Here is a 215,137-nt window from a genome sequence, read left to right as displayed (position 1 = left end):
GGGCTACACAGCAGCAGCTCCCAGTTGCTAAGCAGCTGCAGAGCCGTCCTTGCCTTCGCTACCAGTCAGCTGTGCAAGGGGAGCAGCACGGGTTCCCCTTGATCGGCAGAGAGGAGCTGGCAGCGTGAAAGCACCAGCAGTGGCCATTGCGGAATTGTTTCTTTGCTGGCTGGCTGCTGACCCCCTGGCAAAGACATTGGTGTGAAGCGAAGGGACACTCGACAGACCAGGAGCCAAGGGAAGGAGGGAGGGCCAGCATATGTGCACAGCAGAGGTTACAAAGGCAGCAGATCATAGCAGAGCAGGGGGCGCATGCTGAGGAGAAAGAAATGGGAGAGAGGCCAAAAGCACAGCTCAGAATAAAAAACCCCAGGAGGAGAGTGCAGCATATGGAGGGGAGAAATAAAGCAGAACTGGCACAGCCTGTGAATAATTGAATAGAAAACACAGGAGGAGAGGAAAGGAGCTTGATTCATTACTGCCCTTCACTGTGTGGAGATGGCTACACCCGGGAAAAGGAGGTGTGGAACACAACGGCATCTTTCATGTTCCTCAGTGGACTGTAGGTTTTACATTTCGACCCCTGCCATTTGTGGCTTTCTCACTGGATGGCCCAGCCCCTGCCTTTTGTTTAGAACCGATTCCTGCAGGCTCTGCTCTTATCTGCCCCTTGTTTCTAATTTATTTTCATACTTGCTTCAGCTTTTCTGTTTGTTTTTTCGAGGCAAGCCTTAACTCCAAATACCTTTTCCGTACATTTGTTCTAACCTTCAGGAAAGCAGGCCATTGCAAATCCTGAGCTGAAGCTGGTTTCCACACCATCCACAACACCACTGCTGCCATTTTCCCCCTCCAGGAGCAGCCGATGCAGAGCAGTGCTCGCTCCATCCCTGGCACTCTGGTTTGCCTTTTCCCTGCAGACCAGCCAGCTGCTTGGGAAGATGCTGCTCTCAGCATCTAGTGAGTGGTTCCTGTGGCATGAAATTATCACAAACTCCTTCTGTATTGCGTAAGAGGTGTAAAAAAACTGTCACAAACATCTTCAGGTTTATTGTGACCAAAAGACATTGCAGTCCCACCACTGTTCAGCTGCCCACATGAAAAAATACTTGATGGTTCAGCACCTAATGTGCAATTGGCTGCCGGGTGCCAGCAGAGTTGGGAGGGTGGAAAGGTCTTCGGCATTTCTGTCTTTGGATCCTCCAGGCAGGCTCAAGGGGCACATTTCTATGGGAATGTGGGGGAGAGGAACCAAAGCCCGTACAGTTGTTGCCTTACCTGTCCAGGCCTGGCATGCCTGGAGGCCGAGGGCTGAGCATGCTTTTCCCCATGTCCAAAATCGAGTCCTAAAGGGAAACCGAGGTCCCCACACAATCCTACAGTGGGAAGGGTTTGCTATTTGTGTGCATGTCTATAACAAGCCAATAGAAAACTTGACAGACACACCTCTGGATATGTTTCATACTTGGAAGATTTCAACTTAGATCTCTGACTTGTAGTGATGCTGGTTTTGCATCCATTTGTCTGGAGTCTTTGATCAGGCACAGCCTACACTATTGTGATACTGAAGATCATTAAAGGTCTGGGTGCTCCGACACTTTCCAAGTAGTGTCACAAAGGGGCATTTTGAGCATGATGAGAGCCCTAAATTTAATTAGAATCTGCCTGCCTTAAGAAACCAGAGCTGCTATGTTAATCCCAGTAAGGAACTGGGAGCTTCACAGTGTGCCTGCTGTGACAAGACAAGACAGGAAGGACGAAGCATGTGTAGGAAGAGAGAAATGCACAGGAAATGCTATCAGGGGCAGCAGGATGACATAATTAGAACTGAGTTCATTTCTCAGCCCCCTGAGTTACTCACTGGCCTGTTCTGAGCCTTGCTGGTTCTTTGTGAGGTCTGCTTTCAGCTCGGCTCAGGCTGCTCTGTACCTTTGCCCAGGGATGCTCACACGTGCCACAGACCTCTCTGGTTCTCCATACATGAGCTTCCATCCAGATACCAGCAAAGCTGCTCAGCTCTCCTTGTGTATGTAGCACTCAGCAAAAAGGGGCAGACGTTATGGTGTGTCCTATTGGAAGATGAGCAGAGGATTCCATCTTCTCTTCAGTCAATGGTTGCTGTCCTCCCTAGGAAGTTTGTACCAGCCACATCTGAGAATACACACTGGGTACATGGATGTTGGTGCCATACACTACTCAGCAAACACCTGCCTTTATTTCATACACATTCCCTCCTGACAGACCATTCTTTGCTGCAGATTTCAACACAGAAAAGCATCTGAAGCAGATGAAGTTCATGCAGTTCTGTAGCAGAGTTCTCAGCACTCACATGGCCACCAACAAGCCTGCGCATCACTCCTGAACCCACTTCTTCTGACAGTTCCCGTGCTGAAACCAACCACACACAACCACAGATCTTGCCTAAGACAAAGCATGTTGGATCCTTCCAGATTTGCTTTCCAGCACAGAGGTAGAGGATGAGATCCAGCATCACCTCGCTCTGCCAGCAAGAGTTGATGAATTCCTCACCGTCCCTCCAGGAAGCCATGCAGCACATCTAGGAGACACAGATCTGCAGGGCCAGAGGCAGGGAGGTGTTGGCAGACACTTGCTCATTTCATGCTTTTCAGAAATTAGTCATTGTGCTTGATGTTCCAGAAGCACACAGGATGATCTTAACTGTGCTTTACCTGTTTCTGTTTTCAACTGAATTTGGCTTGAGAATTCATGCTTCAGCGAAGTCCAGAAGACTTAAGCCGACTTCTAAGCACCTCCTGTGTCAGGCTGAGACATTGCTATGTTGATTTATATACTTTTCAGATTCTTAGGTTATTTTTCCACTGCTGCAAAGCCAAGAGCTCAAGTTTTAATGAAAGGTAAGATTCAAAATACAGCACACTGGCCATGCATGTATCAGGTAAGCCAAATCTGGCCTGCATGGTTGGCATCCCTGATTTAAAGCATACCAGAGAAATACCCATGAAACAGTATGCACTCCCTATAAATAGCTGCTCTCTAGGTAGCAGTCAAGCATGCGGTTTATGGACAAAAAACAGTCCAAACCGTATCACAGTACCTGAATATTCTCTGCCTGCTTCTGCTGAGTTGTGTGTGTAACTTGGCCAACACCTCCCATTGCAGAGAGTTGCTCTGTTTTCTTTCACAGCCCTCTGAACTCTCTGGTAGCATTTGGACAGGTTTTATGTGGAGTTTATTGAAAGATTTTTGCAGTGATTTACTGCATGCTACTTGAGCCAAGTGAAACAGGAATTCTAGTCCTCAGGCATGAAAAGGCAGAAAGGAAATTTTCTTATAGAAATATAATTTTTCCACATTACTTAATAGTCTAGAAAGTTAATACGATTTTACTGGAAGAAAAATATACAGTTCCCACTGAGCCAAACAAGAATATAATAATGTTTTAGGTTGGGTTAAACCCCTTAGAAATTGGCAGGTGTCACAGCCACCTTGCCTTCAGTGAAAAAGGCAATTGAAATCCCTCCTGAAACAAGGGATTTGCATCAGTAGTGGCTACTACACAAAAACCAGGCACATGGCAAGGTCTGAATAGACAGTGAATCATGTGGCCCAGGGGATTTTTCTGGATTTTGGGGGCGGGAGTGTGTGTGTGTAAAATATCAGGCCACAAGGACCAGATGGTAGAGCTCTGCATGTGCACAAGGAACAGCAAGTAGCACTAAGAAATGGCTACTGAGAAGCAGCTGGAAGTCCAGGAGGGTGGGAGCTTTGATTTGGAGGTTTCCTGTGTTGAGTGAGGGCTGAAAGAAGCTCAGGACTGTGAGCAAAAACACAACTGAATAAGCAATTTCATACTGCTTTTCTGTAAAGAAATGGATTTGCCTTGAGTATGTACTTTGCTTTGCCATAGCATTTTCCTCTTACACTGACAGTCACCAATAACTTCTTTGTGTGGGCAGGGCACACAGTTCACCTCTCCTACATTATAGTTCACCATTCTCCATCTGCCCTGTCAGCTCACACTGTAAATTCTTTGGGACTGAGATTCTTCTTTACATTTGGTGCATTACAAATAACTGTGGCACTCATATAACATTGGAAGTTTACTGGAAATTCGCTCTACTTGCATGTTAAGTCCCATTCTTTAGGGCCTGTCTTTCCTTCTCTCCTTCCTATTATTTTTCTCAGCAACTGTGAAGCACCAAACACATAGCAGTAATGGAACACAGATATCTGCCATACACCATTACGTCTCTGATTTTGGTGCACTCACTGTACACAAACTCTTAGGACTGCAGATGTGTAAGCTTTAGATGACATAGAACTTGTGCCAAAATTGATGTATAGGCCAAAACCGGAGACGTACACTTGCAATTAATAGTAATTAGATTGGAATTTCACTAATAGAGGGTTGAATTTTTGTCCATTTAAATCAGTGGCAGAATTCCATATTAGATTTTACTTTTCAGTCAGCAAAATAAGCCGCTTCTGCGTGGTACTTTTCATGTCTGAAGAACTGCAAACCCATTAATTAAAAAATAAGCAGCAGAGACACTGAAATGCTGTGTAATGACAGGAAGACTAGCAAGTCTATTTGGTGATCATACCACAGTACACTATTCGTTTTGAGCCAAGTTCAGAAGAATTGCTTCAGTGTAAAACAAATTGCTTTTGGACCATTGATTGCTATGCAATACCAGAATACCCTCAGCCCCTGCATCCTTGTGGAGCTGACAGCTTTTGCTACCTTGCAGATCAGATATTAAAGATGGTTCATACAGGATCTTTTTGTGTATCTTGCATACTCATGTCAAGTATTTCCTCAGTAAAATGGTTAGCTTTAAACAGATGTGAGATTGGCTACCTTTTTCTTTCCTTCTGAATTTGAATTATATGACACTTTGTAGGGCATTTGCATGCCAGTCCTCCCTCTATCGCTGAAATACTTTTTTCTTTCTGTTTGTCCTGTACAAAAGGCAGGGCCTTCCTTCAAGGAAGTGATTCCCAGACACAAGGAGCGCAGTTGCACTGTATTCAGTCTGGAAGGCCATCTAGTGACACAACTGTGCAGAACCGCAGAATGGCTGGGGTAGGAAGGGACCTCAGAGATCACCTAGTTCCAACTCTGACTGACAAGGGGAAGAGAATGGGCCTGAAGAGGGACAGAGCAGACCTGAGCTGCCCATGGCTGTGTGAACTCTTTGCAGGGTGTAATGTTCTGAACGGAAGCACTCAGGGTGAGAGTTAATGGCCTTAAGCTGTGCCAGGGGAGGTTCAGGTTCAGTATTAGGAAATATTTCTTCTCAGAAAGAGCACTGGAATGGGCTGCTTAGGGAGGTGATGGAGTCACTGTCCCTGGAGGTGTTCAAGAACCATGAAGATGTGGCAGTGGGCACAGGGTGATGGATTGAGGTTGGACTGGATGACCTCAGAGTTCTTTTCCAGTATGAAAAGAGAGTATGAAGTTGATCCTAATATTCAACCTGAACCTCTGCTGGCACAACTAAAGGCCATTACCTTATGTCTTGTCAAGGTGTTTGCAGGCTTTGACATCTCTGTAACTAAAACGTATCATTCTGTTTGACTTTTACGACAGCTCACCCTGAACACAAGGCACCGGGTACAACAGAAGACACACAGTTTGCCCACCGCCCCTTGCTGTGCCCCATGCAGACGTGTTGTGGAGGTACCTCAGGGCTCTGCTGTCCTTCAGCATCACGCTTCCCTCATCCGTCAGCGCTTGGATCCCCTCAGCGCAAAGTAACGGGGCACGGCGTGAGATCCCTGAGGAAATACAGGAGGTCTGAGGGGAGGCGGCCACCACAGGTGGGAGAGGGGCACAAAGACCCGAACGCGGGTTCGACGGAGTCTCCAAGGGACGTCTTACAGCGGAGGCCACACGGCGGCCTCAGCGCCTCACCTGCAGGCCGGCCGTGTGGAGGCTTCGTGTCCCGCGTTCATCTCCTCACACACAGCCCTGTGCCGCCTCGGAGCGCCTTCCCCGGGGCGCGGCGGTGTCAGCGCGGCCCCAAGCGGCGCCCGGAGCCACCTGAGGCGCCCCGGGGCGCGGCCAATCCGTGTCGGAGCGCGGGCGGTGCCGGCCCGCCCCGGGGCTCCGCTGTGGAGCGCTGTCCCGGCGGCGCTGAGCCGCGCTCGGCTCCATGGAGGCGGCCAACGGGGCTGTGCCCGACGGCACGGCGGGGGGAAAGGGCGGCAGCGGGACCGCGCCGTCGGGGAAGAAGGAGGTGAAGATGGTGATCGTGGGGGACGGCGGCTGTGGGAAGACGTCGCTGCTGATGGTGTACGCCAAGGGAGCCTTCCCTGAGGTGAGCCGGGATCCTCCTGAGGGACCCCAGGGGTCCTCAGCGCTGAGGGGATTCAGTCAGAGCAGGGCGGCCATGAAAACCCGCGGGTCGGGGTGAGGGGAAGCACCTGTGGGGCACCAGGGCTGTGAAATGCGGCTCTCACGGCCGCTCTGGGCTGTTCCCCAACACCACAACACAACCATGGCCTTACACAAGTGTTCCTTGCCCGTAACTTGAATTCTTTTCCCTGATTTCAGCAATATGCGCCGTCTGTGTTTGAGAAATACGCCACCAGTATCACCATTGGCAAAAAGGAGGTCATCCTGAACTTGTACGACACTGCAGGTAGGGCCTTTCCCCCTGTTCTGACAGGTTGAGCTGTGAGAGGTGTTTCTTTGGGCACTTCTGTCATGGCGGTTCCAGCCTGGGTTTGTTTAGTGCCGCAATGACCCCGTTTGTTAGGACATTGCATCACATTGCAAACATATCTGAAGGTATTAAACCCAGCTCCCACAGTCAACCAAGAAAATATTTTAATCTCCTGCCACGTGTAAGCCAATAGTAAGGGAGAAAAGAGCTTCAAAAGGGAGAGAAAAAGGTTCAAAATGAAAAGAGCCTTTGCGTTAAAGGTTACTGGGGAAAGCTGATAGTTTGTTTGGGTTGATAACAGGACCTTGGGACTTAATTTGTGTTCATCTTCACACAGTCCAATATGGGGGTGGAGCCACGAGCTGGATTCAATGATCCTTATGTGGGTTCCTTCCAACTGGGGATGTTCTGTGATTCATTCAGACTTCCCAGGCTCTGCTGTCCGGCTGCATTCCAAATAGACCCTAAAGTTGGCATGCACTGTGTTTCAGCTCCATGTAAATAAATCGTGCTGTATTGTGCAGAGTTGTTCCAAATTAACGCCATCACAGATAAGAATAGAGTGCAGTCTCATGAGGCATCAGGAGGTGCAGATGGCACTGCTGGCCAGTTGGCAGGGCCCTTTACCATGAATGAGCAATCACTTTCTATCCCCTTGTCTGGAGACCTTGAAACCCAACATACTTCACCTCAAAGGAAAGTGTGATGGCTGCCAGGCCCCTGGCATAGCTGTAGTTTACAGATGTGTCATGCTCTGTGATTCAAATAGCTTCTCATCCTCTTTCTGAAGGTGGAAGTGGTGCTGTAGGAAGAACTCTCTTGAGCCCCTATTTAAATTTCATCCTATTTTTAATGAAACAAAACTGATGTCAAGTTCCTGGGGTTGGAATACAATGAAGAGCTGCGTCTTTCCCAGAGTTCAAGGGGAAGCCCAGGTCAGCAGATGGGGGAGCTCCTGCATTTTGCTCTTAGTCTGAAAGATCCCCAAATCATTCGTATTATTGTAGGATCATTTAAACAGGATTGGAAGAATATGAAACTATTCTGGAAGCAAAGGGTTTCAGCTTAGTGTCATGTGGAAGTGGATGGAGGGAGAAAGCAAATCTGTTCTGAAAAGTGTCACTGGATCTTAGTCATACACCTACTGCAGAAAGGACTTTGGTATTTTTAGGATCCAGCTAACAGCAGCACTAAATAGAGCCGCATGCACTTAGCAGCATGGGAAGGTGAAGGACAGGTTCAGCCCTATGAGCTGTGTAAAGTGAGAAGGACTCTTTGTATTGTTCAGCCCTGCTCAGTTGGAGGTTTTGAGCTTGCCCTACTTTCCAGAGGAGGAGGACATGCACAGACTGCCTGAGAATCAAACATTCTAAGGTACAGAAGGTATTTTTTTCTTGGCAAGAATTTTGGTAGCAAGCCAACATTAATGAGTTAGTTCTACATCTACAATATGCTTGAATAGTAATTTTTTTAAAGACTCTCCTGTTCTGCTGCTCTGCCTTCCTCATCAGAGACACCTCTTGCTGTTGCAGGAAGTTGGTGGTATATATATGCAATACATAAAAGCTTTGTAATACCACTTGTCTGCAAACACGCTTTGCTGCTGCATATTTAATTAAAAATTGCCATTGCTGGCCATGTTTGAAAAAAAAAAAAAAGGAAGAAAATTTATTTGGAATTGTTTATATTCTAAGGGAAAAGCATAACCGATGCCTTAGCTGCAATTTAGATGCAGGTTTCCATTTCTGATGCTGTTCAGTGCAGGACTTCTCAGAACAAAGCCGTAAGCTGTGCTAACTGAGGAGGAAGCAGTGCCTCCTGTGAGCCGGGGGAGCTCGCTCTGAGTTGCAGGAAACATGCTTGAAGCTTCCAGCAGGTTTTTTCAGGTCTCTAATGATAGATGCTCTACAGCATCAGGCCTTCAGGAGCTGGTACATGCAAAAGTAATTTTGCATAACTTTGAAAGGGAGGGAGTGCCTGAAATCGAAACGTTTTCCCCCATCCCAACTTCAATCCTATTCTGCTGCTTTTATTCCTGCCAAGAAAAAATTCAATTTCCCCAATTTTTCAGAACTTCAAAGTGAAGTAACACAGCTGCAATCTGATAACTGTGTTCTTGTGGAGCCTGAAAAAGGACACAGAGAATTTGGTGTGTATCTGTGAGGGCTCCCCTCCCTGGGGTTACATGTTGAATTGAAATAATAAGCATAAAGTGTTGCACTGACATGTATAGGAAGTGGTTGGCTGGTCTGGGTGACAGGATGTGATGCTCTTCCTTACATACCGGCTGTTGGTGGCAGTGGATTGTGCTGCTGTAACTCGAGCAGCACTTATTGTGTCATCTCTGGCAAAGCCCTATTCTGTACTTTATTTTTGTGGACTCATTTTCTCAGCTCATAAAGGCCTTTGGGTTGTTGTCTCTGGCTTTCCACAGCCCTGAGAGGATGGCAGGCCTGGGGCATTTTTTCATTACTACATCACGATACAGTATTTTGTGTGTTACAAAACACATCTGCTCAATGCCAGTCAGTCCTGCTGAGTCTGTTGCCACAAGCCTTGTGCAGAGCACTGCAGGACAGGACCTTCAGCATCCATTGTTTAAGTGTGCCCTCATGTCCACCTCATCCATCCTCATGCTGCCATCAGGAGTGCTGACAGAAAAACCATTTATGCTGAGTGTGCGTGAGAGAGAAAATGCCACTATTTGGGCCTAAAAAGAAGGCATTCTCCATTGTTAATTTCTCTTGCTGGAGAAGAAAGTGGATCAAAACAGGCACACTGGGCTGAGGATTTCCAACGTGAGTTATCTCTGAGATAGAACAGTTCATCTCTGCCAGTGGTGCGTGTGGCTGCTGAGCTCCTGTGCAGGCTGAGCAGTGAGCAGGCTGTCTGGGCTCTTCTTTGGTGTTACTTAGTGAAGGAGGAGGAGGAGTAGGCAGACATGAACATACATAGGAGACCAAGACCTGCGGTTTCATCATTTCCCCTTCTCTCTCTCCGGTGACGCTTGAGGTTCCACTTGCCATGTAGGGCCTGACAGCAGTATGCCAGAATGTGATCATAAAGAAGTAGCAAATTTCAGGTGAATTCAGCTGCTCGGGCTTTAATGGTTGCTTCTTCTGTTTTTGAAAGCTGTCTCTTATGCTACAATGAATTGAGGAAGGCAGTGAAGTCACAGATGTGCTCAGACATAGGCATCTATTCGGTACATTCAGTAAGTACTTAGGTTCAGCCTTCTATTTCTACTAGAAAACCTAAATCTGTGCCAAAAGCTCTGACCACAAACTGAGCAACTTTATGGAGAAGAAGTCTCACAGGCCCTTTCTGCATTTCATCAGCAGCACTTAAGGACAGGCTATGAAAGGAAATGTTCTCAATGAGGTTTTGGTGAGAGAGATGTCAGTGCTCAGCCACAGCTTGAGCTGAGTTCTGCTACATCCACAGCACCTGAAGAATTGTACTTGAGCTCTGAAAGAATAACTTTCCTCCTTCCAAGGGAGAGCTGCAATTATCAGACCATAATACATATCTAACAAAGCCAATTTTGGGGGCACATTTTACCTCATTCTGTGCTCTGTGTTTGAAATTCCAAATATGTATAGAACTGCATTTTACAAAGCAATATTTTCTGAGACATTTAATTTCTGTGTTTGCTTACAGAACAGCAGTACATGCTGACTCCAAACAGGCCAGCATGGTTTGTTCCAAGGGGCCTGTCCTGTCTGTCTCACACGCTGCCAGCACTAACTTGAAGGGCCTCTGGATTTTTCAAGATACCCTTGTAGAGGGCTGAGAGGCGTGAAAGTGAACAGGGAAGATCATACACAGCACATAACACTGGAGGAAGTTAGGAGAAAAAAGTGTTTGGCGCCTGATATGTTTAATGCATTTAGAGGATTAGCTCAACAACAGAACAGTAAATCGCTTGCAAACAAGAGAGTGGATTTGGGAGAATAAGAAGGGCTAAGCAGTAAAGTCTTTGTTCTGCATGTTTACACAACGTGCATAATTTTGTCATTGTCTATTATTTTTGTATTAAACCATGAGGGATCAATCCTACTTTGCTTAGCACCTCACCCATGGAGCTTGCTGCTCAAATGCAGAGAACAGTCCAAAGCTAAGGTTTACACACGTCTCAGGCAAACTGAGCCATGGTTTATCTGGTGAGATAACTGCAAGCAGAGGGGAAGACTACGGGTCTGAAGCAAGTTAACTACCTCTAATCAGACCCCATGCTATAATAGCACTAATTAAAAGCATGAAAAAATTTCTAGAGTTAAGCAGCATCCCAAAGATTGGTGGTAAAGTCCTGCTTCAAAGAGTTGAGCCTGTTCTGTGTTCCTGCATGTCTTGTAAAATCAGCAGTAGGACAAAGCAACCTTTTTATCATGTTTTATATTCTAAAGGATCTGTTTTGTCAGCGAAGAAGGATAGTCTGCATTTAAGGGAAGGAATTTTACAAGCATGGACATTTTTTTTGGTCTATGCCACTGTAGTACACTTGAACTCAAGTATTTACCTTTACACATTCCCATCATACTGCTTGTTAAGGATAGAAATTTATTGTATTCTAAAACATTCTCTGTGTTCCAGGGCAGGAGGACTATGATCGGCTGCGACCACTCTCTTACCAGAACACAAACGTAGTGTTGATTTGTTACGATGTCATGAACCCCACCAGTTATGATAATGTAGCAGATAAGGTAAGAGCCTTTCATGATTACTTCAGCCTTTTAAATGAATTGCATACAGTTGATGCAGGACAAGATGTCAGATTAAAAAAGCTGATGCTTTTAGTAATCCTGTACCCAGAGCGTACAGATGGGCAGATCGTTCATCATGCACTGAATTGCAGGTCACAGACCTGAGACCTAGAACTCACCTCTCTGTGGCTCTTAAGTGATCAGAATTGGGCTTGAGGATTCAGTGCACTAAAAAGAACACAGGTCAACTGCAAATCTGTGGTGATCTTTATCTGTAGTGATGTCACACAGCCATTTCAGATTGAAGTCTACTTCCAGCACATACACATTTAACTAGGGGAGAATTGATATAAGCAACCACTTGTCTGTGGTAGGATTTTGTAGTGTTCCAAAGCAGAAGTTAGCATTCCTGTACATAGAATCAGCAAAACAATGCAGGTTTTGTTTTTCTACCATCAGTGGTATCCTGAAGTGAATCACTTCTGCCAGGGCGTCCCACTGGTACTGATCGGCTGCAAAACAGACCTTCGGAAAGACAAAGAGCAGTTGCGAAAGCTCAGGGCTTCGAAGCAGGAACCCATTACTTACAACCAGGTGAGCAGAAGTGCTTTTACAGCATGGTTCTCTTTGCCAAAGTAGAGACATTTTAAGTGTTTTGCATATCTCAGGATCCTAGAGTGTCTGAAAGGACACCATTTGCTATGCTGTCTAGGCTTACTATACATCTCCCCTTGATTTCCCTTCACTGCATTATTACTGTTATAAATTCGTAGGCCTCAACAGGTTTCTTGGACTTCCTTTCTGATTTTTATCCTAATACATTGCTCCCATCACTTGTACTTTGTCTGGGGTTGTGAGAAAGAATAAATGCTAGGATACACAATAAAGGATTAAAAATACTGATTATTCTGGAATAAAAGCATTTTGCAGACTCTATAGAGAAAGAAGCCCTTCCAAGGACAGTAGCCAAAACATCTGTGAGAGTTCTCAACCAGACTTTTCTTGGAAGTATCTAATCTAAGAAAAAAGTCTACACACTATCAAGTATTTCCAGCTTAAGTATTATGAAGTATTGAGAAATACAGCTGGTGTTAGGAGATGGCATTGCTGTTCCAGGTACAGGGGAAACAGGCAGTGGTTGAACTGCTTGTACCAGGTCACTTGAGATCTTTCTGCTCCAGCCTTCTCGTTTTTCATTATCAAATACAAAGCCATCTTCCTCCTCTCATCTCAGAATATGAACAGCAGCTGTCTAACCAAGACGCAAGTCCAGGAAACAAGGTAAAGTTCACTATGACCTCGAATGAATCACTTGTTTCTCTAAAGAACATGAAAAGAGCCTGCCACAGCATCACCATTAAATCACACTAGGACGCAGTTTGTCCTCCTTGCTCACAGGATTAGATGCCTGTCCTCTCTGTTTGTGAACAGCCGCAGATTGTCCCTCACTGGCATTAATAATTCCCTTTATCACCCTCTCATGAGGTTCATGACAAACAGCAACCTTCTCTGTGGAGTCAGCTGAGGCATCACATCTGGCACTGTTACTGCCACAGAACAATATGCAAAGGACAGATTCTCCTTCCAGCAGCTCATCACATGAATGCTCACAGAAGAGGCGAAGCTCACCAGCCCAGACCTCCCTGTCACCTAGTAGAGCCCTCCTATTTCCTTTTTCTCCCTTTAAGCATACACAACCTCAGTCTTTTACAGCTGAGAGCATCTTGAGTCATGCAATGTTATACTTCTGATGCCAGGCACAGAGGAGCTGAACAGTATCTGTCAGCACTGCAGCCTGCAAATAACTGCAAAGAGACAAACTTCACTCAAATATGCTGAAGGAAAACCCCCATGTATGGAAGTCTGAGTGCTCAAGTGACCCCACTCCCAGCTCATAATGACTAAATGCAGAGTTTGTGAGTTGTGGATTGCAGATCTGAAATTGGCACTTGAAGGCTCCCAAGCACGCAAAACTGGGGCTGACTGCAATGAAAGGATCGCAAGCAAAGTAAGAAGTAGCTGTGTTTTGTCTGTAGTGACTTCACACAATCGTGATTGCATGCAAATGTTTTAGATTCTACTGTTTCCACTGCATGCATTTGGGTGATGTCTGTAGGCACTCATCTGCATGTACCATCATTTCTGCTGAGCCTTTGTGATGCTTTGAACTGGCAGTCAGGATTCCTGCATGTGCACCAACAAAACAAAGCAAGACTTTAGTCCAGACCGTACTGTTACACGCGGCATGCAGTGCTGAGGCTTGCAAACTAAACATGACATTGCATGTCCTACCTGAAAAAAGATCCTTCTTGTAGATATTTTCACTTGAGATTCTATTAAAGAAATACTATTTCTACAATATTAGATCAACTTAGGAAATAAACCCAAAACCAGCAGCGATACTTCAGCTTATAACCAACGCACTTATGCTAGCAGTGTGCTCACAGGAGGCAGTTTATTGTGGAAGATGACCTCATGTTATGAAGATGTGCAAAGTAATTCCTTTCTGCTTCCATCTCACCTTCCATTTCTCCCCACACATCAGGTTCATGTCTTTTCTTACCTGTTCTTTCCAGGGTGAAGCAGCCTGCCAGCAGATAAATGCAGAAATTTATCTGGAGTGCTCAGCAAAATGCCGTGAAAACATAGAAAACGTTTTTAAAGAAGCAACAACTATTGCACTGAGTGCCATGAAAAAAGCCAAGCGCCAAAAGAAACAGAGAGTGTGCTCAGTGTTATGATCTGGACTGCAAGAGCGCATTGACAGCTATGAACCAAGTTACTCTGATTTTAGCAAGTGTGAAAACACTTTTTTTTTCCCCCTCAAGACACATTTTGTATTCCTGCAATGATTTCTATTTTAAAATTTTAATACTTCTCAGGTGTTCGGGTTTTTATAACTTCTTATTTTTCTTTAGATTTAAAACCTTTTGCCACATTGCTCTCACAGAGTTCTCAAGTCTCTTTATCAAGGCTGCCTGATGCTACACGTTCACCTGGCTTTTGTTCCTACCAGCAAGATACCAACAGTCTGGTCTTGGATTGACTATTGAATCTGAAGTGAACAGTGACTGCTACTGCATGACTTCGTTTTGTTTGTTGGTTCTGTTTTCTTCCTTTGCAAAATTGTAGCTTATTGTAGCTACAGTTCAGTCTCTTCCAGGCAAAAAAACTCACATCTTTCAGAAGTTTTGGTGGAACAGCCTACCTGCCAGGCACCTTAGAATAGGCCGGAATTAAGTTCTTTATTGACATTCCCCAGTTCATTTACTTGGTGGCAGTAGTGTGAGTTAGCATCAAGCTGCTGCCATAGAGTACAGCCAAAGCATCTGCTCACTCCCTCTTGACTCCTGGGCCAACTTTGCAGAGCTGACCCCTTTAGAGGTCTCCTTGCAAAGCCCAATACTGTAGCATTGGTATTCATCACTGAGATATGTGCATCGGTTGCTCCGATATTTAATATTTAATGTACAGCATGGAAAATTACAAGTACTCCAGTCAGCTACTCTGTGCAATGTGAAGTCCATTTTGCAATAAACACACACACATATATATATGTAGCTTATTTAATATATGACATGCAAATGTTTGTGTGTGCTAGGGGGGAGGCAAAATACTTTGCTTGGTAACTCATGTTCATCAACTGGTGAAATCATCTCTGCTGCTCTAAATTAAATTTCCCCTTTTGTGCTGAAAGTAACAGCTGAGCGTTTAAGGACGGTGGATGCTCCTGCTGAGCAATCTAATGCGCGTGCCTTGAACCTCCCAGTTCTTCTGCGCATTCTCTTGCGGTGAAATCTCAGGTTCCAGGAGCAATCATTAGTCTGCAGTCATTGTGAGCCAGCCCTTGAGGGTGAAGGTTTCTGCGGTACAGCCATGACGAGCTTTCTTTCTGAGGCAAACTAAGGGAGAATACACAGGACTGCTGTGGTTTTCTATGTTTTGCATGATATAAACAAGATGATATTCTGCCAGGAATCTTGGGCAGTGCACACCAAGAGCATGTTACTAGAAAACACTTCCATGTAGAGCCTGATAACTACACATCATTCAGGTTTCACACAATTTTAACCTCTGCTGGTGAAAAACTGTTTTGGAATGAGCCATCGTTATTATCTTACATGCAGGATAAAACCCTGATCCTTGAAATCTAAACTCTTATTTCCCCCTAACTTGTTCTTTATCAAGAAAGGTGATCCAAGTTTAAAATTACAAGCTTAGAGATTAAGGAACAGTAAAACAAAAAACATCACCACACTGAAAGTTACCACATTTACCCTCAGCACCATGGCCGGAATCTTTCCTTGCTTTTATAATCCCAGTTTCTCACGCTGCAAAATTCAAGTTACTTGCTATACACAGGGCTCCCTCACCTCCTGAGTGCCAGGTTACTGCTCAGATCTGCCAGGTTCTAGCATTGCTCTTGAAATAATTCACATTTCATAAATGGATTTCAAAGGACAAAAACCAACCTCACGCAGCATGCAAGATACAGCCCAGCTAGTGAAAGTTGCTCAAAATCTGCAAACTGAAACTCATTGCTTGTGCCCACATGATGGTGACACTGTAAGGATAAATCTAGTCTTGCAGCAACAAAATAACTGGCCGGAAGGTTTTAAGTCTACAGTGCATACATAGTTCTTCATGAGCATCCTTACTGGAAGATGGACATAATTCTCACATCACTCTGCCAAAGCCAGTTCTCCAGTTGGGCCTTGTGTAAGCTCAAAGGGAGCTGGCACAGCTGAGCAGCACACTGCATACAGCAGCTCACAAGGCACAGATGTTAAAGCACTCAAACAAGCTTATTCAGCTGAGTAAGTTTAAGAAGCACAAGGAGTTAAGCAAGATGGGAGCCATTTTGTTCTCAGCCATCCCTTCTGAACAAGTGTTTACATTCTCTTAACAACTAGTATCTAACAAAAATATTAAATGCTTCTGCTTAGGCCTGTCATCACATCTCAGAACAGCACTGGAGCAAAAAAGAAAACAAAACTGAAAATAGGATCTAAAGTGCAACTGCACTCACAGCCACTGATAAAGAGCATTTGCAGGAAAAACTGTGTCTCAAAAGACAACCCAAAGAGGAGCATGTTTGTTACTAAAAAGGGGCTGAATCAGCTGCATATTGAATGGTTTATTTGAAGTTTTTTCCAGGCTTGGACAGATTACCTGATCCCTCTGAAGAGGGCAAGCAGAAATCCCTGCCATTTAACAACTGGTTTCACTTGCTTGTTTTGAAGGTTTCTTTAAATAGCTTCTTAGAAGTGTACATAGCAGCAGTATGGTACAAAGATGGGCGTTTTTTCACAGTACACACAGGTTAGTATTGCCACTGAAAATGCCTGAAACAAATGCTTTTTAAAAACAGCATTCAGTCTGTATTCCTGATCAACCTGGAGTGTTCATAAAGCTTTGCAAAATTCCATACTAGAGTTTAAATAATAAAACTGGAAAGTGTTAAATATCATTCCAGGACCGGAATTACAGTAGATCCCACATTCTCTCAATGCTGGCTTCTTGCCGAGCAGGTGCATGCTGCTATATATACAGAAAAACCCAAAAGCAAACACGTTTGGTATTAAATATACATAAATAGGACTGCAAACTGGAGAGCCATGCTTGCATAATATGCTGAGTCTGTGCTGGAAGAGACCACATCCTTCACCAAACACGGCACAGATGAGTTCTTCAAAGTCTGTTCACAATGCAGCAGCAGTTCAGGAGGCTCCGTCCAACACCAAGCGCCTGCTGTGCGCACAGGGACAGCGAGCTCCAGAGTTGGCACCCAGCACCCCCTGCAGGGTTCACAGTTTCTTCATTTTGTCTTTGTTCTTCTGCAGCTTCGTGTGCACCACTTTGAGAGTAGTGAGGAAGTTCCCAAGGAAGAGCAGCAGAAATGTGAAAGCCAGCACACAAACCTGAGGAGGAAAGGGGAGGGGGGGAAAGTTGAGTGTTAAGTAAGGGTCAGATGAATTGGGGCAGGAATAGTATTTTTGCCAACCTTAAATCAGCTGCAGTGGGGTCTGACTGACAAGTTCAGAGATCTGTTAGCACATCAGGACAGAAGAGAGGAGACAAATACGCACCCACACGTCTAGTTCTGTGAGTTAACTGGGAAGCCCATTAGGATCATGATTATCTTGGCAGCAATATTACAGCATAGTTTGTTTTTGAATTTACTGCCATTCAACATCAGTGGACTCTCACAGACAGTAAAATCAAATCACTAAATCCAGGTAGCCAAACACCTTTAAGGATGTGGTCACAACATCCCTTCCCCCAAACCACGTGTTTTTTTCTGAGCAGAACCAACACTCACCTGCCATTCTTTGCACTCCTTATGCCTGGACAACCCAAAAAGCGTGATTGCATTATATAGCTGCCAGAACTAAGAAGAAAAAAGAATCATTACTACCACAGATTTAGAAATGTTTGCCAGACAGATGTGATCCAAAGCACCACGCGACTGCAAGAAGCACAGCACCACCAGCACACCCTCCCCAGACCCCCCATGGCAGAGGAGGAAATGGAACAGCCCAACTTACATGTCCACAGAACAAGAAGGGAAGGAGAAATGTCAGCCCCCGCCACATCCAGGACTGAAATCCTTCTGGAAAAGGTTAACAGGGAAGAGAAAGTTAGCATAGATGCTCTCAAGAGCTGACGGAGATCAGAGCTCTCTGTTTCCAACCCAAAGGACTCAAGGAAAAAGCCTGACTCCCATTCCTGTCTTTATCCTAGAGGCAACAGGACAGGGGATAACAGCTGTGCAGAGCTCGCTTTCTGAAGGCCACAAAGCCACTCCTATACCATTGCCTTTAAAAACCTACCACATCTGTATGGCAGTATTGCAGGCAAACTCACCTACTGTAAGGTCCAGGTGGTTTCTCTCCCCCAAAGCACGGAGCCTATAAAGGCAGCCCCTTTGATAATAATATTGTAGGAACTGAACACAACCTGGAGAAAGAAAGAAAGAATTATTGATATGTTTATAATGCTTCTGAATAGCTCACAAAAACAATTTTAATAATATTTATTCAATAGCATTGTTGTTTAGACTTGTACATTGAACATTTATAGTTGTATGACACTGTTTATATAGGCACAATTTAAGACTCTGGTCTTTAACAAGTGGAAGTTGTTTTTTTCTAAGCAAATGATGTAGAAAACTACTTTATCTCATGAAACACCCAGGTCAAATGTACTCACTCTGAAATATTGAAAATGCTAAAAATTGGCTGCGAAACATTTGATACATGAGTCCATCTGGCCTGAAAGCAGAATACAAAAGAAGTATTTATTTGATTAAGAAGAATACAATACAGTGCCCTTCCCCTCGTCAGCCAAGGAGCCCATTAGTAAATGAAAGAAGCAGCTGATAGGCAGCCCACTGCACCCCATCTGGGAACCCAGAAAGTGAGCAACAGGCTCACGGTGCCACCTGTCACATCCTGCCCAGCCTTTACACCACTGTGGGTGGCAGGAGATGATGGTCTGATTGCTTGGGCTGCCCCCTCTTACTGATTTGCTTATTGCTGTTTCCTGCTTTAATCAGATACTGAGTCTGCACCACAAATCTAAGCCATAGAGCAGCACTGCTTCCTTCATCTTAACTGTAGTTCAGGATGCATGAGCTTTCACTGCAGCCCCTGTATAATGTCCTCAAGAGATTCAGCAACAAAAACTGTTGTTTTAAAAGAAATTATTGACTGGTCAGTTCATGGCAAAGCTGAAGTGGGTCATATTGACACCACTGCTGTTGTTTGACCAACATCATCATCTGCTGGAATGCATCTTGCATTTTTTGCTTCACACTGGTTTAGGTACCGGGTTATAAGCAGAATCCATTCTAAAAGCAAAACGCTGCTTGTTGGCTCAGTTTGATCAGACGAGTTTGATTCTTTGCTGTGTGTCTGTGCAGACACAGCTACGTGGTCACAGTGGATTACTGTGCTCAATGACACACTTGGAAGCACCTCGAGCAGAGCAAACTCACCATGTTAACATCACCCCAGACAGGAACGTGGAGACATAGTGGTGTGACACCCACCAGCCTTTGATCCTGAACAGAAAAAAATAAGACAAGTTAGATGAGAAATATAAATATTAACAACTTAAGTCTGGCTTGAAAGACAAGAATTAATCCTGACTGAATCATGGATAAAGAGATGGCAAAGCTCAAACAGAAAATACAGCTGGTGGCAGCAGAAGAGTTTGTGGGAAATCACCAAGGGGCAGCCAAGGCAGCTCACAGTGCCCATGTGCTCCCTGCAGGGAGGACCCTGGAAAGCCCAACTCCTGGTACTCCCCTTTTTTTGTTTTGTTGTTATTTCTTCCCAGCACACAGACAAGTGCTGGGCAGGACACTGGGAGCAGCGGGGCAGGAGCTGGACAACACCATCCCAGCTCCTCGACTGGGTTATGAATCTGGGATGGCTGGAGTGAGGCACACGACTGAGGCTCATCCTGAGCAGGTGCCAGAGCACAAGGTATTGAAGTGACTGACACTCACACAAGGGTTTCTTTGGCCCACATCCCCTTTTTTTTTCCTGTTCCATGCAAATTAGTGAAGTTTCCAAGGCCTCTGTTAAGTTGTTGTTTCTTTTCAGACATGAACACTACAGAAAACTCAGAAAATTATAGTAAAGCAGGAAAGGGCTGCAGTGAGGCAGGATCAAGAAGACAAAAAAATGCCCCAGAGATGGCACTGTTTGGAAAGTAAGCCAACACAGTGGGTTCATTTTGGGTGCCTCCAACCAAAGCTCTGAAACGTTAAGCACCCAGTTAGCACTAAGTAGCTGTGAGCCAATTCTGTGGCTGCAACAAGCCTGGGCTCAGAGGTTTCTCTGCTGGCAGTGGGCAAGCCACTTTCTATCCTCTGTTTGCCACGTTCAGCTCTCACATGCCTGCACAGCCTCAAGTGTCACAGCCAGTGGCAAGATGCCTCCTTTGTTTTCAGTGGGCAGGGAGCTGTAACAACAGAGAAGTGGTCAGAAATCATTTTCATTCACAAATGCCACAGGATGGAACACACTGACTGTTGGCCATCATCTCTGTTCTGGCTGCTCCCTGGGATTGATACCAGACATGTGCTGCGCCAAGAAAAGACACCCAGAAATGCTCCCTCCAACCTGTGCTTAGAGGAGATTAAGGAAAAAATTGGCTCCACACACTGATTTTGGAAAGGAAACTGACTGGCTGGAATAAGGAGCCCTGAGCTGCTATGTTACTAAAGGAGCATACAAGGTACCTATGCAGCGTTCAGAGCAGGAACGCATGCAGAAAGCTGGACTAACAATGCTGATTGCTTGAAAGGCAGAAAACGAGATATTAGAAGCCTAATTAATTAATGCAACAGGGAGCTGCAAACGTTGCAGCAGCAGCCACTCACCCAGCAGCAAACCCGCATGCAGACTCATCACGCCTGGGAAGAGATGAGGCGATTGCTGCGGTTTCCCCATGCCCTGTGCCAGCCTATCTGGATGATGAAACTGGGGACATGCAACCATCAGGTTATTGCTAAAATCTACCACCAGATTCCAGGTTAAGCTACATAAGTGCAAATAAACTTCAGTGAGCTCTCCTGAGTAAAGGCAAGAGGCAGAGAAGATGGTTTATCACTCTCCGCAGCCAGGACCAGGACTCTGGATTCACCTGCACCCCAAGGTCCTCATACCATCACCAGCCCAAACCTCCCCAGGCAGGCAGCCAGGTAGAGGAGTGCCCGAGCCCCTCAACAGCTGTAAATGAGGCTGTGCAACTAAACCACGTAGAAGTCTTGGGGGTGGAGAAAATCTCCTTCCAACATTCTACTTATCTAATAATCTCTAATAATGCTCAGAGTGCACTTGATAACCCCATACACTGCATGAGCAGCAAAGCTGAGTGCCAAAATCCAACAAGAATAGGACTGACCAGATAAAAGAGTAATTTAGGATGCTCGTACTTGAGGTATCATAAAGAAATGAGGGCTCAGACAGAGGATCATCTTTCAGTTCACTTTTCCCAGCGCTCAGCTTGCATTGCCAGCTGTTTACACAATGATCTGCTCTTAACCACCAATTTAACACAGCTGTAATTAGTCAAATGCTTCAGGACACGGCACAGTGACCTGCAGGGCAGTCCCAATGACCACACAGTGTAAATCAGTGATTTTGGCTCTCATCAGAGGTGAGTGTATGCCAGCATACCTACAGGCAATGCTATAGATAAGGAAGGGCACAAAATCAGTATCCGGGTTGGTCATTTCACTGGAAACACATGGAAAACCCGGATCACACCTACAGGTAACACACAGCTCTCAAAGCCATCCAATACTATGAGCAAAGAAATTATGGACTTCTAGAAACTGCATCTTCTCCTCCCTGCACTAACCTCAGATGGCCACAGTGGGGGAAAGAAACTGGGAAAGGGACGGGGACAACACACCCTGCACAGAGGAATCAGCATCTTGGATACGCTGGGATTCAATGTCAAACTGAATGTGCTTTTCCTGCTTGTTTTTCTTTTAAGGACATTTCATGCCATAAGCGGGTTCTGCAGGTGGCACAGTACCTTGATCCATTGCTAATGAGAATGCTTTCCCGTATCGTCAGCGTGCAGTAATACCACACCAAGAGAAAATTGAACACTTCATCTGTCACCCTGTTGAAAGAAAAAAACACAGAAATCAGAAAATCTATTATAAAAACACACTTCAAAATTCCCTATTTTTCCTCTGTTCCCTTCTCTGAATGGAAACATGCCCAAGGACACAAAGCCCCACCCTGGGTATCTCTAATCCACATCACTTCCCCATTCAGTCCTTTACTCTGGAAGTGCCCTGTGATGTAACACTGCAGATCTTGAGCCGATAAGCAGGTACACAGAGATGACATTAATTCCATCTGAAGGAGGAGAAAGCACCGTGGAAGCACCAGCTGATCCAATTTAGACAGGCATTTCCAGACTAATTCAATGAGGAGATTCGATGAGATCTATATAAATCCAATCAACTCAGAGAACAGAAGAGCATTACGCTCTCAGAGTAAAAGAGTTTTTATTTTGCCACTTGCAGCCCCCCAAAGCCATGGGGATCTGGAGCAGCCTCTGTACATGACAGCCTCGATCCTCCCTGCCATCCACAGAGACTGACTGGTGCTCAGATTCAGTCTTACCTGTAGTGAAGAATAAATCTGCAGGTCACGGCCCCAAGTAACAGGATAATGGTGAGATAAAGTTTGAACTTCTCATACTCGTCTTTGTAGGCAAACCTGGAATGTAAAAAGCACAGAGCACGAAGCGTCACGTGTCAGTGGGCTCACACACATGTTCTGCTGGAATGTGGCTTCGCTTTTTCAAACCAGATACAACCCACAAACCAAAAGGCAAGAGGTCAGATGGAAAAGAAAAACATTCCTGTCTCAGGACTTCAGCACATCCCCACTGCCAGCCCCAAACAGACGCGTGGAAGCACTCACTCACTTTGCTTGGTTACTCAGGAGTGTTACATTCACGTTTCCCAACACCAGATTCAAGTACAAACTGGAAGACAAAAGGAAAGAGACCCACATAAGTCCATTTACTATAAGTACCACAGCTTAACACGCATCAGAGCTTACACTTTGCTGTAGGTTTTTAGTTAAAGCAAACTGGAGATGCAGGCTGCAGAAGGGGAATTAAATGCAGACTTCAGTCAGCATCTCCAGGAAGGAAGGGAAGAATTCATTATCTGGTCTCTTTTCTGTGCTGTTCCAAAGGGTAAAATGTCAGTAACCGAAAATAAATTATATGAGAAATTAGAAGAAAAGTTTCCAATGGATCCTTCCACCCGCAGTGCTGCAGCCATTTTACCCGCTCCTCGATTCCACATCACTTCCCCAGTCCAGACCATTTCCAGCCCAAAGCTCAGCTCACTGCACAGACACAGCAAATACAGACTTGGGAAGGGGAAAGGAAACAAGTGAAGGGTAGAAATCAAGTCACTTGGCTCAGTTTACTCAGCATCAGCACCTCCTGACCTCCAGAGCTGCACAGCCCTTGAGGACTGAACCAAATCCATCCTAGCAACCCCACCTGAAGCAATGTACAGGACATAAGTCAGTTGAAAGCACTATTGGGGAGGAAGAAAGCTACACAGGAAGGGAGAAAATTCCCATTGTGATTGAGTCTCTAAAACCAATGATCACAGAGTGCTGTTAACTGTTACACAGTGAAATCTTCATCTCTTGACAGTGAAGTTTTACTTTTATTTTATCAAAAAGACCTGTCTGTGCCTACACAGAACATTCACATACACCTCCAGCTAATGAATTCTGCACACAACTGACACAGCAGCTCAGCAAGAGACCTATGACTAATCCAGTTTTACATGTATTTCTTCAGTACACACATTATCCTTTGGGAGGAACAGCACTCAGCAATCAGCCTTCCTAGAGCGTGAGCCTCTGCTGACAAAGCACGTACCCGTTTTTCTTTGGCAAGTAGGCCTCCATGTCAAAGAAGGCATTTTGCCTCTCTTTGATCTGGGCGCTGATCTGCTCTATGAGAGCAAATTCTTCAGGAGTAGCTCTGGGCCTGCACCTGTGGAAACACAAACAAAACCTTCCTTTATGGCTTTGCCTCTTATTTAAAGGACAACAACCGTGTCATAAAACATGTGCTGTTAGAAAGGTGATGTCTGCCTCGCTGCTGTCCTCTCTTGGCTTTTTGCTTTTGTATTGCATTGCCTGGTGTCTGTCACTGTAGGTTATTATAACTGGCTGGTTTACAAACCAGCTTCTTTCACCCCAGCTCAGTGATGGGACTCCAGACCTCTTCCAAAGCAAAGCACTGCAATCACACTGTGCAGTTTCATAGGAACTCCTTCCACTTTGAGAAGCCTGCATATGTACTGTGCATTAAACTGATAATCCAAACACTTTGGGAAGCAGAAACGTCCCATCCCTGCATCCACCACCCTTCAGCCCTCCTGTTACCGTTGCAGGCAGTGCTTCAGGTCCCTTAACGTCTTCTTCTGCCGCTGTATGGAGCTGCTGCAGGCTGTCTGCAAGCTGGTCACTTCCTCCAGTTTCTGCCTGTAAACTTTGTGCGTTTCCTACAGGAGAAGGAGAGAGGGTCGGTAGGAAGAGCCCTGCTGGGTTATGGGCTGTGTTTGGTCCTTGCATCCGAGGAAAGCAAGCCTGGAGTTTGGGAGGGCACTTGAGGAAGGAGAAGATGGAAGAGCATCTTCTCTGCTTGTTTCATTTCCTAACAAGCCTTCACCACTGGGGAGCTCCTGGTTCCCAGCACATCCCTATTCTCTGGTTTAATCCCAAATCATCCCCACCCAACGTGGGGAACCTGCAGAGCTCTGATCTCCAGCCATTCCAGCTGGGAAAGAAAGAGGAAGAGTTTGAGGCCTCAGGTGGGAACCACAGGGATCAGCACAACCCAGACCCGGCGTTCACACACCGCGGCCACCCCAGGCCCCACTCGTGCTCCAGCGCAGCCGGTACCTCCAGCAACGGGACCTCAGCGCCCAGCACCGGGTCGGTCTGGCTGAGAACTGGCAGCACTTTGTGGCTCTGTGTGACATTGCTATCTATTATCTACCAACGCCGCCGCTCCCGCATCACATCACATCGCATCACATTGTATCACATCGTATCGTATCTCACCGCCCCGCCCCCTCCTCACCTGCAGTTCCCTGAACTCCCGCTCCAGTTCCCGCCATTCCCCACGTTCCCGCTCCAGCTGCGCCCTCATGGCGCGAACCGCGGCGCGCGGCGGGGCGGGAACGGCGCGAACCGGCGGCACGGCGACCACGTGCAACGTGACGTCATCGCGCGGGGCTGGGGCGGCGCCACGCGACACCACGTGACACCACGAGACACCGCGCGCCGCCCAGCGGAGCAGAGCGGAGCACAGCGCCCCCTAGCGGGAACGGCGGGACGGGCAGAGAGCAGCGAGTTGATTAACACAAGGTAATTAACGCCTGGCCAGCGGGTCTGTGTGTGTAACGTGTGTGTAACGGGAGGCCGCAATAACAACCCCGGGCCTGCAATAACACACGTATTGCCCGTACAACCGTTTCCCATCCGTCCCGTTCCACGCGCTGAACGCCCCGCCCCGCGTTGCCGGGTATCAGACCCAAAACTCCCCAGCAGCCGGTTGCTGCTCACAACAGATTAATTCTATTTGTTCTCCAGCCCAACGCTCGATGCCCGTCGTAAAACAGCCCAGGGCCGCAGAGCCGCTGTGGATTGAATGGGACAGGAGAGCACAGAAGTGTGGATTGAGACACACGGTCTATGCCGTCAATGGGGACCAGTACACGGGAGAGTGGCTGGACAACCTGAAACACGGTAAGAGCCAATATTGGGACAAACAGCAGCAATGGGGGAGCTCAGCATCACCGAGCTGCCAGGCGCTGTGTGTTCATCCACCTACAGCAGCACGTGGGCTGTATACGGCCATGCACAATGTGCTCGGACAATGAGCTGCAGGGCTGTTAGTGAGACATGTGGGCTGCAGGTGTTACAAACACCATAACCCAGCACAATGCAGCTCCACACACACACCCTGCACTGACAGTCACTCCTACACAGACACTGACCCTCAGCTCCCACCATCCAGGTTGCTGGAAAGGCACAACCCAATGCACTGACAGCCCCCAAAGCTGGGGATGCTGCCGCAATGACACGCTGCCCTCTGGGATTCTCATTGAGCATCTCACATCCTCCTACCTGCAGTGATCACCTCCCTGCAATCTGTTTATTGATGCAGGTAAAGGCACCCAGGTCTGGAAGCACAGCGGTGCAATTTACAGCGGTGACTGGAAGTTTGGGAAGCGGGATGGGTACGGCTCATACAGCATCCCTGACCCCGAGACCAAGGAGTACCTGAAGGTGTACACAGGATGGTGGAGCAACGACCAACAGTGTGTAAGTGACATTTCCTGCCTCTGCCTTTAACATGCAAAACCATCCTTTAAAATAGGGATGTTTTTCCAAGCAGCACCAGTCCCACACACTGAAGGTCCAGAAGGGTTTGGGGATTTGCTTCCAGCACGTTTGTGGTGCAGGAGGAACTTGCCCACAGAGCAGTACTGCAGGCGCTGTGAGAGAAACCAGCTCAAGCTGTACAGCACAGAAAGCAAAAAAAGACACGTTATTTGGGGAATTAAGGCCGTCACATCAATCACCAGCTTCTCTACAGGAAGCAGTGAGGAAATCATCTGGTAAAAACAACTGCAACCCTATGAGCAAAATCCTTTTAGGATCTTCTGATCTGCCAATGGAGCCCTGTGTTTGCCTTCCTGTCTGCTCCCACGTTACATTAACAACCTTCTCATTGCTGTGCAGCTCCACGGCCGGAGCCTCTTAGTGGAGCTTCTGCCCTCATTCCCTGGGAATGTGCTTTGGATGATTCAGTTTTGGCACAACATTTACAACAACATCCAAACAACACTATTGTTATTTTTCCTCTGCAAAAATCTTCCCCTTTGCATTGGAGCTACGTGGAATTTACTGCTCTGAAGCAGCAGCTACAGACAGACTTACTTTTTTCCTCTTTCCCCAAAGGTAAATTACTGCTTTGTTCCTATGGGAAAACTCCTTAATACCATGTAAATAGTTCTCAGGGGTATTATGCCCCACTATGGGGAAGTCTGTAACCTGGCCAGCACAGACACAGGATAAACACCTCCCTGAGGTTCCCAGCTCACACACACTTAATAGGCTTAATTCCGAAGCTCACTGATCAAATGCACCACCAGCAACGAGCTGAGATGGCCCGAGGAGCAAGAGCTGCTTGTGCTTATGGATGGAGCAGGGGCAGAATCATTGTTAGCGGCTCTGGAGATTGTTACCCTGCTCAGGGCTGGGAAGGGGCTGCCAGCCTGGGATGCTGCAGACTGGAGACATCAGCTGTGCCATGGGGCATCACATCCCACTGGGGTCACTTCAGTCACGCGTCCCCAAGTTTGTACATCAATCAAACCTACTTTTAGCTAAATATCAGCAGCAGTCATACAAAAAACAATACCCTGAGATACAGGCCTGAGATTTAATGGGAATATGATAATTGGTCAATAAAACCCCACAGCATCACCTCTCATTTCCTGCAACACCTCAACAGAGGTGGAGCTTGGCTGCCATCAGCTGTGTCTGTTTTGATAGTCCCCTAAGTGAGACTAACACCTCATTCCAACCCCTCTGCTGCTGCACAGGGCAATGGGACGATGTTCTACCCCAGCGGGGAGCACTACGAGGGCGAGTGGAGCAACGGGCAGAGAAGTGGCTGGGGCCGGATGTGCTACAGAGACGGCTCCATCTACGAGGGGCAGTGGCTGGATGACCAGCCGGGCGGGCAGGGGATGCTGTGCCTGCGTAAGTATCAGCACCTGCCTGTCCCATATAGAACCCACAGTGTGCAGTAACGGCCCTTCCCTGGAACTCCAGCTCAGCCTTGTGGGGCAGAGGCTGCTGCCCCGTCTGGTGCCTCTCAGTGTTCTGGTCTGGAGGCAGCAGCTTGGGCAAGGGTGGGCCCATCATGCTTAAGGCCACACACATGGAAGCTTGCTTTAGCTGTGATTTACATTTAAATGATGGAGATGGTTAGGGTTAGAGACAGCACAGTTGGGTCCCACAAGAACAGATCTCTATTTTTAAGGCAGGCACACTGCCAGGCAGGCTTTCTAGCTACTGCATACCAGAGTCCATGTTCCAGTACAGTACAAACAACAGGTTTTCTGGGCTCCTTCTATCCCCTCTTGTACTTCCAACAGCAACTCACAGTGAGAGAACACAGGGGGTTCATTAGGACACAGTCCCTTCCCAGCAGTGACACTCGAGTGCATCACAGATTGGAGCTGCTGGGGGCAATCCCACCATAAAATAGAAATCTGGATCTTTTTCCCTGTTATTTTGCTAGCAGCTCAGTGTTTTTTTCCCCAAAGCCAAGAATCCCAGCCCTCTGCAGTATGGAACAGCACATTCCAGAACACTGGAAGAAACGCCATCACTGCAGGTCATCATCATTCCCATTATTAATCTCTTTATTTTCTGGGGGGCAATCTCCAGGCAAATCACTTGCTAAGCAAAGCAGCCAGGAGGAACGAGCGTGACCCCCCTGCACATTGCGTACACATCTACGCTTTCTCTGCTGGCTGTAAACCCATTTTGGATCAATGGCTCATAGCAATGACACCAACGCATGCGTTCAGGGTCGGCTCATTCAGCTGCCCCATTCTGTTCCCATCCAAGCCACTCTCCCTGTTACAAATCAGACACTCTCTGGGTTTAGCAACTGCTGTTGTACTGCCCAAGAGCCCGCCTGCCCCAGGCAGAGCCCGGGACCCCACCGAGCTGGATTCCTTCTGGTTAAAATTAGCCAGAGCGATTATTTCATACCCATAAGCCGAACACATTCAGCTCGGCCGCTGGAAGCGTGCCCTGTGCTGGCAGCATTGCAATGGTAAAAGAAAAAGGAGCTCTCCAGAGGAGGTCACAACGAGCCACAGCTCAGATTAAATCGCTCACCCTGGCCACGTGCCTGGCAGGGGGAGCAGTCAGGAGCAAGGTGCTGCTTCACCAGCACAGCTCAGAGCAGCGATAAGCAATGCAGCCATAAGCAATGCAGCCATAAGCAATGCAGCCATAAGCAATGCAGCCATAAGCAATGCAGCCATAAGCAATGCAGCCCTGGGGTCCTCTGCTGGGGCAGCAGATGTGAGCAATGCATGGGAACACCAGAGTGTTCCTTCCTGTGCAGGCTACAGCCCCAGCTTTGTGTCCAACCTCTTGATGAACACATGCACATTTCACAGCCTGTTCATGTATTTGATTGCAGCAAGTAACAATAGGTACGAAGGAGGTTGGAAGGATGGAAAGAAACACGGCCCAGGCAAATTCTACTACTTGGATAAGGGGCAACTGTTTGAAGGCATCTGGGTGACAGATGTACCGAAGTGCGGGACTATGATTGACTTCAGCAGAGATGCAGCTCCTGCCCCTACTCGGTATCCAATCCCAAAGGTAACTGCTTGGAAATGCTGCTTTTGCTAACCATGTTTACACCAATAGTGCTTATAAGAGCTCACAGTACCTCTCTGGACCATGCTTTCTCTTCAGGTAGTCACTCAGGGTCTGTGCTCGAGCTCTTTTGGTCAGCAGCATCCCATTCCATAGAGAGCAGCCAAACAATGCAGAGCTTTGCATTGTAAGGTTCTCCAACAAATATCACAGCAGCACAGAATAATAAAAACCAAACACTCACCAGAGAAAAACAGCCCTAATGTTGCAAAAAGAGCAGCTTCTGTAACTAAAAATCTTTACCTCACATGGTTTGTTAGAGGTCACCCAACAGAGCTGCCTCTTTGGCAGCTCAGCCCAGGGCACAGGATGAGTTTTGTAGCTGCTAAAGCAGGATGTTCGAGCCCAGCAGCTCAATTAACTCCCTTGGAGACCAAATTATGACCTAATTTTCCTTGTTTTATGAACCAAAAGAAAGCATCAGCTCTCACTGCCGTTATTGTGCTTTCAGCTGGGAGAGATTTATTGATCTCAGAATAGGAATGAAGAAACATAAAAGGAGAAAAATTGACTGCAGGTTTTCATGAACCGTTTGTCAAATTACCGTCAGTAGCAGCTGTGAGGGAAAACTCAGCATCTTCCCTTTCAGGGCGTGCAAGGATAATGAGCAACAGGAGGATGTGTTTGAGAGGGCCCTAACTGTAGTGAGGGGAAGGACAACTGAGTGGCCTCGGAGCAGCTGCTGTTGTGCTTCCCTGTGCATTACCTGCACCCACCCCATTTGACAGCAAGGACTCCTGCTGTCACATAACTTACTGATGCTGAGTGTAATGGCTGCTTATTACTCACTGTCTGAAACCACAGGTGAGATCCAACAGGCTGCAGACCAAAGCCAGTTTTGCTCAGGAACGTGCTTTTGTTAAAGAAGAATCACTGCGGTGCTCCACTTTCAGCTGCTGCAAGGAGACAAATGGATGTTCAACCCTGTAATGAAATTTGGGAAGTGCAGTGATGTTTCTGAATTAGTAACTGAAAGGCTGTGGGATAAACTACAGTCTTGCTGCGTGGGAGATGCTCTGTTAACGTTAATCAATATCTATAAACTTTAAGCCTCTTTAATTACATTGCATAATTGATTTCTGTTCTTTTTATTTAGATTGAACTGGCTGATCCTGATGGTGTTTTAGCAGAGGCCCAAAAGATGTTTGCTGACAGCCAAAACGAATAACTGGATGCTAAAGGACAAAAGATGCAAGATAAGAACATGATCTGGGATACTTGCCTATTTGAGTCCCATGTCTGTGCTGCTGTACATCGTCTTGTGGTCAGCCTCACTTGTCCCCCAGAACTGCCCCTGTTTGCTTCACTGTGCAGGCAGGCTTTGCTTCAGGCCTCCTCCCACCCACTGTTACTTAAAACACAACAAGCAGCAGCAAATAAAAACCATCCACACCACCAAAATACGCTGGTGGATGCAGTGACTCTTTGCCCAGATCCTGGCCTATTCCTCCTGCTGGTCACAAGGTCTGTGGCCGACTGCTGAGAAACAACACGCTGCAGGATGCTGCGTCATCAGTTCTGATTTAAGCTACACTTCAGAGCACCATGTCTCGTTTACAGCTGTAAAGCTGGTCCCTTTTCACATTTTCTCAGTTGGAAGATAACCTACTTTTCTATTTAAACACTTGGAAAAGAACAACAGAGCACTTAGTGTCAAGATTTAAACAGTGCTGATGGGAGGAAAAGCATTCCGCCAACATTGTGCTCTTTATACCTGTGTGAACGGGAAACGTCATCCTTGTACGACTGCAACGAGTACCTGCACACATTTCAGAGACCCTCAGAAACACGGCGAGGGGCAGCACAACACAGGCAAATAGAGGCGGGGGATGTAGAGAAAATGAGCATTTTCAGGCATCTGGGTAACAATCAGCAATAGTTGAGTATGTTTTATTTCATTATCTGAAGTTGTTTTATATCTAAATAATTGACAAACAATAACTGACATTTAAAATGCTTGAGGTAAACGTGAAATACCATTAGTATAAATAAAGAATAAAAAACAAACGTTAAGTGCACTCGTAACATCTGGAGCCATACGCTCAGGCCTGGTTACTGCCTCTGGCACACAGCTATGAGACGTGTCCAAGGCACAACTTTCATGACCATTCCCACAGCTGGAAAAGGAGAGAAACACACTTGATACCAGAGATTAAAGTGCAGGAAATAGTCAGTCAAATGGCTGTAGCTCACAGCTCCCACAGGTTAGGACCCACTGGCTTAAGAAAGTTAAAAAATAAGCTCGTAGCTTTATATTTCCTAAACAAAACACTTTCATTTTGTAAAAGATCCACAAGATAAAAAGAAATCCAGAAACTTACCAAGAACAGCAAATAACTTTACAAAATAAGCTTTGTAAATTAAGCTTTGATAATATATTTTCTGGACTTACATTCAAAATAACGTTAGGAGTTTTAAATACATCATTTACAGACAGACACACAATTCTTCAGCCCTACAGCACCACTTGTTCCAGGACACACATCAAGTCCAACCTGCTTCCTTTCCCTGCTGCTTTTAAGAATCCCCCCTCCCAGGGTGGCACTGAAAGATGGGAAAACAAACTGTGTCTGCCTCAAAGTTACCGTGGTTTGGAATGCTGTTTTCCCTACTGCCTTCACTATCGGAATCTTTACAGTGCTCCAGGAACAAATGCGTGAGGAATCGCAGTCACAGTTCTCACCATGGATACATTCACACCAGTACGAGATCTATCCCTGAAACACAATGGAATGGCAGAGCTGGAGAAAATCCTGCCAAACCTCCATATGCCAGGAGGCCCTGGGAAACCAGCATGTGGGAAACTGTCTTCTGCCAGTGGACAGAGGATACCCCAAGAAACCTGCTGAAAAAAACACCAAGTCCTTTTCTAATGGCTGTTTTTTAGAACACAGATGCACTGCTGGTAGCACTGTCAACAGCTTCCACATCCCACAGAGTGAAAATACATCGGGATAACCTGAGATAGAGGCTGCGTGTAAGAGACCACACTGAGCCCAAGCTCGCTTAGGTACAGCTCACAAACAACACAACCTCCACAGTTTAGATTCCACAGTGTTCACTACAGTAGGAGGTGAAGGTATGATCCATTAGATCTGCAACCCGGCTCACTTTGTGTTCAAAAATGGCTTTTACCCATTACAAACCAAAGCTTTTCTGCACAAGAACTGCGTTCCAAAGAAAATCCACTTACAGACACAGCTGGAGTTAGTGCAGCAGCCCAGGACTATCGCTGCCTCCTTCTTGGCCAAACCTCTCAAATGAGAGGCCCAAGGAAAGTTTCGTTTAAAGAAATAATAAAAAAATAGACACCACAGCCTCACTAGCATAGATTCATGTCTGAAAGTAAGCAGCAATATTAGTTACAAATCATCTATTTTCATAAATAAATCTACAGAGATAAAAGTAGCCTTCCAGATCCTCTGGAAGTAAAAGATGTCTTAAGAAGTTATTATGGACAGCACTTCAGCAAGCAGAAGACAACTTCTAAACAAGGAAGACCAAGGCATAGCTAATTACTTGGGAATCCAATGCAGAGAAAGCACCTTTTGCTGCTTGTATCTGAGGATTTATTAAAAATATATTTTTAATATAAAAGTATAAAATAATTGCTTCTTTGACTTGGAAAAACCAGCAACGGTTCTGATCTTCAAGCAAAAAAAAAAAATCCAGTGATAACTTCCATTTAGTTCCTTCTTTTTAAAAAAAGATTCCTAAATGGAAAACAGGCAGTTCTATCTCTGCAGATAATACATGCCAGCTTCTGAGAACTTCAGAACGGCTATTGCTTTTATTTTCTTCCAAAGAAGAGCATAGTAGTCTCATTCCTTCTCCTGTGGCCACACCACATGGCAGCAGAACGAGTCATGGGTGTTCAGTGAGTTATACAGCGTGTAACTGCCATGGAAAGGGTGCTGGAGGAGTCACTGATGTAAGAATTACTTGGCAGCAAAACACACTGGGAAAGCGGTGGGAGAGCTTTCCCTTCTACCATCTGTCAGACTGAGAGAACAGTGCGAGCACCGGAACCAAGAGCTAATTGCTGCATATCCCAAGTAATTTGTATGATGCCATGCAACATCTACTGGACAAGCGACATCTTCTAGTAAATGCCAACATTATAAAAAGAGGAAAAAGCTTCTCTGTCCATTCCTAACACCCAAATGTACAGCATTACTCTCCTTGCATTTGTGTAGCCACCATTCAGTGGTAAGAAGCAGCAAATGAGAGTGCTCACAAAAGGGAAAGGTGTGTGGTACACACAAACCCAGCCATTAATTCCTTCTGGTCTCAGCTAGCCATGTTATGGTGAGAACTGCTTGGTTTCTTTTTCCCAAACATTTATAAACTTCTACTGAAAAGAAAATCAACAGTTTGAACATTCATGCACGGGGGAGTCAACATAAGGCAGGAGCAGAACGGTGGGTTTATTTTCTTTAAGTACAGGTTTATGCAAAATGGGTAACAGCTGGGGAGATGGCATCACCTCTGTGATCCAGCTGATCCTGGAGCCGTGCAAATTCAGCAAGTTCATTCAGTTCCTGAAACTGCCTGTCTGTTTTATGGCTCACCAGAGACCTGTAGAAGTGGACTGCAAAGACAATGAAAATCAGTCCAAAGGGAACCATGATAGACGTCGATGCAATGGCTGCCGCCTGTCCTGAAGTGATGCTAGAATTGCTGTTCTGAGCTGGGTCAAGGGGGTTCTTCTTCAGGGGAAGAAACTTCACCCAACACAGCAACACCACCTCTGCAAGAAAGAGCAAAGTCCCAATGACAGTAGAAAATGCCCAGGCAAGCTCAATGTGCCGATGCATACGCTCATGAGGAGATTCCTTTACAGAGTTGAGATTATGCACGTTGCTAACGGCCTCTATGTTTGGAAGAATGCAGGTACTTATCATGAGTGCAAAAAGGTGAACTGCAACAAGGACTGTAGTACAGGCACTGAAGGCTATCAAGAGACCTCGTGGGTAGTCGTGTTCTGCATCGAGCTGAACTTCTACCATGGCCACCTGAAAGGGGAAAAAAGGAGATATAATTAGCTCTGCTACATACTGCTCAACTACCAATTCTGATTTTAAATGATTTTAATTGCAGGATAATTAAGCAGGACATTCTAATTCTGTCTATGCTGAGACAATACAAATACTTATTTGATTCCTGATCCAAACAAAATAATAGGCTGCACCGCACTTCAGTCTTAGGCGGCAGCTATCACACAAGGCCACCCCTTCACATTTACTGCTCAGCTTAAAGCCAACCATCAGCACGCACAAACGCTACAAACAGCGCAGCCACTGAGCTACCCCCAGTCATCCCATGGAACAGCTGGATTTTAAGAGTCCGAGTGTGCTGATCACAAGGTGAAAGAGTTCTTCTTTCCCTACTACTCAAGTGGCAGCTTTTGATCTCTTACCATAGATTACAGGTATTGCTGAGTGTTAAGAAATGTTTTGTGTCTCATACATATGTAGAATGAATGCCGTACGAAGTCATTTGAAGTACGTATCAGTAACATGACTGCCTGTGAAGGCTGCAGGCTGCCTTCAAACCCTGCTACTGCTTTCATCTCCTGTGCGTGTGTTCTGAAGAGCAGGAGCCCTTCATTAGGATGATCACCTTTCCACCAAACCAATCAACCAGGGGAAGATTCAAGAAGGAATTATTCAATTCAGCATGCTAAGATCTCAGATCCAGAAAGCACAGTAGTTACACCTGTTTGAAAGTATAATAACGTGGTATTTACAGCAGAAATCCTCCTGTTTGAGGGATGAAGCAGCATGAGAAACCCCAGCCAGCACCAGCCTCTGGAAGCTGCACCTATAGCCACATCACTGGGAGAGCATCTCTCCTGTGTCTCATCAGCACAGGTTAAGCCCATTGCTGCACCACACAGATGGCCTCACTGGCACTCGGACCACAGCACACATCTCAGATACCTTAATTTCCATCAAAAACTCTCATGGACAAATGTTCATAGACAGATGCACAAACAGTGAGTATTCACATCTCACTACTTTGCCGGAGCGAGCAAAACTGCACCAAGCCTGGGATCCCACCTCCACACACACAGAGCCAGCACGTCCTGGGCACCCCAACTCTTAACTGCCTGCACCAAACTTTAAGCCAACCAAAGGCTCTTACACACGTTTCAACAGGCACTCGAGGCCATTTGCCAATATTTTAATTCCTTTATTGAAACCTCTTATCATCATAAGCCCAACCAACCAGCCAAGCTAGTGAGCAGCACCCAAGTGCTAAAGAAACTCCACCAGAAGTGACAGTAATATACACACAATTCCTGCGTGAAGGTTTGAAAATAACCACTTCTCAGCTGGGAAAACTTCACAGTTGAGAGGATAAACATATGGCCGCCAGGTCTCTCTGCAGCAGGGATTGCTCTGTGAGCCCTCATGCACCCGTGGGATGCTGGGCTTCCTGTGCTGTGTTTGTCACAGAACAACTAGGCTGAGCTAAAGGAAATCTCAAGTAATTACACGTAATCTATAAGCACCCAGTAATGATTTGGCTTTACTTAAATGCAACCAAAAGAGCCTTACACAAAAACAGCGTAACTCAAGCAGCATTCACACATTCAGATAGCTGTGTGCAGAGCATCATAGGGACATCTGATCTCCACAAAGCAGAGGCCCAGACCAGGCATCTCCTAAGGAAAAGGGCAGCATTTTATCACTGCTGGACACCTCCGTGTGAGTCCCTACAACCACGACACCATGACAGAACAGGTGAAAGCTGAGCTTGAGGGACGCAAGCAAGGCTTTGGTGTCTGTGGCTGACAGATGCATTAAGGCACAGTGGCTTTGCACAGGACGCCTGCTGCACTGGCAGGCCCCACATCGCTTCTCATAGTGCTTTCTGAAACACTCAGATTTGCTTATAAGCAGGAAGGGCGTAACTTCCTTCAGCTCAAACCATACTGTGCAACTAGCAACTGTGATTGCAAGCATCTCATCTCTGTTAGAATAATCACAGGCGGCAACAACTCCAGCTGAAAGGCAGCACAATAAGCTGGCTGCCAGGCAGGCACCACCACACACTGCCCAGTATTCCCAGTTTGAGAACAGGCAAACAAAGCAGAAGCCATGTGCCATCTTGAGAAACTACAGCAGCTGGAAAAATATTTCTCCTGACAGTGAAGAGATCACAGCGTCATAGATTCAGCCCTCCGAGGGAACAGTGTAAAAGCTCCACGCTTTGAACATTCAGGGTATATTGAGACACACGCTCAGCGCTGCTCACCAACACTGACAGCTCTTTGCATTCTACAGGCTCTCCAGGAAGGGGGGTGGATGTTTTTCTTAAACTTTCCTTGTTGAGAAAATGCAACGTGCCTAAGAAACAAAGACATCAGAGTTTTTCATGTGTTCACAGACCGGAAAGGAAAAAAACAATGCTGAAGCAATTAGTTGGACAGAGACACCCTGAAGCAAAAGGGAAACACACTCCATTGCAGTTGTGACACCCTGAAAGGAGAAGGGAAGGCAAGAAAGCACTGCTGCTTTGCATTCATTCAGCATCAATGGGTACTTCAGAAATCCCTTCAAATGGAGGCTGCAGGATGCAGAATGCCCCAAGGATTTCAAAGCCTACTGAAATTGATAGAAAGCCTCCACAGGGGGCACAGCAAAGCTGCCTTGTGCTTGTGCCTGGCAGAGTAACTCCTGCTTGACCTGTAAGTGAGAAATCAGTTCATGTTTTCTGTCTCCTCAGACAACGAGGGAAGTTGCTTTGGGAACCTTTCTCTGGAAACTAGCAGAAAAACTGCCAACACTTCTCAGTTGCAAGCTTCCATTCTAAAGAAAGTAAACAGCACAGGCCAGGCACCTAAAACAAAAAGCTCCATTTTTCATTATGAGATCCTGCATCTGCTGTCAAACAGTGATGCAAAGCACGAGAAGTTCCTGCCTCCTCTGCTCCTGCTGCAACTTCAAAATAAGCAGATGAGGACTGCTCTTGTAAGGCCATGCTTGCAATTCCAGCGCCCTGGTGAGCATGTTTTGTAGGATCCAATCCCACACAGCACGGTCTGAAATGTAGATGCTGATGTTCCACACAGCACTTTTTCCTCTGTGACCTCTACTAGTTTTCTATGCTGACACAAAACACGCAACCCTCAGGGCACCGATATCTCCATGGTATCCAACACAACCTGCTTTAGCATCTTTGCCTTCCCCACTGTTCAGGTTTCTTTGAACACTTGCCACCTGACTTGTACTGCACAGCTGGCAGGGCCGCTGCCAGCACCTTGCCTTGCCGCACAACCATGGTGTAACGTGGGTTAGGAGACACCTCAGAGGTCATCTGCTCTAATCCCCAGCTCAGAGACGAGCTAACTTTAACTTCAGGTCATCCTACAGATATGATGGACAGATTTACTGCAGCCCTTCACAAAGCTGTAAGTCTGAAACAGAGCTTCCTAACAGAACTAAAGGACACTCGTGATTTCAGCATGCAAGACTGGAGCTTGCATAAAACTACAGAAGGGCAGCACTCAGGCTTTCAAGAGATGACGGAGTTTGGGCACGTCATGTTAAAGCTTTCGACAGTCCTGGATTTCAGTTATGGGAGCCTGAATAATACCATACTGCAAGAAACCAAACAGCTTTCATCAGCAACAACACTGCTTTCTATAGAGAACTGGTCGCTGCAAATGAAACTCACATGGCTTCACAAACACAGGATAAGTTCCTGCCCTGGCTTGTCAGTTGCTCATTTTATCACGGGGGGGGACATAAATTAAAGACTTGCTTCAAATTTCAGCACTAATTCTCAGTTTTATAAGCTACGAGACAAGTTTTGGTTCCTGTTTAACAATCAGATTCCCTCAAATTAGAAGTATTCTAGGAAAATAAGACACGAGAAGCAACGATTAGAAGGAAAACAAAAGGGAGAAGTGAACTGAGAGCCACCCGTGCAGCGGGTCACACTGACACTTGAGACTCTACAGTGGAAAGAAGATAACCACTTTGTTGTTATGGGCAATAGCAACAGCAGCAAACAGCTTCTGAGAGCTCTCCCACTTAATCATAGGCTTAATCACAGGCTACATCCTCGCAAGGCCGCCCTCACCTCCTGTCCTTGGCTGCCAGCCCTAGGTAAGAACCTGATGAAGAGAAAAAGGCAATTTTTATACAGAGCAGTACGTGAAGAATGCTTTCTAAGAAAGCTTTGTGGTTGAATATTGTCTGGGGCCATCCACAACGGAGGCAAATCTGACCTGGAGAAATGTAACAGAACTACAGCAGTTTCACCTTGCCAAAGCAGAGGCTGTGAGCACAAAGTTATTGCAGTAACAGATCACAGTTTATCTACCTGTGGGGCCACAGGGGAAGCTGGGAATGAGGCCATAGGTGGGATGGCAGACTGTTGTGCTGCTGCAGCTGCCCTCAGCTCCTGAGCTGCCTCCGTTTGCCTGACAGCGCTGCTCACTCCCAGAGGCACAAAGGCTCTGCAGCTCACACACCATTCATTACAAGTTATAAACAACTCATATGAAGACACTGTATGAGCCAGAAATAGCCACAGGAAATTTAAAAAGACAAGCAAATGATACTACTGCTTTTTCTTTTTTAAGCACAAAAGGTAAGCATCACTTACGTACTAGACTAGAACTGCGACTCTGGGGCTTGTTATGTGTTTAGAATGGAGAATGTTAATATTTGCTGAAGTCACCACTGGAACAGGAATGCATGATTTAGCTTGTTAATAAACATGAAAATCCAATACCCACATAATCAGAGTAAATGCTCCTTGAGAAGGCAGTGATTCGACATGGCACTACTTACAATAAATCGTGTTTTTAAGTACAGGGTCACATTAGAATGCACAGCAGGAAGAAACAACAGCTTCATATCGCCTTGACACTCTCCAAATGACAGCAGCCATAGGCAGCTGCTGTTAGAGAGCAGGGAGAGCCCTCAGTGCTCCTTGCTCCTGCCTCACTCATCTGTAACCTCCAGACAGGGATGCTCCAAGGAGCAACACAACAAAGCTGGATCCTACTTCTCAACACTTCCATAGTAAGAGCTGATATTGAAGCGACGTGTCAGTGCAGCACAACTCCTAGGAAAGATGACAGAAGCTGCCTTCTGTGTCAGCTCTTTCAAAGGCAACAGCAGGCAGTTCTGTGACAATATCCAGAATTTCAAGCGTGTTTGTCACTATTGGCCAGTCTGCCCAGTTTGAATCATTAGAGGCATTTACAAGTGCACTCTCTGCTAAGTAACATCCCCAAATCTAAGTCAACCACCAAGGCTGCGTAATTTAGATCTCTAATTTAGGCTTGGGTTTTTTCATAGAGCTGTTAATTGGGGGCGGGGGAACACTGTGACTTCTCCACTTTGATAGTTGTTGGGATTTAACAGCTTCCCCGTGATTTTTGGATCCCCCTGCAAAGTCCTTCCAGCAGAGATGCTCAGCATCGAGGCACCACGTGGGACTGGACAACAGCACCCATGGAAACCTGCACAGAGCAAACACTGAGGAGCATCACTAACATCACCCTCCAGCCACCAAAGCCTGCATTACTTCCTCAAAGCGAACACCAAGCGTAACATCCTGGTGTGCAGGCTCAGAACCAGCACTAATTGTAAAGCAGGCTTTTATTAAGCAGTCCTCTGTGGAAACATAACGTTTGTGAGCTTGAAACCTGGCTGAGCATTTCATGCTGTGCACGTTGTTGCTCTCTGCAATTGAGACTTTAGCATGGATCATTTAACTGGGGCATGCTTCGCTAATCTGGAGGGAAAAACCTCTGCAAAATGGCTGCAGTTAGATGCAAGATTAGTTCAACAATGAAGAACCAGTTTAGTGGGAATACACGTAGCTGGTACTAAAGGATACAAACACTGTTTAATAAAAGATCAAGGATCAATGGAGCGGGCAGGAACAAAGCACACTGCACTGCTGGCAATTCCCAGCAATGAGCTGGGAAGTCCTGGATGTGTCTTTCAGTCTCTTTCTTCCTTGTGTTGATAAGGAAAAGGGAGGAACAATGACTCTTAATTGCTGCAATAAGTTTTAGATCCAGGACCAGATTGTACCTCAGCAGCCCATTGTTCAGACTCCAGGTGCTGGGGAATCCACCGAACTCTGGGAACAAGTGGAATGTCACACGCAAGGGGCTCTGCTAAGCTTGAAGCTTGTGCTTCCCTGTGAGCACAGGATGAGAGCTGGGGCTGTGCGGCCTTGGGAAGCTGAGAGCAGCCTGTCAGTGTCTAACGGGGCTGTAAGAAAGAAGGGATGGACTCCTTAGTGGCATTTGTTGTGAAAGAACAAGTGGAAATGGTTTCAAACTAAAAGAGGGGAGATTTAGATTGGATAATGAAGAAGTTGTTCACACTGAGGGCAGTGAGGCACAGGGTGCACGGAGACGTGGAGGTGCCCCATCCCTGCAGACACCCACAGTCAGGGGACGGGGCTGTGAGCACTGATGGAGCTGTGGGTGTCCCTGAGCACTGCAGGCAGTGGGAACAGCTTTGGGGTCTCGCAACTAAAACGATTGTACGGAGTCCTGCAAACCACGTGCAGCAGCCCCCGCTCGGCCCGGCCGACACAGCGCCCTGTCACTCAGTCCCCGCGGGCTGTTTTTAGCCGCCAGAGGAGGGCACTGACATTTATTTGACCGACAGAGCTTCGCTCTGAAACAGCATCATCTGCACCAACAGCGGCACGGAGCGGATCCCGCTGCAAACGGCGCCCGAGATGGGAGCGGGCCGGGTCTGACAGAGCAGAGCTTCCACCTCAAGTAACCAGGAGCGACAGACGGAGTGTGGAACAAAGCGAGCAACAAAAAGGGAGAAAGAAAAAAAAAAAAAAAAAAAAAAAGGAAAAATAAAAGCAGGACGAAGCGCACACAACTCCCTCAGAACGATACAGCCCCAAGAGTTTCTCAATATCTCAGTTCACACTGATCTCCAAACGCCCCCAATGAAACCCGGTGGGATTTTTCTCCTTTCTTTACCTTCAAATAAATAAACCATCGTAACCCGCAGCCTCAGCCCTCTCCCCCCGTGCCGTGAGGACTAAACCCGTGTGTGGGGCTAAATCCCCACAGCCCCGGCCCCGTCACACATCGCTCCGTCACACAGCACGGCGGCAAAGGCTGCCCCGCCGAAAAGGGAAGCTCCGCTCCGCCCGCCCGCCCTCACCCGCCGGGCGCTCACCATGGCGAAGCCGGAGAGCAGCGCGGAGGTTCGGCTGGAAGCCTTCAGCTTGGCGCGGCTCAGGTAGAGCTTCCGCCAGGACAGCGCCTGCATCGAGTGCTCGTTCAGGCTCATGAGCTCCGGGCGGCGGAGAAGCGGAGCTGGCGGCGGAGGCAGCGGCTCCTTCCGGCGGCAGAGCGAGGGCACGAGCTGCGCTAACACCCCATGGCGCCCGGCGCTGCTGCCGGGGCTGGGGCCGCACCCGCCGCCCGCCGCAACGAGTCTGCGCCGCCGCCCGCCCCGCCCCGCCCCGCTCTGCCCTGAGGCGGAGCCGCCGCTTCCCGCCTCCCGCACTGAGGTGAAGCGCGGTGCGGTTCTGAGTCCGTCACCCCCGTTTTGCTGACAGGGATCTGTGTTTTCTGAGGTAACTTTTCGCACATTTGTGGTGATCTGCCCCCGCAGGACAGAGACAAGGGACGGGGCAGCCACCCTTCCCTCAGAGCCCCCCCCCCCAACCCGGCTCCTCCGGCGCTTCACTTCACAGCTTACCCCCCCCCAGCCCTCACAACAGCGTTACATCAGCGTTAATGCAAACTTTATCAGGGAGCGGCTGATAACAGCCGGCCGTTAGCAGAACATCACCACAGAGCCGCGACAGCGCTCGTAAACTTTGCAATATCCAATGCCGTGCAGTGCTATTTATTTCCATGTGTTTTACAGAGGGAACAGCAGGCACACAGCAGGCAGTAAGAGGTGACACAGCCCCAAGGGCCACTGTTGGAAAGGTGAGGCTTAAATCCACTGCTAAAGAGTTCCAGTAAGGAGATGGATGATTCTCACCATAGAAAGACCGAGCAAGGACCCTGCCTACAGGTATGCACGAGCTGAATTCCTACAACAGCAGTGCTGTTAGGAATTAAAAGTGGGGGTGATTTTCTGTGGCACTCAAATGTTCCACCTCAAAGTAATAATTGCAACGCACCTACAGGATGTTTGCTTCGGTCCTCTTAACACCTTTCACCTATTTGCAAGATTATTCTTTATATATATGTGTATATATATATATATATAGGTGATGACAGAATGTGCACACAGATCACAGTGCTTTTCTCTCCATTTACACCACCAAACAGCAGCTGACACAGAAACAGGGAAAAATCCGGACAATTTGAAGCCTGTGAAAGTCCGCATACAACAATGTTATAAAGTATTACTCTGTTTTATGTGTTTTCAGTCTTAAAATGAACTACAACAACAAAAATCAACACACATCTTCCATTTACAACTGAAACAGCGTATCCATTTTCTTCCTTTATGTCCCATTTTACGCCTCCATTCTGAGATATAAACTACACGGGATGATTCTTTTCTTTCCAACCCTAATTACTCACCACTACACACACCTCTGTCCTCTATAGAGTTGGCTGAAACGATGAGTCACTCGGGTTTAATTAACTTCGAAATGCTTCAGGGAGCTCTGAAATCCTGCGGGAGTTCAAAGCCGGGGTTTGTTGGTGCCTCAATGAGTGCAATAGCAGCAGGCCGCCAACAGGGTGTAGTCCTGCACTCTGCCTTCAGCTCAACACATTGACCCGTCCATCCTGTACTAAACCACGGTCTCTACAGAGCAACAGAACAGACATATCAAAAATATAGAGGGTTTTCTCGTTTTGTGTTGCTGAAGCGAGCAAGGTTTCCTGTGGGTACACAAACATTAGCCTTAACGTGGGATATATAAGCATGAGAAAAAGGAATTGGCTCCTTCAGCAGCAGGCTGCTATTGCCTCGAATTACAGGTAACCTTTGCCCATTCTCTGCATCATTTTTGCATGAAAACAATCAGAGGGAGCAGCAGAAATCCCCAGTTTCTTCTCATAGAGCCCTCAGAAATCCATCTGCTGTCATACAGGTACTCGTATTTTTCTGCTAAAATTGTATTTGGATATATTTTCTGTAGGAGAACTGGTAAGAATAGGTGCTCACAGCACCATATGACACTATTTGTATGATATGGAACCCCTGGTAAGAAACCACAACGTGACCCTGGGGGGAACTGAGCCCTCAGCCCAGCTGCCAGCAGTTAACATTCATCCTGCAGCACATGATGCTGCTCTAAATGGCTTCATCCCATCCATTGCAGCTGTGGATGTCATCCTATACACCCTCTTTTTTTCCTTGGTTCTTTTAAGTTTGTATCTTTGTGTTTTGGTATTAATACACACAATTATTGCAGGAGTATTTCAAAGGGAAAATGAATCGTAGCTTCACTGGGATCGCGTCTGTCTTAAAACAAGGTTACGAACATGTTTTCTACGTTAGGAGGTTTCTAGATGAATACTGATATTTCTGAAGCATGCTTCCATATTTCAGTCATGTGCTCGAGTGTTTCCAGGTGTGTGTGATTAGCTCAGCCCTCGCTGGGTTTGCTTGGTGCACTGAGAGGCTCAGATAGTCCATGTCCCCCAAAAAAAGACTGAGAAAAATGGCTTGATTTCCTTTTATGTCCATGTTCTGCTTTTGCTGGTGGACTTCTGTACACTGGATGGATGATGTGTTTTGTTTGTCTGATGAGTCTCCAGTAACGTCCATTTATCTCAGACAAGTCCTCTGCCCTCAATCCTACAGATGTACACGTGCATTTAATTTGAAGATTGAGTAATCTTGGCTGAAAGGTCAGCGTGTCCATACATCTTTTCAGGATTATGGATTAATAACGCACTCCTTATAGCGGACATCTGCAACCCACACTTCAATATATAACCCATACAACCCTTCTTTATGATAATAAAGTTCAATCATCTGCAAGCAGGGCCATGTTAGAGAAAGATTACACGATTTCTCAAGGTTCTGCAAACAGTTGTTGGCAGATGCAGAAAGAGGAGTTTGCTGCCTTCAATCCACCATCAGAACCCTTTGAGTCCTGCCTTTATCCGTGTTATGCGGGTTGTTACAATGTGGGCCTTTCCAAAGAGATGAGCGACAAGGCCTGCAACGTTGAACTTATGTGTCTTTTGTTATAATATTGACTACATTGATACAGTGCTTAGAATGCAATCGATGAGTCAACCTGGATGCTGTGTGTAACGTTGCAGGACTTCACCCCCCAGCCCATTAACTCCTTTCCCCAGTACCAGGTTTCCAGCCCCACTCTCTGCCCCCCTCATGTCTGTGCTCTGCCCGCTGCCACCCGGCTGCGGTTCCGAGACCTGGCACAGCACATCGCCGCCCCTCCCCTCCCTTTCCCTCCCCCCCCCCAAAAAAAAGTGCCGGTGCAAACTTGCCCAACTCTAGCGAGACTTTTAGCAGCTGCCTTTTGTGTTCCCTCCTCCCTGTTTGGGTCGAACATGCGGGACAGGAACCACTGATAATTAAGTGATGAAACTCTCCGAAAAAATGAAGGTGGAGAAGGACTCTGGAAGAAGATTGGTGTGTAGCTGCCTTCGGTCTCTTTCCTATTTGTGCCTTTTAATTGATTTTGCCTAATTGTTCTCCCAGGGAGCGGCACCGGCTGCAGAGTGCCGTAGTTCGCCACAGAGCAGCGCAGACACCGCGGGGGGGAAATTAACCGAGGGGAACAGGAGAGGGGACACAATTATTTCTCCCCGTGGCAGCGGTTCGGGCCGGTGCGTGTTGCACCCCCTGCCACCTCCAGGCGTTGCTGCGGGGCGGGGGCAGCCGCCCCGACCCCCCGTTAACCCTTTCCTCCCCCGACTTCGGGCTCCGGTAGAAGCGCGCAGACTCCGGCCGCGATAAGGGGTTGGGGGGGGGGGGAAATTCATCGCGGCGTTACATAATGCGCCCAGCTTTTAAATTGCGGCTTCCGGCGTGGCTATGGAAACCCCGGGATTATGTAAATACCGAAACCTTAACACTGTGCTCGAGGGTAAACGATACCCTCTACGCCCACCTCCCCCTTCCCTCGGAGTGGTCCCGTGTTCACGTGCAGCAAAATAACAACAACCGGCGGTTGGGGCTGCGCTTGTTCTCGCCCCTGTTTGGCTTTTCTCGCGTCTCAGCACCTGTTAGCGCTGTCAGGAGATGGAGAAGGTGCGGTACGCGGCTGGGGTTCGCACTGGGGGAGACTTGGTGAATTTCGTGCCCTTACTGCTGATCGCATCACCCTCCCTGCCGACCCCACTTTTCCGCCCCGTGTGCTTTGTGTTTTGCAGCGCCCCATTGGCAGGAGGAGGTACGATGAGCACGAGGACCTCTCGGACGTGGAGGAAATCGTCAGCATCAGGAGTTTCAATCTGGAGGAGAAATTAAAGAGCAAAACGTACCGCGGGGATTTCGTGCACTCTATGGATGGGAAAGGTACGGCCGCGGCCGCCTCCACGTGTCGGGCATCGGGGAGCCGCCCCCTGGGCCGGGTGCTTTGGCTGCGGGTGCACCCACGAGCCGCTCGCAGGGCCGGGCTTCCCCACTCGCTAAGTTCTTTGTGTTCCCGGCTCTTGTTGAGTTACTAGAACAGCTCGGTGTGCCCGGTGTCGGAGACCCGTGTGGGCAGAACCGCAACCCTGAGGCTGGGGCTGTCACCGAGTTGCTCCCCTGAGGACTGTGAACATCCTTGCCCAGGGAAGGGTTTTGCTGCAGTCCTTCCGAAATGGCTGTAACTGTGGGGCTGCTAACTTAGTTAAGAAACTTCCTTTTTCTCATGCAGGCTTCGTTTTGCACGAGCATTTAAGCACCTTTTAGAAAAGTTAATGTGGTGGAGAAATTAAATACCTATTTTATTTAGGAATGTGTTTGTTTAGGAGATAAGCTTCGCCCTGACCCCTTCTTCCTCTGAAATAAATGTGAGCACCTACTCTTTTTTAGCTCAAAAATGTTAATGAATTTTCCAGGTGTTTGCCGTTGCCCTGCACTGACCTTCACCTGGCTGAGCAGCCCTAACATCTCTGGGTAGCATTCCCCTATCTGAGGAACCTGAAAATAAATGGGAGTCTTTTGTTAGTTTGTTGTGGTCTGTGTCCACTTTGTTCAGTCCCACAAGGGATTTAAAAGCTCGTGGGGGCATTCTGAAGAATGGCTCTGCCTTTCTGTTTGTTGTTTTTATTTCTTTACTGTTGGTTTATTTTTTCCTGTAAATCCAGGTGCTGAATTGATTTGAGGCAGAGCAATGAAAGTGTTTAGTTACAATAAAAAAGTCAGGTTTTATGAACACGTGGGGTTGGTTGAGTGATACTTACTTCTATTCCCCACATCTTTGTCTTTATTTTTGATGATAACTCTCCTTTGACTTTTCTTTCCTGCCAGTACTGGGGGTTGGAAGTTTTCTTCACAAGCATCATAGCTGCTCGTTTGCTCAGCTGTAAATCTGTCTCTGCTTCTTCAACTGTTGTTATTCTTGATATTTGTGTGCTGTGCCTTGGATGAAAGTTTTCTTCAAAATATATCTGTGGCTTATTGAACTAAGGCCAGATCTGTTAGAAGGTGAATGCATATTAGAAATGAGGGTTTGCCTAATATAGGAATATTTAATTAGAGTATTAATTATCCTTATCCACAGACTAGTGGAAGTAATGTGTCTGTAATTGTAATGTTTTTGTAAATAACTATAATTAGACTGCTCTGATGTGACAACTCGAGGTAGGAATATCACATCAATTCCTGTCATAATTAGAAACTGCATGTGGCAAGGAAAAGTTTGTTAAAGGAGAGGGAAATAGATAATGCATTAAATGATTTGTGTCTTTGGCAGCGTCATGCTTAACTGCTAAAGATTCAAACACTACTTTCCAGTTTAAAGCAGTGCATGAATGCTAGTTCCAAGAGAACTGTGGGGTTCTGCAGGCACTGCTCGCACAAATTGCTGCCTTGTAACTTTCTAATCCCTGAATCACTGCTATTGTATCAGACCACCGCATAAAGAAATCCACAGGAAAGCCTAAATCCGTATAATCCTCAGGGTGAAGCAACAAGGTGATGCTGGTCAGTGTTAACAAACTTGCATTTAATTTTGTTTGTTGGTGTGCCATTCTGTGACCTCCACACAAAAACTATTCATTTTCACCACCTTCTTAAGTGCCAACAGCTGTACGCAGTTTCTGCATATTAGTTCCTGCAGTTAGATTTCTAGTTAATTAGGGGAATGTCATCAGCTGAAAGTAATAATCCTCATGGAAACAAAACATGTTCACAGCATCAGGGCTTTGTGCTGTACTCAAATGATGCTCAGAGGAAAACTTTCCTCTAGTTGAAAAAAAAACAAACAAAACTATAGCTTGAAATGTACAATGTAAGAACTTTAGTTTGGATTACTCATTTGCCCCAAAAGTACTCTGCTGATTTGCAGTAATTTGGTTAAGATTCTCTTTTAACTGTTAATTTGCTATTTTGTTACAACCTGAATGTTTCAGCCCAGATCTTAACTGACCAGGTGACTGGATTCTATTCTACATGCAACAACGAACAGGAAAAATAGAGAGCAGCTGGGAGAGTGTTGTCTTCCATTTGGTTTCTGGTTTGGACTTAAAAATGTGTTTTGTTTATATTTTTCTCTGAGTAATAGCAGAGTTCATCGATGAGATGAGGAGAACAGGTTGCATTTTGAGAGAACACAATGTGAGGAGCTAATGCCATTGTAATTGATTTTGGATTTTAATTCCTTGTTCAAACAGATTTTACTTTTGAGTACGTGCAAAGAGAAGCTCTCAGAGTTCCACTTATCTTCAGAAATAAGGATGGACTGGGAATTAAGTAAGTTACCACCAAATCTTGATTAAGAAACTCTTCTATAAAACCACCGTTACGCTTTGCTTTTATTTATGATGGTTATTCTAATGATTTTAAAAGGTATCATCGTTAGTTGGACTGTCAGCACCCTTGAGAAAGAGTGATTTTTTTTTCTCCTTAAAAACAGGATACAGAGTTCTATAAAACTTAAATGCATCTAGTGTAGTCAAAAATTAACTGGTGATAAATGTAGAAATAAAATTCAAACGTTCTTACTTTCAATCAGTGCTGCAAAGACAGAACAACCGCCCTTCAGTTTTTGACTTCTCAATCATTTTCTGCATTACAGGTGGAAAGTCTAATGTTGCTTGTCTTTCTCCTTGATAATTTTATCTTCTCAGAGTGCTACTACTTTGTAAATATTTAAAATGTGGTGTTACTAGAGCCTTTCTGAGTTTACATTTTCTTAATATCCAGTCATAAAGGATCTGGTATTTTAATAAGCAAATTTTACAAGTCCTTTTTAATAAATGTGGCAGTGTCAAAGAGAGAAATGCTAAGTCACGGCTTGAAGCAGTGACGGAGCACTTGGTTGGAAGGCAGGGCTAACCCAGGGGAGCTCAGGTGCATGCAGTGTACCTGAGTGATTGGAAGGGGTGGAGCCAGGAAGAACTATTACTTCACTCAACTTCAGCTGCACATCGCACAGTTTAATGCTATGAGCTATTAAAAAAATTGGGTATTAACAAAGCTAAGCTACCTCAGTATAATCTAAGGAGAGGTGAGATTACAGGTCTATTTTGCTGTGGTCCAAAAATAGCCTTGCTCAAATGCTTATTTGTGTGTATATACACAGCATGTATCAGTCATCAGTGAAGACCACTGAAAGTAAGCTACCTTTTTGAGGTAATTATTATCAGGGTAGTTCAATAAATAGCACTTCTGATACATGGGTTGGATGTGAAGGACTAACAAGACCAAGCATGGCATCACTCTTCATTTTCAATTGGCTTTTTGGAGTTCTGGCAGTTAAAATAATGAGTCTTTTGACTTCAGAACTGGATTGTAAGTAGGTAGAAGTGGAATAAATACTAATCCACAGTAAGAGTTTTGGAGTTGAATTCCTGATTCTTTTGGATTCTTTTTCTTAGAGTACTAATGCATTGAGTGGTGAAGAAGAATGAGTGATGAAGGAGAATAAGTGCTTTATTTTGCCATGATGAGCTTAAAGTATTCTCAGCAGCCAGGCTTGTCTAACCTGCGTTTCTGTTTCCTACCAACTACTGGTATCATTGTAATACTGGAGATGGAATTCACCACCAAAGAGGAAAGAGGAGTGAAAAACACTGAAGCTTCCTTTAAGAATGCTTTTGAGCATAAAATCCGTATCACCAACTTCCATATCTCAATCAGTTAGTATGCTGATAAAAGTAAGAGTGACTTTACCTGATACATGAGCTTTGAATGGATCCTGCATAGAACCAGTGGGATTGTCTGTTTCACCATAATGGAAATATAAACCCATTTCATGGCAATACTGTCTCCTGTCTACAGCAGGCTATATTTATCATTTATGGATCACCTAATCTACCATATACGTGTAAGGTGACTTTTGAGATGCAGTGGTGTATAAAATACATGATATGAGAATTTCCACACTTCTGTTTGATGTTCAGCAGTCAGCTTGCAAGTCTGTGGCTGGCAGATGTACAAAGCGCAGCTGAACAGCCTGGTCACTGACTGGGGATACTCCAAAATGTTGAAAAATAAGATGAATGAGGAAAAATTGTTATAACTGAACTTTGGAAATTGATTTCACGTGAGTTTCTGATCATTATGAGCTGTTACTTCTGTAGCTAGAAGCAGAAAGATCCACCTGTGATCCATTAGTAGAAGGTAATCTTGTTTTCGTAGAGCTGTTTGATCATTCTTATTACTGTACCTTGGAGAGAGAGTGCTGCTTGGAAATACATTGTCTCTCATCTGAACATGGAGCAGTAGTAAAACAGCCCTAATTGTATAGGGCTGTCTGTGTCAGTTGTGCAAGTGAGGCTGAGGATGGAGTACAGCAATTTACAGTCTCAGCAGCAAGCAGAACAGACTTGATTTAAAACTGGGCCTCCCAAGGTGTAACTCAGCTACAGTATGGCTTCTTGTAGTTGAAACCTGCTGCGTTCAAGCCTGAAATTCTTTTCTTGGTGTACTTTTTGTACAACACATCCTGAGGATGCAGAGGAAAAAACAAGAATATGCCAGGTGTGCTTTCCAAACAGCTATTAATTTTATTTTTCCAGTTTGAGTAAAGTTGATTTTCAGCTGCTGCTGGAGCTCTCAGAAATAATGGGTTTGTTTGTATGCATCTGCATTAGGGCTGTTCCCTGATTTGGCTGTCAAATTTATTTTGATTTCTGCAGATCAGCTCTGCACCTGACATAAAGCAATGGCAAACTCTGGCACCTGGATGTAAGCCTTGTTATTCTTATTGCCCCCAAATAGTTCCTCCTTCCCTGCTTCTGACTTATTAGAGCTTGGATATTAAGATGGGCTTTGATTCAGGCTGCTTCGTTCTTGCAAGGGAGCAAATTCCAAAGCTGTGGGGCCCTCATCAGTAAATGCAAAGATGTGAGGGTTGGCAGCAACCTAACAAAAGATGTTGTACAGCCTCCTCATTCCACAGGAGAAAGGTGATAAGGGCGAAGCGAGTGAACAAACAAGCTTTGGCAAATAGTTCTGAAGATGCACGTGTGACACTAAGTTCATTTTTCTAACTGTGCCTTTTGGTGTTTTCTTGGTATAAGAACTCTGAAAGTTTGCATGTAGGCTGTATGCTTGTGATTTCTAACTGGATTGTGTCAAAAGCACCATACCAGAAGCAAGTTGTTGGTTTTCCACCCATGGCAGAGGGACAGAGCTCCTAACTGGCAGTTCCTACAGGGCTGGTTTTCCTCACAATTCCTTCCTCAGTCTTGTGCTAAATGAAGATGTGAAATAATCTCATTAATTTGAAGTCAATCACCTTAAAAACCCCACTACTGTTTTTTGTTTTTTTTTTCCCATCCAGTCAATGAATTGCAGACTTTTACTCTCTCCCAACACTTAAAATTCACTCACTGTATGTATATTAAACACTTAAGATGTAAGTGATCTTATAAATGTGTCAACATCAGTGAACCAATTATGAAATAATTTATCTCAGTTAGCTTGAATTGAATCTAACAGCTACTTCTGTACCCATCAAATAACGGCTGGGTTGTCTTCTATCAGGCAAGGAGGTCTGGAATAGCCTTCAAAACAAAGATGGTTATATTTGTTAATTTTGGTTCTTTATTTCTAAACTGTGTCCACTGGAAAAATTGGAGAATATGCATGGAGCACAGTGAGCTGCCTAGCAGAAAGGAGCTGTGAAGGTCTGGGATTTCACTGAAATCACTTCCAACCCTTTTCTGTTTCTCCCACCGCAGTGTTGCTAGAGAGTGCTCGGAAAGATGCCTCTTCTAGTTTGTTATGAGCAGAGGAACTTTTGTATGCTGGCCAATGTGAGGGCACCGTGTGCCATTAGCACTTGCACTGTCCATGCCTCAGTGAGGCCTTGATTCTACCTACTGTATTATGGACAAAGGCCACTATATAGTCTCTTTTATTATAATAACAAAAGTGTACATATTCTTACCCTGATGGTATTTAACATTGCTTTCTTTGCTAATTATAGGATGCCTGACCCGGATTTCACCGTCAGAGATGTGAAGCTATTAGTGGGTAAGTTATTTTGAATGCACTGGACTAACTCTACACAAAGCAGAATTGCTCTGAAATACTTGTCTGGTTGTGTTTGCAGACATTTGTGATAACAGAATCTGGGAAAAAGAATAAAGAAGTAATTTGTAAATTAAAAAGGCTGGGGGAAACCCTAATTGGTAGTTGGGCTGACGAGGCTCTGATCTCATGCCGGATAATTGGCTGTTTAAAGGAAATTGAATGCTTTTGCTCTTAACAGGTGTTCTATGTACACTTTTGTGATCTTGGAAAGCAGCAGTTCCATCAATTGAGTTCCTCTTCTTTTATCTGTTGTAGAGCATCTGTTGGTAAAAGGTGTGATCAGAGCCCTATCACCTTTTGCCTGTGCTCTTCTCACAGACTTTATCAGTGTCAGGCCAGGTCAGTGCTTGGAGGAAAGGCCGCTAAAGGGACTGAGCACAAAGCTCTGCAAACTGCCTGTCTTCGATAAGACATAAAGCAGAAGTGGTGACTGCGGTCATCAAATGTTTCCTAGCAATTTTGGCAGAAGAAAAAAACTTAAGCTACTTTCCGAGTAGGAGATTACACAGTATGTTTCTTTGAACTCTTCTTTTACTTAAGATGGATGTGTTTATACTGTCTCTGAAATAGTTACTGAAAAGTGATACTGCACTCTGCTGAGGCATGTCTGTGGAGCCAGTGGAGCTCCGGGTTGTGTAGCTGCTGTCCTTCAGAGACCTTTAGCTGCATTCTTGTTAGCCGGAGTTGATTGTTGTTATTCACCTGTGTTGTGGCAGGAGTTAATCTTTTAGAGTAGTCTGTTCTGAAAGAATTTCTGAGAATTGGTTGTTTGATAATCAATAGGGATATCAAACCTGAAGGCTGCTGTTAAGAAAAACAAAGGAGAGAAACTTGGGCTACATTTCTCTTAGCTGGGGTTATCAGTGAAAGAGAGGTTATCTCTGCTAACCTTCCTTCACAAACAAAACTTGGCAATGTTACTTAATTTATAATCGTTTATAAGCTCTGGAAAGAACCTCTTTGGGTTAAAATGTTGAAGTGCTGTGGGAATTGCTATTTAGTAGCATTGCTCTTGGTTGGTTTGCAGTTAAGTCAGGACAGTGTGAGTGTATTTGTAATTCCAAACTTACAGATTTCCTAATAAATGGCTATGTGTAGATACTTGATCACCTCTTTTTGTTGTGGAGATGCCAAGTGCTGGGCCCTGTTTGCAGTGTTCTGTGAGTTTGTTCCATTGCTGAGAAGTTGACATTTTTGCTTCTGGAAGTGTTGGAGTTGAGGCTCAGATGCTGAGATGTTTTGGAGCAGCATAGCATTGTATAGCAGCACTGTTTTTCCTGTCCAAAAGTCAAAGTGTGGGAGTTGCACTTCCTCAAGATTGATGTCTCCTGAAATATTGGGGGTGGAGATTCCTGTGTACATGGCCAGCAAAGCAGGAGGATGTTTATAAAACAATGGAGCACAATTAACAATTGTAATTAACATTTAGATTAACCTTTACATTAAGGTGTGCCCTTGCTCCCAGCTGGTTCAGCAATCCACTGTGTGCTCCAGGCCATGTACTGCATGTCACATCTTTTTTTCACTGGGTTTGGACAAACTCCCTCGAAGCCATTGTGTTGAACCTGTAATTTGGCACAGGACACTGTCACCTGTTGCCTTTTATTCCGTAATACGATCATGACTTCTGGCATCACAGATGGAAGCTTTGATCTTTCAAAAATCTAAAATATTTAGGGAGTTGATGATAAGTTAAATCTAAAGGGTAGATGGTAAGTTAAAGCTAAAGGGTAAATAATGAAACTCACATGAGGTTCTTATGTGGCATCGTCTGTCGCTGCAATTTGTGCTGTAACAGTTTCATTGAGACTAAGAGCAAATCTCAGCTTTGTTCTTTACTTTGGAATTATGTACTTTGTTGCATCCTCTTTAAAGTTTTTAAGAGCTCATAGTTTTTAATAGCACCAGTATATTATACCTATCGTTCTCTTAGAGTCAGGGAAGTATACTTGTTATGGAAAGCTTTAAAGAGTAGGTGTTGGATATTGTGAAAGCACTTAAATTCTGCACAAAGCTATTGACCTCAAATTATTCTGTAAATAATTTGCATTTACAGTGTGATTGTAGTATCACTTCGTATTTGGGCATCTGTACATAACAAGGAAATAATAATACTTGGTAGCTTAGCTTTTTAAATTTCACCTTAAGAACTGTAGCCTGTGGCAATAATGAGGAGAAAAAAAGTGATTTTCTTGATTTCTGGTTGACCTTATTTGTGCTTCTGTGTCCATTTGTTAACATTTCAGCAAACTTCCAAAGAAATGTTGCCATTGCTTTTTGGAATTTGCTTTGTTTTCATTGTTTAAAACAATGCCTGTAGCAGCTGATATTTACTTTGGGAATGTTTGTGACCTGCATGCTGCTTTGTATGAATGTGCACCCATGTGTAACGTGTACAAAATGCCTTTTCATACAAAAGGCTTTTAAGGACAAACACTTGAAACTGCACAGCTGGGATAATGGTTGTAAGTAGACTCCTGCCTTGTAGGGAAGATATCCTGCATATTCTCTAAGGCTGAAACAATGGATTAATTTCAGCAGTTGGAATTTGTCTGGTTGGTGAAATGGCTTTGAGCCAAGGATACAAAGGGAGAAGAGGAAAGGAATTCCTGAGCTGCCTCGGAACTTGAGATAACTCTTGAAAGAAGACAAAGTCTGTTGTAATTTAATAACAACTGGGCTTTGATTTCATTGCCTAAGGTGGTTTTGATTGCTACTTCTGAAGGACGGGATGTCATTGTCATCTCTTCATCAGCTGGCTGACTTAAAATTTTGCAAAGAGTGTCACTGGCCCTCTTAGCAACTCCATAAACATCTACACTAGTAGCTGCAGTGTTAGTGCTGCAAGCTTCTTATTTTTGCTTTTCGCATGTAGTGCTGGTATACTGATATTTTCCAGGGCCCTGTTGTGACAGTTTCTTCCACCAGTGATACTGTTGAGTTGCAGCTGAAGTGTTTGTCACAGATGGGCAGGAAGGTGTTATCTCCAACCAGACCTGTGTGAATGTTTTATGTGAATTTCACTAAAGAATAAGGGAAATACACTTACCAGTGTTAACCTAAGAATGAAGCAGGAGAAAGGTGATCACCTTGTTAAAAGCCAAGCAGCAGCTGACCATCTTCTAGCCTTTGCTGTCTCCGGATTCAGGAACCACATGCAATCATTTGCTTTAGTCTTTGATGTCCAGAAGCCAAAGTGTTTCATGTGCCACTGGGCTCTGTAACATGCATCACTTCATCTTATTGCAGGCTGGGGCAATCTCCACCTGGATGTAGCTTTGTGGGCCATGTTTGTACATCTGCAAAGCCTTAGATTAACTCTTTCTGAGCAACTGCTTCCTAGTGATTTTATCATTATTCGTCCCTCCTACATATTTGTTCCACCTCCGAAACTGATCTGCTCTGAAAATTGTATCATGGCTGAGTTCACATCAAACTACAAAGCAAGTTAGAGGCTCATAGTGTGGTCTGCAGGCAAGTAGGGGAAATTTTGTCTTCATCTATGTAAGGTTCTCCATCCTGTGAAAGGAAATTAGTTGTGCAGAGACAAAAGAACAACAAAGCAGCCACGCACTGCAGTTCAGAGAACTTTCCATCATTCTTCTGAATGCCTTTTCTATAGAGCAACGCTTCATTTGTTTCAAGGCAGTTGTGAAATTGGAGACTGAGAGGAGTAAAGAAGGAGGCTCATTAGAAAAGCTTGTTTATAAGGCGTAATTTCCAAAATTAACCTGCCTGTCCAAAGGAAGTGCAGAAGTCTGCCCTCAGACTTGTACAGAGGGCTTGATGAGGATGGTTCTCTGTCAGCAGGGATTTATCCTGTGAATTGGAGCACAGTTTTTAGAGACAAAGGGCTGAGCCAGGAGCCTGGCTCAGGAGCCATGAGGTGCTGCACCTCCAGGAGGCATTGGTCTCTTCCTCCTGTTCAAGTAGTGTGGGTTTTTTCAAAACACAATGGATGAGACTTTTGTATAAGATGATCTTACATTGTACCTCCCCTCCCATATTTGGCATCTTTATCGTTTCATTAATAAAACAACCTGTGGGCTTGTTCTTCACTTTCTGTGAGAACTGACACAGAGGATACTTAGGCTCAGGGTCCTGCACAATGCACTCTGTGTTCATTAGGTGGCTGGGAGCCATGGGTGGCAGCTCTGGCAGCTGAGGTGCAGGGGATCCAGCAACATTTTGAGGACAGGAGATAAGGGTGAGTTGTTGCAGGATGGAGCTGGGATGTTCTCCATAAGTGTCTGTGAAATAATTGCGTGTAGGTGCTGTTTCCTTTGCAAAACTAAAGCCTGTGATTTAAGGGTACTGAGCTATAGACTTGACTATCACTTTTTTCAAAGGGAAAATGGAAAATCAGTAAGCAGTGTAGATCAATGCCAGTGATTTGCCACAGGTGTTTTAAAGCTATTCTTGCACTATTATAAAAAAAATTTCATTGAGATTTTATGAAAACGATCAGTTCTTCCAATATACTGTTCCATGGCCAAAATATGTTTTAAAATCTCCAGTATTTATTTCAGACTTTTTTTTCTTTAATAAATCAGGCTCCAGTTGTCCTCACAGTGATGCTGCTGGGATTGCCAAAGTGCTTCATGCTGAGGCTTTTCTGTAATAAGGATTTCTGCCAAGTTGAATCTCAATGAGATCAGCAAATAAATGTTACTACTGAAACAGGAACTTTCAGGTACCCCAAAGGTAGGATGGACTCAAACCAACAGTCTGTCACCGAAGTGGTTTGTATCGTGCTGGTGGTGTGAGCTGCCTAAACTTCCAGCTGTTGCATTTCTTTTTCTATGTGAGAACTACGTAGTGGAAACATAAGGACCACTCAAAAAAAAGTGCTGTTCTGTTGGAGCAATTAATTCCAGTTCTTATCTGGCAGATGTCCCCTTTCCAAGTGCTACATTGAAGAAACACTGGCACATCCCTTTTGTCTCTTCTTTCTTTTCCCTTGAGCGACCTCTCCTGTTTCCTTTGCATCTGTCCTGTGTTGGTGAGGCTGCTCTACTGAACATAACTCATTTCACCCCCTGATCCCATCATAGTTTGTGAAAAAGTGGAGAGAAATCCTTTCAGCCTGGAGCAGGTGCTGCCATGATCAGCAGCTGTGGACCACTAACAATGGAGGGATCAATGTACCTGGCTGCCAGCAGCAGCAGCTTGATTTAGTGATTGGTTTTTGTTTGTTCATCGTGGCATCTGTGGGACATGTAGGCATATGTGTGCGGAGACACAGTCATGTCACTTCTGATCTGCTTTTTGCTTGCTCAGATCAAGGGGGAGTCAAGCGAGCTGGGTACAGTGGGCATGTTGTGGAGCTGTGCTGGACCTCCTCTTGGGCAGAATTAACATTAGAAACTACTTAGAACCCCCTTGAGTTCTTTTACCATGCTCTGGTGCCAGACAATCATTTTTGTCATACAAGTTATAACATTTCTATTCTTAGTGCTACTCATTGGCACTGCATCTAACAGCACATTTTCTTGCCCTGCCAACTAATCAAATCTAAACTGGTGTCCTGCTCTTCTTTCTTCTCTTCCTGCTCTCCCCGTTTCTAGTAGTGCTCTCTTGTCTCCTTCCTGCTTACTGGATTGGGTTCCGTGAGGTGCCTCAGAAGGCTTTACAAGTAGAAACCTAACCCAGCCTTCTTCCTCCCTCACACAGAGCAGGCGGACTTTCTATTTCTGTTTTGTCCCAGTTTAGCTCTCAGCACTGATGCTGGGCTAAGACATGATAGATGTGGTCTTCTGCCTTGGTGTTGAGTGAGCCTTGATTCACAATCAGGGCTTCTGTGCAATAAAATAAAAATGTTTTCTTTGATGCTCCCTCCTTATGCTTAATAAAAAAGAAATAATGATGTTTGCCCATGTTTAGCACGTCTGCTGCCTTGCCATTTTGGAAGTAGAACCATCCCTATTTTTAGAGCTGAGCTTCCTGTTTGATCACTCTTTAAGTTTGTCCTTTGATTAACACAGTAAAACTCTTCCAAAAATAATAAAAATCTTAGTTGAACTGAGACAGTTCTGCTAAAGAAGTCATGTTCCTGTCCAGATATAAACAGCTGCAAATCCTCTTTGAATGAATGCTGTAATGAAAATTAAACTTCTCTAAAAGATATATACCCACAGTGTCAAAACATGAAAAAGGAAATTAACTGATACATCTTGCAAAGTCTTAAATATTTCTTGGTTGGTGGTGTGTTCTAGTGTCATAAGTTACCTTAGTCCAAAATTACCTTCAGCTGTAGGTGTACCCTTAATATACCCTTAGCTAAGTATTAATCAGCATGTTTTAGAAGTTTGCTGTCACCACAGCTATGTACGTCTCAAGCTGCTCCTGCTGAAGTGTGGAAACCTTTTTCTTTTTTGTATGGCTTTCTATGGCTGAGGTTTAGCTCCAAGAACTGCTGGAAATCACAGAGGTTTTTTTAGGGGTAGATGTAAAGATATTAATGGCTTCTTCATAATACCACTAAAACACGTTATTTACCTCTTTTAGTCTCATAATGTTAAGGTTTAAGACTTTTTGCTTGCTTAAGCTCTTCCTGTGGACATGCTTTAAATAAACCTTTTGTTGCATGAAGAAATCTAACCTCATGGTTTATTGCAAGTTGGCACTTCTATAACAAATGGCAGAGTTCCTGATGCTGCGGATGGAAGGTGCTTGTTGGGTATGGGCACCCTTGCATCTCTGTAAGAAGGAAATAATCTGACCTCACTGAAGGTCTCCAGTCTGGGACTGCTTCTGGCCCTGGTGCTGCAGGGCAGTGGCTGGGGTCTGCCCTGTGGAAGGGGAACAGCATGTGGCAGAACCACCATGGGCACATGGAAGTGTGTGGAAGTGCCCAGCTGGACTCTTGCTGCTGGTTCTGAAGCATGGGGCATCTTATCCATTTCAGCAAGGATGTTCTGCTCTGATTCTTGTCTGTCTAGTCAGTACAGGCTATCATGTATCTGTGCTCTCTAGATCAGAAGCTGTAGAGGGGTTGACTGGGATTCAGGTCAAAGCTGCAACTCTAGGTACAGTTAAACCATTGGTGAAGCCAGCAGGCTTCCTAGGGCTCTGCTGAAAGCCTGCTTTGCAGCCCAGGGATGTTTTTCCCTGAGGAAGAATAAAGATCAAGAGGGAGCAGCAAACCTGACTTTCAGCATTCAATGTTGGTTTCTGACTGCAGGCATCAAGCTATTTGTCACGCACATCTTAATTCTGTCACAAATAGTTAAAATAGTTCCTCAAGACAGCTTTATCCTCTCAATGTGGGAAGGCTTAATAATGTCTGGGAAATGGTTAAAAGAAGTGCACACACATCCTCAGAAATCCTGCCTTAAATCACATCTCTCAGCCTCTGTGCCTTCCTTTCTCTTGTTCTTTGCCGGTCTCCCCTTCTGGATAATATTTAACCTTCTCCTAGAGGCAGGAAATAGATGGAACAGCTGAATCTTTTCAGGAGAGAAGAGACAAATGCTGGCAGTGAGCCCGAACCGCTGGGAAGTGGGCAGTGAGCTGAGGCTGTGAACCTGTAATTATATGTCTCAAATTTTGCAGGCGGTACTCCAGGAATCATTATGTACAGGCTGTTTGATAGTGCTGTGGTTTAAAGGAGAAACAGCTCCTCTAATTACTCTTTAATTTGGAAGTCAAGAGACTGTCAATTCACATCTTAGCTCTTCTGCTTGTAATTGATAATCAGGTACATCTAACAACCCTGTTATTGAACCGGGCCTCATATTTTTAATTCATCAGGTAACTGCTACTTTTCCTTTCAGAAAGGGTAATTGAGAGGCTGTATGAGGTCGCTTCCAGTGCAGCTGAGATCAAACCGAGATTGTACTATGGCACATCTCAGACTGCCACAAAGCCCTTCAGATTCAATTTTTCAGTATCAAAGTGCTTAACCCCTCTGGGCTGTGGTCTCTGCTTTAATCCTCAGGCTGTGGAAGCCAGCAACCAGGCTGGAACTAATTCCGGGGCTGTTTAGTAGGACTTTGCCCCAGTTGATAACCTAACAAGTGGAAAACAGACTTTCCCCCTAAATGATAAAGTTAGCAGTTAAAAAACAACAACAAAAAGAAAATTTAAAAAAAAAAAAAAAAAAGCAAAAAGAGAACTAGATTTTGTGTATTGTTTCAAATGTACAAATACCAGATTTAAGGGTGTTTGTGCTTTCTCACACATAACTGAGCTTTCTCCCCATCCTGCCTCAAGGTGGCAACACTTCGTGCAGTGCTGAGTTCTGACCGTGGAATCAAATCCCATCTTGGTGGTGCTGCGGTGGAGTTTGACTGACGAGCCAGTGGGGCCACTCCAGACTCACACTGTATAAGTTTTTCTTTTTGATTACAAAGCTTTATGGCCTGGAGTTCCTTTCTAGAATCATTATCACATCTGTCACTGTCACTGCTATCAGTGGCTAAGGATGTTTTTAATGGAGCAATGAAATCCAAGCTATCGTTCCTGCTGAAATACTGCTCCCAAGCACACAATAGGCCAGGTGCTGCAATTATTAATAATTCCCTCTGATGGCATAATATAGGCTCTCTGTTTTGCTTTAACACAATTTACTAGAGTTATTTCTTCAGCGATGGAAATTGTTTTGAAGTGATTTTTTGGAAGTGTTGCAAGTTTGTTTGCTGGAATCCTTCTCTCCTGGCAATGAGGCATGACTCTTGTGGGCTCCCTTTTGCTCACGAACAAGTGAACTGCTAATTAGGATGATGAAATTGCTGAGAAGGGTGAAACCTTCCAGTTGGCCGAAGAGGAGATTGTGGATTAATCTGTATAAAGCTGAAGGCTCGACAGAAGCTGCTGTTCAACATTCTGGTGCTACTGAGACTTGTATGTCTGCCACTCAAGAAGCTGCAAGTGTGTCCTGTGGTTTTTGTGTGGAGATCTAAAGTGAGCGTTTCTGCTGCTTTCATCTCCACTAGCAATGACTGGAATTGAGAATACACAGCAATCAGTATCAGGTGTTCAGCAGTTCATATTATCTGCTTATGCAGCCTGCTTTTTATGGGTAACTTTTGTATGTGACCAAAAGCATCTTGAGAGGCACATGCCTGTTTAGAAAATTGCACAGGATGATTTGGAGAGCTGGTTGCCTTGTGTGCCCCCTGCTACCATATTAAATCAGTTCTTCACAGATTTTAATGCACTCCTGCTCATGTCATCTGTGTAGAGGAGGGAAGTACTCTCCATCTCTCTGAAGCAAAGGCAACAGATGACTGGCTCAGTGTCATACTGGGCAAACGGTCTTGTTCCAGGTTAGTTCCCTGCTGACTGTTTGAGCTGCTTAGGACCTGGGGAGGTACTGACTCTGTTCTGTTGTCCTCTAACAGCAGCACCCCTGCAGTTGTTGAGAATTTGCACATTTAAAATAAATCAAAAGTTTCTGTGCATTTGCAGGAAGCCGTCGAATAGTGGACGTGATGGATGTGAACACTCAAAAAGGTGTTGAAATGAGCATGTCCCAGTTTGTGAGATACTATGAAACACCAGAGGCCCAGCGTGAGAAACTCTACAACGTCATCAGCTTGGAGTTCAGTCACACAAAGCTGGAGAACATTGTCAAGCGCCCCAATGTGGTAAGGGATTCTGTTTATTTTCAGTTCCTTTCCAATAATCAGATGCTTTGTAATAAATAATGGAGCTGTAGGATGCATGCTATAAAGATAGTCATGTGAAGCACCTGTAGCCCTTCTCTGTGTAGGATCTCATTCTCCACTGTCGGCTTGACAGTGGAACTTAATTTACAGGAATTAGGTGCCTGATGAGCTCTTAATCATGTGATTTGTACTGATATCCAGTTCCCTTGAATGTATTTAGAGGAAACTGCATTTAAAATTACATACCTGTCTGTTGTCTTTTGGTATTGTGTAAGTGCTAATGTGCGAATACAACCTAATCCAAAATAATAATAGAGCTATTTTGTAATGTAAAATATAAAGCTATTAATGCCCTTAAAAAAAAAAAAAAAAAAAAAAAAAAAAGAAAAAAAAAAGCAGTCTTAGTCTGTGGCTTGGTGAAGAAGGAAATTGTGGATTATCTCTAAGGAGGAGGAGGAAATATAAAGCTATAACCTGGGAGCTTAAATTCCTTCTACAGACCCTGTTGTTCACTGCAAAAATGTTCAAGGGGAGCCAAAGCAAAAAAGTTGAAAACACACGTATTAAATATAGAAGTTTACATGTAATTAAATCATCATAATTACTGTTAGGTCAGAATTGGCAGAGTCAGAGGAAGAAGGTAGATTTGTATGCATTTTTAAAAAGCTGGTGACTATTGTAACCTCATGGAGTTACTAGCAGTGAAACTGTGACCTTGTTAATAAAGATAATTTCATTCATTGCTAAAAAAGTAGCCATATGTGAGTGAGGATTACAGCATCAGCTCATAGTGCGCAGTGATACAGTGGAGAACTGGCACTGGAGGTTTCACAGTGTCTCCTCCAGACACTCACCAAAGAATTTGGGCATCAGCCCTGGTTGATCAGAGAATAAAGGGACTTCTCAGAGCAGAATGAGCACCTACTTGTTCCCACTGAGCCTGTTTCTGGCACTGGATGTTCACGGTGCTGCAGAGTGTAAAACTATAGTCCTCTGGTGCTTTGCTGTCAGCCACTTTTCTTGCAATTTCTAAGTGCTATTCCAGCTATACTAGCAGGTTGGTTTTTTGTTTTTTTATTTTTTTTTTTCCACTGGGGACATTTCTTGTATTTGCAGGCAATATAAACCCCATACTTATGCCCAGACTTATGCCCAGGGGAAAAAAAAGTAGATGGCTGATTTTATAGCTGATTTATGGAAGTAATTCTTAAGTAGGGTTTGTGTTCTGTTATGCATGTATCACAAATTGAATATTAAGCACTTATTCAGAAGTTTATACAGGTTTTTGCTGTCATTCAGAGACTAGCCAGGCAGTTTTAGAAGTGCTCTGGGGAGTTTCCGTGTTCAGCTGATCCTGGTTTTCCCCAGCACATCATTCTGAGTGAGCTTTTAAAACATCTGTGTTAATTTCCTGGGTGCTCAGGACCGAAAAATGCAATTAGGTCCCTATTACCTTATGTAAATTAATTTTTCATGTTTGTTTAATGCAGCCTGTGAGTGCAAAGTGGTTTGTAAAATCAACGATATTTAGATCTCACTGGAAGAGAGAGGGTTCTCTTTCAGCACCTTTTAGGGAGATACAAGAAGAGGGTGTCAGGGACTGTGGGTCCAGTCAGTACATGAAGTCAGATATTAACCGAATACTGTATTTGTAGGAGTGGATCATTTGAAAGCTTCAGGGCTATTTCAGCCCACATGAGGCAGAAATGCTTGACTTGTGTCTATTGTGTAAAGACTCTGGGTTGCAATATCAGGACGTGGGGATTAATTCAGAATTGGGGCAGTAATCATCGGTTTTGTTTTCACATATAACTGTGATAGTCACGTAACTGGTACTACTTCTACTGGCTGCATCATCTCCCTTTGACTCTTCTCAAAGTACTGCTTGTTATCAACAGTACCTGGTGCAGATGGAGAAACAGAAAAGTGACAGCCCTAACCTGCAAGAATGTCACATGCTAAGTGCAGCATTATGAAAATGCTCTGGGGATGCAAGCCTTTGGGTCAGCTCATACAAATAACTACTCTTGTATGGGTCTTTTGAATGATGTAGCAGTCAGGATGCTATGTTGAGTGCTGCCCAAGGTGACTAGCAAACACCTTTGATAGGCCTTGCAGCCCTTGTTGACCCACAGATAGCACGGCAGGTTTTGAGCTGTCTCGGGATGTACAGCCACACTGTGGCCAAATACCGCACTACAGCCTGCCTAGTCACACTTCCCTCTGTCACTGGAGTTTGCTGTTTTGAAACCTGGTGTGTGTGATCCACTTGTGTAACCAGAAGGGAGTATTATTGGTACCGAGGACATCACATAAAATGACCAACGAATGAGACACAGGCTTGACCTTACTGTGGCTGATGGACACCTAGTGCTCTGGCACCCAGAACAGTTGTGTTAAAATGTCCCTCAACAGGCACCAGTTTCCATCTCCTCTCCATCTTGCTGGCAATGTCTTTCTCACTGTTTTCTTCTACCATGTTTCCTAAAAGTTTGGCATTTGAACAAGAACTTTGGTGAATTTTAAGCTGAAGGAGATGATGTAATTACACAAATCAGAATGTGGCCAGAAGAATGGGTTTAATGTTCCTTGAAATGTAACATATTGGGAAAATGTAATCTCTTTTGTGCTTGTATTTTAATGTTCATAAATGCGGTTTCTGGGATACTGGCTACAATAAAGTATGCCTGCTGCTCATCTGCTGCTGTCACTGTTAGAGTTCCAGCCAGCAGGGGTACATCCTACCATGTGTTCAGTGACTAACAGTTGATTTTTGGGGCTTCTAGGTGGACTTAGTCGACTGGGTGGATAATATGTGGCCACAGCATTTGAAGGAGAGACAGACAGATGCTACCAATGCTCTTTCAGAGATGAAATACCCCAAAGTGAAAAAGTAAGTTTCTTTAAATGCTTTCCTCTTGACCTCCTGGTTTAATTCCTTTTGAACTCAAAAGCTGGAAGGAAAGGAAATCTTTATTTATTTATTTCCAGTGAGTAGGAAGAGAGATTGATGTGACTGATCTGTTAAAGCAGTCCAATACTGACAGGCTGTTCCAGCTTTGAAAGAGAACAGTTTTGTATTTGAGAATTTTACAATGGACGGTTCATGATCTTAAAGCTTAAGTTTGGGATCTTCAGGAAAGGAATACTATGTATATGTGTGCCTTTAAAATTTCTCAGTGCAATTTTCCAAATACTTTAAACTGAGAAATAATCTACGATTTGAGTACGTTTTCAATCAAATCCCTTTAAGGAGAGCTTTTTATTTCTCAGTTTTCAGCAACTGTTTTGAAAATGGCAGACTGCCTCTGATCTTAAATAAGGATGTGAGAGTGGTCTAATGCTGTAACAGGCTTCCTAGTGAGGAGGCTGATGTGCCATGCCTATTGGTGTTCAAGAGGCACTTGGATAGTGCCCTTAACAGTATGCTTGAACAGTATGCTTGAACTTCTGGTTAGCCCTGAAGTGGGGGGAGGTTGGACTTAGTGAACTGTTTAGGTCCCTTCCACCTGAACTATTCCATTCTTCAAAAGCACTGCCCCCAAAAGCCCCTTCACAGGATGCAGATGTCGTATAATTCATACAGTATAATTAAAGTCCTTCTGTAGGCTGGGTTCAGATCCTTCTCAGGTTCTAAACTGCTAATGGCTGAAAAGTTGTTAGTCAGCGCTTCATGAAATGAGCTTGCAGTCCATTTTTAATGGGTGTGGGTCTCCCTCAAAAATATGTTTCTGCCATTTGTGGCTGTTTACCAACCTGCTGGAGTTTTCAAGTATTGGACTTGCTGCATACGTTGTGTCTGGTGGCAGAGGACCCTCAGAACATGTTTGTGGATCACAGGTAGTTTGTTCTGCTCCTGCCAATCCCACTGTAGTCTTTGGATGAGTTTGATAGTATAAACTCACCTCACCACTCCTTCTGTTCTGAAATTGTAGTGGCTTCTTTGTAGTTGTTTTTTAGATATTTGGAGTAAAGATTAGAGGAAACATACCACTTTTGGAGGCCTGAAAATATGCATTGTAAGAAGTTCCATAGGAATGAGCAGTGGAAATTGGGGTTACTGTTAATAATGTAACAGCTGTTGACTTGTATGGCCAGTGAACAGCAGATGATCCTGGAAGCGCTGAATTGACTTCACTGTTGTTTCTGTTTTAGAGGCATTTTCTATTGGCCAGACCTAATGCTGGCAGCATCTCACACTCTGTTGTTGAACCAACTTCTATCGTTCTGCAAATTGCTTAGAACTGTTTCCAAACTGTAATGTCTAAAATAGATCGATACTAACATATACAAAGAAGCGTGCAGTCACAAAGTGATACACACCACTTCGTCTCTTATTCCATAACAGTAAATGTTCCAGAAGGTGTAGGTCTCCATAATAGGAGGGGCTTTGTAGCAAACATTGTGAGGAAGCCCTGTCCTGTGATGTGCTGAGCACACTGATTTCAGTACAAGTTAAAGGTACTGTATCCTGAACAAATAAACTGCTTGTTAGGGTCGTCAGATATGGATAAGAGTGCCAAGTTCACACGTGTGTCTGGAAATGTCCTATATGACTTGTCTAAGGTTGTACATTCTGAGCGGAAAATAGAACTCAGGCAAATTGTTCCCCTTTCCCAAGGGGGTTAGTCCACTAAATAACATGCTTTATTTATAATGAGCTAAAGCTAAGGAGCAGAATCAGGATTCAAATCTTCAGGATTCCCAGACTGTACAAAGTTAGGAAGTAAGGAAAACTGTCCCTTACCTGGAGCAGATGCTCCAGATACTGAGAAAAAATGCAGTAAGTAAAGAAAACAAGGCAGAGCTGGTTTAAAGGACAGAGTAACAACATGACTAACAGAATTCAGCAGAAAAAGCAGAGTGTATTCTTGCAGTTCACTACTTGCATCATGAACTGCCAGATGGTAGGTTTCAAGGAGGGATTTTAGAGAAGTAGCAATACAACAGATTTTGACATGGAGCTTTTCCCATGTGTGGGGGGTGACCTTGTAGAAAGGAAGAAATGCCTGTTCAAGAAGCAGGCACATAACCACAGAGGTTGCTGTCACTAGCAAAGGGAAGTTGGAGGCTGGCAGCTTGATAAACTACTAGATATGATAGGTAAAAGGAAGCTAAACAGTGACAGATTAGGTGCTTGAAATGTGAAAATGGAGTTTGCTGTGGGGAAAGAGAGTTGCTGTGTATAAGGGTTAAAGGCAGCTGGAGTGCAAGAGGATGAGCTAGTGAGCATCATCTAGCAGAAGGGTGATTTCTAGGAGAAAAGTGATTTACAGCAGTGGGAGCACAAAATTCTTGCTGATCTGTAGAAGCAGCAAAGATAAATTTAAAAGCAAATACTGATAATCTAGGAGCACCAGGGAAGTTGTCTTGGATCAGGACAAAGCTCCATGGAGCTCATGGTGCTCATGGTACTCTGCTGTTCCCTGCTGTCATGGCTACTCTGGGAGGACTAGGAAAACAGCATGAGTATATAATGACGCAGTCCCTTAATAGACTTCTGAACTTACACTGTAAGCAGTTCATGCAGGGACTTCCTGAACTGGAAGTGGTTTCTGTGTGCTTAGTGACTCTCAGGAGATTTTTGTTCCATAGACTTGTCCAGTTTAAATATGAAATCCTCAGGAGATCAGCTTTCTCCATCTCTGGGAATTCAGATTGCCCCTTTCCTGTATAGATACCAGTCCCAGCTATCGCTGTGAGCGCCCTGAGGGCATGAGCCCTTATTAAAGAGATTGTGTTGATCATGGAGCTAAATGTCAGTGCTGTCACTTGTTTCACGTGTCCCGTTTGTTTCTGCAAATCGCCAGCATTCATATTCTTTAACTCTGACTGTTGTTGCTTAGGAATTGGATGGTTTCATTTCATTTTGCTTTTTAGCGTTCTCATAATACTGACTTTGCAGTATGCAATACCCACCATTAACGTGTTCCCTACAAACAAAAAGCACTCCAGCGAGCGCGTTGCAGTTTTGCAGACACAGATGGCATTACCAGACACAAATGTCTGTCTTGGCTCCTGCACATCGAGTTCCGTGCTGGGAGTGAAGTTAGAGAACGCTCCATCTGCTGCGCTGCTTCGGTTACTAGGAGTGCTACACGTGCTGGGGGCTGCTGTGCCTTTCGCTTGGATTTGCACCATTAACTTTAAAAAAAAAACAACACAACAAAAACAGGGTAATGAGGTTATTCATCTGTCTGTAAGTGAATGACTACTTTCCTACTAAGAGCCTTAGAGGGCTGAATTAAGCGAGGAACAGTTTATATCAAAAATAAGTACAACTTTCCAAGCGGTGCGTCTTAAGCAGCAAGAAAACATGAGAGGTTGGGGGCTGAGCTGCTGTGATGGTGCTGAGACAAAATACAAACTGATGGAAGTTGGCATTGCCCCTGAAAAAGCTGTCCCATGCCCACACTGTCCCATCGTTACTGCCAGAACATGCTGCTATGCAGCTGCAAACTAAACTGGACTAGAAATTGGTCTGGTTGAAAACAGACTCAAAGATAAATTGGACACTTTTCAGGCCATTCCAGCCACCACGTGGTTGCACGGATGTTTGTGCCAACCAACAAGCAGTGCAAGAGCGTGACAAGATCATGGCAGGGGGATTGCAGGCAAAGCCCTTCTGCAGCTCGTGTGAGGTGCAGGTCTATGTTGTGTTGGGAGCAAACAGCAGCTCACTGCTGCTGAGATCACAGGGCATGTTCACAAAGCAGCAGCAGCAAAATAGCAACTGTGCCAAGCCTCCATCACTGCAGCAGCCTTTTGGCCTTCAGAATTCTTCTTACTTAGAATACCTATACACTACTATAATCTCTAATATCACTGCTGTCCTTCAATAAGGGATGATATAGGGGGACTGGACTTGATCAAGCCCCGTGATTGTGTGATTTTACACAAGACATTGACTTGTTCACAAAAGGGCGCTGCTCTGTTAATACACTGTTAGCCCTGTTTTTCCCTCTGCCAGGCGGTTACTCAGCCGTCCATTCCTTTCTCTTCATTCATTCCTTTGCTAAGCAGAGATGGATTTAAGCAGATGCTAAAATGTTCTGTGGAGCTGTGGTCTAATTAGAAGCTGAGGATGTGCCTCTGGGGACTGAAATTGCCCTTTGAATTGAGGGAGCTCGCGGGTCCCGCAAAGCAACCTGGTGCTTTTTAATGCATGTGTGATACTTCTGTGCGTGCTGTGTGTCATCTGTGAATTGTTTTGGATACAAAACTGCCCCACAGATTTAATTAAGTACCAGAAAATGAGACCAGTAAGCACAAGTTCTCAAACTTTTTAACCTAGTCAGGTAAATAAAACTTCACGTCTTCAACTTGATGCATTACCCTCAAATCCTCCCTTGCGTACAGCTTGGAGGACTTGCACAGTCACACGTACAGCTGAAATAAATGCTGGTCTTTGAAGCTCCTTGTGCTGTAGCTGAGCAGCCATGTCACAAAGATGGAGAGACGAGCTGCATCTGCAGATGCCACAACAGTGTTCCAGCTTCATGCGCCCAAAGGGAGACAGGCCAGGTTTGTGTAAATGGGCAGGTTGCTTCATTTCTCCGTGGCCATCGCTGCCTTCTCAGAAATTTAAGCTTCCAATTAATGGCTTCCAATGGCTGGGATGTAAATAACTCCTTCCTTGTGAGGTCCCTGCATGCAGTGGGTGGCAGGCCAGGATCAGGAGCACCCCGGGGCCTTGGTGCTTCACTGGCACCTTGGATGGGAGCGGGGTGAGGTGGGATGAGGTCGGCATCAGCTGTTCTCTTTGCTACCGGTGTGATGTGAATTTCTGGTTGCTTTGCAAAATCTCTAGTGCAAACTCAACCTGTCCCTTATCTGGTGTGTTGTTTTTGTCTGCCTGACTCAGCTTGTAACCCCCTCAGGGCAGGCACCAGGTCCTTTATGTGCTTTTGAAGTGCCTGCTGCACGCTCCACCTTTAATGATTAGTTCCTCCGTGGTGTGGAGAGGCGATGCTCTGCCTGAAGAGCTGCTCACCTCAGGCCCTGCTCCTGGCGAGGGATCCGGGGCTGTGGGCTTCGCTGTGCCCCTGGAAGGCGGATCTGGCCCCGAGGCTGCAGGTGGGTGCTCATGCCCTGCTTGTAGGCTGGGGGACCCCACTCCACGAGGGGAAGCAAGGGGGAAGCCGGGAACCCCCTTCGGTGAGGGTCCCAATCTGTGTAGGAAGGCCAGGGTCCTTCCAGGAGGGGGAGACGGGTCCACCCCTCCTCCGTCGGGGACCCGGGGCCCTCGGGCCTCCCGCAAGGGCTGCGGGCGGCGTCGGGGCTATGGGGGCCGGTGGGGCTGGGGCGGGGGTGGGGCGGCAGAAGGGGCCGCGAGCGCTGCCCCGTGTCTCCCGGGTGACAATGGCTCCTTTTGTCTCACGGCGTAATTTGTGCCTTTCCATTACGGGGCCCCTGTGCTGGAGCGTGGATCGGGCCGTTCCCGTTGTGCGGGGCCTGCTCCTTCTGCCCTGCTCCTTCAGCCCTGCTCCTTCAGCCCGCTCCGGCACTCGCTGTCGGTTCATGGGTTTGTGGTATTCGGTTTCAGGCTCAGGGATTTCAAGCAGCCGGCGCTGCTCCTGGGAGGAAGGAAGAGCGAGCTTTACTTTTCTCATTGGCCCGAACAAAAAACAGAAGCCTCTGCTGGGGTTTGGGAGTGGTTTATGGGCTGAGCTCAGTGGCAGGGGAGCCCTCGCAATGCCAGAGGGAATAGAGGCGTATGGTGCGCGATACCTAATGCGAGAGAAAGGAGCTGAGCTCAGGGTAATGCCGCCTGCGTGTGCTCACGCGTCTCCCCCGAGTCCGTGTGCATTTCCGTGCATGTGCATTTCCCTGCCTGTGCCGTGCGCGTCTGCATCGTGCCGTGTCCGCTGCTGTCTTTGTTTCGCTGTTTGCTGCTGGGTTCGGAGCGATGCGCGGCGAGTGCATTGTGGGTTTGTGTGTGAGCTCCGCGTTGTTTCGTCTGCTCGGTGCTCGCCTTCCTTTGCATCATCCCCCTGCTCTTTTTGGGGATGATCTCCCCCGGGAGTTCGCAGCTTACTCCATGTTTCTCCGCATCCTTTCACTAACGGATTTCCCCAGGTTTTTTGAGGGGGGAAAGTTCCTATTTCCCCTGTACCTCATATCCTTCAATCCAAAATAACACTGCGTTAACCTGAACAATTCCCGGCTGTTGGAGCATGAAACAAACTCCGGTGTGGAAGGGCAGCTCTCTAATGGGAGATTACGAGCAGCTGCCTGGTGTGAAGCCCATTCTGGTGCTGTGCAGGGGTTGGATGTGGTGGAGAACAGCTGGGATGGGGCATCCTTTGCATCCATCACCTGTGCTCTCAGTGCGTGCCCCCAGCATCATGTCCCTACACACTGCTTGGGGTTGTGCACCCATAACCCCGTTACCTGCCGCGGCCCTGCATCCCTATCAGCACACACACCGTGCAGCAGCTCTATTTGAGTGCTGATGGTGATTATTGCGTGTGTGCGTGGTACAAAAAGCCTGGAAAGTTGCTGGTTCCCCACAGCAGCAGCTGCAGGAGCAGCGTGTGTGGGGCTGCGCGGGGCCATGTGACTGCGGCGCCTTGGGAAGGAAGCGCAGAGGTCAATGCAAAGGCATCGCATTGTGCCTGTAGGGCCGGACAAAAGCAGCCCGGTGGGGTGGGTGAGCAGCAGGAACCAAAGGGGAACTACATTGCACAGTGGCTGCTTTGTGGATGGGAAGGAAGGAAGGTGTGTGTGTAGTTCAGGATGCGGGGTGGGGTTTGGTTAAGCACCATTTGCGTGGTAGCACACACCTGGGGTGGAATGGAGGCTGTGTGTAGGGAGATGCATGAAATCAGAGGGGAGTGGGCAGAAATGTGTGTTGGCACCACTCTACTGCTTGTATTGCTGTATTGCTGTACTGCTGTATTGCTGTACTGCTGTACTGTCTGCCTGGGTGTTCTCTCAGCGCCGGGGTTTGACAGGGCACAAATGCTGTTGTTTTCTATCCCAGTGCAGACAGATGAGCAGTTCAGCTGCGTGCAGATGTGCACAGCCATACAATGACCTGCCATACAATGAGTTCACCCTCACCCCATGGCACCCTGAGCAGGCTGTGCACAGGTAGCCCTACAGAGCTGCTCATGGTGTATTTCTATGGCCTTCCACAGACAAAAGGAATTGATTCCTAAGGGTTTGGGTGTCCCCTGGAGCACAGTGCAGACCCTGCTCCTTGTGCTGCCCACAGACACAGTGTTTGTATCATTAGCCATGATTCAACCGGGGACTTTGTGCAGTTTGGCTCAAAGAAAGGTGACTTCCTTCCTGGGCTGTTATTGCTTTTAATTTCAGTCTGACTTGTAGTAATCAACAACATCTCGGTGGGGCTGCGACGTGAAAGGAGAAATTTATGGGGGAAAAATAAAAACAAAAAAGAGCATTGTGAGGGAAGGACTCGTATTTTGAACGTATTGAGCACACTGAGCTCGGACAGCCCAGTGCTGGCTGTGGTCCCTGCCCCGGGTATCGCTGCTGTGGGCGCTGTGAGGGGATCGCGGTGCCGAGCCGTCATGGCGGGCGGCGGGACCCTCGGCCCGGCCCTCCCTGCTCACTGCCAGCCCGGGCTCGCGGCGGTTGCTAGGCAGCGGCTCCTGGGGCCGAGCGCGGCGCTGATTGGTCGCGCGGCCGCAGCCTATGGGCGCGCGGGACGTTGCACGCCGCCTGCATAGTGCTGAGCCTCCGGCACCTGGATGTGCCGAGAGAAAGGCACGGGGTGGGAGACCTGATTTGTTATTATTATTATTGCCTTCTTTAAAAATAATTCTTATTTCCCCTCCTCGTACTGTCCCGTAACCAAAAAAAAAAAAAAAAAAGCCAAAACAAAACAACAGCATAATAATAATAATAATAATCCCCCCAACCTTAAAAAATTCCCCCCAAATCAAAACCAAAATAAACCCAAATCAGGCCATGAAACGGAGACCGGCACAAGGACGAGAGGTTAGTGCTGATGGTGCGTTCCCTGCACACCGGGACGGGGCTGCGGGCGGGGGGCACCGACACGGGGTGAGCTAACGGGGGGCCGGGCTGAGCTGCGGCCTGACCGCCTGCACTGCTGGGATGTACAGCCTGCACTGCTGGGATATACAGCCTGCACTGCTGGGATGTACAGCCTGCACTGCTGGGATATACAGCCTGCACTGCTGGGATGTACAGCCTGCACTGCTGGGATGGATATACAGCCACTGGGACTAAAAGGAGCCGGCCCACCAGGCCAAGGCTCTGCCCCCCGCTCCTCACTGCGGTGACACGCAGGTGATGGCAGCTCTTATGGGCAGATGTTTTGCAAAACTTGGAGGCTATTTGCGTCCAACTCCTGGTGAAGGTTATGGCCGAGAGATGAAGGAGAGCGTGGAGCGGAGCAGCCAATGCCGGGTGGTGCAGTGCTGCTGCTGACACGAGGATGACTCCCAGCCTTCCTCCATTCCCAACCCTGGGATCCTGGTTGTCCACACAGCAAACTCGAACTCAGAGATGCACGTTTTTCAGTTACAGTCTAATTATCGTTGCTTCACGACACAAAAAGCCCTGTGCTGTAAATGCAAAAATACGATTGGATGGAAATGATATTGCACATGCAATGCTCTGTAAATTAAGACATGGAAAATACTGTCTCACACTGATTCTGTTTTATCCTGCGCTCTGTTTTCAGGTACTGTTTGATGAGTGTGAAAGGATGCTTCACTGATTTCCATATTGATTTTGGAGGCACTTCAGTGTGGTATCACGTTTTCCGTGGGGGGAAGGTAAGTGAACCTTGCTTGATGTTTGTTTTTATTCCTCTTATGGCAGGAAGAGGTTGCTTGCTTTTGTTTTTCTTTCACTTTTTTTTTTCTCTTTTTGGTCTTCCTTGCTAGTTGGTTGTCAGTCTGTTTCAGTTACCTTTGAAGCAGATGCAGTTTGCAGAACTGGAAGGACACTGTTTACCTTTATGAAACAAGCAAGTGATTTGTTTGCAATGTGTAATGTGTGTGGTGGTGGTGGTGGCTTTGTGTGTGTTATTGCTGCGTGGTTAGAAGTGTCACGCAGTGTACGTGGCTCTGTGTACCCTTGTTGGGTCACAGTGCCCTCGTAAGTCACCTTCTGTCTCTGGAGCTTCATTGTAGAGATTCCGTGTTCCTTCTGTGTGCGCATTATAGCTGAGCTGAAACATTGCAGAATAGAGACATGTTAAAATGTGAACACAGCCATACATGCTGTATATCTTCACTGGTTGAGGTTGCTTTTCCTAATTGTAGTGTAGGCAGCGTAAGGTCTGCATACATACATAGGATATAAATGGAGCAGATTGATCGTGTCTGTTGTGCAGATACTGTTTAACTCAGTGCACAGTGAAGTTGTACTATACCAGCACACTGCTTTGAACTGCAAGTGAGTTGTGCAGGCATCTTCTGAATGAGATCTTTCATGGAAGAGAGGTGTATGGGAAATTGATAATCACAGCCTGAACCTCTGATCAATCAGCTGAGGCGAGTGTTGGGTCAGCTGTGGGAGCACAGGTGAGAGTCATTTAGCTGTGCTCCTGGAAGGGCTGGAGCTTGACTCCATCTCCTCTAGACTTCATTTAATGGCTGACCACCACTAAGGCAGCATCTCTTCGAGATTGCTCCTTGGTAGGCATTGCCTCAGTAGTTCCCAGCAGACCGAAGGCTTCCATTTGGGTGAGTTTTTCCTCTAAATAACCTTTTGGATATTTATTACCATCTTTTCATTATTGTCACCGTACAAGAGGTGACAACTGACAGTTATCATGCCACTTCCAGCACGTAATTGCTGCTGCTGTCTGCTCTGGACCTCAACGTACAGTACCTGGAAGCTGTGTTCTATGCAGACAGCAGGCTTGGTGCTCTGCGTTCATTTCTCTAACGCACAATAAACTTCTCGGAATTTCTCAGCTGTGTATTTTTGTTGACTGTGGGTAATAGTTACATCTGTGCTTTATTTTTAGATCTTCTGGCTGATTCCACCTACTCTGCAGAATCTAGAACTTTATGAAGAATGGGTTCTCTCAGGAAAGCAAAGTGATATCTTTCTGGGAGACAGGGTGGAGCGATGCCAAAGAATTGAACTGAAACAAGGCTATACGTTCTTCATTCCTTCAGGTATCACTTGCTGGCTATTCTGGAATCACTGGAATTGTTGAGCTTGGCTCACAGCTCTCTGTAAAGCAGTTCTTCACATCTAAGGCCTGTGCTGAGCTCTTTATTTGCTGTGGCAAGACGGGGGGCTGAATGCGTTTGATTTCCCAGGGATTGTCTCATTCAAACTGAAGATGTATGTACAGTGATCACTTGAGAGAGGCCCTGGGTCTTTGGGGCTGTCAGTCCACCACTTCTCAGAGGCACCGTTGACTTTTGTTACTGCTGTTGGTTTCCTTGGAAAAGCACTTTTCTGTTGTTCTTATTCTGAGGTAAAACTGCTGGTAAATATATCCAGTGACCTGTGATCTCCTCTGGCAAGTTTACCTACGTTTCAGTTACCCACGACTTTGCTGCTGTCTGTGGTCAGAGGTGGATGGATTCCTGATAGAGCCCAGTGGAGATTTTGCTATATGGAAGAGCAGGTGTTACACTCCAGCAAAGTTGCTTTGCAGGGAAACAATGTTATTTTACGATTATAATTGTTCAGGACTTGTGCTGACGTGGGTTGTGCAGGGTGGGGATGTCAGCCAGTAGCCCAGGTGTGCCATGATTTCACACTGCTGCTGCCTCAGTGGCTAAATTGCACGACTCAGGCTCTTCCTACAAAGCAACCAAACAGTTGCTGTTTGAAGGTGGGTGTCTTCAGGCCTTTATTCTGCTGCCTAAAATGGATTAAGGATGGTGCAATCTATAACGCTCTTCATTTCAAATGATATCAAGCTTTGCTCTCTTTGACTATTATGGGTCTACAAGCTTCTTTATAATGATATAATACATTGCCTCTGTCTAGTAGAGCTTACCAGGGAAATAAATATTGATAGCCTTTTTACATGACAGAAGGACTGCTTGGTAGTTCTTCAGCTTCTAGAATTACTCTGTAGAGATAAGATTGTTACAGTGTTTTTTGTTTAATCTTGGAGATGGATAGAATAGTCATGCAAAGACATGGGTAATGTTCTTGCTAACTAGGGAGCGCTATTAGTATCAAGTGAAGCCTCCAAATTTGGGCACGTTTGGTAAGTATTTGGTCAGAATCAGCTTGGAGGTGACAGGTAAAAGGACCTGGAGGGTGGAGGAGTTAATCCATTAAAGGAATTAGGTCTTCCCTTGAAACAGGTCAGAATGTGCTGTTACTGTTTAAACTGGGTGTTTGAGTGTGCCTGTGCTGTTTGCTAAGATCTGTTACTGCATCTTCATATTTATCTTTGTTCCCTTGTGAGCAGCCTCCTACGAATAAGACTTTCTGTGTGTTAGTTTAGTCACAGCAGCTGGAATACAACACATTGTGGGAGATTATACAGGGCACAACTGTAGCGTGGTGGCTGAAGTGTTCCCACACGTGTTTTTTGACTGTAGTTTTCTTAGGAACACCCCTAGTACAGAAATGCCCATATCTCAGCTGTTATAGACCCCATGGCATGTTTGAAAGACATAGCCTTGTCAGAGAGGTCAGTTCTTGTGACCCCTTCGCTCTGGTTTGTGGGGGTATCACACTGGTTTATGTTAGAATGTGTTAGTATGTGCTTTGTAGCTCTTAGTGCTTGGGCTCTGGTAATGGGTGCCTGTAAAACCAGTCTGTTCCACGCTTTCAGTTGAGCCTGACAGACTCTTAGCCAGCCTCAACTCGGATGCAATGACATGCTCAAAGTGTGGAATGATAAAGTTAGTGCTCAGCTGGACTGTGAATGAAGAGCATCACAGCAAAGGGCCTTTTGCATAAAGTATCCTGCTGTGCTCTCATTTTCAAGTCATTTTTGGGGGTGGTCCTAGCAGTGATGTTATATCATCACAGTGTAAAGGATGAAGTAGGTAGAGAAGACTGTAACAAGACACATGGGGGAGTAAGATCATAGGCTTGTGGGAGATGGAAGATTTCTTTGAGAATCTAGGATCAGCAGTAGATCCAGTAAATCCTTGAAACTACAAAGCAGTTGCACAAGAATGGGAGTTATTCTTTCAGGAGGCATAATTATAGTGCTCACCAGGGCCTCAGGGTATTTCCCTCTGCATCACTGCCTTCGTCTTTTCAGGATTAGGCTTAAACCAGTTAATTTCTACCTATGCTTCTAACCCTGGAAAGCACTGAGGGGCATGATCACAGCTGTGGGATCAAGGAGAAAATTGTCCAAGAATTATCAGCATAGTGAGTCACTGTGGGTCAAAGTGCACCTTGCAGTATTTTAGCAGGCCCTCCCAGCTGTGGGTTGGGGGAAGTTAAGCTGGGGTTCTGAGGGATGCTGAGTCTGTTGCCATGTGTAGAACCCAAGCTGCACACTTTGGGACCCCGCAGGACTTTGCCAAACAAGTGATGCACTGTTACAAGCTCTCACCTCCTACTTTACCAGTTCCCACTGATGAGTCAAGGACGATCAACTCTGGTAAAGTCTGCAGTAAAGTGGTAATTTATCTAAGAACCTGGCCTTTCCTGTTAGTATAATCTAAACTGATGTCTGCATTTAATTGTCAGTTGACAAACATACATATTTCTGACGTGTTGAGGATTATAGCCAGTAATGTTCAAGATGTGAGAGCAGCTGAGACATCAAGAGGAGAAGGAAGCAAGAGTTACTATCCGTGTTAGCACTTTTTGTTTTTTTTTTCCTGTAGAAATCTGGTTTGTTTTCCTAGGATGGGACATAACATTTCCTTGTTCATAAAGACATTAGTAAAGAATGCTGTGGCTCTAGGCTGTTAGCACTGTGTATGTTATCACAAGAAATATTTAGTCTTTCAAATGGCTCAGTGTTCAACATGGGTGAAATTTAGAGAAGGTAACGCATCTTGCTGTGATGTAGTGTACGGTGGGTGCTGCACCTGATCCACCTGCCAACCAGAAGGGACATTTATAGAGTGCTTCTCTTTTCAGGTATAAACTGTGATGGTCTCAATAAGGAAGAGCATAATGTCAGTGTGCAGCTGTTGTCTCAGCAGGGACACGCTACAGTGTCATCAGTCACAAGTGGAGAGCTTGTCCAGTATTGTTTGTGCTGTTAGGTATGCAGGGAGTGTGTTCAGTGATGGTTTACACTGGGGATATGCAGAGTACTTGGGGTACATGAGGTGTAAACTATGGACACAGTATTCAGGTGTCTCTGATGACTGTGAGGGGCAGACTGAGCTTTGTGCAGCATCCTCCTGATTTCTGCCACTCAGGATTACTGTAGGCACTCATCTCTGGCTTGTGTGCAGCCTCTTGTTCACTTAGGTACTGACCGCTGCTTCTCTGCAGCCTGCTAGAAATGCACTGCTCTCTAAGTCAGGGCAGGTGTGTGAGCCCTTTCTTGAATGCTTTTAGTGCTCATCCTTTTGCTTTGAATGTAGGTAGGTTTCCTCTTTTACGTCACCAAGTGACTTCAGTGGAACTTGTTTCTCTCCCCACTTCCTACCCGTTACCTTCTCTGGTCTTCATGCCCTGTAAATCACTTTTGCTTCTGTCCTTGTACTTTTTCTTTTTTTTCCTGAATTGTTTGTTTTTAAAGTGATACTTTATGTGTGGAATTGTCTCCTCACTTTGATTCTCAGTATGCCACATTCATTCCTCTTATATACTTTTAAACTTGGCTCCCAAGCTCAAAATTAAGCATAACCAAGTTCAAAAAATTCATTCCTTTTCAATCCAGGTGCTCTTTTGAGTTTTTATCTGTCACCTTGATGGTATGTGTTCAGGGCTGTGTTGGGGATATTGGCTGTGTTGTCCTCTATTAGCAAGATATCACAGTGGCACCAGATATGCGAAGATCATTTGTTTCTTTCTAAGAAAGAAATGGTGTAAATGTTCCGAAACGCTCCAGTATCTGTGCCATTGTGAGCAGATTGGCTCATCTTTACATCTGTCGGTAGCAATCCAAGTGAGATGCCAGTCCATGGTCCAGGAATTCACCGTACATTTCCAAGAACTGAATGATGTGCTGCCATTAGATGTTGTGGAAGACTTCAGTGGTACTGATTTATTAGCCTTTCCCATTCAAAATCTGGAGCAGGTAACCTGCTGGCAGCTGGTGTGATGTGCCTTCCTGCCTCCTCTTAAACTTCACACTGCTGTGGCTGCACGCTTCTCTTACAAAAGCTGTGCTTCACCTTGGAGTTTGGCAGTCCTCCACGGAGGAGAAAAGCTGTTTGTTTTGCTTTACTTTTAATGTTCTTTACAACGCCGTGGGGCCTTGAGCATGGAAATATGCTATTAAAATCTCTTAATTTCTTGAGAGATGAAAAATGAGCCACAGTCGAGCAAAATATTCTCATTGTTCTGTGATGATTGTTATGGTAACTTGAGAGTGCTCCAAACTTCTGGTTTTCAGTCAAATGCAGAAATAATGGCTTTTCTTGGAAGAATGCTTTTTTGGGAAGGAAAGTGAATAGAAAGGGATGTTCTGTGCTGGACTGCAGGCAGAGATCAGCAAGGATGTGAGTGCTGCAGATACGGGATCAGTGGTTATCAGCACAGTTCTGCCTGTTAGAAGTGTGTGGTCCAAGGTGACCCCTGATATTCCAGCCAGTATTTGTTGAGTTACTGTGTAATGGGGCCAGGAGGTAGCACGCAGTCTTTCTATCCAGGAGGATGACGAGCTATTAAAATCTGACTGGTAAATTTTCTTTCTCAGGGAGTTGTGCTGGGGCTGTGTAACTGCCTGGCTGTTTTCAGATGTTGTTTGCTTTTTCCATTTCAGGAGCTTCCACTGACATTAATGGAAGCTCCATGCCTGGAACCTGTAGGGACTGAGCGATGGGGATCAGTGGAGAGCATCAGAGAGGAGAGCTTTTGCCTCGAGTGTCTACTTTCAGATAGAAGGTGACAGCATAACATTGAATTTTAGTCCTGTTCCTCTGCAGTGCTCTGCCTGCTTCTTGTCGAATTACGTAAGATTGAGAATTGCTGAGTTACCTACATTGCTGGGGACAAATTAAGCTCTTACTCTTAGAATGTAAACATGGCATTTCCTAGATGGACTTGGTTGAGGATGCCATTATGACACAATTGTTCTTCTTTTGAACTGAGAGGAACTATGTCTCTCTTGCTGGCAGTGTCCACTGGCAGGTCATCTCTTGTCACTTTGATGTGTATCTTTGAGACATGGCTGCTTCTGCTTTTCCAGACCAAGCTGCTGTGGAATTGCAGGAACATGTGTATGTGTTCTATGTTACAAAGCAAAGTACCTGTTCAGTTACTGCTGGAAGCAGATGTACCATAGGTTGGAGCTGGCAGTCAATTTGCCCCATAGCTTTACTTGCTAATAATCTTTTTTTATTATTCTCAGCTGGATAATTGCATTCTTGAAGATGCAGTAGGAATTTGAAGTCCTCTGAAATCTTCTAACAAGTTTGCAATATTTAATGATACTTGTTTTATAAAATTCATAAGATAATGAGATTGTATCTTTCTTTCAGCTGTTCAGAAAAGGTTGTTGGTTTTGTTTTGTTTTTTTTTTTTACTGTTAATTTTACCTTCTTGATTTACTGGAGATGATAACATCTAAATATTTAAGCCTTTCATAGGAGCAGTGGAGTAATTTGTAACTGTAAATCAGCTGAGGGTATTTCAGAGTCTCACAAATAAAATTCCTGCTCAGTGCCGGTTTTGCTTCATAATCCAGGATTATTTTGAGAAAGGAGAAATGCTCATTAATCACCAAGAGCTGAAATAAAAGAGAGAACTTCAGAAACAAACCAAAATGGGCAGAGCCCATAAGTGGCACAGAGCTGCACCAGCATCACCAACATGTGGGAGCTGTGCTGCCTCTGCGGCTCCTCAGCCCCTGGCAGGGGGTGGTGGCCTTGCCAAGCACTGATGGAGCAGCGTTGCTATTGAGGCAGGCTGACTGAAACCGATCACCTCTGAGGAAGTTCTCTATTTATTGACTGATCCCTGAGGCCACTCAGCCTCTGTACGTCTCTCTCATCTGTATGATTTAGTAGTAGCTTTAGATAATGTTCAGCAGGTGCTTTTGTCTTTCAACCAGAAAGGAATGACATTTTCTTCCCTTGACTTCTGGATTTTTTTTTCTATCCTTAATCCTTCTGATGCTATTCCAGTGTTTTTGTTGTTTATTTGTTTGTTTTTTCAGCATTAAGAATAAAATACCACAAAATTAATTCTATAGCATTGCAGCCCTCCCCCCCCCCCCCCCTTTTTTTTTTTTAATTTTTGAGAATATTGCTGTCTTTCAGAACGTTACCAAGGTGTGACAAGTGTTATTCATCTCCTGCCACACACCAACCCATGGAACACCCAATGCTGTCCAGCAGTACCGAAGTTTATGTAAACAGCAGAAAGCAATGGCTGAGGGAGAGTTGGTGCCTCTGTTCATTGACAGCCAGGGTGCATGGATGTGGATGATGGTAAAGCAATCCTGGTGCCCTTCATTTTTGCCTCATGGATATGTGCACCTTTTCTGGATGTCTCCCTCTTTACAAACCCTTACAGCTGGGAAGCTTCCAACATGGGTGTTTTTGTTTTCCGTGGTCACAACAAACATTCACCCTCCTCCCAATGTGAGCTCTTCTTGCATCTAATCTGTAGGAATTCAGAGCGTGCCATCCAAGTTTATCTGTTCCCTGAGCTCATTTCCACAAAATACGATGCCTGTGGAAAGTGTTTCCTGCTTTCTGCTTGTCTCTTTCCTCCTACTTCTGTTTTTCAGATATCGGTGTCCTCAGTTTTTCTCTACACGTTCTTGTTAATATTAGAACAGGTTTTATTTTTCCCCCTTGCAGATTCTGTGCCAGTCTTCCTGTGTTTTTCTGCATTGTCTGTTCCCCATCTTTTTTAGTCTAATCTTGCACACAGTGTCCTGCATCCCTGGAACACACCTCTCCATGTTTGTGTCTCTGCAGTTTTTAATATTCTGTGTTCCTCAGGCAAGCTGTAACTATTTTGGGATGCAGTGTGACTGCAGAACGCTCTGCAGATGAGTGGCCAAGATCCTCCCAGCAGGTGACAGCTCTGCCAGGGCCGTGCCCTGCCTGTGGCAGCGAGTGAGCTGCTGGGGAGCTGGGATGTCCCTGGGACCCATGTAGAATGGGGGGCACCCACACATTGTCCTTGCTCATCTCTGAGCCACGTGGGAGTTACTTGCTCTGCTTTGGATAGAGGTGGGGAACTTGACTTCCAAGGCTGCTCGATCTCTGGTTTATTCTTAATCTATTTCCTAACCCTGGTGGATTTCAGTGCTTTGTTGTTGAGAAGGATGTCATTAAAGAACAGTTTTTTTCTGTCTTATTATTGGAAATATGTGCATCTTGAAGGGTCTTAGTTCTGAAGGTAGGCATTTACATCTGTCGATTGAAGTGCTCATTGTTTGTTAATGAGTAGCTGTCTAGTTTATAAACATAAATAGGGAATTAATTATTATCTGCAGAACCAGCTGTTGTCTCAGATATTTTAGGGAAGCCCTTTAGTTTGCATCTCTTCTAACTTTCCAGTAACAACACTGAATCTCCATTTATGTTAGTTAATCATTCTGTTGAGGGATTGCTGTGTTTGGAGCACCATTTTTTGGAGCACAACATTGATTTCATGTTTCTCTTGGATGATGTTGAGGCTGCTACCAGGGAAGCCCAGAGGCCATTAGTACAAAGACCCTTGACATTTGATGGGGCAGAGTTGAGATGTTGGGGAGCTTGTGTTGAGACTGAAACCCAAAAAGCAAAGAAAAAATGAAATCAATTGTGCTCAATTATGGAAGTATAATTTGTAGGCAGAGGCTACTGTGTGGGCTGTATTGGAAAGAGGCACTTGAAAAACAGAAGCATGTTTTGATGGTGTTTTGTTTGTTTTAAAATGAAGAGAATCTTACCTTTCACAGATGTCTGGAAAGCCAGGTTTCAGCTCAGTTACTCTTAATTGAGTTGTAGATCTTTGGTAACAGGCTGAATTTAGAATGATGATGATGATTCCATGGGAAATAACTTGTTGCATCTCAGTCTGTTCATATGTGGATTGATCTGTGCTGGAGGAGCTGCTGTGTAAGCCCATGGTGAGGGCTGCTCAGTGTTGTGCTGGTAACTGGCTGCTTCTGACTTGTCCTCTGCCACCACTCAGCTGTGTCGCCATGTACGAGGTGTTCCACTTGTTGGAGCTTCAGTTTGTTCATCTCTGGAACTGACAAACTGAATTACTGCACCAGTGGAGTTTTGCCAGCTATCCAGTAAGTTACTTTGGGGACTCAGCAGCAGATTTGCTTCAGTGCAGGGTTTCCATTCTTTCCCTTAAGCCCTAGAGATCTTTGATTATGTGGTGGAAGTGCTCAATGACTGTCCATCTTCTTTTTTCCTTCCCAAAGACTAGGATCAGGAATGCCATTTATCTTGCCAGTAGTTTGCTTTTAGTACAGGCTGATGTATTTCATATGAGGTGATGAACTGCTTTAGCTGATATTTTTTTTCCTATGGTTGCTGCACTACCCTTAAAGGAAGGGGAAACAAATAAATCCTCTCTAGTTGATTATTCTTGATTTTCAAGTAATAAACATGCTGAATGGTAGCAAGGGACTTCATAATTAAGCTAACTGGAGCAGGATAGATGTGGTAATACCTGAGGTGCCACAGCTACAAGCCACCTGTGTTTTTCTGTGCATCACATTTATCATGTGGATCAGACTTGTAAATTGACTGAGCACTGGCACAGCTGCCCAAGAGGGGCTGTGGTATCTGTGTCCCTTGAGATGTCCAAAAGCTGCCTGGATGTGGTCCCATGCAGCTGCAGGTGGCCTGGCTCAGGCAGGGGGTGGAGCAGTCCTGGCCAGCCTCAGCCTCTCTGTGGTTTTGAAATTCAGAGAAATGCATGCAAAGCCATGTTTCCAGGGAGAAAATTCCTACGTTCATTTCTTTTCCTTCCTGACTCCTACTGCTATACCCTTAAATGAAAGCCCCGCTTCTGCCATCTACTGTAGCTCAAGGACTTCTGGGGTGTAGCTCTGCCGGCCCTTACGCCTAAGGATTGTTGCAGTGGATGGCTTTTGTGGCTGCTGGCTGGAGAACCCTGTAGGCTGAATGGCATTTTCCTGTTCCCTCACTGGTCTTGAAGTGGAGGGAAGCTGCTGTGGCTTTAATAGAAAGTACTGCACAGTTAGAAGAAAATTGACTGCCCTCTGTGTTGCTTTGCTGTCTGCTGGTTTATAAATTGTAATGCTTTTCATTAAAAAGGGGGGAAAAATGTAAGTATCTGTCTCTGTGTTCCCAAATTAGCAGGATCAATTCTTTTTTCACTGCGGAGATCAGAGGCTACAGTCTTGCATAGCCAGACCCTCAGCTCCTGACATCCCAAGCAAACAATGCAGAAGCAGAAGAGCTTGTGTATGGCTGCCTGAATTGCTGTGCCTGGATTTTTGTCCTAGTAGAAAATTCTTCCCTTGCTTTGGAGCCTATGAAAAGTGAATTTGGTCCCTTCCAGGATCGGACCAGGGCAATTTCATCAGATTGAGTACTAGAAATGTTAAGTCTCTTGAGACTGACAGTGAGAAAGATTTTCAGTTGCTTCAAGAAGTTGATAATAGGATATGAAACTTTCACCTCTGAAGGAGGACTGGTAATAGCTTGAAATTGTTGGTATCTGAGGATGTATGCTCTGCTGCTGGAGTGAAATAAGTGGAATGTGACTCAGTCCAGTTCTACCCATAGCCCACCACCACTAACATGATTTGCAACCCTTCTGGAGGTGCCAGAAGATTGTCTAAGAGCCAAGTGTGTGGAGCAGACTGAATTGACTTCTTAGTCATGGATGTGGTTGAGTCACAAGCTTGCGTGTTCTCAGTAAACACTGTAACTGTTCTGTGGATTAATAGCACTCAATATACAGAGAGTTGTGAGACTGTATGTGCATCATAAGATGCTGCCTTCTTCTATTATTAGTCTTAGTGTGGCTACAAGCATGGCATTTAATGTATCACAGCTTTAACCTCTCATCCCCCACAGAATGGGGTTTATGGGGTTGTTACAATGTGATTATAAATTGCTCTGTAATACTACATAGCACGAGGCATTCTCAGTTCTTTGCTTTCCCTCTCTAGGGTGGATACATGCGGTTTATACTCCAGTAGATTCTCTGGTGTTTGGTGGAAATATCCTGCATAGCTTTAATGTTCCCATGCAGCTTCGCATCTATGAAATTGAGGACAGAACAAGGGTAAGGACGCTCGATTCTCTTTTTAACTGAACAGTTCTTTGTCGCTGTGATCTGTCTCGTATTCCTTTCTGAGAAACTAGAGCTGGTGGGATCTCCGTGTCAGATTGATTGAGAGGTAAACATGAAATAATGAGGCTTTCAGATGCTGGCTATTTTTAGTGGCATTTACTCATCTGTTTTTCCCCTGCTTCCTACAGACACGTCCGTTCTGTATCGTCTGTTTGCCCGCTGAACTTTTTAAACACATCCCCTTTTGCACAGAAGCCTATTGCTCCCACAGAACTTTGTGCCAGTACTTCTGGTAACCCCCTGCTGATTGTTTCTCTTTGCTCACTGGCAATAGACATCTAAGAATGGAGAGCTAATGGGACTGAGATGGTTCTGCTGTCCGCAGCTGAACTGGGAACGCTGCAGAGGCTGCTTATGAAACAGCATCTTCTGTGCTTAGCAAGATTTTGTTCTACAGTGACTCAGTATAGTGCAAAATGTCACGGGACAGAGTCTGGGTTGGGACATTAGACTTGAAGGTTGTGATGTTCATATGGGTGTAGCATCCACCTCCTAGAAAGGGTATGGCATCCTGCAGGAGGTGACCATGCAGCCTCTGCGCTGGGAGTGAGAGTGATGCTGTTCTCTGATAAACTTCAACATCTGGCTGGATTTCACAAAGTATCAGAATCTGAAGGAAGTTCCATTACTTTATTAGGCTGTGCAAGGCAATCACAGTGTTGTGATGCAAATTTAGATAGGGGTTTTCTGTAGGTGGCTGTTTTGGAGGCATTGCATTGCCACAGTGCTGATGAACCACATGTGCTGGGTGAATGGAAAACAATAGGAAGCTGCAATGCTTCTTCACCAAAAAGTCTTAAGATGGTACATCAGAAGTGTCCAGTGTTGTTCACCTCTACAAGAAGGCACAGTTCTGGCTCTAAGTGTGCTTTTTGCTCCAAATGACCTTCCCTGGTGTGAGAGTGCATTCATCTGAAACAAAAACATGTTCAGAAGTGCATCTCTAGCTCAGTGCATGGAAGGGTTTCCTGTTGTCAGACTCTATGCCAGTGTTGTGTTGGGAAGGGGCTGCTCCCTGATTTCTCCGGCAGTGGCAAGGCCTGGTAATCTTCATAAAGCGGTGGTGGAAACATTTGGTTTCCTGTAGTGATTTTAACGAAAAGAAAGAATCTTAAGTAGAAAAATGAATTCCTAGTGGAAGACAGGTAAAGGTAATGCTGAAATTCAGAGCAGTTAGAACAGAAGGAATGTAGTGGAAAACAGGAGTGGAGATAAAGGCTGGAGTGTAGAGTTCAGCCTGGCTTTGAATAGGTGTTCTCAGGGCAGGAATGTGAAGTATCTGAGAGTAAAGGGACTTGAACAAGGAAATGTTCTGATGGCAGAAGCTGGAAAGGACTCAGAGTCTTTTGCAGAGTGAAGGGCGCTGAGCTGTAGGAACCCTTCAGGAAAAGAGCAGGAGGCCAGAGACAGACTGGGGCTGCACAAAGGTGCCAGGCACAGGAAGGTTCTTAGTGACTGTAAACAAGAACCAACAGGGCTGGGTACTTGTACTGCAGCTGCTCAAAGGGAAGCTGTGTTGTTGTCATGAAGGATGCTGGCACTGGCAACTCAAAGGGAGAAGAAACTATTTCCATTCATGTCTGTGGGGAAGATGGCAAGCAAATGCTCTTTTTCCTGATGTAGTAGAAGAGCTGATGTTTTGTTCCCATTGGACTTAGCAACTCAAAGCCACACGTTTTACTGGAGTTGGAGCTGGTTAGTAGTGCTTTGTGTCAGGCCTTTCTGTGGAAGCTGGATGCAGCTTTGATCTCCAAAGCTTTTATAGCAGGAGGCAGATTGCTCCATTATGGTTAAGTATTTTTGTAACCTTTAAGAACCTGCCAGATAGTGGCTGAAATGCCTTTGAAAAGTCACTGGTACCTTGATCCTGAGGGAAGGTTCTCAGTGTGATATTTGTCTCTTTAAAAATGTCCTATCGCTGTTTTTTGCGAAGGGATGCTGCAACATTTGGAGATCCCAAATCAGACCTTGACTAGTTTGATGTAAAATCCTTTAAAATCCAATGTAGTTCTTTATCAAGGAATACTTCAGGGTATCAAAAAAGGCCAAGGAAAACAGACAGCCCAGAACTTCCCCAACTTCACAGTAACTATTTCAGGTCTTGTACTGTATTGTGCTAGCAGTGCGAGTTGGGCAGCCTGTACCTGTGTTTGCAGACTTGTGCTTTTAGGCCTTACTGTAACAAAGCTGTGTGCAAAGTTGAAGAATTATACCAAGAGTTCAAGACTGTAACAAAATATAAACCTTGCAATAAAGTTTGGTAAGAGATGTGAATGTCAGTACTGCTGCTTGGAAATAACCCCCTCCCCCCTTCCAAAATAACAAGAAAAGCCATGCAGGAATCTTAGAGAATAAGTGTTTTCAAAATAGAATTCCAGTGTGTTCTGCTTTATTTGCTTTGCCAATCAAATGTTGTCATTTCTTTGTGCAAATAATTTGATTTGTCCAAATAATTTCATTCCTGCCCAGGCTGGGATAGCAGGCTCCGTACAGTAAGGAGTTCACACAGCTTTGGCAGTGTGAACGTACTGCAAATGACTTTCTCATCAGTATTGATCTTTCCATTGTGTGCCGCACAGAAGTAAATTACATGATGTGGTTGACGAAGTAATTCGCCACACTCAAATCAAAGTGTAATACAGGTGTGTTTCCCCTCTTCATTTGGCACTGAGCAATTTTATGGAGGTTTCACTGTGTTTAAACTTGCTATATAAAATGCTTAATCATCTTTGCTGATATTCAGAGTCATTTTTATGCTAGGTGTAGTTGTTATTGTCTTAGCAGCTAAGACAAGAATAAATACATGGTTGAGATGGTAATGCTGATTTACAGCCTGATAAAATTGCCTGGTTTATATACTTGTCATGCTTATTCTAGCTTAATTTCTCATATCCCTGGGAGACTTCTTAAGAGGGTTATAGGCATTTTAAAATAGTTTTAAGGAGTAATAAAAAACATGTCTATTGTTGGAAACAGCTCCTAATGTGCAGTTGAGGTAAACAAATCTTCTCCAGCCTTACAGCTTGTAGAGACTCTCATTTTGCAGTCTGGCTTTCCTAGAGGCCAATTAACAGCTAGTCAAATAGGCCAAGCTGTTTAGCTCTCTGCTAGACCAGCTTGTGTACTGCAGAGCAGGCTGCCATGCTGAGATGCATCAGCTCGGCGTAGGGGTGTTACAGCTCTGTGCTGCTGAAGAGGGAGAATAAACACCTATAAAAGACTTGAACGTGGAGGGGTCAGATACACGTAAGGTGGTCACTCACAGATGATGGTGTTTGCTACTGGTCTGGTTTTCTGGAACTTCATTAATCTGCTAATTTTAAATATTACCTTTAGTTTATAAATAATCATATGTTGGTTTTCAAGATTCTGATGAAATACAAATAGAGTTTGTAATGATCCTTATGGATATTGTTGCAGGGAAGTGATTTCTTAAGGAAAATCTATGCCAATCTTTGCTTGGAGTGTTTTGTTTTGGAAGGCAATACAAGTCTCTACAATTATTTCACTTTGAACTGAAGAAATGGATCAGACTCCAGAGATTATTTTTCTCACTGTAGAGGAATAATTAGAGAAAATATTCAGTGGATTGTAAATTATTAATCATAGAAGTTAGAGCTGGAAATGCCCGTTGGATGATGGAGTCGGTCTCCATGCTGGTTGGGGACCTGATCCTCAGGCAGTGGCCGCATCAGATGCTACACTTTAAACTTAGCACAGAACTTCTTTTCTTTTTTCCTCCGAAACAAGGGTTCATTTGATAACTGTAGTTTAACATGTGGAAGTGTGGACATGTATGCATTTCAGTTCATATCCATGATAATAAACACAAAGATGTCATAAATAATGTACTCCTCCTTCTCCACTAGGCGCGTTTTAAAAGATTTCTGACACAGAGTTAGGCTTGCTGTAATGGCAAAAACCACTGTAGGTCTTTATATCACATCTCTCGTTTTATCTGGCAGCTCTTCTGAAAGTTTGAGAAAGCAGAGCCTTGTTGGGCAAATAGTGAATTACAGAGGCATGGAGGGATTTGCTGTGGGTTGGAACATTGATAGCGAAGCAATTAGGAACTCAAATTGAATATTAAAGATTGATATACATAATGGGAGCACTGCATGCATTACTGCCTTGTCTTTCACATTGAATTAACATTGGTAACAACTAAATTTGGTGAAGCTCAGAATCTGTCAACAAATGTTGAGCAATGATGTCTTTAATATTCCCAGGCATGTGGCTGAAAACCTTTTGAAGGCTGAGGGGTGGAAGGCGGCTTCCTGGTTTTTGTAAGTCAATTCTTTGCAAATTTCGTTTCCTGCAGTGCTCTCTTGGAAAAATTTGAGTTCCTTTATTAGCGTATATTTTAGCATGGCTAATTTCCCCTGTGTTCTGTAATAGTGATAAGTGGCTGGGTCTCTTCTTTGTGACAAATAACTAAACTGAAGGAAAGAAATATTCTATTTCCAGAAGGCCCTGGGGTTAAATGTTCTCACATTTCAGGGGGTGCTTATTGGTTTCTCCTTTTCTTTCTTTTTTTTTCTTTTATTTTTCCCCCCCTTTTTTTCCCAGTAGGTGTTTTGTAACAAAACAGTACAGGGAAACACAGGAAAAGTTGCCTTGTTGTTGGGTGCACGACCTGTAGCAACACACGGTTCAGATTTGTCAGCTGCGTTTGTGTCAGATTAAAGAAATCCTAACTGCTGGGAATTGCCCCGTTGTGCTTAAATCTGACGTTGTGTTACCTTCAGTGGGACAATACGGTGCGTTTTCCCCTAAATTACATTTTGTTTCGCTGCTAAAAGTGTTCGTGTTGCCTCTGGGAGCAGCAGAAAGTTCCTTGCTCACCTTGGGAGTGGTTCTCAAGCACGATGGGCATTCTTGTGAGTCTTTGGCATGCTCAGGTGGGTGCTCCTGTCACCAGGTGGATGCTCTGGCTGTGCCGAGCCAAGCCTGAGCTGCCGGGTGCTGCTGATAGTGGGTCTGTTCTGACTTTGCAGGTTTTGGGGCAGTGTAGGGTGGTGTTCTGTATTGTATGCTATGGTTCTTTAAATGGACTCTCCAAGGTAACGGTATTTCTAGTACAGTCCTGCGGTTTTATGAAAGGTGGGCAGATGCCTCTTGGTGAGGTGAGCAGCTAAAACGCTTAACATGTCTTAAAGCAGTTCCTATAATCCAGTTCAATGTATGCATGCAGGCCTGCAAAATGCAGGTTTCTGTGTCACCAGGATAAAGACGTGTGCAGTGTTAGGTACAAGTGCATGCGAGATGCATGGCATCCATTTTTAACAAATCACAAGCAATCTCTGTGTTGTTGTATCCTAAGAGCTTCCTGGGTTCTTCCTTGGTGCAGTGACTCCCACAGACAGCAAACTATCGTGGAAGGCTGTGAAACCCACTTAATCTTCTTCCTAATCTGAAATAATCTCCCAAATACACAGGGTTGGAGAACAAGCTTTTTATGTGAGAACAACAGGTCTAAGATGGAAGAAAAAGTGCAGATCTTGGCAGGCTTTTGTTGCAGTCCTGCTTTCTGTTTTGTTTGTGGTAAAAGTTAACTTGGTACCAAAATATTAAGCGTAAACCACAAGACAGATTTTTTGCTTTTAATGTGTATTTACCAGTAATTAAGAATTTGTTCATTTGTTTAATCAAACTGTTGGGAAGATGATAATTAAAAGAAGATGCATTTCCTGCTTGAGTCATTTTAGGTAATGCTGCCATTTTGATAAAAAATCATGTGATAGTGTTTGGGAAAAGAAAAAAACTGCTTCTATTTTAACTTGAATTCTGGTGACGAACATCTGTATGTGACCACCCTATGTTTATACTGTAGGTAGATAATGCTGTGGGGGCTGCCCATCACTTCCACGATTTCACAAGAACACAAACCCTTTCCTCTCCCGCCACCCCAGGAGGATACAAATTACTGAACCAAGAAATGATGCTATCATGGCAGGCAGGCTCTCATTTTGTATGCTGAAGGCGTACGGCTCACGCGGCTCCCACTCTCCCTCCCCTCCCCCTGCACACTGTTTGTGCTCTTGATAACATGAGGAGAATGATGACTGGCCCTTATGCTGCAAACTTCCCTTCCCCGTGGACTGACAGTCTCGCTCTTGCTTTCAGGTGCACGCCAAATTCCGTTATCCTTTCTACTATGAAATGTGCTGGTATGTTCTGGAGAGATACGTGTCCTGTGTGACCCAGCGCTGCCACCTCAGCAAAGAGTACCAGAAAGAATCAATGTTAATTGGTGAGTGAATCCTTTGACTGTGTTCAAACTGATGCTAGCACCCTAGGCTAGTTCCTGCTTTGTTTTCTGCAGAGAAGATAATAAGTTAAATTGAAGAATTGTAGAAATTCTAACAAACTGTTTGTTTTGAGGTGGGGAGGTTTTGACTCTTAAGCATTTTAGTGAAGCACCAACTTACTCTGGTATTTATTGAGCATTCCTAAGCAAGTGGATCCCAGGGAAATAATTTTTGGATGCATTTATTTCTTGGTTTCAGTACTGTTTGTGTTGAGATGATCTGCCAAACGGCTGAGGATTTACTGCTGTGTTTGGCACAGTACCTTAGTAGCCAGAAATGCATGCATTGTAAATATGCTCTGGTAGGATGGATATTTAGTCCTTTTATAGCGTGTCTCCTCTACAGAGTGCAGTTTGGTCACTAAACCTGGCTTCTTTCTCTTCTTTTACTGGAATAAGCCTGTGGACCTTGTTACCTCCCTGCTTTTAAGCAAAGAATTGCTGAAAGTAGTGCAGACACCAGCTAAATCTCAACCAATACATACCAAGTGTGGGAGAGGACTAAAGTATTTCTGTGTTTCCCACTTTGCGATGCAAATTGGAGTGAACCTGGACTGCGTGGAAGTGTAAGAGGGGAAATGACCACTTAGCAGCATAATTCTAAGAAGAAGTAGTTGGCGAAGGTATGAGCAGAAGGACCTGAAGGTCTGTGTGAGAGAAATTTCTTGGGGTCCCTTAGAATTTCAGTACTGCACATTTTGCATCTTTGCTTTTGGAGACTGATCAGAAGGGACAGTAAAGCAGGAACTCCACGTGGAAGAATTTTCACGTAAGATCATCTGAGAACAAAGGGTAAATTAGCCTCTTGGATTAGCAATGTTAAAAAAAAGGCAACGATTAAACTCTGGTAACTGCATTCCTTAGGAAATAAAGAACCAACCTCCTGTTGTCAAAACCATTGGCACAGAAAGAGGCTCTTCCTGTTGGCAAGGTGGGGGTGCCAGATCACTGAGGTGTGATTTCAGAACAAATTAGATACGGAGAGTGGATAGTTCAGGATATTGAGATGGGACCTTTTCCAGCTAAATCACCAGTGTGAATTCAAGCCCAGCTCAGTAATTACTGATAATGATTTGGTGATCCCCATGAAATGTGTCTCCATCCAGTTACTGGCTGGGACATATTCCAATCATATAAAAGCTCACTGGGAGCCATAGATGTCCAGTGTCTGGATGGAAAAGGATTATTTTGCAAGACCAAAGTGTCAACTGCACGGGCATTGAGTCAGCCCCAGCTATCTGGGAAATGGTTTGGTGGCAGTGATGTTTGGGTCTTCTTGTCTGTGTCCCTTCAGCTGTGGGCCTGCTGGAAAGTGACACTGTTCTCAGCTGTTTCACTGTTAATTCAGCATGGCCGTTTCAAGGTAACAAAAGAAATATACTTCTCTTGTGACATGAGAATCTGGTTTGTGAACTCTTGTCCTGTGAGCTGAATCAGTTCAGTGACCTGACAGAAAATGAACCCTCCTAAAAACACAACATGTTTGTTATCAGTAAGGCTGCTGGGCTGATCTGATGTGTGGCCCTGCTGCAGGGATGCTGGTTACAGGCCCTGGGCTGTTGTTGCTGTCTTGAACAGATCACCTCTTCCAGTTTAGTGAAGTGCTGTCTGCTGACAGCATGTGGTTCACCTACCTGCCTGCTATCTCTTGACTTCAGGTATTAGCATGCTGATAAAAATCTCTGACATTGACATTCAGGGCTTTTCTCTCCAGGAGTGACAGATTTATACTTTGTCAGACACTTGCTTTTTATTTCTTGGCAGAGTCTTAACCTTAAAATAATTATTTAGCTGAGAACTGCAGTTCAAAAGCCCAGATCTACTATATCTACTGGATCTTTCGCTTTGGCATTTATCAAATTCTCTGCAGGAGTAAAAGTACATTATTTACCTTTACAAAGCTATGTTGTTTTGTTCTGCTTGAGTAATACTGTTCCAGATACTTGCTTGTCTTTCTTTTAACTGATCTCAGCATCCAGCCTGTTGACTCGAGTAAATCTCCATGAATTTTAATCCTTGAATTAAGTTGTTTGTTCTGTGATGTCTCTATCTTACTGACGTGCATCGGCAGTGGGACGGAAGATCTAAATGAAGTCGATGCTCCAGAAATGACTGCTTTGATTTTGAAACTTTTCTTCAGAACTGGTCCTTAAATTGTTAAATGCTCATCTCTTCCTTAGAGATTTCTCTATCTTCAAGCAGTGCCTTGATTTCCCATGAGAGAGTATCCCTTGATGAAGAATTTCCCGTCATTCTCCTGAAAGAGAAATGAAGCAAAGTACTTAACTTCCCTGCAGGCCCCTCGATAGATTTAATTGTCTTCTGTCCTCCTTGGTCTCAGAACAAAACCTCCACATCCTTGCATTCTTTTTCAGAAGACTCTCTTGAAGAATCATAGTGTTACTAATGCTTCTTATTTTTCACCCATTAGTTTTTTCTTTGTTGACGTACTTTATTCTAAATGTCTACTTACTTTTCTTTTGGGTTCCAGAAGTATTTCTTTTTTTATTCCACCCTTGAGCTGTTCTGCTTTCTCTCCTTATGTACCTTCTGATAGAGCTGTCCTACTGGATCTCAGAGTAACAGGGATGACTTCTAATTGATGAGATCCTCCAGAGAGCATGCAAGATGCTGCCCATGGTCTCTGGGGTTCACAAGGTGCTGATTTTTCATGGGATCAGTAGAGTTTCAGTTCTACTGTTTGACAGAAGCAGAGTTTACTGCAGCGATGGGGAACGTCTTTGGAGAACACAGAAAACTGAGTTCACGATCACTTGTTTTAAGGATATCTTTAGACTCTTCACATTCCATTTTCATTGCACAGTATTTATGTACTTGACCACGAATGACTCTTTCAAGACACTGCCTACTCAAGAAAATTTATTGCTGTGGTTGTGTTGTGGTACCCTGTTAATGCAGTTGTAAGCTACTCTGGCAGTTTTTATTGTTCTTTGTATTTCTGTTTTCGAAATGTCTGGACTCCCAATACTTCAGAAAACAAGCAAACAAGATGTGCTTGTAGGTGAGGCAGAAACCCTGAGTGTTCCCACTCCCTAAATGAAAACACCTGCCATTCTAAGTGAGGTGGAGAAGCCTACAGAGGATTCCCTTCCTGTTCTTCAGGCCCAGAATGAGATTTCAGGCAGTTGCCTCCTAGGTAGGGAGAGTTGTTTGTCTGATCTATTCCACGGTAGGGCAGACGCTCAGGGGAATGATGACGTGACAGAAATCACAGGCTGCTGTAAAAGCACACCATCTCTTTCCCTCCCCTTTATCTTTCCCTTGCCCCTCTCAGCTGTAACGTTTATCCTGCCAGCTGAAGTCAGAAAGGGATTCTATTTGGGTTTCAATCTGGATTTGACCGCACAGTGTTTCAGGAGGGATATGTCTTCATTATTTTTACTCTTATCATGAATGAGTCTGTACTGGATGTTTTCAAGCACAATTGACCTTCAGTGAGATATGGATCTTGAGAGTAAGCTGACAAAGAGTAATTGGGAGAAGATACTGTGCTATCGGAAATACGCTTTCTCTGTAGCCTGCAGCTTTTAAGATCCCTATTGCTAAAATTTTAACAGGATGGCTGTAGCTGAGTATTAGACCTGATGGATGAAGAAAATCTGCCCTCTAGCACGGTAAAGGAGCCATGTCTTTACTTTCTCTTTCTCAGGGGACAGAATGGATTTACCTATTGATGGACAGGTACTGGGCTATGTTAAGTGATTTCTGTGCAGGGTGTTCCATGCAGTACATTTCTGGTATGCTCAGGTTGTTTAGTTTTCCTGCTAATGAGTATGTTATCGCTGCCTTTAGCAAACCAGTAGGAGCTGCTGCTCCCAAGACACACTGTGCCAGGGTTTGAAAATGGAAATAGCAAGGTGGATGTTAGACATTGGTCTGCTGTAAAGAGTTCAAAAGATACTGTAATTGCACCTCACCCTCCTCTGTATCTTCTAAGTCCTGTAATAGAACGAGTCACTTTTCAGCAAGGAAAGGATCTGTATAATCATCCTTCTTGTGCAAGTGGTTGACTGTGGGGAAAGTTAAGTGATTTGCCCAGGATCACAGGAAACTGAGTTGCAGGGGGGTGGGTGGGAAGAAGGCTTTGCCCTATGATCAAGCCTGGGCAGCTGCTTCTCTTCAGAGTTAAACCACAGGCTGGTTGTATCACCTGGGTTTATTTCCTTAGTGTTGTGGAATGATGAAGGCCTATTAGGGCTCTCAGTGGGATGGGAATCTGAACTGGTCAACCACTGAGAAACTGGAGTCCTGACCAGGTGTTGGCTGGGGCATTGGCTTGGAAAACAAACCACAGTTGCTCTTGGGAGGAGCTCTTTGCTATGGAGAGACTTGATAAAGCAAAAACCTTCAAACCAGTGGAGCTGTGGTAGCATAGTGCTTAAAATGCACTTCTTGACAAAGTAAGTACAGATTACATTTATGTAGGGCATAATTGTACAGCGTAGTAACTCTGAGTCAGAGACTGTTTTCATTAAAATGAATAAATAAAAATCATGGCATGTTGCATTATAACAGAACACTTGAAAACACAAAATTGAACCTTCCTCATTGTGAAGATATCCATCCATTATTGATTCCCTTGGTTTTTTTTGTTTTGTTTTTGTTTTTTAAATTAGTAACAGCAGCAGACAGTTGAAGTCTCTTGAAAGCAGTCCACTGTTAATCTGATGGTGTAACAGGACTGTAATCCTCTAGTGCTGTAGAACATGCTGATGCACTTCAGGTTATTAGCAAACCCTGTCCCCATGGGTAAAGTTAGGCCAGTCATCACGTAACTGTCAGGCATGCAAACGGGCACTTGTCTTATATTGGTTCATCTTGAGGTTAGATTTAGGTTAATTTTTGTGTGTGTGTGTTCGTACTTGGTGACTATCAGATGACTAGACAGATGTAGCTGGTGCAGCAGTGCCTGGTTTGTGAGGAGCAGTGGCAGCTGGCAGAGCTGAGCTGCTGGGCCCTGGCTGTGCTTGTTTCTGATGGGAACGTGCCCTCCTACGCTGTGAAGCTCCGCTCTTCTCTTGCCTTTTGTTTCAGTAGATTAGAGCAAGAGACAATAAGTGGAGCTCTCTGGAAGGCTGTTTTCTCTTAGCACCAGAGCATTACTTGCAGTAAATTATTCACACATCCATAACGTGATCTCCCTCTTTCCTCATGCCTTATCTTTGCTCCTGATTTGCCCCAGTTACAGCCGTCAGTTCCTGTTCAGCAGAGGCACAGCACAGAAGGACAGAAACATAATTTTCTTTGTACAGAATTACACCAATTTCATTTGATAGCACTGTATTAGTACTACCAGCACAGGGAGGTGCATCTGCTCTCTCCTACTTCTGTTTTATTGCTGGTGTCTTCTCCCACCTAAATAGGGTTCTGTGCATCAGTCAATTGCTAAATAGTTCACCAGGGCAGCGTGGCCTTGAGAACAGGCTCCAGTGCTGCACCCAAGGGACTGGATTCTGATTCCTGATTTTGCCCTAGATTTCATGTGTGACAATGAGCAAATCGTTCCTTCTCCCAAGCATCTGTTTCCTCAACTGTAAAATGGGAAAATGACATAAGCTGATTATATAGCCCTTCGAGGTGGATAAGTGTGCTAGCTACTGTGGACAAAGGAAAAAGCAGTATTAAATAGAAGTTGGATAATGTAGTGTTTCTGAAGTGTTCTGGTTAAGCTATTTTCTAATCCATTTTATTTTTCTAAGAGAAGCGTGGAGGTATATAAGGATGGACCAGAGATGAGGAGCTGCCCTGGAGTTTTGCATGCTACCACCTCAATGCACCAAGTGTGCTCTTGCTGCTTCATGGTGAAGCTTTAGTGGAGGGATGCAGGGAGGAAGTTTACCTGTACTGTGCATGAAGCTGCATTTGGCTGTGACCAGCCATGCTGGTAGCTGGTGGTTTTTGTGACTTCTGTCTTTTCACAAGATTTCAGCTTAAATTTGCTTTTCAGGAGTAATTTTATGGCAGTTGGAGTTCTGAAGAAAAAACTCCTCACATGCTACTGAAGGAGCAATCTGGATGGAAATCCCTGGTTTTTGCAGACACTCTGCACACTTGCCCTGAAGTGGCCAGTTCATTTTCCAGGCTTTAATGCACAGGAGGTACAGCTGCCTTTAGGGAGCTTTTATTTTAAATTGCAAAGCTAAGCAGGTAGGGTAGCAGCCCTCGGGCAGATATTCCATCACTACCTGCTACATCTTTGCTGCCTAGCTGACAAGTAACACCTATATTGCAGGATGATGCAAGAAATGAGGTTTCTGTGATAAGGATGGATGTGCCAGCTTGGAACTGGGCTTCAGCGTTTGTTTTGAGTCTTGCTGTTAAACAACCAGCCGCTGAGCTTTTTCTTTAGTTCTCGTGTAATCGTTCCTTAAGCATGATTCACGTACTCCTGATCCAGAATTACTGCAATGCAAAACATGGAGGTACTCAGGGTTTTGACTTGCTGAAAACGTGTAAGCAAAGCTGTGAAAGAAACTTTTCGGTAGTTGTTCACTCGTTTTTCTGTATGACATCCACTTCCTTTGCACTGTTCTTGTCTATGTCTTGATCTCCAACCTGTTGCAGTCGGTATTAAAATCTGCACTGACCTAACTGGGTGTTGCCATTGTTAACTGTATCTTCCACAGAAATTCAAACTGTTGCTAGCCTGCATTCAGTGCTGTTCACTTAGCAAAGGCAGTTGTGTCTAACAAACTAGGAAAGAGCAGTGCATTGGAGAATCTTGGTCACTAGTTTCCTGCTTGGGTTTCATGGCTCAATTGCATGCAGTTGGGTAACGGGATTTTTAGGGGAAACATGGTATGAAACTAGGATTAATAGTTCTTTAGACTCAGAAACTCGGATTTAAGTTTTCCCAAAAAGTACCTAGAATGTGCAGTGAGAAAAGCAATATCATATCATTCTCTGTCCTTGCATTTCTCAGTGTGTTTAGGCTACTTGTCTCTGAAATAAGCCCAACTGTAATCTTTTTCCTCTGAAGAGCAGTGTGTATTTGCGCAGTAGCAAGTTGTAGTTCTTGTTTTACCAATGGTTGCTTGCAGAGAGTACTGAGAAGCTGGTTTTGTGCTGCGCAGAGTTGCTTTAAAAGAGACATCGCAGTGCATTTTGACATGCTTTTTCCCATCGTTTTTCCTTTCCTCTTTATTTGCTAACTTCCATTTTAAAGCTGTAAGCTTGCCGAATCTGATATCTTTTGGATTGCCAGAAAAATTAATTGTATGTGAACTCTGTGTCTTCTTAATTGAAGTCACTGAAGACTGAAGTGCTAAAGAAAGCATATTTTTTCCCCAAATGTTTCCCAGTCATTTAAATTGAGCAGATGTTAACCAGAAAGGCCAGCATTAAAAAAAAAATGAAACAAATGAAAAAACAACCCACAAAAATAGGCTGAATAAAGCTCATTCCTGTCACATACTGACTAGGCATTATCCAGTGTCCTTTTAAATAGGCAGCTCCTAGTCCCAGTCATAGAAGTGTTAAACTATAAATTATATTGGGTAAAGATTCCACATTCCTTTTCTAACTTTCAGATGCAAAGAGAAAACGCAGCATAGACAGCTATTCATCGGATTCGTGGTTAGACATGGATGAAGAATCTTGTGATGCTCATATCCGGGAGGAAAAGGATGACAGCTTGGATAAGAACTCCAAATCCCTGGTGGATGGCTCCTCCTCACCCAACAGCACACATTCAGAAGGAAAGGAGGGTGCGGGGAGAAAACAAAAAGCCACGGTAATGAGGTACCTAAAAAGAACTTTGTCTAATGAGTCAGATGACAGTGTAAAATCAACGACCCCCACGGATTATCCCAAAACACCAACGGGGTCTCCAGCTACAGAAGTTTCAACCAAATGGACTCACCTCACAGAATTTGAACTGAAGGGTTTGAAAGCCCTGGTGGAAAAGCTTGAATCTCTCCCAGAGAACAAGAAGTGTGTTCCAGAAGGCATTGAAGATCCGCAGGCTCTCCTGGAGGACATGAAGGTGAGTGTGACAGCTTTCCAGTCTGTACAAACTGTGTTCTGTGGGCACAGGAGACAGGAGGAGTTCAGGAGGCAAAGTTCTGCAGTAGAGAGGTAGAAGCTTATGTGTAGTGATCTCCTCCTATCAGCCTGCTGTGCTGTGGAGAGGGAAGTTACGCCTCTGACACAAACGATCTTTGCACTGGGGAGGCAGCTGGTTGCAGCCTGATTTGATTGATGCAGTGCAGCCATTTCTGACTGTTGCAGCTGTGCTCAGGGACCAAAAGTTTACATCCTTTTGCAGTTCAGCACTTATGTCCCATGTGTAAATATTATACCTCAAGTGGTCTGTTTATAGTCTTTATCTTCCCTTTTGGGTCTCTTTCCTGGAGCGTACATAACTGTCACATACAAAACATACCTGTGTGATTTTAATGTAGAAGATTGTCTAATGTTTCCTCTTGCATTTTTTATTCCTTTTTCTTTTTCTTACCTATTTCATTTTCTTTTCCTCCATTGCCCTCTATAGGTTGATAATTATTCTCCACTGGTACAATGTACTGGTGCAGTGTGGAGAAGGTATGAGGAGTGAATTCCCACTAGTGACAGATCTGCTTGTCAGGTTTGTAGTGTACAGGAAGTGGTAGGTTTGTTGTTGGACACAGGGATAGGTTTCACCTGAAGGCCTGCATAGCTTTGCTGCTTCTGTGTCTGATCTGCAGCATTCCTTTGAATCAACTGGTTAGCTTTTCTGTACCTTGTTCTCGCATCATGTAAAATAAGTATATTAATGCATTTTGAAAGTTGAGACCAACATAGTCTTTTTGTTTTGCTTGGATTTCGTTAAATAAGACTAAAATCTTTCTCTAATACAGATGGGTTCAGTAACACGGAAATTGGGCCTGATTTGAAACTATTAGTATTAATTTGTAGTTACTGGTCTGGGGGTGCTTCTATGTACCATATAACTCTTCAGCTACATTTTCTGTACATCAGAGCTGTGTAAGCTGTTGTCTGAGGGGGAGAGAGGCGTTTGTATTGTAGAAGGGGAGCCTGTACTTTTTTAATGCAAGTAGTGTAACAGCTGCTTAGGAGAGGCTTCACAGCCAGGCAGAGATGGCTGTGCAGCAGAACTGTATCCCACAATCTTGGAGCCTGGAAGTGAGATACAGGGCTCTTACCTGAGTAACAAGAGCTCAGAGAGCCCCTTCTTGCAACATCAGCCACGTTGTGTATGTATGTAGATGCCGTGCCCAGTGCCGTGGCAGTGGATTCACAGGCTTACTTTGGAGAAGGAATGGTAGCGTCTTTAGTTTTGGTTTTTCGAAGTTTTAAGTATGGAGCAAGTTTCACTTAAAAATAAACTGCCCCTTCTTGAGACCCCAGAAAGAGTGATACGTGGTGCAGATGTTCAGGATGCAGTTGTGCACGCTCTGTTGATGACGTGCTGCACTACACTACAAGATGTCTTACTAGAACATGGCAAGGTACCATGTGTCAGTCTGGCTCCAAACACCGTGTAGGAGCAGTGCTTTCTTAGCCTTCTCTAGAGCAGTGGGTTCACCAGGTACAGAGATGGAGAACTTTGGGTGGACGCTTAAGAGAAAGATCCTTGTCATGCTCTTTCAGTGCTTCTGTGCTTTAATTGGTATGAAGTGGGCATCTGCCAGTTGATTTTGTGCCTTTTGGCAGAGCTGTGATCTTGATGTTCCATCTCCTTTGATAATTACACAGAAAATTGCCTGCATCTAAACTCCTCTTTGTGCCAGCACTCACTGTAACCATCAGGATGTGACCCAACATCTGGATCTTTACGGTTCTCTGCTGGTTCAAGAGCCCATGACCACATCTAAATGTCATACATGCTGCAGTATGGTGTTTTCTGGAGTCACCCCTGTATGCCTGTGAGCTGGGATGGATCAGTCACAGCAAGTCTCCTTTAAAGGTTGTTGACTGACAGGTGTCTGACTAGTTGAACTGTGGAAGAACTTTCTTTTCTTACTATGTTTTTTCCAGAGCTGTCCCCCATAGGTGGCAGCTCTCAATTTCCAGAGAACGAGCATTAACTCAGCATAGGACAGAATTCTTGTCACCTTGTAATCATCCATGTGGTACGAGAACTGCGTGGTTTGTTTTATTAGGCTTGTTGGCTTTAGAGACAGCAAAACCAATTATGTCAGTATGTGCTTTTACTTTCAAGGGATAGAGCTGACCGATGAAGAAGTTGCCTGGTGACTCATTTCAGCTCCTTCAGCATCTCTCTATTATAATGGTCCTTGCAGGGTTCCTGTGTTTCTTGCTGTGCAGAATGCAGCTGTTGTTGGTTTCGTTCTGTCCTTGCTGTTGAGGAACATTGTGCTGTTCAGCCCCTTGTCTGAACGTGGTGATAGCGACGTTCCCGTGGGGATCTCAGTGCTCATCACTGCAGCAGTCACCTCCTTCACAAGTGGTGGTGGATGAGCTGTTAGCTGTGGTTCACAGGTAGAGAACTGAACTGCAAAAAAGATTAAGATGAGTGACCGTAATTTTGGATACTGTTTTTACGTGTCTCTGATGTGATTTTCAGTGTAGTCAGTGTTATTCAAGAGGGATACTTGCAAAATACAGTTTTAATGGTGTTGAAACTCTAATTGCTGCATGTTTCTGTAGGATAGAAATCCTCATCTGCAGCAGCAGGTTCCCAAGCCAGCTGTGACAGAGGGGTGGCACATAATTCTGGGCTGCCTGAAAAGTGTTGATTTAAAAGGTTTTCTGTGTGTCATATAGAGACATAATGGCAGAAGAAGAAATACAGTCCATTTTTCCAGAATGATGTTTATCTCCTTGACCACAAAATCATATTTCCTTTTACTTTGCTACCAGCTTTCCAACTTGAACAGAAAATAATGTGAGGGTTTTGCTGATAGCAATAGAGTGAGCAGAAGCCTGGCACCTGTACTGCAGCTCTGATGAATCCCCAGAGCACCAGTGGTTGGTGCAGCTGAATGGAGGCAGAGATCCTGCAGGAAGAGCTTTGCAGATCATTTGTGACGGTATTCAGCTGTTTTCACAAGGTTTGTTTCGTGGGCAACCTGAATTTTGTACACGTGATGGATTAATAATGCGGCCTATAAAAAGCAGTCCTTTAGTACTCCTGCTTGAGAGTTATTTTTAACCAATGCACAGCAAGAACGTGCTCTGACAGAATGTCTGAAAGTTCTTGCTCTGCTTGGGAACTCTTCAGTTCTTGACAAAAATAAAACCGTGTTTATTGTAGTAGTTTTATTTCTTAATGAATTACATTCAGGAACTTTTATCTCTGACATTGAAGTCTTTGTGCCTCAGATGGGATATCTGGTGTTTTCAGAAGACAGGACAAGGACAGTTAACTGGAGAAACAAAACCATTTTATTCAGTAATACAGAGCTTCAAAGAGTCAAGATAACTTGCAGAGCATTCATGGTTTCCAGTCTGAAGCAAGGATGCAGTATGTGTGAGTGGATTACTGCCCTGTGTGGTAAATACAACTACAGCTATGTGCAGCTATTTAATGTCAAGTAGGTGAGACTCTCTGAAGTGAAGTGATTTGTTTTCCTTATGAGAAGGGAGAGTGAAAACTAATCTAAGCCTGTGTAAATTCCTTGCATGTTGTCTAAGCTCGTAACTAACAGTGACTATCTGGGGGGGACACAGCAATCCAGAAGTGTCCAGCTGATGCCTCTGCAGATTGAGATCCCATTTATCACCGTGATTGATGGAGTGCGGCAATGCAAGGGAGGCTTGTTTGCAGAGCACAGCACAGGCCTCACATGGGGAGCAGGTTGGTTCTTTCTTCATCTCAAACTAGGAATTAAATAGTTGTCAGCTGCAGCTCTGCTGCATGGGAGATGTATCCCATGAGCCTGGTGTTCACCACTAAAGGAGCTTCTCAGGAGCCTCCAAGCAGCGATTACTGACAGCAGCGTTCATCCCTAGCAGATGGCATCTGAACAATCAGCAGAAGAGATGCAATATTGTCTGTATCCAAATGTCTGCTGCTGGGCTCCGTGTGAGGGAGAGTGTGTGCAGCAAATGTGAGGGTGCTCTGCTGACCCACACTGCACACAGAACAGAAGGCAGTGTGGTTGCTGGCAGGGTGAGCATCAGCAGGCACTGCAGCCATTGGTGCAGCATCCCTGCTGTTGGTGTTACCTGTTGGAGGCACACACACCCTGCAGTTACACCTTGTGTTCTGTGTATGCGTGACCTAAAGCTCAGGTATGAAAGGGCCTGATCCTTGTATTTCACCTTAAAAACGAAGTAGGAGCTGAAGCATTACACATCTTCCTACAGTGAACAGATGAGGAAGAAGAAAAAAAAAAGAAGCTGAGGAATAAATATTTCTAAGATGGTGACCCTGGGGATTGGAAGAATTTCATTGTGTGGCTTCCCCACATCATATTTAGCTGCCAAATGGCATGGCAGCATGCTAAAGATGCAGCCAGGGTGTACTTAGGCATGAAGAAGAGAACAGAGTGGTAACCACCTTGCTCCTTGCTGCAGTTGGCACCCCACATCACAGACAGGTAAACCTGAGCAGTGTGCAGCCCACATTAAACACTGACAGCTCTGCTTGTCTGTATGCAGTCTCTGATTTCAGCACACAGCATTTCCTGCATTACTAGCAGGATGGTAATTCTCTTGCTGCTGTTGGGGAAGAGGACTGTGAGACTGGCTTCCTAAAATGCCACAGACCTTCCCCACTTCAAAGCAAAAATGCCATTCTTCTTTCAGAGGCGCTGTGGAAGTCCATTAGGGCAGAAGAAACTCAGTTTGCAGAACGGAGTTTGTCAAATATCCTCAACTCCTTGGCAGCAGCAGCAGATTCTTGTGCAAGACAGATGATATCTACTGAAATATGTTCTTACTTTTTCTTGCCAAGAAATCTTACCCTGTTCTTATTCTGATGGCAGAAAAAAAACACTCTCCCTTTACAGAATGCATTTCAGGGGAGTCGTTCCTTGCTGTGCTTGTGAAATTAATGGCTAAGCTGAATTCTTACATACTTAATCAATTTCTTTCCTTCATACCTGCTGTTGTCACCGCAGCCTTCAAGTGCAGTGAATCAGGCGGCCTTGTACTGGATGAGCATCGAGTTGTTTGGCTAACTGGAGCCTCACGCCTTTCTTTATCTCTGGTTTTTGGTTTTTGTGTTGTTTTCTCCTTTCTTCAGCAGGTGAACAGAAGGCTGCCTCCACCCATCCCACTGCGTGCTGACATTTGACACTTATCTGTGCAGCTGTGGCTTGGTTATGGTTCTGCTGCTGAGACATCTATTGTTTTCAGCTGGCTGATATGATAAACTGCGACAGTTTTAAGTTTCTCCTTGGATAGTATTTTCACGTGGTACATATGATAACAAGAAACCTGCAGTATCCTGCCAAATTCCTGGAACGCACTCTGCTTTCTATTGATCTCAGAGTTTCTCACAGTCCTCAGTGGAAATGTTAAGGTTTGCTGTCCTGCAGATATCCAAATTTAAGCCTATCGAAGTAAAGAGCTCTGAAGAATTTTGGTTTTGTTATAACACACACAAAGGCCTCTCCATTTTTATGACTGAAGAGTAACTTTGAGAATATTGTCATGGGTAATGCCACGATAGCTCCTCCAGTGTGAAAAGGGCATGAGAAGAGAGGTGTTCACTTAGCCTTGCTCAACCCCATCAGGAGTTCATTTGCTATAACTAATGTGTGTGTGAAAGTTGAGAGATCTTCCACTCAAAGACCATTGTGTTGGCTGTGTGCTGTAGGCTGTGCCAAGCATTGTGTTGCCTTTTGGTATCACTTATTTTGGTAGTAGGGCTGCTTTGGGGCTAGTCAACATCTAAAGCAGCCTTACTGAGATAATGGGGCCAGCACTGTGCATAGGAAGGCATCTCCAATTTAAGACCAGGTGGGTCATTGAGCAGAATCCAGCAGGTTGTTGTAGCTCCAGGAAGGGAAAGCCCATGACTACTCATGCAGAGCATTGCTGAGATGTTCATTGGGCTACAGTGCCATTGTTTTTATGTGGATGATTACAGAGGAATTCCAAGTGTGTTTTGTGTTAAAAACAATTACTGTACTTTAGGATCTCATAGTGTAGTGTATGAAATTTCTAGTTATTAAAGCTCTGCACTGAGGAGTGAGAATGCCCAGTGCCTGTTGGTGTCTAATTAAGCTTTTTTTTTTTTTTTTCAAGAAGTCATTGTAATTCAGAGCAACATCATTGACTTTCCATGTCTGTGTGATCTCCTCAATCATATGAGGAGGTAGTTTCTAACCTGCAGTCCATGTTTGTGCTCTTGGAGCAGTTTTTTTTTCCTTAGCCAGACTCGGGCCTTGGTTTTCAGCAGCTCAGCACAATCCTCCTTTGGACTTGTTTTTTGTTTTCAGTTGTTGTCTCCTCCAGCAGCCTGCACTCCACATGAAGAGCTTTGTGGCTAGGTTAGTAAGCACAGAGGGAGTCGCAGGGAGCGCAGACTGTTCCTGACTGCACCACTGAGTACACTTAAAAGGAGTTCTTCTTCCCCACCCCTGCACTGAGTTGTATGGGAATGGCAGTGAGTCACAGCAGCAGGAGCTGTGTGAGCGAGCATGGCCCACTCCTGAGATTTTTAGAATGCATGAGGTTTCATCAACGCAAAGGATTTGGAGGGGGCGGGAGGGAGGGAAGACCAATCTTTTCCCTTTATACTGTACTACCCAAGTCAGATAATTTAGTGAATGTGCAGGAAGCTGAATGTCTGACTTGATCATGCAAAGGGAGTTGAGTTGTGCTAACTCTGACCTGTGGAAGGAAAGGAAGTAGAAATGACAGTGCTCTTGAATTGCCATAATAAAGGCTGCGATGTGTGGTTCAGTATCATGACTTAGCTTGAGTATTCAAGCATTTGAGGATTCCTCTAGACTGCCCAGCCAATGCTCTGTGACTGCAGGACCAATGGTGGTAGAGTCCAGGTCTTCTGAAGAATTGATTTGGGAAAGCTGCTGGTTGTGGTGGTAGCTTGGGTTGTAGCAAACCAGAGTGTGTGTGTACAGGGAAAGGTAATGCTGGTACTAGACTAGTACTGGTGGAAAACACAAATCTTTTGGAGACACCAATTTAAAAGAAATCTGTAACACGTGAGGCTATTTGTGAGTGATTTTGCTGTCTGTTTTGCAAGGAAATGCATCTTTTGCATCTTAAAGACATGGAGAAGTTTCATTGTGACTTGAAGTTTTGAAGGAAAATGAACTTACAGAGGTGTAACAAATCAGCGGAGCGCACTGCACTCTTCTTTGTGAGGGTGGGGTATTACGTTCATTAAGTCTCTGTACTCCTAAGTCAGAAGAATATTCCTCTGGTTAATTAAGACCTTTTCGTTCACAACAGAACATTCTGAAAGAACATGCTGATGATGACCAAAATCTTGCGATTTCGGGTGTCCCTGTGGTCAGCTGGCCCAAGAAGACCCCAAAGGTAATGAGACACGATTACCTCCTAATCATTGCTGTGCCAGACCTTGGTGGTTTTTCAGCTGTATTCTGGCAAAGTGTTTCAAATGATACTTAGGCAGCAGCCAGAACTTCCAACATGGAAGGGTATCTTCAGTTATTTTATGACTACATGTTGAAGCAGAACATAAAGGTACCTCAGTAGGGAGAAACGGGCAGTTTCCATTTAAAATAGAGCTTGTTTGGCCCTCACTTATCTGCATAAAACTTGGGTATGACTTGGTTGTTTGCTAATTGCAGCTGGATCTGTAAGTGTTGATGCAGCATTTTGTGCAAGCGTAAATGCCGTGTAAATCCTACAGACTGTTCGCTTAGTGAATACTTGAGTCTGGATGAGAGGGTGCTTCTTCTCTTACACTGTGAGAACTCCTGCATTTTCTGTACATCTTCAGTTAACTTCAGAGGGTTGTTTTCTGTCCCTGTACCTTCATTTTTCCTCCTTTATATGGCAGTAATTTTTTTCTCAAAGCTGTGAGGTTTGCTTTGTTAATGCCGACGAAGAATTAGAAATAATTAAGAATAAAGTCAGAAGGGTGATTGTTATTTATAACAGTGGTATGTTTGCCACACTCCAGTTATTCAGCATGCTGTAAAAGCAGCCTTGCTTATTTAGAAGATGTCTCATCGCTTCTATTTTTACTGTCATTTTTCACTGAATTAGTTTTATAATGCATAGTTTCTCTAGAAATGCTGAAAGGGTCAATCAACTTACATCAGACTTCTCTGTGAAAATCTGTTGTTACTATGATTGTATGTAACTTTCAGATCATTAGCTGAGCAAATTACTTTCCCCGTTCTCTCTTTGCTGGTGTTCTTGCTGTGGCTTTACATTTAGTCACTTGTAGCTGAGAGTTTGCTGTTTTCAGATGGGAAGTGGGAAACCATCAACTTCAGCAGCTGCCAGGGAAGAGTGGAGCAAAGTGAGCAGGAGTTGAGCTTCTGGTTTATTTCTGTCTTTTAGCTGGGTGCATTTCAGATCAGCTATATCTTGCTAAATACGTATTTCCCTTTTACATTATACTAGATCCTTAGGAACATGCGTTGTATTTAAAACATTGATACAACTGAAAATAACAACCTATTCAAACAACAATTTGTTTAAAAACCATGAGAGGAGTAGGTGTCAGCTTTGTCACTCTGCTGCTCTGACAGCTGCTGTTCATTCACTGGTCAGGTATCTCCAGACATGGAATAAAGCAGAATCTCTGTACCCGGAGGAGAACTGGTATGTGAAACTTGCAAAACAAAACTAAGAAACAATTGGTTCTTCTGCTGTGTTTTGAGCTTCTGGTGGAAGCGAGGTTCCTAATGGTTGGAGGTTTTTAGGAGCTTTGGCGTTTGCTCATGTTCTTGTTCGTTTTCTGTTGGAATTGTCAATAGATGGCTCATTTCTTATATTTGGCAATGTAACTGTAAAAGATTCTGGGTTTTTTTTTTTTGTGATTTTCATCTCATTCCTTCTTGCAAAATCCATTTTGCTGGCTGCAGGATTTTGGCTTTTTAACTTTCTGGTGCTTATTTTTCTGTAGCCTTTTAAAAAGCAACATTTTTTAAAGGTATCACTCCCTGTGTGAAGTTACAATAACGATTATATCATCACAGGAATAAGAGGAAGACTTTCACAAAGTCGGGCTTTACCTTGAAGCTGGCAAATGGAAACTTGTAACAGAAGCGGTTCTTTCACTGCAGCCTTCATACTTTAATTAATCAGTGATTAATCGGAGTTCAACTTGTGTTATACTGAAGCTGAAAGGCTTGCAGCAGATAGCGTTGAATGTTTTGCAGATTAAGTTTGTTATTTCCTGGACTCTTCTAATGCCAGATATCTGTATCACCTTCCATGTCCCAGCTGCCTCCCTCCTCTGGGAACAGGAACCAAGGGAACAGGCCAGGAGGACATGTCTTAGTGTTGTGTCTTTGAGCCCAAGATTAAAATACATTGGAAAGACAGTATAGGAGAAAACTGTCTAACAGCAGTAATGTAAGTGGTTAAGCTTCATTAGCACTCCTTTGTCCCCTGTAACTCCTGATAGTGAAACAGAAGATTTGACAGAAGAAAACCCTTAGGGAGGTTGAACTCTGTTAAAATGGGGTTTCGGCTGGTGGAGCAGGGCTGTAGGGCTGGAAGGCTCCACGAGCATTGAACACAAGGCAGGGAAGTAACACCTGGTGGTAGTTTTACTAGCTGCAGTGTTACTCTTCCGGCATACCAGAGAAATGCCAGCTATTTCAGTGTCTTTCTGGAGATGCTGGTGTGTAAAGGAAGGGCAGATGGGGTGCAGTGTGGTTCTGGCTTTGGTGGGGCTGATGTGAAGGCATTACAGTGGTACACGAGCTCCGGTGGAGGAGGGTTGTCTGATTTAGTCCTTTAAGCAAAAGAAGCAAACTGATATTCAGGAAGAGCAGGCAGCAAATGAAAAAACGTGGCTCTTCCTTTCTCCCAGGAGAAGCCTCCAGAAGAAATTCAGAAAGACAAGAGCAGCAGATGGAGAAGGAAGAATAAAGCCGGCACTAAATGCCAAAACATTTCAAAGAAAATGGAAATGACTGTAAAGAAAGGAGGGGAAGAGACTACAGACAGCAAGAGAGGAGGATGAGGAGAGGAACAAGTACTGAAAAGAGATGGAATGAGGAAAACATAGGGCAGAGGTAGAAAACTCTTGGAAAAGTAAGAGATCCTTGCAGAAGGAAGGGCCGGTGACTGGCTTCGGCTTGTGAATTACCCAAGGTGTGAAAGGCCCTGCTTAGTCAGGTTGACTCTCTTTGGAAAGAATACACCCTCATGTATGGAAAGAATAGTAATCAGTGATTATAGAAGCAGCAAATAATATTTCCACTTAAAATTGAGTCACAGTTTCTTTTACGCACTGTTGGTGTGGTGTGCCAACAGCATCCACAGCTCTGCACTGCAGAACAGCAGTTTGAAGACTGAAATTCCAGAGTTTAGGAAGGAAACGTGTTCTCTCCCCTTGAATCTCCATTCACAGTGGATAAGGCAACGGGCAAGACACTGAATTAAGTATGTGAGTCCCATCCATATGCCGTGGCCCCGTTTCACATTGCTTGTGTCTATCCTTTCTAAAGGCATTTGGGGCTGTCAGATTTACTGCAGATCTCTCTAAAAAATTTATTCACTGAGAAAAGAAACAGAAGTAGCAATCAAAAACGTTTTTGCAAGGAGATAAAATAAATAGGCAGCATTTGATGATCTTATATTTGGTGTACAAAATGAGAGGCAAAGGTCTGTGTTCTGCTCCCAGCTCTGGTGTCATATGAGGCAAATGACACCTCTCTTCTCCCTGAGCCTTCCCAGATTAGAGGATCCTGCTTCTCTTCCCAGGAGTGAGATTAATCTTTATAAAGATCTGTGAAACCTTCAACAGAAAGCTTTGCAGTAAAACATGTGGATCATTATTATTTTATGGTAATAGGGAAGTAGCGTGTAATTCATAGACACCTCTTCTGGATCATACTTGCTCGTCTTTGTGGCTTTTTTTTGCAAGAACCCTTTTGGACGTGAGAATTGGCCCTGGAAGAGAACGTTTTCAGAAGTCCATTTTCAGAAGAGACCTGTCTGCTAATGACTCATTTAACAATATGTTTGATTCACTGGGGATCCGAGGATATGCACAGTGATCCTAATTTAGTCCTCATCGGAGGATCAGGAATGTGAAATGTTACGTGTCCTGCTGGGCTGACAGTGTATGTACCTTCTGGCTAGATAGCACATTTCTGCTGGCAAGCGTGCAGCTGTGAATGTGTTCCCATTGCTTTGCTGGTTTGTGCAACAGTAGTTTGTCCTTGCTTGGTGCTGAGCCCTGTCTGTGTTTTATTGTAATGACAGTCTGCTGTGCAAAAGGAAGAACTCTGTAGGATGTTTTGCCTCAGGTTTTTGATTTCTTACCCTATCTATGGCAGTGAGAACAAACGGTAAGAAATGAGCTCCTTCCCCAGCCCTGAAACATGGGCTTCGGGGTGGTGGGGAAGGAGAACCTGGCTCACACCAGAGTCACCACTGTGGCACGTCTGTGATCATTGATGTAGAGAGCTGCCATCAAACGACATCTTGAAGCCCCCTCTCAAGATTATCAGTCCTACAATACAGGATTTCCCATTTAATCTGTACAGGGATTAGGGCTAATGTTATATGAAAGGACCTCAGAGTATGGCTGTAGCAGAAAATAGGTATCTTTTTTCCATCCATTTCCTACTTCTGGAAGGCAATAGTCAGTTGTAGTAGCACAAAATTGCACTCCGTGGAAGTACCTTCTGTTTTTATTGCGATAAAGATCTTTAGCTGTCTATGAAGAGCAGCTGTAAAGAAGTAAAATGTGTTTGGCCTGACTCCGCTGTTCTGTGAAGAGTGAGAAATGCAGACTGAGCTGGGTTCTCATCCCTTTTACCTGACACAAACCTGGAACTGCTGCATTTGTAGTGACAGCAAGGTATGAATGGGTCTGGCTGGGAGCAGGAGGTGAAGCTGTAATTTTCAGTGGCTGGTTAACAATACTGGAACACATGACTGTTTTTTTGACCCCTTGCTCATTCACATTTTCCATGTAATTATTACCTCTTGATTTTAAGAGAAGATACTTGAAAAGTATTAGAGGGCAATGATAATATCTACGGTTAAAATTAATGACTATATGTCACAAATTGAAATGTTTATATATATATTTTTAAATATATATATATTTAAACACCCTTTCCTGCATTTGGTTGGTCTTTCTGGTAGCTACTGCATCCTATAGCAATGACCCCACAGTTTCCTTTAGTTGTTTCAGACCTGTTCCTTCATATCAGAAACACACTCCATGCCCCATTCATAATGGATTCTGAGGAACTGGAAAGAGATGTCCCATTTGGCCTCTGTGCTGACAGTGTTTCTGTTACATCCCTCTTAGTGCTTCTCAGTTGCTTTTTTATACTCTGAAGCTGGAAAGCTTTGGTCTTTTCCAGTACACAAGTCACACCATGTTTGATCATCTCTGTTGCTCTATTCTAGTTCCACTAGAGGTGGTTTTGAGATGAGGGTGGGTATGGGACTCCAGGGCCACAAATGGTATTCAGGATGCAGTGTTTAAGAGAGGAGGCCAGAAGAACATGCCTTGTTCAGCATGGTACAACAAAGTTGAAGGCAGAGATGATTGCTGTAAGTACTTCAGGGAGTATAAATATCAGGGGAGGAGGAAAGGTATTTTATTTAGTGGGCAAAGTTGGCATGAGAACAAGTAAGTACAAACATACCATAAATAAACGTAGTCTGGAAGTAAAGTTTCTGATCATTGCTTGTGGTCTGAACTAAACAGTGCACACAGAAAGTAGACAGCAGTGATGAGAAGGGTGTTAGGTTCTTAGACATTACTTGTATTTTAAATAATGAAAGGCCATGATATTAGTCAGTCTCTCAGTCCCTCCATATCTGGAGCCCACAGAGGTCCTTAGGCATGTTTCTAGCAAGGAAACTTTTTCTTTCTTCTTTGTATTTTACATTAGTAATGCTTGGAAGGGAAGAAGATCTATCAGTTTCTAATAACAGCTTCTTTAAGTATGGCTCCAGTTTTATGAACATACATGTAACCTCATGCATTGGATCAAACACCAGAAGAGCTTAGAAAATGGCTTAAGAATCAGTGAATGCAGCAAATTTGAATGCAAGTAGAAATTAGAAAGAGAAGCATCAGCTCAAGAGATTTGATAAATTTCAACTTGAAGATCTTAGCTGTGGTTTTTCAGAAGTATCGAGCATTGTTTTACATCTCATTTTCATTACATGCAGAGGATGAGGCGCTAGGTGGACAAAGAACATTCTTGAAAACCTTTGAATAAATACTTCCAGTTTTTACTTGCTTGCTTACTAAGAATTCCTACCATAGCTCCTGCTAGGCCAGCTCCACCCAGAGCAGCGAGAGTGCGGAGGTGCTCCTTACAGCAATTAGTGCTTTAACCTGAGTGGTGTCTGAAGCAGATCTGAGCATGTAGAAATGGCACAACATCAAAACAGCATCAGTTCCAGGAGCCTGCCCGGGGGCTACCACCAGCAAGGCTACATTCCTAGTAGCAGTGGGAAACCTGTGCCAAATTCCCCAGGACGGGCCAGCCTTGGATATCTGTTCAGGTACTTCCTGTGACAATAGGAACATCTTAAAAAGCAAATACTGACCATGGAAAACAAGCATTTGAAAACTAAAGTGAAAGTTCAGTCTGGTGTAGGAAAGTAATGAGGAAAGGGAAGGAAAAAGAAAAGGCAGAAAGACACCAAAAGAATTCAGTGTAGTTTGTTGGACTTTGTAATTTTTCTTCTGGTTGTGATTCACATTGAATTTTACTTCAGTTGTTCAGATGCCACAGGAGCAAGAAGGGGATTGAGTCTGTCACGTTTTGTCCTTGCCAGGCAGTGTGAAGGTGTTAGAAGTGATCTCACAGCTCTGCCTGACCTCTGCTTGGCATCAACAACAGTTACAAATGCAGAGTGTGCAAGGTTTGTGTATGCAAACGTGTGTTAGGAATCCTTTTTGTTGATTAAAAGCCTTGATTACTAAGTTCTTCTACTGCAAATCAGACAACTCTTAAAAGTTATTGGATGCTAATAATTCTTTTACCAGAAGGAAGCTTAAATACAAGAGAAAATCAAGATAAAAATCAATTAAAAATTGTTTTTCTCTTTATGGTTTTTAATTTTGATTGAAATAAGCTATTTACTTGTGAAGTATTTTTGTTCTTTTACACCATCAGGACAGTAGTTGCCATGTGAGAGGGGAGTACCAATGTTTATTCAGACTGGTGCCCCAGTTCTGGCTCCTGACAGATCCATTAAGAAGCAAAACCACATAGCGAAGAATGGGGGGATTTTTTTTTACTTTTCTAAAGGGAACTTCCCAGTATTCATACAGCATTAAGCCCTTTCCCTGCTAACTTGTTGGAAGCAGGAAGAAACCTGATGCACCAGAAGTGAGAACTCCTTCAGGTACTTTGCAAAGGCGTCAGCAACTTTGCCAGGAGCTTGTGTGAAATGCCTGCTTTCCTGGGGGCAGCTCCTTGCCTGGCTTGTTTATTTTCCGAGCGCTGCTTCGATCTCTTACAAACGTGAGTTCCTGAGACAAATTTGTTTCTTCAGTAACTCCACACAGGCCGGAGGAGTCTCAGTGTTTGGTGCGTGTGTTCCATACGTAACATGCCCAAAGAGCTTCGCTGCATGTTGCCTCAGCGTTAGTCTAAAAGCTTTGCCTGGTGACTTGACAGATTATTTCTCACCTCAAGAGGCTGTACTTGAAATATTGTGTCCCTTCAGGGAGTAATTATAAATAGCAAGGACTTGAATGAGCACCTTCTTAATCTTCCATCTTTGACTTAGTATTTTCCCTTCTTATCAACTCTCAGCCACTTGCTTTGAAATTTGACCGATACCTTTATGTGATTAATACATCAAACAGGTAAATTAGAGCCTTTCTGGCTCAGAGCAGAAATTTGAACAGATTGCAAAAAAAATGAATAGACATATCTTTTTTCAAACTGTTGATTTCAAAGTATCATACTGGAAAATTGATGTGTTCTTCCCCATTGTCGTTCTTCCAACATATGCGAGAATATTCAGTAACACGAGTTTTTCTAACTAAGGTCTTGACTGCTGTTTTTCAAGGTAGCTGCTTTCTCTTTATTTCATGACAGTAGAAGCGCTGCTGAAATCTACATCAGTCATGAGACCTTCTTTGCACATGGTGGCTGTGAACTGAGCTGATGGGTCTGAGGCTGTGTTGCTAGGAGCCTGACTACCTTCACTGCTGAAGTGGCCAGCAAAACAAAAAAGAACCTGAGACTGGGATCTGATTAAGTCTTCAAGCATCCTTGTGTTCTCCCCCACCCCAACATGAAAACCGTTCAAGCTTTGAGTTACGAATCTGAGATTTAATAGTTTTGTTTCTGGATCGAAGCACATTGGCAGAGCAATATGGAAGGCGTTTGTCATTCTACAGTTATGTGCTGTGCAATTATGGACATTAATCCTGCATGCACTTTTCAGAACAAAATTGAATTGTATGTTCTGTCCCTGAGAAGATGGCTTCCTTTTAGTTCCATAGCACACTGAAATTAAAGTCTGCTGAGAATATAAATGAGATCTTGTTTCAACTTCATGACTTTCCTGCAGGCACTCGTAGACCAATACAAGGCACAGAAGTGCTCTTCTTTTTGAAAATCAGCAAATCCAACAAAAGAAGTGGAGAAAGTCTGATGAAAGCTAAGCAGCTTTGTGACTTAGTCTAGAGTGTTTTGCTTGTTTTCGTCCTGGATGTTCCCCTACAAACCCAATTCAGGTCTCTAGGTGATAGCTGAGCACCTGTGTTCCCATGGGGGAAACTGTCCTTCAGCTCTGTTTGCTTACATTTCAGGGCACCCTTTGCCTCTCATTGTTTGGGTTTGGTCTCTAGATTTGAAGCTGCTGCCAGATACTGGACACAACTGTCTCAGCGAGAGCATTTTGTGTTGTGTGCCAGAGAGCACCGAGCCGCTTCAAGGAAAGCAGGTTGCGTAGTCTGGTTAATCCACTATTTTAGCTAGCAGCCACAACCATTTGCATGTTCCTTCACAGCATGGCAGTCATTTCTTATCTTGTTAGGAGCCTGCTTCACTATTTTGCATTTACTGGCGGAACATGGCTCTTGGAGATGAACCGTGCTGTGGGAACACTCCATGATGGAAGTATTTGTGGAAGAAGGAAGCGTGGCAGGATTTCCCTCATTTCCCAGCAGGTAATTCCATTGTGCCACAGCTTTTCCCATACAGAGTGCATTCACACCTCCAGATCTCAGGTGCTGCTGGGTTTGTCGGTTCCTGCCTGTTCACACAAATCTGATGCTGTGGAGATAGAAGACCTCAGTGATCTACCAATACATTCCCAAGATTCAGTGGTTTACCTTATATGGCAGATATATGTGATGTTTCAGCGTGCTTTCTGCAGTCTTATTTGTAAGATGACATGGTGGCTTTTTGGTTTTGTAGGTTTTTGTTTGTTTTTTAAATCTCTGAGAAAGATTGAGTGAGTTACAAGCATCACATTCGGTCTGGGCTCTTTGTGTTTTATGTGCTCCTCCCCTGCTGTGCTGTATAGCCCAGGGTTGCTCCATCTAGAGTGGTACAGTCCTCACCTTCATTGCTTCCCATGTGTTGGATACTGGTTAGAAGGTACGGGCATTATGTGGAGGGAACAATCAGTATGTTATTCCTTTTTGAGTTCCCTTATTTGATCCAAGGTTGATGAATTAAAGAGATTGCTGTGGTGCATCTGGTGACTACTCTTATGCCATTGATCAGCTAAAAGGAATAGTAGGAAGTGCTAAGGTGGTGACACGGGATGGATATTTGAAGAAAGCTGTCAGAACATCTCTGACAACGTGGAGAGTGGCTGAGATACTGGCTAGAGAAAAGCGTTCTGAAATATGCCCAGATCCAACAGCTGGGCTCGTGTTTCATGTGAGCAAACACCTGGGCCAAAGCAGCAATCCTTAGGAAGTGATGGGTAACTCCTTTACCCTGGTGCAGGACAAGATGTGACTCGTGAGCATCTCTGTGGGGTTTGCCTTTAAAAAACGCTTCACTTCAAATTGAGAATCACAGAATCATAAATCAGGGAAGGGACCCACAAGGGTCATCTAACTCAGGATGTTCTGTGATGAGCCGCAGTGTGTGGCTGACAACACAGGTTCTGTTAGGCACTGAGCACTGATGGGCAGCACCTGAGATCTGTTGGTCCTGGAGCAGCTCAGGAGCGAGTATGTAGAGTGCAGGGGTGGTAGTCTCACTCCCCTCCCCACGTTGGTTTTACTACTTAAGGATATTTGCATGAGAATAAAATCCAGTTCTTTGGCACTCATCTGCTCCTGCTGTTTATTCTTCGCTTGAGGTTATTGTCTCAGTTTGTGACAACATAATTGGTTTCTGTGGAGAAGATTATGATATTGACTTATATATGAGTTCAGGTGAGGAGCAATCAGCACCAACAGTTCAGAATAGAAAGCACTCTCTGTTTGCATGCAGCTCTCACTAAGGCTAGTTCAGCGGTTCAATTAAGGATGTTATTTATTACTTATATCACACATGTTGCATCACACGAAGCTGTGGTGTGGATGCAGAGCAGTACAGCCATGGCTTGGGTTGGTGCTCGTTCTGTTTTCTAAGCTGCTGTAAACGGTGCCAGCACTGTCAGATGTGCTCTGCCAGAGCTGCTCGCACAAGGGCAGTTCGCTGTTTGCTGTAATTTGGTGTTCTCTGGTGTAGACAAGCTGAAAGGATCATGCTGGAAAATGAATGGTTAACTGCTCTTTTACAAGATGAGATTTGCAGAGTGCAATTAGAATCAGAAAAGTTCATTTTATGTTGTTCTCCCCCTTCTCCTGACTCTCAGTTTGCTAATTTATATCCCATCCTATATGATATATGTGGGCAGAGTGGAGCAGACTCCCAGGGCAGCTGAGGTGCTACAGGTGGGTCAGGATGGTACTGTGTGTGGTAGGATGCGTTGTGAAGAAGGAAGCAGGGTGAGCTATGTTGGGGTCTAATGTGTTGTGAGTTATATGTCAATGTGGTGGATTGGCCTTGGCGGGGGTGTTCCAGGTTGTTTTGTTTCCCCCATGTGGAGGTCAGCCCATGGGCAGGTGTGGGACTGGGCATCCTCACATTAGCTGCTCCAGAAGCACCAGCACTGCTGCAAGCAGGTTGCTTACTCTAGCTTCCTATCTTTGAGCTCTCCTTTCTAGGCCTCTAGCAAGACATACATCCCTCCTTTCCTCTCTTCCAGAAAGCATTAGGTTCTGCTCTAACCTTGTGATTCAGAAAGCCAAGGCCTTAGGCACATGCCTTTCGTGCCTGGGCTTTCAGCTGCTCCAGCTCTGCCTTGTGTGCAAACACAATGGAGGGAGAGAAACCCGAGGAGATGCTGAGCTCACCGAGGGCCGGCTGGGAGCAGAGTGGGACAGCACCATCGCTTCCCATAACGCGTTGGCTGGCAGGACAGCAGTGCAAACAAGAAATGGACATTTAACGTGTTCACAATGAGGAAGGGCCATCATTACACGATGCACTTGGCTCTGTCAGCAGCTGCCTGTCCATGTGTTAAAGTTTGGCAGAACTTTGTTAGGTAGAGCAGGGCCACGAGGCGGTGCGGAGCACAGGGCAGGGCCCTGCTGCCGAGCTACTGCGTGTTTGTTTGTGGGGCCACGTGGTGATTGGGGCTGTGGAACGGAGCTGGAACTCATTTGGCAGGAATCCTGATGCAAAGACCACTGGGTCTGCTGCTTTATGGCTTCTCGGTTGCTCAGCACATGCAAATATTTAATCTCATGTTTAATTCGGCAGCGTGGGTGTAAGAGCCAGAGGCAAAACCCTATAGCAGCTTGAATGGAATCGGGATTTCCCCTGAAAGCAAGGCCCAGAAATCCAATGGGAAATGTAATTCCCAGCGCCGCGATTCGGGCCTGGCCGCCCTGACCGTCCGCGCTGGGCTCGGAGCTGCAGCGGCGGGGCGGCCATCTCAGCGCACGGAGCGGGGCCGGGCAGCGGTGCGGGCCGAGCTGCACCAACCCAGAGCGGGGCTCCGTGTTGGCTCCCAGGCCGCTTCCATCCCGCTTCCTTTGTCTCGGCGCTCCGGCCCGGCCCACCCGCAGGCCCCGCCGCCCGCTCCGTGCCGATCTCCGCCCGCGGTGGCCGAGGCCCGGCCGGACTCGGGGCTGGGGGTCGCCGCCCGGCGCTGCCCCATCGAGCGGCCGCGCTGTCCCCGCTGTCCTCGCGGAACGGCTTTGTGCGAGCCGGCCGCGATTGGCCGCGGCGCCAGGGCCAGCCCCTTCCTGGATGCCTGGCATGAATATGCACGGCCCCCTTCCTCCTCCTCCTCCTGCATGTGTGTGTGTGTGCGGGGAGCGGGGCTCCGCCAGCAGCGCCGCTCCAGCCATGTCAGCTCGGCTCCGCCTGGGCCCACCATGAGCCATGGCCATGTCTGCGAGCGCCGACGAGGAAGACTACGAGTCGGAACCGGAGCCCGAACCGGGACCGGGGCCCGAGCCGGGGCCGGAGCAGGTCCGGGGCGGGCGGCGAAGTTTGCAGCGGGAAGGGAGGGGAGGAGGCCGGGCCGGGTCGGCAGCGGGGCCGGGAACAATGTGGGGCCGGCAGCGGGCCCGGCTCGGCCCGGCCCGGGGTGAGCGAAGGCGCCGCCGCGGCCCCGGGTGTGTCCGCGGCCCCCGGGTGGGAGCGGGGCCGGGCCGGGCAGCACACGGGGCCCCGCGGGGCGGGAGGGGCGAGGGGGGGGAGCCCGCGGCCGCCGTGGGGTGTAGGTCGGGTTTTGTAGCGAGCTGCCTCGGGGGGCTGCGGGACTTCGGGCTCTGATGCCGGGTCACGGCGCCTCGTGCTGGGCCGGGTCGTGGGCAGGATCGTGCCTGGGGATGAGGGGTGTGGAGCAGAGCGGAGGGTGCGTGTTAAAATGGAAAGAGAACTTTTATTGCTACTCGCGGGGTTTGTTTTCCGGCAGTTTTCCTTTCCCTTTGGGGGAAGGAGAATAAACTTTCTGGATTTATGGAGTAATCTGTGAAAAATAATCCAGAACATGTGTTCTAGATTGAGTAGTTTACTCCCTCAGAACTACCTGAGCAATTGAAAATGCACCGGGAATAGGATGAAACATGTGCATGCAATTTAACTGAACTCAGTTTTTTTGTTCACGATTCAAGGTGTTTGCTCTTTCAGATAGTCTCATCATTTGCTTCTTGAGACACGTTAGCTCATGGGCCGGGTGCTCCGTCTGTTCCCCAGGCCGCTTCTTGCATTCACTTTGCATTGCCCCAAGAGAACAGAGCTGGAAGTTTGGCTGTGGCTGTGGTGTGCACAGGGCATGGATCCGGTGCGGACACGGAGAGATGGAGCTGTGCTGTGATATCAGCTCAGGCCAGGGCTTGGGGGAGTCACTTCACTGAGGCTCTGCTGCATTCCGTGGGTGGTGTGAGCACATGGGCTCCTTCACTGCTCACCTCTCAGCCCCAGCCCTTCCTCAGACTTTGTCCCTCGCTAGGCCTCTTCAATTTGCTTCCCAATTCTGATGTGATTTTTGTATGGCTTTTTAAAGGGCTCATGGGTCGGGGAGCAGTTAAGCCTCAGCTGTGTTGCACTGGCTGTGAAATCACTGTGAAGGGCACAAGTTCTGGCTGGAGGAATTTGGGAGGTTCTTGTTTTGGTAAAATTTTATATCTAACAGTTTAACAACAACACGAGAAAGTGGAGAGCCTTCGTGTGGAGCTCCTGAACTTAACTTGCACCACTGTGCAGGAAAGCCTTGTGCAGCACTTCTCTTTCTCTTTGTTTAAAACAGCCTCTGTGGTGCAGACCCAAGGGTGGCTCCAGCTGAATTTCCATATGAGCCTGCTTTAACACGTGCAGTTACCGTGCCTTCTGCCCAGGATGGTGGCTGTTACTCCGTGGTCATGGTGCCAGGTGTGTAGCAGGTGGAACACTCCAGCTCCACAGGTGTAGCTCAGCAGCACAACAATGGCGTGTGGGTAGGAGCCGTGGTGTTGTTGCTCCTGGTTTCTTCCAGCTTCTACCTTCAGCCTCTCTTTTCCCTTAGTCCATGGCTAAGCTGAGAAGGTCAGGACTCATGTTTCGCAGCACGGGTGTGGATAGGATTTACTGTGCTGCAGTCAGCACCAGCAGCAAGTTGGGAGCATGAGGGCCGGGGCACGTGCCCTGACCTGCTGGGCTGCTCGGGGTAGGACACAACGTGGTTTGTGACAGTGACAGTTTCTCTAGTGGAGCTGTGTGTATAAACAGAGTGAGAAGAGTGTTCCCGGACAGCACTGGTGGAGTTTCTCCCAAGCAGCAGCAAGAAGAGAAGCTGTATTTGTGTGAGGTGCCCCAGGTCTGTACAGTTTGCTGGTGTCATACTTTGTAACAGCTTCTACTTTGGATGCAGCTTATCTACAAAAGCATGTTTTTGCTGATATATCTTATTCCATCCTCCAGGCCTAACTTCTACCTCCTCATCAGTGGAGGAAAATAAATGGGGGCACTTGCATCAGTGCTCACGTGCAGGTTTGTCACACCTGTATCACAACATAGCTCTGTTGGCAGAAAAGCTGCTGAGTGTCAGTGATGCACTGACGGACCTGCAAGGTACAAACCCTTCCACTGACTTATGGAAAATGGCTCTGATTGTTCAGCACAGGAGCTCTGTGTGATGACCTAGTGGTGGTCCCTGGGAGCTACAGGAGAGGACAAGAAGAGTTGTGGGTAGGAATCAGGAGATGGGAACATCTGGAGATTGGTCCTGTCTGGTGGTGGCTGAGAAGGGAGGAATGCTGCCTTCCCCTGCCCTGATGCTTATTACTTACTGGTGGTTGGGGACACCTCCAGCACGGCAGGAACATGTGGGTGACATGGCCATTGCCACGAGGGGAAACTGGAAATCTCTTTTGGGCAGATAGTTGTAGTCAGACACATTAAATCTGTGGCGTTGGCTTGCACTCTTCCTTTGTACAGCTTTTAAGGATGTTATTGGCATCTACATGATTTTTGTTGTCTTAAACTGGCTTCCTTCTTATCACTTCTGAGTTCCTGCAGTCGCATCATGCTGTTCTTTCTTCCATCTCTTACTAGGGTTTCTGTAAATCATTGAAGAGATTGAAGGGCTTCATGCTGAAGAATTGTTGGCTGGTCTGAGCTTGTTTAGGGAGCATCCTCCAGTGCTTCCCCCTCATCTGAGTCAAAAAAAAGCTTCTGCCCACCTCTAGCGTGGTGTGGAAAGGTGAAGAAATGATCGACTGCATTCCTTCTTGCTGGTACTTGGGGGATTTTTCCCGTGCCCAGTAGCAGTCCAGTTCCAGCCTGACGTCCCATGTTCTCATCTCTGAGGTAGCTGGTATTGCTGCACAGACTTGGTCAAACTGCACTAAATCAGCATAATGAGAATCTGTCCGTATGTTACAACAGGAAATCATCCCCATCCTGCAGGTGCGAAGGATATACTAGTGTGGCACAGCACCTTAAAGCAGGGAAAACCGCAGCTGTAAGGTGTTTTTTCTTGGGGAGGTTTGCGCAGCAGATATGTCAGCTGTTTGGATCGTTCTTGGTTAGGAAGTGAAGTGCTTTGGGGTCTTGTAGCGCTGGCTGTTGCTGAGCCCTTCAGGTGGACTCTGCATACCCCTGGATTTCTTCAGGAGCTGTGATGTGTTGCTGCTGGCAGTAATTGGGTTGCTAGAGTGAGACATGCCAAGGCCACTTGTGGAAGGGCTTATTTCTGGGCTGTAGCATTTGTCAGCCGTGCTCTTGGAGCATCTTGGACTGTCTCCTGATGTCAGCAGACCTTCATCTACGTGTAGCTGTCTGGTGATAGCGCCAGCAGAGTCCCTTGGTTCTGGGGTAGCAGTTGGAGAACATTGGCACCTACTTAGTGATGCTTTTAACAGCTGATGGCTCTTCAAGTTGTCTCCAAAGATTCTTTTGGTCCCTTTTTTTATTTTTTTAAAATAATTTGGGATCTTTCAAATTATTCTTTGCAACTGTGAAGGTCAGAAATATGTTGCTATAAACACCTAAGCTGTGATTCTCTTGCAGAAAGCACTGCGCTTCCCTTAGTGCCTCTGCTGCCTCTGACCCCAGTCTTGGTCCTGAGCAGATGCTCACAACCGCTGTAAGGGCGTTAAAGTACCTGTAAGCAAGCAGCAAGAACTGGCAGCATTTTCTTTTTGTTCAAAATAAGCTTTGTAGTCCAGTGTGTATTATATCTGGTGGGTGGGCAGCTGCCATGGTAAACCAGCCTAGGGAGGTTTTACCATTGCCCCGTTATTGATGGGGCAGTTCTGTGGCATTGACCTGGGAGGGCCCTAAATTGCTGTGCAGAAATGGAAACAGCCACCAGGGAACTCTTCACCAGGTTACCTGCCAGGGCAGCGCGATTGAAAACCCACGGTCTGAGCTGGAAATCCCACAGCATCTCTTTCCTAGCATTGACCTGGAATTCATCTGGCTGTCTGCCACTTGCTAAATAAACCCCAAGTCGTGTTGGAGGCTCCTTCTTCCCCTTGAATCCCAGCCTCTTTCTGGGATAGCAACCCACAGGCCAGATTTCTGCTGGTGAGATTTGGAAGCAACCAAGTTAGAGCCCCTTGAAACTGGATACGAGTGGGAATTCCTGCAGGGCCCCTCCAGCCTTGCTGGCCAGGACATCCTGGGCTGAGGGCGGGTTGGCTGGGAGCTGGCTGCTGCTCGGCTCACTCAGACCCAGCTGGGACAGTTGTTGGCGTTTCCTGATGGGTGATGAAAAGGGCTGGATAGGTGTGTTATATGGAGTGAGCCAGAGATCTGCCTGCCTGCTTTCCGCTGTGTAGCAGTTTATAAGGAAATCTGAGTTGTGTTTTGGCTTCAGACTTGTTCTTCTACCTTTCTCTTCCTGCATTTTTAATTTCGTTTTTATGTTTTTAATCGGGATTCTCAGATTTCATGTTCAAACAATGCCATTTTTACCACTTGTATCTTCCCAGTGACCTGGTGCTTAAGATGCAGTCCTCACAGTTCGGTCTGGGCTGTTGGTGCTGTGGCAGAGCCTGGCATTGCCTTTTGTTTTTGGGGGGGGACACTAAGTCTGAATTTTCCTTGAGAGAGATTGCATTTGAAAAAGCCTGTTCTGATGGCATTGTAACTGGTATTTGTTGCTTTAAAAAAACTAATCGTGTTTAGACCAAGTGGGAAGAAGTCAAGGACTCAGGGAGTCTTCTGCGTGCCGTTGATGAAGAGGAGCTGCCCGGCTTGTTGTGTGTATTTCAGTTTAACTTACTCCCTTCGGTTCGTTTTTCTCATTTCCTTTGCCAGTGGAGGCTCTAATAGAGACAGCGGAGGGGTGATTCATGCTGAGGAAGGAAATTATCTCTTATCTAGGTGCTAAGCCAGTCCTGCCAGCGCTGACTTTATCCTTGAGAGGCTGCGATGTTGGTCTAAAAGGCAAATATTTATTCTTTAGAGTGTCTGAAATTGATCTGAAATCTGTGTGTCTGGTGCAGTTTCCGATGGGAAGCTACACCTCTGTGTGTTCACATAGCACAGCGGGATCCAGCTTGTTCTGGAGGAGTGCAATTAAAACTTGTAGAAATCTGTGTAACGTTGGCAGCAGCTGAGCAGTTTTTTCTCCCACCTCGGTTACAGCGGGCAGGGTTACTGTATAGTCAGACACTTTGAAGCTTTCACAGCTGCAGGTAGAGTGTTGTCCTGGCCCTTTCTTTTAAAAGCTGCAGTGGAAATTCTGCATTGCTTCCTATGGTCCACCTCCTCCCACCTCAGTGATCGCCCAGAATGCAGCACAAACAGAAAGTGAAACTGCTTAGATTGTGCTTTGTGTGCCGAGATGTGCAGAAAGTGGGAAAGGTGCACCAGTAGTAACACAGATGAGCTTTGTGGTCCTCTTGTTGTCATCTTTATAGCGAAAGCTGTCAGTAGTAAGGATGAGCCAAGCCAGTCTTTGTGTAATTAATTACCTTCAGACAGTTACTTTGTTAGGGATATTTGATTTGAGATATATGTTCTTATGCTTAACAGGGAATTTCTTATTAGAACATGAAAATCAGATAAGCAGAGTCAATCAATTGCAGTTAACCTAATGATTTAAAGTCTTGTTGGGTGCCTTTAGTTTCTACCTTAAAAGTCGCTGAAGTCCAGACCTGGGATGCCCTTTTTGCATGGTGTGTTATTATTCTGGCTCGGAGCACTTGTTGGTATTGGACATGAAGGGAACTGTTTTGTAATATTTGTGTTCCATTTTCTACTTTGCCACTTGGCAGTAGCCCATACTTTCGCTTTTCATTAGGGAGGTCTCTGTAGCTTGAGCCACTGTTGCCGAATGTTGCCCTGCTGTATCTAGCCTTAGAATTACTGTTGCTGTCTGCTTATGCTCTTCCATTTCTGAAGGAGGAGAGCAAACCTTAGGACTAACGTGAGCACAGGCCTAAGAGCTCCCAGCCCCGAGCTCAGCCATGGCACTGGTTACATCTTTGGCCTAAGCCAAGTATGTCACAAGGGACCTGGTCCTGTGTTGGGTTGTATGTAGCCAGTGTCCTCCTGTCGAATTGGGCTTGCATTATGTTTGGCATATCACTGGGGCCTTGATTTCTTTGTCTTTTTATAATGCATCTTTTCCTCAAAAGGTAATGGAATTCCTTAGCTGTAAGAATGATTGTGTGCATCTGCTGGGTATTAGCCATCTGCGTATATTTGATACATCTGTCACTTTTACATCAGAGATGCGTACAGCTCCTGTCAAAGGAATTCCTGTTGTTTAGGTGGTACGTGGGATGTGCAGTTAACCTCGTATGTCTGGCTCTTTCAGAACAGGGCGGTAGGACGGCCCAAAGGGAAGCTGGGCGCTGCCTCTGCAGTGAAGCTCGCAGCTAACCGGACCACGGCCGGGGCACGACGCAGGAGGACGCGATGCCGCAAGTGCGAGGCCTGCCTGCGGACAGAGTGTGGCGAGTGTCACTTCTGCAAGGACATGAAGAAGTTTGGGGGGCCTGGCAGGATGAAGCAGTCCTGCATTATGAGGCAGTGTATCGCAGTAAGTAAACCTCGTGCTACGGTTCTTTTGGAGATTTCTTTCTCGTATTTGCATCTGGTGGCAAGGTGTGGAGCTGAGAACACTTTCATGTGAAGTTTTTGAAGTGCGTTGGGTAAAAACAATGTAATTTGTACCCCTATAGTTCAGATGATTTCTTCTTTCCATCACTTCTGAACTATCCCTAAATTTCAAACCAAAGCACTCCTAAAATGTACTTATATGGCTTTCATATTCAGTAATATGGATGGTAGATGTGGAGATAGTCACTAAACCAGAAATTGGTGCTCAGATCGCACTAAGATTCTGGGATCTGGGGGAGGAGGGGAAGGGTGGGAAGCTCTGATTAAAAGGAGAAGCAGCGTTTTTGGTTTGGGCCTCTGAGATTCCTGAGAGAACCACCACCTTGCAACAGTTTTACCATCTTAGCTGCTTCACCTGCTTAAGATGTGGAGAAATCTTTGACTGGCATCCTCCAAGACTTTGTTGTTGGTGGCCACAGGCTACTTGGATGTGAATTTCAACTCATTTCCATTTACCTAGGTGTACAGGAGGGCTTTGATGGAGAAGAGCCAGAGAGCTGTGTAGCCCGGCATCCTTAGTCCCTCAGGGGCTGGCTGGGGCTGCTGGGAGATGCTGAGTGTCAGAACAGGGCAAGCAGGTAGTCACAGTCAGTTTCCTGAGCTACTGTGATATATTGCTCAGAAGATTCTCGAGTCATAAGAGAGAGCTTTGTATTTAACACATATTGACAGATTAGTCTTCCATGAAGTTCTGAATCATTGCTTTCGTATCGACTCTCACTGAGCTGCTCCTCAGGCTTTTTGACCACAGTGGTCTCAAGCAAGTGGAAAAATTAACATTAGCTTTTCTCTTAATTCTTCAGGAAGGTCTTATTTGTAGTGTTGTTGGAGGTGTTTTTTTGTTTGTTTTTAAGGAATGTTGTGTATTCATAACTAAAATACTATGTTGATTTCTCTCAATTTAGTCTTGTTACGGTTCCTTTCACTTAAGTTTTTTATTTAATTCTGAGGAAGAAAATGAAACGCTGGCAGTGAATGGCTTGGGTCAGGTTTTAAAAGCTGGTAAGCACTTATTGTTTCCAGTAGTTACTCCTGGTTACTCACACCATGTCCTGTGCCAAGCCACACAGTGCTGTTGATAGAGGATTGGATTCAGCTCTCCTGGATCTTTTAGTAAAGTACATAGAATATCTACCTTTCCACAGAGTGCTTTTGCAGCTCAAGTGTCTTTTCTTTGAACACTTGATTTCCTGGAGTGTGGCATGAATTGAACAGCATGGATGAAGAATTTATTATTCTCCAGGGGAAGAAATAGTGAAATCGTGCTGCCTTTTTAGTTGAGAGATTATGTCAGGGCTGCAGCACGCTGCCTTGTCTTCACTGATGAAGGAAGCTTTCATAAGAAGGGGTTTGAATCTTCATATGCAGGCTGAGCCTTTTGGAGGAGATGAACTTGGTTCTCATCTTCCTCTCTCTTCTTATGAAAAACTATTATTCTTTTTTCTTGGTATCTGCAGTTTTATGGCCAGGAGTGGTGTTTGCAGCACAGAACTTAGTAGCCAGAGTACTTTGATTCCTTGTGCCGCCCTTGCATGTGTTCAAGAGGTCTCTGTTCTTTGTGAGTCCTCCTTGGAGTAAACAACAGTGGGAAGGTTGCAGGCTTTCTTAGAGCAGCAAAAGGGTAGAAAAATAGCAAGTTGAACTGTTGTAATTTTTAATGGTGCCTTACATTTCTATGAGCAATCCTGTTGTCTTTACTCTTGTTCATTATGTTTTCTAATAACCACGGTAGTAATATATTGTGGTACACATCCAATAGCTTCCAGCTAAAAGAAGCCACCAAAGCAAGGCTCTGTGAAAGTAATGATCTCCACAGTTCTGGGATTGTGCTTTCCTCTGCTTAATAACGTTGACAGTATTAACTAGACACAGACTTTCATTAAACTCCAGAGCCTTAAGAGAGCCTGTACTGCCATTCAGAGAACAGGAAACTCCTCTGCATCACTTGTTCAATCAAGAAGGGAAGCAGAAGTGCCTGGGACACTTAAGGCTGTTTGAAGGGAGCATGAGGGCTCTACTGGGAGGCCAGGACTGCTGCTCCAGTCTGTCAGTGGGACACAGCTAATTGGGGCACAAAGAGATTCCCTACACACCGTTGCTTCCAGTGAGACAAATCGTGCTGTTGTTGGGATGTTTGTTCCTTGTGTGTAGTTGTAGGTAGTTGTCATATGGGAGATGGGACAGATCAAGTAGACAGAGCGGTCCCAGCTCTGGATGCCTTGGCTTTGTTCTTCTTTACCTGCCAGTGGAATGGAATCCTGGGGATTCCTAGTGTGCACATGGGGGAAGGTTGGGAATTCAGTGGCATTTGCTGAATGCTGTTAAAACAGAGCGTGGCTAAGTACTGGCATGAGAAAGCAGGAAGCATTGCCATAGATTGTGTCTGATGCTGGGGCTTGGGGCAGCGCACCGTGCTCTGTAGTGGTTACTTTTTCTCCATCTGAAACTTCCTGGAGGGTGAACTGTTGCTGCATAAATTTCACTCAGTGCGCAGTGTTTCACTTGCAGACTTTATTCACTCCTGCAGTGGGAGATCCTTGCCATGAAAAGCCACATCTGTGCATCTGGCTGTGTAATAGTTAAGGAGTTGAAGCCTTATCAGTATAATTCACATTATGGCCAGTTTCTTATGAGGATCCTCCTTTTATTTCTTGTAATGAGGCTTGTACCTTACTGTGGCAAACCAGAAGTCTATTCCCCATTAATACTAAGGTAGCTTTTTAATTAGACTGGCATTCAGCGCTTTGACATAGGTGTTGGATGTATGAGGTGCTGCCATTCCATTTCTCCCTGAGCAAAAAACAGAAAATAACTGCAGTTGTGACGCTTTGGGAAGAGAAATCCTCTTTATAAGTGTCTGTGCTGTGCTTTTTCACTGCGCTGGAGGGGAGCAGGGCCTCCTATAATAGACTGTCAGTTGGCAAGAGGTCTGTTCTCAGCCCTGTTGTAGGCTTGCCATGAGGGCTGGATGGGTCCCGTAACATCTGTCTGCCCTGCTTGTAAAACAGGGGAGCTGCCAAATTGTTAGATTGTGAAGCTTAGTGGATGTGAATAGTGATGTTCTAGGTTGCTTCTTTGCCCTCCATTGTACTGTAGTAAAGTGACTTTTGTGCTAATGTCTGTGTCAGCTCACAGATTAAAGAGACCTTGGGGGGAGGAAAAAAAGTCATTTTCATCCTTGCAATTCCCCATGGATTTATGCTGCTACAGGAAAGGCACTTTCATTCCCTAAACATGTCCTGCAATGCTTTCTCTGGGTACCCAGCCCCAGTTGTTACCAGTTTTTCTCGCCTTTGTTGATCTGCTGGGATGGAGCCTTCAGCAGTTTGCACAATTAAGCCCTGTTTATCTTCTCTTTGGAATGAAAATACTGTAAATGCATTTTGAATTCTTCTGTTCCCATGTATCTTATGCGCCCTGATCAAGACTTCCTTCTGATATGTGTAAACAGCCGGTGTTGCCTCATACTGCTGTATGTCTGGTGTGTGGAGAAGCTGGGAAAGAGGACACTGTGGAAGAGGAGGAGAGCAAGTTTAATCTCATGCTAATCGAATGCTCCATTTGTAATGAAATAATACACCCAGGATGCCTTAAGGTGAGTGAAAGGATGTAATACCTGTTGGAAACAAACAAACAAAAAGATTAGATACCACCTGAATGTAGAAGTAGGGCACAGAAATTAAGAAACTGCACAGATATACCTTTTAGTGGCAGCTGGCCTTAAGGGTGGGAGCAGACATTGCAGTAGGAAGACTGAAGCTCTAGAGAAGAAACTGAGCAAGTTTTAGGCTGACTTGAGTATTGTGAGCAGCTATTCTCTTGGTTGGTAACAGAAGTGTATTTTTGGGCACATTCCTGTGTCTGAACACTTAGAAGCCTACTTTCTCCAAAGCTGGTTGCGTCTTGGCTGCTCAGCCATTCTCTGATTTGTTTATGGTTAAAGTGATTTGCCAAAGCAAATATATTCTGACGTACTGTGCTCCAGAAAGCAGCCCTTGGTCCTTCTGGGCATGGAGATGTGTTCCTTATTCAGGCCTGAGGTGATGCAGTCCCGGCCTTTCATTGCTTCTTGCAGGACATCGTGTTGCACTGAGCAAAGTGTGTCATGTGCTGGAGCAGAAAGCAGGTAGCTGGCAAGCCATAACTGCCCTGCAGAGGGGGTACCTGCAGCTCCTGCCACAGATGGGCTCTGAATCAGAGCTTGGCTTTCTTGGCTCTCCTTAAAGGCTTCAGGGGGCTGATGAAGCAAGGGAAGGAGTTGCTCATTTCCAGAGGAACCTCAGATCTGTCTCACAGCTACTGCTCTTCTGTTCCTTCCTCCAAGTGCCCTGCAGTCCCTTCATCACTGGCAGTGCCAGTAGTGCCTCATGTCCAGGTCCTAAGGACAGGGTTGCTGTCTGGTGGCAGTTGAAGTGTGGTTTCCTCTCACTGTCCCACATCTGGGACCATTTGCACAGGATGTGGGTCAGATCTGTGAAATCAGGCAAGGGCTGCTAGTTCTTTTATGCATAAAGATGTTCTGAATGCTGTTTTGATAAGTAGGAAGACAATGTTGCTTGAGGTATTTCTGAAAGTTAAACAGTGGGAAATTAGCAGTGTGCCATGTGTCTTTTACTTCAGTTTCTCGGTGCATCTGATGAGCTGGAATGGGGGGATAACTATATTGTTTATTTACTGAAACGAAAGGGCAGCAGGAGGTTTTCAGAGTCATCATTTTAGAAGGCAACAGGAGACTGCAGAGAAGCACAAAAGGAGAACAGAACCTCTTCCTTGGTTCCCTCTTGGGCACTGCAGGGCAGCGTGTGTCTGGTTCAGAGCTCGTCCTCTCCCAGCTTCCCAGTTGGACTTTATCTGTTTGTGATCAGTGAGTTTTCTCCATGAAACAGCAGAAGATGACTCTGTAGGTATCTGATAGGTCTCTCCTGTGCCACTGCCTAAGAGCTGAGCTGGCTTTAGGGGAGTCTTGATTGGCTCTGTGAAGGACTGACTGGCTTCTTCTGAATAGTTCCTTGAGAAAATCATCTTGGCAAACCCTTCATAAGCCCAGCATTCCTTCCAGAGGGAGCTACTGAGATCTTCAGAGGGATATTGTCTTTTACTGTTGCAGGGCATTTGAATTGAACCAGTATTGATGTAGTTTTTTTTTGCTGTGAGTCAGATTCTTAGTAGCACAGGTGACCAAGTGCAGGGTCTGATGCAGTTCCCTTAAGAAGAAATTTTCTTCATAAGAATCCCATTCTTTTTCATCTTTGGTAGATAGAGTGGGACTGATAGAAATGAGGGAGTATTTTAGGTGCACTGACAGAACAGCAAAAATAAATAACTGAGAAGAGAAAGTCCTCCAGCACAGCTGCTTTTCTGTCAGTGTCTTCAGGCCAGGTGTGTTTCTACCTGTGTTACTTCAGCCTCGGCACTGCCAGGACTCACAGCACTCACCTGCTGGTAGCAGGTCTGCTCCTGGGATCTCTGCATTCCCTGACTCACAGTCTTGTGCTCAGGCTGTGAGTGGCCACCCGGTGCTGCAGGCATGCACTGGAGGTGCCTCCCACTGTGGCTCAGACGCCCACCTGCTGCTGGTAGCAAACATGCAGAACTGGCTCCCACCCAGCCTAGAAGGCTTGGGATGGATTCAGTGGCAGGTTTGTTTGTGTCTAATTGGTTTGCTTACAGTTCCTCACATCTGTTCAGTTCCTTAAACTCCTCAGAAGGGACGGAGCTGTAATGCTTTCCCTTTGGTAGCATTTGTTCTGTATTCAGTGCGGGAAATAACTTGTTCCCAACTTGGGCTTGTGCCAGGAATTGTTCCCCTGAGGCAGAGATGTATACAACAGCTCCTGGAGTATCTTACACCTACCATGGGAAAGAAGGTTCAAAGGCACACAGTTGTGATAAAACCAGTATTTAAATTCTGCCCACTTCATTTACTCGTTTATTAACTCCCAAAGACTTGCTGAGAGAGGCTGACATGTCATCACTCCTGCTGGATGGTGAAACTCGAATGGCTGCTGTCTGGCTCAGTTCTGCAGGAAGCAGTTCCCTAAATCCCAGGGGTTGCTCCTGCACAGCTCACACGTTTTCACTGAGCTGGGAGGAGGAAATGCTTCAGAAACAAGAAGAATCTGCAGAGCTCTGCCCTTGCCTGTTCCAGCAGCAGGCTCTTGCTACTGTACTGCTGTTGCCAATGCTCAGCTGTTTGTATTGACTGCAGACAGTAAAACTGTGCTACTACAGTAATAAAATGTTTTTTTTTCCTTGTGGCTTTTGCCTAATTCATAGAATCATAGGTTCTTTCCAACCTTGTGATTCTGCAAGATCATCTGAGCCCAACCGTCCTCTCATCATTACTACCCACTAAGCTACTAAACCAGATCTCATGACATCTGGACACCTTTGTCACCACGTAACTAATTCTTGATATGTGAATGTGCCATCGGTGAGCGTATGTGTTTGTGTGGAGGCTGCTTTATAGCTTAGCCCTACTGTTCCTCCTTGGCTTCATTCACAGAAACTGCTTTTCAGAAACACCTTGCTCCTGTCTGGAATGTAATGAGGGCTCCTCTGCAGAAGTTCAGGAAGCAGCAGCTGCGTGGGGCAGGGCTGTGCTTTCCTTGTAATGTGACAACACCGAATGTGCTTTTTTCCTTTTCAAAGAGCAAAATGTCACAGTTTCTCAGAAGCAGCAAAGCAGTAAGCGCTTCTCTTCCTTACACTAGCTGTGGGTGTCAGAAGCCCAGAGAATGTTTTCATGTGTCTCCCGGACCACTGAATAGAAGTTTGCTGTTCTCCAGCTGGCTTGGCAGCCAGTGTTCTGCTGGCACGTGAGCCTGGGGGCTGTGCACATGGGTCTGCTTGCTCTGAGCCATGAAGAATAATATTTTAAGGAACACTTGATTACAGTGCAGGGTGCTCTGCTTCTAAAAATGCCCAACAGTATTAATGTATGAGAATGTGTGTATGGGAAAAATCCCTTCCTATTGAGGGAGCAGGCTGTGCCTCGCTTCAGGGGGGGAAATGGCTTTTCAGACGAGGGGTGTGGGAGGACGTTTAGAGATGGCATGACTACAGTTGGGACGGCGGGTGGCTTCTTTTCCTTACCATTTTTGTAAGAGCAGAATGTGCCCTGCAGTAATTGGGATTGTCCCTGACCTTCAACACAAAGCCTAGGCCCAAAGCCTTTATCAACTACCGGGCTGGCCACCGTGCTTTCTTCCCATGGATGTTATAAGGAGGGCGATCCTGTGGGCTGTGCTCAGCTCCTGCAGGGAGCCAGGTTTCTTTCCTGGAGCCCTGGGGAGGGCAGCAGTCGATCACAGAAAATGAGGAGCTGTGAGAAACGCATCTGAGTGGTCTAGCCATAGATTTCTCCAGCTTCTTTGAGCTTGCCTTTGAATTGAGTTGTGCCTCTCTATCACCAGGTGAAGGAATCAGATGGTGTGGTTAACGACGAGCTGCCGAACTGCTGGGAGTGTCCAAAGTGCAACCATGCAGGGAAAACTGGAAAAGTGAGTTTAATGGGGATAAGTGGTGCTGGAATGAAATACAAGATCTCAAACGTTCCCTCTGGCTTGTAGGTATAATTTTGCCCAGTACCGCTTTTGTTTTTGTGTTCAATTCAGTCAAGTCAAAGGAAATAAGCTGTTGGCTTTCTGTTCCCTAATCATCTTATTTTTCTTCTGTGCACTAACACCAGTATCTGGAGAGTGTTTAGGTTAGTTCTGTGCATTGCTGCATGCTAAATGCTAAGATACCTCTTTGGATTGTGTAAAAAAAGGAAGGAAAAAAAAGTCATGCGAATCCTGCAGTGTCTGTTGGGATTAGGGAAGCTTTTATTTTTTGTTTCTTTAGTAAAGCGAGAGGCTGCGATTGTGCGTAAAAACTTCTTAAAGGTTGAAACCGCTTCTACTGTAACTCCTTGTTAATGATTTTGTCTGTTACAAAGTGATCAACCCACCAGTGCTGGAGGCAACGTACATAAATAGCTGAGAAAGGCATAAGATATAAAGTTTGTTTGTGTTTTGTGTCTCTTTGGCGTACAAGCAAAAGCGCGGACCAGGATTCAAATACGCATCAAATCTCCCAGGCTCATTGCTGAAGGAACAGAAAATGAACAGAGACAATAAGGAAGTAACAGATGCTGCAAAACGGAAAGGGGACTGTGAAGAAACTCCCAGGCGGAAATCTGAGGAACATTCCAAAAAGCCTCAAGTTGACTCAATTCTGAGGAGAAAGTCAGACGAAGTACATCTGCGGAGGAAAAGGAAATTTGAGAAGCCTCAGGAACCCTCTATGAGAAAACGGGTATGACAAAACCCTTATGTACGTACGCAGATGCGCGTGGGCTGGTTGGGGCTGATGTCTCTTGCCTTCTGGCTTGTACCTCGTCTTGAAATCCCAGATTGCTACAAAAGAAACTGCGATGTTTTACCTTCCTTCCTGAAAACTGCTTGTCTAACAGGACAGTAGTTTGAACGGTGAAGCTCGGGTTGCCATTCAGAGGCTGACAACACTGGGCTGTGGCTGTTGGTTTGTTCAAAATACTGGAAAACCCACTTTAACTAAAAAGTCACTGCAAGATGCTTGGAGTAGGAACAAAGTGCAAATCACTTTTTTTTTGTGGAAACCTTTTCATCTGTTGCCACTTGGTGGCGCGTGGCAGCTTGTTTTGTGGCTGATCCACAGATGTGCAGTGTGTAGAACTGATCAGAGGACCTTTAGGAATGACACCTCCTGTAGCCTGCAGAGAGGAGGAGCTGCTCACAGCAGCACTATAGCAGCTTTTCCCTGAACTTAAAAGCCAGAGCTCTCGGACCAGGCAGAGACACTCTGAATTGCTGCGTGGATTACAGAATATTCTACTTAAGATATAGAGAAAAGCTGGCTTCCAGAGGTAGAATTGAGGACTTAGATCCAACTTCTCTTACGAGTAGACGTCGGATGACTTTATGACTGGGATCTCTGGCAGCTCTTGTACTGCATGTACTGCAGTTCACTAGGACTTGGTAGTTGCTTTGCCTGTCAAGTCTTGACAGAGAGAAACACCACAGTGCGGGAAATGTAGGGATTGTCATTCCTTTGGTGGAGAGCAAAATTCATGACAGCAGGTTATGCATATCTGCTTCTTGGCCATGAGCTCCTTTTCCCATCCCTGCGGACTTACTGGAGTGTTTATGGATGGCTTGAATTGCTCCGTGAAAGCCCCCAGCGCGTCAGGAAGGCACTGTGAGTCACCAGACCTTCAACAGACAGCAGAACAAATGTCATCTTCTGGGGCTTTTACTTTTTCTTTTTTCCAACAGCTAAAACTTGGAAAAGAAGAAACTCTTCAGGAAGAAGGTGCCTTGCCTTTATAGTAGATCCATTCTGCATCCCTTTAAATCATCCTCACGTGGGCTGAATGGAGAGCCATTGTATCATTCGTATCTTTGTGTCAAAGCAGGCATTTTTATTACACCCTTCACATCTCACAGTTACAGAACAGCTCTCTCGTGTGAGCCTTTACGCTTCCGAAGAGTTAGCTGCAGTGTCTGCCTCTGTATTTTCTAGTGTCCCATGTTAAAATACAATCAAAAACTGTGTTTTGATGACCCCAAGTACTAAAGTTCTGTTTCTGTGCTGATGCTTTGCTCTCTTGCTGAATCTTGCTCCTGCCACGCACACCCTCAGCAGTCTGTATCACTTCCGTGGAGCCCCCCCTGCACAAGCATTGATTTCTCTCTCTCAGTGCTGCAATATCAGAACACTGATACCTTTAAATTACGCGCTCGTCAGTGCCCTGTGTGGAGGATGCTGCAAGCTGACAGTAATCTGATGTTCTAATTTTCCTGTTCTAACCTGCTATTAACTTACTGTGACCTCTTCCTTTATTACATGTTTAAGGACGGAGTGATCAGCTTTCTGTGCTCAGCGCTGAGTCTGAAGTGTAGCAGCACATCCACAGATGTGATCCAATTAGTTTGTTGCAGAACACTGGGGTTCTGATAGAACAGGTGTGTTCACAGCAGCTCACCTCTCCTTTTCAGGCCTGATCTCTTCTTATTAAGGCTGTTTCATTCTAACAGTTGCTAGCTTCTTTCTTGCATATAGCAGTCAAATCAGACTTGAAGTTTTCTTTGGTTTTGGTCTGTACATCTCTTCTGTATCCCTCTGGCGTGCATCAAAAGATTAGATTAACACAAATGAAGCGCGGTTCTCTTTGATGAGCAGCAACCAGGGCAGGGAAGAAGCTGCCAGCCCCGTGAGCCCACCTGGCATCAGAGATGGTGGCAGCATGCGGGCTCATCCGCATGGCAGCGTGTCACACCTGGCGTTCCCTGTCTGCACGTGTTGGAGTTGGGGAAGCCTGAGAAGATGAGCCGAGTTCAGTAGGACGTAAAGGGGCAGCCAGAGTGTGCTTACCCGAGGCTCTGAGCATCCAGCAGGAATGGTGTCTCCACAGCAGAAGCGCAGCCACAGTGCAAGTCGTGATTGCAACTCGGGAGCTTTCAGAAATTGACCTTTTGGCCATTTGGCGTGCATGCATGTCAGCCAGTGTTGAAAGTTTGCCCAGTGAATGCATCCCAAGCCTGGTTTCTTCTGGCCCGTTGGGGGAGAGCTGTCTGTAGCATGCTGTTCATCTTCTGTATGGAAGCTGTCTGCTGTGTAATGAGTAAGGCCCTTAAGTCTGCAAGATGATGCATGGTGAATAAATGCATTTGTCACTCTTGGAGTCCGTAAAGCCAGTAGCTGGCATCCCTGCCTTTGCGATGGCACTCAAACTCGATGCCTTTGGCCTGTGGGTGCAGCCTGGCGCTGGGGCGGGTGGGCTCAGTGCAGGTAGGCAGCTGTTCCCCAGGCACCACTGCCACGCAGAGCAGCAGTGTTCTGGGTAACGCCACGAGCTGTCTGCTCCTGTAGTCAGCCTTTGTCTCTTCCTTTTCAGCGGCGATCGTGGAAGGCTTCAGATGAGCGGACCACCCTGCTCAAACCCCTGCGGCGCCTCAAACAGGAGCCGGAGGACGAGCTGCCGGAAGCACCACCCCGGTCCAAGGACAGCGACCAGTCGAGATCCAGCTCACCAACTGCAGGTCCCAGCACAGAAGGGGCCGAGCCCAGGGACAAGAAGAAGTTCAAGATGAGGCGGAAAAGGCGGCTTCCCAATAAGGAACTGAGCAAGGAGCTCAGCAAGGAGCTCAACCAAGAGATCCAAAAAACCGAGAACAGCCTTGCCAATGAGAATCACCAACCCATCAAATCTGAACCTGAGAGCGAAAACGAGGAACCCAAACGCGCCTTGAACAACAGCGAGAGACTCCATAGGTTCAGCAAAGGGTTGAACGGGACTCCCCGGGAGCTGAGGCACCCGCTCATCCCCAGCCTGCGGAGCACACCGCGGGGCATCACCCGGCCCCCGCCCTCGCTCTCCCCTCCCAAATGCATTCAGATGGAGCGGCATGTCATCCGGCCTCCCCCCATCAGCCCCCCTCCGGACTCACTCCCCCTGGATGATGGGGCAGCCCACGTGATGCAGAGGGAAGTCTGGATGGCTGTCTTTAGCTACCTCAGTCATAGAGACTTGTGCATCTGTATGAGAGTTTGCAAGACCTGGAACAGATGGTAAGGAGGATGGGAAACCATGCTGGGTCTCGTGTGTGGTGGGGATGGACTCAGAAGGGAGGTGTGTGGCTGAGCATTAGAAGAGGTACGCAGGCTGTCCCTGGCGCTCTGCTGAGCCCAAAGAGAGAGGGTGCCCAGCAGTGTCTGAGGAAGCAGCTTGTCACTGGTGCTTTCTCACGAGCAGCAGTTGCCAGCTTCTGATGAGAGCTCTGTGTCTGTTCTGTCTGCAGACACTGCAGTGTTCCCACACATGAGGACGTGTAGTCTGGGTCAGGCTGAGCCTGGTGTCACTGTGCCCCCAGGAGCTCTTGCTGCTGGTGCAGTTGTTGTTTTAGTTTAGCTCTTAAATCTCTATTGAGATATGGTGAAGATCTCCTGGTGCCCTCAGTGTTCTCCTCAGAAGGTCCATCCTGGTTGTTGCCCTGCAGAGGGTACACAGAGAGATCCCATCTGCTGATTCCATGTCAGCAGAACTTGTGGAAGAGTCCTTCATTGTCTGCTCTGTGCTCAGAGTGTCAGAGCATAAAAACTGACACAGGCAGTGACAGTGTTTACCTCAGCATCACTTGGCTTTATTTGTGCTGTTTTCAGTTAAATGCTGTCATTTTCCCCATAGTTCAATGACAGTTTTAGAAGTCTTGAAGGAACTGAAACAAGTGCCAAATTCAAGTGCTGTTGGCTTTCTTTTTCTTTTTGGGTAGGTGCTGTGACAAAAGATTATGGACCAAAATAGATTTAAACCATTGTAAATCCATCACTCCACTTATGCTTAGCGGCATTATTAGGAGACAGCCTGTAACCCTTGATCTTAGCTGGACAAATATATCTAAAAAGCAGCTGAGCTGGCTTATCAACAGACTGCCAGGTAAGTGATGGCTTTTTTGACTGCTTCACCAGATCCTAGCAAACCAGTTTAGATGTAAACTGTTATCTCTGAGGATTGTGTGAAGGGGTCCAGGTGTCCGAAAGGAGGAGTACATATATAGGAGCAGAGCATCAGCATGTTAAAATGAGCATAAAACGAGTTTCGTTGCGCCTTCTTGGCACTGTAGTAAACCAGTTTGAGGCAGGTGTTGGCCGACAAGTGCTGTGCCTTTGCTGACTGGTTCAACTGAGGGATGCTGGGGGTCTCATTCCCCATCCCCTGTAGTGGAGGTTCTGGGTGTGGGGCAGAGGGGCAGCTGGGTGGGGGAGCTCCTGGGGTTCCTGCATGCCCTGGAGCACTGGGATGTGTTGGAGCAGTGCTGGGCTCAGCTCGGCCTATGTATGGTAGCAGATCACTGAGTGCCTCTCCACAAATGCCGCGTGCTCAAATCTCTTCTGTATCTGCAGGTCTTCGAGACCTGCTGTTATCAGGGTGCTCATGGATAGCAGTGTCAGCACTTTGTAGTTCCAGCTGTCCTTTACTCCGAACTCTGGACGTGCAGTGGGCAGAAGGACTGAAAGACGCTCAGATGAGAGACCTCCTGTCACCGCCCACAGATAACCGGCCAGGTAACCGGCGGGAGTAGCGCGGGCCGTCCCATCTGCACTGTGGCATGCTCTGCTGCTGGTCCCCCTGCAGGAAATGGGCAGCAATCCCTGCAGCTAGTGCAGGAAATATGCAGCAATCCCTGCAGCTAGTGCAGGAAATATGCAGCAATCCCTGCAGCTAGTGCAGGAAATGGGCAGCAATCCCTGCAGCTAGCACCGGTGGGGTTCTGGGCTTTGTTGGCACGTGAGGTGGTTAATTAGTGACGTGCAGCACCTCGCTGGAAGCCACTGGGTGATGAGTGATGTTCTCTGGCTGCTGAACAGTCGTCTGAGCCACTGTGCTGGTTTTCTGTCTGACTTTCTTCTCTTCAGGCTGCAACGGGTGTACTTTAGAGAGTATGGAAACACTTTCTTCCAGTTCAGGGAAGGAGCAGTTCTGTGGGTCATGCCACATTCGCCCGGATATCAGCTCAGGTGAAATTTTGAGCAAATCAGATCTGCTTTCTGGCATGCACTGCACAGCCTACTGCTTATTCCCGACCTGTAATTCCGCTGGGCCCCTGCAGTTACTTTTGTCCCTTTCGTTTTGAAATCAGGAGGTGGTTTTTGTCCACGTGCCTGTACCAAAAACAGACAAGTGTTCCTGCTGATGTCCCCTCCAAAGCGACAGACAGGCAAAAGCATCTGAAGTTAACTCAGGGCGGCGGTGTTGTGTGTCACAGTGCATTTCATGTAGATTTGCAGATGTCTGCGGTGCGGGGCTCACAGTGAGCTGCTGCTTCTGCTTTCCAGGCCAGATCGACAACCGGAGTAAACTACGGAACATCGTTGAGCTGCGCTTGGCCGGCCTGGATATTACCGATGCGTCTTTGCGGCTGATCATAAGGCACATGCCTCTGCTCTCCAAACTCAATCTCAGTTACTGTAACCACGTGACAGATCAGTCTATTAACCTGCTGACCGCGGTTGGAACTACCACGCGGGACTCATTAACAGAAATTAATTTATCAGGTATGCAGCGCAAACTCAGGGGAGGGGAGGAGGGCGGGAGCGTCCCCATCAGCACTGTTTGCTGCTGGTGTTGGTGATCCTGAGGCTGCTGTTCTTCCAGGCCCTGCCCTGGCTGAGCTGCCTCCCCTCCATGCTGGGAGCTACGAGTTGTTACCTCACTCATCCTCTGGGATTTATGAGCACTGCTGCTCTGTGCGCCTGGAGCGCCTCATCCCATCAGTTACACAACCATCATGGGGAGCTGAGAGCTGCAGGAGGGCTGGTTGGGGCAGCTGGTGTCAGCATAGCACAGGAGGAGAGGAAAGGGCCGATCAGGTCAAATCAGAGATCAGAACATGGTTACACTTCTCTCCCCTTTCCTCTTTTTTGGCAGACTGCAATAAGGTGACTGACCAGTGCCTGTCCTACTTCAAACGTTGTGGAAACATCTGCCAGATCGACTTGAGGTACTGCAAGCAAGTGACAAAAGAAGGCTGTGAGCAGTTCATAGCAGAGATGTCAGTAAGTGTTCAGTTTGGGCAAGTGGAAGAAAAACTTCTGCAAAAACTGAGTTAGTTAAAGGACACGTGTAAATACTGGGGCGAGGCGGGGAAGGGACTGAGAACATGTAGGGATTTTATTTTCAATTGGGAACTTGGAATATCGGAAAATGCCGTGATGGGATTTTACAACTCTTGTGGAGAACAACACGAAACTACCCACGTTAAGAATCTCAACTTGTGCCACTAATTCAGTCTACCTGGGATGTCCTGCACTGGCTCTTATGCAAATCCATAAGGCGACTGTTATTGATGCTAATTGATCACACCCGGAAGAAGACTGACCTCCAAGAAATACTGTTATTTAAAGTACCACAGCATGTGCTTGGTAGTGTAAATTTGATTTCTGCTTTTCATTTCTTAAAACAAACAAACAAACAAAAGTCGGTGTCATTAAAGTGGACCACGCACTGCATTTCTGCCTTCTTAACACGTTTTGTTTTGTTACATCTTACATTATGCAGAACTATTTTTGTACAAAAATTGTTTAAAAATTATTTATGCAATGTTTGAATGCATTACCAGTGTTTCGGTTTTGATTGCCAATTTTTATCTTTACTTATGGTAGGAGAGAACTTAACCTATACTTCGTAGACAGTATCTATCTACAAACGTGCCCAGGTCAGGAAAAGTAGGTTAATACTTTCAACTTAAAGCATGTTTTAATGGAAGTTTATATCCTGCTTTGTATACTTCAGAAGTGACATAAGCATGTTGTGGAAATAAGGTGTAAATTATAGTTGAAGTTAAAAAAAAAACAAAAACACTTTGCCAAGTTTTATCTGTATAGAAATCACCTTTTTCTCAAAATTTTAAAGATTCCAATTTCAGCTTTTGCACATAGGAGGGTTTCACTCTGTAGCATGAGCTCTTGTACTCAATATGAAATTAATTTATACAGTGAGTCCAGCAGTAGAATAAATGGTCAAACGTAGTCTCTCTTTCTTTGAAGTGTGAGTTGAGTTCTCATTTAAGGTTTATAACATGGTTATTTCCTGATTGTAAAATTCTGCATTCATAAGTGCCATTGTTGTAAGGTGTTGTTTTCGTAGACCTTCCTGATGCAGTTTTACCTTTGTTGAATTTGTATAAACAATTGTACAAAAACAGACTCTGGCTACGAGGGCTTCTGTTCCAGCTCGGGGCTGTGCTTGGACTTCAGCTGTGTGCAGTGGCTGCAGTTGTGGAGCTACATGAGCCCTGCAAGCAGCGATGCTCCCTGCTGTGGTACCGGCCTCCTCTGCCGTGTGCTGTGCACAGCGAGGGCAGCCGTCTGCTCTTGTCCCACGCAAGACCCTGAGCAGAGGCCTGTGTGTAGGAACCCCCTGGCAGAAGGGTGGTTAAGGAAAGAGACGGAGGCTGTGAAAGCCCATCACAAATCTTTATTAAGCTTGTGTGGCTAACGATCAGCATGGAAGTAACATACGGTACGTTTGTCATTAGCTTACCCACCCTACGGAGATTCCGGGAATTAAGTATCGTTAAAAAGTTACTTCTAAAAAATAAAGCCATTGAGAGGTTTGCTCCCTTCTGAAAAATGGCCAGCAGTGTCTTCAAGCTGCATGTTTTGTTCTGAGGAGGAGCTGCTTTCTCATTTTCAAGCCAGCCATGTAAAGACGAGAGAGCCGGACTGACAGGTGGGGTAGCAGAGGTAAGAATTACCAGATATTAAAGCCTTGGCAAAACGTTTTCTTACCTCCACTGCTTTGTTAGCATGGGGGAAATTCAAAGGAGAAACTGCAGCTTCAGCTGAACTTTCTTTCCTCTTTTTTTTGTATCTTTTAACCATGAATTTACTCCTACTCAAGCACCAGCATGGCCGTGCTTGGACACAGGGATCCTGTCCCCTCATCTGAAGTGACTGTGCAGCTCTGTCCCCTCAGGAGGCTGCATGGGCAGCCCCAGGCACTGAGAAGGGCTTTGTTCCAAGACGACGACAGCAGTGCAGGTATGCAGCAGCTGATGGGAAGCGGAGTAATAGTGACAAGCCATAGAGAACGTTGTGAATGTGAGGTTTTAAAGATGAGGTTTCCTTTCCCCTATCGTTAACCATTCCCCCTTAAGGTTAGCAGTTCTATACATTCCACGTGTTAGCAGCAAGTAGTTTCATGACCCTGATTAGTATTCACAGTAATATCAGGTTGTCGGCACATGAAATACAATCATCACATTAGATTAATAGTCACTATAGGCATGAGTGGATTAAGAACCTCAGTACGGTTTCCTGTACCTCCTTAGAAAAATATTCCTACACTGAAAAAAACCCACCCACTTAGTAAGCAGTATTTGGATACCACGTGAGAGCCCCACAGAGCGACCAGGAATGGCCAAGGGAATACAGGGCAATGTCTGACATTCTGAGCACAGCAATCAATGTCAGATTGCTGCTTAAGGTTTCCTGTGCAGGTACAGTTAAGGGCAGTGCTTTCTGGAGTCTTTAAACTGGTAACACTGCTCCAGGAACAGTGTCAGTTACATTCTATATTTGTATAATTACATAAGAGCAGAATATTGAACTGATAAGCTCCAAAGGACTAGACAACGTAACGCAAATATGGTTGAGCAAAGGTGGTTTCTGTGACCACTTGCTGAGTACTGGATGCAATAACAAGGGCTGATATTCTTCAGAAGAGAGCAATAACTGCTGTAAACAGTTTGACCCGAACAGTCTGTGGGTTTAAGGTCAGGCAGCTCTGTCACTGCACGCACAGGCATCACACCACTCTGCCCGACCGTCAGATTAATACGCTGTAAAAAAGTGTTCAGAAGCTTCTATGTCCTGATGTTCAAAACGTTGTGTTTGAGAATTAAAAATCAGATCTATGCCCCAGCGCTCAGCACTGCTGCCCACAGAAATCCTGGTAGCCAAAGGGTGACTCAAAGGTGCTTTTGGTCTTGCTTTAAGACTTAAAAACATGCACAGCCCGTACGACGTACTGCCGGCAGATGGGGCACTCGCTCATTCTCTTGCCGCACTTGGTGCAGGTCACCATGTGGCCGCACTCCAGCAGGACGCAGTCGATCACTGCATCCATGCAGATCCGGCACAGGTTGTCATCGTTGTCGTTCAGCTGTACCTTCTCACCCTCTGAAAAGCAACGGAGAGGGAAGTCACATTCAGGCCCTGAAAACACTTAAGCCCCGGCACCAGCTAAAAGATACAGACAGGTACTTCAGCATCAAGCTGTGTTGCTCCATACTTATAACTGTTTTCTAACTCCCAGCTAAGAGTTAATTCATATTCCTTAATATTCACCTAGCTGTGAAGCAGCCCTGGGCTGAGGCAGCTCTGCAGTCACTGCAGTTGCCTGTTGCTCACACCCTGCCTGGTAGATGTAAGAATAAAGAGCCAGGCAGGAATTTTTCAGGCCAGCAGCGTCACCAAGAAGCTGTTTCTCCCACTGTATTTTGTTAACAGAAATCAGGCTGTGCGTGTACCACAATCACACAAGTAAAAGACTCCAATTGTTGAGCACAGAGGTCGGATGAATACAAGTCATTGAGCTGCAGCCACAAAAACACCTTATCATGAAAGCATGGAGAGAGACCAAACCACTTGAACCTGGACTTCTGCCACTGCAGCTTTTAATTCTGTCCCACAGTAAAAGACCTGAATTACTTTGGTCTGTTGACAGCTACAAGAGAAGCTCTCTTGCTAATGCCTTGTGAAATCTAATGCAGGATGTGGAGGTGCCAAGTTTCGTGTTCTCTGAGGAACCAGTTCTCAGCTGTGTCATTTTACCCCCCATGTGAAAGCTGAGCTCTCTGAGCTTTGGAAAGTAAATCTTTGAAAAAACAGCACAATTCCTGGAAAGCCTTATTTACACAGCAGTACCACGTCCAGCTATTCTACAGATACAGCTCCAGCTGGGAGTTATGAGTTGTTCCACAAAAGCAGAACAAGATAGACAACAAGCTGTCCTGCTGCGAAACCGGCTACCGGAAACCAGAAAGAAAAGGTAAGAATTGAATATAAACCTACGTGTTTTGTGGTTTTCCTCGCTCTCTTTGTACAGCCTGCTCACTTTTTCCACGAGTTCCCATTTCTCACAGCATCCCGAGTAGTTGACAAAATTACACGCCAGGATCTCCTTCAGCTGCCGAACACTCAGGCCTTCGATGTCCTCCAGACTTGAAATATCAGACAGAGAAGCTCTTGCTCGTTTTCTGGACAATCCGGGAGTCTGAAACACACAACCATGTTTCTGGTAAGTTTGAAGCACTGCATTTTTCCATGCTATCACAGGCTACATTAAGCTGCAGCAGTTTGACTGAAGCTTTACTCTTTTCAGAGCAAGTATTTACAGATGTGTTATTAAACACAGCTGATTCCAAAAGAACAGAGTGTGGTTCTAAACACTGACAGGCCTGAATGCTTTGTGGTGTCACATGCAAAAGTTTCTTTGCACAGTTCTTAACTCACCTGTTCCTCAGCACTTTCTTCTTCGTCATTATTTATAGAAGATGTTTCAGTTTGGCCCTGTGTACAAAATGGAACTAATCAAAACAAATACAAAATAAGAACAACCTCCCCCAGCCTCCTCTAAAACACTTCCCTTCCTCCCAAACCAATCGCAGATGTTTTAAAGTTTCATTGCTGCAAATCATTATCGACTCAAGGCATCCCTATCATCTAAGCGAGCAGCCTTATCTAAACGTCTTCCGTTTCCAGATCAGAAACAGAAAGGCATTTTCCAGCCCCCCAGGCTGCACCAGTTGGTCTGTGTTTTAGTTCAGTGTGATGCATATCTAGTAAAAAAAAGACAAAAAAAGATTTTAAAAGCCACTCTATGATAAAGCAGACGTTAATTATTGTACCCGCAAAGGTGTCCCATTTCCTGTGCTTCTGTTTGCAAGTTCTCCTTGAGACGACACCGACATAGACATAGAAAATGGATGAGTAAAAAACCCAGAAGTCTGTGATCGAGATGAGCGCAAGCTACCAGCGTCCATATCCTCCTCAGGGCCCAGGCCATGGTGGCACAGCACGAGATCCACCAAGTCTTCTTTCTCCCTGCAAGTATCTGTCGGTATGTTTCTGAGGACGAGGTACTGACGCAGATCCTTGACTTTCAACCTCATGAGCTGCGGCCGCTGAAATGCTGTTTCTTGCAGCAAGTGACAAGTAGAGCATCTTCGGAGATTCTCTTGTAAGACAGAACAAACCGAGCAAAAATCCTTCTTGCAGTCACAGCACACGTGCTAAGAATGAGAAAATAACCACTCAGTTGTGTCGTAGAAAGCAACCCTACGGCCCTGCTTGTCCCTGCTCCACACTGCATCGTTTACTGCTGGCCTTTCATGGCTGATTTAGATATACATTGGTTTTAAGAGTTAAGTCTAGAGAACTGCCCCATCAAATAGTTCTGCAGCTGTGCCAAGGTGGAACAAGACAGCAACGAAAGGGGAAACTGAACAAGACCGAGGAAAGAAGCTTCAGAGAATGAGGTCAATAGGCCTAAATGGACAAGGTCATGATGATGGACAGTCGTCATATGCAGAAGTAACACAACAATCTCAATTTTATTTGTCTGGAAACTTAATTAAGCCACCAGCTTGGCCCCAGATGAAATGAGGCCACTGGAACACAACAGCGTTTAATAGAATTAAACCTGTTTAACAAACAGTATTTCACAGGAAGAAGTCATGATGCTGAATTGGTAGTGGTTAAACTTCTCTGTTTTGATGTAGTTTGTTCATTTCAGTGCCCCACCACTAATGTTGATATCATCTTCAAACACAGATCTGTTTTAATAGCCAAGATTCTGTACCTAAAACACGCGTCTTACAAATAGGATCAGCACATTTCCAGGTCAGCTCAGATGCAGCGTGTCACCAGTCAGTGACCCTCAGATCCCTTAACTTCTAATCCTGTCTGACGTTCGTTTCCTGTGACCTCGGGATGAGGCACTTTCTCCCTCCCTGACCATCTGAGTCAGTTGTCCTTACTGAAGGAAAAGATTATATATATATGTATATATATTTGTATCCCAATATACCTACAGATTAGTTTATATTAGTAAAAATATGATTTAAAAGGAAATTACTCACTTTTTTCCTAAAAACTGAGAAGGGAAGTCCACAGGCTTTGCAAACCACGTTGGCAGCAGCTGCAGCTGGGGATGGACACGATGAAAAAGCCGCGTTGGGTGCAAAGCGGAACGGACCAGCACCTGCTGCAAAGCCCGACTGCTGGCCACGGACAGCTCCGGTCCCCATGACTTCATTCAGCAACCCGCAGCACGAAGCCCACATGGAAGTAGCTCCTGCCTGGAAGCATACAGGGAAAAAAAAAAAAGGAAGGACACTTAATATCTTAATTCCCACCTGGTGCATGTCCTGCTGCCAAAGGGCTTCGCCGTTCCATCTGTCATCATCCCCGAAGTGCTGTGCACATCCCCGAGCACAAGGAATGTGGCACACAAACACCTGTGCAACCCAGCTACCACCCAGTGCAGGTAAGATTTGCTTCTGAGAGGCTGAAGCGGGCACAGGGAGCTCCTGTTGCAGCAGAGTTTTGCACAGAAATGGCATGGAATTTGATGCTAACAGTCAGCTGTAGGTGAAGGACAAGAGCTGAAGGGATGAGAGCGAGTGGTAAACCAGCTTAGTGTAAGGCTGTCCCCTGTAGGACCCCCTCCAGAAGGAATTCAGTTCTTTTATGACTCACAGTGAAACTCTCTGAGAAACATTTCTGGATCTTCAAACAAACAAACCAAACTTAATCCCAAACTCATCGTGCTCTGTTTGTTTGAGAGGGAAACACCTTTCCTGCCCCCCTGGACCTGCTTTGCTTTTCTCTTACACAGGGTCTAACAAAACTCAAGTACCTCTGAACAACCTTATTCCACACTGACAGCATGTTTGGAGCCCTGTTTTATCTCAAACACTGCAAAGATATTCTAGATAAATACATGCAGTTCAGTGCTACTTTTTTATCCTTGACAGCCTCCAGCACCAGATTCTCTATCAGATTTCTACGTCAAGCTGGAATTTGTAACCCACACTGCTCGGGTCACACACGTAATTACAGTCATGTGGCTGACGGAGACCTATTAAACCACAACAGGAACCAACAGGAGCACACTGGGTTCTTGTCAGAAGGAAGCTGAGTGGTGCAATTATCTCTTAAGTATAAGTTTTGTTTGCTTTTTTTTCCTTAGCAATTCTAAATTCTGTTTTGTTGTCTTCCTTTCAGGACAGCAGCCTGGACAACATCCCATCAAGCATAAAGACATGGATATTGGGTTTGAGCCTGCAGCTCTCCATGCAAACCTCAACCAAGCAGGGCACGTGTCAGCACAGTGATGGCACTTCAGCCCTCACAGTGACTGCTTTCCATATGAACACACGTGAAGGAGAAAAGCTCTGACAGGATTCCTTACTGCGGTGCAGAGAGAAGCTTTCAGGCACAGAACCATAGGACTAAACATGTTCTACAAGGCACCTGCATAGACATGTCATTAAGTGTGCAACACAAAAGCACCTCTTCAACCTACACTACCCCGGTGCTTCACTCTTAGTGCTGTATGCTGACACCGCAAGTGTTGCAATGCTAGCAGTGCTGTCAGTCCTTCTGCTTCTAAGCTCTGCAACACCGTGGGCAGTAATAACATCAACCAGGCACTTTGAGAGCCACATTCACACCAAGTACAACCAGGAACCTTCACACAGCAGAGAAAATCCTGCAGAGCTCAGGGCTCGACTGCCCCTGGTTGACAGGCTTTATAGTTAAAAACAGCCATAACAAAAACTGCTGCACGTCGATACACACAGAAAAACAAAACACTGCAGCAGATGTGTCAGAACCCAACCTGCTGTGCTGCACAGCGCCCAGCAACAGGACAACAGAACCAGGAGGAGGGGTCGCAGCTGTTACCCCATGGCCTTACCGGGCTGTTTAACACTTGGAGAAGTGGTTTTGTTCAGGAAGCTGTAACAGCTCAGACAAGGCGATAAGCTCAGGGTAAATATGTATCAAGGAAGTTTCAATACATGAATCTGCTAAGTACTGGGCACAATATACATGTTACAGTTGCTCTAAGAGTGGACCCATGCAGGTGAACGGCAATACAACACAGCGTGTCCTTAATTTTCTCCTTAACCTCAGCCTGGCACCCTCCCTATGAGACCAACCCTCCCTATGAGACCAAGCCAGAAAGCACCAACACAAGCCAGAACTGAGACACTAAAACAAGCAGCTTCCTCCCTAGGGAGCTGATCACAGCCTGGCCAAGCAGCCAAAGCCCTTCCAGCCATCCCCATCACTCTTCCCTTTCCTCACGAGCCTCCAGCAGCTCCTCCACCTCCCCGACACCCCGAGGCCGTACAGAGCTGTCCCACACACGGAGGCACGAATTGCAGCTGACGGTGAGACGTGGGGCCCAGCGGGCTCCGTTAAGGATCGGCTTCACCTCCGGCCGCCCTCGGTGGAGGCCGCGGTGTGAGAGGAGCGGAGCCGCGGCGAGGCCCAGCCCAGCCCCGCCCCATGGGGGTCCCAGCCGCCCCGCACTCATTGCAGCCGCCCCGGTCCCCCCCCGCCGTCCCATCCAGCCCCATCCCGTCACCTTCATGGCCGCCCCGCTCCGCTCCGCTCACACCGCGCCCTGCCCGGGCCGACCCCCGCCCAGCGCCGCGGGACGGCTCACGGAGGGCGGGCCTTCCCCGGGCGGCGCGTCCCATTGACTGTGATCATGGCGACGGCAGAGCATGGAGCCAATGGGGGGAGACGAAACGGTACCGAGGGCGGCCATGAGGCGGGGACAGGCGGCGGCCCTCAGAGATGGGATCCGAGAGACTAAAAAGGGTCAATATTAAAATCCCACACTGCCATGTGTGCTTTGAGATGGCTTTATCTATCACCCTGTCTGAGTTTGAGCCGTGTCTGCTGTTCTTTCACAGGGAACTTGCAGCTCGGTGGCTGCTCGGTGCCGTTGCTGAGCTGTTCTAAGCCTCTGTTATAAACCTCACTGAGCTCCGTGCTGTGCCAAGGAGCCATTAAACATTTGTGTTATTAATGTGATATTAATTATTATATTTGTGTTATAATAGGATGGCTCAGTGCTGCCGTGGGGTGACAGCGATGGGGACCCAGTGCAGCTCCATCATCCCTATGGTTCGATATGAACAGAGCGATTGTTCTCAGCAGGAATCACCGTTTGTTTTCAGTGTATCCAGTTGTGAATCACAGAGTCACAAAGGCCGGCAGAGCTCTGAGCTCATTGAGTGCAATGCATCCACAGCCAAAGGCTTATGGCACTATATGAGAAAAGGAAGAGAAAAGAAATGGGAATGAGATGGGAGATGGGATTGCTGCAGTGTTAGTGGTGCTTTGTTTGGAGACACGATGGACACAGACATGTTGTTACACTCGCACCTCCCGGAACGTTTCTCCTCGGCTCATTCTTCCAGCCGGCCCCGAGAGAGCAGAGCACAGATCCTCCTCTCATTGGTCACTGCGCCTCTCACGTGACAGAAGCTTTGGCGTTGATTGGCTGGCGGGAGTATCCGGTTTCCTGGCGGGATTCGTCCGTGTGGCGCTATGGCGAGCGTGCACGAGAGCCTGTACTTCAACCCGATGCTGAGCAATGGCGTCGTGCACGCCAACGTGTTCGGCATCAAGGACTGGGTGACGCCGTACAAGATGGCGCTGCTGGTGCTGCTCAGCGAGCTGGGCCGGGCCGGGTCACAGCTCGACCAGCTGGAGCGGAGGCGGCTCAACCGGCTGCTGCTGCCGTTACTGCAGGTGGGGGCTGGGCCCGAGGGGCGCTGAGTCGTGTTGTGTCGCGCTGTGTCGCGCTGTGTCGTGCTGTGTCGCGCTGTGTCGTGTTGTGTCGTGCTGTGTCGTGTTGTGTCGTGTTGTGTCGTGCTGTGTCGTGCTGTGTCGTGCTGTGTCGTGCTGTGTCGTGTTGTGTCGCGTTGTGTCGCGCTGTGTCGTGCTGTGTCGTGTTGTGTCGTGTTGTGTCGCGTTGTGTCGTGCTGTGTCGTGCTGTGTCGTGTTGTGTCGCGTTGTGTTGTGCTGTGTTGTGTTGTGTCGCGTTGTGTTNTGTCGCGTTGTGTTGTGCTGTGTCGTGCTGTGTCGTGTTGTGTCGCGTTGTGTCGTGCTGTGTCGTGCTGTGTCGTGTTGTGTCGCGTTGTGTCGCGCTGTGTCGCGCTGTGTCGCGTTGTGTCGCGTTGTGTCGCGCTGTGTCGTGTTGTGTCGCGCTCTATCGCGACATGTCGCTGTTATCACCCCCCCAGGGGCCGGACGTGCCGCTGTCGCGACTTCGCAGAGTCATCGAGGAGTGCTGCCCCAACATGGCCGGCTCCGTGCGCATCAGGTGGGCGGGGGGCTCCGGGCCGCCCCCATGTTAGTGCTGGCACTGTGACACATCAGGTGCTCGCTGCTGTTTGGCCCCTTATCACCAGATAAAAGTGATGTTTGTTCATTGTCATTCTTTAGGTTAAAGCTCATCGCAGAGGGAGAACTGAAGGATATGGAGCAGTTCTTTGATGACCTCTCGGATTCATTCAGTGGAACAGAGCCAGAAGTTCATAAAACCAGCGTTATAGGTGAGGAGCTGTTACATGGTGGCGGTCACTCAAGATACAGCTTTGCATTGCTTTGTATTATGGAGTAAAGACCATCATATAGTCTTTCCTTTTACTCAGGTGTATCATATTAACCAATAATATTCTGTAGCGTTACCTCTTCCTGATATTATTCTGTGATCTGACCATCTCTGAGTTTTGGCTCTCTGATCTCTGGGAAGGGAATGCTATAATACAGCAAAGAATAAAACTGCCACTTATGTTTAAGTGTCATAAAAGAGCTGTTCTGAAATCTTCTTTAATGCTCTCTTCAGGCAGATAACAGAATGACAATCATGTACCAAAGTATATTCGTAATGCTCAAGTTGGAGTTACTTAGCATTGGTTTCAATGTTGATTCTAGGCTTCCCTGCTAAAGAACGATGAAACAAAATTAATCAGAGGTTTATACTTGGCAGAACTGACATTTATCACTTGACAGACTGAGATGAGACACTTAACAACATTTAAGCTTCTATCATGATTTCAACTTTCCTCTCTGCAATAAAACCCTTTCAGACCAATGTCATAACACGTGTTTTCCTTTTCAGGTCTGTTTCTGCGCCACATGATCCTGGCATACAATAAACTTTCTTTTAGTCAGGTCTACAAACTTTACACTGCACTCCAGCAGTACTTTCTAAATGATGAGAAGAAATGTGGGACTGATGAGAATGATATGGAGCTGACCAACACAGAGGAACAGGATGGGAAAATGGAGAAAGAAGAGCTTGATGTACCTCTACGGTAATCTATTAATACTGAAATCTTTTCTACTTATATCAGCAAATTATTTGTATTTCAGATTACAGCTATATGCATCAAAGTAAACTTTGGCGTTGTCCAGCTTCTATCCATGATTGTACCCTGTTAAATGCCTTCCTGCTTGTAGAGGAGGGGGAGAATGGGACAGTTGTGTCACCTTTACATTCAGAAGCTCTATTCAAAGGTTCTGTCTTTGTGCTGGTGGGGTTGAAGGGCCCTGAGGAGGTTGTGTTTGTTTGGGTTGTTTTTCCCAGCTGAGCGGCCTTTCTGTCTCCTTGGTGCCGCCGTGTGGTGGCATTTGTAAGTGGCAGCAGTTCTGCTCTTGCAGAAGATGGCGGTGCTGCGTTCTCGGGCTCACATAGTGAGCTGCAGACTAAAGGCCGAGTGCTGCCCACCATTCCCTCCTGCACAGCCCACTGCAGAACGATTTCTTCCCCTGTTATGCTACTGTGCGATGTACTAAAGCTGTTTGAGAGATCATTTCAGCTTCCAGTGCAGGAAAGCTCCTCTTTGAGGAAAAGCTGAGCTTAACATTTTTGGTTTCTCTTTCTGCCCCTCCCCAAACAAATAAATGTTCATTGACATCAAATGTGAGAAGCAAACACTGAGACATTTCACTTGCTTGAAAAGTGTTCAGCTTTAAGAATAGTCCTACAAGTATTTTGTGTATCTGTGTACTTAAAGATGCACTTTATAAATGGTATTTTAGTAGGCTTGTGTTTATCCAAGCTCTGCTATAGCTAGTGTCATACTGTGGTTGTTAGCATCGAGCTTTATGCTGTATGCTTGGGATTTACGTTGCAGAGCAGCTGTTTTCTGCAGTGATGTATGCGACCAAAGTGCCAGTTCATTTCTTTCTGAACAGCTTCAGAAGGGGAGAACAGAGCAAACCATTGGAATATGCCACAACAAATCTTATATCTGCTGCTTTTTAGTTTAGTTTTCATGTGTATTTAGGGCGACATTCAGACTGACCATGGTCTCAGTAGGCTGAAGATTGCAACAGCACCATGTGAAATCATTTGGGCTGCTAACTTTGATGTTGCAGATTTTACTCTGAATTAAATTTTCTCTTTTTAATTTCCTTTTATGCCTCTGAACTTACAGTGTCTCATAAAAGCTCATAAGGCGAGAGTGTCTGATAAAATGTGTTTCCTTGCATTTTATTTTATTGCCCCTTTCTAACAGGAGTGCTTTTCAACAGGGAAGAAGAGATATCTTGTAGCGGGCCTCTTTCCCAGAAACAAGCAGAGTATTTTCTTTCTCAGCAGGTACGTTAATTCTGAATAATTTGAGTAAGTGATCCGTGACGTGATTTTCACCTTCAGTTTTATCCAGTATCAAGCAGGATGTTTTCTTAGATCTGTACAGACTTGCTGATTATCCTGCATGTAGTTGCTCAGTATGAGCACTTGAGCTTAAACGTGTTTTCTATCTAAGCATGGGCATTGTATGATGATATTTCATCCGAGAAGGTCACATCCATTCCAACTCTTGCTTCAAATTTGCTGTCTGCTGAGTGCGTAGTTGTGTTGATAATTTCAGCAGATAAATATTAAAGGAGCAGAACTACGTGAGTACAACTGTCAGTAAATGCTCTGCATACTTAGGATAGTTTGCTAACAAAATCAAGTCTGTATCATATGTGATGTTTCACATACATTTTACAAGTTTACAGTGACTTATCAGTCCCATTAGGATCTTTACTATTAAGCATTGTTGAATCTGGCATGGTTTTGCTTTTGTTTAGTTTTCTTCTCACAAAACAAATAAACAGATTAGGAAATATTCATGTAATTCCAGCAAGCAATCTGTTGAACTCATTCTTGAACAAGAAGAATAGAACTCTTTCCTTCAAACAGTCTCTCAAATATGCTTTTATTCTACCCGAGCTCTCTGATCTCTGGTAAGGGAATGCTATAATACAGCAAAGAATAAAACTGCCACTTATGTTTAAGTGTCATAAAAGAGCTGTTCTGAAATCTTCTTTAATGCTCTCTTCAGGCAGATAACAGAATGACAATCATGTACCAAAGTATATTCGTAATGTTGGAGTTACTTAGCATTGGTTTCGATGTTGATTCTAGGCTTCCCTGCTAAAGAACGATGAAACAAAGGCACTTAGTCCTGTATCCCTACAAAAGGAATTGAACAACTTGTTAAAATTTAATCCAGACTTTGCTGAAGCAGTAAGTATCTTTTTCTTCATCCCAAATGGTTGTAAAGGGATTTCTTCATATTTTCAGGGTGGAATTGTTTGAGAGTGTTTGTTTTTTTTCCTATGCTGAAATGTGCGAGAAGCTGATAGAAACATGAGCAAGTTGCATGTAAATATTCAGTAATTCAGACAGAAAGTCCTGAAGGTACAGAAACCTTAATTAAGCTGAGCACCTAAAACTTGCCTGGCTTGATACATAGATTAATGCTCTTGGTTTTGGTGGGACTGTGTCAGCTCGTTTTTACTGAGCTAAATCTAATAAATTTCCAGCCTTATACTTCCATAGCCTGAAAATGGCTAGGCTCAATCCCTGCTGATTTTGATGACTTACGTTCATTTGATTTAGCTAAAGCTGATGTTTTTTCCTTTTCTTCAAATTTCAGCATTATTTAAGCTACTTAAACAGTCTCAGAGTGCACGATGTCTTCAGTTCAACACACAGCCTCCTGCATTACTTTGACCGTTTGATTCTCACCGGAGCAGAAAGCAAAAGCAACGGGGATGAGGGTTACGGCCGAAGTCTGAGATACGCTGCTCTGAACCTGGCTGCACTGCACTGTCGCTTTGGCCATTAGTAAGTCAGAACGTAGTACTGACATCTGTCTGGTGATTACTGACAGGTAGACTTTTTGCTCAGTGTGAAGATCTGTTTGAGCAGAGAAGGGAGTTCTCTAATATATATTTGCCATGGTTGGGTTGGAATTTTCTAGTAATCTTGATTTGTTTAGGTTTCTTTTTATTTTGGCATTTATTTGGTTTCCATAATAACTGGGCTACTAACAGCCCTGTAAGAGCTGCTATTTGTCAGTGTCCCATTGCAGCCGTTTCCTAGGGGTTTAAGTTCCCAATTGCTTTATTTCCATGATCTCAGAAAGGTCAATGGACACAAGTGCTTGTTTCCAGCTGTGTTCTCAAGAAACTATTGTAGTTTTTTCTGTCATATACAAATCAACATACAGCTGGTGATCAGGAAAAAGAATAACTAAAAAAGCCACCTAGGGGTGGGCTGTAAGTTTATTGGTAAAGCTGGCCTACCCATCTCCATATATGGTTTGCATTCTTTGACTGCTGCCTGGGTGAATCCTGTGGAAGGCCTGGAGATGGCAGGAGATGAGGGAATGTTAACAGCTCTTTCTGCATAGGCCGATGGTTAAAGTTGCTCCTGCCCAAGCACTAACCTGGCACTTTGGCACGTGCTTTAAAAGCCTGCATGGGGATTACAATTGCATTTTTGGGGTGGCCTGCAGATGCTGTCTTGCTCATTAACCTCAGTAATAGCGAATGTTGCTTGATGCTAGATGGAAACCGGAGGCTTTCTCCTTCAGTCTTTTAAATCAGTTTTCTTTTGAGTGCAATATGCATTATTTAGATTAGAATTTTGTACTGTTGTAATAGTGTATTTTAAGCACCAGGGGAATGCTAATATGTTCTTTTTTTTGTTTGCTGGTAGTCAACAAGCTGAACTTGCACTTCAGGAGGCCATCCGGATTGCACAGGAGTCTAACGATCATGTTTGTTTGCAGCACTGCCTGGTAAGATAGCCGTGCTGAATGGAGGGTAGGTCACCTTTGTCTGTGTTATCTGAGCCTTTGCTCAGTGAACTGTTGCAGAACTACTCTTTCAGTAACATCTGATCAGACAGATCAGTAATCTAAATATGACAGTCCCACAGTGGGGTGATGGATCACCCGGAGCAACAACTGCTGGAGAATACGGGGATCTTGGGATGGATTTGTTGTGATTCAGGGGTACTTCCAGGAGTTGTGGTCAGAGAGTTACTCAATACTGAGGTCAAAGTTTAGTCTTGTGTGTTTTAAAGAGACAGTATTTCATAAACTTTCTCCTTACTGTCTGCTGGTTTTCAGAGTCATTGGCCTTTTCAGCAAACAAAAAGGAAGAAGGAAAGAGTTTGTTTACTCTGTACTTTCTTCTATAGTTAACACTAGTGTTATCAGACTAGGGATGCTGCTTCCCACAGCTGACTTTATAATGGTGTTTCTGGGCATAACTCTGAAACCTTTCTTTCCTAGAGTTGGTTACACATCTCAGAGCAGAAGATATTTGATAGTTGTGTTCTGCTGGAGCACTCAGTAAACAAATCCTTACACTTTGGTTTGCCGGTAAGTCCATTTCATTTCTCTTTAACTACGTTCTAGGACAAATAAATGCATGTGGGTGGGTGCGTGGGAGGGTTTGTGGGTTGGTTGTTTTTTTTTTGGCTGGTCAAAATTGTTATTACAAAATAGGTAATTGGATTTAAACCAACCTATTTTATGCTCCAAAAATCTATTTGCTTCTATTTATCTTGAATCTTTGTATTAACAAAGTTAATCCAAAGTTCAGTTGCTTATTGTGAGCGCATTATTGCGAGACTTGCTGTTCTGGCTTCTCACCTGTCCTATTTCAGGCAGGAGAACTTTGTGGCTGCTAGTTTGTTACTGTGCACCATTTAGGACTTAGGCATATCATGCCATCTGCTAGTGCTCAGGGGAGGTTCTTCACCCTCAGCCTTCCCTGAAACTCAATGCTGATGCCTCTGGCAGCGCTTTGAACGCATATTCTTGCATGGCTTCATTCCAGCTGTGAAGTCTCTTATGGCAGCTTCCCCCTTAGATGGTATTGTGCCCTGTATCAGTTGGCTGCAATGTCTTTGTTGTGAGAATTATTCTAAAAGGAATTAAATTCCTGATGTTGGGAGATGAGAGCAGGTGTGGCCAAGTGGTGGGGAAAGAGAAGGAAGCTCTGTTTTCACAGCTGTTTAATTGGTGGAGAAATCCAGGTACAAGTCCAGTCATCCTCTCTAAGACTACTGTGTGGGGGCGTGGAAGTTACCTTTCATATCTATCAAAATGGCATTCATCTGTGTGTGGGTGTGTGTATTTAAAGAAATGCCTGAAGCAGTGTTCCTTTGTCTGTGCTGAATAACATCACATCTCTTTCTTTGGGTTTCTTTCTTAATCTATGACTCTTGCTCTAATGTTCTTTATTGTCTTTCAATGATTTTGGATTTTTTTCCCTCTCCCCAGTACCTTGCTTCCCTGGGAATTCAGTCCTTGGTTCAGCAAAGAGCTTTTGCAGGAAAGGCTGCCAACAAACTAATGGATGCCTTAAAAGATTCTGATCTGTTGCACTGGAAACACAGCTTGTCAGAGCTTATTGATATTAGTATAGCACAGAAGACTGCAATTTGGAGATTATATGGCCGCAGGTACTTTGTCTCTTTTTAACTCCTGGGTTAGAGCACTGTGCTTGTTAGCACATAATGCATTTTTGAGTTATTTATATAGGTGTAACAAGTAACTGTGTGTCTACAGTGCACTAAAATAAAGCAATCAGACTGTGATTCGGTACAGGCTGGATGCAATTACTTCCATTCTCTTGTGTTCATTTAGAAGTTGTTCCGGAGAAGAGATTGAGTCTCCATTTAGTAGTGGCAAATAGTGCCTAAGTCATTCCCATGTCCCTGTTTTCAGCATTACTGTTCTTAGACCACTTGCAGCTTTCAGTATGCAGTACTTGATGTGCTTGCATAGTTTGGAGTTCCCAAGCAGCAGCTGTTTTAAAGGTTCTCATTCTCCCCAGGCCCCTGGAGTACCCAGAAAATCATTCTGTAGACCACAGTCATAACATGAACTTTAAAAAATGATGTTTGTTGCTTGAAAGCTAAAAGATGTCTCTCTTGCTCAAGCACCATGGCGCTTCAACAAGCCCAAACACTGCTGAGCATGAACAGCCTGGAGGCTGTGAATGTGGGTGTTCAGCAGAATAACACAGAGGCATTTGCTGTGGTACTGTGTCACCTGGCTGAGCTTCATGCGGAGCAGGTGAGTTTTACGGCTAGTTGCACAAAACGTCATTTGGGTGTGGGTGGTATCAACAAAGTGTGAGACTTGAATCATGTTTTGTTCTGCCGTTAATGTCTGCACTGGGGGCGAAGAAAATATTGAGCTTGTGCCTGGCAAGTTCTTGCTGTAAGGGTTGTGTTAAAATCGAGGGGAGGGGTGCTTGCCCTCCTCTATGTTTATCGCTTCTGTTTCTGTATTACAGGGCTACTTTGCAGCTGCTTCTGAAATACTGAAACATCTAAAGGAGAGATTCCCTCCCAATAGTCAGCATGCACAGGTAGAATGCATATAAGTTAGCCTTTCTATTACGTAACTGTTATACAATAGGATCTAAATTCCACTGCGTCTGAATTCATGGCTTTTCTCCTTATGCCTGGAGCCGTACGTTTACTGATTTCATTTGGCTCGTGGCCCCACCAGAAGCCACGTGGCATAAACTCTACAAAAAAACATGAAAAAGATGTGTTGGTTGTTTTAATAGCCTCCTAAGAACAAGCTGTTTACATAGAGCTGTAATTGACAGAGGAACGCGTCTGCTCCATGAGCACATGTAGAAATTAAATAGTCTACACTGATTTACAGCTTCATCTGTTTAATTAGTGGTAATTATTTTGATATATGACACTTCAGAAATAACCTAGGGGTCATCTGTTGTGCAGCACTGGAGCACTCATTGGTATATCAGTCTAAAACGTGCTATTTACATTGAACTCTTCAAGATTCTATGCAATTAGTTTGATCTTCCTTTCTTTGCTGCGGAACAAGTCTGTTATTTTAAAGTGTTAGTCGTGATTTTAATGCTTTTTTTATTTAAGGTGCAATCAAAGAGGTGAACTGTAGTATTGAAACATTGCCCCAGACCTAAGCATTTCTGTTGAGGACTGTAACTTAGTATAGACGGTAATTGGACAGTGGAGTTAGTTGTGTCTAGACATAAATGTCCCCAGGGGAAAATAAAAATGAAGTTCCAACTTGTGGTTCGAAAATGAGCAGGTACAATTTCTCAAACTTGTTCCTGGATGTTCTTTGTTTAGCTTTGGATGCTGTTCGATCAAAAAATACAGTTTGACAGAGCCATGAACGATGGCAGATACCACATAGCGGATTCTCTTGTAGCAGGAATTACAGCACTTAATAGCATTGAAGGAATGTACAGGTAAGTAATCATAAATCTGCATGTGTTTGCAGGTGTAGATAATGAAAAATAAAAAGGAATGATTGCTGGCAGTCATTTGTGTTAACGTTCTCCCCTTTGCAGGGTTAATTATTATCACGTTGTCCAACCTGCAGTGCTTATTCCCTTAGTGTATGTCCCACAGTCATCATTTTTAGTTGCTTTTCTTGGCACTTTAAAATCAGAAGTAGCATCAGTGAAGTCCCTGTTGTTCTAGAGCTGTAGATTTAGCCTGAGAACAGAAAACACTCCTTCAAAATCTGCCATGGTAACTGCGCTCAAACCTTAGCACAATGCAGAGTTTTATATAAGATAGATCCAAGGGATGTAAGGCCAAGTCTCAATTCTGCTACAGTGTGAGCTTGAGTTATATCTTCACCTGTGTCCTAGTTTACACATCTCCAAAGTGGGACGATACAATTTTTCTACTTTCACCTTAATTTGTTCTTGTTTCTAAATGAAAATGCTAGGAACAGATAGGGTTAAAGTTTGCTGATTGCCAAAAGTAAAGAAAATTTGCAGTTGAATGCAATTGTTTTTAACTGAGGCCAAACACCTAAAACACAGCCAATGGCAGTGAGCCGGCAGATCCGCGTTCAAGCTGTGGGACCTGATGGTTGTCCTTCTGGAATTGGACTGTCTGTTATTCCCTGATCTTTAAATATGCCACACATTACATGGGTTTGGGCTGCTTTTGCACATCTCCCACAGCTCTGTGTTTGTCTCTTACTTCCCTGTTCTCACTCATTCCCTCTCACTCTTTGTCCTTGTTGGCTTATGCCAATTTTAGCTACTCTACCTCAGATCTGTTTTTCTTCCACAAATAATCTCTTGTGCTTTCCAGTTTGCATGCCCTCCCACTTCTGCTCCCTATTTGGCCCTTGTTTTTGTCAGTCCCTGTTTTCCATCTAAAGCTGTTTTGTGAGTTTGATCCTTTCTGCCTGAGAGTTGTCCAGCTAGCAGAGGTTCTTGGTTCTTGCTGTTTGTGTGTGTAGCATGAGTGTGTTTTGTCAGAATGCCGTTTTACAGTCATAAGAAACAGAGGTCATGAAGCTGAGACCTGCTTTACTGTATTCTGAAGAGCAGAATTATATCTCAAATGCAGAGTTATCAGTGATGTTTTCTTTCTACCACGGCAGAAAAGCCATTGTATTGAAAGCCCAAAATCAGATGTTAGAAGCACACAAGCTTTTACAGAAATTGTTGATCCACTGCCAGGAAATCAAGAACACCGAGATAGTGATTAGGTAAGAATGCTTCATTTTCAGAGTATTAAAGCCACTTTGCAGTGATTAGAATGGGCCATTTCCATTTGTCTGTGTGCAGACTTCAGTATTGCTCAGATTACTTAAAATGATTTGGGGATTACAGAATAATTTCGTATGTTAAACATGGCGTAGAGGAATCCACAAATCATTATGGAATTGAAACCCAGCAACCTCACTTAAACTAAGAGGTTGTAAATTTAAAGCTTCGTGGAGATTTATGGAAAAAGGAAACAATGCATGCAAAATAAATAGGAAGTAGAAGCATGTATGTAGTTGTGCCTTTGTGCTAAACTACGGAGTAGTTACTGTGGTTTCCCCTTTTGTCAGGAGAGGACATCTCCTCTTAAGAGTACAACTTAAGTTTATTGTATATGCAGAAATGTAACGCATAATAAAATCAGTATTGTTGTGGGTAGAGTAATTGTTTGGGGAACAAGTGGACGTATTTCATCAAAAGAAAACAGCTTGTAGTTGTTTCCCTCTCTTTTGGTTAGCGTGCTGCTGTCAGTAGCAGAGCTCTACTGGAGATCTTCGTGTCATACCATCGCTTTGCCTGTCCTGCTGCAGGCTCTTGCCTTCTCTCGAGAATATAGTCTGCAATACTTGGCTTCTGAGACTGTGCTGAACTTGGCTTTCTCCCAGGTGTGTTTGATTTGTGTCTTCTTGGGGTCATAGGGCACTTTCTGCTGGGGATCTGGATGCTGGTTTTGTTCCTGGGAGGTTTAAGAACATTGCAATTAAACTATTGATTCTGATGAAATATATTCTAAATGTAAAATCTTATGAGGAAGCTGAAAGCTGAGTGCCATGTTCAACAGCAAGATGGGCAGCTATTTTATGTAATCAAGCAAGCATAAATTGGCCCTGCCTTCATTTCTCCAGTTGTTATTTTTATGCTGTTTGTTTGGCTTTCTAGTAGCACAGTTTGGCATGTGCCTGAATTGTAAATAATGCTTGTCATGGAGTTGGGTTACGTTGTTTTTTCTGAGCTGGCAGGTTCCCAGTTGTCAGCCCTGGCTGGGATTGAGAAGCTGTGCCTGATCTTTTCAGATAGTAGCTCGTGTCTCCTAAGGAGTTCTGATTTACAAGACGATTGTGGGGTAAAAAATAACATCCTTGTTATTATTCTGTTAGAAACAGATTTGGTTTATGGGTTATGGTTCTTCTGAGAAGTTGCTCTCAACCAGTGGATTCCAGTATTAGAACAACAAAGTGTTTCTCTTTCAGCTGATCCTTGGCGTTCCTGAGCAAGTCCTGAATATTTTGCACATGGCAATAGAACCTGGCTTGGCCCATGGAGCTGTGTTAGACAAAGGCTGTGCCATGTTCTTGGTGGCCAAGTGTCAGGTGGCTTCTACAGCTTCCTACACTCAGCAGAAGAAGATTGAAGGTAACGTCAGGGGTAACGCTTCCCTCTGAAACTGAGCTCCCTTGAAATGTGCTCTCCAGTGTGTATGTTGAAGTCCCACTGCACAATCACTGCTAACAAAGTCTAAACAATATAATGGAGTGTGTTAGCTAGTGATCAATTAGGAGAATTAATTAGGAAGTAGTTGTTCAAATGATGCAGCATTTATAATAGAATGTTGTCTATGTGCATACTTCAACACCCATACTTTGCAGCAAAGGTTGAATAACAGAAAGTAGCTGAAAGGCGATGTTGCTAAGACACAAATTGTTTTGAAAAGCTGAGGAATTCATAATTGGGCTCCTTAGAACTGAGCTGTGTTGCTTGGAGTTACTGTGATATTGTTTTGTATATGGCTATCCCCTTTTTTTCCCAGCTTTGGAATCTGCTATTCTGAATCTGAACGAAGCTAAGACGTACCTTGCCAAGGTGGACTGCAAGGAGCAGCTCAGAGATGTTCTTTACTTCCAAGCCCGGCTGTACCACACACTAGGCAAGACCCAGGAAAGGAACAAATGTGCCATGTTGTTCCGTCAGCTGCACCAGGAACTGCCCGCTCACGGGGTCCCCTTAATAAATGCCTTCAAGTGAAGCCTTCAGAGATGAGACATGTTTGTTTCCCTCTTTTGTACAGATGTCTTTTGACCATATTCAACCGTCTGTGCTTCAGAGTAATTGCCAATAAATCACGGTCTCCTATGGAACAAGACTGCATGTGTGACACAGGGGAAAGCAGAGGTTTCCACCCATTTCACTTCTGGTCTGTGCTTGAAATTAAGAATAAGAATTGAACCAAGAATGTTAAGAGAGACTGCAGCACCAACACACAGAGGGGAGCAGCACAGTCACGATGAAATAATACCTGTTCTTAGTGCTGACGTATTTGGAAGCATTGCTGGCTTTGTGAGCTCGGGTACAAAAAATAGTGGGAAATGTGGGCGAGGCTTTTGTGCTCGGTTTCAATGGTATAAAATGGAGAGTCTCAATGGAAACGTTTCCTTGCATTTAACCTGTCTACAGGCTCTGTTTGCTTTTTAGAAGCAGATGGTGCTGGCAGAAGGGGAAAAACAGGATTCGGTTGGAAAGGTCTGATGGTGCAAAGTCCCAGCTCTGCTGTTAGATGTGTCCTTGTGCAAAGAGTGGCTGACAAACATGAGGTGTGCTGAACGGGAGACCTGGCTCAGCTGAAAGGGGTTTGTTTGGCTCGTAGGTGCTGGGTATAATTGACCTGAGCTGGCTTTGTGTATGAACAAATGAGCACCACGGCTAACCTTGTGAGGAAGGGCTGCCCTGTCCTCAGCGTGCCGAGTCCCTTCGCTGTGCTACTACATAAAAGCTGTGCATCATTAGTGTAAACACTTGGAATATCCTGCCAGGAAGTGCTGGATGAGCCTGTGGTATTGTTAGCCATGAGAAAGTGAGTTCAGAGCTGAACCTGGCTGCTGGAGCTTGGCCACGTATGGCCGGATGCACTGAGGTTGAAGCACAGGCGGCCCAGCAAGGCTCGTTAATTGCTGCTGTGAGGGGCAGGTGATTGGTGCTGCCTTGTATTGAAAGTGAGAAGTAAGCAGAGTTCCCGGGTGATAATGCTGGGTTTGGTGGCTCACATCGGTCAGTGCTTAACAGCTGGATGCACTAAGTTGGTCCATTGCTGGGATTAGAGGTAATGGCCTGAAGTTGTGCCAGGGGAGGTTCAAGATGGATGTTAGCAATGGTTCCTTCTCCTGAAGAGCAGTCAGCGCTGTCACGGGCTGCTCAGGGAGGTGGGGAGGGGGGTCACCGTCCCTGGAAATGCTGCGGGTGCTCTTGGTGTCTCCTCCAGCCTTTCCGTGACTCCAAGTGTTTGCAGCACCCGCTGCTCAGCGCCGCGTGCCACAACCGCCGGGCTGTCCCTGCAGCCACGGGAGCATCCAGCGCTGCACGAGGAGAGCGATCGGACCCGGAGTGACGCGGGTGAGCGCAGCACGAGAACGGCGCTGGGTGAGAACGTGCTGGGCAGCAAAGTCCCAAATGTTTGCGGGGATTGAGGCAGGCGGCGATTTACAGCAGCCGGGGCCGTGACGCCGAGCGGGTGGGAACGGCGCTGCGTCCCGTTAGGTGGGGAAACTCGGAAATGGATAACGTGATAACAACAAAAATCGGGGCTTTCAATCCTTCCATCGAGGCTGGAGGAGGGGGCGGGAAGGATGCGGCTGCCGGAGGGGAAACCACCCCTTCCCCGGGGCGGAGCGGGGCCTCCCTCCATCCATCCCTCCCTCCATCCCTCCTCCCCTCTCCCTGCCTCCCTCCCTCCTTGTCTCTCTCTCTGCCGCCACCGGAGCGGAACCGAAAGCGAAGGCGGCTCCGTGTGGCCCCGTGGCGGCCGAGGCCGCGCCCTTCCCGTCCGTCGGATCGGATCGGATCGGAGCGGTGCCCGCAGGTCGGTGCTGCGGTGGGAGCGGGGCGGGCCCGGCCGCGCGGGGAGGCGGCTGCAGAGACAAAGCCGAGCCCGGGAGGGGCCCCGCGTCGCTCCGGGGATGCTGCGCTGCGGAGCGGAGCTGCCGCCCCTCGGGGCTGCTCTGAACACCTGCGGGATGCGGGGAACACGGGGGGACGCGGGATGCGCGGTGGGATGGATGTGCGGTGGGATGGATGTGCGGTGGGATGGATGTGCGGGGGGCAGCGGGAGCCGCTTGCGCGACCCCATCTCGGCTCCCGTCGGGGTCTGGAGCCCCCCGCGTTGCTTTGGGCTCGCACGGAGTTGGGGACGTCTGCGCGCACCTTTGGGGAAAGAGCGCTCGGGATTGGGGAAAAGCGGCCGGCAAAAGCATAGAGCCCGTTATGCGGGGATTGAGCAGCGCCGTGCAGGCTGTTATCAGATCGGGGAGGTAATTCGGAGGAGGCTTTGCTTTCAGCTCAGCCCTAATGGCCTTTAAGTGGTGTTGGCAGCGCGCAGTGCCCATCTCCTGGAACTGCTGCGTGCACAGCGGGGTGAGCTGCTGCTGCCGGGCCCGGTAAGCATCACTAACCGGTGGTATTGGGGTTAAAGATGGTTTTGGTTCCTTTTGGAGCATGCCGCTGGGTTTCTTGCCACCACAGCGTTCCTACCGGTGCTTTTCTGACTCCACGCAGCGGGCCCAGAGCGACAGAAAGCGTTACTGCTTGGGCCCAGGGAGCCGGTGTGGATGGACTTGTTTCCAGTCCCTCTGTATTTCAGGTGCCCTCTGACTTCTGGAGAAGCCGCTGGGAGATTTTTTCCATTAAAAGTCAGGCGGGGATGCACATGGGCTTTGTATACCACAGTGACTAATATTTCTGGCAAGGGCCGATCCTGCCCGTAGGAAGGGAAACTGTGATGGGTGCCCCGTCGCTGCCATGACCCCGTGCTTGGCACTGGCACTTCCACTGCTGGCAGTGACTGTGGAACGCAGGACAGTGACTGGACTCTGCTCAGAGGGAGCTGGAACCACACTGGGCACTGCAGTTCTTTCTAAAGAGCTTTTTGGGCAGCGTGTGAGCTGATCCCCACAGCGGGTTGCAGGGAGGTGGTGATGCTGGTGGTGCCACCGAGGTTTCTTTGCTTGCTGCATGGGGACAATGTGGCTGTGAGGGGCTCGGAGCATCCCTTGTCCCAGTGCTTCAGGGTCTGTGGGGACCCTGTGGGGTCGCAGGGTTGTGTTGATGGCTTCACCCATTGAGGCTGATTTTGCTCCCATTCATCTGTGCTGAGCCACGTGGCCATGGAGCAGGAGGGAGGGATGCTGCCAGGGCTTCACGGACCTCTTCTGATTTAATATCCCTCTCCTTGCTGAATTAGATGCGAGAATGATTGCTTCAATAATCCTGCTACAGCCACGATGGGTTATACATGGATTGCAGCCAAAAGCCGGGCCGATAAATCATTCCTATACACCAGGCTGCTACGTTTCCCGAGGATTTGGTGGGCATGTGCTTTTTGCCTTTACATAAGGATCTGTTGGATTTCACACCAGAACGTGCTACTTTTCCCCATGCGATGAGCCGGGTGGGCGGGCAAAGCCCCCAGGCTGTTTTTCTTCCCTTTGGATTTATTCTTCCCCACTGTAGATATTTTTCCTCTGGCCAGTTAGACGGCTTCCCTCCTCCTCAGCATCCCTAGGTCCTTATTAAAGCAAACTGTGCTATGGTTAGAGGCTATCCCACATCCCTTTAGGAGGTGGATCTCACACTTGGTGGATCTCACCCAAGTGTGAGATCCACCTCCAGCACCTTCTAAAAGGCCAGGTTCTGCAGCCACCCCTTTTGCATGCACACAAAGGGAGAAAAAAAACCCTCTGATTCTCTACCTAGCAGTTGTGAGGATGGTGCTGAGGTGACTTGTAACCTGTTTACAGAGCCTTGGCAAGCCTTCTTGAATTAATTAATCCTGATATGTTTATCCTTGTCAAACCAATTAACACCCATGGACTGGGGCGCTTGGTCCCAAGCGTTATTTCATAACTTGATTTTGCCGTAGCCCAGTGGGATGGGATGGGGATGGCCATTGGGATGGATGGGAGGGAGGCAGAGGACAGCCACCAGTGGTGCTCCAGGGCAGGAGGGGCCCCCAGCACTGCCTTGTTTGGTGAATTTTCACCGAGTGACCACAGCATGTGGTGAGGGTCCAGGGCACAGCGTTTGGGATCCATCATTGCTCCAACTATTTATACACACACCCTGGCAGGCTTCCCGATGTGAATGGATCCAGATCCAGCTGTGCTGGTTTGGGGTGAAATGGGAGCGGGTACCGAATAATTTTAATGTGTTTCTGAGAGCGCATTAAAACACGCTGGTGTGGTCATAGTGGTTTAATGCATCCCAGTGTTGGGATTTGCCCTAGCAGCACTGGGGGGGTTTGCAGCTATGATTTTACTGGGTCTTGGCTTTCTTGAATAGCAAAGTCCCAGCCAGGAATGGATTTAGCGGCGTTTCTGAAATAGTTTGTCCTTGTTGCTGCTCGCTGGCTTATTTATAGCTGTCACATCACCCGCGCTTCCCTGAAGCAGCGAGCGGCACCGTGCCGGAACGGCTGCGCTCTCACTTCAGTGCTGGGCGAGAAAACTCAAGTTTATAGACTTGCATTGGAAATGGCAATTAGGCCATTGGGAAGCCTTTGGGAGGGGCTGCTTGAGTTTTCGTACTTGTCTTATAATTGCTCCCAAGCACGGGAACTTCAGCGCAGGAGAACGGAGCTAATTTTAACCCACTGCCTCGTGCGGAGTGGAACACCCAGCAATGCTGGGTCCTCAGCGCTGCCCCTGGGCTGGTTTGGGTTCTTATTGGGTTGCCCCTTTTGGGGTGCAGGAGGGAAGGGTGATGGCTTTGCTGTGGCATGGGCAGACCTGCTGGAGCCCTGCTCATGGATCAGGCTCACGGTGCTGCTGCCATCCACCAGCACATATGTTCAGTGTCAAGTATCCAGCATCACACAGGGATGGATTACAACCAACCAATTTCTTTTCCTTTAAAAGTACGTACATATCTGCTGCTTATACCATTGTTTTCCTTTTTATTCCAGGGTGCTAAAATCCCATTTTTGCAAAGGAGGCTGTAGGGAACTCGGGGCAAGCAGGAGAATCCCCAGTGAATGCTGTGCTGTGGGTGAAGGCAGTGAGCCCCAGGGCAGATCCCACAGCTCGTGCTTGGTAAGGGCTCAGTGCACCTCTTTCAGGGGCTGTTTGGCAAGATCTGCCCACTCTGTGCAGGGCAGCAGTGAACTGAGCAGTGTGTATACATACATAGTGCAGACCTGTGTAAAATACTGCAGCCCCAGCTGTGGGTTTCCTATAGGGGAGGTGGCTGGGATTCTATGTTCAGGGGTGAGCACAGTGATAGCAGTGCTGTTGAAGAGAGAGGACTCTGCTCAGTGCCACCCAGTTTCCTCCACTCTTACTAATATTTTACTTAATATTAGGTGAAGCCATTTATTACATGAATAATGTAATATTAGTGGCTTGCTTCATGTAGGATCCCCCTGACACTGTGCTTACAGGTGTCTGTACCCCTCGGAGCACTGACAGAGGCCGGGATGAGGCCGGCAACCTCACCATGCCATCCTGCATCCCCGGCAGCTCCCCTGCTGCCCCTCAGCCCCCACACCGCCACAGAGGGCCCGGGCTGCCGCTGAGTGCCGGCCACCCCACCATGGAGTCACTCATAGTGGTGACCGAGTGCGAGGCAACAGCAAGTGAGGAGGAGATGAGCGTGGCTGCTGTGGAGGAGAGCCGGGAGCCCAGGGCGAAGCTGAACCTCTCCGGCCGAAAGCTGTCCCTGCAGGAGCGCTCGCACCCCGCGCGCTCCCCTGGAAGTGGTGACAGCGAGCGCTTCATCTACCCATCCCTCCCCTACTCACCAGTGACATCCCCACACTCATCCCCGCGCCTGCCAAGGCGGCCGACAGTGGAATCCAACCGTGTCTCCATCACTGGGCTGCAGGTGAGGCTCTGCTCCTGTCTCCGTGTCTCGCTGCGCTGCTTCTTGCTTGGTGCTTTGGGATGGAGCCCTGTGGATAGTGGGAGGGTGTTGGTTCTGGTCCATCCCCAGCCATGGGGACAGCCCCATGTATAGCACAGAGCATCTCCCAGGGTTAATGCTGCGGTAGGAGTGCATGTTCTATATATCCCAAATGCTACCAGCTCTGGAAAATGTGCTTCGTGAGAGTAGAGCAGCTGGAAGTCACAGCCTGTCCATGCTTAACATGTATCCGCGTGTGGTCAGATTCACTTCTTTAGCTCCATGAAGGAAATGGAGATTTTGTTTGTTTGTTTGTTTTCCCCTTGAAAAGGAAGAGACCTCAGTAAAGCTTTAAGGGGATAATTGCACTGCCCACCACAGCCTTCTCAGCACCCACAGAATGCAGGCAGTGAACATCTGCAGGACAAAACAAAAACATTTGGTGCTGGGTGAGCATTAAGCCCCCAGGTGCCAGTTGCCACTGCTGCCCTTGGTGCTCTCATTTTGCATGAGCAGACAGTGCTGCCTGCCTGGTGCTCAACGCCAGTAATTAGCTGTCTATAAAAACAAGGCGGTGTGTGGCTACGTGTGGTTTATTGCTAACAAACTCTGGCCCGAGGCCTGGGCTGCTGGCTGACTCGCCTTCTCTCCCTCAGGACTGTGTCCAGCTCAACCAGTACAAGCTGAAGGATGAGATTGGGAAGGTGAATATTCTCCGGCTTTGGGGTTGGAGTGGGAATTTGGGGTGGGAATGTGCTGGATTCGCTCTTGCTTTTAAATCTTACATCAGTTGTGAGGTCAGCCCTTCACCATGGCATCTCCATTGGCTCCTCAGCGTGATGCCCATTGATTCATTTTTTAAATTAGCATTATTTTTCCCCTTTCCAACAAAATAGGGTATCTGAGCCTTTTCTTTGCCAGTCCAAGGGCACTATGCTCCCCACTGACCCCCTGCTTCGCCTGGGGTATGAAGAGGAGCCTGCCTGGTGCTGGAGTGTTTTTTGGTTGGTCACCCACGTGTCCCTCTCTAGGGCTCCTATGGGGTGGTGAAGCTGGCCTACAATGAGGATGACAACACCTACTATGTGAGTAGTGCTGCTGCCCACAGCATGTGCTGGGATTGGGATAGGGACAGGGATGGGTCTGCCTATGGCTCCCGGGGTGTTTTTTTTCCAAACCCCACCAATTTTCCCCTGTGTAGGCAATGAAGGTTCTCTCCAAGAAGAAGCTGATGAGGCAGGCAGGCTTCCCCCGTAAGTGGCACCCAGTGGTGTGACAGCTCCGGGATGGGTGGTATCTTGGGAGCAGAAGGGACTTGGTGCCATGCCCACCCTATTTTTGCCTTTCCTGTAGGCCGCCCTCCACCCCGTGGGGCCAAAGGTGCCTCAGAGGGCTGCCTGCAGCGCCGGGGCCCCATCGAGCAGGTTTACCAGGAGATTGCCATCCTGAAGAAGCTGGACCACCCCAACGTGGTGAAGCTCGTGGAGGTGAGCACAGAATCACAGAATCACAGTGACAGTCCTGTTGATGTCTTCCTTACCATAGAAGGACTTTTCTTGCCTCCTCTCACCTTTTCATTTCTGCTTGGAAATAGAAAAGCAGAAATATTTCACTTCTCTTGAGGACACAGATCAGATCTGGGGAGGAAATGGTGTTCCTGTGAGTTCTGCAGCCACGCTGCCCACCACCCAATGACAGCCTGAAAAGGTCCAGGGGAAACGAAAATTAGGAATTAAGGACGTGCAGGCTGGGATTCATTTGCCTTATGAGTCAGATGACGCTTCCTGTGTGTCTGAAATATTTATTTCCAACAACATCTTTCCTCTTATTTATCCCCCACCTTGTGGGCAGAAGCTGAGATTAGCAGAGCAAACCCACATGGTTTTAAGTTAAAATGTCACGAGTAGGACCTGAGGGTGGGCAGGCGCTCACAACCTGCCAACATCTCCCTCCTTAACTCCCTGAACCCCTGGGGGGAAAAACTGGGCAGCCTGATGAACAATCAACAAATGACAGCGTTTCTTTTGTGAGGCAGCTTCTTGCAGTGTTCCATTTCTTCTCTGCATCCTTTGGCAGGTGCTGGATGACCCCAGTGAGGACCACCTGTACATGGGTAAGTGCCCGCAGGTGCTGTTGGTGTGGGTTCCCACTGCGTTTTGGGGCAGCTGCATATGGGCCTGGGTCTCCACGGGTTTATTTTAATGTATTACTTTCATGAATTCATCATTAAAATTGTTGTTTTGGTGCTGGGACCGTGCTTGCAGGAGCTCACACCTGTATGTAGTCAGTAATCACCATTCCCTTTCTGTTTCAGTGTTCGAACTGGTGAAACAAGGGTGAGTTTCCCCACTGTGGACTTGGTGCTGCCTTCATGCTGGGCTCCTCTCAGCCTTGTTCTGCAGCTCTGTCCTCTTACCTTTGCAGCCCCGTGATGGAAATCCCCACCCTGAAGCCTCTCAGTGAGGACCAGGCTCGGTTCTACTTCCAGGATCTGATCAAGGGCATCGAATACTGTGAGTGTGCAAGCAGCACAGTGGGACTTCTGATTTTTCTCATTTCTAATCCCTGTGAAGTTGGCTCCTGATTTCCTTTGCCACATCCCTTGTTTCCCCTTGGATCACAGTGCACTACCAGAAGATAATCCACCGGGACATCAAGCCTTCCAACCTCCTTGTGGGGGAGGATGGACATGTTAAAATTGCCGACTTCGGTGTCAGCAATGAGTTCAAGGGAGCTGATGCCCTCCTGACCAACACAGTCGGCACCCCTGCCTTCATGGCCCCAGAGACACTGTCAGAAACCAGGAAAATCTTCTCTGGAAAGGTATTTAAGAGCACTTTGGTTTTGTTTGTGTAATGATCTTCATTGTACGTGCAGGACTAGGGATGCTTTTTTATCTTTGCAGGCTTTGGATGTCTGGGCCATGGGAATCACGTTGTATTGCTTCGTGTTTGGGCAGGTAATGGTATTCTTCAGCATTATGTGTGCCTGCATCCAGCCTGGCTGGATTTTGGGGGCAGGAGCTGCTCTAATGATTTGACTGTTTTTAATCAAATGTTAAAAAAAAAAACACAAAAAAACCCAAAAAGACATTCATACAATAAGAAACCTTCTGGTACATCCACATAAGCTCCTGCTCAGAGGTCGTTGCTTTTCTCACTGCTCTTTTTCTTTGTGACAGTGTCCTTTCATGGATGAAAGGATCCTGAGTTTACACAATAAGATCAAGACCCAAACACTGGAGTTTCCTGACCAGTAAGTACTCAAAACTAAAAACAACGACCAAACCCAACCCGCAAACCTCCAGCCCTTTTTGCTTAAAGCACATTCAAGTTGGGCAGATGCAGCATCAAGCTCTCTTGGCTTTGTGTACCAGGGACCGCACTCCTCATTACCCAATATGGAATATTTTGGTTCCTGGGGTGGTTTGGGGGAGGAAGACAGCAGTGTGCCCAGGTCCTGTCTCATCTCTCCCCTCTCTCCTCCCAAGGCCAGAAGTGACGGATTTCTTGAAGGATCTGATCATGCGGATGCTGGATAAAAACCCCGAATCAAGGATTTCAGTCCCTGAAATCAAGGTACCAACCCTAAGCCCTGGTGGTGGCCATAGCTTCATTTCCACGGGGTTCTCTTCACTTGGCTTTTTCGGGCTCAGTTTGCTTGCACCAGGTTAGGTCCTCCTGCATGTCCAGGGCCCCGGGCAGGTGAGTCCCAGCTTTTTCCCCTGCTCCGGGACCCGCTCAGCTTTGGGACCGTTGGTGCCTACAGCAGTCGCAGGCAGCGGAAATCCCCTGAGCCCAGTATTTCCTCTGCTACCAGGCAAGTACCTTGCAGCAGCCTTTGGCAGGAGATTTCTGGCCCTTCGCCCCTGCAGGAACCTGGAAGGGGCGAGAAGCTGAGAAAATGGAGATGAAGGTAGGGGGAAAGGATGGCGGGGTTTTGCTGAAGCGTTCCGTGATCCTCCGGTGGCTGTCCAGGACGCCAGCTGTGCGGGCAAGGAGGAGAAGGGCTTTGTGCCCGGATTAATTCCAGTCTGAGACCAACGGTCTGGAGAAAATCCCCTCTGTAAGATGAGAGTGGAAATAGTTCTTCTGCCGTAAAACCCACGGGGACGTAGCGTTGCAGTGCTGTGCATCACCGAGGTTATTGCATCGCATGCTTTCTGCTCTCGGCTGAGCCATTTGTGGCTGTGCCACAGCGTCTCTCCCCTGCTCCCTGTATTTTGGAAGGGTACAGGCACCGTAGCTTGGGCGAGGAGATGCGTTTGCCAGGCCTGTGTGGTTGGAGTTACAAAAAAGAGGCAATCGTCCCTGACAGGCTGTGTTATTCATTGAAGTTGCACCCGTGGGTCACCAAGAACGGAGCGGAGCTGCTGCCCACTGAGGATGAGAACTGCACACTCGTCGAGGTGACGGAGGAGGAGGTGGAGAATTCAGTCAAGCACATCCCCAGCCTGGCCACCGTGGTGAGTGTGAGCAGAGCAGTAGCCTGTGGGTACACAGCCCTGCTGCAGCAGATGAGCAGAAGCACAAGAGTAAAGCAAAAGCCTCCCTGCTGTCAGGGATGGGGCCTGGGCTGTGGTGGCACAGGGTGATGTTTAGTCCTGGAAGCACCCATCAGTGGGTTGCTGGTCTCCGCTGCCCTGCTGGCTGCTGTATTTGCTCAGGGTGAAATCCTGGTCCAGAGTGGGATCTGATCAATAGCGTGGGCAGTATGAGGAGTGGGTGCAGGGGCTCCTGCTGCCCTGCTGGCCACAGTGTTTCCCTGAGACGGGTTTTGTGGGCAGCCCCTGCTTGCAGCTATTCTGATTAATTCCTCTGGTCTTTTTGAGCTCACGGACTTTGTTCCCTACAGCAGCGTGTGGTGATGAATACCACAGGGTAACCACAGTGTGGAAAATTAAATCCTTTTGGGTTTTGAACCTAATGATTTCCTGCTCGCCCTTATGCTAAGAGAAACAGTGATGAGCACTTGCAGCTCCCTGGTGTGGTGCTATCTGCCTTTAGCCCCAGACATGTTCGTATGCAGCTGCACTTTTCTCTGCGTGAGTTTAAAAAACAGCCTTTGCCCAAAGTGATAGCAGTAGTTGAGGGTTGGTTTTTTATTCCCCACTTCTCCAGTTTGTGATGATTTGCTGCTGAGAAGGGCTGCTCAGCTTTGCCGTTCCACCTGGATTTCCATGGGGATTCAACCCATCTCAGGGCAAATCAGGGCAGTGCGTTACTGGGAACCATTTTAAATAAAGCACCGCCTCCGGCCCAATTTGAATTTTCCTATTTGCATTTGTTCCTCTAAATTCCCCTCCAGCGCCTGATCTCTGTGCACTCAACCACGGGCATTCCGCTTGAGTGCCAGATGCACGTGGCTTTGGTTCTTGCATAAATGCCTTCCCCACGGGACCCTGCTGGCACACGCATCTCACACGTGTGAGAGCTCTCAGTGCTGAGCAGATAAATCAGCTGGAAAAGGAAGAACAGCAATGAAAACGAAACCGGGGGTTCCCCACATGCCAAGAGAAAACAGTGTTGGTTCCTTCCTTCTCCTGTCCCTTTCCAATGAATTTTCCTGCTGAGCAAATAGTGATTTGGATGCTGCTTTTGCTTTTAAATGAAAGCAAAGCAGTGCCACGCTGACCAACCTCACCCTGGTCTTGCAGATCTTGGTTAAAACGATGATTCGGAAGCGGTCCTTTGGGAACCCATTTGAAGGCAGCCGGCGGGAGGAGCGTTCGCTGTCGGCCCCTGGAAACCTGCTGCCGTAAGTGTGGGGTGCCTGCAGGTTCAGGATTTGGGGCTTCAGGCTCTGAGTTTTCCTTCACACAGGGCCACAACCTGGATATAACATGATCTGTCCTTTGTGGGATCTGGGGGGAGCTGGTTTTTGTGTGGCTGAGCATCCTGTCCTTCCCATGGGCTGCAAAATGTCTCCTGGAGCTTCCAGCCTGGTGGGGGGATCTCAGTGGGGAACGTGCTCAGGACCTGAAGCCTGGTGGTGGTGGGGAAGGTGCTGGGGTCACCTCCTGCTTTTTCTCCTCTGAAAGCAGGAAGCAAGGCAGTGAGGATAACCTGAAATGCAACGACTTGCCCAACGTGGGAGAGGAGGAAGTCCTTTCATGACCAGCAGCTTTATGGTTCTGTTGAGCTGAACTTGGTCTGGGGCACTTCATCGAGTGTGCAGCTGAGGATGAGTGGCACTAACAGAGCCCCCACCACCCCCAGCATGACACGGCGCTATTTCAGTGTAACGCTGGATGTAGAGTTTGCATAGCAGCATGTTTAAGACATCCGACTACCGTACCCGTCATAAACATTGACCATCTCTGATTGCTCGGACTTCTTATGGGGAAAAAAAAAAAGGGGCTGATGGATCCCAGTGAGGTGAGGGATGGTGTTGAGCAGCAACAGCACATTGCAAAAGATCAGGCAAACCAAACTGCATTTGGAGCTGCTTTTGCCTGGTTTTCATGCCAAAGGGATCTCCCACCATCCCAGGGGCAGTGTGTGCCTGCCTTCTGGGTGCACACAGGACCATGAAGCTTCTGCAGAGCGCAGCGGTGAAACCACACTCATGTGCTTTGAGGGGTTGTTGCATCTATTTCTTGTTGTTTGGTTTAGGTTTTAATTGACGCCTTTTTAACTGCATGGGAACAAAGCAAAAACCACCTTTCCAGCTGCTTTTTTTTTCCTAAAGAATGCCTACCTTTGTGAGCCAAGTTGTATTAAACAGCATCTTTGGGATGTTCAGAAAGTGAGGTGAAAGGGCAGGGTTTGAGGATGCTGCCTCTCCCGAGGTCACAGTGTTGGGTAAGTTCAGTATTCAGTGTATGGAGGGAAAAGGTTCTTAAGGGCTTAAATTCAGTCTGAACTATTTTTGCTGCAGACACAAGAGTAAAAGGTGGTGTTACGCCGAACGTTTTGAACAGCAGAGGAAGCACTAACAAGAGTTTGTTTCTAAACCTTCTACTTGATCTAGATAGCTATATTGTTAAATATAAAATTCAGGGTAAAATCCTTCACTTCCATGTACATTACATGGTTTACTACGATGAAAAAATAATAAAAGGTATGCTATTTTTTAAGTGTAGACTTAGGGCTTGCTTAGAACTTGAGATCTCAATGAAATACCTAGATTAGCTAGTGATTTCTTTTCAAAGAAACCTCTGTTTTCCAAACTCTTCATTTGGACTCTGGGGCCAATGCTGGGCTTTTTTTGTAAGTTCATTACCAGTAATTGTGAATGCCTGTGGGTCAGAGGCTTGCTAGTAAATTAACTGAATGCCTCATTAACAGATTGTTTCTTATGAAGAGCTCTTTCACCTGCAGTCAGATTACTCTGATCATTTTGTGGTGCTTGTTTAAAAACAAAAAAATCACTGTTGTGGTGGGAGAGCATCTGGTTCCTGGCCTCACATTCCCAAGGTCTCAAAGCTGGAGAATGGCAGCCTGTAGGTGAGTTGTGGCATTGGGGCTGGGCTGAGCACAGGCCTCACTAAGTACATTTGGTTTGGTGGAGCATGGGGCTGGGAGGGACGTGGGTGGGCTCCTTGTCTCAGTGTCCTCACCGATGGGGTTGTGCTGGATGAGGGAGGAATCACGCATCCCAAGTACGTGAGGGATGGATGAGGCTGAGCTCTTTGCCCTGAGGAAGGCGTTATAGGAAAGGGAGGTTTTTGGTTGCTGGCCGTAGCTGCTGTAGTCTTTTAGGACATAACTGTTCCCTTGTCTTCCGTGATCTTGGCACTGCCAGCAGCAGAGCACTGAGAGTCCTGGCCCAGTAATTCCTCCTTACCACGAGTCCTCGTTAAATTCAGGTGGTATTAGCAAGTGCACAGGTGCCTACAGAACTGCCCCCCTAAGTCTGACCACCTGAAGCTATGGCTTATCCTGGGCTGCAGTTAATTAATGAAAGACAATGCAGCTGGCCACTCCAAAGCCAGTGCCTGTGGTTCGTGGCACAGGAGCAGCACTGTGGATTTTGGAGCCATAAGACACGCACTGTTTTTCTCCCTTTGTAGTCCAACGCCATGCCAAAGCCCTGCAGCTTCAGCTATGGGAAAACCTAACAGGTAACTGGGGTGTCAGCACTGCTAGGGCTGCCTGCTCCCATCTCTGGGAGGGACTTTGTGGATATAGTGATGGGGAGTGGATGGCTTAGTTCTGTAACTTTGTAAATGGGCTTACTCTGTCAGAAAAAAAAAAGGGGGGGGGGCGGGGGGTGCGGGGGGAAGGGAGGGATCTGATTGCTTGTAACTGGTACATTGTGATGTGTGTGGTGTGTTTTTGTTAAGGGTGATGGAGCTGTAGCGATGCTCTGTGCTGAGTATCTCCAGTTGGTGCTGTGGCAGGTACCTAGCAGGACAGTTTAAATTTACCAGACAGCTTTGCCAGGTGCAATGCAGATTCTGAACAGAATAACCTGTCCCAGTTTCTCTGTGCCCAATCCCAGTTACTCAGATATTAGCATAGATTGGTGTCTTATGGCCAATGCAGGCTTGGTTCATACAGCTTCTAAAGGCTTGGCTCTTGGTGCCAGCTCTGGTAGGGCTGCAGCCAAATGCATGGTTCTAAAAGAAACTTGATGTCGATTTTCTTGTTGATGCGTTTTGTTGAAAGCATAAAGCTTGGATGTATGAGGAAGTTATATCTAAATGCATGACCTGTTAGAGAAGCTGTACTGTGTATATATAAATCTGCTCGGTTCCATGTCTGCTGTTCTTTAGTAGTAAAGCTAGCTTCTTTCTTACAGTGAAGTAAACATTTTGCTTGTGCCTTGGAACTGGGTAACAGCTTGATTTCCCCAATTCCCTTCCTTTCAAGCAAGCCCAGTGCTGACTGTAGAGTTAATGCTGAGTACTCAGCTTTTTTTGGCTCAGAAAGCACACAGGAAAGCGCTAAGGGGAAACCAGGCCTCTTGTCCTGAGTGGTTTTGTTCTGGTTTGGTTTTTTTTTTGGTGGTCCCCTCTAACCTGTCAGGCAACTGATCTGTTTCTTTTCTAGAGTCCTGAACTATTGCAGATTTTTATACTGTTTAATGACCAAGGCTTGTGTTTCATTCTTACCCCTTTATTATGCATTTAACTTTTATCAGGTGTATCGAGTTTAAATACTGTGTATTTACCACTTTTAAATTATATAACCTAAGAAGAAAACAACTAAGTGTTTTTCCACACAGCTGTTCAAGCTTCTCTGTACAAGCTGAAATAAACGATGTGCAACCAAACCCCAGTCAGTTAATCAAGGGGAGCCATTATCATATTTGATTGGTTTTTATCAAAGCTATGAGAGTTTGCATGTTCCCTGTGAGGAAGAGTCTGTGCTTCTTTAAGGGCTTCATCACTGTTAGCAGTGAGCTCGGGGAAAGGACTGCTGAAATGACAAGGACGGAGCAGTCCCTATCCCAGGTCTGCTGGTGCAGATGTCTGGTATGAGGCCACAAGGCTCTGCATGTGCTTGGTGCAGTTAACCTGGAAAGAACAGACAAGGAGCAGATCTGGTTCTCCTCTTCAGTTCTGGCCAGCCAAAGGTGATGAGTAATGAAGAAGGTCCCTTTCTTAGGTTCTGTTCCCCCTTCCTTCCAAAGGAGAGGGGTAGTTCTCACAGCAGGGTTACAGTAACATTCACAGTGTCCCTTCACATCCAGTTGGTGCAGCAGCAGCAGGTCAGGAGTTTGTTCCGTACGTCTCACTTGTGCCCTGCAAGGATCAGAAGTTACACTTCTCTGCCAGAAAACTTTGCTTTCTCCCTCTTTTATCAACACAAAACCCTCTGCACAGGAAATCTCTGCTATTGGATTCAGATTTTACAGTGCCATTCTGGATCAGAAATGCTCCTTCTGCAGCATTGCATCCCACCAAGCACAGGGCTGCATAGCACAGTTCTGCCCTCAGCAATAGTCAAGCAACAGCCCCACCAGTGGCAAGAGCAGGGCTAAATCCTCCTACTGGCTCAATGGGTCGTTCAGATCCTGGATGCTGGTGTAGCTGTGGCTGCAGCAGAAGGAACCTTTGGAGGCTTTGGGGGGATTTGATGGAGCCAGAGCTGACTGCAGCATGCAGGAGGCAACTGCCAAGGACAGCAACCCAAAGAGAGATGCAGTGGGAGTGTTAAGTTCTCGAATGTAGGCTTCCCTCTTTAAGAGTGGTTGCCCAGGAAACATAATATTGTTTCTAGTGCTTCTCCCAACAGCTTTGAGGTAAAAATGAACTGCTCCAAGGAAGACAGTTTCCTCACAGCTGCAGTACAAAGTCTGTGTATGATATGGACTCTGTACATCCTGCTTCAGAATCAGAGAAGGAAACAACCCTACCTCCATTCTGCCTTTGTTCGTGCTTACCACTTCGTAATCCTCCACATATTTGTACTTCTTCTCCCGATAGAAGTATCTCTTTTTCATGCAGTACAGGACAATGATGTCACATAGCACTGTTGCCTAGTGGAGATGGAAAGAGTTCAAGACAACGATCCTCAGAACTCAGCTGCTAGTGCGAAGTTCAGTCCAAGTGCAGACAGTGTCACTTACCGCTCCAAACAGCGCTAAGCCAGAGCCGATGTTAATCATTGTAGGAATTACATCAAATTTGCCTGCCTGGAAGACAGTTACGAGAGTTGATGACTGCTTTTCAGCATCTCTGAAAGCTCTCGGCCCACAGCCTCGAGGAATGAAGCTGCCCTACCTTTCCAAACACTATGATATCAATGCGGATGCCATAAGTTTTGGTAAGCGTTCGTGTTTCAATGCCACTACTATCCTTGTAGTATTTTGCAAACCTGGAACAATAGGGTAGGTTAGAGCTCAGCTGGAAACTTGGAGGTTTCTTGTATGCTTTTCATGCAACATCCAGGTGTGTTCCCCATCCCAAAAGGATGGGCTAAATGTTTGTACATGCAAGCAAGCGCATGGAGGGGAAAAGCCAAGAACAGATGAGTTTAAGACAACAATTAGTAGCAGACAAACCAGGAGACCTCTAAAGCAATAGGGAGGGCAGCAAGTCAGGATAGTGGGAAGAAATTCAGCTGCTCATGAGAATCATCCCCTCAGACAAGCAGGATGCTGCAGCAGTGCAGGCAGCCACGAGAGGGCAGGGAGCAAGAGAAGCAGCACAGCTCAGCTTGGCACACACAGGCAGTTCCTGGTCCCACACCACATGACTTGCACGCAAATGATACAGAAAAGGAGTAAGAACAAATAAGTGAGATCAGACTTACTGCATCACGTGGTTCGTTATGCCAGGAGGAAGCAGAGAAAAGGAGAGAAGAGGAAGGGCCTGTAAGGGGAGGCCTGGAATCTGCAAGAGCACCTCGGGGCCTGTGATACCCAGCCTGCCTTGTCTGACACCCCAAAACCTGCTGGCACGGTGGGGTATGCCAGAAAGATATTCTTGGTGCACATCAGATCCTTGACTGACAGAGCTGCTTTCCCAAGGTCAGCTTTTCCCTTGCCTTGAACAGTGAAGGAGACCCTTCTGGCTCCCACCCCCCTCAAATTCTGCCATATCAGCACACCCCGAAGCAATCATTCCTTGCACTGATGTGCTGTGGGAGGCTGGCCCCATGGTCACCTACATGCTGAAGCAAACGTGACTCAGACAGTCACAATCAGCGGAACTTCCTCTTTTGTTGTGGTTTACATACATTTCATAGCAGCAGAGAAAGCCTCAAAGTGAGATTTACAGCAGCAGAGAAACTCCAAGGACTGCCTGCAACAGTCAGAGGAGAGGGAGCAGCCCGGAACACTGCACCCATGGCAGACTGAGCCATAGGGACATCAGGGTCCATTCCTCACTACGTTACCTGAAGTTGTACCCAGGTGAGATGGTGTTGGCAGAGTCCTTGTTGTCCAGGCGCCGGAAGGAATACTTAGGCACACAGTGGGAAGCAGCTCTGTCAAGGTTGCAGTCCCAGTTGATCTGCAGCCCCATGACCCCACCCTGCAGAGCAAAGAGGAGGAGATGGCGAGTGATCCAAGAGCCCAGTCAGTCTAGCACAGGGCTCCCAGGCTGACCAGAACCCCAATTACTGGCTCAGGGCCCAGTCCACCCTCTTTCCCTACATGAGGGCCTTGCACTTATCCCCAGCCAAGGCCAATTACTTGTTAAGAATTGATTCTGCTCCCTCCAGCCAGAGCAGCTCTCCATTCTGCAGCTATCCCATGTCCTGTGGCTCATGCCACCAGGTGGAGAGGTGTCTGCCCTACACAGCTGAGCCTCAAGAAGAGATTCTGCCAAGTACCTCCACAGCCATTTCCTGGAAGTTCTGCCCTGCAGCTTTAACTATGTTCCCCAGACGAAAGATAGGACAGAAGGGATCTGTCTGGGCATCATAGATGCAGTTCTTGAGATAAGTGGAACTGAAAGTGGGGAGGATGTTTCGCCTGCAAGGGAACAGAGAGATCTGCTGCATCCTCTTGTTTCTCCAGCTCTCCTTTACTGTCTGAGAGGCCGGGCAGTGCAAAGCTTCACACGCTGCTTACTTGGTGAAGTTGAACTTGGAATACCAAATGTTGTTCTTTACCAGAATGGTGAAGTTCTCAGCTTCTTGCAAGAATGCTGGCCTGAAAAGCAATAGGAAAAATAATTAAGTTCCATTTATATTTTCACAAAGTCTTTAATGCTGCAGGGCCTTTGATTTGTAACCTCTTCAGCTTCTCCCACTAGTACCCCATAGGAAAAAACACTGGCTGTGGCAGGCTGGCTGTGTATTGTGGGCCTCCCATCAGGAGAAATAAGAGAGGGTAGGAAGACAGCTCTCACTTGGGTATGGGATAGTCATCCTCCACAGGGCACCACGCAAAAACTTCACAGGTATTGATGCTTCTGTTGTATGGTATGCACGCCCCGGTCTGGATACCTGGAAAGACAAGTGGATGGAGGTACTCCCAAACAAACTAAAGGGCAGTATTTGCCTTATGGAGAAGTGTCAGTACCCAGTTCCCCCACTATCTTCCATTATAATGCAATTACAGAGAAATTACTATTTTCTGAGTCAAATTCTCACCCAACACAGTCTCTTCCAGAAGAAAAATATGAGCTTCCTTCTCAGTTCTCTTAGGTATGAAAGAATGAGAACAAGGAGACTCAATGAAATGCTGCTTCCTTCACAAGGGATTGGAACCAAGCAGCGATGGCACAGAATGCAAGGAGCCCCTGCAGCAAGCTTCCTACCATTGCTGTGGATGCTGACGTATCCTGGAACGCAGCTGCTGTTGTCCTTGCACACTGTGTTATCATCTGGAAGCTGGACAGGAACAGGAATTAAACAAAACTCAACCAACTCTTCCTCCTGCACTCCCAGCCACGCTGGGCAGGATTAAAGCGGATCCTTTACACACCTCTGCGCAGTGGCCTTGGTGCTGGTTTGGTGTGACTATCATGTTGGTCATGATAAACACAGCGTTCTTCTCCTGAGCATGCAAAACAAGAAGGAAATGTAAGAGTGACAATCTGCAAAACCTATCCAAAGCACCGCCTCCAAATGTCTCTGCTAACAGAGCTCAGGTGGCCATGCAGAGGGGATTTGATTTGGATGGTGCAGGTGCAGCACTAAAGGAGCAGGTTCACGCATGGAATCGCTTAATCCTGGAGTATGGGACAAAAAGTTCTTTCTGTCCTCACGCTTGGCTGGAGTTTCCTCATTTACAGTATGAAGTTACTGAGGGGAGTTTCAAGGCAGGAAGTGAAATAGAAATCCAGCTGCTAGTCTGAGCAGACCTCCCATTCTTACTTTTTGAGACAATTAATCTACTGTGCATTTGACCAGTCTGGTTTGTTTCTGCAGAGAATACCGCTTCAATTACACTCAGATCTGTATGACTCAAGGATCTGTTGTTTGCTTCTGCTCTGCTAATATGCAAATATCCTCACTCTGCCAAAATCTGGCTAAATCTGTTGCTTTTTCTGCACCTCAATTGATGCACGCAGTGACCCAGGACGTGCAGCCTGGCCCTGCCTGCCAGCCCTGAAGGCCAGGTACTGCCCACGCAGCACAGGCTCCTGCAGACACACCAGCAATCAGTAAGCACAGCAACACCTCCCATTTGAAATGAATGTCAGGCTATTCCCAGGGTTTCTGCCGCCAAATTAGCTTTGAATTGTTTGCTTCAGGGGAGGATGCGTGGTTGCTGCCACAGCTTCTTCCTGAAGTGTGCAAATTCTCCCTCCTGAGCAAACAGACGTGCTCACTTCTATTGAAAAGGACCAGTGGAGGAACAGCAGGTGATCAGCATGATCTGGAACAAAGCTCACTTGCTTTATTTGCTATATTCTCTTGTATAAAGGTCATGTTGGAGCAAACGCTACTTCAGCCCTTGGTGGACTTTGGCAGAGCAGTAACTGTTTGTTAGAAAACCCATCCTCTGCATGTGAAAGTGATTCATACCTGGGGAGGGATGACATAGTCAGCTACATCCCAGATCCTGGTTCCCAACGTGGACGTGTTTGTCATTGTTACTCCTTTCACCTTCGTGGTAACAGAACTGACCACAGAATCCGTCTCCTGGTAGCCCTTCTCCCACAGAAAGACCCAGCTGCAAGATAAGAGTTGCAAGGAAAAGCAAATAAAAAGCCAACCACATCACAAAACCCAGCTAAACACATCGAACAAGCACAGGGAAATTCCCCCTTTTATTCCTGTCTCCTGCAAAGGTGAGACCAAACAGCTTCATAGTGAAAAGCCACAGGACCAGCAAGCTCCCTCCTGGCTTTCTCAAGCGATTTGGCAGCATTTCATTACTGTGTAATGATATATAAATCCTCCCAGCCCCACCAGGTGAAGATGGGTTCAGAAAGGAGCTGTGATGCTCTCCAGCAACCCCCAGGAAAACAACAGTTCAGCTCAGTGCAGCCTGGATGGTCCTCACTGCAGTCGAGGTGGGTCAGGCCCTTTGGTGAAGTAATCAAATTTGAAGGGTATTTACTGCAAAAGCTGTGAGCACACGTGCTGTCTGTCCATTGTGGATCGTTTCAGGACAGCTGGAAATCAGGTTAACTTTCATGGCTTATATGGATATTTCATACGTTATTTTTAGGATCAGAACCACAACGGCTGAAAAAGAACCACTAAGCCCACCAAGCTCGGCCCCAAACCATCCCTGCTGGCCATGTCCCTCGGTGCCACATCCCCACGGCTCTTCACCGCCGCCGGGGAGAACAAATCCTTCCTAATATCCAACCTTTATGGGCTGGAGCAATCCAAACCAAGCCGGCAGCACACAAGGGCGCCGTGTCAGGCACACACAGCACAACCTTTGTCCCCGTGAGCTGGGAAGGGAAAGAAAACCAACAACCCCGCTCCCAACTTTTTGCACCCTCCGCCCATCACCGGGAGCGACCCTCCCTCCCGCACAGCCCCCACCCGAGCTCCCCTGTCGCTCACCCGATCACGTAGGCGAGGATGCCGAGCTGCACGGCGCGGTTGATGAGCCCGACTTTGCGGCTGCGGATCAGCACGATGCGGGGGGTGTCGTACTCGAAGAGGAAGCCGCGCACAGCCTCACCGCACGCAGCCATGGCGGCGGCCGGGGAGGGGCGGCCAACGGAGCAGCAGCACCGACCGGCGGCACGAACGGGCAGCGGGAGCCGGGATCACCCGCAGCGGTGCCGCAGCCCCGCGGATCGTGGCGAAGCGCTCGGGCGCTGCCCACGCTCAGTGCACGCCCCGGCGCTGCCCGCTGCCTGGTTGGAGAGCCAGGGCAGAGTCAGATCGGGAATAGGGGGAAATTCTTCTAAAGAGTGGTCAGGCGTTGGAATGGGCTGCGCTGGGAGGTGTGTTAGCACCCAGAGGTGCTAAGGAGCCGTGGGGGTTGGGCACTGAGGGGTGTGGGTGGTGGGCATGGCGGGGTTGGGCTTGGTGGGCGTATCTGGGTCAGCTTTGGTGTCTTGTCCAACTTCTATAAGTGTAATTCTTCCAAAAGGAAAAAGGCAGTGCATGTGTCAGAACAGGGCTGTTAATGCTAACTGCAACCTGTTTCCACTTGAGATATAAGAAACGATGCAATGTGAACACGGGCGCAATGAATGTATGTTACAGCTGAAGACACAACTGAGGCTTGCATCATCTACAGGCAATTCATTTTCAAACACATGTGGGAAATTGAAATGGCAAACCGCTGGTGTAGCTCAGAAAGAAGCTCAGTTGAGAGGGGTGCGAAATAATAGACATGGTAATCCACCTCACCTCATTTCTACAAGAACAGAACATGTCCAAAGGCAGCAGAAAGAAAGAACTGGAAAGATGTTGGAGCATCAGTGAAGCCACCCTGAATGTGGTGCTCCTGGGCTGTGATGTGGCCTTATGCATCGAAGCAAAAAGCAACCTGTGCTGTGCTGGGTTCCATAGGAGGAGGTGTAGGAGGCTGTGCCTGCTTGAAGCTAAGAGCAAACAGGAGGCCAAAGGCTTAGTGTTAAAATTCAATGAATGTGAATGAAATGCCTGAAAATGTTACACAGAGATGATGTAAGTATTTTACATTGTAATTCCCGATTTAAACAAGAACAGCTGGGATTTGCAGAAAATGCTTTGTGTCACTGAAATCTAAAGTAAGCCTGTTTAATCTGGATGGACTGTGAGGCCTTTAACAGTGGGTTGCAAATATACAAGCACAGTGTCTTCTATTAACTGTGATCCATGGTGGTGAGGCGAGGGGATAGAAATGCATTGGATGACATTTTCAAGTGGTATCTCTTGGGCTTCTTTCAGGGATGATGCCTTGAGAAGATCCTTAACTCTACCTTATCTTTAGGGTGTTGATCATCTCCTGATACATCTGGAACTTCGATACACACCAAAGCAAAGGCAAAGGGCTGGAACTTCTCATTAAAACATAGCACTAAGAGTTCACCCCAGAGGCTGCAATTCCAAACCAAATCAGAAGAAAGCACTTGAGCTCAAGACGCATGTCTAAGCCAAGCAGTAGGCAATAATGGACCCTCTCCAATGACAGCACACAAGAATTCAGCTGCATAACAGATCTTGGAAAGTAATATTCTATAACATCAATTTTATGATTCTATGATTTTACAATTCTATATGCTTTTTCTTCTTCTATAGGTACATAAAAGAAATAGGTTAAAAATCCACAGTATGAGCCAAGGTAAGCTGCATCCTCATTCCAAATCAAAACCATTATAGTTGCCGTTAGCTTTGGGATAAGTATTTCTAATCAGCCTCCTGCAGCAGCTCGGGATGATGGCTCTGTCCTGCATCTCAAAAGAGCCAAAGCGCCAGTGAATGTACTGCTTGTAAGCAATACGACGCAGCTGGCTGTTGGAATTGTGACCTGTCAGGTCCAGAAAGGGATCTTCATAGAGAAGGGCTTTGTTCAGAGTGTCTCTGGACAGCACCAGCTGTGTAAACCAATAGGTGGTTGTGATGCACTGCCCCGCTTCTTTTCGGCAGCAGAGCTGCTCGTGGTAATTCGGCATCTCCTGGCATTGGCCGCAGCAGCACCATTGGGGGCAGACAATGTTTTGTGTGAGCATCCTGAGCTCGAACTGTCCAGTGCTGTGGTTCATGTTGGACTCACGGGTGCAGCAGGTGCGAGGATCATTGAATTTCACAGGGCAGTTCTGGAAAACAATTCCCCAAATAAATGAGAATAGAACATTTGCTGCTGCTTCACACCACCTGCAGAGAGAATTTACAGTAGTGACCCTCAACATGTGGTGCTTCATTTGACACAGCACAATAGGCACAATGACGATAGATCAGCAGGTCTGGAGGAGGATTGTCTTTCTGTGTTGCCAACACCCACCACAGCAAAATCAAATCGACTCCTTAGAAGATGTTTCAACACCAACACACTCCCACTAGCACATGCCCACCACAGGAAAACAGCAGCTTTTAGCTGACTCTAAACATGCATCCTCTGGTCACAGGACTTACTAAATTGAAGGGGGAATATGAATCTATTTTCAGTTGCTTGAGGTTTAATCTTAAATACAGGGAGGGAGAAATCCAAATCAGTTTGAGATGACATTCCTCAGTTTCCTCCTTCAAGGAGGGAATCTCAAACATTAAGTGTCTGCATCTACCTCAAAAACGCTGTCCTTAGCATCCTGCAAGCTTGTTTTCAGAGGCATCTTTATCAAAGTAATGTGTGGCTGATCGACATAGGACACAAACACCACCTGTGAAGCAGAAGAAATCAGCACTGTCAGCTCAAGTAGTTACTTAGAGAACCGGAGACGGAACAGAGATCTCACCATGGGATCTTCTTTCTGCAGTCTGTACTCCAACAACTGAAATTGCATGCAGCAAGACTAGAGATTTCCAGTATGTGTTATAGCAAGGATGTGGACAGCAGTGGGGCCTGACAGAAGTAATGGCAAGAGGCAGTGCAAAACTAACTGTAAGAGTGTGCTTGTGAAGAGTCCTTGTGTGGAGAGTTCCTCTATGCCTTTCTTTAAAAGGCATGTCTAGCATGCTGGGGGATTAGCAGATACAGCCCAGTGAAACAGCCATAAATGTCTTGAGAAAGAGGAAGAGGTTGGCAGGGAAGAGGCTTTGAGCAATGACCTCTGAATGAACAACCTTTTCGCAGCACCTTTCTGTGAAGGGTCACGATTTCCTGGTGGGGCTCTGCTATGCCCAGGCTTTGTGTGTAAGCAGTGCTCAGCTTTCCTCTGGCATGAAAAGGATGAGGCAGTTGTCTTTGCCTGTTCCTTATTGTGCTGGATCCTGCAGTCCCTCTCACAAAACTCCCTGATCTCCTCAAGCCACAGCTGCAGGCTGCTGCAGAACAAAGCCCAGCAATGAAGGAGGAATGAACAATTTGCATTCCTTACCTGTTCTGGCATCAGCACAGTCTCATACTTCTTCCTGATTACATTTTCACAGAAGGGTATTTTGCAGCAGCTGCAGCAATTGTAGAAAGAAAAACACTTTTCTATAGCGGTCACAGCCTGCACATGAAAGAAAAGCAAGCCGTGATTCCACTTTCTTAATGAGACTCTATCCCCAGAACTAGTTCAAGATATGTGAAAAAATAAATCTCTCACCAAACCAAAATAGGTGATCATGGATCCAATGAATGTAAAGAGTTCAACGAGATTAAATTTTCCACCCTAAGGGAAGCAGAAAATAATGATTGGGAAGGAAGATTTCTGACCATTCACTCAGAGTAATGGCATTTCTGGTTTTGCCCCTTTGCAGTGATTCATCCATTCAGTCTCAGGATTTCACAGACCATCACAGGCACTTTGCAGGGAAAAATAAATAATTTGAGAAGGAAACGGTGGTGACATGCAGGGTTTGTGTCAGGCAAGAAACCTTGTTATGCTTTCAGTCTGAACAACAATCCTGCTTCTCTCTTAACTCTGCTGTTTCCTCCTAAACTTTGCTCATTACGCTGCCCAGCTGAGTTTAGATCAACTCATGACATGACTTCCATCCCAGAGTGATGGACAGAAGAAAGGGATAAATGGCAGAAGCAGGACTAAAGAAATAGCAAATTTCCTTCTCTCTTCCCTTCAGAAGGATCAACAGTCGCGCTTACCATGCCAAACACAAGGACATCAAACCGTATTCCGTAGGCTTTGAAAAGGGTTCTCCGCTCGCTCCCATCTGGAAGCTTATAGTGCCTTGCAAACCTGCAAAAAAACAAGTGAAGATCTGTGCAGCTGATGAATGTAATGATACAAAGCTAGAGAACACAAAAGGGAATTGTATGGGAAATCACAGCTTGAACCACTGATTAATTAGCTGAGGCAAGTGTTGGGTCAGCTGCAGGAGCACAGGTGAGAGTAATCTAGCTGTGCTCCTGGGAGGGGTGGACTTCGATTCCACCCCCTCTGAGACCTCATTTAAGGGCTGACCACCACTGAGGCAGCATCTCTTGGAGATTGATCCCCAGCTGAGTCTGCCTCAGCTATCTGGTCCAGGCATCAACATTGGTGAGTTTTCTTTACTAATAACCTTTGACTATTTATCACCATCTTGGTCGATATCTTTATATTAGCCACCTTTAAACCATCTTCTGTTATCACCTTTACAGGAATATAGTTTCTTCTGTCTTCTTTTTCCTACCTTTCCAGCCTTCCAAAATCAAGGGGCTGAAGCCAGCTAGGTGAACAATATCTGATATCTACTTGTTCCTTGTTTGCACAGCTCCAGCAGAACACAGCTTTGGGATATGTTGGCAGCTCCCAGACAGTCACAACGCTCATGTTATTATCACAAAGGTATGAAAACCCACAGCAATAATCATGCCATGAGTAAAAAAAAGTGCTGTTACACAAGAGTTTTGACTTAGATCTGAGGGGCAACTTCAGTCTTAAACATGCTGATAAGCATTTGGCAAATTGTGTAACTACTCAGAATCAAGATTTTTCATTACAATTTTGCATTAATTTGCTGTGTGGACAAAGAACCAAAAGCTTTTGTTTGCTTTTGAGTAAATTTTGCTTCAGTGAAGTGTGGAGTTACCCAGATGGAAGAAAAATACTTCCTTGTTTTATTTAATCTCCTTGGGAAACTCACAAATTTAGGCAGTTTTAAGCCTCAATTGCCATATGGTAGAATCTGCCCAAACTGTTTTCTGTGTTAGCTCCCCAAACACTTGTAGGAAATTTCTAGACCTTTCAACACAGAAATAAAACCTTTTTATTACCTGAAGCTGAATCCAGGGTACAGGGTTCTTGTTTTGTCATCTAGGCGGCGGAAACTGTACTCTGGACTGCAGTAGTAAGACCAGCTGTCTAAATTACAGTCCCATTTAATCTCAATGGCAATGATTCCTCCCTGGAAACAAGCACAGACATTATTCTGATCGCTGCCATTGCTGGATATCTGTTAAATACAGCAGAGATTTGAGGGATGCCATTGGTTGGGACACATCTCCTTATGCACACTAACTCAGAAACAACTTTTGCTCATCAAGCAGTCTTTCATGGAAGTGTCTTAATTGTGTGATCTGTAAGCAACCATTCATTCTATTCTATTCTATTATAGCTCATCCTATTTTCTGCCTATCTTTCTTCATTTCAGTAGCACAAGTGTGGATGTAGCTAAAACACTTTGATGGCAATTTCAAACCGAAAGCCAAAGTGCAGATGTAAATGTTGTAGATACCCAGTCTAAACTTTTCATCTTGGCTGCCCTTGTGCCGTGCTAAGATTCAATAAATCTGGCTTAAATAATGACTCTTACTGGGACACTTTTGGATGATTCTCTCTCCAAACAACATGATTTAGAATGTACTTTAATAGAATCAAAAGGTGACCATGATGGACGGCTTTCTGTAAGACCTAAGTGCTTTTTGCTGAAGAACCTCTACATACGAAAGTAATACCACCCATATTCTATCCACTCTGTCAATGTGGGTCCCATGCTGTGAAATGTTAAGCACATTTTATCCTTTCAACTTGGGGTTATGTGGCTTCTAAGACAATCAGACTCCAAATCTAGAAGATCACAGAAGACAGCAAAACATGGAGGAAGAAAGATTAGAAAATGTTGTAACAGTGAGTATAAAAAGAGTAATGTCACAGACCTTGACTGCCACCTCAGAAAAGTTCTCTTTTGCTTCCTGAAGGATATCTCCCAGGCGGAATATTGGACAGAGTGGGTCAGTTACCTTGTTGAATTTGCAGGAAGTATTCAATTTGGGTGAAATATTTTGTCTATGAAGAACACATAGAGGTGTTAAAATCTAAAAGCAAAGGCTAGAACAGCTATAAATACAGCTAAGGGATTTCACTCTGGTTGGAAGCCGTGTTAAATGTGCTTGGATTGTACTTGTATGAGCTTTTGTTTTCAAAGCCACCAGATCTGTATGTTCCTATGAGATTTGCAAATGAAGATGAATTCTTTACTCTTTGGATGTACTACAAGCAACAGTTTACCTGTGCAAACAAAATATTTTGACCTTAAGCTCTGAGTCTCACATTGGTTATGCTATAGTTCAATGATTTCACCCTAATGTGAGCAGAATATCTGAACAATTCTGCTGTCCTTTGCCTGAAGAGAAACAGAGCAATCCTGGGAGGATGTGTTCCCAAGGTTTTCTTATTTCTCTTGTTTCTGAAGAACTGATCTTCTAAAGGCTTGTGATTTGTTGCTCATGCAAACAAAGCCCAGAAGATACAGCCTTTCTGAATAAAGAAGGTGCCAATTTATACAACCTTTTCTTCAGAGCACAACCACTCACTCTTCAGAAAGCATGGAGGAATACTGGCACTTACACGGTGTAATTAAATGTGGGGAAGTGAATGTTGTTCTTTATAAGCACTGTGAAGTCTTCAGAACTCCTCAGAACAGCTGGCCTAGAAGAGAAACATCAATTAACTGTTAAATACATCAATTAATCTTATGCTAATTTATTACCTGGAAAACTGTCAGTGGGAGGAATATTTTCCTGAGACTGAGAAGCAGGGAGAGAAATGGCTCAGAGGATCAAGAAAGATAAAGGTCATTTTCTTAGGCTGAGGTATAAACAGTTCTTTCCCTTTTGCACTTTCTTATGTGGGCTGAGCCTAAATTGAGTTCCTGCATGCAGATGAAATATGAGCTCATGAGACTTCTCATATAAATCTTGCTACAGAATAATAGTAGTGAGAATTTATAACATTTGGCAGCTGAGAATTTCTGCACCGTGAACAGATAGTTTCATTTCTGTCCTGACAGGCAAGATGCTGTATGAACAGTTGTATCCTTTATGTTGCTGGACAAACAGGGAATGTTTGTTCCTTTAAAGAGGTGAAAAGAAGTCAGCAGAAGTTACTGCAGGAGGCACTGTGAGCTCTGGATGGGACCTGGCTGGGGAGAAATTGCTCTGTGTCCACAGGAAACTCTGACTTAGGGAAGAGATGGGATACAGGCACAGAATCATGCTTGTATCGCCACTTAAAGTGATTATTTACCTGGTTTCTTACTCATATATTTCAAAAGCTGGTTCAGAGAAGCTAAAATTGATCAGTCATTTGCTTTCTTAGAGTGCAATTTTCATCATTTCTGTTGAAATAAAACCTTTTCTAGAATTTCTTCATGCTTTGGCTGACTCAGAAAGGAAATTGAACATTTTTATCCTAGAATACTACGCAGTCATGTGGTTACAGAAAAAGATGCCTACAGGGCCCCTCCATTCCATTCTCTGAGTCACAGCAGCTTTGTTTCCTGGAGCTTTTTTCCTACAGTTTTCTTCAGTTTTCTATTACATATAGCCAGAACTGAAATTTTCATCACCTGCCTAGGAAGGATGAAGAGATGTTCTTCAGTCCAGAGTGGACCCCTAAAAGCTACCCTGCAGCACAGACAACTAACCTAGCTCTACTGGTCTGAGTGGTGGAAGAAGCCTCACTGTGTTAAATGAACTCACACAGAGCTTCTACACCACAGAGAACTGAGAATCTCGAGTTAGGAAACCTGTCTTACGTTGATGCATTTTCCTTGACATTTGAATTCATTATCCAAATACCTTGAGTGAATTCAAGATGAGCCTGTGACATCTCAAATTGTTTCTGTGGCAGCTGTGTGATGCTAAGACTGGAGGCTATGGCTTCATTGCAGAATCACAGAGAAGGGCAGTTGTAATTTAACAGTAATTTATTTAGATATAGTAAGTGTGAACAGTATGGATGTGATAAATAGCTGGTTTACAAACCCGAGATCCACCTGCATGTAGGCAAAGTGATTTTCCTAAAGTTGTAGGACTGTCAAAGTAAACTCCTTTTTAAAAAATGGAGGTAATTTTGACACTTACTCAGGGGGGCTTTCTTCGCTTTGTACAGGGCACCATGCCTTGATCTCACATGTTTTATAAGTTGCATTGTAACGCACACATCTTCCTGTTTGAACTCCTGTAGAAAGAGAAGCTCTTGCTCAGCAAAAACAAGCACTTTGTACCATCCAGACTGTTTCAGCACATCAGTGGATTCACCCTCAAATGACATGGGGAGATTCTTACAGTTCAGATTATCGTAGCTTTCTGTGCAGGAAACTTTAAGAAGAATTACCCCAAATTAAACAAGGATATAACGGGTGGCATCTATGCCCACAGCACTGGGGCTGGGACTAGGCATTCTTTAAGATCTCTTCCAACCTAATCCATTTTATGATTCTGTGATTCTCTAAAGACATGTAGAAAACCTTGATTCTTTCTGCATTCTGGAGGGTCAGGATTTTCTGTGAACACCCAGACTTTACTAGGGAAAGATATAATTCAGCCAGCAGCCTGAATGTGGGGAATCTCAGCAGTACAGAGAACTCACATAGCTGATTAAAACTGTAGGATGTCTTATGGACAACCAGTCCCCAAGGAAAGACACAAAGTCATTTGTCTTATTTTGAGAACTATCTATCAGATGTTACAGACACTTCAGATAGATCCTGCAGTCACTCCCCTTGTTGAGCAGCCACAGACATCAACAGGAGTGACTATGAGAGTCCTCCTTTATACCACAGTCTGTACTCTTTACATTTCCCCTTTCTCTGCTTCCTTCCACAGTTTCTCCTTTCAGTAAGGTCATGCACTTGCTGGTAAAAACTCTGCTTTGTGGTTTTGAACATCTGTTCTCAGCTCTCTCTTAGGATTATATACTGTTCTGCTGCAATTCTCCTCCAATCTGGAACTTGCACATTCTACACAATAGAAGATAGTACCCACAAACAATATTTAACTCTGAAAATACCATTTACATACCATTGCTGTGGACATCTACAATCCCTTTTTTACAGGACTGATCTGAAGAGCAGATAGCTTTGGCAGTGGGATACTGAAAAAAAAGACATGAAAGAGCAATATACATCTCCATACAATGTCTCTCCTTACAATAACATTTTCTTTTACTATTTATGTCATTTCCTGTTTTCTATACTACTAAGTACAATAAATCTAATACTGGACTATTTACTCTTTTGTTTATAAACAGCCCCAAAACCTTTTGGCAGTGAAAGTCAACTTATGTTTGGTAACTGCTCTGCAAAGAGCCACTTCTAGGCCAGCTGGATGAATGAGAAGGAGAGCTGAAGCTGACTGCCAGGTTTGAGCTACAGAAAGGAGGAATGGGAAGATATGGGAATGAGCAACAGTGAGAGCATTTCTGTAACTCCAGCATCCCTTCAGGTTGTTCTCAAACGGGCAGCAGCACAGACAGAGAAGCTGCGCTGGCCTGAATGTCACTATTCCATAAAAGCAATGCAGGTAGGGTTGGCAAGTTCATTGATGCAAGGGAAAATCTCAGCCAACAAACTGATTTCCCAAGAAATAGCAGGGTGAAGGAAAGAAAATGAGCTATTAGGTTAGTCTGCATGTTATCTACTGAGATATAAGCATGAAGAACAGCTGTGTTTGCTTGTACAGGACTGTCCTACAGTCTGCTCTTTTCCACTAACATTAATGTTTCCTGTTAACTACTGCATATTTGTATTCAATACCATCATCCTAAGTATAAATTACAAGAAGTTTTTACCTCAGGGCAAGTCTGTTGAATCTGATTGTCTGTTTGAATGATGTTGGTCATCACAAAAAAAGAGTCTCTTGTCTACATGGGGAAAAGAAAATGAATATGACTGAAATTTCACACCCTTGGTCCAGACCTCAGCCTCTTCAGGACATTACCTTGTAGGACAACAAGGCTGTTTCTGCTCTACCTCTCCCCGACTGACGCAGACCACAGAAATCTCATTGAAAAGAATAATCTTTTTCCTTTTCTCCCCTGTAGCTTTGGCTTAAAACATCACTGTCTCAAATGTTAAGTCTCCTTTAACATTACTGCTCATCCCAGCAGACGTACCAGGAAAGAAACCAGGTGTATCGATAGAAGTTGAATATTGTGCTGACATTAAATTAAGACTTGCCTGCGTTGGTATGGTGTATTCTGCTGCATCCCAGATCCTGTCTGCATGAGCCACTCCTTTCAGGTTAATGCGAACTGAGCTGGTGAGTTCTTCTTTCTCTTGATAGCGCTTGTGAGCAATGAGCGTATAACTGCACAGATTAAACAGAGAGGACAAGGAAACTCATAAAAATAAAACAAATCAGCTCTTTTTGTATCATTCTCGGACAAAATAAACTGCAACATGAAGTCAGACAGGCATTTTCAACCCTTTTGGTGTGACACAGATGTATTGCTTAGGCCCAAGGCTTCCCTAAATTCAATTTTGCAGTATTCACTTTGTCAGGAATGAGTTGAAATACACACAAGGAGAATTTCTGTTTTCCCATCCTAAATGCTGTGGACAACTTCAGGTCACATCCTGGTTAGAATATTTAGTCTTTAATTTTCCAGTGTTATGACTTTTTTTTTTGCCTCATGCCAATTGCTTCCAAAACTCGACCTAATAGTTTCATTTTCTCATGAACTGAGTATGTTAATAGTAGAAGGTCATCTCTGTTTTTATGTTGACAGGAAGTTTTTAGCTCATTTAATTCATGCAGGAAATAACATCTTTGAAAAACTACTGTAATTCTAGAAGGTAGTTTCCACATTACATAAAAGTCATATAGAAGGTTTGCTTTGAAAACAATCTTGCCACATAGCCACAAGAGTGCTTCAGCATCATTTCAGTTTGACAGCAGACCTCTGGAAGGGATAAAAGTTGCTAAAGAACAGATGTAGAAAGCACTCGATCAATGCTCTTTCATTTATATTGTCTGTTATAACAGTATTTCAGCCTTTTCTTTCTGGAGATCAGTACTTTGGAATAATCATGCTTTTGGAAACTGGCAGTAAGAACCCGCCTCAGAGCAGCAGTAGGTGCTTGCATTTCTTGCAGACTTGATTCTTAGCAAGATTGGGATCAGTGTGCTCCATGTCCTGGCTTGTTGCCTTTACATAGGAAATAAATCACTTTCTGGACTTGCAGACTTTGTTCAGCTAAGACTTATCACTGAAAACAGCCCTACTTTGGCAGCAAGGAGGAAAATTTGCCCTTTAGAGGCAATCTATTATTGTTTATCCCTAAACACCTTATTGTTCTTGAAATCTGCTTCAAGAGCTTGATTGGCTATTTCATCTGTTAGGTAGATCTAGTTCTGATAGGAGACTCTGTGGAACACACTCTAATCTCAGAAAAACTGATGTAAATGTCAGATTATTCAATGGAGTGAGTCTGGGCTTATAGACAAGAAACAGAAACAGCATAGCAGGAAACGAAACCAAAAGCATTTGTTAGTGAAAATTCAGTTAAACTCCAACAACCCCACCCTGTGCAATAACATCCCGTGCCAAAATCCCACCACAAAGCTCCCACCGCCACATCCATCTTCCAAGAGTGGTCTAACACCAAATCAATGATCTCGAATTGCTGCCACAGAATGGAAAGCTCTGAAAGCACATTGTAACCCAGACAACCCCCAACACAACAAACACTTGTTAGTGTTCAGTGCCATTTCCCATCTCCCAGCACTTACCAAATATACAGGGCAATAACTACATAAATGCACCACTTCACGCATACACATCCAACACTTGGAAAACGGATCAGTTTTGGGGAGTCGTAATTAAAGAGATCCTTTGTCCAGCCACATGCAACCATTGTGAATGTTTTTTGTGAGCTTATAGAAACTGCAAGAGGCTGATGTCTGTTTTTCACCTTGCATCCTCCTGAGGCCACACCACTTAAAGGCACAGTCAGAAATACATGTGAGTAGAATGGTACCACAGGCCTTCATAAGAAAGGCAGCTGATGGATCAAAGCTTGATATTAATAAAAAATGAAGAATATAAGGGAGTGAGAGACAGGATATGAAATGCCTTCTTTATATGTCCAGAGAACAAAGAAGACAAACTAACTTCTTTGTGGAATCCACCTTATTTTAGGGAGCTAATAGAGAAGTAGCCTGGCTCAGTCTGTTGACAGAAATACAAGCTCTTCGCAGCCACCCACATTTGTGTGCAACAAAGGGAGTTTTCAGAGAGGGAAGATTTTTTGAATTCCCTTCCACTGAGTATCAGTAATGTACTTTAAATTTCTGAATTTGGCCTTTTTTTTCTTTCTTTTTCCAAAGAGAAAAGTTGAAATGTCAGATACATCAATGATAGCCCTCAGCTAGTCCAGCTTTTGTAAAGATAAGAAGTTGAAAGTTGGAAAAAAATCACACACACACAAAAAGAAGAGAATTTCCTTCTAAGTTCCCAAGTTCTACTTATGCAGTGTCTGGAGAAGTATTTCCTTCCACTGAATCCTTCCAGACCTCAAACCAGACTAAGAAAACTTTGTGAAGTAGTAAACACTTTGAAGGTGCTGCCCTGACTTGAAGGAGGATGGAATGCTTTTCTGTTGCTCAAAAGACTTGACTCTGCAGAGTGAATTCGACACATTTTTTCCAAAACACTTCAGTAGAAACAGGATTAGGGATCGCATAAACATTAGAACACCTACTGTGGGTCAGACCGCAGGACCATTAGCTGAGGCCCATTATTTTCACACCAAAGGTCTTAAGACATGGGAAAAGAGATAAAGAAAATAGCTGAGAAGTTTCTGCCTTGGGGTTATTGTGCAGCTTCCCCGTGTCACATCCTTTCCCAATGCATTTTACTCAGTATCTCTAAAATGAGCTGATCATTTACAACCACTTCTCTATCTGGCTGTGGGTACATCGCTAGCCATAGTTTCCATAACGTGCTGGGTAGCCTCAGTCACCACAGAAGAATCTTGATGGTTTCCTTGTCTACATTTGCAAGGGGGAAACTGACTGCTACAGGAACAGCAGTGCAGAAGAAGCTGCTCAGATGGTGAAAGTAGCTCAGAGCAGCACTACTGCACCGGGAGAGCAGCAGTACATGAAGGCCAGGAGGCTCCTGTCCATGTTTTTCCAGGCTCCAGTACAGTTCTTCTCAACAACAGAATCATTGTCCATTTGCAAAAATAACCTTCCAGCTGTTCTGCTCCCACCAAAAGTTGAGAACATCACTGCAAATTCTGCTGCTTGACTTTCCAGGAGAGGGCACTGCTACATCAACACGTGGGCCAGTACTCACTGGACTCCCCTTGAGGTTTGCATGCCAACCTGCTTGCCACCATCTGCCCTTGCTCTCAGTGCTACACAGTGAATGACCTGGAAGCAGATGCTTTGCCTGAAGCTGGGGCAACTGCAGTGATCAATCTAAAAGGACTGAAACCAGCATGATGTTGGCCTCCCTCTGAGCCTGACTCCCCACCACCCAACAATTTGCACTAGTGCAAAGAAGGTGCCATGCACTTCCAGATTCATACTGCAGGGGTGGCAATGGCCATGCAATGATAAAGCAAGCTTTTGGAAACACCAGTGGCTGCAAAGATCTTTAGCTTTTTACCTCAAGTTACACAGGACACTGTTCTATTTGGTCTCAGGGTGGTTTTGTGCCAGGTCATGGGATTAAGAGGCAGTTCAGCTGGGTAACAAAGTCACAGTGCTGAGAGGGGCACGGAGAAGGCTTGGATCACCATCTATCACACTTATCTTTAAAGGACTAGGATGCTTTCTCTTGTAACAGAAGACCTGCATGGAGGCACTAAATATACAGTGACTGCAACAAAGAGATAATGTGTTTATTCCTTTACTGTTTTACATCACCTAGGACCTACTGCTGTAGCTGTGACAAAGCATGCAGAATTTGACAGGTTTTTTAGCACACAGAAATAGGTCACGTTCTAAGAGGCTTAATTTTTTGAGGCATCAGCAATCATTCCTTATGTCTTTGCTGACCACAGTCCATCCTGCTATAGCTGATATGAGACTTCAGCAAGCAAAATCCTGCAATGCAATAACAACTGAAAAAGATGCAATTGGTAAGAACCAGAAACAAACCTGGGATGCATTTAAGTGCTAGAACAGCCATAAATAAATTGATTTTTAATATATTCCAGTCAGACTTAAATTTACATACAAATATCACAATATTTATTATAGAATAAGAAAGAAGGGAAAAAAAAAAAAAAAGAAGAAGAAAAAAGAGGATCTGGATTGCATAAAGTAAGCTGAAGAGCTGAAGTAAGTGTTGTCTCTGCTTCCTAAACACTCTCATTTTCACATTAACATCTTCTATCTGTTTGAGATCTGACCTCAGCAGCAAGGGCAGATGCATTTATCTTCTTGTCTGTGGATGTTCCCATATAAGGTGATCTCTCTTTGCCTGTGGAGCACGACTTCGATTTGCTCAGGTTTCGTTCCACTCTGATTTGCTGGCCTCTTTGCTCGAGCTCCTCTCACAGTTTTACAAGGCAGTCATCCACACAGCAGTAGCTATAAAGGGAGGAGAAAGACAGGAGAGAGTAATGAAGATGTGCCTGCAGACCTAAAGAGCTCTGGATAGTTTTTTTTTTCCTCCATTGTTTTTCTCCTGCTCATTGCTTCTGCATGACACCTTTTCAATAAGCAATTTCTACAAGCTTTTCCCAAGCAGTATAAAGCATAAGCCCTATCCAGGGAATTGGATAGGACAATGGGGATGCACTGTTCTAGCAACTCTCTAGTCATTAGGAAACTTTGCTTGAAACTCTGTATGACTCTTCATGCAAACTAACGTGGGAATCTGGAAAATGCCCATGGAATTATACAGCAGATATATATAAACAGTGGCCTTCAATTCAGTAAGACTCGATTCAGATATCACATCAAAAATCTCTACTGCCTCCTCTAGCATTTACCCAAGGCTGCACTAAAAGCTACAATATCTTTTATGTCTGTGAAGATTCGGTTGTCATACAGAAGTCAAGGCACTATATATAAGCTATTCTACTGTTCTAGGTGGTTTCTTTTAAACAAGTTTGAGAATCCAGGCACTATTGCTGAGGGCAAATATCAAGCAGTGTGTAGGCACCCTGGGGTAGCAGTTTGGCTACTTTGGGCTGCTTGGATAAATAGCACAAAAGCACTGGAAGATGGGATCATGAAAAGATACCAGAGCATCCCTCATGCTTTCCCTGACCTGGGAAGTCCCAAGGAACTCTGATGTATGATTTTACTCCGGTACTGAATCTTAAGTATATTCAAACAGGCCAGCATCCTGGAGCTCACCATAATGACTTCGCATCAGAAGGTCTCATTCCCCTCTCAGACTCAGAATGATCCGAGTTCATTGGTTTTCACCATGACAGCGTGATATAACCTCGGCATCTTTTCTTGTCTGATCTTGGTGTTTTCTAATTTTCAAGCACCCTTTCTCTTCTTTGTCATCTCTACAACATTAAGGAGATGTGAAAAGCAGGGGACAGTCCTTTGCCTCTCAGAAGGTGTGAGGAGTGAAATATCCTGATGCAAGGAGGTCAGAACAGCACCCCTAGGCCATACCCAGCCCAGAGCCAGACCCTCTCCATCCTCAGTGCTGTGAGCACAGTCTGTTCTCTCCCTGTACTGGGAGGTGAGTATGTGTATCCTTAGTTGCAGAAACACTCTGTTTCTCCAGAATTAAGGTAGCAGTGCCCAGGATCGATAACACCTACCACTTCCTATTACCCACCAGAGTCGCCTACAGGGAGCAGAACTGATTCCACAGAAAATACCATTTTCATTTGCTCCCTCTGTGCGTTCTATATGCTCAAAATACCAATCAGAAGAAAAGTGTAATTGATACCAGGAAAGCACGCCAAGGGAAAGTAGATCTCTTCTGGGAACTTGTAGGTAGTACGATTCCTAAAGGTCAGAATACAGACAGAAAGCACAAAGGAAACATGATCTGGTTTTTAAAGTTCAGATCCAGGAGTCAGGAGACTTGGATTATGTTCCTGGCTCTACTGCAGCTTTCATGCACAATGAAGAGCAACACATCCATCCCCTTCGTGACTTAGTTTAGCCAGTGGAAAGCGAGGGCAGAAATGTGGTGTCACTTCTCAGGCTTGTAGAAAAGACGGGTAAATCGGTGTTTGATGAGGTATTTCCTATTCCCTGTTAAAAGAAGGGAGCTGATCGAAGATAGACACACTGTTTAGAATTGCCAAGCACTGCATTTATGACTGCTGCTCACCGAACAACCCGTGCATGTCAACTAGCACCAATTTAATGACTCACTGCATATTTTACTCCATCATCTGCGATCTCACGTGGGTTCCTAAGCCAATCTATACAGCTCACTGCACAGCAGAGGCTCCAAAACCCCAAACCTATATACGGACCCTATTGCTGCCATTCCTTGCATCAAGAGCATAGTGATTTTACGTGGGTTCCTAAGCCAATCTATACAGCTCACTGCACAGCAGAGGCTCCAAATCCCCAATATATGGACCCTATTGCTGCCATTCCTTGCATCAAGAGCATCGTGCTCACACTGAGCTCTCACTAGGAGAGTGGTTAGGCCCTGGAACAGGCTGCCCAGGGAGGTTGTGGATGCCCCGTCCTTGGAGGTGTTCAAGGCCAGGTTGGACAGGGCCATGGGCAACCTGATCTATGGGGTCTCTATGGGGATCTATGGGGTCTATGGGGTCTCTATGGGTCTCTATGGGGTCTCTATGGGGTCTCTATGGGTATCTATGGGGTCTCTATGGGGCTCTATGGGGTCTATGGGGATCTATGGGGTCTCTATGGGGATATATGGGGTCTCTGTGGGGATCTATGGGGTCTCTGTGGGGATCTATGGGGTCTCCTGGGTAACCTGATCTAGTAAAGGTGTATGTTTGGTGGCCCTGCCAGGCAGTGGGGTTGGAACTACATGATCCTTGAGGTCCCTTCCAACCCGGGTCATCCTGTGATTCAGTGATTCTATGATTCCAGGGGGCACACCGACCTCCCCCAGGCTCACACTGCATTGGGGTGGGGATGGGAAGCCCAGGGCAGGTTGCGATGCCTGTAGGGCCGCTTCGTTCTGCCTCCCCCCAATACAACACGATGTGGGCAGGAGGCGAAGACCCGCTGCCCATACACCGCACAGCCCATACACCGCACAGCCCATACACCGCACAACCCCAACCCCCTCCGCAGCCAGGACCGCTCTACGCATGCGCAAGCTCATCCAGCTGAAGTCCGCGTGGCACGCCCGGAAGTGACGTCATCACAGGCATTGGCAACCGTTACCATGGTAACCTGGAGGCGCGAGCTCGTGGTGTAGGCCGCGGCTCCGTTACCTCACGGCCCGGGGGTGGCCCCGAGCGGGCCTGGATGGCGGTGGGGGGTTGTTCGCCCCCGTCCGCACTCTCCTGAGGGCTTTCATTGCCCTATCGGGGGTGAGGGGCCGGCTGGAGGCCGCTGTGCTGCTGTAGGCCTCGCTGAGCCTCCAATTCAGCCTCACTCCCGGCAGCACTCTGCTCCTTGGCCCCGCTGGTGGCATCTCGTCCATCTTTTCTACAGAGGTTTATCCAGGACTCGACCATGAGTGACCAAATCCAGTTCATTGTTGAGAAGCTCAATCAGGAGCCCTTCAGGAAGAACTACAATTTAATCACGTTTGATTCTTTAGAGTCGGTGCAGCTGTTGCAGCTGCTCAGTGATGTGCTGGGGGAGATTGACCCGAAGGTAAGGAGGGCAATCAGAGCTGCTCAGACCTGGGGAACTGCCAATATCTTAAGTGATATATATACTTATATATAAGTCACAGAAGTTGCACTAAATGCTTTGATTTGGGTCTGGCGCTGTGTATCTTCGTGGTGTGTTTGGTTGACCAAAATAGCTTTGAATGAGGCTTCCTGGAAATAAACGTGCCTGACAAGAATCCTTCGTGTCTGTGTATCTACAAGTTGTTGGTGAACAAACAGATGTTTATTGGGCCAGGGATACTGGATCCTCGTCCACTAGAGACTGATAACTTGATATTTTGATTTGGGAATCAAGGTAGAGATCTTAAATTCATTCAAACTAACAATGATTCTATTCCTGAGTCAAAAGCCAGGCTGTGTCTTGCTCACATATGCAGTTCTGACCAAGAATGGTTTCTTATTTGCAATTGGTAACTGAGTTACTGACTCCCCTTACACTAAAGGCGTGAGATCAGAAGGGATCAATCATAGAGTCATAGAATGATTCAGTGATCATTCAGGTACCTGTGGTGCATTGGTACATGGGCTGCTGTGGTAGGATCTTGGACTTGGAAGTAATTTGTTCCCCTGAATATATGAGGCCCTATGAGCAGGGAGAACTTAAGCCTGAAATCGAGTTAACTGAATGCACACGTAGGAGGAAAATACTTTCAAGATAATCAAAACTTGATGATAAAAAGAATGTTCTGCATGGAACTCGCTTCACTGGCATGTGATAAGTGAATAGAATCAATTGTGTTAGTCTCACTAGTTAATTAAAATGACTTGAAATATTGGATATTTATTTGTATGTTTCAAACTATGTAGCATGCTGTTGACATTAGAGAGGAGCTGCCAGAGAATACAGCTAAAAGAATGTTGACTCTCCTTGGAATCCTTAAATACAAGCCTCCAGGAAGCGTAACAGACCTGTAAGTATCTTTTGATCCACAAATCATGGTAAAACATGTGTTACAGTTTCTATGTAACAGCCTTTAGTTCAGTGTTTTTTGTACTTTTGACCTTGACCATCCAAGCCGACATGCGTAACAGGTTAAAAAGAGCTGCTGTTTTGGCCTGGTGTGCTGTGCTGGGATGGCAGCAGATGCTCCCCAGGTGTGGGGCAGCCTCAGGGTGCGGCTGCAGCAGCTGCTATTACAGAGTCTGCCAGGAGAGGGTGCCGCCTGCATGGCAGGGTCACTCCTGCCCCCAGCCCTTTTAGGCTGCAGTGTCACCCTCCAGTGCCAGGTGGTAACCCTGGAAAGCTGCACTCTTCCCACGTTTTCTCCTTTCCCGAAGAATATTACTGGAAAGGATGAATCGTTTTTGCAGGCTTTAGCATTTTGTTTTGTTACGGGGGTTTTGTCTGCCTCAAGGTAGCGAATCAGGATCGTAAATAGCAAACTGGCACCATGACTGCCTTCTCTATTAACTGCATTCAGAAAGTCATTGGGGAAGTGGAGTGGGAATGTCAAAACACTGCAGACTTTCCATACAATGTTCTTTCGTTTGAGATTTACTGATAGTAGGTGATACTTATTTTGTTGTTGTTTTTGAATAGGAGTGCATTTCGCCAAGGGCTGGTTACAGGAAGCAAACCTGTAATTCATCCTGTCTTACACTGGCTTCTTCAGAGAACCAATGAACTCAAGAAAAGGGCTTATCTGGCACGCTTCTTAGTCAAACTGGACGTGCCAGTGGAGTTCCTACAAGATGATACCGTGGCTGACATCAACAAGCAGGTAGTCTTCTTCATGTATGCCAATATTTTACAGGAATTAATTAAAAGTGCCAATAGAAGACTGGATATGTGAATTGAGAAGTCACTGTTGAGATTAACGTTCAAGAGAGTTATGACGAGCATGTTGGAATCAAGGGTCAACAACCATTCATATAAATAAACATATTTTAACCACCTCTCTTCTAATAAGCCTGAAATTGTTTAGGAAGAGGTAGCATTAAATTAAAAGAACTTAGGCTCATTAAGTCATATGTTCTGAATGGCCTTCTTTTTCATGCTGGCTAAGAAATATGCTTTTTTATTATTTTTTTAATACTTTTTTTTTTTTTTTCTGTGAACTCTAACATGGATATTTTTAGCTTTATAAATTTCGGCTTTACATCAGAAAACATTATGAACAAAACTGGCTTGCTCTTAATAGTCAACTGAAGGTATAGTCCCTAGCCCCTAACACTTATATTAGTGTTATCCCACTAATACTTCAACCTTTTTTCTTCTTTTTTTTCCTTTTTGATTTTTTTTTTTTCTATTGTGAGAAATCAGATATTTCTTTTTCCTTGGCTGATGTTCCTATTTATTATGTCTCCTTTTGTGAGCATTAAATGTTAATTTTTGTAGACGGTGAGACTGGGTGGGTTTAAATTGTGGAGCTAAACGTGAACCAACATTATGTTTTTACACTTGTGGTATCCGAGGTACATATTTACTTTTTTTTTATCCATCTTTCTCTGCCTTTTGTTCTGTGTAATTGCTTGCAAATCACAGTGTTTGTGAATGTTCATAACAGGTAACTTTGCTTATTAGCTGTGCACCAGCAAAGCCCTGTAGCTTGACTGATTTTCTTTTTTGATACCACTAGCAAGGTCTGTTTTATGACTTTGAATAACTAAGCAGAAGTAGGAAGGAGAGAAAGGAATGCAGGTTGTAGGTTTTCTCAGTATGTCACAGTCTCAATATGTATAAATATCCATCTCCATTATTTCCATTACGTAAGATGTGTTCCTTTTTGGGATTGCGGTAATAAAACCATCTCATTAAACGAATACCCTTCTGATTTAACTCAGAACAGAAGCTGGGGTAATACAGTGCCTTTATGTAACACAGCATTACCATGAAAATATTTAGATACTAATGAATTAAAGAATTTAGCTTCAACTATTTATGTAGGCAGGCATGTGATGGTGCATTTTAATAGAAACATTTCAAATGTGAAATTCTGGAGGCCTTAGAACATGAGCAAGTTTTATGGGTGTATAGAATTAAGCTGGCATATACAGCAAAGTCCCTAAACAAGGTTCTCAGAAACCTGGCACTTCCTTGGTTTTATCATTTGGACATCAAATTGGGTGCAGTTGTATAATTTTAAAAGTATTCAAATTCAGGCAAAAATCTGATTGACCGATCTTCAGTGAGCTGCTCCCAGGTGCCACGATTCAATCTGCTGCTGAAACCTGGGCTTTCTTTGGTCCTTTGAGTGTGTGTCAGTTAAACTCACCTTTTGAAAGAGGTAGAGAAGGGATGCAAAGGAAAGCTTTTGGACATCAGCAATGAATACAGTTGCTCCCAGTTAGCTTGCTATGCTATCTTTTTTTTTATGGAAGTATTTTTTTTTATGGAAGTATAACACCTAAGTGAACTACAACGCAATTGCATTTTTACTTCTGTGTTTATTTTTTTGTTTGTTTTTAAACTCATTTTTCTTCACCCAGCCTATGTGTACCTTCTAATCATACCTTTATTTGTTATTTAATCAAGCTCTTTTTGATTGATGATTTTGACTTTCCCCAGTGGCCATTTTATTGCTGGTTTTTGAATTTGATCCAGCTTGTCCTACTGTACCTGATACTGAAACAACCAGAAACAAAAGGGAGTATTGCAGGTGCTGGTTCCTCAGGGTTTTATAGGATAGGATTGCTGCTTCACCTCTCACAGAAATGCCATCTTTGTTTAACCTGGCCTTCGCTGTTGCCATTTGTTATTGAACACTCACATCAATTGCTCCTTCCAGGAAGTAAAAAAAATTCTATTCTCTGTTTAGATTTCTCCATCTTGTTGAATGGCTGTTTCTGCAGAGATTATTTTTCCCCATATCTCAGCTTGCATTTCTTCAAGTTGAATCTAAATTTATTTCCTATCCAGATTTCTAAATTCTTTCTGTCCCCTGTTATTTCTCTGCCCACGCAGACTTTCACACTGCCTCTCAGTTGAAGAGTACTGGTGGGCAATGTACTGGCATGGAGGTAGCACACTGTCTACTTCGTCCTAAAAACTGAACTACATATATCAGCCTCTATAATATACCGAGGGCACGATTATGCAATATGGCAAAACTGTTTCTCACATGTTAAGTCAGTTGTGCTCTTAGACTGCTTTACTAGAGAGAAAATCAGTGCTGTAAGCTCAAGCTCCATTGCCTCACTCGAGCAACTTATTACACCCAGCTCCTTTTTAGCTTGATAAGTTTACACGTGGTGTATACAGATTTATAGTGAGGGAGAATAGTTAATGTAGCATTGTCCCTTTCAGCTAACATCTTGTTTTGACACTACGTTGTGTATTACAAAGGGGAGAGGTTAAAATGGTGAAGAAATCATGAAAATTCTGATTATTAACTTTAAATAGAAGATAAATTACTGTCATTTTTTTGCTTCTGCTTTATAAGTTCATAAGCTTTAGTGGTAAAAAATCCATTTAATTCTTGTTTTTACAATGTTTCTGTCTATGGGAAGGATGGTTGGACTAGATGATCTTGTAGGTCCTTTCCAACCTTGTGATTCTACGATTCTTTATTTGCTGTCTTAATAGTAAAGCAACATTGGTCTGAAAACTCTCAGCCATAGAGTTCATTCTGCCTAATTTTTATTTTATAGTATGAAGAACTGATGGAAGCATTTAAAACCCTACATAAGGAATGTGAGCAGCTCAAAACATCTGGTTTATCTACTGCAGAAATAAGAAGGGTAAAACATATGACAAAATTGCATTGCCTTTATGTATGTGTGTGTATATATATATATTTAATGTCAGTTCTGTTTTTTTGGTTTTGAGGACTCACTGTAGTGTGTACAATGTGGAGGTCAGAGATGATTGGTGCTCAGTTGCTTTTTGAAACTGTTCTCTGTTGGCAAACAGAAAGTCCTTGCTCATGCTTAGAACTGGGCTTTCTGAAGCAGATGGGGAAACAAGGCTGCCAAGACTGTGTTCAGCATGATTTTCAAATATTGGAGCTCTTTTTCTCTGTCCACAAACTGATAGAAAGCCTTGAACTTTACTGTTGCAGGGTAATAATTTCAGAGGTTGAATGAATTAAGAGCTTAAGTCAACAAAAATGGTGTTCCTGTGTGGCTAAAGTGTTAGTGAAGATATTTGTCCTGTTTCATCAAAGTGTTTGAGCATGAATCCAGCTTTTAATTAAGACATAAAAACAAGTTAAGCAAATGTTGAGATAAGGCCTAAACTGATACTTTAGTTCCTTTTCTCTCATAGTTGTTAATGTGTGATGTCCTGCTGCCGTAAAGCAGGATTAAAGAAGGATAATTGGATACATGTTTTAGAGCCATAGATTATTTCTTTTAACACAGTTTTAGTGGAAAAAGTCTCAGCAAGTATAACTCCTATGCAACTTCATGCACACTGTCAGGAAGTGGGTAATGGTGGTAAGATTTAAGAACAAGTTTTTAATTGTTGAATTATGTAGATTTTGGCTCAGGTGTTTGTGGGGTGTAGGGTTTATTTTTCTGCTTTTTGTGTTGCTTTTTTTTTTCTTTTCTTCTTTTTTTTTTCCCCCTTCTTTTTGAGAAATACATCTTTTATTTCCAATTCTCACATTAATACTGAAGGATGCAGAGAGTGGAAACTGAGGAGGAAGTGAGGAAGTAGGAGAGGTGAAAATAAGAGAGATGAATGAGACTGCAATCCTGGATATTCTGATCACAGATTAATAAAGTTGTAACTGCTTCAGGTGTATTCAGAGATGAATTCTGCTTTTCACAGTAAATTGTACAGAGTTCAGTTCAATCTGCACTATGTAGTAAATGAATTAATATTTCTTCATCTGTTTTTTGCTGCTGTTTAGGATATAAGTGCAATGGAAGAGGAGAAAGATCAACTCGTCAAAAGAGTAGAGCGTCTTAAGAAAAGGGTAATAAGAGAAGTAACGCTGTTACATTTCAGTGTCATAATCCTTGGCTTGCAACTCTGATTTTGGAATGCAAACAAGGATTAGAATAAACACACTGCGTGTCTAGGAAGGAGTCAAATAACTAATTGACCTACAGGGAATCTCCCTAGGCGTTAGTCCAGAGCTTTTAAGAATCTTGAGTCCAGTACTTTGCTGTCATTTCTAAGTAGTAACATGTATGGAAAGGAAGTGCTAAGTGGGTTTGTTAGACATATGATCTCTTTAATGTATTTCTCAACTATCTGACAGTAACATGCACTATTTATCCACTTGCTGTAGGTGGAGACAGTACAAAATCATCAACGAATGCTTGAAATAGCAAGACAGCTTCGCTTAGAAAAAGAGAGAGAAGAATCTTTGGCTCAACAGAAACAAGAACAAAAAAATCAGGTATAGCCATAAAAGTGTACCTCTTAAAATAAACAGTTTTTGATATCTGTCTGGGACTGTGTGTGTAAAGAAGTACATCAAGAAAAAAAACAGTGCAGAGTTTCTCCCAGCATCAGAAAATTAAACGCTATGTAAAATGCAAATATCTGTGTACATCTTAAAGGAAGAGGCTTGATGCTACAGGTTTTGAACATCTCATTTGAGATATTTGGCTGCCTTAGCTACCCCTCTCATCATCATTTAGCAATCCTAGGAAATGTTCCATGACTTACTGTGGGAGCACCCAGAGAGAGGTCATTATATTTATGGTAGTGAGCAAATGTTTCCTTAGTTTGATTGTATCTCTGTGAGCTTGCGCTAAGATTTCAGAGGCTCAGTAATGCAGCAAGTAGCTCAGCTTTTTGCTGTGGATCAGTGCAGGGGGAATTTGTATTCAGGAGCAACCTTGGGGTTTTGGTCCCCAAGTCTCACAGAGGTCTTGATAAGTACTGGAAGCAGCTGGCATTGGAATGTAGTGGATTTGAACAGGGTGGATTTTAGTCCAAGGTTGTGTTGCATGTTCCCAAACCAACCTGCTGCATCATCTCACTAAATTCTGTTGATTTCAAATAGAATAAGATCTTTAATACTGCCTTAAAAGGAGCAAAACTCAGATGCCTATCATTAAAGTCAATTTCAGGCCATTGGTCTTTCCTTGAGGAAGGCCGCAAGAAAATACTGTGGTGACCAGCTGATTCTGCTCCTTATCACACATTTCTCTAAGTAGCAGAAATACTGTTCACCTGGCTGCTGCTGTTTGGCAACAAGCTTTTCCATGTGTTCTCTGCTTGGCTCAGCAATAAAACAGTGGATTGTTGGGACAACTCAGCTGCCTTCCAGGAGCTGCAGCATAAAGAGAGTTTTCTACTGCAATTCTGACTCTAGCTTTTTTGCTGTTCGTCTCATATTCAAGCCACTTGAATGTTTGCTTGAAAACTGTTTAACAAATTTGTGCTATTCAGAAAATACTACTTGGGAGTACAATATTTTTTAATTAACAGTAAAGACTAAGTAAATCCAGGCCAGTTGTTGAAAATTGTTTTGGCATGTTTCCTTGTGAACCAGAAGCTGGTAGCTACCATTTTTGTTTGTATTCAGAGTTCTTTGTGATACTCTTTTACTTTATTACTTGGAAATGCATTTCAAAGGAATGAGCTTATGTGTGTCCAATTTTCTCTCCTAAGTTATTCCATGCAGAGCAGAGACTGCAAAGAGCACAGCTCCAGCTGAAAGAGATGCATCATGCAGTAGTGGATTCAAAACCTGAAAGTAAGTAGTAATGTGTAACACCTGGAGGATTTACTCTTCTATGAGAAATGAAATTAAAACTGTGTGATTCTCAATAACATGGTAGTGCCAAAACCATGTGTGAACTAGAGAGAAATTAATGGAGGAGATAAATTCTAAATGCATTGATAGTGGCTTTGTGTGTTGTTTATACTGACATTGAGGATGATTTATATGGAGAACTGTACTGTATGGAGGATCATAGTATGAAGGTATAGGACTCAAAATCTTTTTTTCCCAGAGCCTTTGTGTTGGTATTCTGAGTTGCTGTGGTTTAAAAAACAAATAAATAAAAGCATTAGAATGCTTTTTATTATCTGAATAAATTATTTTCCAAATGGAAAAAGTCTCCATGTTGAGACTTAAATTTTATCCTTTCTCAGGTACGTTTAGTATTCCAGTTGCATCATGGAACTGCTTTGCTGGTTGTTTTGAGCTAGAGGATTTTTCTTAGCCGACAGCACACTGTGATATTATTACTTTGTAACTTTGCTTTATTTTTTTATGCTCATCAGCCATTGAGCCACAAATGAAAACTAAAAGAGTATCTGAACTATTTAATTTACTCTGAAGGACCTGCAGTGAATTCTATAACTGTTCCATTTTTGCAGTGGCTATCTGAGAGTCATACAGCAAAGCTATGTCAACATTTCTATTTCAGTTCATAGGGTATTTTTAAGGCCTGTGGAAACTTGGGTTCAGTTCACAGAAGCAAAGGTAACATAATAAAAAGTCAGTAAATGTCATTTAATCACTGAGATGAAAATAAAGTGAACTTATTTAATACCCTTATATTGAGCCTTACTTGCCGGAAAAAATGAAGTGTTTAGATGTTCTGAAGAGAAGCTTGGAGTCATTACTTAAGAAAACTTGTGTTGAAATTTTGCCCAGACAAAGACTTTAGGACTTAGCTTTATAATTTAATTGCTTCTCCCCTCGGTAGTTACAAGGACACTGCCTATAGTAGCAGTTGCAGAGTGCCAACTGTTGATTTCTTTTTTTGTTTTTTAATTGCAATTATGTAACCACAGCGTATTGAATAGGATCTCATTTCTTTTAAAAGCTTTATTGGTCTACACTTAACACTGTTTATTTTTTTAATTCCCTTTGGCTCCAATTTTATATTTCAGCTCCCTGCTCACATGAGTATAGCACTGATGATTCAAGGTAGCTGTGGATTTTCACTGCAAGTTAGGTGCTTTTCTTTACAATAGTTTTCTTCTGTTTTTAATACTTAGCCTGTTTTTACTTTCAAAGCAAGATGCATTGATAAAAGCTGTTTTTAATACATAGAAGATTTTTATATGTGTTATGGGTACACACTGCTTCGATTACTTCATCTGGTAATTAAGTTGGGATGATGTTCTTTAAAGAAATGCAAAGTAACTCTTTAAGGAATGCAAGCAACCCAAACTTATGAGTGTCATTAACGTGCACTTAGCATAAGTCTGCTTTAACTATACCAGAAAAATATACCATATGTTTAATAGCTTATTTACTTGTAGAAATATAATGCATTACTTAGAAGACCTTGTGTTGGACCATGAAGAGCAGCTGATGATTGGGAAATGTCTTGCAGACTAACATTGATAACATTGATTTCCACAGTGTGTGCCTTCCTTGCTTATTAACTTCAGTACCAGTCCGTATTTTGCCTAACTACAGAGAGGCAGTTCCTGCTGCTGCCACTGACAGGAATTTCTGATTTAAAAAAATATATAATTATGTTAGCATTTTTAATGCTGAGCACTAGTTTGAATAACCTTATATTTTGCCTCGAATATCTGCTGGCACAAACACAAACTGTGAATGCCAAGAAGTGATCTGAATTACTGAAATTCTTGATCTCTGTCTATTATAATGGAACCTTACCATTCAAATTATTGGCAGAAATAGTGAGAAATGGATGATTAGCTTGAAAATATTGATCAGAAGAATGAGTGAAGAGGGTTTGCAATGATAAACAGAGAAACATGCAATTGATACATTCCACTAAGTTCATATGTAGTAGCATTTTAGAGTGCTGAGAACATCAGGGATACTTGTTATAAAGAGGCATTATTTTGTACAGGTGTTTATTTTATGGCACTCTGAAGATTTAGTGAAAAATAGAAACTATTACTAAAATATCCTATTTGAATGGAAACACAAGCTACTGTTGTTGTTGTTTAAAACTTTTTATTTGCCCACAGAACTGTCTGTCTCTAAAATTCCAGGTTGAAATAATTTCATCCAACGCTGCTAAGCAGGTTACAGTTATGGTAAAGGAGAATGATTTAGGAGGAACTCAATAATAGAAATGTTTAGGGATGGAATGCAAGGCTGACTAGTAAGACTGATAGTATTTCTATGGTTGACTCTTTCAAGACCTTTGACTTTATACTTGCATCCCATTTTGAAGAACAAACAAGGCAGCAAAAATTCAATATGACCTAATATTAAATTGATTAAAAGGACTTTAATGAAGATTTTAAAGAGGAAGCTAATTGGGGAGTTATCACTGAGTGGATGTCTTTCTAATGGGGGCATGCATAAATCAGCACTTGGCTCTTTTTTCAGTTTGATGTTAGTGCTATGAAAGAAAACAGCAAATGATCACTGATTAAACTGTCAGATGGAAAACAAGATTGGGGAATTGACTGGGTAATGAGGAGGATGGGCTATTGATTCAAAATAATCACTTGGAAAACCAAGACCATGCCAACAATATATATTTGAAGGAATAGCCAAATGTGGTGGCATGTGGGAGTTGTTCCTAAGAAGTGATTCTGATAAAGGCTTGTGGGGTAGGGAGTAAAAACGGTAGAACTGGAGCTCCTGGTGTCAAAGACTTGATGCTATCCTTGCATTTATTTAAAGAAGGAAATGGAACAGGAGCATTGTTGCTTCTCTTTTTTTTTAGCTCTGATATTTCCATCATTGCAGTACCATGTCCACTGCCTGGAATTTGGGAAGAATATTAAGAAGTTAGATTTCAAAGAGCTGCAGTACTAATTATAACATGGGAAGCATACTGTACAGTGGAAGACTTGGGAAGCTGTAGTTTTTCGAGGAGATATTGATAGATTTAATCATTATCTATTAATGTCTGCATGTCCTAGAACTCTGTTTAATGCAGGGAAATTGAAAGTGGTACCATTGGAAGCTGCAGACTGAATTGCTTCAGTACTAGTTTGTAGAGGATGAATGCAAACAGGGAAGTGAAGGCTTTGATTTGCAAGTGAATGCCACGTGGAAGTCCATTCTACACCTGCCTTTGTCATAGAATTCCTATGTGATACTAAACAAAGTGCTTCAAGTGTTGGCAGGTAGCTTTATTTATTAAGTTAGTATTGCAGATGTTTTTTTATATGGAATGCCTAAAGGGTAGCCCACAGAGGGAAAAGAATTGGGAGCCTGAGCACAAGGTAGATCAAATTTTACATCTATTAGAAGAATTATGCTGGGAAACCTGCTTCTTTCCTACATGACTGAGCAAGCACTAATAAAGTCTTTCTCCTGCCTCACTTTTTGCAATAATTATAATAACAAAATTGAATGGAAAACATGAGGAATTGCTGTTAATAGCTCTTCACGTGTCAGGTTGGCAGAACCTTGCCAAAATAGCCCTAGGGCACAGAGCCAGCCTTTCTGTGCAGCTTACGTATGTGGATTTTGTAACCATAAGTGAATGCTAAAACATTAAAAACAGGGCTTATATGTGTAATGGAAAACTTAAAGTATGCTTGCTTTTCTTTCCTCTACCCTGGGAATTTGAAAAAAATGTCTTTCACTGAGAAAAACAGTCTTAAAAGAGCTGCTGCGTATTTGTTTTTTAAGCGGCAGAAATAGCTCTTAGGTAGTTACTTTTCTGTATGTCGGATCATACAGGAGGAAAAATATCTCCAAAAGTATTTAGGGAAGAACTACATTAGTCATGAGGGATGTTGGCATGATCATGTCTTTCCCCATCAAGTTGTCAGGTTTTAACTCGCTTCATTGTATGATGCAGAACCAGTTGCTGTTTGAAAGAAGTTGGTAATAGCTCTCAGGTTATCAGAGAAACAAATCAAGGTAGTGATCGAGTTTTAACCCAGCAAAGTCAATAGGTCCCTTCTGTTTTCAAAAGCAGTCATTCAAGCATGGTTATTCCATGAGTTTAAGTGTTAAATCTATAATATTTAGGCACACTTTATAAGAAAGATGGAGAAGGATGAAAAATAAAGCATAAATTATACATATGGTTGTTTTATTTTTTTTTTTCCATCTAAGAGGCAGGATGGGGGAAAAAAAAAAAGAGATCAGTTGATTAAAATATTAATATTAAATATCAGGATAATTTAATTGATATCACTTTGATTTCCACACCAAAGTTCTTGGTTATAAATATCCACTGGGGAGTTATGTTCCTAGTTCCAAAGTGATAATTCAGCTCATGGTGTACGTGGGAAGCTTTGCTGCATTTGCAGAGGTGGTAGATTTCTAGTGAGACATTAAAATGTAGTCCTTCCTGCGCAGCTCGTCGGTGGGCTGAGGAAGACTGAAAGTTCTCCTGGAAGAAATGGGTGGGTATTCTCAGGGGTTGATAGGTGTTCTCTCTCAGTAAGTGCCAGTGCATTTCTGAGTCTAGCTGTAATGCCCAGCACATAACGGCTATTGCGTATGTATTGTAAGTGCATTACCTGTTCTGAAACCAGTACCGAGGCTGTTTTGCACAAGATGAATAACCTTTCCACAAAGGGAAAAAGAGTCTATGGTAGTACTGTCAGTCAGTGATATGGTCAGCAGGCTCTTTAGTCTGAGAGCCAAAAGTTCCATTTTCAACTTGCATCCTTTCCTCTCTCTGTTTCAGCAACATCAGTTCCATCATTGCATTACTGTACTCAAGCTTTTCTTTCTGCAGAGAAAGACAGAGATTTTGAACTTGTTGTTTTGCTTTGCATTTCATGGCAAAGCAACAAACCCAACAACCAAGAAAACAAACAAACAAAAAAGAACCAGAACAACAACAAATTAACCATACACCCCCCGTGAGTCGTTTTAAGAAGTACCCAGGGTACTTACCTTTCAGTCATTTTGGTCATGAAAAATATCCTGAAATACCTCTTCCCACTCTAGTCTGATGTGTAATTTCCAAGTTTTACCATAGCCCTTGGTACAGGTGTCTTGGAGGAGTAATTGCACTATCTGTTGTCAGCAGACTGCTGTGTAATGTAATTTAAATAGCATTTTGGTTTTCTCTTGTCACATTTTTTCTAGCTGTGTATTGTTCTTATCTGTGTTTATAAATAATTTATTTGTAACAAGGGCTATAAATTACCTAGCAAAGTCATTGTAAGTATGGTGTCATGCAGTGTGAATCAGGTAGGTGATGGCTTTTCTCAATAGAATTTTTGATGTTATGCAGCGATTTCTTCTTGTTTGTTTTTTTTAAATCTATTTTTGTTTTCTATATTCACAATGTACTGAATTGAGTATATTGAATAAGCATTCAGTGTACTGTCTCAAGATTGGGCATGTGCTCTTAAAAGAAAAAATCATCTGTTACTTACTGAGAGGCATTTTATAATGCAGAAGATTCTTACAGTATGCACATGTTTAATTCTGCTCATTGCAGGGCCTTTTTTAGACATAAAATAAGAACAAAGGCATATTATTTTAAGGGAGAATTTCCAAGGACATAATAGACCTTACAGGAGGTTGGCCAAATTAAGATCTTTGTTCTATTTTGAGACACAGATAAAGGATTCACGCTGAGATAATTTCTGTCTGCAGATGATGTAATTCACATGAAACAATGACCTGTGTAGTCTATGGGTAGAATAGCTCCCACTGCATCAACCAGGGATGTTCTAAAGGATCCAAGCTTCAGAGGAGTCCTGAGCAAGGCAGCTCTGACATGCTGTGCTGCCTCTCACTCTGAGCACACATTAAACACAAAATTCTAGCCATCAACTATTCAGTTTCAAAAGAAAATAATTCACAACAAAAAATAGTAATGCAGTGATGCAGTGTCTTGGTGCGTTTAGGACATGCATGGTGTTAATAGTTCTCTTTGACAATGTTGCGGGTTACTTTTGTATCTTATGCATCTAGACTTTGATCTAGGGAGAGATTTGTTTGTTTTATTGGCTACAAGAGTATACTGAGGAGTTAATAGGTAAGTGTTAGAGGTACAGGTGGGTAATAAGTGCACTGTGATTTGCTTTGTTTAACATCCAGATTAAAAAGCTAAATCAAGTGACTAGTTGTTATCTTAAGTTTTGAGAGGAAGACTCAAGTGTTGTGCTGTTATTATTGTAATCCACTGCTAAACACTTCAGTGTGTTGAGAAAATTGAACTTAATTATCTTCTACGTTACTTTCTTGCA

General features: G+C 45.1%; 11 protein-coding genes and 1 long non-coding RNA gene across 33 annotated transcripts in view; 6 read left to right on the top strand and 6 right to left on the bottom strand.

Moving 5' to 3' along the window:
* Positions 1-6,058: 6,058 nt before the first annotated feature.
* On the top strand, positions 6,059-15,052 carry RHOF (ras homolog family member F, filopodia associated). 2 transcript variants are annotated; one of them, XM_015878140.2, is made up of 5 exons: positions 6,059-6,305; positions 6,542-6,629; positions 11,247-11,356; positions 11,816-11,950; positions 13,933-15,052. In XM_015878140.2, exons 1-5 carry the CDS (start codon positions 6,141-6,143, stop codon positions 14,095-14,097), a joined length of 663 nt encoding a protein of 220 aa, XP_015733626.1. In that variant the 5' UTR covers positions 6,059-6,140; the 3' UTR covers positions 14,098-15,052. The 2 variants fall into 2 exon arrangements, with proteins under 2 accessions (XP_015733626.1, XP_015733627.1); XM_015878141.2 differs by lacking the exon at positions 13,933-15,052 and adding an exon at positions 12,591-13,107 and having other exon boundaries at positions 6,108-6,305.
* A 1,421-nt stretch (positions 15,053-16,473) lies between these two features.
* TMEM120B (transmembrane protein 120B) lies at positions 16,474-25,182 on the bottom strand. The gene is made up of 12 exons (XM_015878136.2): positions 25,016-25,182; positions 24,316-24,434; positions 23,804-23,920; positions 22,823-22,882; positions 22,516-22,611; positions 21,914-22,003; positions 19,356-19,421; positions 18,569-18,630; positions 18,224-18,316; positions 17,905-17,969; positions 17,679-17,747; positions 16,474-17,277 (listed from the first exon to the last, which is right to left on the bottom strand). The coding sequence occupies exons 1-12, from the start codon at positions 25,082-25,084 to the stop codon at positions 17,164-17,166; spliced, it is 1,020 nt and encodes a 339-aa protein (XP_015733622.1). The 5' UTR covers positions 25,085-25,182; the 3' UTR covers positions 16,474-17,163.
* A 7-nt stretch (positions 25,183-25,189) lies between these two features.
* Positions 25,190-31,425, top strand: MORN3 (MORN repeat containing 3). Its single transcript, XM_015878137.2, has 6 exons — positions 25,190-25,302; positions 25,528-25,683; positions 26,105-26,262; positions 27,549-27,708; positions 29,171-29,355; positions 30,509-31,425. The coding sequence occupies exons 2-6, from the start codon at positions 25,539-25,541 to the stop codon at positions 30,578-30,580; spliced, it is 720 nt and encodes a 239-aa protein (XP_015733623.1). The 5' UTR covers positions 25,190-25,302; positions 25,528-25,538; the 3' UTR covers positions 30,581-31,425.
* ORAI1 (ORAI calcium release-activated calcium modulator 1) lies at positions 31,276-41,860 on the bottom strand. Of its 2 annotated transcripts, XM_015878139.2 has the most exons (3): positions 41,601-41,682; positions 36,676-36,767; positions 31,276-34,427 (listed from the first exon to the last, which is right to left on the bottom strand). In XM_015878139.2, the coding sequence occupies exon 3, from the start codon at positions 34,419-34,421 to the stop codon at positions 33,861-33,863; it is 561 nt and encodes a 186-aa protein (XP_015733625.1). In that variant the 5' UTR covers positions 34,422-34,427; positions 36,676-36,767; positions 41,601-41,682; the 3' UTR covers positions 31,276-33,860. The 2 variants fall into 2 exon arrangements, with proteins under 2 accessions (XP_015733625.1, XP_015733624.1); XM_015878138.2 differs by lacking the exon at positions 36,676-36,767 and having other exon boundaries at positions 41,601-41,860.
* Positions 41,861-41,910: 50 nt separating this feature from the next.
* Positions 41,911-141,208, top strand: KDM2B (lysine demethylase 2B). 13 transcript variants are annotated; one of them, XM_015877687.2, is made up of 23 exons: positions 41,911-42,003; positions 42,300-42,452; positions 45,749-45,893; positions 48,200-48,278; positions 51,964-52,010; positions 61,482-61,660; positions 64,468-64,574; positions 73,365-73,458; positions 74,661-74,814; positions 84,858-84,973; positions 91,169-91,295; positions 98,903-99,357; positions 106,707-106,793; positions 125,178-125,402; positions 128,934-129,077; positions 132,898-132,984; positions 133,511-133,780; positions 136,401-137,074; positions 137,776-137,939; positions 138,407-138,568; positions 138,920-139,021; positions 139,340-139,558; positions 139,932-141,208. In XM_015877687.2, exons 2-23 carry the CDS (start codon positions 42,405-42,407, stop codon positions 140,111-140,113), a joined length of 3,867 nt encoding a protein of 1,288 aa, XP_015733173.1. In that variant the 5' UTR covers positions 41,911-42,003; positions 42,300-42,404; the 3' UTR covers positions 140,114-141,208. The 13 variants fall into 13 exon arrangements, with proteins under 13 accessions (XP_015733173.1, XP_015733174.1, XP_015733172.1 ...); XM_015877688.1 differs by lacking the exons at positions 41,911-42,003; positions 42,300-42,452 and adding an exon at positions 44,958-45,005 and having other exon boundaries at positions 133,520-133,780; XM_015877686.1 differs by lacking the exons at positions 41,911-42,003; positions 42,300-42,452 and adding an exon at positions 44,958-45,005.
* On the bottom strand, positions 90,625-99,341 carry LOC116654111. The gene is made up of 2 exons (XR_004309033.1): positions 99,235-99,341; positions 90,625-93,609 (listed from the first exon to the last, which is right to left on the bottom strand). It is a non-coding gene; the product is annotated as an uncharacterized LOC116654111 (long non-coding RNA).
* A 251-nt stretch (positions 141,209-141,459) lies between the features above and the next one.
* On the bottom strand, positions 141,460-148,773 carry RNF34 (ring finger protein 34). The gene is made up of 6 exons (XM_015877710.2): positions 148,665-148,773; positions 146,149-146,367; positions 144,916-145,299; positions 144,521-144,577; positions 144,080-144,281; positions 141,460-143,185 (listed from the first exon to the last, which is right to left on the bottom strand). Exons 1-6 carry the CDS (start codon positions 148,668-148,670, stop codon positions 142,998-143,000), a joined length of 1,056 nt encoding a protein of 351 aa, XP_015733196.1. The 5' UTR covers positions 148,671-148,773; the 3' UTR covers positions 141,460-142,997.
* Positions 148,774-149,541: 768 nt separating this feature from the next.
* ANAPC5 (anaphase promoting complex subunit 5) lies at positions 149,542-162,330 on the top strand. Its single transcript, XM_015877700.2, has 17 exons — positions 149,542-149,842; positions 150,337-150,416; positions 150,539-150,648; positions 151,218-151,413; positions 152,636-152,702; positions 153,519-153,620; positions 154,033-154,223; positions 155,100-155,181; positions 155,680-155,769; positions 156,676-156,857; positions 157,338-157,473; positions 157,697-157,771; positions 158,529-158,650; positions 159,808-159,915; positions 160,431-160,578; positions 161,164-161,326; positions 161,721-162,330. The coding sequence occupies exons 1-17, from the start codon at positions 149,639-149,641 to the stop codon at positions 161,933-161,935; spliced, it is 2,271 nt and encodes a 756-aa protein (XP_015733186.1). The 5' UTR covers positions 149,542-149,638; the 3' UTR covers positions 161,936-162,330.
* A 1,251-nt stretch (positions 162,331-163,581) lies between these two features.
* CAMKK2 (calcium/calmodulin dependent protein kinase kinase 2) lies at positions 163,582-177,013 on the top strand. 6 transcript variants are annotated; one of them, XR_001558464.2, is made up of 18 exons: positions 163,582-163,763; positions 166,860-166,986; positions 167,334-167,776; positions 168,451-168,498; positions 168,826-168,879; positions 168,996-169,047; positions 169,148-169,281; positions 169,871-169,907; positions 170,109-170,130; positions 170,219-170,307; positions 170,418-170,617; positions 170,700-170,753; positions 170,976-171,049; positions 171,285-171,372; positions 171,614-171,709; positions 172,112-172,259; positions 173,451-173,551; positions 173,838-177,013. XR_001558464.2 is itself a non-coding variant. In XM_015877704.2 (18 exons), the coding sequence occupies exons 3-18, from the start codon at positions 167,390-167,392 to the stop codon at positions 173,908-173,910; spliced, it is 1,638 nt and encodes a 545-aa protein (XP_015733190.1). In that variant the 5' UTR covers positions 163,582-163,763; positions 166,860-166,986; positions 167,334-167,389; the 3' UTR covers positions 173,911-177,013. The 6 variants fall into 6 exon arrangements, 4 of the variants coding, with proteins under 4 accessions (XP_015733190.1, XP_015733188.1, XP_015733192.1 ...); XM_015877704.2 differs by having other exon boundaries at positions 172,131-172,259; XM_015877702.2 differs by having other exon boundaries at positions 172,131-172,259; positions 173,835-177,013.
* A 30-nt stretch (positions 177,014-177,043) lies between these two features.
* On the bottom strand, positions 177,044-183,550 carry P2RX4 (purinergic receptor P2X 4). Of its 3 annotated transcripts, none has more exons than XM_015877707.2 (12): positions 183,163-183,550; positions 182,167-182,314; positions 181,121-181,192; positions 180,954-181,026; positions 180,543-180,639; positions 180,263-180,343; positions 180,022-180,163; positions 179,584-179,720; positions 178,467-178,560; positions 178,313-178,378; positions 178,100-178,222; positions 177,044-177,485 (listed from the first exon to the last, which is right to left on the bottom strand). In XM_015877707.2, the coding sequence occupies exons 1-12, from the start codon at positions 183,294-183,296 to the stop codon at positions 177,453-177,455; spliced, it is 1,200 nt and encodes a 399-aa protein (XP_015733193.1). In that variant the 5' UTR covers positions 183,297-183,550; the 3' UTR covers positions 177,044-177,452. The 3 variants fall into 3 exon arrangements, with proteins under 3 accessions (XP_015733193.1, XP_015733194.1, XP_015733195.1); XM_015877708.2 differs by having other exon boundaries at positions 178,127-178,222; positions 183,163-183,544; XM_015877709.2 differs by lacking the exon at positions 183,163-183,550 and adding an exon at positions 182,960-183,075.
* Positions 183,551-184,238: 688 nt separating this feature from the next.
* P2RX7 (purinergic receptor P2X 7) lies at positions 184,239-195,346 on the bottom strand. Its single transcript, XM_015877701.2, has 13 exons — positions 195,137-195,346; positions 193,582-193,711; positions 193,194-193,265; positions 192,425-192,497; positions 191,486-191,582; positions 189,969-190,049; positions 189,278-189,407; positions 188,396-188,526; positions 187,283-187,376; positions 186,786-186,851; positions 186,573-186,689; positions 185,820-185,915; positions 184,239-185,354 (listed from the first exon to the last, which is right to left on the bottom strand). The coding sequence occupies exons 1-13, from the start codon at positions 195,259-195,261 to the stop codon at positions 184,893-184,895; spliced, it is 1,674 nt and encodes a 557-aa protein (XP_015733187.1). The 5' UTR covers positions 195,262-195,346; the 3' UTR covers positions 184,239-184,892.
* A 5,350-nt stretch (positions 195,347-200,696) lies between these two features.
* Positions 200,697-215,137, top strand: part of IFT81 (intraflagellar transport 81) — a 36,486-nt gene continuing 22,045 nt past the window's right edge. Inside the window, exons 1-7 of the mRNA XM_015877727.1 lie at positions 200,697-201,151; positions 201,979-202,082; positions 202,712-202,892; positions 205,762-205,851; positions 206,967-207,032; positions 207,351-207,461; positions 208,685-208,769. Of these exons, the coding sequence (XP_015733213.1) occupies positions 201,008-201,151; positions 201,979-202,082; positions 202,712-202,892; positions 205,762-205,851; positions 206,967-207,032; positions 207,351-207,461; positions 208,685-208,769 (781 nt within the window). The 5' untranslated portion in view covers positions 200,697-201,007. The remainder of the gene's footprint in view (positions 201,152-201,978; positions 202,083-202,711; positions 202,893-205,761; positions 205,852-206,966; positions 207,033-207,350; positions 207,462-208,684; positions 208,770-215,137) is intronic.

The sequence above is a fragment of the Coturnix japonica genome, chromosome 15, assembly GCF_001577835.2.
Source record: "Coturnix japonica isolate 7356 chromosome 15, Coturnix japonica 2.1, whole genome shotgun sequence".
In the NCBI taxonomy this organism is placed as follows: domain Eukaryota; kingdom Metazoa; phylum Chordata; class Aves; order Galliformes; family Phasianidae; genus Coturnix; species Coturnix japonica.
Note: the sequence above shows the minus strand (reverse complement) of the source record. Positions and strands in the feature narration are given on the sequence as shown.

What these genes read in the sequence shown, in the direction of transcription:
- MORN3 (XM_015878137.2), top strand. Translation starts at nt 25,539, where the DNA reads ATGCCCGTCGTAAAACAGCCCAGGGCCGCAGAGCCGCTGTGGATTGAA. An exon ending in GGAGCAACGACCAACAGTGT is followed by an intron (nt 26,263 to 27,548) that starts GTAAGTGACATT and finishes GCTGCTGCACAG; the next exon opens with GGCAATGGGACGATGTTCTA. An exon ending in CTCGGTATCCAATCCCAAAG is followed by an intron (nt 29,356 to 30,508) that starts GTAACTGCTTGG and finishes CTTTTTATTTAG; the next exon opens with ATTGAACTGGCTGATCCTGA.
- RHOF (XM_015878140.2), top strand. Translation starts at nt 6,141, where the DNA reads ATGGAGGCGGCCAACGGGGCTGTGCCCGACGGCACGGCGGGGGGAAAG. An exon ending in ATGATAATGTAGCAGATAAG is followed by an intron (nt 11,357 to 11,815) that starts GTAAGAGCCTTT and finishes TTCTACCATCAG; the next exon opens with TGGTATCCTGAAGTGAATCA. An exon ending in AACCCATTACTTACAACCAG is followed by an intron (nt 11,951 to 13,932) that starts GTGAGCAGAAGT and finishes TGTTCTTTCCAG; the next exon opens with GGTGAAGCAGCCTGCCAGCA.
- RNF34 (XM_015877710.2), bottom strand. An exon ending in GAAATGGGACACCTTTGCGG is followed by an intron (nt 144,578 to 144,915) that starts GTACAATAATTA and finishes TTTTGTACACAG; the next exon opens with GGCCAAACTGAAACATCTTC. An exon ending in CGAGGAAAACCACAAAACAC is followed by an intron (nt 143,186 to 144,079) that starts GTAGGTTTATAT and finishes GTTGCTTTTCAG; the next exon opens with AGGGTGAGAAGGTACAGCTG.
- TMEM120B (XM_015878136.2), bottom strand. Translation starts at nt 25,084, where the DNA reads ATGAGGGCGCAGCTGGAGCGGGAACGTGGGGAATGGCGGGAACTGGAG. An exon ending in CTGAAGCACTGCCTGCAACG is followed by an intron (nt 23,921 to 24,315) that starts GTAACAGGAGGG and finishes GTGTTTCCACAG; the next exon opens with GTGCAGGCCCAGAGCTACTC. An exon ending in TACTTGCCAAAGAAAAACGG is followed by an intron (nt 22,883 to 23,803) that starts GTACGTGCTTTG and finishes TTTGTCTTCCAG; the next exon opens with TTTGTACTTGAATCTGGTGT.
- P2RX7 (XM_015877701.2), bottom strand. Translation starts at nt 195,261, where the DNA reads ATGGTTGCATGTGGCTGGACAAAGGATCTCTTTAATTACGACTCCCCA. An exon ending in TTTCTGAGGTGGCAGTCAAG is followed by an intron (nt 188,527 to 189,277) that starts GTCTGTGACATT and finishes GCTTGTTTCCAG; the next exon opens with GGAGGAATCATTGCCATTGA. An exon ending in TACCCTGGATTCAGCTTCAG is followed by an intron (nt 187,377 to 188,395) that starts GTAATAAAAAGG and finishes GTTTTTTTGCAG; the next exon opens with GTTTGCAAGGCACTATAAGC.
- CAMKK2 (XM_015877702.2), top strand. Translation starts at nt 167,390, where the DNA reads ATGCCATCCTGCATCCCCGGCAGCTCCCCTGCTGCCCCTCAGCCCCCA. An exon ending in GATCAAGGGCATCGAATACT is followed by an intron (nt 170,308 to 170,417) that starts GTGAGTGTGCAA and finishes CTTGGATCACAG; the next exon opens with TGCACTACCAGAAGATAATC. An exon ending in GCCCCTGGAAACCTGCTGCC is followed by an intron (nt 173,552 to 173,834) that starts GTAAGTGTGGGG and finishes CTCCTCTGAAAG; the next exon opens with CAGGAAGCAAGGCAGTGAGG.
- P2RX4 (XM_015877707.2), bottom strand. Translation starts at nt 183,296, where the DNA reads ATGGCTGCGTGCGGTGAGGCTGTGCGCGGCTTCCTCTTCGAGTACGAC. An exon ending in TCCAGGAAATGGCTGTGGAG is followed by an intron (nt 179,721 to 180,021) that starts GTACTTGGCAGA and finishes TTTGCTCTGCAG; the next exon opens with GGTGGGGTCATGGGGCTGCA. An exon ending in CGAACAAAGGCAGAATGGAG is followed by an intron (nt 177,486 to 178,099) that starts GTAGGGTTGTTT and finishes TGATCCTTGCAG; the next exon opens with GGCACAAGTGAGACGTACGG.
- ANAPC5 (XM_015877700.2), top strand. Translation starts at nt 149,639, where the DNA reads ATGGCGAGCGTGCACGAGAGCCTGTACTTCAACCCGATGCTGAGCAAT. An exon ending in CCTTACACTTTGGTTTGCCG is followed by an intron (nt 155,770 to 156,675) that starts GTAAGTCCATTT and finishes CCCTCTCCCCAG; the next exon opens with TACCTTGCTTCCCTGGGAAT. An exon ending in TGAACTTGGCTTTCTCCCAG is followed by an intron (nt 160,579 to 161,163) that starts GTGTGTTTGATT and finishes TTTCTCTTTCAG; the next exon opens with CTGATCCTTGGCGTTCCTGA.
- ORAI1 (XM_015878138.2), bottom strand. Translation starts at nt 41,714, where the DNA reads ATGAGCCTGAACGAGCACTCGATGCAGGCGCTGTCCTGGCGGAAGCTC. An exon ending in TGCTCTCCGGCTTCGCCATG is followed by an intron (nt 34,428 to 41,600) that starts GTGAGCGCCCGG and finishes TTCCCCTTTCAG; the next exon opens with GTGGCCATGGTAGAAGTTCA.
- KDM2B (XM_015877687.2), top strand. Translation starts at nt 42,405, where the DNA reads ATGGATGATTCTCACCATAGAAAGACCGAGCAAGGACCCTGCCTACAG. An exon ending in TTGTCAAGCGCCCCAATGTG is followed by an intron (nt 61,661 to 64,467) that starts GTAAGGGATTCT and finishes TGGGGCTTCTAG; the next exon opens with GTGGACTTAGTCGACTGGGT. An exon ending in TGCAAGACCTGGAACAGATG is followed by an intron (nt 137,075 to 137,775) that starts GTAAGGAGGATG and finishes CTTTTTGGGTAG; the next exon opens with GTGCTGTGACAAAAGATTAT.